Source organism: Cryptomeria japonica, chromosome 7 (genome assembly GCF_030272615.1).
Source record: "Cryptomeria japonica chromosome 7, Sugi_1.0, whole genome shotgun sequence".
Lineage (NCBI taxonomy): Eukaryota > Viridiplantae > Streptophyta > Pinopsida > Cupressales > Cupressaceae > Cryptomeria > Cryptomeria japonica.
In genome coordinates, this window is record NC_081411.1 from 100,771,326 (window position 1) to 101,059,683 (window position 288,358).

Consider the following 288,358-nt stretch of genomic DNA (forward strand, 5'->3'; position numbering starts at 1 on the left):
CACAACTCCATCATTGACGATATTCTTATTCTTGTTCCAGAAGTTCGGTTTATCACTATTGAAGCGCAGGCGAGGAGCATCTTTTGGTTCATTAAAGATTTTGATGAGTCCTTTTTTGATGAGTGCCCTTTCACATTTTATACCCTTGGTGATCATATCGTTAAAAGAGTCTGTGTCTTTGACATCCAGGTGAAATTCCATTTCTTCGTTTAAGTTGGAAATGAAAATTTCCACTAGTTCTCGTTCAGGTAACTGAAGAGAATGTCTGCTAGACATTTGGCGCCATCGTTGCAGGAATACTGAGAATAGTTCACCTGGTTTTTGTTTGGTATTGCACAGATCAGCCATGGTGATGTCGCGTTCAATATTATAAGAGTAATGAGATAGGAACTTCTGGATGAGTTCCTCAAATGTTCTAATGCCACCTGGTAGTCAGGAAAACCATGATGTGGTTGTTCCTCCCAAGCTTTGGGGAAAAAGGCGCATTAGGTATGTGTCCTCATAAGCCACTTCAAGACAAGCAGAATGAAATTCTCGGACATGATCACGGGGATCCCCCTTTCCTCTATATTTTTCAAATTTGGGTGTTTCAAACCTGCGTGGAAAGGGTGGCATATAAAGATTCCTATCAAACGGATAGGGACAGATGTCGTTAAGTGAGAATTGATTGGTCTTAACACCACTATGAAGTTGTTGGGTGAGATTCTCGACTTGTTGCCGCAACATCTCCATTTCATTTGGAGGAGGAGGTGGTGGGTTACCTCGAGGAATGTTATATCTGATGTGATCTCTACCTCTTTCCTCCTCATGGCGACTTTGTCTTTCTGATGCATGTCTTAATTGGGCAAGATCAAAGTCAGAGGGGAGTTTGGCTCCTTCTTGAGCGAGTTTTAAGAAGTGAGCATCCGCATTACTCCTAAGTATTTCGTCAAATAGTCTGTTAAAGAGAGGGTTATGCTGGGCCCTCTCTATTGTTGCAGGAGTGGGAGTACTTGGGTTTTCGTCATTCACATTTCCTCCAAGTGCTTCTTGAAATTCATTGAGGTTGTCCTCTTCTTCCTCAATTTCTATTTCTCGTTGCCTTGATCGGGATCAGGTTTGAGCCATTTTGTTTACAAGTTTGGTTTTGAAGTTGATTGAAGATGATGATGAGTTGTTGATGAAATGAAAGATTGATGGTTGGTGATTTGTGTTTGTATGTAGATCTCTAGCACTTTGAGATAGATGTAACCGAAATTCCTTCTTTGAATTGCTTGCTTGTTTTGATAGATTTTGGATGTGATAAGGTGTAGAGAAATCTGAGATGTGTTACAAATTTAGACTACCTAGCAATGAGAGGATTCACTCATGAACTAGTTTTAACCTGCGTAGATGTGTCTCTTAGGATGAGCTTATCCTAGATGTAGAAACAATCTAAAAAGTGATGTGATGTGTTTGATTCAAGCAATATCTAAAAGAGAACTTGGGACAAGAACCTCTTAATGTTTTGAGAGTTTTGGGATGAATTGATGATGGAATAATGATGTATGAATGAGATGATGGATGTTTTGTTTTCAACTTCAATAAAAACTTTGTGTTACAAATGGAACAAACTCTACTTCTTCCCTTTCAGGCGTTGGTGGCATTTCTCGAGCTGTGTTGTAGGTGATACAGATGTTTGGGAAGAAGTTGGGATTAATCTTTCCTCCTTGATTTTTGTGATAACTCAGAGCTCTATATTGCATAAAAGCTCTGCGGTTTAATGATTCAGAATCAAACTCGTTTGTTTTACCTTGAAGATAGAGACGCATGCGATGTAGAAAGACTCTATGTGAGACAAAGATTTGTCTATTGAGATAGAAGAATTTCCTCCTTTTGATCAAAGCCTTTGAGCTTAATGGTCTTCTTTTCAAGGTAATATTCTGATGACACTTCTTCTTTCGCAAGATGTGAAGAATGGTCATAAAAGTTGTGACTCTGTGTTGTTTGCACTTTGTTTTTGGTATTTTTGGTTGTGTTGACAGATGTTGGATGAATACTTTGTTTTTGGGATTGATTTTCTGATTTTTCTTTGACAAGAAAACAAAGCAAGCACACAAACACAAAATTGTAGCCTCAAAGGCACAAATGAGTATGGGTCTAGATCAACCCAATCCTTGGACTTGTTTTTGACCCTTCCTTTAGATTTATTTTAAGGTGTATTTCCAAAGCCTGAAGTCGGCTCAATTCGCACTAGGTCTGTAAAATGAACACACTTCAAACACTTTTTATCCCTAAGGTCAAATGGCCAGTTGTGATAAATTTAGCCCACATCTTGATATTTCTTCGACTTTGGTACTACATACCTTATGAATCCCGCCGTGGTAGGTAAGGATGTGATATACTAAGTCTTGCACGAGCATAACAAATAGATGATCCCTATGATGGGGGAGTCACCACTTTTATCAAGCCACAAGTGACTTTTCAAAAAGCTATGTTTCTACTCAAGGAAATATGTATGGTGACTATCTTGGGAGCAAAACCATCTATGCTCTTGCATTAAATTATACCTCAAATATCCTCAATCAATAGAACAGGTGGGCTACTAATTAAAGGTGTTTAGTCATGTTCGATGGCTTTGGACATAAGTTCATTCTGCAGTGACTCACTTAAGAGCCTTGTAACTGGTGGTGGGGCCCATTTGTCCTTTCGGCCAGTTACACTGTAGGAACAGCTATACCCAAGGCTACAGCTTTCACTCACACCTGATTTCTATAGTGGCTCGAAGGATTTACCGCTCAAGGTCGTTCCCAAGAGTGATGTGTCTCTTGGCAGGCCTCTCTTAAAAAGATAAAATTTTGAGTGTTACTAACACTTTTCTCTTGCACCTAGGACCACGAAAGCCAAGGGAGAGGATAGTGTGTGTTAGAAGTAGGACCACTCGACCAACTCTTTGCACAAGTGTGCCAAGCACGAAAAACACTTGTTCTTTTTAATCTGTCATTGCAATGTGATCTAACTATTTGGAGATGTTGCTCCAACAATCATGGTGTTCTTTTTAATTTTCAAAGGCAATTGTTTGAGTAAACTAGAATTTGAAAATCCTGGTCAACTTAATGAAAAACACGTTTGCATGAAGTAAAATTGCTTTGAAAATGAGACAAGTTGATTGTGAATTTTATTTGCACCAAAAATGGAAGTGTGGATTGTGAGTTTTATCTTGATGCAAGAAATAAAATTTGCCTTGTTGATTTTAAGCACCAAAAGAATTTGTTCCTAACTTGCAAAAAAAAAAAAATAATGTTGTTTTTGTATAAGTTTGTGGTTCTTTTTACCTTGGAACAATGAAATTCTTTTTAAGAGCCCCAAACAAATATGTGATTCTTTTTTTAAAAGCCCAAATTTGAAATGTGAAGTTAATTTTAAACCAAAATAAAAAGTGAATTCATTTTTAAAACCAACTTCAAGAAAACAAGTTAGTAAAAAATATAAATCTACTTTTTAATCTAATTTAAATCTGCACAAAAGAGAAAAATAGTTAGTAAAATCCGCCTATTTGGTGGGCTTCTACAAGCCTAATTTTTTATTTTTTATTTTTTATTTTTTTTTTGGTTACAAGGTGATTTGTACAACGTTTTGTTACAATAGCGCTAGTCTGCGTTTGAACATAGGCACTATTTAACACAAACGCACTAAAAGAAAGGGAAAGACAAAGAAGGGAAAAGCACTGAAACAGGGTGAATAGCACCAAAATAATGTCAAACGCACCAAAACAGTGTCAAAAGTGCAACCTGTGTGACATTTTCAACATTCAAACATGTTATTGGTTAAAAAAAAAAGTTGATCTTTTTGGTGTTGGATTCATGTCGGGTTCACCAAATGATGCTCTGCAAAAAGGATTAGAAAATCTGTTTGATGGCAACACACACAAGAGCACAAGAAACAAACGTTAGTGTTAGCAACAAAAGATTATCCTAAACAGGCATATCAAGAGAGATATTAAGCATGAAATAGAAAGCATATAAACATAGAATGAAATAGCTAATCAAGATGCTCATAGTTGCTCCTCCCTTGTTCCTCTCCTCTCCAAGTCCCAAATGAGTGTAGCTCTCAGCTTTTAGCACTAGCCATGGATGCCATATGGAGATTCAAGATGGTTGAATATGATAAGCAAATACTATGCAAGAATAGATAGTGATGCTATGAAAAAGCTCTATGCTAATGCCAGTATAACAACGATACTCTAAAATGCTTCCTTTTGCTTGAGGAGAAGGGTTCTATTTATAGAAGAAATGGGGAAATGAAGGGTTAAGATTGAATGGTTTAATCAAGGGCCAAGTTTGAAAGTTGGGGATCCATGTGCACAATTGGCACCAATAAAATGGTGACAAGTGTCAACATAGGATTGGGTTGAGAGAAGAGGTTGGAGGCATTAAAGGCCTAAGAAGACCTCATGGTTATCTAGAAGGTAAGGGTCAAGTCTAAATTAAGATTACCCATTGGATTAAGAGTTAATCCAAGGATAAACCTTTGTGCAAATGTTTAAGAGATAATCATGGTCAAAGCATTAATGGCCTGATGAGACCTTTGGGTTGGGTAGAGGTTGAGTCAAAACAAATGTTTTAACCATGTGGGAGGGTTGAATTAACCATTAATGGTTATTGGAGACTTTGGGGATTAAGTGGTTGAAGGTTGGAAGCCTTCAATGGTTTTCAAAGACTTTGAGCCATTTAGTGGTTGAAGGTTGAAAGCTTTCAAAGGTTATCCAAGACTTTGAGGGTTAATTTGTTGAACACACAAAGCATTAATTGCTTTTCAAAGACTTTGGAGTCTTTGAGAAGTGACTCCAATTTGCTTAGGAATGTGACAATATTTAAGGGATGGATTTAGGCTAACTAGGAAGGGTTTAGAAGAATCTATAAGGGGTTTAGGCATACAAGTGGATTTTGTAGGAAAATGTAAGTGGGAGAAATTTTGGTATTTTCAATTAAAATAAAATCATTTATTTCAATTAAATGGTGTAAGTTGCATTTGGATAAATATTTAAATAAATATTAATTTATTTAAATGAGAAAAAGAAGATAAAGCATTAAAATGCTTGAAGACTTTGAGGGAAACCATTAAAGGCTTGAAGACTTTAAGGAAAACCATTAAAGTCTTAAGAAGACTATAGAAGGAAGCCATCAAGTTTGAAGACTTTAAAGCCATCAAGTTTGAATACTTTAAGGGAAACCATTAAAGGTTTCAAGTGGGTGAGGATAAATAGGATTTTAAATAAATAATTTATTTAAAATAGTTGTGCAACTTGCTTTTGTAGGAAAATACAAGTGGGTGGAGGATAAAGGTGTTTTAAATAAATGATTTATTTAAAATAATTGTGCAACTTGCTTTTGTAGGAAAATACAAGTGGGTGGAGGATAAAGGTGATTTAAATAAATGATTTATTTATTTAAATGTGAGAGGTGGGATTTTGGGGGTTTTAAATAAATATTAATTTATTTAAATGTGAGAGAAGATTTAATTAAATAAATATGATTTATTTATTTAATTAATGGTCTGAATTTGGTTAAGTGAATTAAATCAAATAAATTGAATAATTTATTTAATTAATAGGAGAATAGGGTTAAGATGAATTAATTAAATATTAATTTAATTAATTATTAATTGATGGTTAAATAATCAAATAAATACTAAGTATTCATTTAATTAAGTGGACAGATTTATGTGACTACAAAATCAAATTTATTTATATTGAAAAAATACAACTTGCCATGTGGGCTTGAGAGAGTGTCAGAAGTCAATAATGTGATGAAGGGTTAAACTTGTCAATTTTCTTCCTATAATTTTGATTAGATTACTATTTGTGGACTATATTCACAATAGCTACTCCCTAAAGAGGCTCAAATTACTATTGTTTGGGATGGTGTCAATTCTCTCTAATTAATCTGTACCTTACATTGCTCAATTATTTGAGTCCCATATACCAAAAGGAATTATATTTGGTGGACTCTTGATTCGATGTTTATATTTTTAGAGTAGAATGAAGATATCCCAAGGATGAAAGTGGGCATATTCTTATTTTTTCAATAAAATTTTTACCATTTTATTTAAGCTTGTTTTGTTTTCTTCTTGTTAGTTCTTGCCAAAGGCACGAATACTATTTCATTCATCCAATTCTATTTTTCAATTAGTTGAGCCAATCAACATTGATAATTAAAATTTTTGAGCAAAAAACCTATAGTCTATATTTATTTTATATTTTACATAAAGTTCAATAAAATTTTCATTTTTCTTTATCTTCATTGGCTCATATTGAAAACAATGGGTAAAAAAATCAATTTTCTTTGTGTAAAATAATATATTTATCTCTTCATTAATGAAATTGTACTCAAGGGAGGCCCGCCATTTGTACAATAACATTTACTCATGACATTATACTCTTTGAGCTTTTGTACACGTGTTAATTTTTATATTCTAGCAGTTTCAGATAAAAAAACCCATACTTTGTATTTTTGGGTCAATTAAATGCTTTTTAAGTCTTTGGGACATGATTTAATTTGGATTTTGTTAGAATGGATCATTTTAAGTTGGTACATACCTAGTAGCTTTCTAAAATCCAAAATTTTGGTCCCATTGTGAAATGAGTGAATTAATTGCCCAGCAAAATTATACCACGTTGCCAAATTATTTACCTCACAATATTCTACAACATTCCTTAAAAAATGAGATTCAAGAACAACATTAACTTAACTTTATTCCCTATTTTATAATAAAATATAAAATTTCTACCAACATTTGATTTTACTGTTTCTATCAAACCTATCGCTTTCTCAATTTGGCTTCTGAGTCTTTGGAGATGTGAGGTGATTTGAACCATGTTGAACCCGATGAATGCTTCGAATTTAAAAATAATGGTGAGCTCTAGAGTAAGGTGATTTAGGGTAATTTGGACTTCTATTTGGAAGGGATGACCGACTATGATCCTAAATTATCTATGACTTTTCTTCAATCCTGGGATAATGGTGTTGTTAATATTGGGAGTGTTGCCTATATGGTTTTTGACGAGACCATTGTGAAAGTGACTGGTTTGGCCTTTGATGCCATTCTCCTTTTCTAAGAGTCCCAAGGGGAGTTGCAAGAAATATTTTGACCACTTCTTTGAACCTGGGGAAGAGGTTTCCAGACTCAAAAGCATTTACAACAAAGAAGAGCTTCCTAGTATCTAGAAGGAGGCTACCCTATCCTTCTTCTCATGAAGTACTTCACTCTAGATGACAGAAAGAGGAGATTCAAAATTCAGCTCATCCCTATGTTGAACCACCTGTGCCACAGGGTAAGAATGAACTTTCCCTAATGGGTGTATCCTCTCTATCTTAATCTATTTGTAAGGCATGTGCTAATGGTAAAATCCCCCTTCATTAGGGCCTCATTCATAGGATTTATAATTTCTATTTGGCCCTAACCCCCTCCAATGGGATCCCCAATGTTGAAATCTTACCCACTTATGATCCTAGCTTATATGTTGATCTCATTTTCACCCCCTCCAACTCTAGTGAAGTGTGTTATTTGGGCTTAAAAATTTCGACAAGAAAGAACCCTATACATATGGTCAAATTTAAAGCCATTGTAGCCTCTAAATAAGATCTCAATGATGTGGATCCCCAAACTAGAATGCCCAAGGATGTAGAGATTGTTGAGTACTCAGGTTTTTATCCTATTTCCTCTAATGAATCAAACTCCTTTGAAACTATAGGCTCAGATTGGTCCCTCACCACTAATGTTAATGTTCCCTCAACAAACCCTCACCCCTTTGGTAATACGAAGCCCCGAGCTTGATCAAAATCCTCACCAAAATTGTGAAGGACCTGCATGATGATGTACAAAGGAAGGATGATTTATTGAAATGGCTATTTGGGTGGATGAAAGTTGCGATAAGGAAAATTAATCAGTTGGAGGAGGCAGCTGAAGCTAGGGCTAATACTTGGCTAGAGTATGTTGATGATGATAGAGTTTTGAGATCTTATAATGAATTTTTTGGCCTCACAGAGAAGTGGGATAAGGTGAATGGGAATATTGAAGATTTTGTCACCAAGATTAAGATGTCTGGTACCAAAATTGAGATGGAAGAAATTAAGTGATCCTAGGAGGTCCTCAAAATGAAAATTGAGGTGGCTAATTTGTCTTGTACGAAAGAAACCAATTTGCATAACGCCTCCCTGAAGGTTATCAATATTATCTAGGTTAAAATGAATAGGAACACGAAGAAGAAATGGAAATGCATAGAGGCCTTGATTGTGGGTTCAAGACTCACAGAGTCCTTTCTTAAAGCCACCCTTGATTCTGCCTTGGTGTCCTTTAGCTCTAGGATCGGTTCTTGTAAAAACCTATCCTTTTCTAATGAATTTTTAAGGTAATTCTAGGATTGGCACAATAAAAATTCACTCATATAGCTGGCCATCACTTTGTGCCTTTCGTGGGTGGTTGTTTTTGTTTTTTGTGTTTCTCGATCTCTTTTTGTTTTTGTTCATTTTCTAGTTGTTTTGTTGGCTCTCAGGTTGCCTTGCTGGGTTTTTGTTCTATGTTAGTAGGGTTTTTTTTTCTGGGTTGCACATCCCTCATGCACTCAGGGTGTCACTATGAGGATATGCAATGGTACAAGCCTATCCCACTTTTATTAATCAAAACATTTCTTTTTACTGACATTTATTTTTAATATTACATATAATATTACATATGAGAATATTATTTTTTACTAATATTTTTTTGATGACAATAATAATGTTAGCTTTATTGAAGATTAAATTTTGTTTATATATTTGTAATAGAGTAATGAAATATAATGATATGGGCCCATTTAAATTTATAACTTTAATAATTTTAAATAATATAAAAGTGATGCTCATTTCATCTAGGTGATGCTCACAGAGGTGAAGCATTGGGCCTTCTTGAGAGGTCACCCATCAAAGTACTACTCCATCTCAATTGTTCTTAATCATGGAGTTTTCTCCAAAGTTGAACCCACTTAGCTTTCAACCCCATTTGCGAAACCTTCAACAAGTGTTGTGCCTTATGAACCATTCATTATAGATCCCCTTTTGCTTATCTATTGATAAGTAGGAGATATTTTCTATGACAAGTCAAATTATGATATTTCTATCAAGATTCAATTGTGTAGTTTTCGAGTCAAACTCAATGACCCATGTTTTATAAGTTGTGGTTCATAAGAACCCATCTCTCATGAGAATGAATGCTGCACTTAGAACCCGTTCCATCTAGGTAATTCTCATAGAGGTGAAGCATTGGGCCTTCCAGAGAGGTCACCAATCCTAGTACTACTCCAAGTCAAGCATGCTTAACCATGGGGTTTCCTCCAAGGTTAAACCCACTTAGATTGAAATCCCATTTGTGAAACCATCATCAAATGTTGTTCCTTATGATCCATTCATTTTAGAGATCCTTTAGCTCATCAATTGATAAGTAGGAGATATTCTCCACAACAAGTCGAATTACAATACTGCTATTAGTATTGAATTGTCTATTTTTTTAATCAAACTCATTGACCCATGTTTCATGAGTAGTGGTTGACAAAAACCAATCTCTCATGAGAATCAATAGTCCACTTAGAGATTATTGCATCTAGGTGATCCTCATAGAGGGGAAGCATTGGGGCTTCCTGGGAGGTCACCCATCCCAATACTACTCCAACTCAATCATGCTTAACAATGGAGTTTCCTCCAAGGTTTAAACCACTTATCTTGCAACCCCATTTTCAAAACCTTCAACAAGTGTTGTGCATTATCAACCATTCATTATATATCCCCTAAATAGCTCATCAAATGATAACTAGGAGATGTTTTCCACACTAAGTCAAATTATGATATTGCTATTAGCAAAAAACTATGTAGTTTTTGAGTCAAACTCATTGACCCATGTTTCATGACTAGTGGCTCACAAGAACCCATCTCTCATGAGAATGAATGGTCCACTTATAACTCAATGCATCTAGTTGATCCTCACAGAGGGGAACCATTGGGGCTTCTTGGGAGGTCACCCATCCCAATACCAGTCCAACTCAAGCATGCAAGTAACAATGGAGTTTCGTCGAAGGTTAAACCCACTTACCTTACAACCCCATTTGAAAAAGCTTCAGCAAGTATTGTGCATTATCAACCATTCATTATAGAGCTCCTTTAGTTGATCAAATGATAACTGGGAGATATTTTCCACATCAAGTGGAATTATGATATTGCTATGAAGATTCATTTATGTAGTTTTTGAGTCAAACTCATTGACCCATTTTTCTTGACTATTGGTTCACAAGAACCCATCTCTCATGAGAATGAATAATCCACTTAGCACTCACTGCATCTAGGTGATGCTCACAAAGGTAAAGCATTTGGCTTTCCTAGGATTTCATCCATCCCAATACTATTCCAACTCAAGTGCGCTTAACCATGAAGTTTCCTCCAAAGTTAAACCCACCTAACTTGTGTCCCCATTTGTAAAACGTTCAACAAGTGTTGTGCCTTATGAACCTTTCATTGTAGAGATCTTTTTGGTAAATTGAATTATGATATTGCTATTAGGACTCAACTATGTAGTTTTTGAGTCAAACTCATTGATCCATGTTTCATTAGTAGTTCATAGAAACCCATCTTAGATGAGAATAAATGGTCCACTTAGCACTGATTGGATCTAGGTGATGCTCACAAAGGTGAATCATTTGGCTTTCTTGGGCAGTCATCCATCCCAGTATTACTCCAACTCAAGCATGCTTAACCATGGAGTTTCCTCCAATGTTAAATCCAATTAGCTTGCAACCCCATTTTTAGAACCTTCAACAAGTGTTGTACCTTATTAAATATTCATTTTAGAGCCCCTTGATCTCATCAATTGATAAGTAGGAGATATTTTCCACAACAAGTTAAATTATGATATTGCTATTAGGACTCAACTATGTAGTTTTTGATTCAAACTCATTGATCCATGTTTCATTAGTAGTTTAGAAGAACCCATCTTAGATGAGAATAAATGGTCCACTTAGCACTTATTGCATCTATATGATGCTCATAGAGGTGAATCACTTGGCCTTCCCAAGAGGCCACCCATCTTAGTACTACTCCAAATCAAGCACACTTAACCATGGAGTTTCCTTCATGGTTAAACCCACTTAGCTTGCAACCCCATATGTAAAACCTTGAACAAGTGTTGTGCATTATGAACCATTAATTATACATATCCTTTAGCTCATCAATTAATAAGTAGGAGATATTTTCTACAGTCAGTCGAATTACGATATTGTTATTAGGATTCAACTATGTAGTTTTCAAGTCAAACTCATTGACCCATGTTTCATGAGTAGTGATTCATAAGAACCCATATCTCATGAGAATGAATGGTCCAATTAGCACTCATTTAATCTAGGTGATGGTCACATAGGTGAAACATTAGGCCTTGTTGGGAGGTCACCCATCCCAATACCACTCCAACTCAAGTGTTCTTAACCATGAAGTTTTTTCCAAGGTTAACAACTCCATTTACAAAACCTTTAGCAAGTATTGTGTATTGTGAACCATTCAATGTAGATCCCTATTACCTTATCATTTGATAACTGGAAGATAATTTCCATTGCAATTTGAATTATGATATTTTTATGAGGATTCAACTGTGTAGTTTTTGAGTCAATCTCATTGACCCTTGTTTCATGAGTAGTTGTTCAAAGAACCTATCCCTCATGAGAATGAATGGACCACTTAGAACTAATTGAATCTAGTAATTCTCACAGAGGCTCAAAGCATTGGGCCTTCCTAGGATGTCATCCATCCCAATACTACTCCAACTCAAGCACACTTAACGATGGAGTTTCCTCCAAGATTGAACCCACTTAGGTTGCAGCTCCATTTCTAAAACCTTCAACGAATTTTTATAAATGGATCTATAATGAATGATTCATAAGGAACAACACTTGTTAATTTTTTTGTAATTAGGGATGCAAGCTAAGTGGGTTTAACCTTGGAGGAAACTCCATGGTTAAGTGCACTTGAGGTTGGAGTTAGTAGTGGTATGGGTGACCTCTCGAGAAAGGCCAATGCTTTGCCCTTATGAGAATTAGCTAGATACAATGTGTGATAAGTAGACCTTTAATTTACAAGTCTATGGGGATTTGATTTTGACTACCTTTTCTATAATTAGAATAGTGGTCTCATCGTATGTGGAATCCAGAGGGTGAAATGGAGGTGATACTGGCTACAAAGAAATACTTTTTAGTCATTTTTTAGCATCTTAGATAGGAATAAGGATTTTGAGGGTGGGCCATACTTTTAGAATCAAGTTGGTCTTTTTATTACATCTTGGAATTCAGGGTTAAACCATATAGAGGAGCTACTTTCAAGAGTTTTGATGTTGGTGTGAATCCTGTGGTTTCCTTTAGAATTTTGAAAATGCAATATCTTTCATTCGATTGGAATTTTTCTTGGAAAATCAGTAGGACCATCACATAAGACTATGGATAAAGAATTTAATAACTTATGACCAAATTTATATTAAAATTAATTTAACCAAGCCTTCCCCAAACTTTATGGAAATATGGCTTGGATCCACTTCTTGAATTTTAAAAATTGATTATGAAACCCTTCCCTTTTGATATTGGATTTGTCATGAATATGGTCATTTTTATAGAGGCTGTGTCCCAAATATATTCTGATAGGCCCTTCTAGGAAGGCACCATCTCATCAACCACCCAAGCAGGACAAAGGAAAACGTCCTATGGTAGAAGATAAGGAAGTTTTAATCTTAGTTAAGATAAAAAATAAGGCAAGAGGGTAGAAGAGAACTCTTAAGGATAGGAAAAATGATGACATATTAATAGATTTTATATTCAAGAAGAACTAGATTATTTTTATGAGCCCATTGTTGGGATGCCTTTAGGGAAGGATTCTTCAAGTTTGGAAAACTCTGTAGGTACAAAGGATACCAACCCTCCTAGGGTCCAGTATGATGGAAGCCTAGAAGTTTAGATGGATATAGAGACTCCCTTTCTGACCTCAAGTGAGGTGGAGACATGTGGGTGCAAAGAGGTACTAAAGGCTTCAAGAGCTACTAGTTTAGTGATCAATATTGAAGTGGTCTCTTAGGATAATGGCCAAGTGAACAGTGTCCAACTTGCAATGGCGATAGAATTAAAAAACCTCAAAAAGTGTGTTTCTAATAAGCCTCCTAAGATGGGAAGGAAGAAGGATCAAGAAAGGGTGAAACTAATTAGTGAGATGTTGGTTTAGTCTAGTGCAATAAAGACCTTTGATTCCCATTTCTCCCGATCTCAAAATTGATATTTCTCTTATAGAATTTTAGGGGTATGAATATAATCCATCGACAAAAGGCTATTCAAGATTTGGTTCATTTTTATTCTTTTGATATTGTCTTCATTTCGGAAATGAAGATGTCTCTGAAAAGTATGATTATCTCGTCTCATAATTTTTTTAGAGGTTAATATTGGTTCACTAGGGTTCATATACACTCAAGTGGTGTGGCTTGCATTTGGGACCCATGGACGGTTGTTTCATTATGGTCAATTTCTAGTAGATCTTTGATGTCTTTGGTTGCTTCAAGTTTTAGTAAAGTTAATCTTCTCTCCAATGTGTATGGTTTGAACACAAGGTGGAGTATTACTTTGGAAAGGAAATTATTTTATCAAATAATGATAAAGTGTTGAAAATGATATTTTTTACTAATTGAAAAATGATTTCATAGGAAAGAGTAGTACAAGAAAGAAGTGTAATTATTTAAGTTGCAAGGCGAAGGAAATGGAGTGGAATAAAGACATAAGATAAATAATTCAATTGCAGGTTTGTAGAATGTAGAAAAATGAATTTGGTAGGAATTGGAAGGAGAGAAGATTAAGATTCAAATATAGAAAGATGAAATAGATGAGTATTTAGATTCTTATTTTATATCAAGTCAAGAGAAGAAGCCAAGTGGCAAATTTTTTATTCATTTTAGGGCTTTTATTCTCTTCTTCTTTGTTATATCTTCTTCTCCTTCTGCATTGTAAAGGGTTTTGAAAAATTCTATATTAGTAAGTAGAATAGAATGGTGTTGAGTCTGAGTCACAAGTAAGACATGTAAATTCTAGTGGTTTATTCTATAAGCAAATGTTAAGCGATTTGTGCATAAATAGTAGTTTTGTCATAAAATTGTCTAAATATTGTACTCTCAAGTCTCATGTAAATCAATAATATCAAACATATCTTAGTTTACCATTATGAAATTTATTGTGATTGTGGAATGTGAATGTGGGTGTCTTTCAAGAAAACAATTAAATTGTGTGTGCAATTACTATGTATTTGAGGGGATAATAGGGATTTATAAGTAGATTTTTTATGACAACATAAGTGGATTGTTTTTTATTACACAAAAAATAGGTTTTGAAGGGACCCGAAACCCTTTACAAAAGGTTAAAACCCGAATCAAACATTAAATATCTTAACATCCAAACAAAATGCTAGCCAAAGAAAGAAACAGAGACAATGACAACCCAACACCGACATAAAACTGTTGGACATAATAGATCACTGAGAGGGGGTGAATCAGTGATTTAATCAATTTTTACTTAATCAGAGCTATACAGTTCAATATGAAATAAACAAAATGCATACCGGTTACCAAAGAAATGTAAAAAGGGTGTGTAGGAGAAATATCTAAAAGATTAATACAACATGCACATGAAGATACAACACATAACATCATATGTATGAGGAAAACCTAATGTGGGAAAAACCTTGGTGAGAATAGGTGCTGGAGATCTTCTACTCCAATCCAGCCTCACAATGAAAAGATCTAATAACAAATTTTAGGGCACCAACCCAAGGAGTACCAACCCCTGATTTATGAGCACCAACCCCTACACAATTTATAGGCTACAACCTAAAGGAGCTACAACCCTTGCACTAAGCACCTACTCAATGAAAACAATATGAAAATTCAGATACACAAATGAGATCCTTGTTGCAAATGAAGTTTTACAACCCTTCAATACTCTGCTCTACCAATTTCAATCTTACTGGTTTGTGATCAGTCCACACACACTGAAACTAAACATATCTACTAATTCTAACTCTGTCGAGTCTTCTCTCCCTCATTCTGATAAATTTAACTTACACTTGATCACACTTTATTAAGTTCTATCTCAGTCAGTTTGTCACCTCTGCATTCTGTTCTCTCTGCTAGTTTGTTCCTTACGCCGGTTTACCCTGCTTCTCCTTATTGGTACATTTTTCACTCACAAACACTTCAGATGTTTTTCTCTTCAGCTCTCAAACTGCAATTTCACTCTATCCTTCACACTTCAACAATAACAACTATTTGTCTTAGGTCACCATATTTAAACTGAAGCTTTCCTGCTAAAAAGAAATTCATATAGAGGGCAACTAGGGTTTCCTTCTATAGATGAAATCTACATCTAATCTAATCCGATCCACCTTAGATTGCACACATGCTTTGGGGGGATAGGCCATCACACGTTTTCCATCTGTCCAATGTATGTTTGCCAAGAATAGAAAACCTGACCTTGATTTTTGGCCTTGAAATCTCTTGACACATTCATGACCCAGTTGTTTCCTTCTTGAGGTCCTCGTGCGATCTAATTTCCTTTCTTTGATCTAGGGGCCAACAACTCCTTGATCTTTGTCCGTCATGCATTCTTCCTTGAGCCAAACCAATCTGTCATTGACCCGTGATTTGTGGTTATTTTATTTAATTTCATCTAATTGCTCCAACAACCAAGTTAATAAAAACTTCACCGACCTCTGCATGCTTGCCACCTCAGCTCCACGTGGAATCATATTGGCATACACTCAGCTCACCGACACAAGGTCGGTTTAAAATTGAATATTCGACAAATCCTCATACCAACACAAGCCCTTACCGGTAAAACCTTCTCCTACTGCTATCCGGCAACATACACTACACTAGTAGCTCAACTTCACCTTCAGTGGTTTGTGATCTCTTTGACATTCTGCCTCTTCATCACAAATATTATCACAACCAACCAGCCAACCTTCATACATGTTACAACTTGTCATGCCAACACACAACTTCATATCACCTCTTAACGGTGAGGTCACTAACAATCTCAATACCTGCTTGTCTTCCACCATAGCGGTTGACATGCCTTCATGTTAACCTTTCTTATTCCAATTCAATCTTCTTCATACTGGGTTGACATATCCTACCGATAGCTTGCAATATCGGTTGACATCAATGACAACTCAATACCAACAATATCCCCCTTTGGCATTGATGTCAACATTTTCTGTTCTGATTTCTCTCCCCCTTTGACAACAATGGCAAAGGGAACCTTAGTCTTACACTAAGCATACTTCCACAGTCTACCCATAATCTCTCCCTTGTCTACATCTGGTTAGGACATATTGTCCCTCTGTGTCCATGCTTCATGATTCAAGAGCCATAAGATAGTAACAATTGTTGACTCCCACTAAACCATACATCCTCCTACACATTTAAGTGTTGCTGGATGGTCGGACAACTCCCATCTTTTTCCTCAAGTACTCAAATGGGCCGAAAAGAAGTGGCTTGGTAAATATGTTAGCAATCTCTCACCAGTTGGAACATATTCTACAATGACCTCCTTGTCTGCTACCTTCTCCCTCAAGAAGTGATACTTGATTGCAATGTGTTTTGTTCTTGAGTGCATTACTGGATTCTTGGAGATATTGATTGCACTTTAGTTATCACACCGGATTGGAATAGGATTTGGTATCTCCACCTATATGTCCTTCAATGTCTGTTTCATACATAGCACTTGTGAACAATATGTAGCAGCAACTATATATTGAGTCTCAATAGTGAATAATGACACCGAGTCTTGCTTCTTGTCATGCCATGATACTAACCGATCCCCTAAGTAGAAAGCACCTCCATTTGTACTTTTCTAATCATCAATACTTCCTGCCCAATCTACATCAGTATAAGCCTGCAAAGAGAAGCTCCTTTCTTTGGATACCACATGCCATAACTGATAGTTCCTTACATAAGAGAAGTCTCCTTTCTGTTTGGGAGCATCTTGGAATCTTGTTACCATTCAAACAACTTGTACAATATCTAGTCTAGATGTTCTTAGATATAATAAACTAACAATCATAGACCTATAAAATGTTTGCTCAACTTTCGGTGACTCATCGAGTTTTTTCAACTTACAATCGGTAACCATGGGAGTACATACCGATTTGTTGTCCTCCATTTGAAAATTCTTCAACATATCTTTAACATACTTGGTTTGAGAGATGAAAATTCCTTTCTCCTATTGTGAGATCTACAAACCAAGAAAATAGGACAAATCACCTAGCATGGACATCTCAAATTTTGTCTTCATCTGATTTGTAAATTTTTTGCACATGATGTCCTTGTCTCCACCAAATACAATGCCATCCATATACACAAGAACTATGATCATATGGTCTTCATTTACCTTGATGTACTAGTTGTTGTCTGCATTCCCTTTCCAGAATCCTTGTTCCTTCAAATACTTGTCTAACTGGGAATACCATGCTCTGGGGGCCTGCTTCAAACTATACAAGGCTTTCTTCAACTGACATATAAAACTCTCATCATCATGTAATAGATATCCTTCTACTTGTTCCATATACACTTCTTCTTCAAGGTTACCATTCAAAAATGTAGATTTAACATCCATTTGGTAAACCTTGTATGCTTTATAAGTAGAGAAAGCTAATAACATTCTTATTGCCTCTAACCTAGCAACCAGAGAAAAGGTTTCTTCGAAGTCAATACCTTCCACTTGAGCATACCCTTCACAAACTAACCTTGCCTAATGTCAGATTATTTTTTCTTTTTCATTCATCTTGTTCTGGTAGACCCACTTAGTACTTATGACATTCTTCTCTATCGGTCTAGGAACAAGCTCCCAAGTTTGATTTTGCTTAATTTGTTTCATCTCTTCATCCATGGCATCTATCCACATTCCACTTTTGATAACTTCATCAAATGTTTTGGGCTCAAGTTGTATCATGAGGCAGAAATTTACTTGCTCATCATTCTCGGCTAGTTTCCTTCTAGTCTACACACCTTCATTTTAATCTCCTATGATGTGTTCTTCCAAATGGTTCTTTTGCACATACTGGTTGGAGTTCTTTCTTGGTGCTTCTTCTATTGATCTACTATCAGATTCATCTTCATGCTCATCATCTGAAACATCAATATAGGGTGCTGGTGCAAATTCTTTCTAATGTAGGTCTTCATCTATTCTCATATTTATACTATCAACCATTTTTCTCAATTTCTTGTTGTAGCATTTGTAGGCTTTTATATTAGTTGAGTAACCCAAGAAGATTCCTTCATCACTCCTAAAATCAAAACTTCCTAATCCACTAGCATCTCTCTTGATGAAGCACTTACTTCCAAACACTCTAAAATGCTTGAGTGATGGTTTTCGGTCATACCATAACTCATAAGGAGTCATCCTACTATTCACTCTTAGTTGTACTTGGTTTAATGTATAGACAACAGTCTGAGCTTCTTCCTTCTAGTATGTATCCAGTATGCTTACCTCATTCAACATTGTTCTAGCCATTTCCTTTACTATCATATTCTTCTTTTCTGTCACAACATTCTGCTGTGGTGTTCTTGCTGCTGAATATTGTCTCGTGATTCCATGTTTCTCACAGTAGTCAATAAACTCATTTGAAGAATATTCTCCACCCCGGTCTGATCTTAAACACTTTAATCAGTGTCTGCTATCATTTTGAACCATCCTTCTAAAAATATTGAATCTTTCAAATGCCTGTGATTTTTCATGCAAAAATGTCACCCAAGTCATCCTTAAGTAGTCATCAATGAAAAGCATGAAGTATCTCTCACCGGTCAAAGCCCTTGTCTTTGTTGGCCCACTCAAATCTGTATGCACCAATTCTAGAGGTCTTGAGGTATTGTAATCTTTTGTTTTTCAACTTACTTTGATTTGCTTGCCTCTGATAGATTCATCACAAAAAGAACTTGTTGGTTCAGTTATTTGTGGAATGTTTCTTACATACCAGTTCTTTCTTATCTTCACCAAATTGTCAAAGTTCACATGGCCTAATCTTTGGTGCCACAACCAGCTTTCATCAATCTTTGCCATCATGCATTGGGACTCATAGCATTCCTTCAGATTGTAGACATTAACATCTATTCTCTTTCCTTCTGCCACAACCTGACCGATACTCTACTTTCTTATCTGACAACTGTTAGAGTCAAATGTGAACTTGTACCCTTTGTCACACATCTAACTTACACTCAGCAGATTATGCTTTAGTCCTTCCACGTAGTACACATCATGAGCCTTATTCTTACCATCAATATTTAATGTATCATGGCCTTTATTCTTGATGGAGGAGTTGTCACCAAACCAAATAGAACCACCATTCCAATCATCAAGCTTGATAAGATTTTTCTTGTCTTTGGTCATGTGATTTGAGAAGCCACAATCAACTACCCATAAATTCTTCCTTTCAACATGTAGAGGAGTATACACAATTAAGCTTGACTTTGTCTTGTTCTTCTCCTTCTCTATCCAAACCTGTTTCTCTTCTTTCTTCTCCTCTTCTATCATCTTGTGCTGCAATTTAGCCTCTATATTCTGATCTGGTACTATTTTATTTTGCTCGCTAGTTCTCATCTTACAATGCCTTGCTATGTGATCAAAATTTTGACACTTGTAACATTTTACATTAGCATTGAAAGATGTATCAAAAGAATGCTTGTAGGACATCTGCACATTTCTCCTACATTCATAACTCTTATGACCAAACTCATTGCAATTATAACAAGTGACATATGTACCTTGTAATGTAGCAAATGATTTTCTACTCTCAAAAATAGGGTTTACATTCATTTTCCTACAATTTGCCATTCTATGACCGAACTTATTACATTGGTGACAATAACCATGAAATTTTGGAGCATACAGGTTAGATTGTCTTGGTTCTGCAATTGACTGCGTCACTGAGGGTCTTCCTTTCATGCTGCTAACTATGGTGAATCCTTCATGATAAGCTCTTGCATTTCTCCTTGGATCTGCACATCGGTGCATTGAGTATGGTCTCTGGTCCATTGATTGTGTATACCAGTTTGTGTGACGGTTCTTAAAAACATCTGCATATGTCTTCTTACCGGTATCTTTGCTTACTATGAATGTCTTTTTCTCTTCACCTTCATTTGAAGAAGTAAACAATATCTCCTTACTGGATGTGTCTTTTCTATTTGAACTTTGAAACTCTTAAAATCCTAAGCCACCGGTATCTTTAGATTGCTTATGTTTTCTCAAGATCTTGTCTAAAGCTTTGGTGTTGCCTTCATATTTGCTTCTCACTTTCATTTCTTCCTTTCTTTTCTCTAATTCCTTCCGAAGGTTGACAATTTCTTCTTCTAGGTTCTGATGCTCCTTCTCTGTTTTACTCAAGTCAGTGCTAGTAAATTCATAGATCCTCTTGGCTTCTTCCAATTGAAGATTTAGATCTGCAATTGTCTTCTTGGACTCTTCAACAAATTTCTCCAACATCTCTTGTTCTTCAGCTGCAGCCTTTTTCACCTTCTTTAGATCTCTTGTTTTCTTTAGCTCTTCCAAGGCACAAATGAGCTCTGCTTCAAGATCTACTTCTCCTTCTTTCTCTTCCTCTTCTCCTTCTTCAGGTACTGGAACCTCTTGGGCCATAAAAAGGGTTGCACTGACTTCATCTTCACTGTAACAGTCATCTGAGACACTCTCCTCATTTGTGGTATCATTTTCATGTGTGTAAAGACTGCTTTGCTTCCGGTTGCCTCTTCTACCATGCCAGTAGACATTCTTCTTCCTGGCCTTATCATATGATCTGCCACCACTTGATTGATCATCTTCATTCTTATCACCATAGGGACATTTGGCAAAAAAATGTCCAATCTTTCCATATTTGAAACATTTCAAGGGGAGCTTGCCTTCGTATTTTCCTGAACCCATCTTGAGTCTTCTGACAAAGTTTTCCATGATATCATCAGAGTTTTCACCGGTTCCATCATGAGTAGAATCTTCTTTTCCTTTTCTTGATGTTTTGAATGCAACTTCTTTCTTCACAGCCTCAGTACCGATAGTCCTCATTTCATAAGCAGTTAAGGAACCATAAAACCTATCCATTGTAAATACTTTCAGATCCTTTACTTCTTCTATTTCTGAAACCTTTGTCTCATACTTAAGTGTGAGGTATCTAAGTACTTTCTTCACTACCATCTCATCTTTTATTTCTTCTCCAAGTCCTCTAATGATGATTATTGTTTCATCAATCCTTTGAACATAGTCAACAATCTTCTCTTCATCTCTCATCTTCAAACCCTCAAGTTGTGCTCTCAATGTCTATAACTTGGCTTCCTTGACTTTAGCATCGCCTTGAAATATTTTCTACAACTTATCCCAACTTACACTGGCAGATGAGTAGTGCATGATGTTAACAAACTCATTATTAGATAGCCCACTAAGAATAGCATTTTTTGCCTTAGCATTGTTCCCATATTACTTCTTAGCATCTGGATCAGTAGGAGGATTATTAGGGACTGTATAACCATTTACAACTGACATCCATACATCACAACCTAGAGAGGAAAAATAGGTTTCCATTCTTATACTCCAAAAGGCATAGCTGACACCATCAAACATAGGGGCTTTTGAGGAGGCTGACTCATTTCTTGCCATTGTGAACACTTGACAGTATCTACCTAAGATAGATAATGGTTTGACAAAATAAGGTAGCTATGCTCTGATACCAATTTTTGGACACAATGGATCACTGAGAGGGGGGTGAATAAGTGATTTAATCATTTTTTACTTAATCAGAGCTATACTGGTTTAATATGAAATAAACAAAATGCAGACCGGTTACCAAAGCAATTCAAACAAGGTGTGCAGGAGAAATATCTAACATATTAACACAACACACACATGAAGATGCTACACATAACACCAGATGTACAAGGAAAAATGATGTACAAGTCTTGCACCTAGCTCTCCAATTCACCCTTACTCACCCTAACTCCTCAACTTACCCTTCTACTCAAGCTCCTCCAAGGTAACTTGTTAGGGTACACTCCTTAGACCTCCAAGTTGTAAAATCTACTAGCTTGCCTCCTAGGTATATCCTCTTGAGGTTTCTTGGGTTTTGACCCAAATCTCTAATTTTGAGATGGTCTCCTACTAGGTTCCCAAAGCTCCAACTAGGCTCCAAAGACCTCCACCAAGGATCTTCACTCTAACAACATGTTTAAAAGTTGTGGTTATGTTGTGTAGGTATGTTCAAGGTCATTTTATGCATTTACAAGTTCTACACCTTCTTCCCAATCCCTAGGCTTTCAACTTGTTTCTACCGGCTGTTATTAGGCCTAATTGACTAGCCCTTCCTTGACTATTTTTTGGTCTTATTCACCAAAATTTCATAACAACCCCTAGATATTTTTACATATTCAAATACCCATTTAGAAGTTAAACAAGATTACTCAGTTTCCCACCTGGGTTTTCTGTACAACTAGGGTTACCAAAAAGGAGCTACTTTTTAGGGATTTAGGGCTTCCAGACAGTTTTGGAAGATGTGCTCCAAAATCTTCACCAGTCACAATAAACAACCTAGAAAAAATTGTATTCTTTTAGTACACTCATAAAAAATTCCAAAAAACTATGGTTTGTTGGGGTGTTAATTCTCCATGTCTCTAAAAATGAGCAATTACTGTTGCCCTCAAACACTAGCTACAAGCTTGTGTGTTATTCATCTCACCCATTCTCCTTCTTGAGGCTTGAAAAAACACAAAAATCCTACTCTAGAACTATTTAAAGGGCCTACCCAAGCCATCCACTGAGTTACAACTTGTACCATTTGTGGATGCTCAGGTAAAATGCATTTTTACAACCAAAACCCCAAGTTTCAAGGGTTTGTGAGCAACTTTTATAAAAATAGTGACAACTTTTGATCCAAGGCACTTCAATCCTTCATATAATACTTGATGGAAAGATAAAAGAAATTCCTAACTTCCTCTTCTATTATGAGAACCATACTAGACTATACAGGTCGTACAAAAGCAGAAAATCAAAGCAAAAATAGTCCAAATGTGAGGAAAAGCATAGGAAACCCTTGGCAAATGAATTGAATGCAAACCAAAAGTTGATTAACTTGTTATTGGAGATGATTAGAAGGTGTTATACACCATTTTAATTTGGTTCCAACCAACTTCCAATGCTATTTCCTTCATGCACAACTTTTGCCTAAAGATGCAAAAGTTGTCATGACCAATTTTTGACAACTTTTACCTATGAGTGCAAAAACACATTCCAAGGCTCTCAAGGCCTGAAACATCACTCAAATGGCATCACACAATGGATTTAAACCATTTCCAAACATTCTAGCAATTTTCTAGGCATCCACTTGTTACAAACCAAAAATTGACATTTTGACAACATTTCAAGATAATGACAATTTTGGATCCCAAGCACAAAAAAAGTGTGGACAACCAAAATATGGCTTAAAAAAGAATCATAGGATTTCTTCCACCTTATTACAACATAAAATAACTTTAAATCACACAAAACTCTAAAATGCAAGAAAAGAGAACTTTGAGCTAGGTGCTCTGCACCATACTCCCCTGGGGCAAGGAACTCAAGTCCCTTGAGTTATCAGGTTTGCTAGTTGCACTCCATGATAAATTATGTAAGCTTCTAATATCCACATAGCCTCTGAATTGGGTAGGCCTTCCCACTTCACAAGATAATGTTTGTAGATGCCTTTTCTTGTGTTCTTGATCACCTTGGTATCCAAGATGCTTTCCAACTGAACTAGTTGACTAACTGGCAAATCCTTCACCCAATCCTCTTCAGATTGCAATGTGGTATCCATGTAAGAGGTCTGAGACACTCATTTATAGGGATACAAGTCACAAATATTGAAAATAGGAGATATGGCCAAAGAAGGAGGTAGTTCAACCTCATAGGCATTTTGGCCAAACTTATGCACAATCTTGAGTGGCCCAATCTTCTTCATCATAAAATTAGTTGGCTATCCTTTTGGAAGTCTTTCCTTTTTGAGATAAGCCAAAACTAAGTCTCCAACCTTAAATTGCAAGTTGCTTCTTGAGTGATCAAGTTGTTCCTTATATTTTTCTAATTTTTGTTGCAAGGACTGTCGTACTTTGTCATGAATTTCCTTAATACCTTCAGCAAAACTCTCTCCTTGAGCACTCTTGTGGGTCATTGTACTGATATCACTAAGTTCTAAGAAACCTCTAGGATTCATTCCATAAACAATTTCAAAAGGACTTTTACCTGTGCTTTGTTTGATTGAATCATTGTATGCATACTCTACTTGGTTGATTACCAAGTCCGAAGTCTGACCATGCTGCCTAGTGAGACACCTTAGGAGATTACCCAAGGACCTATTGACCACCTCAGTCTGACTGTCTGATTGTGGATGGTAGGTAGATTAAAATGAGAGTCTAGTACCCAACTTCTTCCATAAGGTTCTCCAGAAGTGACTCAAACATTGACATCCCTATCACTCACAATGCTAACTGGAAGTCCATGGATGCTTACTATTTCTTTAAAGAAAAGACCTGCAATATAGGTGGCATCATTGGTGCTTTTACAAGGGATGAAGTGATCCATTTTGCTGAACCTATCTACCACCACATAAACACTATCAAATCCTCTTGGTGTTCTTGGTAAACCCAACATAAAGTCCATGCGCAAACATTCCCAAGGCCTTTGGGGTATGACTAAGGGATGATATAAACTTGCATTACTTGGTGATCCTTTTTCTCTCTGACATATGGCACATTGTTCAACAAATCTCCTTACTTCTGATTGCAACTTGGGCCAATAGTAGAATTGACTAATCTGCTCCATTGTTTTATCTTTGCCAAAAATGACCCCCTATAGCCCCTTGATGTTTCTCTTGAATGATGTTTTGTCTCATAGAGCATTGGGGTATACAAACGAGATGTCCCTTAAACAAAAAACCTTCTTGTATCATATACTCTAAGTAGGAAACATGAGAAGTGTTAGAAAAATCAAAACATGTAGTATATATATTAGCAAAATCTTTGTCTTCTTTGTAGAGGTATTTCAACTCCTCCAACCCCACATTGCACAATTTAATCTCTTGTATGATCATGACTCTCCTACTGAGTGTATCAAAAAATTTATTTGAGGTTCCCTTCTTATGCTTGATAGTGAAGGTATAAGATTGTAGGTATTCTACTCACTTGAGATGCTTATGATCCAACTTCTCTTGTCCATTGAGAAAACTAAGGGCATGGTTGTCAGTATAGACCACACTCTTTGGGCAGCAAGTAATGACACCACTTCTTCAAGTCTTGAACCATGGCATACAACTCCAAGTCATACACAGGGTACTTTTGTTTTGCTTCATTCAAATTTTCAGAGAAAGAGGCTATGGGAAGACCCTCTTGACTCAAAATAGCCCCTATTGCTCTTTGAGTAGAATCACACTCAACTATAAATAAATGATTGAAATCAGGTAACCTAAGGGTAGGTAACTCAACTATCTTCTTTTTCAACAACTCAAATCCCTTTTGGGCCTCCTCTGTCCACCTAAACTAACACTTGACTCCCCCTTTTATAGTATTGAGCACATGAGCACACACATGCCTAAAGTTTCTTAAAAACTTCCTATAAAAGGATGCTAACCCATGAAAGATCATAACACCACTAATATTATTAGATGTAGATCAACTAAGGATTGCCTCAACCTTACTAGGATCCATTTTTAGACAACCTTGTGAAATGAGAAAACCAAGATATACAAGTTCTGTCTTGAGAAACTCACTTTTCAAGGTTGATTTTGAGTTGTACCTTTTTCAGATTCTTCAAGACCATCTCCACATGCTTGAGATGTTCTTCTTTGAACCTACTAAAGATTAGAATGTCATCAAGATATACAATCACAAATTTACCTATGAACTCAACCAAGACTTCATTCATGAACCTTTGAAAGGTGCTAGGTGAATTGGTAGGGCCAAATGGCATTGACCAACCACTCATAGAGGCCAGCATTGGTCCTAAAGGTTGTCTTCCATTCATCCCCTGGTCTGACTCTTATCTGATGATAACCTAATTTTAAATCCACCTTTGTGAAGTAGCTTGCACCCCCAAGATTTTCCAACAGGTCTTCTATCCTTGGCATAGGGAACCGGTACCTTATAGTGATCTTATTGATTGCTCTAGAATATGTACACATTCTCCATTTTCCCCCTTTCTTGGGTGCTAAGACAGTAGGTAAAACACATAGACTCAAACTCTTTTTGATGAATCTTTTGTCCAAGAGCTCCTGCACTTGTTTGGCAATTTCTTCATTTTGACTAGGTGTCATTTTGTAGGCAGCCTTGTTAGGCAAACTTGCCCCTAGAATCAGGTCTATTTGGTGATTTACATCCCTCATTGGTGGAAAATAATCAGGTAGATCTTCTCCTATTACTTCTGCATATTTTTTGAGTAGCCCCTTCACCTCTTGTGGCACTTCTTCCATTGGATCTGCCTTACCTTCTTCACTAGGTTTGAGCACAATAGAATAACCTTGATCTCCTTCTTGTTTCATCATATTAAGAAGCTCTTTCCCACTCTTCATCATCACACTTGATCCCACTTTGTTTTCCTCTTTTGGATCAGGTAATGGATCCATGTGATACCTCTTACCATTCTTGATAATGACATAGCTATTCTTCTCTCCATCATGCTGAGTCTTTACATCAAATTGCCATGGAGTTTCCCAACAAAAAATGGCACTCATCCATAGGAAATATATCACATTAAATCTTGTCCTTATACTCACTAATCTCATAGTCTACCCATGCTTTCTACTCAACTAAGACATGTTGGCCTCGGTTGAGCCATGACACCTTGTAGGGAGTGAGATGTGGCAACCTCTTTAACTTGAGTTTATCCACCATTTCAGTTGAAACTATATTCTCAGTTGAACCTGAGTCTACCATCACTTTGCAAATCTTGCCTTGAGACTTACAAGTTGTTATAAACAAACTCTTCCTTTTTGGTGGCTCTTGAGCTTGAGGAATCTTCAACAAAGGCCTTCTTAGCATTATAATTTCACCATCTGTCACTGGGCCCGCCTTGCTGAGAGGGGAAGACACAATTTTATTGTCTTCTTCCTGCACTAACTGTGTTCTTCTCTCACCCATGTATGAGTGTGAAAAGTTAGTTTCTTTCTCTGGACACCTTCCCATTGTGTGTCTAGCTTGATTACAATTGTAACATCTACTAGTGAAAACTGAATTTCCTCTTCCTGAGCTTCCAAATCTACCCCTAGAGTTGTTTCTTCCTCTGAAGGATCCTCTAAATGGCCCCCTTGAAGAGTCTCCACCACCTTCTTGCCTTGAATTTTATTTATTCCTTGATGTTTTTTTTCCTCTACTAAAAGTGCCCCTTCTTCTAAAGGATTTGCCACCTCTAAACTTTTGATTTTGTTCACTCCCCTTCTTGATTTTGTCTTCTTCCCTTAATGCTAACTGGAAACACTTATGAACAATATTAGGAGTAAGGATACTGATTTCATCTTGTATATTTTGTCTCAATCCATTCATGTATCTGGCCAATTTCTCCACCTCATTCTTATGCTTCTTAGCTCTGAGGCTTAGTTATGGAATTCCTCCATGTAAGCATTGACATCTAGGTCTCTTTGTTTTAGGTTTTGTAGTCTCTTGTGGAGTTGTACCTCATAATCCCCTAGCAGGAATTGTGCCTTGATCCTAATCTTCATTCTTTCCCATGAAGTGATCTTCTTTTTACCTCCTTGCACTCTCTCTTCTTGCATCATGTTCCACCATATCAAGTTGGATCCTCTCAACCTTGATTTTGCCACATTCACCTTTTTCTCCTCTGTTACCTCCTTGTAATCAAAATGAAACTTTAGAGCATCCACCCAATCAGTTAACTCATCTCAATTGAGATTCTCTCCATAGGTAGGTAGCCCATCAAGATTGTCCTTAGAAATGGACTTGACCTCATCAAGGAAAAGTCTTTGGTCTTGTGGAATTGCAGTTCTCCCATCTTCCTTTTCTTCCCCTTCTTCTTCTCCCTTAGTCTCATCTCCCCACTCTATCTTAACCTTCTCTTTAGCCTTCTTGGCATCTATAGTCTCTCCTCCATCTTCATCCTTTGTTTTCAACTCTTCTATCATCTGGGCCACGAATTCCTTGATGGCCTCTTAAGTCATTTCTTTAGGTGGCATTGAACTTGCTTCAGATTCTTTAGGGTTTGACATATACAGATTGATTCTATAGGTTAGCTCTGATACCAATCTGATGTAGAAGTCTTGTGCCTAGCTCTCCAATTCACCCTTGCTCACCCCAACTCCTCAGCTCACCCTTCTACTCAATCTCCTCTAGGGTAACTTGTTAGGGTACACTCCTTAGACCTCCAAGGCCTAAAATCTACTGGCTTTCTTGCTAGGTATAGCCTCTTGAGGTTTCTTGTTGGTTTTGACTCAAATCTCTGATTTTGAGATGGTCTCCTACTAGGTTCCCAAAGCTCCAACTAGGCTCCAAAGACCTCCACTTAAATCTAATAGAATATTTAAAGGTTGTGGTTATGTTGTATAGGTATCTTTAAGGTCATTTTATGCGTTGACAAGTTTTGCACCTTCCTCCCAATCCCTGGGCTTTCAACTTGATTCTACTAGTTGCTATTAGGCCTAATTTACTAGCCCTTCTTTGACTATTTTTTGGTCTTCTTCCCAAAACTTTCCTAACAACCCCCATATATTTTTACATATTCAGATACCCATTTGGAAGTTAAAGAATATTACTTAGTTTCCCATCTGGGTTTGTGGTACAACTAGGGTTATTGAAAAGGAGCTATTTTTAAGGGAGTTAGGGCTTCCAGGTAGTTTTGGAATATGTGCTCCAAACTCTTCACTAGTCACAATCACCAACCCCAAAAAAATTAGATTATTTTATTACACTCATAGACCTTTCTAAAACACTATGGGTTTCTAGGGTGTCACTTCTCCATGGCTTTGAAAATGAGCTATCACTGTTGCCCTCACACACTAGCTACAAGCTTGTGTGTTATTCATCTCACCCATTCTCCTCCTTGAGGCCTGCAAAAACAAAAAAAACCTACTCTAAAAATATTTTCAGGGCCTACCCAAGCCATCAAATGAATTATAACTTGTGCCATTCGTGGATGCTCAGGTAAAATGTATTTTTACAACCAAAACCCCAAGTTTCAAGTGTTTGTGAGCAACTTTTACAAAAACAATGATAACTTTTGATCCAAGGCACTTAAATCCTTCATATCATACTTGAAGGAAAGATAATTTAAATTCCTAACTTCATCTTCTATTATGAGCACCATACGAGACCGTACAAGCCATACAAAAGTAGAAAATCAAAGCAAAAACAGTCCAAACGTGAGTAAAAGTATAGGAAACCCTTGGCAAATGAATTGAATGCAAACCAAAAGTTGATTAACCTATTATTGGAGATTATTAGAAGGTTTTATACACCATTTTAAATTGGTTCCAACCAACCTCCAACACAATTTCCTTCATGGACAACTTTTGCCTAAAGATGCAAAAGTTGTCATGACCAATTTTTGACAACTTTTACCTATGAGTGCAAGAACACACTTGAAGTCTCTCAAGGCCTAGAAAATCACTCAAATGGAATCCCACAATGGATTTAAACCATTTCCAAACATTCTAGCAATTTTCCAAGCATCCACCTGTTACAAACCAAAAATTGACATTTTGACAATATTTCAGGATAATTACAATTGTGGATCCTGAGTACAACAAAAATGTGGACAACCAAACTAAGGCTTCAAAAAGCATCATAGGATTTCTTCCACCTTATTACAATATAAAATAACTTGAAATCACACAAATACTCTAAAATGAAAGAAAATACAACTTTGAGCTAGGTGCTCTGCACCAAAAACCCAATGTGGGAAAAACCTAGGTGAGAATAGCTATTGGAGATCTTCTACTCCAATCCAGCCTCACAATAAAAATATATGATAACAAATTTTAGGGCACCAACCCAAGGAGCACCAACCCCTGATTTATGAGAACCAACTCAAAGAAGCTACAACCCTTGTAGTAAGTACCTACTCAGTGAAAACACTATGAAAATTTAGATAAACAAATGAGATCCCTATTGCAAATGAAGTTTTGCAACCCTGCAATACTCTGCTCTACCAGTTTCAATCTTACTAGTTTGTGATCACTCCATAGACACTGCAACTAAACATATCTGCTGATTCTAACTGTGTTGAGTCTTCTCTCCCTCTTTCTATTGAATTCAACTTACACTTGATCACACTTTATTAAGTTCTATCTTAGCCAGTTTATCACCTCTGCATTCTGCTCTCTTTGTCGGTTTGTTTCTTACACCAGTTTACTCTGCTTCTCCTTATCGGTACAATCTTCACTCACAAACACTTTAGATATTTTTCTCTTCAGCTCTCAGACTGCAATTTCACTCTATCCTTCACACTTCAGGAACAACAACTATTTGTCTTAGGTCACCATATTTAAATTGAGGCTTTCTCGCTAAAAACCAATTCTAACAGAGGGCGGCTAGGGTTTCCTTCTAAAGACATAATCTACATCCAATCTGATCCGATCCACCTTGGATTGCACACCTTCTTTGGAGGGATAGATCTTCATGCCTTTTCCATATGTCCAACGTATATTTGCCAAGAATAGAAAACCTGAACTTGATTTCTAGCCTTGAAATGTGTTGACTCATTTGTGACCCAGCTATTTCCTTCTCAAGGTCCTCTTGCAATCTAATTTCCTTGCTTCGATCCTGGCATCAACAACTCCTTGATCTTTCTCTTTCATCCATTCTTCCTCGAGCCGCACGAATCTACCATCGACCCGTGATTTGTGGAAATTTTATTTAATATCGACTAACTGCTCCAACAACCCTGTCGATGAAAACTTCACTGAGCTCTACATGCTCGCCACCTTAGCTCCACGTGGCATCACATCGGGATGCGCTTAGGTCATCAACACAGGGTCGGTCTAAATTTAAACATTTGACAAATCCTCATACCGGCACAAACCCTTACCGGTAAAACCTTCTCCTGCTACTATCTGGCAGCATACACTACACCGGTAGCTCAACTTCACCTCTAGCCCAACTTCACCTCTGGTGGTTTATGATATCTTTGACATTTTGCCTCTTCATCACAAACATTATTACAACCAAACAACCAGCCTTCGTACCGGTTACAACTTGTCATGCCAACACACAACTTCATATCACTTCTTACCAGTGATGTCACTGACAACCTCAATACCTGCTTGTCTTCCACCATATCAGTTGAATGCCTTCATGTTAATCTTCCTTATGCCATTTAAATCTTCTTCATACCGGGTTGACGTAGCCTACCGGTAGCCTGCAATATCAGTTGAAATCAATGACAACTCAATGCCAACAAAAAAAGCAAAAAGACCAAAAGAAAGCTTGGAAAAACAAGGAAGTTAATCCAATTTCTTGGTAGTCCTAGCAACCTCCGCTTCCAATGGGTTCATGTTCTGAGCCACCTTCTTCAAATCCTAAATATCATGTGGAGGTTTCTTATTCTTCTACTTCAGATTCGCATGGGTTCTCTTACTTGGACCAGAAGCGTCTTTGTTACCCTTTTGCTTATCGAAATCCAAGTCCACGACCAAGGTGCCTTGATAGCCCTTTTCTAAATTAGCCACCATGGTATTCATACTATCAATAGTAGTCTTGGCAACCTTGTGACTAAGAGACATGATGGATTGAAGAGTATCTTTAATGCTTTTTAGTCTCTTCTCAAAGGCTGCAAATTTATGCTTATATTCTTTTTTGAGATTGTCCTGGCTTCAATAGTTTGAAAAAGGCAATCAACAATAGATTTTTGTTTCTCCTTTCTCCAAAGATAATTTCCATTTGAACCTTGTCTGCTAGAAGAACCCAAACCCCTAGATTCCATCATTTTCAATTTGCTACTTGTTGGTGTAAATAAATATTGATTTTGGATATTATTACACTTACTTAAGTTAACTTAGGATAATGCATCTCTTCGTAGTTTGGATTTGAGACACTTAGGGAAGTGTGCACATAGGGATAGAGCTTGTAGGAGAAATTCCACCTTTTGTGGTCTTATTTTGCTGTTACACTCCACATTCGGTGGGTCATCCACCTCTTGTGGAATATTATATTATTTCTCCTACCTACCCTTAGTATTTCTTACCTACCCTTGTTTCTCATTGAGCCACATGTCATATTTGTGTGCTCATACATCCATATGGCCTTGCCTATATAAGCAGGCCTATATTCATTGTATTGGTTAATCCAGTTGATCATTTTGCATATTGATGAGAATACAGTTTGTTCTTGTCATTCTATTATCTCTTTTATGCTTTTCATTGTGCCCTCGATATTGGCAAAATCCTACATGGTATCAGAGCTATTGGGGCTTCATTGATTGGTTTTTGGAGACATCGTGGAAGGCTTCTATTTTCAGATTTGGGGATCTTCATTTTTTGGGGGCGTCATACAGCGATTTGGACACCACCATTGAATCCGGGAGGCCGTTTCCATAAATTTTGACTATAAAGTCAACCTATTTTGGTGAGAAATTTTTTTTCCCCATTTTGGCTATTATCGTACGGATTTCGAAATTTATTTTTCAAAAAAAATAAAATTGAAAAAATCAAAAAGCGATAAAAAAAAAATCAAAAAAAAAAATTATTTTTGCTGTGTTTGGGGGTCCGCAGACCCCCCTGTACCCGCGTGTGTTGCATTGCAGGTCTGTACCCTTTCTACAGGAGCATCAGCGCCGCCGCGTACTCCCGCTGGCCGCCCCCCGCACGCTGCGTACTCCCGTTGTTGCCGAGGCCGCTGGACTCCACCCCACCTCCGACTACTACCTCCTCTCCGGCGACCGTCTACCTAATGCTGCCGGCTAAAGATCTCCGGCGACCGCCCAGTCACCGTCGGCCGCCACGCGGAGCCCAGTCAGCTGTCGGGACCCCGCCACGTGGCACATGCATAGACCTCCATACGCCATGTCACTTGCGCACGCATTCCATCCGTACACCATGCACAGTGACGTCAGCATTCGTACGACAGCACAGTCACCTGCATAGTCATCTGCCCAGTCAGTAGTCCATACAGTATGGACGCCCAGTCAGCAGGGAGGCAAATTTTTTGCGACGGTCATACGACCGTCAAATTTAAGATAGTGAATTTTTTATGTCAGCGCCACATCAGCAGCTTTTTGAAAATTTTTTAACCCCTCTCCTTTGAGCTTTTCAGTTCTGCAGTCCAACTTTGAAAGGCCATATCTTGCTCATTTTTGCTCCTTTTTTGGTGCAATTTTTTTTGAAATGGGCTAAAATTTTATGATCTTCGCAGTGGTGTGGTTATTTTCTAATTTTGGTGCACAGGTTTTTCGGATTCTCTCAGCTGTACCTGTCTAATCCTCAATTCTGCAACTTCAAAGGCCTCGTTTGAGCTCATACGACCTCCTTTTCAGGTGCCGTTTTTTTTGAAAGTGCATGTTTTTTCATCTACTTTCATAATCTATGATCAGATTTTAGAGATTTTGAGTGGAAATTTTACTTTCAGATATTGGTCTTATTTGGCCTATTAGGTACTTGTAAATTGCTTGGATCTTAGTTAGATCTCTTGCATTATCAGTTTGAGTCTCTTTTGGCCTTATTGAGGCAGTTGTAAAATTGTAAATCAGAAGTCCACTTTGCCATTTTTTGCAAGTGGCCCATTGTATACGCACTAATTATAAAGTGCCAAATCATCACTTTTGGGGGGGGTTCTTTGATTGAGTGAATTTGGGGGGGTGTCTTGTGTGATTGTGCCTCTCTTTGTGCTCTTTCCGTTTTTGTTGCAATGAGTCCTAATAAATTTCCACCTTTAACTCCACATAATTATGCATCATGGAAAATTAAAGTATGGAGTAAATTAATGGAAAAGGGTCTCACACACTACATAGATGGAACAATAACAACACCACCTGATCCTAAGGCTGATCCAAATGCTCAATTAGAATGGCTCACAAAGAATTGCATGGCACTTGGAACCTTACGCAAGTATGTATCAGATGACCTCATTTTTCACATTGAGAAGTGTAAAAAAATCAAAGAGGCTTGGGATATGTTTCAGAAATTGTATGGTCAGGTTGATGAAATCAGAGGCTATCAGATTGACAATGAGCTCACCAACTTGGATCCCAAGAGTTTTGATACAATCCAAGATTATGTCACCAAAGCAAATGAGCTAAGAGCAAAGCTTAAGGGTTGTAGAATTGACAAAAAGGATGCTCAGTTAATATTCAACTTGTTGGACAAGCTTGCACTAGAATATGCAGCATTTGTGTCTAGCTTCCAAACTCATCATTTGATAGTGGGGAGTTCTTATGTTATGCCTTCATTTGATGCTTTCACAGAAATGTTAATATTGGAACAATCTAAGTTGTTGAACATGGGGTTTCTCAAGTCTTCAAAGTCCAAGGCTTTGGTGGCTAATCAAGGGAATCAAGGAAGTCAAGGCAAAGATTCCAAGAAGAAGAAGAAGCACTCTAAGTCTAAGCCACACCAGGAAAAAGGACAATCATCCTCTCCATCCCAAGGCAATTTTTCATCCTCTTCCAAGAAGGGGACACCACCAAAGAAGGATAAACCAACTTGTGCATATTGCAAGAAGTATGGTCATGATGAGCATCGATGCCACGCAAAGCAAGTTGATGAATTAACTAATCTTCTTAAGAAAAACAACATCAACTTGCCATCCACCTACACAAAGAAGGATTCATCTCCTTCCTCTTCCTCATAGTCTAAGGGAAAAGGGCAAGCATTTGTGGCTACAACAGGTTCTTCACAGCAATGGATACTTGACTCGAGTGCCTCATATCACATGGGTTCTACAAAGGAGCAGTTTTCTTCATTGGAGCCATCTAAGGTACCTCACATTTACATAGGTGATGATACACAAGTAGAGGTTGAAGGGAAAGGTTCAGTTGACATGGATGATGGAAAATTTGAGAATTTTCTCTATGTTCCTAACTTGTCTACCAACCTTCTCTCCATCTATCAAATCACTCACTATGGGAATGGGAAAAAGGTTGAGTTTACACCAGATTCAGTTGTGGTAAAGGAACTTGATGATGGTGCCTTGGTAGCAGTGGGGCAAGTCAATGACAACTCAAGGCTTTATTCATTCTCCCACTTTGTGCCAAGTTCACCTTCTAGGGCCTTGCTTACTCATTCAAATTCAGAAAGTAAGCTATGGCATGAGCAGTTTGGTCACCTCAACTACCGCTATCTTCAGTAGCTAAGCACTAAAGACATGGTCACAGGTCTACATCGAATCAGTTTTTCAGAGGGTGTATGTTTAGGTTGTTCCATGGGCAAGCATCCCGAAGAGAAGTTTGATAAAGGGAAAACTTGGAGAGCTTTGGAAGTTCTTCAACTTGTTCACAGCGATGTAGCAGGTCCATTTCTAGCACATTCATTGATGACTACTCCCACTTCACTTGGGTCTATTTTCTCATTCATAAGAGTGAAGTATTTGACAAATTTTAGGACTTCAAGACTCGTGTGGAGAAGCAATCAAGGAAAGTGGTCAAAATTCTTCGCATAGATAATGGAAGGGAATATGTGAACAAAAGACTTGACAATTTTTGTACATTTGAGGGGATTGATCTTCAACATTCTGTAGCATACACTCCACAGCAGAACGGGGTTGCAGAATGCAAGAATAGAACTCTCAAAGAAATGGCTAGCTGTATGATACATGCACATTCTCTTGATCCCGTCTTTTGGGCAAAGGCTATCAGTTGTGCCACACACATCCAGAATCAGGTTCCTCAGAAATCTTTGCAAGGTATTACTCCTTTTGAAGCTTGGGCTAGTAGGAAACCGATTGTGAGACATTTCAGAGTCTTTGGGTGTCCAGCATGGGCTCGCATACCTCCATAGAAATGAAAGGCATTGGAACCATAGAGTCGACCTTGCATATTTGTTGGATATCCTGAGGGTGTTAAGGCATACAGATTGATGGATCCAGAGACACATGAGGTATTCATTGAGATGAGTGTACACTTTGAGGAAAGCTCTCCTAGCTTAGCCTCTCTACCTCCTCCACCTTCCTCCATTGTGGATAGTGATGTTAGTGATTCAGATGATGAGACTCCTACAACTCTGACTCGGAGGGTTACACCTCCGTAGGGTCCACTTGAAGTTGAGGAGCCTTGTTCTCCACCTCCACCTAGACCTCGCTGGGCTCGATAGACACTTGAGTCTGTCGGTTCTCTAGTTGGGGATCCTTTAGATACACAGAGAACTCGATCACAACATTAGGATCTTCCACATGCATTCATTGCTACTGCTTCCGATCCACAGACATTTAGGGAAGCATCAGGGGTTCCTGAATGGGACCAAGCTATGGAGGAAGAGTATAGTTCCTTAATGAGGAACAACACATGGGATTTAGTCCATCTCCCTAAGGGGAGAAAGATGGTTCGATGTAAGTGGATCTATCAGACCAAGTTTGTAGCGGATGGTAGTGTGGATAAGTATAAGGCTCGGCTTGTTGTGAAAGGTTTCTCGTAGGTTGCAGGTGTTGACTATACTGAGACCTTTGCACCTGTAGCCAAGATGAACTCCATTTGTTTGACACTTGCTATTGCGACAGCTCATGGTTGGGCTGTACATTAGATGGATGTGAAGAGTGCTTTTCTTCATGGTGATCTTGATGAGGAGATTTATATGGAGCAGCCACAGGGTTTCATCCAGGATACTTCCTTGGTTTGCAGACTAAGGAAATCTCTCTATGGCCTTAAGCAGGCCCCCAGGGCTTGGTATGCCAAGATGGATTCCTTTCTTCTCTCCGCAGGATTCACCAGGTGTCATTCCGATCCGAATGTCTACATTTTGCGACATGATGACTCTCACTTGATACTTGTGCTCTATGTTGATGACTTGATCATTACAAGGAGTACTTCATCCATCATTAGCAGGGTCAAATCTACTTTGCATGACAGATTTGCTATGACTGACTTGGGTCTTTTGCACTACTTTCTCGAGATAGAGATTTCACAATCACCTTCCAGGATTACACTATCGCAGCCCAAGTATGCTCTTGATCTACTTGCACGCTTTCATATGGCTGATTGTAAGCCTGCCCCGACTCCCTTTCTTTCAGGAGTCAAGCTTGAGGCTCAGTTTTCTTCTCCACCAGCTGATGCCACTTTGTATCGTCAGCTTGTGGGTAGTCTCATCTACTTGACTCATACACGCCCTGATATTTCATTTGTCATTGGCATGGTTTCCTGCTTCATGCAGGAACCACATGAGCTTCATTGGAAAGCTACCAAACACATCCTTCATTACATCCAGTGTACACATCACTATGGGATTCACTATGCAGCAGACACATGACTTCACTTGGCTGGTTACACAGACTCTAATTGGACTGGCGATCTTGATGATCGTAAGTCTACCTCTGGTTACAGTTTTCACCTTGGTTTGGGCCCCATTTGTTGGCAGAGCAAGAAGCATCATGCTATTGCTCTCTCTTCGAATGAGGCTGAGTATTGAGGCACTGTTAATGCAGTGAATGAGACCATTTGGCTCCAGCAGATCCTCACAGAGTTTGGATTCACCACTCCACGACCGACAGTTCTACATTGCGACAATCAGAGTGCTATTGCAATCTCAAAGAACCCAATCCAACACCACTGGACCAAACACATCGAGATTCATATGCACTATATCTGAGAGCTCATCCAGGAGCAGGTTAGCTAATGATTAATCTAACACATAATATAATCTAAACATGATGCAATTAGGATGGCCTAAATTCTTGAGAGAAGCACAATGGGAGCTCCTTGATAACTTGCAAAAACAATGATAATAAGGATACATAAAGTGGATATTGGGGTCATTTTATATGAGACAAGGGCTCATCTTATATAGTTGAAGGCTTAGGAATGGATGATCAAGATTGATTGTTAATCAAGGGCCAACATTTAAGAGAGAATGTGGTCCTAGATCAAAGGCTTAGCCTGTTGACAAGTGTCACAAGGGGAGGAGGATAGAAAGGTCAGTGTGGTCCCAAATTCATAGGCTTAGCCTTATGACAAGTATCACAAGGGGGAGTGGGGTGAAAAGTCAATGTGGTCCCACCTTGGGATAAACAAAGGTCCTAGGGGGAAGGGGGATATGTGCCCATGCATGTGTGAGAAACCTTGGGAGGAACAAAGTGGATTAATTAGGCTAACGAGGAGATTAGATAGGCTCTAGAAGGATATTAGGATGATAATGAGAAATGTTATAGGAAAATGCAAGTGGGAGGGATAATAGGTATTTTCAGATAAAATAAAAGGTTTATTTTAGCCAAAAGGGTGCAACTTGCATTTGTAGGATTTTGCATGTGGGGGGATTATTTACAAATAAATAATGATTTATTTAAATGCAAGGGGATTTTTAATTAAATGTAAGTTTAATTAAAAGGGAAAATGCTATTAGTTAAATAAATAAGATTTATTCAATTAAGTCGGTAAAGGGTACTTAATCAAACCTTAGTTTAATTAGTGGGCTAGATTAGAAGAAAGGGTAATTAATCAAATCTGTAATTTGATTAATAAGTCAATTAGAAGAATAGGGATATTAATTAAAACTTAGTCTAATTAATAGGCAATTAAATGATGATTAACTGAATAAAATCCATTTAATTAGTTGTCCCAGTTTTAGGTGTCTACAATTAGCAATATGCTCAAACATACCACATGCATAACATCTTACATTTCTTCTATTTTGAAAGTTATTCATCACACTTTTGCATTAATTTGACTTGTGACCATAATTTTGTATTTTATGTTGGAATCTGATGAAGCGATGACAATGTATGTTGTCATTGATGTCAATAAGTGCTCAAGCAGGAGAACTGATATGCACCAGTATGAAGATTGGAAGCAGTTATAGTCAATCACGATGGAGTGGACCGGTGTCAGGATTCACTAAGTGTGACTACCGGTTGGTAGTCTCTGTTCAGCTCTAGGATTATCGGTAAGGCCTATGCACTACAACCAATGTTGTTTTGTTAATGATAAGGATAAGGATCGGGATGCCATGTCAGTTGTGTGCACGTGAAGAATTTACTTGAGGATCTTGCACGTGAAGATTGAATGCCTCTCGGGAGTGCATGATTTTCTGAGCGGTGTGTGAAGAGCGCGTGATGGGTTACTATTTTCCAGATGTGGTGAAGATTGGACGATGCAGAATGTCTTGAGATCTATCTTAGATCATTTCATTCTATGTAATGTGTTTGGACGGTCAGGATTGGACCGCTTGTAATCATAATCTTAAAATATTTAGGGTTTAGGGTTTATGCTGTCGACCTAACTTTTGTTTATAAGGTTGGTAAGTTTTGTTATTGTATGAGTTGGCAAATGTCCACATGTTGGAGATTAGATACTTTCCAAACCAGAGTGAGGAATCTGCAAAGTGTGATTGCAAAGGATAGGAACTGAAAAGGATCTGCTTTAGCAAGGAGTGTTGTTATCAGATTGGAGTTTTACCTGTTGTCTTCTAACCATTTCAACATAAGGAAAATCCCTTGCCAAGCTAGCTTTAATAGGTTTTGTTGTAAATTCTATAACCAGGTGGCTCAAGTTCATTGAGTTATTTAAATCCTCTAGTGAGGTAACCTTTAACAGGGTATATAGCCATCCCTTAACCGGGTGATCCCTAACAGGATCGGTTCCTAACAGAACCTATTGTAAAGTATTTAACTGGACTAGGCTCCTAATAGAGTGGACTTAAAAAGAGTTCAAAACAAACTTGTGAGTATTCATACCCACCGTGGTTTTTCCTAGTTTGGGTTTCCACGGGAAAAATCTTTGTGTTATGGGTTGTGGGTTTTTCATGTGATGATTGTGTGTTTGTGATTAAGTTAGTTATGCAAGCAGTGTTAAATGGTTGTGGTATTGTAGATACAACTCATGCATGATTATATCAGTAAAGTAGTCATCAAGATTTGAGATTTGTGGAATGCTATCTAAAGTATCTGTTTTTAACTTGTATAGCCATGGTTATGCTTAGTGGTTAAGACAACCAATCAACTATATTTTAATATGATAAAGTTTTGTGAAGTTTTTGTGTGTACTGATTCACCCCCCTCCTCTCAGTATCGATCAGGACCTTAGTTGCTAATCATTATTCATCAATTAGTATTAAAGCACATCCAAGTCCTTGGTGATATAAGCTTAACCGCTTGAGGGAAAAGATCCTGTTGTAATGATGAAGAAGGAAGGTCCTCAGTTCAACAAGGACAACTTTACAAAATAGAAGGACAGAATGAAAATATATATCAAGAGTTTGGGTGCACAACACTGGAGCTACATTGAGAATGCCTATGTAATCCCCACAAGCACTCTAAGTGACGATTAGAAAAAAGAGATACAAGAAAATGGGCAAGTCATGGAAGCCCTTATTTGCAGCTTGTTTGATATAGAGTTCATTGATATACAAGATAAGGATAATCCAAAAGATGTATAGGACAAACTGGAATCCATCTATGGCGGTGATGAACATGTCAAGCAGGCTAAGGAAAAAAGCCTTAGAGGAAAGTTTGAAGATATAAGGATGGTTGAAGGAGAGACCATTCAACAATATGGGATAAGAATCAAGATAGTGGTTGGAGAAATCAAGAGCACTGGTGGAACAATTGATGATGTCACCATTGTCAGCAAAGTTCTGAGATCACTTTTACTAGTCTACGCAATTAGGGTTGCCACTATTTAGGAGCTAAGATATATCAACAAACCCAAGGTATCCTTAAACTCTATTATTGCAAAGTTGATTGCATATGAATTGAATAGCTATGATGGTAGTGTTCAGAAGACCGAGTCTTCCTTAAAAGAGTTTGCTTCCTCTGTATTGACCAGGAAAGGAAAAGAGGTTAGTACCAGTTATGAATCCAAGTCAAGCAGAGATATGGATGATGAGGATATTCTGATGGATTTTGAAGCTCTTATTGCCAAGAGAATTCCAAAAGGCATCAGTAAATATAGAGGTAAGCTTCCTCTGAAGTGTTTTTCATGCAATAAGATAGGACATATAGTTGTTAAATATCCTAACAATGATAATAAGGATAAACTGGAAAGGTTTAGAAAGTATAAAGGACGAGGTAAGATAAATTTTCTTGTTGTAGTGGATGGAGGTGTTACTGATGAAGAATCTGAGGATGAAGAGAGTGAGGACATAGTGTTTGTAGCTGTCAAGGAAGAGGTGTCTGACTAGAAAGCCCTTGTCTCTCACATTGACAACTCTAATGAGTGGATCATTGATAGCGGGTGTTCTCACCACATGACTGGTGACCGAAGAAGGTTTCTTACTCTGGAAGAATATGATGGAGGTGTTGTCTAGTTTGGCAATGATGCACCTTGCATGGCGAAAGGAAAAGGATCCATCTCACTGAATGGAAAGAGCAGTGCAGATGATGTCTACTGGGTGGAAGGCCTTAAGAATAACCTTTTGAGTGTTGCTTAGCTAAATGACAAACGACTTATTTTGGAGTTCAAAGGAGGAGTCTGCAGAATAATTGGAAAAAGTGGTGAACTTATTGCCACCAGTAAGAAGACCAGAGGAAACCTGTTTCAGCTGAATGCCAAGATTAGTTAGTGCGTGATGGCAAAATTTAATGACAATTGGATATGGCATAGGAGACTTTGTCATGTAAATTTTGACAATATTATAAATGCGAGTAAGATCAAGGTAGTAAGAGGATTGCCTTTGCTGAGAAAACCAAAGAATGCTTTATGCAGAGAATGTCACCTTAGGAAGATGTCTTCCTCAACCTTCAAAGGTAAGTCTTTTTTAGTAGAGAACTTACTTGATCTAGTGTACACTGATCTGTGTGGTCCGATGAAAACAAGAAGAATTCAGGAAGATCGGTATTTCATGATTCTTACAAACGACTTCTCAAGAATGATGTGGGCCACATTCTTGAAAGACAAGTCTGAGGCATTTGGAAAGTTCAAAGGCTTTAGAGCATTAGTTGAGAAGGAGAGCGGTAGAAGAATAAAATGTCTTAGAACCGATTAAGGAGGTGAATTCACTTTTGATGAATTTAACAAGTATTATGAAGAGAACGACATTATGCAGAGAATGTCACCTTGGGAAGATGTCTTCCTCAACCTTCAAAGGTAAGTCTTTTTTAGTAGAGAACTTACTTGATCTAGTGTACACTGATCTATGTGGTCTGATGAAAACAAGAAGAATTCAGGAAGATCGGTATTTCATGATTCTTACAAATGACTTCTCAAGAATGATGTGGGCCACATTCTTGAAAGACAAGTCTGAGGCATTTGGAAAGTTCAAAGGCTTTAGAGTATTAGTTGAGAAGGAGAGTGGTAGAAGAATAAAATGTCTTAGAACCGATTAAGGAGGTGAATTCACTTCTGATGAATTTAACAAGTATTATGAAGAGAATGACATTAAGAGGTAGTTGTCTGCCCCAAGGACACCATAGCAAAACGAAATAGCAAAGAGGAATAACAAGACTATAGTGGAAGTGGCTAGAACTATGCTGATCGAAGGAAATGTTGCTCACACATTTTGGAGAGAAGCGGTGAGCACTGTAGTCTAGACCATGAATCAGGTAGTCATAAAGAAAGGTAAAGACAAAACCCCCTATGAGTAGTGGAATGAAAGAACTCCCAATGTGAGTTATTTCGAAGTGTTTAGGAGTAAATGCTATATCAAGAGAGGTGAGCATCTGAGTAAGTTTGATGCTAAGTTTGATGAAGGAATATTTCTTGGATATTCCACTAAAAGAAAAGCTCTCAAGTGCTACAATAGAAGGAGCCAGAAGATTGTTGAGAGTATCAATGTCAGGGTTGATGAATCCCCTAAGAAGGTTGAGGAAACCGACAATAAGGAAATGGAAGATGAACCTAGTTTAGCCTTCTGGGAACCGGTTAAGAAAGAAACAGATGACAAACACTATAAAGACCTCAATGTCTCTGTATCAGTAGAAGGTTCAGCGGGCAAAGAGGAAGAAGAAGCAGAAAAAGAAGAGGAAAAGAAAGTAGAACCTACTACGATCATTCCGAGGTATGTAAGACTGCATCATGATCCAAAGTAGATCATAGGAGAAAAAGATGTAGGAATACTTACAAGGAGGAAGGTGAAAGAAAACTCTTGTATGATTTCAAAATTTGAGCCTAAGACCACTAGAGAGGCACTTACCGATGAAGACTGGATAAAGGTAATCGAAGAGGAGTTGGACCAGATAAAGAAGAATGCAAAATGGTCCTTGGTATCCAGACTGGAACACAATAATGTCATTGGTACCAAATAGGTCTTAAGGAATAAGCTGAATGAAGAAGGCACATTGGTAAGGAACAAGGCAAGACTTGTATGCAAGGGATATGCTCGGGAAGAAGGAGAAGACTATGGAGAAACTTTTTCTCTAGTGGTTAGACTGGAAGGTGTTCGAAGGCTACTTGCATTTGCAGCATTCAAGGGATTCAAGGTATACCATTTGGATGTGAAGTTTGCATTCTTGAATCCAGAATCCTAGAAGAAGAAGTGTATATTGAGCAACCGGATGGGTTTGCTTTGTTAGAAGATAGTAACATGATGTGTAGATTACACAAGGCACTGTATGGATTGAAACAAGCAGCAAGAGCATGGTATGAATGGTTACATTCCCATCTTGTGAAGATATGATTTCAGAGAACAAGTGAGGACAACAACATATACTTGAAATCTGAAGGTGATCAGATATTGATGTGTGAAGTATTTGTAGATGACATAATTTTTGGAGGAGATGATGAAATGAGTCATGCATTTGCAGATGAAATGAAGAAAGAGTTTGAGATGTCTCTCATTGGAGAGATAAAGTTCCTCATTGGTTTATAGATTTAGCAGATGCAAGAAGGAATCTTCATTACCTAGTCCAAGTATATCAAATAGGTATTGAAGACCTTTGGCATGGAGGAGAGAAAACTGATTGGAACATTGATGGTCACTGACTGTAAACTGACTAAGGAGGATGATTCAACATTGGTGAATGAGAAGGACTACCGGTCAATGATCGGTAAGCTGCACTATGTGGTACACATCTAACCAGATATTGCTCATGCAGTGGGCATAGTGGCTCATTTTCAGAAGAGTCCAAGAGAATCCCACTTGGTAGCGGTGAAGAGGATTCTTAGATACCTGAAAGGGATAGTTAATTATGGATTGTGGTATCCATACAATGGCAACTTTGATCTCAAAGTGTTTACTGATGCAGATTGGGTAGGTAATGTGGACGACCAGAAGAGCACAACCGATGGAGCATTCTTCCTTGGTGGAAGACTAGTCTCATGGACAAAGAAGAAGAAGAGCTATATTTCCTAGTCTACAGCTAAAGCAGAGTATGTGGCAGCATTTATGAACTGCACTCAAGCAATCTAGATGAAGCATGTATCAAATGGCCTCAAAGTGACTATATCTGAATAGGTGAGTATTTTCTATGATAATACCAGTGCAATAAACATTTTCAAAAATCCATTATTGCATACTAGGACTAAGCACATTGAGCTCAAGTATCATTTCTTGAGAGAAAAGGTTCTAAATAAAGAGGTTGTATTAGAACATGTTTCCAGTAAGGAGCAACTAGTAGACATATTCACTAAGCCCTTACCGAAGAGTACATTTACCTATTTAAGAGGTGAATTAGGGGTTTTGCCCCTTCATAAAGTAAACTAAAGTTGTGTGCTCCATATCAGTCAGGTACTACCCTGCCAGGTCTTACAGGATTGATGTGTTGAAGGATGCTACTCCATAGGTGGAGCAGCATAGTGGAGATTGGAAGCTTGTGCCTCTACTTTGGCATTGTTGTCAAAGGGGGAGAAGATATATTGTTTGGAGAGAAGATATCTGATGATGAAGACATAGGGTAGAGTGCACACTGACTAGTCCAAATAGTGGTGGTTATGATATTTGAACTGGAATATGTCAACTGGTATATGTTATTGAGCATTATGCAGATACTAAGCAATGATACACTGAGTATTGCCATCAATGCCAAAGGGGGAGATTGTTGGCATCTGATGAAGCGGTGACAATGTATGTTGTCATTAATGTCAATAAGTGCTCAAGTAGGAGAACTGGTATGCACCAATATGAAGATTGGAAGCGGTTATGGTCAACCAAGATGGAGTGGACCAGTGTCAGGGTTCACTAAGTGTGACTACTGGTTGGTAGTCTCTATTCAGCTCTAGGATTACTGGTATGACCTGTGCAGTGCAACTGATGGTGTTTTAGGAATGATAAGGATAATGATCATGATGCCACATCAGCTATGTGCACGTAAATAATTTCCTTGAGGATCTTGCACATGAGATTGAATGCATTGAATTCCCATCTCGAGAATGCATGATTTTCTGAGCAGTGTGTGAAGAGCACATGATGGGTTATTGTTTTCAAGATTCGGTGAAGATTGGATGAGGTAGAATGTCATGAGATCTGTCTTAGATCATTTCATTGTATGTAATGTGTTTAGACGGATAGGATTGGACCGCTTGTAATTGTTAACCTAAAATATTTAGGGTTTAGGGTTTATGCTGCCAACCTAACTTTTGTCTATAAGGTCGATGAGTTTTGTTATTGTAAGTGTTGGAAAAAGTTGTGTGTGTCCACATGTTGGAGATTAGATACTTGCCAAACCAGAGTGAGGAATCTGCAGAGTATGATTGCAGAGGAGAGGAACTGAAAAGGATCTTCTTTAGCAAGGAGTGTTGTTATCAGATCAGAGTTTTACCTGTTGTCTTCTAACCATTTCAACAGAAGGAAAATTTGTTGACTGGGTAGCTTTAACAGGCTTTGTTGTAAATCCTCTAACTAGGTGGCTCAAGTTCATTGAGTTATTTAAATCCTCTAGCGAGGTAACCTTTAATAGGGTATATAGCTACTCGTTAACTAGGTGATCCCTAACAGGATCGGTTCCTAACGAAACCTATTGTAAATTACTTAACCGGACTAGGCTCCTAATAGACCAGAATTCAAAAGAGTTCAAAACAAACTTGTGGGTATTCATCCCCACCATGGTTTTTCCCGTTTGGGTTTCTTTGTGTTATGGGTTGTGGGTTTTTTATGTGATGATTGTGTGTTTCTGATTAAGTTAGTTATGCAAGCAATGTTAAATGGTTTTGGTATTGTAGATACAACTCATGCATGATTATATCGGTAAAGTAGTCATCAAGATTTGATATCTGTGGAATGTTGTCTGAAGTATCTGTTTTTAATTGGTATAGCCATGGTTATGCTCAGTGGTTAAGACAACCAGTCAGCTATGTTTTAATATGATAAAGTCTTGTGAATTTTTTTTATGTATTGATTCACCCCCCTCCTCTCAGTACCGGTCAGGACCTTAGTTTCTCATCATTATTCATCCATTGGTATCAGAGCACATCTAGGTCCTCAGTTATATAAGCTTAACTGCTTGAGGCAAAAGATCCCGTTGTAATGATAAAGAGGGAAGGTGCTAAGTTCAGCAGGGAGAACTTTACAATATGGAAGGATAGGATGAAGATATATATCAGGAGTTTGGGTGCACAAAACTGGAGCTATGTTGAGAATGCCTATGCAATCCCCACTGGAACTCTAACCAACGATATGAAAAAGAGATACAAGAAAATGGGCAAGTCATGGAAGCCCTTATTAGCAACTTATCTGATATAGAGTTTATTGATGTACAAGATAAGGACAATCCTAAATATGTATGGGACAAAATAGAATCCATCTATGGTGGTGATGAACATGTCAAGCAGGCTAAGGAAGAAAGCCTTAGAGGAAAGATTGAAGATATGAGGATTTTTGAAGGAAAGGCCATTTGATATTATGGCATAAGAATCAAGGCAGTGGTTGGAGAAATCAAGAGCACTGGTGGAACAATTGATTATGCCACCATTGTCAGTAAAATTTTGAGATCACTTTTACCAGTCTACGCAATCAGGGTTGCCGCTATTCAGGAGCTAAGATCTATCGACAAAACCAAGGTATTCTTAGACTCTATTATTGCAAAGTTGACTGCATATGAATTGAATAGCTATGATGGTATTGTTTAGAAGATCGATTCTGCCTTTAGAGCATCTTTTTCCTCTGTATCGACCAGGAAAGGAAAAGAGGTTAGTACCAGTTATGAATCCAAGTCAAGCAAAGATATGGACGATGAGGAGATTCTGATGGAGTTTGAAGCTCTTCTTGCCAAGAGACTTCGAAAAGGCGCTAGTAAATACAGAGGTAAGCTTCCTCTGAAGTGTTTTTCCTACAATAAGATAGGACATATAGTTGTTAATTGTCATAAAAATGACAATAAGGATAAACCAGAAAGGTTTACAAAGTATAAAGGAGGAGGTAGGAGAAATTGTCCTGTTGGAGTGGATGAAGGTGTTACTGATGAAGAATCTGAGGAGGTAGGAGAAATTGTCCTGTTGGAGTGGATGAAGGTGTTACTGATGAAGAATCTGAGGATGAAGAGAGTGAGGACATAGTGTTTGTAGCTGTAAAGGAAGAGGTGTCTGACCAGAAAGCCCTTGTCTCTCACATTGACAACTCTAATGAGTGGATCATTGATAGCGAGTGTTCTCACCACATGACTGGTGATCGGAGAAAGTTCTTGACTCTGGAAGAATATGATGGAGGTCTTGTCCAATTTGGGAATGATGCTCCTTGCATGGTGAAAGGAAAAGGATCCATCTCACTGAATGGAAAGAGTAGTGCAGATGATGTCTACTGGGTGGAAGGCCTTAAGCACAACCTTTTGTGTTTGGCTCAGCTGAATGACAAAGGACTTATTCTGGAGTTCAAAAGAGGAGTCTGTAGAGTAATTGGAAAAAGTGGTGAACTTATTGCCACCGGTAAGAAGACTAGAGGAATCCTATTTTAGCTGAATGCCAAGATTAGTCAATGCCTGATGGAGAAATTTGATGATAGTTGGATATGGCATAGGAGACTTTGTCATGTGAATTTTGATAATATTGTAAAGACGAGTAAGATCAAGGCAGTAGGAGGATTTCCCTTGCTGAGCAAACCGGACAATGCTTTATGCAAAGAATCTCAGCTTGGGAAGATGTCTTCCTCAACATTCAAAGGTAAGTCTTTTTGAGCAAAGAACTTACTTGATCTAGTGCACACCGATCTGTGTGGTCTGATGAAAACAAGAAGCATTCAGGGAGATCAATATTTCATGATTCTTAACGATGACTACTCAAGAATGATGTGGGTCCCATTCTTGAAAGACAAGTCTAAGGTGTTTGGAAATTTTAAAGCCTTTAGACTGTTAGTTGAGAAGGAGAGTGGCAGAAGAATAAAATGACTTAGAATCGATCATGGAGGTGAATTCACTTCTGATGAATTCAACAAGTACCTTGAAGAGAACAACATTAAGAGGTGGTTGTCTACCCCAAGGACACCACAAAAGAATGACATAGTAGAGAGGAATAATAGGACTATAGTGGAAATGACCAGAACTATGCTGATCTAGGGAAATGTTGCTCACACACTTCGGAGAGAAGAAATGAACACTACAGTCTATACCATGAATCGGGTACTCATAAGAAAAGGTAAAGACAAAACCCCCTATGAGTAGTGGAATGGAAGAACTCCCAATCTGAGTTATTTCGAAGTGTTTGGGAGTAAAGCTATCTCAGGAGAGGTGATCATCTTAGTAAGTTTGATGCTAAGTCTAATGAAGGAATATTTCTTGGATATTCCACTAAAAGAAAAGCTCTCAAGTGCTACAATAGAAGGACCCAAAAGATTGTTGATAGTATCAATGTCAGGGTTGATGAATCCCCTGAGAAGGCTGAGGAAATGGAAGGTGAACTTGGTTTAGCCTTCTGGGAACTAGTTAAGAAAGAAACTGTAGTCACATAAATCTATCCACTTAATTAAATGAATAATTAGTATTTATTTGATTATTTAACCATCAATTAATAATTAATTAAAGTAATATTTAATTAATTCATCTTAACCCTCTTCTCCTATTAATTAAATAAATTATTCAATTTATTTGATTTAATTCACTTAACCAAATTCAGACCATTAATTAAATAAATAAATCATATTTATTTAATTAAATATTCTCTCACATTTAAATAAATTAATATTTATTTAAATCCCCCAAAATCCCACCTCTCACATTTAAATAAATAAATCATTTATTTAAATCACCTTTATCCTCCACCCACTTGTATTTTCCTACAAAAGCAAGTTGCACAACTATTTTAAATAAATTATTTATTTAAAATCCTATTTATCCTCACCCACTTGAAACCTTTAATGGTTTCCCTTAAAGTATTCAAACTTGATGGCTTTAAAGTCTTCAAACTTGATGGCTTCCTTCTATAGTCTTCTTAAGACTTTAATGGTTTTCCTTAAAGTCTTCAAGCCTTTAATGGTTCCCCTCAAAGTCTTCAAGCATTTTAATGCTTTATCTTCCTTTTTCTCATTTAAATAAATTAATATTTATTTGAATATTTATCCAAATACAACTTGCACACATTTATTGAAATAAATGAATTTTTATTTTAATAATATCCTTTTTTCCCTCACCCACCAAATCCACTTGCAAAATCTAATCCCCTTCTAGATTCTTCTAACCCCTTCCTAATTAACTTAATCCATCCCCTAATTATTGTCACATTCCTAAACAAAATGGAGTCACTTCTCAAAGCCTAAAAGTCTTTGATAACCTTTGAAAGCTTCCAACCTTCAACCACTAAATGGCTCAAAGTCTTTGATAACCATTGAAGGCTTTCAACCTTCAACCACTTAATCCACAAAGTCTTCAAAAACCATTAATGGTTAACCCAAACCCTCCCACATGGTTAAAACATTTGTTTTGACTCAACCTCTACCCAACCCAAGGGTCTCATCAAGCCTTTAATGCTTTGACCATGATTATCTCTTAATCATTTGCACAAAGGTTTATCCTTGCATTAACTCCTAATCCAGTGGGTAATCCTAATTTAGGCTTGACCCTTACCTTCTAGATAACCATGAGGTCTCCTCAGGCATTTAATGCCTCCAACCTCTTCTCTCAACCCAATCTTATGTTGACACTTGTCACCATTTCATTGGTGCAAATTGTGCACATGGATCCCCAACTTTCAAGCTTGACCCTTGATTAAACCTTTCAATCCTGGCCATCCATTGCTCCATTTTTCCTATAAATAGAGCCCATTCCTTCATAATCCAGATCCTGAAAACTTGTATGCATTTAGGCTATAGACATTTTTAGAGAGCATTTAGCATAGCATAACTAAAATCTTGTCTTTTTGGTAAAATCAATCATTTTAGCATCAATAGCATAGTATTTAGCTTTTCATTTCATATTTGAAGCTTAATATTAAATCTCAATCCTCCATAAGCATCCATAGTGCAAAAAGCTGCTGAGAGCTACACTCATTTGGGACTTGGAGAGGAGAGGAACAAGGGAGGAGCAACTATGAGCATCTTGATTAGCTATTTTATTCTATGTTTATATGCTTTCTATTTCATGCTTAATATCTCTCTTGATATGCCTGTTTAGGATAATCTTTTGTTGCTAACACTAACGTTTGTTTCTTGTGCTCTTGTGTGTGTTGCCATCAAATAGATTTTCTAATCCTTTTTGCAGAGCATCAGAAACAAATGACAAACACTGCAAATACCTCAATGTTTCTGTACCGGTAGAAGCTTCAACGGGTGAAGAAGAAGAACAAGTGGAAAAAGAAGAGGAAAACCAAGCGGAACCTGCTACGGTCATTCCTAGGTATGTAAGACTACATCATGATCCAAAGCAGATTATAGGAGACACAGATACGGGAATACTTATAAGGAGGAAGGTGAAAGAAAACTCTTGCAGGATTTCAAAATTTTAGCTTAAGACTGTTGGTGTAAATAATTATTCATCTTGGATATTATTACACCTTACTTAAGTTTACTTAGGAAATGCATTTCATAGTAGTTTGGGTATGAGACACTTGGGTGTTTGTGCTACATTGGGATAGTGTGTGTAGGATAATTTCCACCTTTTATTGTGTGATCTTGTTGTTACACTCCACATTCAGTGGGTGATCCACCTCATGTTGAATATTATATTATTTCTCCTACCTACCCACACCTATTTCCTACCTACCCTTGTTTCTTATTGAGGCACATGTCATGTTTGTGTGCTCACATATCCATATAGCCTTGCCTATATAAGCAGGCTCATATTCATTGTATGTATCGATTGATGATCCAGTTGATCAATATTTTCATCTTGATAGAATACAGTTTATTTCTATCATATATTTTGTTTTCTCTATTTGTGCTTTCCATTGCCTCTAGATCTTGCCAAAATCTCACAACTAGAGAGGCACTTACCGATGAAAAATCGATAGAGGCAATGGAAGAGGAGTTGGACCATATAGAGAAGAATGCAACATGGTCCTTGATATCCAGACCAAAACACAAGAATGTCATTGGTACCAAATGAGTCTTCGGGAATAAGATGAATGAAGAAGGCACAATGGTAAGGAACAAGGCAAGACTTGTATGCAAGGGATATGCTCAAGAAGAAGGAGAAGACTATGGAGAAACCTTTGCCCCAGTGGCTAGACTGAAAGGTGTCTGAATGCTACTTGTATTTGCTGCATTCAATGGATTCAAGGTATACCAGATGGATGTGAAGTTTGTATTCTTGAATGGAATCCTAGAAAAATAAGTGTATATTGAGCAACCAGATGGGTTGCTTTGTCAGAAGAGAGTAACATGGTGTGTAGATTACACAAGGCCCTGTATCGATTGAAATAAGCACTAAGAGCATGGTATGAACAATTACACTCTCATCTTGTGAAGATAGGATTTCAGAGAACAAGTGAGGACAACAACATATACCTGAAATCTGAAGGTGATTTAGATACTGATATTTGAAGTATTTGTAGAGGACATAATCTTCGAAGGAGATGATGAAATGAGTCATGCATTTGCAGATGAAATGAAGAAAGAGTTTGAGATGTCTCTCATTGGAGAGATAAAGTTCTTCATTGGTCTACAGATTCAGCAGATGAAAGAAGGAATCTTCATTACCTAGTCCAAGTATATCAAAGAGGTATTGAAGACCTTTGGCATGGAGGAGAGAAAACCAGTTGGAACACCGATGGTGACCGGCTGAAAATAGACTAAGGAGGATGATTCAACATTGGTGAATGAGAATGAGTACCAGTTAATGATTGGTAAGCTACACTATGTGGTGCACAACATACCAGATATTGCTCATGCAATAAGCATAGTGGCCCATTTTTTAGAAGAGTCCAAGAGAATCCCACTTGGTAGCGGTGAAGAGGATTCTTACATAACTAAAAGGGATAGTTGATTATGGATTGTGGTATCCATAAAATAGCAACTTTGATCTCAAAGTGTTTACTGATGCAGATTGGGCAGGTAATATGGACGATCAGAAGAGCACAACTAGTGGAGCGTTCTTCCTTGGTGGAAGACTAGTCTCGTGGATGAGCAAGAAGCAGAGCTGTATTTCCCAGTCTATAGCTAAAGTGGAGTATGTGGTAGCATTTATGAACTGCACTCAGGCAATCCGGATGAAGCATGTACTGAATGGCTTCAAAGTGACTATATCTGAACCAATGAGTATTTTCTATGATAATACTAGTGCAATAAACATTTTGCAACAGGATGATACTGTCACCTTCCTTGTTCTCTACGTTGAGGACTTGTTGATCACTAGGAGACACTCATCTCGTATCAAGGCAGTCAAAACTACCCTTCATGATCACTTCTTGATGTCTGACTTAGGCCTACTCCACTACTTCTTAGGGATTGAGATCACTCAGTCACCTTCGGGTATCTTCATTGGACAACCTATGTACGCTCTTGATATTCTCTTGAGATTTCATATGGCTAACTGCAATCCCAGACCAATTCCATTTTTGTCAGGAGTCAAACTTGAAGTTTCTTGTTCTTCACCCTTGGCGGATGCTACCTTGTATTATCAATTAGTTAGAAGCCTCATATATTTGACTCACACGAGGCCTAATATTTCATATGCAGTGGGCCTGGTCTCCAAGTTCATGCAGGAGCCACATGAGTTGTATTGGAAAGCAGCTAAGCGGATTCTTCACTATGTACAGCGTACTCATAGTTATGGGATTCATTATACAACAGGCATGGATATTGGCTCGATGCGATATATAGGTCTAGATTGGGCAGGTGATTCTCAGGATTGCAAGTCCACTTCAGAGTATTGCTTCTCTCTTGGTTTTGGTCCAATTTCTTGGTCGAGCAAGAAACAATCTGCTATTGCTCTTTCATCTACTGAGGTTGAGTATCGAGGAGTAGTTAATGCTTCTACTGAGGCCATTTGGCTTCAGAAAATTCTCACTGAATTTGGCATTTCCTTTTGAAAGCCTAAAGTCATCTTTTGTCACAGCCATAGTGCTATTCAAATTTCTCGCAATCCGGGCCATCATCAACGAACCAAGCACATTGAGATTCACATGCACTATATTCAAGAGGTAATTCATGAGCAAGTTCTTGATCTTTAGACATCTTCACCAAACCCTTCACTGAAAGGAAGTTCATTCATTTGAGATCTTTGCTTGGGGTATGGTAGGTGTTCCCTTTTGTTGGGGGGGCTTTTTAGTTCCTTTTTTCTCTCTGTCTATTCTGGGGGGGGAGGGGTGTACACTCCTTTGCTGGGGGAAGCTTCTTCTTTGTTGGGGGGGAGGACTATGTACATGGGTACCTCATCAGGTTTTATTTTTCAGGACCCATATTTTCAACCACCTAAGCTATGCTTAAGGGGGGGGTGTTAGTGTAAATTTTTATTTTCCTAGTTGAGTTTATTATTTTCCCTTTTCCTAGGTTTTTCCTACACTTTAATTAAGCTTTCTTAGGTTAATAAAGCATGTCTACTTAAGACAAGTGGGTATTGAGGTTTCGACATGCTATTAGGAGGTGCATTTACTATGTTTAGACCATCATGGTGATCTTTCCTCATTGGTTGGTATTGCCACCTCCACCCATCTCTTGAGTCTATATAAACATGCTACCTTGCTTGTATTTTCATATAGTTGGAGATAGTAATCTGATGCTATTTTTCCTTGGAGCACTTCACATCAGTTTTTTCTTGGTATAACTGTTATGCTCTTTATTTCATTTGTATTTATAGTTTATCTAATCTATCTCTTTCAATTCAATTCTGGGTTGTACTCTGTTTCTCAGAATTTAACACTGCGGACCCCCAAAAAAACTTTTTGATTTTTTTTCTTGTAAAATCCGTACAAATATAGAAAAATTGGAGAAAATTTTTCCTTCACCAAAATAGGCCGAATTTATAGTCAAAATTCATGGGAATGGCCACTCGAACGCAAGTGTGAGGTCAAAATCATCATAGGATTCCCCCAAAAATAGCACCTCCCTAGATCCAAAAATTGAAGCCTCCAAAATGTCTCTAAAGGACTAATCAATGAAGCCCTTTAGGCTCTGATACCATGTGAGATTTTGCCAAGATCAAGAGCTCAATGAAAAGTACAATAGAGAGACAAAATAGATGATAGGAATAAACTATATTCTATCAAGATGAAAATACTGATCATTTGGATCATCAATCAATCAACTTCAATTTTTATACAATGTAGATGAGCCTGCTTATATGGGCAAGGCTATATGGATAAGTGAGCACACAAACATGTCATGTATCTCAATAAGAAACAATGGTAGGTAAGAAATAGGTATGGTAGGTAGGAGAAACAATATAATATTCCACATGAGGTGGATCACCCACAAAATGTGGAATGTAACAACAAGATAAGACCACAAAAGGTGGAAATTATCCTATGCACACTATCCCAATGTGGCACAAACACCCAAGTGTCTCATACCCAAACTACTATGATATGCATGTACCTAAGTAAACTTAAGTAAGGTGTAATAATATCCAGCATGAATAATTAATTACACCAACAATCTTGAGTAGTAAATTATACCTTGTAATGGAAAATTAAAGCTTGGAGACTATTTAGGAGCTCAAAAAGAACCATCTCACCGTCCTTAATTCTTTTGATCCCAAGAGACAAGTGATGTGCACTTTGTATTTTGTAGTCCTCTTTCACTAAATTTTTTGTCAAGCATAAGATCAATTATAATTACGCGTGTAGATGGTTATCTAATTTAATTATATGAATTAAAAATGTTTATTTTGTAAGTTCCTTTGGAATGAAAGTCTCAAACAATTTTTAGAAATTTTTTTAATATGGTTATTTAATGCAATTTATAAATAAATATATTAAGTATTTTTGAATAAATGTATACATGAATCTACATAAATATATTAAAAAATATTCAATCTAACTATTAATTTAAGTAAAAATTTAACAAAATAGGATTTAAGGCTATAAATGAATATTAAATAAATCATTTGTACTAAAAAGCTATGAAATTGACTTTAATCATTATACGAAGAATTCCTGAAATGGACTAATGTATCTATAATAATAAGATAATTTGAATTTATATATTTTAAAAATGATCTATTTATAATTTTTGAACTAATTTTTTATCTAACAAGTTTGATCTAATTAACATTTAAAAAAGCCTTAAACGAAAAATTTGAATTAAAAGTACCAATCAAGATTTAAGTAGTATGTAAAATTTAATTACTTGTCAATTATATTTATTTATATTAAATTGAAATATATATTAATAAAGTCCCATTAATGGGTCTGAAAGGGTTAATCCTTTTGTTCTGTCAGTGAGACTTTCTCATTGGAACCCTTCGGAACTTGTTTAGATAAAAATCAATTTCAATGGGGCATCTCATAGAAATTCAGAACCCTCTAGTGTAGGCTATGTAGCCAAGGACTGTAATGGAGTTGTCATAGCTAGATGTAAACAATGATTGGCCTCAGGTACTAATAATGAAGCCTAGGCAAAAGTAGCCTTTTTGGCAATTCAAGTGGCAAAAGCGATAGGTGTGGAAGAACTTCATCTAGAAGGAGACTCCCAAATCAGAAGGTAGGCCATAATCAGGGGTGAAGCTCAAAACTAGAAGATTGGTAGAGATATTTAGTGGATTTATAAATCATCTCAACACTTTCCATGGTTTCAAAGTGTCTCACATCCTCATACAAGGAAATAATGATGCTGATCTATATGCCAAGCAAGCCTTTGACTTACAAACTGGTGAATTAATCTTAAACACATTCCTCCCTAACGGCCAGATCATGGTGTGGTTTGAATTTTCCTTATAGGCAATGTTTAGGGTGGTGAATTCATTAGTAAAACATAATCCATCAAAGGAAATAAATATAGATCAGACATAGTACAACAACTACCTACTTTGTGCACATGAAGAGATGAAATATTTCCAAATCTTGGGCAGTTTGGCAAAATTGAATGTGACATCCACAATGGACCAAGCTGGTAGTGTATCTTTGTACCATCTATATGCAATCTCCTCACAATGTCATATCTAATTAACACTACCAACTTTGAAAGGTTAAGCACATTAATGACTCTCCTGTTGAGGACGATGATAGTGTAATATCTTTGCTTGTCATACAAGCCATAGTTATATAACATGAAAAGGAAATCAATATAATTTTCTCTAGAAGCTTTGGATGGTCCACATTTTGAATTTGTGTTATTTTGACTAGACAGAGAATGGAGCCTAACTTCTTTCAATCTTTCGAGACCAATGATGGTGTTTTGGGGGAAAATCTTTAATAAAATTCTGGCGAATGTTTTTCATTCTGAAGAGAAATAATTCCTTACCTAGGTTAAGATCGTCTTTGGGGAAGAATACCTATGGGCATAGTTCAAGTACCATACCAATGTTGAAATAGCGTCCATGTTTGCGGCTTGGTGCTTTGAAATTGAAGATAACGAGAAACTTGAATGGATTATGCGTGGTTGTGTCCACAAGGAGTGGTGTTGAGGTTTCATCAATTTTTTTTGAGGATGATGCACAAAGGCATGGGATTTGTTTTCCCAAATGGGTCTTGGCTTCATGTAAGCAAATTTTGGCCTTTCCTTCAGCCATACCTCCTATGGAGCCCAAATTGCAACAAGGAGGTCCATCATGCATTTGTGCAGATTGGTATGAATGGGATCAAGAAGTATCTAATAATGTGGGAGAGGTAGTAGTGGAGAGTGGAGATGGAGAAATGGAGTCCAAATGCAATGATATCCTCACATTCGGGTGGGTCTACATATTCCAAATGCAAGCGCGACCTCTTGAAGGGTTTGAAGAAGAAGTAATGTTGATGATCTCTATGGATTGGCTTTCCACTGGAAGACAATGATGGCACTGAAGAACCAGAGGAATAGATGGAGATGGACAAAGATACCAGTGGGAAAGTTAAGGAAATTATTGTTGTTGACTAGATTAGCATGTTAATTGTTTTGTTTTACATCTTTAAAAAAAAATGCTTCATTTTGTAAAGACATACTAGATTATTATAGGGGATGGGGAACTTTTATCTTTTTGAGCTAGTATGTATAGTAAGGGGGGAACCTGATACAAACTTTGTTGATATTTTGTATGGATGCTTCTAACTGTGTTTTTTAGATACATTGAAGATGTAATTATCCGATTTTAGCAATAAAATACCATTAACTAATTAGTACCACACAAGCTCTATAAATATTATTTATAAAAAATAATAATTATTAAATATTGATGGATCTTGTAGAGGGAATCCTGGTGCAAGAGGGATATGAGGTATTGGTCGAGATAGCTATAGAGAGGTTAATTTCTTCTTTTTTCTAAATAAAGGGTTTCACACTAATAACTTTATGGAACTCCTTGATATTTGGTGTGTTACAAAGAGCTTCTATGCTCTGGGTTGGAGAAGGGTTATTTTTGAATATGATTTTCCAAGTGATGGGTTCTATGTTGAATGAGAGGTGGTTGGATGGGGTTAATTAGAGGATAGCTCATGTTCTTCATTAGATTATCAATTTGTGTAGGTTTTTTATTCTATCTCATTTTCTATATTCTTAGAGAATCGAATGACATAGTGGATTGTTGGATAAGTGGGCGTTTGATTGATTGGAGGGATGAAATATTGGTGTTAGGAGTTCTTTGCCTTTAGATATTTCTAGTGTGTTAGATAAATTAATGGACAAGGATAGAGTAATTCAATGGCTAGCCTCTACTGAGGCTTCACGTCTTGTCACTTTGTATCTATTCTTTGTGATTAATAAATTTTTACCCCTTTTATAAAAAATAAAAATTATCTAAATAATTAAAATTAAATTCATATTTACCATATTTCATCCATAAAATCTTCATTATTTTAAAACATCTCTAATTGCTAATGATATATGTTGAATTTTTAGTGGACACAATAATTAGGTGATAGGCTATTCCCTCACGGGGGCTCCTCTTCCTGAAAGAAACGTGATGTCCCATGTTGGGAATGTTACAAGCTAGGGTTGCCATTGTACCAAAAGATCGACCTATCAATGCCCGATACAACCACTAGACTTATAGAATCCACAGGAGGCTGTTAAACCATGTCGCAAATCACCACAAGGGACTCTGGCCCACTGCCAATAATCCCCGAACCTATGACCAAGCTCTGATACCACTTGTTACAAGCTAGGGTTGCCGTTGCACCAAAAGATCAACCTGTTGATTCCCGATACAACCACTAGACTTATAGAATCCATAGGAGGCTGTTAAACCATGTCGCGAATCCCCACGAGGGATGCTGGCCCACTGCCAATAGGGAAAGCCAATAAAAAAAGTCTCCTCCATCAATTTTAACAAAGTGCTTAAAATAGCAGTGTATTTCTTATAATCGCATTGGGTTAGCTCACCCCTACCTTCCAATTGCTTACAGATATAGGTAGGATGCCATCCATCCCATATGCCATTTTAAAGATTAGGGCCCTAAATTCTTAAACTAGAGAATAACGCTCTGCTAAAACTATGAAGACAATGTGGTAAAAAAATCAAAACTAATCAAATAAAAAAGTTAAAACATAAATAGGAAGCATTTTAGCCAATATGGATTGAATAAACAAATGAAGTGATAATTAGATCAGGTTGAAAATTGATGAACCTTGACAATATATTAAAATAGATTATGTTTATTTAAAATGTTAAAGTTAGATTAGGGGTAATTTGATGTGCAGGTGAGTGATGTTTTATTGTAGAGTAAATTTGTTTCAAAGTTAATTTTGTTTCAAGTGAAATTAATTTGTATTATGTAAAATTAATTTAATTTTTTATGTGATTTAAAATTTAGTTGGTCTCATTTTTTATTATAATTAGATTAATAATGTTAGCAATTTTTTTTTTAAATAATTTGCTAAGTGGAGGTTGTTGGCAAAAGACACTACACTGTTGTTCAGATGTTGTCATGGATAGCAACTAGAGTTAGATATGCAATCCATAGTTCATAATTCATTCATACCAAAAGATAGACTGAGATTCGGTGTAATTCGATGAGATCCGGTAAGGTCGAACAGGACATCCATTAGTGTGTACAGTGTTTTGGTTGGCAATTCATTTGTGTTGCACATCTCATGTTTCAAATCTTGAACAAGAATTGTGGTCATGCTATCAAGCCTATTCTAGGTTTGTGGCCTCCAATGTTGAGTTTTGAGCACGAGTTGGGAGATCCTATAGACAGGTTTTCAAGTAGAACAATGTTCATCAACAATAGCGTGTGGAAATTCATTGTGCAGATTTTTGTGGATCGATTTTGGTGATTGTTTCCATGTTCAAGGATGGTGAGCCAACATGTGGGAAGCTTGTGGACAATTTTTTTTGGTTCTCATGATTTTTTTTGTTTGGATTTCATTAGACTTGAGTACACATTTCATCATTTGTGTCATGTTCTTGAAGCCAACATGAAGATGATCTTATTTGTTGATGCAGATATGTAAGACCAATTGGTTTGATCATTTGAGATATCGGTGGTTATGTGGGAAGTGTATATGTGTGATTGTACATAGTTTCACATGCGCTTGTGAAGGATTCGAGCTCCGAAATATAGTAGGATATCATAACAGAGCAATATAGTAGAGCAGAGTAAGATTAAGTGTCTTGTTCTTAACTAGAATTATTTTTGACATTTTTAGATGTTGTTTATTAGTTCAGACATTCCAATTATTATTTGTAATTATTTGTAAGGCAATGAGCCTTTTAGGTTGTAGCCCATATTGTAATTTGAGCTGTGAGCTCTAGGTAGTGTGCCTGAATGGATGTGGCCTACCCTTATGTAATATTTTTATACTTCTAATAGAGTATATTAATAATTTTGGTTTCAATTCTGCCGTGGTTTTTCCCTTAACTGGGTTTCGACATAAAAATTCTCTCAAGCATTTAGGTCATCCTAATTGCATCATGTTTAGACAAATTTTCAAATTTCGGCTCGGGAATGCTTTGGGATTTGGTTTGGAAGTGACAAGCCTGAAAAGTCAACTGAAAAAACATGTTTTTTAGTATTCCTTGATTTTCTAGACTTTACAGTGGTGGCTGACGACATTTTTTGTTGCCAAATTGATAAAATGAAAAGGGTTTTTTAAGGACGTTCTCATCTTTCCAACAATATAAGGCTTGTCTTATTTCGACTTTAATAAATAATAATTATTTATTTTCTAATTGAATTCTAACAATAGTCCTGATTGATAGATTGATTGCAAAACACTCATAACTTTCAGACAGTATAACATTTTCTGAATAAAAAACATGCATCACATCCTATGCTTTGTCTACTATAGGGAAAAAATAAAAAAATTAAATTTCATAAGGTTTTGACCAAGTTAAGGTGGTCAGACGTAGGAGTTTTTGAATTTCTGAAAAGTTGTAGTTAAAAATTCATAAATAATTATTTACTTTATAAAAAATTATAAAAAAATATGTGTCACATACATACATGAGTCTAATACTTATATTATAAATATTATACAAAAATATTATGATTTGATTGTGATTAGGGTGGTTAGACATACGTCTACTTCTTATCTTTTTTTAGAAATTTTAGTACCATTGCATTGAAATTTGAAATTTTCATCAAATAGGATTTTCTTTTTCCAAAAAACAACTAGTAGCTTAGAAACTACATTCAATTTTCTATAGATTCTCTTATTACATATTTTAAAATTAATTTTCACAACTTATTCAAATTTTCATATCAAGTTGCATAACTCTGATTTTCTAAAATTTCATTGCCACTTAAGGGCCTATTTTGGCACACCATGATCCTGCACATACCCTTTTCAAATTTTTATACCTGACCTAGTATCTCCTTCATTTAATGTTTCAAGTTTATGCCAAATAGCTTTAGTCGTAGATATGTTTGATAATCTCATGATTTGCTGATATGATAATGCGCTCAGAAGTGCTTCTCTTGCTTTACAATCATTCTCCAAGCCCTTAGCCAATGTCAGTGGATGAGGTTGATTCAGAGCAAGAACAACATAACCATTCCTTGTAACTTCCCATATATCTCTTCCAATGCAGTTCAGATGTGTCTCCATTCTAATCTTCCATACACCATAATTAGTTCCATCAAGTTTAGGACTATCCTTCCTGAAAATGTTTGTTGCCATAGGATCTCCTCAAGCTATTAGACTTCTGCAAAAAGAGGACTGGGCTCTGAAAACAATTCTTAGGAGCTGGAAGGACAACTGAGAGGGGGGGGGGGAATTAGTTGGCAATGAATTTCAACCCAACTTAAACTTAATACCAATAAACCAATCTTTAATACTGGTGAAACAAATTAGCAGTGTATATCAATACTGGTGAAACTTAATGCATGAAACAGAAAGAGAAATAACATCCACAACACATAACACATAGATTTTTGATGTGGAAACCCTTTAAGGAGAAAAACCATGGTGGGAAACCTTACCCACAATTAGATGATACTACTGCAGATAGTAAGTGTATACAAATGGGGTCTGCACGTGCAGAAAGGCCAACTGCCTAGAGGACACTTCTAAAGAATGAGAGTCACACTAACTATAGTAGGATGGTTAAATCCTAGAATAATGTACTGCTTCAAAGTGCATCTACAATGCTGGATTCAATACTGATTTAAGCTCTGATAAACACCTTCAAACCTTCCTTCAATGTTCAAATGATGTCTTCTTGATTCACTCTATGATCTGCTCATATGATCTTCAATATTCGCACATATACTCATACCATACCATGCCATGTTATGAGTCATCTCACAAATGAGATCTTACATTTATACAAAACCTAAGACCAAATATTAAGGTCGGCTCACTAAGAATATTACATTTAGATCAATTACACAATAAGTCTTGATGCGATACAAGATGTCGGCCTTAATACAATAACCAATAATAAATCATTTCCATAATGTGTCATGCTGATCTGGAATAGATAACATATACCGGTCCATAACCTAGACCTATCTGATAACAATAACAAATATGTCAACCTGATTAGACCAATAACCACAACACCAAAACCAAATATCCAAACCATATCTTCGACATAATCAAGTGATCTCTAGGTGATACCAAGTCATCATCTTTGCCGGTGAACCATATAATCTGTCGGTGAGCATATATCGATGACTGTGCATAATTCACTAACCTTGCCAGTGAACACAATGTGTTGGTTCAACAGTAAACCAATATAATCATAATGCCAAATGGACAATGTAGACCTCCAAAAGGATAAGTGTTGACATCAATGACAAAACCAATGCAACACATCCATAATACCAACATAAAGAATGTCAAATGGATAAATAAGTCAGAACATCTTTTAGGAGTATGCAACATGAATCAAATGATGTTCATGATATTATTCATAGTGATTTGTGTGGCCTTGCTAGAGTTAAAAGTTTTCTAGGTGATAGATATTTCATGCTAATCATTGATGATTATTCTAGAATGAAGAGTGTTACTTTTCTAAAAGAAAAATCTGAAGCATTTGAAAAGTTTAAAATCTTTAAGGCTAAAGTGGAAATAGAGACATGATTGAAGATTAAATGTTTGAGATTAGATCATGGTAGAGAATTAACATCGAGTGAGTTTAATAACTTTTGTTAGAAGCATGGTATAAAAAGAAAATTTTCTACTCCCTAGACATCTCAATAGAATGGATTTGTGGAAAGGAAGAATATAACTATCTTGGATGCTACTAGAACTATTGGCATTATGGATGAATTGATTATGTGTTGCATTGATGTTTTGTCATTGATGTCAACACTAGCTATTATGGATGGTTACCAGTAGAAGATCTAGTGTTACCGACAGAAGAGACTATTTTTTAGACACTTTCGACATGTTTGGATCAATGGAGTATGTTTGATTTTATGTGTTACATTCTCTTGGGACATGTTTTGGTCATTTGGTATTGACTTGGTAATTAGATGCTATCATACATTCATATAAACCCTTACCGGAATTGGTTTAAGGTTTTACTGGCAGATCTTTCATTGAGGAATCGTGACAGGATGCATAAGTGGTGTTGGTGCAACTTCTAAATGGATTTCAGGATGCTAAAGATGTTCTTTGATCATGCTTCAACTGATTAAAGACATTTCTTTGGCGAGGTGGACCCAAAATAGGTCTGATGCCTATCTAGGTTATGGATCGGTATCATGTTAACGTGTACTCTACACATTACTGAGATCATTAGGAATGTTTTATGAATTTTTTTATTGTTTTTTTGGTCTTAAGATGACATGGCATATCATTGTAATATGGATTTATGTAATGATCTTATTATAATATCTCTGAGGTGGCTAACCTAATTGGTTTAGGCCTTATGATTAGTATAAAATGATGTAAGATCTCATTGTAGATCGGTGGCATAAAATTTAATGAGCGAATATTATAATATCATTCAGGGAGAGGATTAGGCTGATCATAGGTGATCGAATTGAGATTAAGGAAGAAGTCAAAGGCCTCTAGTATTGAGCTTAACCCGAAGTGTAATTAGGCATGGTAGATGCTATCTCTAGCAATTCATTTTTCTAGATTGTTGTCCATTTATCTTGAGATGGTTGTTGCCTCTCTGTAATCAGTGATACTCTTTTGTAATGAGCAGTACGCTCTAGGTAGTGTGCCTTCTTGCATGTGCAGGCCCCTCATTGTATCACATACTTTCTGCAGAAGTATCATCTAACTATGGGTAGGCTTCCCACCATGGTTTTTCCCTTTCCAGGTTTTCCACGTACAAATCATGGTGTTATGTGGTATGGTTTCTATTCATTGATTATTTTTTTAATTATTAATTTGTATTGTTTACTGGTATCTATTCCTACCGACATCTATTTTTGCTTTACCGATACTTAATTTGTTTAAAGGTTATTAAGTAGATTAAATATGATAATCTCTTAACAAATGATTCATGGCCCCCACCTCTCATTTGATAATTGGTTATCCTAACAATTGGAATCAAAGCTTTGGTCTTCTTTTGCAGAAGCTTAACCACTTGAGGTAGATCCTATGACAAGTAACACTTCAAATCCACCAGCAACTATTTTCAGAAGAGAAATCCCTAAGCTTGATGGAACAAATTATGGGATATGGAAAATTCAAATGGAGACTCATCTTAGATGTCTTGGTAAGAATATTTGGGAGATCACTGAGAAAGGATACATACCTTATGATCCAGCATCTGGCAATCTTGCTCTTGCAGACTTGGATAAAAATATTGAAAATGATTGCAGAGCTAGAGAAGCCCTCTTGTGTGCACTTACTGATCAACAAATCATGGGATTGATTGATAATTCATCGACAAAAGTTATGTGGGACAAATCAAAAACTCTGAATGAAGGTGACCCTACTGTCAAAATTGCTAAACTTGATGGTTACCGGGTAAGATATGAAAACTTGAAAATGGAAGATAATGAAAGAATTGTTGTGTTTATGGAAAGAGTAAATAAGATTGTTATGGGAATTCAATATTGTGGAGGATTTCTGATTGAAGATGAAATAGTTTCCAAATTATTGAGAGCCCTTCCACTGACTTACAAGATGAAGGCAACTACAATTAATGAGTTGAGAATAATGGCAAACACTTCAGTGAATAGAGACATTTTGATTGGGAAATTATTTGCTTTTGAGCTTGAAGAATTTGGATCTTTTGGAGTTGTAAAGTATAAACCTACTTTTTATGCATCACCATCATCATCATCTGCTAGAAGAAGTGATTGGAAAGTCCTATATGCAAAGGAATTGGAAGACATGAGGAAAGAAGATGAAGAACTTGAGCAACTTGAAGCCTTGTCTGCTAGAAGAGTACCTAAAGGACCGATAGGAAGTAAGTATGAAGGAAAACACCTTTTAAGTGATTTGCATGTAATAAGATTACTCATTTTGTATCTAGATGTCCTGAAAGGAATGTAATCTTTGAGGAAAGAGTTAATAAATCAATTAAGCCTAACCAGAACAGATATAGATTGAAGAAATGTAAACAATGCTACATAGCAGATGAGGAAGGAGTAACTGATGTCTGTGGAGATTTCTACTAGTGGATCCAACAATGGCAAGGAATGGGTGTTCTATGCTTTAAAGGAAGATGAATCAAAACTGGCTATCAAGAATGAAGAAAAATCCCTGGCAGTAAAAGTTGAAGATAAGGATGAATGGGTAATTGATAGTGGATTCTCACATCATATGACTAGAGACAAAGGGAAATTTCTATCCGTGGAAGAATACAATGGCGATCAAGTTAGATTTGGAGATGACAAAGCATGTATGATCAAAGGAAGAGGTATTATTTCTTCAGATGGAAAGCATAACACTGATAATGTCTATTATATAGAGGTTTAAAGCATAATATTTTGAGTGTTGGTCAATTGGTGTACAAGGGTTTCCAGCTTAAGTTTAAAGATAGAAAATGCAAACTCATTAACAAGACTGGTTTGGAGATTGCAACTGATACTCAGATTGGAGGTAATATCTTTCACTTGAACACTAGTAATAAGACATGTTTGATTGCTCATATTGATAATATTTGGTCATGGCATAGGAGGTTGTGTCATGTTAATTTTGATTGTATTGTTAAGATCAGTTCAACTAAGGCAGTTAGAGATATACCTAAGATTATGAAGCTTCATAATCTGGTATGTAAGGAATGTCAATTGGGAAAAAAAGTTAGAAGTTCTTTTAAGAGCATACATGATAAATCCAATGATGTACTTGATTTGATTAATAATGACTTATGTGGTCCAACAAGGACTAGAAGCTTTCAAGGTGATAGGTATTTCGTGCTGATTATTGATCACTATTCTAGGATGATGTGGGTGACTTTTCTTAGGGAGAAGTCTGAAGCTTTTGAGAAATTCAAGATCTTTAAAGAAAAGGTTGAAACAAAAACAAAATTGAAAATTAAATGTCTAAGATTAGATCAAGGAGGTGAGTTCACTTCTCATGAATTTAATAGTTATTGTGAGACAAATAGAATCGAGAGACAGTTATCTGCACCTATGATTCCTTAGCAGAATGGAGTAATGGAAAGAAAGAAAAAAACCATTCTGGATGCAGCAGAATCTATGATGATGGAAGCCAAATTGTCTCATATCTACTAGAGAGAAGCAGTGAGTACAATAGTCTACACGTTCAACAAATTTCACATCAAAGGTGAAATCGGTAAGACCCCTTATGAACTATGGTTTGGACATACACCTATTGTTAATTATTTCAAAATTTTTGGAAGTATATGCTATATCAAAAGAGATGATTCAATTGGAAAGTTTGATCCTAGATGTGATGAAGGTATATTTATTGGTTACTCAATTCAAAGAAAAGTATATAGATGTTATAATAAAATATGGCACAAAATTGTGGAGAGTACTAATGTGAAAGTGGATGAGCAGTACAAAAACCATTCTATATTATATGATAGAGAACTGATAGTGGAAATGATCATAACTGAATCGGCAATGCCTCAACTGGTACAAGAAGCTGAGACAGTTACAATGGCACAATAAGAAAATAGAACTATGACTAATGATCAGAGCAGTGAACCTGAAGTTCAGAAGACACCAAGGTAGGTAAGATTAATTTATTCTGAAGATCAAATCATTGGAGACATGAACAAGGGAGTTGTGACTAAAAGAAGACTGGGAAATGAAGAGGTGTGTCTTATTTCTCAATTTAAACCGGCAACTGTTATAGAAGCTTGTAAGGATAAACATTGGTTAAAGGCTATGAAAGATGAGTTAGATCAGATAGAGAAGAATGAAACTTGGACTTTAGTTCCTCGGCCTAAAAATAAGAATGTTATTGGAGCTAAATGGTCTTTTAGGAATAAACTGAATGAGGATGGTCAATTTGTAAGAAAAAAATGCTACATTGGTTTGTAAAGGATATTTTCAAATAGAAGGAATTGATTATGATGAGTCATTTGCACCTATAGCTAGAATTGAAGCTGTTAGACTATTTCTTGCCTATCCAGCTTATAAGAACTATAAGGTTTATCAAATGGATGTTAAATATGCAATTTTGAATGGTGAACTTGAGGAAGAAGTATATATTGAGAAACTCGGATGGATTTTCACTAACAAATGATAAAGATATGGTTTGTAGATTGAATTAAACTTTATATGGTTTGAAACAAGCTCTTAGAGCTTGGTATGCAAGGTTGGAATAATATCTTTTGAATCTTGTTTTTACTAAAGGCAGTGTCGATAGTAATTTGTATTACAAAATTACTAATGATGATATTTTGATTATTGAAGTATTTGTTGATGATATCATGTTTGGAGGAGAAGATAAATTGTGCATGGAATTTGCTAACAATACGAAAAATGAATTTTAAATGTCCATGATTGGTGAGATGAATTTTTTCTTACGTTTGCAGATTTCTCAAAATGACAAAGGCATTTTTATTTGTCAAACTAAGTATCTAAGGGAATTGTTGAAGAAGTTTGGTATGGATATTTCCAAACCGGTAAGTACTCCTATGGTGACAAGTAAGAAATTATCTATCAAGGATACTTCTATACCAGTAAGTCTATGATTGGTGGTTTTTTATATCTAACTCAGACTAGACTAGATATTATGACTGTAGTAAGTATTGTTTCAACATATTAAAGTAATCCTAAAGAAAATCATGAATGTGCAGTAAAGAGGATATTCTGGTATTTACAAGGAACAACATAATATGGCATATAATATTCTAAAAATGATGATTTCACTTTATGTGCATATACTGACATAGATTGGGGAGGAGATATTGGTGACAGGAAGAGCACTTCTGGTGGAGTCTTCTTTCTTGGAAAGAAGTTGGTTTCATGGATCAACAAAAAGTAGTCATGCATTTCTTTATCTACTGCAGAAGCTGAGTATGTTGCGGTAGCAACCAATTTCACTCAAGTCTTGTGGATGAATCAAATGTTGAAGGATATCAAGGTAAATTATAGTGAACTAGTAGTTATATACTATGATAAATCTACAGCTATTGACATGTCTAAAAATATGATATTTCACTCTAAGACTAAGCATATATCCATAAAGTATAACTTTCTAAAGGACAAGGCAGAAGGAAAGGAAGTCAAATTGGTTTAAATGTGAACACAAAACCACTATCTAAGGAATCATTTGAGTATTTGAGAGACAGGTTAGGGGTTTTTGCCCCTCGGCAGAGACTTGATTGATGTAGTTTGTCATCAGTCTGACATGAATTATCAAAGATATTATTCATTCTAGTACTGATGAGTGGTGCTACTACTCAGGGGGAGTAGTCAGCTTTGATATTTAGAGGTTTACATTATTGCTTTGATATTTTTGTTAGATTTCTAGCATTGATGTCAAAGGGGGAGAGATATTGATGTAAAAAATAAAAAGGAGTTATATACATTAGGGGGAGAGATATATTCATAACTTTACAAAGATATCATTTACACAGGGAGAGTTACTGATATTCAAGAGATTGTTGGTTGTCTTCTGCAAGAGGAGACTTGTTTGGCATTTATTTTTACTTAGATGTTTTTCACAAATAGTATTTCTATCAATGGAAAAGGGGGAGATTGTTGGCATTATGGATGAATTGATTATGTGTTGCATTGATATTTTGTCATTGATGTCAACACTAGCTATTATGGATGGTTACCGATAGACAGGTTTGGTTACCGGTAGAAGAGACTATATGTTGGACATTTCCAGCATGTTTTGGTCGATTGGTATTGACCTGGTAATCAAATGCTATTATACATTCTTGTAAACCCTTACCGGCATTGGTTTAAGGTTTTATCGATAGAGCTTTCACTGAGGAATCATGACATGATGCATAAGTGGTATTGGCATGGCTTATAAATGGCTTTCAAGATGCTAAAGATGTTCTTTTATGGTGCTTCAACTGCTTGAAGACATTTCTTTGGCGAGGTGGACCTAGAATAGGTCTGGTGCCTATCTAGGTTATGGATGATGACTGGATTAAGTTTATGAATGAGGAATTGGATTAGATAGAGAAGAAGAAGAAGACATGGATAATTGTTCCTAGACCGGAAGACAAGCATGTGATTGGTACTAAATGGGTCTTTAGAAGCAAGTTGAATGAAGAAGGAAAGGTTGTCAAGAATAAAGAAAGGTTGGTATGCAAAGGCTGTGTACAAGAAGAAGGAGAAAATTATGGAGAAACCTTTGCACTGGTGGCAAGATTGGAAGGAGTAAGAATGTTGCTTGCTTATATTGCATTTAAAGGCTTTAAGGTCTACTAGATGGATGTTAAATTTTCTTTTCTTAATGGCATTCTTGAGGAAGAAGAGTACATAGAACAACTGGATGTATTTTCTTTGTCGAGGATAAAGATATCGTTTGCATGTTACATAAAGCATAGTGTGTATTGAAGCATGCACTGAGAGCATGGTTTAAAATATTGCATGCACACCTGATCAAAAAAGGATTCCAACGTATCAGTGAGGACAATAACATATACCTTAAGACTGATGGAGATAGAGTGTTGATAGCTAAAGTATTTGTAAATGATATAATTATTGGAGGTGATGATGAATTATGTATGGCTTTTGCTAAGAAGATGAAGAAATAATTTGATATGTCTCTAATTGATGAGATTGAGTTTTTTATTGGGTTGTAGGTCTAGCAATTGGATGGTGGAATATTTATCTATTGGAGTAAGTATGTAAAGGAAGTGTTGAAAACATTTGGCATGGCAGATTGTAAACCGGTTGGTACTCCGATAGTGATAGGTTGTAAATTTTCTAAACAAGATGATTCACCCTTTGTTGATGAAAAAGAATACAGGTCCATGATTGGTAAGTTGCATTATGTTGTTCACAATAGCCCTGATATTGCACACGTTCTTGGTTTGGTTGCTAGATTTCAGAAGGATCCCAAGGAGACTCACCTGGTAGCAGTGAAAAGGATATTCTTGTACTTGAAAGGCACAATAGATTATGGTCTATGGTATCCTTATAAAAATTATTTTTCTTTGATAGTGTTTACTAATGCAGATTGGACAGGCAATGTTGATTACCGAAAAAGTACTACTAGTGGAGCTTTTCTTCTTGGAGGTAGATTGGTTGCTTGGACAAGTAAGAAGCAAACATGTATATCATAGTCAATAGTAGAGGCAGAGTATGTTGAAGCATTGATAAATTGCATGCAGGTAATATGGATGAGACATGTATTAGAAGGTTTTAAACTTGATATTTCTAAACCGGTAACTATTTATTGTGACAATACAAGTGCAATTAATATTTCAAAAACTCTTGTATTACATGTTATAGTGTCATTAAATTGCAACCCTTTCAATTTCTAACCACATTAGGGTCTGCATATTGGCGATTTGAATCCCCAAGCCTGATCGGAGACCTGAGACTTTCTCAATCCCCAGAAACTGCACTTGGTCTACACTCTGCACTATCGGAACTTGCTTCATGTCCCGAGACAAGGGAAGGACAGGGGTGTGGCACCCCTATCCTCCCTAGGACAATGGTGTGGCACCTTTATCATCCTAGGATAGGGGTGTGGCACCCTTTTCCTTGCCCTATTTTGGGGCCCGCTCTATCCTATCCTTGCATTGGACTTTACATAAAGCGGGAAAACATTTCCCTGTGTCGGCCTATGATAAAAAATCAGTCAATTAACCCTAATTAACAAGTATATATGTCATAGTTTCCCTATCATTTACAAAAAAAAGTTCAACAAATGATAAGTTGGATAACCGAAGAGTGGGCATAAGCTCAAGCATTCAAGCATTGAAACATTCCTTTCCAGCACTGAGTATTCTCAAGTCTCCCTTCAAGTCTATATGTTGCATTCAAGTCAAGGATTCGACCATTGAAGAGGAGATCCCTTTCAACAATCAACTCAATACAAGTAAATCTACATATATTCTACCTACAACCTCTCTTGAGGTGAATTACATTTCAGTCTTTCATTTACATTTACTTGCAAGTAGTTTCTTTCATCATTTGGTTAATTAAAAAAATAGGGTTTGAATTGAAAGTAAACACCCAATCCCAACCCCTTTTCCTCTCTTTTTTGTGTCTAGGTTGCAAGTGCACAACTATGTTTGTAGATTCAGACTCCATTTGCAGAGGCGGAAAGACCTTTTTCATTTCAGGGATATTTCGGAGGACCATGGACACTTTCAACATGCTCCCAACAACTTTTCCTCAAATTCGCAGGGCAACTTCATCTTGACATAATATAGCCAAATCTAAGTGCACAACTTCATCTCATGCTTCTATCTTGAGTTATAACCAGTTCTTTGCTACTTTCACACTTAGTTCTACAACACATAATTCAATCATTTTCCATTCGAAAAGAGGGGCTAGCTTGTCATTTCTATCCCATTATCAATTCATTTAGTATTCAATCTCTTCCCTAATAGATTGGATCTAGTGAATTTTCCACTCTTTTAAATGTAATGTGGATAAAGTGTTTGAAGGGAAATCCACAGTGAAATTTTCATCTCTCCTCAAAGGGAAGAAAAAATTTCCTCTTGATCTCTCCATCATTCATTGTTTTCACCATTAAATTTTGGTGAACCCGACATTTTATATGCTTTATTTTGAAAATCATTGCATATTTTTCATTTACAAGTTTAATTTTTCTGCAAGGTTAGCCGTTAATTCATTCAAAACCCTAGTTTATAAAATTGAAATTGAACTTGTGTGTCGTAAAAATTGCTTGTTATTGTCTTAGATCTAAAAATTACTTTGTTTGTCAAATTCAATTTCTTCTTGTCTTATTCAATTTGCAAATCAAATTCACAAAATTATGAGGTTAATTGTCAAAACCCTAATTTTCAAAAATCATCTTGAAATTATGCAGAAATTGAATTTCCATTTAATTTTCAGATTTGTGACTATTTTCAGACTTATCTTATGTCCTACAATTCAAATTTTCAATTTCACTCCTTTTTCAAAATTCAAAAACCCTAATTTTCAAATTTAATTGGATTTTGTGCAAATTTCAGTCAATTTCAATTTTTTTGAACATTTGTCAAGGTGTCTCTATCCATTAGGTTTGACCCTTTTCAAATTTTCAATTCAATTCCTCTTCTTTTCTGAAAACCCCAATAGGGTCCTATTTTCACATTCAACCCTTCATTTTGTGTATCTAGAGATTGTAAAATCTACCAAATTTTCAAGGTTAGATTTAAAATCATTGTAGCTTTAATCCCTAAAAGATTCAAAAAAATTTGGGTGGACCGTGTGCACTTTCAGCATAGTTCCTATCTTTCATCCCAAATTTTTTGGATATTGTTATGACCATATTTAATAGCTTAAATCCAAAAAATTGGCTGATTTTGTTGGATTTTAATCCCTCTAAAATAAAAAATATCTTCAAAATTTAACATTTCAAATTTTGAGAAAAAATTTAAAATTAAGTGGTTAATTATAATCTGCCCTGATTTTAACAATTCTGATTTTATCAATTTTAAAATTAAGTGGTATCCCATTGGCCCTAATTTTAAATTCCAATTTCCTTTCATTTATCATAGAAAAATATTTTTGGAAATTGTGTCATTTTCTTCTTTCAACAAGGTTCAAATTGTTTAATCATCATTTTCCCACATTTTGCATTATCCAATTTTTGTACACTTTGTTCTTCTTATTCAAAATTCAAAATTTTCCCTCTAGTGCATGGGTTTTACCACTATTAGTCCTACCTACACTATCCCCATTAGACAAAGCATTAGAATTAAGGATTCCCAAGGTTTAATTACTAAGGAGATGGAGCATAATTTGGGTGACTTCTTTAATAAGGATAATGGTAATTCTTCCATCCTAATCATGTCCCTATCTATCTAATTGATGAATCTCATGATGAACAAGAAGAAGCTTTAACTAGAGTTTCCATAGATCAACTTTCAACAATGCATGTCCTAAGAATACCCTAATAGTGAAGCTCTTCCATTAATTGAAGGACTTAAAAGCATGATTCAAAGTGATAAGAATGGAATTGATATATTGCATGGCATTGCTCATATTTTTTATTCTAATTTCATGCCTATCAAGAGTTGTGCTGAGAACTTATGTTATTCACAACCCTTGACTCAAATTAATTCTTCTATTCCTTTGACCACTCCTATCATTAGTATTCCTACTTTCACTTCAAACATCATGGCTACATCAACTCAAAATCTCATTCCTACAACAATTGGTCATGGGGACAATCCCTCTTCTTCACTTAATCCTCCATCTTTACCTGTGTCTTCCATAAGTATTCCTATTATCCCTCAACGAATCATGTCTTCCATAAGTATTCCTATTATCCCTCAACGAATCAATGTGACACAAGGGGGCAATTCATTCAACAATTTGATTCCTCCTTTAAGTGTCTCATTTCCTACTCAATAACCACCTTATTCTCAATCCATGCCTTCCTTCAATAACAACACGCCACCTTCTCAATCAAGCATGTTTAACATGAATTCTTCTATCAAAGCAACCATTAAGAATCTTGATCAAACTGTGTCTTACTTACAACAACAAATTGCTTCCATGGGTCAATCCAAGTTTAGTGGAACTCTATAATGGAAAAGGTGATCCTCTCACACATGTTAAAATATTTCAAACCTTGTGTACAAATTTTTCTTATGATAAAAGATTGCTTGGAAAATTGTTTACAAGAACACTAAGAGATAAGGCTTTACAACAATATTTCTCTTTTCCTTCTTATTCTATCACTTCTTTTCAACAATTAGTGAATGCTTTCATTCAATAATTTCAAAATAATATTGCTCCTACAATCACTTTGACTAATTTAATGCATTGTAAACAAGGCATTAAAGAAAACCTGACAGATTTCATTCGTAGATATAAGCATTTGTGTGCTCAATTTTTTTTTCTTGTACCTGATAATGATATTCAAATACTTTTGATTTCTAATTTGCAGAAAGATATCAGGTAAAATCTTCTTTTGTCTAAGTTTACTTCCTTTCCCCAATTGTGCATAACACTCCACAATTATCAACTGGTTGTGAGTCAAATGGAGCAATCTACACCTATGGCTCCAAGTGATAAGGGAGAAAGTGTTCAACAACCATTTGTGAAGTTCAAACCACCAAAAATATTCATTAAGGTCAATGATACAATCAACAACAACAATGTGAATGCTGCAACAGGTGTGCCCCCTATTTATACATTCTTTATAGGAGAAAAACAATTTATTCCTTTGATTGAACCTTTCCATTGCATTATATCTCAATTATTACAAAGAAATGTGATCAAACTTCCTCTTATCAAACCAGTTGACCCCGCTAAGCTTGCATCCCCTTATTTAGATAGCAATTTCTTTTGTAAATTTCATCATCAGCCTGGTCATGATATGGAGAAATATTTTACATTGAAAAGTAAGATGCAAGATTGATTGATAATAATACTATATTTTTGGTAGGTGTGAACGATAAGAGAAATAAATCAGTAGCTCCTCCTAATCAAACTCTTACTATTTTTATTGACCATTTTCCTTCTCATACCTCTAACATGATTGAGACCAAACATACTTCATTCTCTCCTTCTGATCTTATTACCATAGCTCTGAATTTGGTGAATATGGTAGAGAAACAAGAGACACCTAAGTATCCTTGTATTACATTTGATCCTAGTGAGACCATTAGAGCACCTGACGAGCCTTTATACATAGTTGTGAAGGTTAAGGACATACCTTGTCATGGTGCTCTTATGGATCCCTCTCACACAGTTAATGTTATCACTGAGAGGTATCTCTTAAATTTAAGATTATATAAACCAATCTATGATGACTGTAATGTGGTTGTGAAGCTATTTGATGAATTCTCTTATCCTACCATTGGTTCTATCACCCTTCTTGTTGAAGTTCACACTAAATCTATGGATGTCACCTTTGTTATCATTCCTTCTTCCAAACAATTTTGTGTGAAGTTGGGCCACCCTTGGCTATCTTCCATGAAGAGTATTTCTTCTCCTATTCATAAGTGTTTGAAATTTTCTCACAATGGAGAAATCATAACCGTGAACCATAGCTTATTTCGCCCATCCAAAAGAATCCGTAGTGTTCTTATTGATCTCTTTTGGCCTAATCAATTTCAATCTCTTCCACAAAGGAGTGATACTCTTTTTCAATCTTGTCAAAAATGGAAGAAAGATATGATCTTACCCTCGAGTCAACCAAGATCTCCAACACTTGACATTCCCATCCTTCTTGAAGATGAAATCCTTCACCTAACAGATCGGACTAATCTTCCTCCTAAGGAAAATCCTAAACCTATTCGTATGGATGTGACTACGCCTTCTCTTAAAAGGAACAACAATATTCTTCCTAAGGTTGGACCTATACCACCTCCCCATGATGGACCTGATCTCCTTCCTACACCTAATACTCCTCCTTTATATGTTGTAGTTCCACCCCCTTGCTCTTATAGAGATAAGAGGCCCGCCTCTCTTCTTGTCCAACCTAAGAGACCTCAACTGAAGCCTTCAACTAACAAACAGGAGATTGCTCCTCCTTTCATAAATATTCTCCTCCTTCTCATTCTTCTGCTAAGAATTGACGAAATCATTGTGCGAGAGACCATCGATGAAGGCATCATGCTCAATCTCGTGAAGTTGTTTCTCAACCCATTCAATCTCACAAGATTCCAACAGTTGATATGATTCCCTTTTCTTGTAATCAAGATGTTGAACCTACATCTCCAAATCATAAGTTGCATAGAACATGTGATGGTTTTGCTCCTATTCATGTTCGTGCTCCTCTTTCTATAAATTTTGATGAAGAAATGAGTGAAAATATTACTCATGATGGAAATACAACTCATAATACTTCTGATAGTGATTATGAATATGTTGATGTAGACAAGCATTTATCAATTGAATTTTCACAAAACCTAACCCTAGCTCCTAGAATCAAACAAAGTGGCTTACCTCATGAGCATAGTCTTTATTTGGATCTTGTGATAGCTCCATTTTCTATGCTTGATGTCGCTCCTCTAGCATGTTTCTCACCTTCCTAAAATAGTGATTAGCAAGATTGGGAGGTGGATGTCATGCTAGATCAGTATTATTAGCCCCGTAGATCTTCTCTCTCTCTCCTTTCTTTCTCTTTTGTGACTATTCTTCTATGTGTATCCTTGTTTTTCTATATCTACTTGAGGATGATGCAAAGCATTGAGATCTCTTTTGGTCTCTTTCATGTTGACTCAAAAGACATCCTCTATTCTCTTTCTTCCAAGGTAGTGCCCTTTCTTTGGGGAATGAGGATTATTATATGCACATATACATATATGATATACATGATTTGTCATACAGAATATTGACCCCGAGGAAAGAGAAAATACCTCATGTTTTGTGTTCATTATCCTTAGGTTTATTCCTCAACTAGGGGCTAAATCCTTGTGATAATGTGCTCCCTCTCTTCTCTCTCTTGGGTGTATCCTACCTTAAATAAATTGCTCCAGATCAGGCATGAGCGATTGGTTTAACGTGGGGGCATACACTCCACTCATATTTTCCTTTTCAATACTTAGATTATTTAGTCAACTCAACTTTGCTTTATAATTTTGGTATCTTTTTCGTGACTCATAATGTGGGGAACTTTGCTACTTGTAGTCATAGTTTTCCCTTCTTGATCTTACCTTTTACTTTGTCAATCAATGTCATAAGATCCTTAGTCAACTAGGGGTTTGGTACGTCTTGCCTCCTTAACATGGTAGAAGTCTTTCAATCTTGTTTCCCTATAATTTACCGATAGTATTGGCATACACTTATGCTCTCGCTAAAGTTGGGGCTAAATGTAGTGTCATAAAATTGCAACCCTTGCAATTTGCAACCACATTAGGGTCTTCACGTTGGCTATTTTAATCCCCAAGCCTAATCGGAGACCCGAGACATTCTTTACCACCAAAAACCACACTTGTTTTGTCCTCCACACTGCTTAAACTTGCTTCATGTCCTGAGAAAATGACAAGATAGGGGCGTGGTGCCTTTGTCCCCCTAGGACAAGAGGTGTGCCACCCCTATCCTTGTCCTATTTTGGGCCCCCCTCTATCCTATCCTTGCATTGGACTTTGCATAAAGCGGGAAAAACTTTCTCTGTGTCGACCTGTGATGAAAAATCAGTCACTTAACCCTAATTGACAAGTATATATATCGCAGTTGCCTTCTCATTTGCAAAAAAAAGTTCAACAAGAGATAAGTCTGATAAGCGAAGAGTGGGCATAAGTTCAAGCATTCCTTTCTAGCATTGAGCATTCTCAAGTCTCCCTTCAAGACTAGGTGTTTCATTCAAGTAAAGGATTCAACCATTGAAGAGGAGATCCCTTTCAACATTCAAACCACTACAAGAAAATCTAAATACATTCTACCTACAACCTCTCTTGAGTTGACTCACATTTCAGTCTTTCATTTATATTTACTTGCAAGTACTTTCTTTCACCATTTGGTTAATTCTAAAACTGAGGTTTTATCTAAAGGCAAACCATCAATCCCAACCCCTTTTCCTAGGGTTTAAGAAGGGTTTAAGGACCGGTAAAGAATTCTCTTGACTGGTAATGATTTTTGTTTGGCAGTGATCTACATAAAGTTTAAATGTTATCGATGACATGACACAAATTGTGTGAAGAGTTTGAATGATGTTTTGCCGCATTTGTATAGAAAATTTCTTGGGAACATACACAGTGCTTAGTGAATTGTTCTAAGGGTTTGACTTTGTATCAGATTGAGATGCAATGATCATTTAACGATTGTAATTAATTTCTAATTGATTTCAATGATCCATATGATGATCAATGATGATCTGTAATAAGTTGTAAAGATCTGTGATGATCTATTTTGTAAGTCTTAGGGTTTTGTAACTGACTAAGTTGTAAAGGTTATTTATATCGGTACAGTTGATGTTTGTTGTGTCAATGGTTTTGATAAAAGTGTGAAGCCGAATTAGAGTATGAGATCTACCAAAGTGTATCTGATTTGGAGCAAGAATTGGATCTGATCAAGCAAGAAGTTAAGTGTTATACCCAGGTCATTCACTAGTGTTATTCTACCAGCTACAACAATAAAATCCTTTAACCGGGTAGGTCGTAATAGGCCTTACATTGTAAATCCCTTGACCGGGTAGCTCAACATCTGAGTGTTAAAACCTCTTACGAGGTTGATCCTAACAGGTCAAAGCTCCTAATAGGGCTCATCATCTAAATACCTTAACTAGGTGACTCCTAATAGGGTTTGCTCCTAACTGGGCATCTTTGTAAGCTTCTAACTGAGCTAGGCTCCTAACAGAGCGCATTCCGAAAGAGTGCACAATTTTTGTGGGTACCAATTCCCACAATGGTTTTTCCCTATTTGGGTTTCCACGTGAAAAATATGGTGTTCATATGGTGAATTTTTTATGTCCTATTATGTTTTACTTTCAGTTTATACATGTTGATGAACACTTAATGAGCAGTTCTGATAAACCAGTTTAATAGTTGGTTATTAGTTATTACCAGTAATGGTAAAGAGTTTTTTACTGGTTTATGATTGATTTGGTGAAGTTTTGTAAGTTCAAGTTTTAAGTTTGAAATTGTTGTTAATACTGATTCACCGCCCCTCTCAGTATTAACTGGATCCTCTAAGATTAACATTTTGCAACCTGTAGGATATTAGGAGGTTTTTTAGGTCTAGGCTTCTCATAACTAGAAGCATGAATTTTATTGACTTGACTAGGTTCTTTTTCTTTAAGGATACATCTTGGGAAAGAAGAGAATCAAGTTGATTGCTAATAGTTTCATCTTCTTGCTATAAGACATCTTTGTGATTAGGAACTATCATATGTAATGAATGCTTCATCTCTAAGGAGAAGGTCTTGAAAAGAAGGGATGGTATCACTAGGATAAGTATCCTTGCAATTAGACAACGAAGACACTCCAACGTGCCCTAGATCATTTAAATATCACATTGGGAGACATGCGTGGTCAAAAAAATAAGAAAAGGGGTGAGATAATTAAATAGGAGCTACTTCATATGATTGACCTCGTTAACAATTATAATCCATATGAAGAGGTCAACACAGAGGAGTTCTATAGATCCCTTTCATGAAGTGTACATGGTATGGTGAAATGGGACACAATGGATGATAGGGTTTCCACAGCTGATGTGAAACCATGTTTCCTCATTATCAAGCCTTTGGTAGGGTGAAGGGTTATCTGCCTACTAGGTGTATGGATGCACTAGTAGCACCTTTTATCTATCCTAGATGGTTAGCCACTCATCATAGGTGGCCCCAAAAGGATGAGTTTCCCCTTTATTTTTGTAAACAATTGTTTGTAGAGTTTCATTTTTTGGATGATGTTGACTACACCAATTTTCTGAAACATCCTGGGCAAGGGAAGGGCAAATTTTCAGATAAGTTTAGACAACCAATTGCACCCGTGCGCGTTAATAAGAGGGTATTGATTGTTCCAAACCTTGTCATTCTTCCCAAGAGTGCGGACCTAGAACATGCTATAGATAGTGTACTAGATGACACTCGACAATCCATCTTTTCTAGTATTGCTACTATAGCCACACAGGTGGATGAGATGACATCAAATTAGGTGGGTAGATATTTGTTGTGCTCTTATACTACCATTCATGGATCTCATGACGCATCAGTGAGTGATGATCCATATGTTCGAGTAGACATACCATCATTGATGGATGTTGCACACATGCATGACATAGATCCTTTATGACAGATGAGTGCATCCTTATCCAATGATCTCTTTTATTCATATCAGGTCATTGCTATGGAGCATGGGATCCCACTAGAGGATGCCCCATCATTTGTTAGGCATGTACTTCGTAGATTGGGTGCTTCTAGTCATGTTTGTGAGCATACAGATTCTCATCCTATTGCTGTTGACATTCTAATGCCCCACCCCAAAATACAACAGTTGGTCAGGATACATATCCTCCTCCTATTTATACATTAGTTGATCGAGATACAGTACCTGGTACTAGATTTCCGGGGATGTTCACTACCATGCTTACGGAGCCATACAGTGAGGGGGATTATGTTGTAGTGGGCCCCTTGCATGATTCTGATATCAGCAGGATAAGACGAGCCTTACATACTACAGGAGAGGTATGAATTATAATATATAATTTATTAATTTATTTTATAAATTTTATATAGCTTCTTGATTGTACACATGAACTACATAGATTAAATTAATTATATATTGGACTGTATTTTTTGAACTATATAGGGTATCACGTTAGGGTTGATGTATAGAGATTTGGATGTTGTCATTGACCTAGTTGTTCATCAGGAGACATAGATATATATAAAGTTTAATTTTTTTTGTTTTGTTTTTTAATTTCTATTTAAAGGGATATCTAGGTGTTGATTAAATAATTTCAAGTTATTTAAATTATATATATTGAACAAAATGTGTACATTGTCTAGGATGATCCATTCATCCTGCAAACATTCTAGAGTTAGCATGTGTGCGATGGAGGTGTTAGAGACCCTGAGGTATGTTTATCTACAACCGCGTACATGTACATGTTCAAGTAGATTCAATTTGATCTTTAAAATAAATTATATATATATATATAACTTAATAAATAATGTTTGAATAATGTAAATGTGAGCTCATGTGTAATTTATATTGCAAGCAAAGGGGCGATGTTTTAGGATTTGCACATTGCCATTGACCCTATTCATCAGGAGACACATGTATACATTATACCTTTAAATTAATTGTCTCTTAAATATTTAAGTTCTATATTTAAAGGGTTAGGTTCCAAGTTATAAATATATGTGTATGGGGCGTGTGCACAAAGATGGTGGTAAGAAAATTGGACACCACCCAAAAAAAACTTGGAAAAATAGGCAGCATGTACGCGGTTTTAAAATTTCAAATTCCCACGTATACGCTCAGGTTTGTTCTTCCTGAGCCTAGAAAAGGTAGCGCGTATGTGCTGAGTTTAGGAAACTGAGCACGTATGTGCTATGCCTAGGAAAATTAGTGCGTATGCGCTGCTTATAGGAAAATGAGTGCGTACGTGCTAATAATCCTAGTAAAACCGTGTACATGGTGCTTAATAAAAAAAGTTTAAAAAAAAAACTGTGTCCTCATTTACCCGAAAAGCACATTTTTTACTTTGTTTTTTTCCCATTTTCTAACCTAAACCGTGAACGGGGTGCTAAATTTGTCCATCAGGCTATGGAAAAAGGTTAGTTTTTGTTTATTTTTGTCTTTCTTTCTGGTTTATGCAATTTGTTTTACATTTTGAATTTAATTTCATTAATTTTGATTAGGTTTTTTCATTTTTTGTTTCAAAAACCAGATTCTTCTAATCCAGAACAAGAACAACCAAATGCACCTCCTGAAAACCCATAAGAACAACCAAATGCACCTTCTAAAAACACACAAGAACAACCCCCAATTCCTCCTTTTGACAGCATGACCGAAACACAAGAAGAATTAATTAATCAGTTAGGGCAAAATACATCCAAAATCAATAGACTAATTGTAAATTGAAAACTTCTAAACTTGACCATCATCAATCCCTCGCCACTAGCCTAGAAACATTAGCTAGTGGTGCCATAGCTATTTCCACATAAATTACCGAATGGGGAAGCTTTAGGGATAGGTGTCGTCAATTCTGTGCCAATGGGCTATCATACAATGGAGTTAAAAACAAAAATATTTCTAAACAACAAATATGTGCCCTTTTTGTTGACCCCAAAACTGGTCAGTCATTACCTCCTAATGCAAAGAGGTTTCCCATACATTGGTGTACCAATGTGTAGATGAAGAATCATTTTTGGCAAAGGTGGTGGATGGTCTTTGATGATCCACCTTGTAATAATTATGAAGTGCCATTATATTTTTTGAGAAAAATATATTGTGAGTTTGTGCTCAATGTGCGCCCAAATTATTTTGACATGAGAGAGTTTCATGGTAGAGGTGGTGGCTCTGCCCAAGATAGACCTGGAGCTCGTAGGCGATTAGCCATGGAGAGTCGCCGCCCCCTAGCACCCAAACCCAAGGTGCATCAGGCTGTCCCATTAGAGCTGAAAGAGTCAATGGAGCTAAAGATTCTTTAGGCAGCCACAACATTGACTGGTGCCATCATCTAGCATAGGGCATCATTAGCACACCATATTGTATTGGATGATGAGCTGTTAGAGGGCGACAAAGAGCCCATCGAGCATATGTGTGTCAGTTGCTCGGGGATATGCTCGGGGATAGATGATGCAGCCATTGCAGATGGATACTCATATCATCTATGCATGATTTGTAGTTGTAGATGTCAGGCTCACATGGTTGAGGATGTTGCACTAATAGATGAGTTGATGGACATGGTGTTTGCCCATGAGCCATAGATACAGGTGTGTTGATTTAAATTTATAACATTCTATTTATCAGTCACTCTAATTTTGTAATTACATAAATGAATTTTCATTTATACATCGATTTAAATTGAGACAAATAATATGCATTTCAAGATACAGCAGCGGTATCCCATACACCTCCCCCAGTTACCATAGCTACAACTTCGACGCCTAAGGTATAAATTTTGTAACATGTTAAAATAGAATAGTACACTTTGAATTCAAAAAAATACAAGATATACTAACTATGTTTAATGCTTGGTCTAATTTCTGGTTTGTAGGTGTTGACAGGGGACGAAATGTCCCAGATTGATGACATCACGCTCTCAGCGATCGATTTTTGCCTACAAGGCTATACGGTATGATATTTTGTACAACTCTTTTTATGTATTATTTTGATGGAATATGCAAGTCATTTCATTTTAGATTTTTAAAATTATGTTTAATTTATTATCTGTACTAATATCTCATGTTAATTTTGTGTTTTTAGGGTACCCCCTCCACGTCTAGGGCTCGTCCTAAGAAAAAGAATTCCTCGAAGATGCCAAAACATGTGAAGAAGGTAATTGAACACATTTTTAGTTGTACAATTGTTTGAAAATATTGAAATCAAGTATTAGTTGGGGTTTGTAGATTGATTAGTGTTTTTTGTCTATTTTACATGTATAGTAGCCATTGAGCTTTGTGGATATGTTGAATGCACTTGACTCGCCCGCAGATGAAGACAGGGTGGAGGTATGTATCTCTACTTTATTTTCTTGATTTCATGATTATATGCACGTGTACATGTGAACTTGTGATATATTATAATCTTATAATTTTTTCATACAGGGAATATCCATACCTATTTCATCAATGGCGAACCCTCCTCCTTGCACTGGAGAAGCATCTCAGGATCCGGTACACTTTTGTTTGATATGTAAAATTAATCATTTTCAACCTTCAATACTTATCATTATATTAATTGTATTTAATCTTTGTACATTTTTTGTATAGGTAATAGCATCAGTTTCTACATCTATGGTGAGCCATCCTTAGTCCATTGGAGAAGCATCTAAGGCACAGGTACGTCATTGTTCTCTATATTATAGCTTTTAAGTGTTTTTGATATATTTATGTTAGTACATTGTATTAATTGTACATTTAATCTACAATAGACTCCTTCGCAGTACGGCCATAACTTGGATCAATTTAAGTATGTCTTCAAGAAAACTCCTAGGAGTGACAAGGAGAGGAGAGCGAAGACATTAGCTCCTGGATCAGCTGATGAGGTAATCTACATTTCAATTGTAAAGGAATTAAAGTTAAATGCATAGTTATGATGTTAATTGTGAACTATTTTCTACAAAAGAATTCTAACTTGGCTTTTGAAATATGGTTTTGCAACCATCTATAGAGCCACATACTGCACCGAAGAGGCTTGATTTTGATGATCCACTAGAAGTTTAGGATCATATAGTGTTAGTTTTGGTCATAGAATGACCAATGCATGTAGATATATTCTACATTTTTATTGTATATCGATTTGGACATGGAATATGCCACATTTTTGTAATACTTGTATTGACTTGGTAGACATGCCTTTTTATATATATAAATATCGATATTCGATCCAATAAATGTGTAATGAGTTCATTATTTTGTATTCATTGTATTTTGTGGTTGTCCTTTTATAAATTTAAATGAATATTTGCATATGTAATCAAGAATATGAATATAAATAACAAAAATATATGATATAAAGCATTGCAATCGTGGAATATGATTTGATAAAATTTCTAAAATGTTGAATTAACCCTACAAAACTCCTTGTATTCAGTTCATTATTGTGTATTCACTATATTTGGTGGCTGCCCTTTTATAAATTTAAATGAATATTTGCATATGTAATTAACAATATGAATTTAAACAACAATGTGTTTGGTGTGAGAGCACCTCACGCTCGCAATGGTCAAATTTTGTTCCTCATGTGCACAAACCGACATCGCGAGTGCATCTGGGTGGGAAGGTTTATGCTAGGCATGCCCTTGTCATGCATCCCAAAGCACCAGAACATCGAGAGTCATACCCTACCAGTGCGATCTCTCAAGTGCCCTGAGTCCAAAAAATTGTCAAAATTTGATGGACTGTTTCTTCCAATCCACGACACATACGGTCGATCTGTTTGATCCCATGGGGTCGCATGAGGTTCCTCTACAATGGCCTATCTCGGTTTTCGACGACTCGAAGCTATTTTCAATTAGTAGCATTTTTTTGTCTGCTCAAAAAACCGTCAGTTGCTTGCAAGGAAAAGTTGCAAGATTGGCTAGAATTGATTTTGTTCCTCGTGTGCACAAATCAACATCACGATCACGTCTGGGTGGGTATGTTTACACTAGGTATGCCCCTATCATGCATCCCAAAGCACCAAAACGTCGAGAGTCATACCCTACCGGTGAGATCTCTCAAATGCCCTGAGTCCAAAAAATTGTCAAAATTTAATGAACTGTTTCTTCCAATCCACGACACATATGATCGATCTGTTTGATCCCATGGGGTCATGTGAGGCTCCTCTACAATGGCCTATCTCATTTTTTGATGACTCAAAGCCATTTTCAATTAGTAGTATTTTTTTGTCTGCTCAAAAAACCATCAATTGCTTGCAAGGAAAAGTTGTAAGATTGGCTAGAATTGATTTTGTTCCTCGTGTGCACAAATTGATGTTGCAAGCACATATGGGTGGGAATGTTTATGCTAGGCATGCCCCTATCATGCATCCCAAAGCACCAGAACGCCAAGAGCCATACCCTACTGACGCAATGTAGAAGTTGCTTGACAACTTTTTTGACAAATTTTTTGACAACAATGACAATTTTTGCTCAAATTGTATCTAGTCTCAATCTATCACCCCTATGACCCGATAATGACTCAAATAATTATCCATGATTATACAAGAATCAAGAATGCTTATGATTGACCAGGGACACATCACATATACTCAAAACATAGTCACAAAACATTGACACACAAAATAGTCACAAAGAATTTTCACATATTATTCAGAAAATTGCCTCTAAATATGGTCAAATCAGCACTTGGCTATTTGATTATACAAAAAATTGTCTTACAAATAATCTCATGGGCTTTTATACAAAATTTGGCATTACAATATATGCGATTTAGCTCATCACCATTTTAATATACAAATCATCTCATGGGCTTTTATAGAAAATTTGGCATTACAATATGTGCGATTCAGCTCATCGCCATTTTAATATATAAAATTTGGCATGTACATATGTACAAATCAGCTCATTGCCACTTAAATATATAAAATTATGCCCCTAAACATGTAAAAATCAGCTCATGGGCATTTACATATACAAAAAATGAATATAGAACAATTCGTCGATGATTTATACAAAATTCTCAAAATCATTCTACTCTGAACCATAGAATCAATCAAGTGAGCCTTCAGGATTGGCTCTAACCCGTATTGTGTCAAGTATTGCCTCGTGGTCAGATTCACGAACTTTCCATAAAATCTTGTTATGAGGTCTACCACGATACTTCATCAAATGAATATTTGTTGCAACAACAAGGTTAGAGAAATGAAGAATATGTCTATGAGTTTCAAAATCCTTGAACAACCAAACATCAGAATTCTTGATAGGGTATCTCCGAAGCCATGTTCTTGTCATGACAACAAACCCTATTGGGTACTCAATACCCTCTCTGTCAATGATTGTGGTTGTCAATTTTCTTTTAGGCTCAACACAATGACACAAATAGTAATCTGTTCCTTCTTCATTGTTCTCTTCTGCAACAACTGCATACACATGACCTGCATTTTATAAAGTGTTAATTAATACCAAAAATAAAGTATGATGTACAACAAAATGAACCAAAAAGAATACTAGAAAAAAAAATTAACTCAAAAAATCACCTGAATCCACTAGGTTGGATACATGGTCAAAATCCACTGATGTCTCCATCTGGCTCAATTGTAGTGCTTTGGGAATTTGATATGAATCAATGGGAACCAATAGTCTACAAGACCATTTGTCAACCCACTCTTCTGATTCACATTCTTCCCACAAACAATACATGCATGAAGAACAAAAACATACCATCTGTCTCGTATAAATTACCAGTGAACTTGAATTTGAACTCATAAATGAGTGCATGTCGCTCGATCCTGCAACTGTACAACAATCTAGATAGTTTTCAATGTTAGATTCAGTAATCAACCAAAAATATCTATGAATCAATGATGTGCCTAGATTACCTGGACCCATTGTAGACTTACACCATTGCATAATTATTTCTGCATCTACTAACTCAGCACCACCTTCATACTTCAATTCTTCCCTAGCTAGGGCTCTTTTCACACATGCTCCCTGCACCATGTCCAGCCTCAGTAAAATTCCAAAAATGTTGTACACCGCTTGTCACATGCATCCTTGTTAGCCAATAAAACATCCTTGCATTCTTGAATTGTACGGTGCAATTATCCGACCATATTAAGTGTCAGTTGTATCGTATGTTCCTTTCCCTTAAACTATCATAGAAAACTTTAAAACATCCTTGTACAAACTTTGATTAATGAGTACAATCATCACTTATGTAGAAGTGATACTCTCTTACAACCTTTCTATCCTCCTCTGTGCTATCATCTGCATGCATGAGTAATAAGTACCGCGTATGCGCTACTGAGCCTTAAAAAAGTTATGGAAGAGGTATGGAGGAAGGGAGAGGGAGAGAGGGAGAGAAGAGGGGGGGAAGGGAGAGAGAGGGATGGGAGAGGGGAGAGGGAGAGAGAGGGAGAGAGAGGGAGAGAGGAGATGAGAGGGGAGAGGGAGAGAGAGGGAGAGGAGAGGGGAGAGGGAGAGAGAGGGAGAGAGGGAGAGAACATGGGGGGAAGGGAGAGGTAGAGGGAGGGAGAGAGGGAGAGAAGAGGGAGAGAGAGAGAGGGAGAGGGAGAGAGAGAGAGGGAGAGAGGGAGAGGAGAGGGCAGAGGGAGAGAGAGAGAGAGAGAGAGAGAGAGAGAGAGAGAGAGAGAGAGAGAGAGAGAGAGAGAGAGAGAGGGAAGGAGAGAGAGAGAGAGAGAGAGGGAGAGGGAGAGAGAGGGAGAGGAGAGGGGAAAGGGAGAGAACATGGGGGGAAGGGAGAGGTAGAGGGAGGGAGACTAGAGGGGGGAGGGAATGTAGAGAGAGGGAGAGAGGGAAGGAGGGAGAGGGGGAGAGAGAGAGAGAGAGAGAGAGAGAGAGAGAGAGAGAGAGAGAGAGAGAGAGAGATAGGGAGATAAAGAGAGAGAGAGAGAGAGAGAGAGAGAGAGAGAGAGAGAGAGAGAGAGAGAGAGAGCATGGGGGAAGGGAGAGGTAGAGGGAGGGAGAGAGGGAGAGAAGAGGGGGGAGGGAAGGGAGAGAGAGAGAGAGAGAGAGAGAGAGAGAGAGAGAGAGAGAGAGAGAGAGAGAGAGAGAACATAGGGGGAAGGGAGAGGTAGAGGGAGGGAGAGAATACATGATAAAAATCAAAGAGGAAGTTGCAGATAAGAAATAAATTCACTTACTTCTATAGAAGTGCAGACACAGTTGCAGTGGGGTATGGAGGGAAAGAAGAAGAGAAAGAGGGATGGGGTATGGAGGAAGGGAGAAGGGGAGAGAGAGAGAGAGTGAGAGAGAGAGAGAGAGAGAGTGAGAGAGAGAGAGAGAGAGAGAGACCTTGTATGCATTTGAGAGGGAGAGACGATACACTTACATGTGTATATATATGTTTAATATATTATATGTATATAAACATATTATATATACAATGTCATATTATACACTTATTATATATTACATATATTATATGAATATACACATATTATACATAGAATATCATATTATATAATAGCGCATACGCGCTTCTTACACTATAAATACGCTATATACGATTTTTAAACCATAAGTACCCCGTACGTGCTTTTGACTTTTTACGCTTGGAAATAGGCCTGGATGACAAAGCTATGGATTGGAAGTTTGATTTCCCTCCATTTCTCTCATTTTTGACATGTTTTATTTTATCAACTTGGTTTATCAACTTTGTCATTATTAGGTTTACGCTTCATAAAGTGGGTATTTCTAAAATTGCCACCATATTTTCACCCATCTTCTGAGCTTTCTAACCATATAATTTTTTTTCAATTTGAACAACAATAACATATTATTATTGAATTTCTTTTACTAGTGTCTTCATAGTTCTCACAGACATAGGTGCACCATTTTTTTAATAACTTTTGATATACGTATCCAAATTTAAAAAACTTTATATATTATTGTAGTGCACTTGATTCGTTACAATTTAAAAAAAATAAAATTGTATTTTCGATTTGTTTAGTGCAACTTATGCTTCGTGCACGAACAGGTACCGAATTTTTCAGGATGTGCTCGATTGGAAAATCATAAAAAAAAAAATACTCAACAAACAATTACAAAAAATACACATCTTCTAGTTCTCACTCTTAACTATCTTTCTACCAAATTATTTGTCAAAATACTAAATCTAACTATGACTTTTTTGATGCGCACGTCAGACACTATGTTATGTTTTTCAGAAAAAAATAGGGTTATTTTTTCGTGCACGAAGGATTTGACCCCCTTAATCTTATCCAATTTTGAAGAAGTTTAATAGTTTGGAAACTAGATTTAGAGTACTACAATATTTGTTGTTTGATTATCTTCATATCTTGAGTGGATGACTCTCAAATTTTGTCTCTAAGTTCAGGTTCACCTGATTTCAGAAAAAAAATGTCCACTTATACCCCCCTTTTTGACCACCATCTTTGTGCACTTACCCTATGTATATCTAACAAAATTTCAACATTGCAGGATGCACCACTATCACGTAGGTTTATTTGCTCGTCACATAGATGTCCTAGAATCCTGCATGCACATGATGGTGATCTTAGAGACCCTTTTGAGGTATGTTTGTCTACAAATATGCTCTTAATATATTTTACTAAAAGAAAATTACTCTAGTATGAACTAAATATTTAATGTATGAGTCTATGGGTGCATACTCTATTGGAGGCGCATGGGACGATGTTTGAGGATTTGCACATTGCCACCGACCCTGTTCATCAAGAGACACGGGTATACATTATAACTTTAAATTAATTGTTTCTTTTAAATATTTAATTTCTATACTTAAAGGGTTAGGTTCCACGTTATAAATATATGTGTATGTATATCAAACAAAATTTCAACATTGCAGGATGCACCACTATCACACAGGTTGAGCTCCTCATCACATTGACATCCTAGAATCTTGCATACACATGTTGGTGATGTTAGAGACTCTTCAGAGGTATGTTTGTCTATGTGAAAATTATCGTAATCTATGTTACTTAAAAAAAATTACTCTAGTACATGAATTTAATATTTAATATATGAGTTTATGCATGCATATTCTATTGCAGGCGCATGGATCGAGACATGGTTCAAGACAAGGCCCAGAGTGACCCATTGTTTATATATATGTGCATGTGTACACATTTTATATACATTTCATATTTGTACATGTGTACTAGACATTTCATATGCGTATGTGTACTAGATATTTATTTTCCTTATTTCATGTGTGTATGTGTACTAGACATTTAATGCATCTATACATGGGATAGATAGACACATATATGTACGTGTTAGATAGATCTACAGTTCATACTACTTTGCACACACACACACACACACACACACAGATATATATATATATATATATACATATATATATATATATATATACATATATATATATATATATACATATATATATATATATATATATATACATATATATATATATATACATATATATATATATATATATGTATATATATATATATATATATATATATATATATATATATATATATATATATATACATACTACGTTTTTGAAAGTTAAGTGTTTATGTATATTTTAGTTTTTCATTGTTACAAAAATTTAGTCATTAAAATTTAATTTAGTTGTTCATTTTAGTTAAGTGTTTATGTATGTTTAATGAACTTATATCTATATATTTAAGTTTAATGAACTTATATCCATGACATAAATATCCCCTTAAATCCCCTTAAGACCACTTAAAACACCTTAGGACAACAAAATTAGATGAATCCAAACAACATAATTAAATGAAACAATATATGTGTAAATATAAATTAAATGAATACATAGATGAATAAAATGAATCCATGCATGTGTAAAAATATAAAAGAATCCATGACGCAAATATCCCTTTAAATACCCTTAAGACCACTTAAAACACCTTAAGACAACAAAATTACATTCAAATTTAATTTAGTTGTTCATTTTAGTAAAATCCCCTTAAGCATACAAATTTAGTTGTTCATTTTAGTTAAGTGTTTATGTATGTTTAATGAACTTGCTTAAAAAATTTAATGAACTTATATCCATGACACAAATATCCCCTTAAATCCCCTTCAGACCACTTAAAACACCTTAGGACAACATAATTAAATAAATCCGTACAACATAATAAAATGAAACTATACATGTGTAAATACAAATTAAATTAATACATAGATGAATAAAATAAATCCATGCATGTGTATAGATATAAATGAATCCATACATGAGGTTAAATGACCCCTTAAGACAACATGTAATGAAATTAATCCATACACATAAATAAATAAAAAATTAAAATCAATACATACATGTTCAATGCATAGACACAAAATATTTAATTTAAGAAGAAAACATGTAAAATAAATATATAAAACATAAAATAGATGCATCAACAAAACTAAATTTCTACAAGTTATCCAAATGTAAACACATGTCTAGAAATATCTAAATATATATGAGTTTAGATTAAAATAAGACCTATCTAATATAATTTACTTGTTCAAACATGACAAGTGAACTTAAAGGTCCTGGTACATATAATCTGGATCCTTCCTATCTTTTATAATCTCTAAAAAAATTTCATGATCTTCAATAGGCAACCTCCATTTTTGGTTGCCACGTCCTCTTTTTGGCAATGTCTCCAACTACAATCTTGTCGCTATTATTAAGTGACTGTAGTGTAGAACTTTTTGGCCAGGTATATAATCAATGAATGTTACACCATTTGTATCTATTTTTATTTGTTGATAATAGGTGCCTTCAAGAACAATAGAACTAGTGGGATCTTGTTGCCCATCATCATCATTGATTGATTCCAATAACTTGGATTTTGGTTGTGTGCATCTCAATAGATAATAATCTACACTTTCAGTATTGTCAGGATCAACAATCATTGCAAAAATATCACCTATGAAAATAGACCACATGTATATATATTTAAAGAAATATTAGTTCATTATACATGTTTAAATTAAATTAAGTAAGAATTTAAAAATTTGTACATGTACATATATGATTTACAAAATATGCATGCACACACCTGTAACAATGAAATGAGAAACACGTTCATAATCAGCTGAAAGAGGATCATGAATATCAATAATGTCACTACCTTCGTAAGGAGGCACTGTGTAAAATTCTTTCATTTCCCATTCCAAAACATATTCATTAGCTATATTCTGACAATGATTATTTGCGTTGCTCACAATGCAATAAACACAAAAGCATGATTTTCCTCTTGCAAGAATAACACAAGGCTTGCTAAATCCCATAGACATGACTTTATGAAAACTTCTAATACCATTAATTGATTGACAATTACAAGGATTTGATTGATCAATATCTGATAATACAAATTACTTAGTCCGTTTTAGTTCATTTCACACATATGCATGTACATATATATATATAAAAATTTTAAAAATAATTTAAGAACACTTGAATGTTTAAGAATAATTATATATATATATATACCTTTAACTTCTCAAAAATAACGCTTGTTGTAAGTTGTATCATGACCAACAAAATGATTTTTGCACCATTCAATAATATCATTAGAAATACATATGGTGTTACCTGTATAGAATCTCTTGCTTTAGAAAATTGGACAACCACACACACACACACACACACACACACACACACACACACACACACATATATATATATATATGAAGAGAATGTTAGGACCCAGAGGCAACTAAGAGGTGGGGGGTGACTCAGTTGTCTAATAATTTCAACCCGAATATAACTTAATCAAACTTGATACTTAATACCGATAAACCAAATTTAATCCCGGTAAAATGACTAACAATTAATATCAATACCGGTTAAACTTAAAGCATGAAATAGAAAGAGAAACAACATCCACAACACATAACATAGAGATTTGTACGTGGAAACCCTCTAAGGGGAAAAAAACCAGTGGGAAACCTTACCTACAATCAGATAGTACGTATATACAAATGGGGTCTGCACATGCAGAAAGGCCAGCTACCTAGAGCTCACTGCTCAATCACAATATGGGAGTCACACTAACTACAATTGAATGATTAAATCCAATGGCAATGTACTGTTCAAAGTAGCTTCTCCAATGTATGATTCAGAACCCGTTAAGCTCCGATTGTCTTCTTCAAACCTTCCTTGAACCTTCAAATGATGTTTGCGTGCATAGCTCTTCTTATATTTGCATATACTAAATATCACAACCTTACCATACCATATTACATACCATATATCATAATCTCACAAATGAAATCTTACATATATACCAAAACCTAAGACCAAATGTGTAGGTTAGCTAATTAAGAATATTACAATAAAATCAATTACAACAAGCCAAGATGCGATGCATCATGTTGGCTCAATAATAGTACCAACTGATTAACCATCTCCATAACGTGTCGTGCTGATCTGGAATAGATAACGCTTGTCGGTCCATAAGCTAGACCAATTTGCCGGTAGTAATAAATATGTCAACCTGATTAGACTAATAACCAAATCATCAAAACCAAGTGTCCAAACCATGTCTTCGACATAACCAAGTGATCTCCAAATGATAACAAGTCATCCTCAGTGTCGGTGAATAATATAACCTGTCGGTGAACCAAATACTGGTGATTGTGCAAAAGTCACTAAACTTGCCGGTGAACATAGCCAAACATCTCCAGAAGGATAAGTGTTGATAAGTGTTGACATTAATGACAAAAAAAATGCAACATATCCATAATACCAACAATCTCCCCCTTTGGTATTGGTGGGAACACAAGATGGAAAAACCATCTAAGTGCCAAAGCAGAAATGCCAAAAACCAAAAACCAACAATCTCCAGAATAGGTCAATACCAGAAATCAAAATACAAATGCAGAGAGTAAAAATCTCTCCCCCAATGAATAATCTCTCCCCAATGGATAATGTTTTTTCATAGATATATCTCCCCCTTTGACATCAAATGCCAAAGCAATACAAATACCAGATACAACCAGTTCATAGAACTAATTGCAAATACCAACTGTTACTCCAACTACTCCCCCTGAGAAGTAGCTCTCCTCCATCAAAGCCAGAAAAAAAGTTTCTCTATAAATTTTGCTAGTTTGATGCCAAGTATCAACTGTCTAAGTCTATATCGATGAGGGTATAACCCCAAGTTGTTCTCTGAGATATTCAAAAGTTTCTTTAGGCAAAGGCTTAGTAAAGATATCTGCAATCTGCCCTTTAGTATTCACATAAACCAATCTCACTTCTTTTGCTTCAACATTCTCTTTTAGAAAATTGTATTTGATAGAAACATGTTTAGTTTTAGAGTGAAATACCGGATTCTTAGATATATCAATTGCTGTTGAATTGTCACAATAGATGATTATAGATTCTTTGCATTTTACCTTTATGTCCTTCAACATTTGTTTAATCCATAATACTGGAGTACAATTAGTTGATACTGCAACATATTCTGATTCTATTGTTGATAATGATGTACAACTCTATTTCTTTCTCAACCATGAAATCAATCTGCTACAAAGAAAGAATGCCCCGCCGATGGTGCTCTTTCTGTCATCTACATCTCCTGCCCAATTAGCATCAGTGTATGCACATAGATCAAAATTTTTATCTTTAGGATACCATAAACCAATCTCTTTTGTGCCTTGTAAATAACGGAAAATCCATTTCACTATTGATTCATGATTTTCTCTAGGATTACTCTCAAATCTTGAAATAATACACACTACATTCATTATATCAAGTTTTGTTTGTGTCAAATACAGTAAACCTCCAATCATAGATTTGTATCTTGTCGAATTAATAGGAGCTCAATCATCCTTTACTGATAGTTTATCAATTGTAGTCATAGGAGTACTTACCGGTTTAGAGTTTTCCATACCAAATTTCTTTAGTACTTCCTTCAAGTACTCTGATTGACATAAGAATATACCTTTATCATTCTGTGAAATTTGTAATCCTAAAAAGGATTTTATCTCCCCAATCATAGACATTTCAAATTCTTTCTGCATCTTATTAGAAAAGTCTTTACACAATCCATCTTCTCCTCCGAAAATGATGTCATCAACAAAAACTTCAATAACCAAAATATCTTCATTAGTCACTTTGAAATATAAGTTGTTGTCAGCATTACCTTTAGTGTAACCAAGCTTCAAAAGATATTTGTCCAATCTAGCATACCAAGCTCTAAGAGCTTTCTTTAATCCATATAAAGCTTTCCTTAATCTACAAACCATATCTTTATCATTTATCAATGAAAATCCATCAGGTTGTTCAATGTAAACTTCCTCTTCAAGATCACCATTCAAAAATGCACATTTAACATCCATTTGATATACTTTATAGTTCTTGTGTATTGCAAATGCAATAAATAATCTGACTGCCTCAATTGTAGCTACTGTTACAAAGGTTTCATTGTAATCAATTCCCTCTTTCTATGAATATCCTTTACACACTAATCTTTCTTTGTTTCTGATTACCTTACCATCTTCATTAAGTTTGTTTCTAAATACCCATTTAGTTCCAATTACATTTTTATTTTTAGGCCAGGGAACTAATGTCCATGTATTGTTCTTTTCAATTTGTTCCAATTTATCTTCCATAGCTTTAATCCAATGGTTATCTTCACATGCCTCGATAACAGATGCTAGTTCAATTTAAGAAATTAAACATACCTCTTCATTTTCCAGTCTTCCTCTTGTCATAAATTCTTGATACTTATTCCCAATTATCCGACTTTCAGAGTGATTCAATCTTACATACTTGGGCATGTTCACTTGTTGTTGTTCTTCAGTCACTGTGGAATTCTTTGATGATGCCAATGTGACTGGATCAACATTCTGTACTAGTGCACTTTGTATAGGTTCATTTGTGATTATTTCAACTGCCGGTTCAGAATCCATAGACCTTGAATTTCTTCTAAAGTGTTCATCTATCTTCACATTTTCACTCTCATTTATTTTCTACAATCTTTTATTAAAACATCTATATGCTTTGCTTTTAGATGAATAACCAAGAAATATTCCTTCATCACTTAGAATCAAATTTGCCAATATAGTCATGTCTCCTAATGTAGCATTTGCTTCCAAATATGCTGAAGTACTTAGGAGTAGGAATGTTACCAAACCATAATTCATAGGGTGTCTTACTGGTTTCACGTTTGATGTGAACTCTGTTGAAAGTGTAAACCAATGTATTCACTACTTATCTCCAATACACATAAGGTAGATTTGCTTCTGATATCATGCATTTAGCTACATCTAGAATAAATCTATTCTTTCTTTCTACAACTCCATTTTGTTGAGGTGTCCGGGGTGCTAATGGTTGTCTTCTATGACTAATTTTATTGCAGTTAAAACATTTAAAGGGTGCTTTACGTTTATACTTACTTCCAATAGGACCTTTAGGCATTTTCCTTGCGAATAGTGCTTCAAGTTCTTCCAGTTCTTTATTTTCCTTCATGATATCTTCAAGTTCTCTTGCATAAATTTCTTTCCAATCAGATTTATCAGCTGATGATGAAGATGCTACAGATGATGATGCTTTGAAACCTAAATCTATCTTAATTGTAGCAACAGGACCAAATTCCTAAAGCTCAAATGCTGAAAGTTTTTCAACCAAGGTATCTCTAGATACTGATGTATTAGGCATCACTCTTAACTCATTAATAGCAATTACTTTCATTTTCTATGCAGGTAGAAATGCTCTTAAAACTTTAGAAACAATTTCATCTTCACTCAAGAAACCTCCACAACATTGTATTCCCAAAACAATTTTATTAACCCTTTCCATAAAAGAAAAAATTCTTTCATCTTCTTCCATTTTTAGATTTTCATACTTGACCCGGAAGCATTCCAGTTTTGCAATTTTGACAATGGAATCACCTTCATTCAATGTCTCCAATTTATCCCAAATAGATTTAGTAGTAGATCGATCTGATAATCCCATGATTTGCTGATATGACAAGGCGCTCAAAAGTGTTTCTCTTGCTTTGCAATCATTCTCTTGATCCTTAGCCAATGTAGGTGGATTAGGTTGACTCTGTGTAGGACCAACATAGCCATTCTGTGTAACATCCCATATGTCTTTTCTAATGCAATTGAGATCTGTCTCCATTCTGATCTTCCATATACCATAGTTAGTTCCATCAAGTTTTGAACTGTCCTTCCTGAATTAGTTAGTTGCCATAAAATCTCCTCAAGTTTTTAAACTTCTGCAAAAGAGGACTTAGCTTTGATACCAATTGTTAGGACCCGGAGACAACTGAGAGGGGGAGTGAATCAATTGTCTAATAATTTCAACCCCAATATAACTTAATCAAACTTGATACTTAATACCCGTAAACCAAACTTAATACCGATAAATAGATTAACAGTTAATATCAATACTGGTGAAACTTAAAGCATGAAACAGAAAGAGAAACAACATCCACAACACATAACGCAAAGATTTGTATGTGGAAACTCTGTAAAGGGAAAAAAAATGGTCGGAAACCTTACCCACAATCAGATGATATTACTGTAGATAGTATGTGTATACAAATGTGGACTACACATGTAGAAAGGCCAGCTGCCTAGAGCTCACTGCTCAATCACAAGATGGGAGTCACACTGAGTACAATTGGATGATTAAATCCAATGATAATTGTAAAGCGGAAAATCATGATCAAACCCTAGTTGTTCTCCCCTCTTCCAACTCCGAGGAGAGAGAAGGGAGGTTCGCTAGGATTCGATGGTTTTCACTTAGGGGAGAGACTTTACATTCAAAAGAGGGGTTGAAACTCATAAGATCCAATCCCACACAATTTAAGATTGGATGCTAAATGAATTTCAAGGGTTAGGAAAGCAAGGCTACCCTCTTTTGTAAAGAATGTGCATAGGAGAATTATGCTAAGCATGCATAGAAAGTGATAAAGATTCGCTTATAAACTGAGATAGGAATATAGTATGAAGCTGCGGACCTGGAATTAGCAGTAAAGGGTGGGAAACTATACTATAGGAAAGGGGGCATGTTACGTATAGAATTGATTCTCGCCATCTTGGCCGCCGAAGAAATTCATCTTCTTATGGCTGGCACCGCCTTCCTTCCAAAGTAGGCCAATTAGAAATCTTCTTAGCATTCACTTGGGCCCGCCCCTTCCTGAGAATAGTAGGGGAATAGTAGAATAGCAGGGCCGGGGTGGGAGGATATAGTTCGACCAAAGTTCCGTATTTGTAGTATTTCTCTCTCGGGATGCCCATTGTTGATCAAGATTCTCCTCTCCCTGACGGATAGATGCTGTATGTTCTGGAATGAGCTGCAAGGTCGGGGAGGAGGGATCAGCTCCCAAAAGTCTCGAACCCGACCCCTACTATTATTCTAAAGGGGCCTCTTTGGTTGGTTGGATAGCAAGAAAGGGATGCTCTGACTGCTAGAACTACCATAGAAGAAACTGGGGCCCTCCCACCCGCCACCCGCACTATAGTTCCCACCCAACCGGCATCTATAGCCTCCCACCCACCCTGCGATTATAGATAGTTGAGTTTCCCACCCTGTGCATTCACATGCAGGCCCCTTCCTTCTTTAATAGTAGGGGGCCTATAGATAGTAGGGGCCTCCCACCCAACAATTCTATATAGGGGGGGCCTGGGTGGGCATGTTACGTATAGAATATTGAACCCCCTACAACTACAATTCTAGTTATAGTTCCCCTTTTTTATGCAGAGAATTGTGGGGCAGAAAGACGTAGCCGAACTGTCCCTGTTCATGAACATGGAGGGTTGGCCCTATGGGTGAACAGGTGGGAGCGGGAAGGGAAGTGCCTAAGATTCTATACGTAACATGCCTCCGGAACTCTAGTTTCCGCCCATGCCCCCCCCTTTCAGATTATTGTAGGGCCCTGGCTCAATAAAATAGGCCCCTGGAACTAGAGTTTCCCACCCGGCTTCAACAATAGAATAGAGGGCCACCCAACAATAATAGAATAATAGGGCACCCTGCAGCCCCTCTATTTATTAGTTTTATAGCTCCCTCCTTCCAGAAATTCTACTTCGGTTGCTCTATCCTGTACTCGTCACAGCCTCACCTCACGGACCTATAGAGATTTGTCTCTCTCTATCAATGTACCAATCAATCTCCCAAGCTTTATGCCATACCATCTGCTGGCATTCACTACCGATACCCTAGCTACCTCCTTAGCATGCGCTCCTACTGCTCCTCCCAATGGCACTGGTAATGTATCTACAGGAGGAATGTTTAGCTAGACTCTAGCTACTACTACCACATGTCTCTACTCTCCAGTCTACATCTGTAGTGCTTGTATAAACTACTGATTTGAGGCTAATACTATCTAAAAGGCCTACATCCTATCATCTCTCTATGCTAAATAAGCCTATAACATATCTAGTGACCCACGAACGTAGGATTTTCCTAAATGATGAATCCACCCGAGATTATCAACAGCCATGAAAACAGTGCTTTCAATCTGGAGTAGCTGCCCCTCAAATATATTATTGACAAAGATTCTTTCTACTTGAACCGGCCCCTCTTGCCGGCAAAGTCCTCCATATTACAGATCAAACAAGAAATGGAGATGGGGCATTGAGTATGATTCTTTCCGATACAGTAGGCATTGAACCGACTGAACCGCCCAATGAATCTACCGGTAACCCAATGAGTATTCCAAACTGCACATCAACAATTCAGGAGCGGATGACTAACCTATACGGGGGACCAGTGGCGGCTATCATCGCAACCATCATTAGTTAAAGTTCCCCCAGATGTGCATGTTACCAGAAATACATGTGCTATGTTGTTGTAATTATGCCATGTTATCAGTGCTATGAAGATTGAATAACGAGAAAGAAGAAGCAGTTTAACCAATGGCGGATACAGAAAGAGGGTTTGACCACCAGATGCAATGGAGATAGTCTCAAAGGCAGCACCTAACCCTGATCCATATTTCTTAGCGGCTGACCGACTATACATACACTCTCCTATGAGACTTTCTCTGTACACTTTGGTAAACGCGTTCCGTACTTTGACCCGTAACTAGTCAATCTCTGTCTATGACTTTGGTCAAAAACTTCCATCCCTGCTTCCAGCTCCGATACTGCTACTAACACTGTTGCAGGTAGCGCTGCTGCTCGTTATTCTACAAATGGAATAGGATATGCATACGGTTCGATGGAGCTCGGATGTACGAAGGATGCCACTCGATCCGTCCAAAACCAACACCTTCGTAGCGTGGTGCGACCCAATAACTTCTTTCGGGGCGGAGGAAGTTAAAGTAGGGGTTTCAAAGTGGGGAGAGGCAAAAGCTGGAGGGAAAGTAATGCTGGTATCCACCCACACCCTCGCTCGGTGGACCAGAGGACAGACGCGAGCAGCAGCGGAGACTCCGTGAGTGGGGAGAGTCATCGTCGGATTTTATCCACCCCCACCGAGGCTGAGGCACTTGGCGACGGCTTCTGCGAGATCGTATCGAAGTGTCTAAATGGCGGCGATGAGATGGATAGATTCATGCCAGTTGTTGCTACCACTTCCCTTTCCCCTGCCATTAATAAGCTTGCTAGCCCTACTAGAACTATAATGGGGGGTGGGGGGGACTCGAGCCGGGATAGTAGGAGGGTAGGGGCTTTGTAATAGTCATAATAGCCATAGAATGGAAGGAAGGCCCTCCAGCGAGACGAGAACTTGAGCTAAACGCGTTTCATCCTCCCACCCCCTTTTACGGGACGATAAAGGGGTGTGTGCTTTCATACCCCATAATGCCCCGAGCGAAAAATAGAACTCACTGGGGGGCTTAGCCTAAAGAGATAGGACTAGAGGGGTGGAAGCTATGGGCTGACAGGTTGAAAGGGAAGGGAATCAGGCCCTATCTGGAGATGAGCCCCTACTATCAACTATAGCCCTACCTTTATTGAGGTAGGTCTTGGCGTCGTGGGTAGGGCGAGAAAGCCCGGGATAGGGGTTCTAGGCACTCGACCCTTAAGCGTAGTGGTCAAGGCCTTAATAGGTATCGGGGTATCGTCCATCGCTCGGTTGGTATTTCGTTCTACCGACCCTTCGGGGAAGGTCTATAGCCCTATAGGTCGAGGTGTGTGATGGTAAGAAAGAACAGATAGGTTGTGATTCCTGAGGTATAGGTTTTGAGGTAATAAAAGCATGTTGAAAGTGGTGATCCCAATTAGGGTATCGTCATGAATGAGGTAGTGCACCTTGAATAATATTAGGTTAGGAGCCGAAAAAGCAAATAAAGAAAAGCCTAAATATGCTTCGCTTCGGAATAAGGAAGGGAATGAATATTGAGTAGTTTTGGAATTTCACTTCTATTGAAATAGCTGTAATGAGTTCCCACATATCGGGCCTGGGCTTACGCTAGTCGGGTGATCTGCCTCCTCCGGGCTAGGTTAGGATTCCTCCACATCTCCAATAGTCAGAAATACCCAGTCAAGAAGTAAGGCAAGGTGCGAGAGGAAACACCCAGATACGGTTTGGTGCTTTCCTGGTATTCTATCCAAGAGAAGACTCAATACGAGTGAATAGGAGCCATTAGGCGAGTGAAGAGGAGCCACGAGGCGAGGTTATACCATTAACCAGCCTGGTTCTTCCTGTAGCTTGGGTTTATTACATATAGAAAGTCGAGATCTGAGTTTGTCATAAACTATGCTTAGAACACACCCTGTAGGCGTTAGAACACACTATGTAGGCCGTTATATCAACCACACTATGTAGGCGGTTATTTGAACACAACTAGTGTTATTAGGGAGATCCGAGGCATAACCCATGGACTAGATCCGGGTAATTGAGTACTGATCTTATTAGGAGAGTAGAGACATGTGGTAGTAGTAGCTAGAGTCTAGCTAAACATTCCTCCTGTAGATACATTACCAGTGCCATTGGGAGGAGCAGTAGGAGCGCATGCTAAGGAGGTAGCTAGGGTATCGGTAGTGAATGCCAGCAGATGGTATGGCATAAAGCTTGGGAGATTGATTGGTACATTGATAGAGAGAGACAAAGCTCTATAGGTCCGTGAGGTGAGGCTGTGACGAGTACAGGATAGAGCAACCGGAGTAGAATTTCTGGAAGGAGGGAGCTATAAAACTAATAAATAGAGGGGCTGCAGGGTGCCCTATTATTCTATTATTGTTGGGTGGCCCTCTATTCTATTGTTGAAGCCGGGTGGGAAACTCTAGTTCCAAGGGCCTATTTTATTGAGCCAGGGCCCTACAATAATCTGAAAGGGGGGGGCATGGGCGGAAACTAGAGTTCCGGAGGCATGTTACGTATAGAATCTTAGGCACTTCCCTTCTCTCCCCCTGGCTACGATTCCCTGAAACCAAGAGCTTGGGTTTGGATTCAATGCTGAACCAATGGGATTCGTTGCTCGCCATCTCTCCATGCTTCCTGGACCCAGCACCAAGCCTTCAAGACCAGGCACCCGACCCCCCGCATACACCAATCACTGTCCCCACCGGCTTGCTGCTTCGATGATGGATGCGATGTTGATCAAGGAGGAGCCCGACTCACAGCCTATAGATAGCCGGCTACGATCCCCGATTATAGGTGGGACTAGATCCTTTGCTGAACCAACGGGATGAGCCGCATGCCATTAGTACTAGCAACAGCGGCATAAAAGAAATCAATGGAAAACAAGACTGACCCCGTAGGGGCCTAGCCGGAAGAACCAATCTAAGCCTGCAGGGTGGGAATGATGTTCTCTCCAAGCATCGGGTGTGAGGCCTACCCACTGTTCATCTGGAGCATGCGATAAAAGTTATGGCTGGTCTATTTTATCCATCTCCTAGTTTCACTAGCAGGCTTATTAATTAACAGAGACATAACCAGCCTTATTTTATCTATATAGTGCTGCTTAAACGTCAACGGCTTAAACCACTGCCTGTGCCTTAGCATTGATCGGGACAGAATTATGTTCGGATCACGAAGTGCCTTATAATAGTAGGGGGGTACCTCATGCATATATACAGATATTTTAGTAGCAAGATGTCAGATGCCGGGATGGAGTGATAAGCATTAGGGCATGCTTTAATGATCGAATTCGATGCGCGTGGGCCTTATGTATAATCGCCGATCGGCGAGACTATATGCTATGCTGCCAGTAGGTAAGGTAGAGGAATAGCTGTATACGCTTCAGCCCTCACAAATAAATATCCCCCGCTCAACCTCCTTAATTTAGCAAGGCCCGCTTTAGGCTTTAGGAACATCACCCCATCCCCTCGACGAATGAGAAAAGGGTAAAGGGCAGTGTAACTAGTGCTTTCTCCTTTCTCGCTGCTCCGATATCACCTCAACTACAACCTCTCACAGATCACATGCCTTTCGTTGTTAGGGCTGCACCTCTTCCCTATCGGAGTTCAGAACCACTTTACTATCGGAGTTCATATCCACTTTCCTTTCTGAAATTGGACTCACCTCCGTTCATACTCACCGAACTCTCGGAGTTTCTATCCACAAGTATTTACCCTTGCAATCACCTGGGTATGAACCCCCCTAAATAATGGCCACCAAGACCACATGACCGATCATGAGGAACGCGATAGAACGTGGTTCAAGCTCCTAAACATTCCACTCATTCTTCCATCCTTCTCCCCCGCTAACCTACAGCGCCACGGTCCTCTGAAAAATCCGTCAAACGAAGGGGGATCGGTTCGTCTCTGCACAAGGATTCCAGATCTTCAATTTCAGCCGCGTACCTGCAACCTACACACAGAAAAGCGAAGACGATTGGGGGGTTAGGGATTAGGGGTTTGCCTTTAGGTCAAACCCCGGTTTTGGAATTAACCAAGAAATGAGCAAGAGCTGTAAATGTAAATGACTATAAAACAAGTACTAATACCTTGTTCTAAGGATGTTTGTATCCTTATGTGCAAAGGTATAGATGTTGTATGTTGTATGTTGTATGTAACATATGATCTCCTCTTCAATGGTTGAATCCTTGACTTGAATGCAACACTTAGCCTTGAATGGAGACTTAGAAGGAATGCTTGAATGCTTGAGTATAGTTTCCATGCTTTTCACATATATCCTCCTCATGCCAAATGAGAGAGAAAAATGTAGTTTATATACTTGTCATTTAGGGCTGATAGACTGATTTTCCCGACCTTAGGTCGACTAGGAAAGTTAATTTCCAAATTGCAAACAAAAAGACCCGAGCCCCTTAGGAGACCGGGCCCAAAATAGGACCCAGGGACCAGGGCGCTGGGCACTCTGGTCCCACCTCCCGGGACAGCAGGGTGCAAGGAGGTTCAGGCCAGGGTTCTTGAAAAATGCAGTTTTCAGTGTCGTGAGTAAGTTTTGGGGTCCCCATTCAGGTTGCATGTTGCGTTGCCATCGTGAAGACCGAAATGCAGTCAAAATTGCAAGTGTCACAATTTTAGGACGCTACATTTAGCCCCCACTTTAGCGGGAGTATGTATGCTCATACTTCCGGTAAAGTACAAGGAAACAACATTGAAAGACTTTCACCACGTCAAGGAGGCAAGATACACCAAGCCCCCAGTAGACTAAGGATCTTACGACTTCGATTGACAAAGTAAAAGGGAAGATCACGAGGGAGAACCATGACTGTCAGTAGTAAGATTCCCTCACTATGAGTCATGCAAGAAAGATATCAAAAATTTTCAAGACAAGGTTAAATTTACCAAGAAATTTTCAAGTATCTTGAAAAGATATGAACGGGATGTATGCCCCCCTACGTTAAAGCGATCGCACATGCCTCACCAGGGGTGATTGTTTTAACGTAGTGATACACATAAGAAATGAGAAAGGAGCATGTTATCGCAAGGATTTAGCCCCCAAGTGTGAGATAAACCCAAGGATAATAGACACAAAACATAAAGCACGAGGTGACTTCGCTTTCCTCGGGGTCAGTATGCTGTATGATTATTCATGTATATCATATGTATGTATGCATAATTGTTCTTCATTCCCCAATCAAGGAAGGTCACCTAGAAGAAGGGAACACATGTGTCTTTTGAGTCAACATGAGAGAGACCGAGAGATCTCAATGCTTTGCATCGTCCTCAAGTAGACAACACCAAGGACAACAAATAGAAGAATGAGAATAAAATATAGAAGAAGTAACGAAAGAGAGGAGGAAAGAATATGCTATGCTAATGTAACTAGTCTAGCACGTCATCTACCCCCCGATCTTGCTGATCAATGTTTCGAGAAGGCAGGGAACACGCTAGAGGAGGAACATCCAACACAGCAGATGGAGCTATCACAAGATCCAAACAAGGGCTATGTTCATGTTCCGAGCCACATTGTTCTTGTCTAGGAGCTAGGATAAGTGCTTTAGAAAATTCATTAGATAAATGGTTATCAACATCAACAAGTTCATATTCACTATCAGAAGCAAGAGGAGTAACATTTTCATCTATATCGTCATCAAGATTTATAAAAATAGGATCTTTAACTCGCACAGGATCAAGATCATCATGCATCTTATGTTTAGGAGATTTAGGCTCAATGTCCGGCTGAGGAGAAAACGGAATAATGCTTGTTGAAGGTGTTTTTGGAGATTGCAAAGTTTGAGAAGCAGCTGCCTAAGCCCTAAGACGACGCTTTCGTCGGCGTTCACGTGCAGAACGATTACGTCTAGTCTTAGTAGGAAGTGGAGAAGACTGAGGAGGAGGAATGTTCTCATCCTTAGCACTTGGGTGTTTAGGTTGTGGTCTCTTAGGCTGGATAATAGGAGAAGAAGAAGGTCTCTTCTCTCTATAAAAAGAAGGAGGAGGAACTACTCCATATAAAGGAGGAATTTTTGGTTTAGGGAGAAGACCAAGTCCATCATGACGAGGAGGTATAGGTCTACTCTTAGAAGGTTTATTAGGCATAGACATAGTCACATCCATAGGGATGGGTTGGGAATCTTCTTGAGAAAAGACATTAGTTTTATCTTTCAAAGGAAGAACTTCCTTCTCAAGAATGATAGGAATGTCAAGCTTAGGTGTTCTAGGTTCACTTAGAGATAGGATCATATCTGTTTTCCACTTTTGATAAGATTTGAAAAGATGATCACTTCGCGGGGGAAGAGATTGGAATTGTTTAGGCCAAAAGTAATCAATAGAACACTAGAAGTTCTTTCAGCTGGTTTAAAGAGACTATGATTGACAGTAACAACTTCACCATTATGGAGAAATTTCAAACACTTATGAATAGGAGAAGTAATAGCTTTCATGGAAGATAGCCAAGGATAGCCAAGCTTCACACGAAATTGTTCAGATGAAGGAATAATAGCAAAGTTCACATCAAGAGATTTGTTATGGACCTCAATAGGCAATGTAATAGAACCAATTGCGGGAGAACAAAATGCATCAAATAATTTCACAATCACATCTATTTTGTCATAGATCACTTGATTCAATTGCAAAGTAAAAAGAAATTCTTCAGTAATAACATTAATCATGCACGAAGGATCAATAAGCACTCCACGACAAGGTGTATTCTTGACTTTTGCAACTATGTATAAAGGACCATCAGGTGCCCTAATGGTTTCACTGGAATCAAATGTGATGGAAGGTTCTTCAGGGATTTCTTGTTGCTCTACAAAGTTAATCACATTCGGGGTCATAGACACAAGACCATCAGATGAAAGAGAGGAATCATTAGCCTCAATTGCATTAGAGGTATGAGAAGGCAATGGATCAGTGAAAATCTGAAGATTTTGATTAGGAAGAGCTACAAATGTATTGCCTTTATCATTCACTCCAGAAATAGAAATAGTATTATTATCAATCAAATCCTGAATTTTACCCTTTAAAGAAAAACATTTTTCAGTATCATGACCAGGCTGACGATGAAATTGACAAAAGGCTTTGTTATCAAAATAAGGTGAAGTAATCTTTGCAGGATCAATTTGTCTTATAGGAGGAAGAGTAAGCACATTTTGTTCCAACAACTTATTCATAATACTATGCAATGATTCATTCAAAGGAGTATACTTTCTTTCTTTCTTGAAAAATTTAGAAATAGGAGGCACACCTGATGCTGCATTCACATTGTTGTTGATGATGTTTTCATTGAATTTGATGGAATCTCTGTTCGGTTTAAACTTCCCAAATGGTTGTTGACTGCTATCACCCTTATCACTCGGAGCCATAGGATGTGATTGTTCCATTTGACTCACAGTCAGTTGATAATTGTGAAGAGTTGCACACAACTGTTGGAAAGAAGTAAACTCAAAAAACAGAAGTTTGTCTCGAATATCTTTTTGCAAATTAGAAATAAATATTCTTTGAATATTATTATCAGGCACTGGAAAAGAAATTTGAGCATACAAATGCTTATATCTACCAATGAAATTAGTCACTTTTTCTTTAACACCTTGTTTACAATGCATTAAATCAATCAAAGTAACTTTAGGACTTATATTGTTCTGAAACTGTTGAATGAAAGCATTTGCAAGTTGTTCAAAAGAAGTAATAGAATAAGAAGGCAACGAGCAATACCATTGTAGGGCTTTGTCTCTTAATGTTCTAGTAAACAGTTTTGCAAGCAACCTTTGGTCATAAGCAAAATCGGTACATATTGTTTGAAAAGTCTTAACATGTGTTAGAGGATCTCCTTTACCATTATAAAGCTCCAAATGCGGAATTTCAACATGTTTAGGGGGAATAGTTCGAACAATGTCAAGAGAAAGTGGGCTCGCAACATCAAATGTGGGCACACTAAACTTAGATTGATTCATAGAGGCAATTTGTTGCTGTAAAGAAGAGACAGTTTGTGCAAGATTGTTAATGGTCACTTCAGTCGAAGAATTCATATTAGACGTGTTAGGTTGAGATGGAGGTGTTATGTTATTGAAAGAAGGTAAAGAGTAAGGTGGTGGGACTCTATGATAATTAGTCATAGGAGATGATTGGACAGGAGGAACACTACAAGGAGGAATGGAAGGGTTAAATGAATTGCCCCCTTGCGTCATGTTCATTTGTGAAGATATAATAGGGACACTCATTGAAGGAATGAATGAAGAAGTCGGATTAAATGAAGGAAGAGGGTTAATTGAAGAAGAAGGGTTTCCCCCATGACTGGTGATCATAGGAGGAATGTCTTGTATAGAAGTAGTCATGATGTTTGATGTAAAGGTAGGTATACTAGCAATAGAAGTCATCAAAGGAATAGAATGATTGACTTGTGTAGGAGGTTGTGTATAACCTAAAGTTTCGGCACAACTCTTCATAGGCATCACGTTCGAATTCACAATGTGTGAAATACCACGCAAAATATCAATTCCATTCTTATCACTTTGAAGCATACGTTTTAGACCCTCAATTAAAGGAAGAGCTTGACTATTAGGGTATTCTTGAGACATCCATTGTCGAAAATCATCAAATTGGTTATCCAATTTCGAAAGTTGTTCTTCAGAAACCTCATGGAGAGCTTCTTCATCATTAAGAGGATTAGAGGAATTACCCATGTCCTCGTTAAAAAGGCTATTCAAATTAGGTTCCATCTCCGTAGTAGTTAAACTTCGGAAAGACTTAATTCTATGGCTTCGTCTAACGGGAATAGTGTAAGTAGGGCTTATTGTTGTAAAACTCATGCACTAGAAAGAGAGAGAAGATTTTGAATTTAGAGGTAGCAATTTTCAGTAAAATCAGCCAATCTTCTGGATTTAAGCTGTAAAATGCAATCACAACAGTCTCCCGAAATTTCGGAAAAAATGTCCGGGACCGTGGCGCCCGGAGTGCAACACGGTCCTTGCAATTTTTTTCGAAATTTTCAGGGATGAAAGGTATGATGATTTTAAAGCTAATCTGAAAAAATTGAGTGATTTTACGATCTGTAGATAGGCCAAATTAAAGTTGCAATCTCAAAATTGAACCCTATCAAGATTGTCGAAAAATGCAAAATTTTGAATTTTATGATTTTAGAGGGAATGTCAAGAGCAATGCAAATTTTGAAATTTGAAAATTGACTCAATTTCACGCAAAATTCAATTTTGAAAGCAGAAATCAAAGTTGTTGTAATTAAGCACTTAATTTCAAAAGTCACAAAATGCAAGAATTTGAATAAAGCACTGAAATTTCGAATGAATGCAAACACAATTTTCAGATTTAGGACAGTAAGAACACAATTTTGACACAAAATTTCAATTTCAATGATTTTTGAATGATTAGAAGCCTTAGACCAAGCAATCGCAAGACCAACTTTGACTGTAATTTTGAAAGTGTTATAATTGACAAAATCAACCAAAATTCTGGATTTTAGCAGGAAAATACAGCAAGATCTCGCTCCCAAAAATTTTGGAAAAAATGTCGGGGACGATGGCGCTCGGAGTGCAACACGGTCCTCGCAACTTTTTTCCAAATTTTTAGGGATGAAAGATATTGTGATTTTATTGCAGAATCCAAAGTTACAGCTGATTTGGAGATGTTTTGATCGGTCAAATTGTCGGACAAAGGTTGAATTAAGAGGGTTTCAAAAATTAGGGTTTTGACATTTAACCACTTAATTTTCAAAATTAAAGCACAGATATGAATTGAAAATTTGTAATAGAAGGGTAGATCTGAAACAAACATCAACAACTAAGCATTTCACAAGTTTAATTACTTAAAAGAAATTTTAGGGTTTTTATGCAATCACCTCTAAAATTTTGCAAAAGATCAAACATGGAAATGTAATCAATTTTTTTTTTTTCAGATCTAAGCATGAAAAATCAGAAAGGATGTTCATGTCGGGTTCACCAAAATGTAAAGCGGAAAATCACGATCGAACCCTAGTTGTTCTCCCCTCTTCCAACTTCGAGGAGAGAGAAGGGAGGTTCGCTAGGATTCGATGGTTTTCACTTAGGGGAGAGACTTTACATTCAAAAGAGGGGTTGAAACTCATAAGATCCAATCCCACACAATGTAAGATTGGATGCTAAATGAATTTCAAGGGTTAGGAAAGCAAGGCTACCTTCTTTTGTAAAGAATGTGCATAGGAGAATTAAGCTAAGCATGCATAGAAAGTGATAAAGATTCGCTTATAAACTGAGATAGGAATATAGTATGAAGCTACGGACCTGGAATTAGCAGTAAAATGTCGATACGGCACTGTCCTGCAAATTTGAGCAAAAGTTGTTGGGACGATGGCGCCCGGCGCCATGGTCCTCTGAAAAATCCGTCAAACGAAGGGGGATCGGTTTGTCTCTGCACAAGGATTCCAGATCTTCAATTTCAGCCGCGTACCTGCAACCTACACACAGAAAAGCGAAGACGATTGGGGGGTTAGGGATTAGGGGTTTGCCTTTAGGTCAAACCCCGGTTTTGGAATTAACCAAGAAATGAGCAAGAGCTGTAAATGTAAATGACTGTAAAACAAGTACTAATACCTTGTTCTAAGGATGTTTGTATCCTTATGTGCAAAGGTATAGATGTTGTATGTTGTATGTTGTATGTAACATATGATCTCCTCTTCAATGGTTGAATCCTTGACTTGAATGCAACACTTAGCCTTGAATGGAGACTTAGAAGGAATGCTTGAATGCTTGAATGCTTGAATGCTTGAATGCTTGAGTATAGTTTCCATGCTTGTCACATATATCCTCCTCATGCCAAATGAGAGAGAAAAATTTAGTTTATATACTTGTCATTTAGGGCTGATAGACTGATTTTCCCGACCTTAGGCCGACCAGGAAAGTTAATTTCCAAATTGCAAACAAAAAGACCCGAGCCCCTTAGGAGACCGGGCCCAAAATAGGACCCAGGGACCAGGGCGCTGGGCGCTCTGGTCCCACCTCCCGGGTCAACAGGGTGCAAGGAGGTCCAGGCCAGGGTGCTTGAAAAATGCAGTTTTCAGTGTCGTGAGCAAGTTTTGGGGTCTCCATTCAGGTTGCGTGTTGCGTCGCCATCGTGAAGACCGAAATGCAGTCGAAATTGCAAGTGTCACAATTTTAGGACGCTACAATAATGTACTACTCAAATTAGCATCTCCAATACTGGATTCAGTACCGCTTAAGCTCTGATTGTCTTCTTCAAACATTCCTTGAATCTTCAAATGATGTCTATGTGAGTAGCTCTACTTATATTCGCATATACCGACTATCACAATGTTACCATACCATATATCATAATCTCACAAATGAGATCTTATATATATACCAAAACCTATGACCAAATGTGTAGGTCGGCTAATTAAGAATATTACAATAAAATCAATTACAACAAGTGAAGATGCAATGCATCATGTCGGCTCAACAATAGTACCAATTGATTAAACCATCTCCATAATGTGCCATGCTGATCTGGAATAGATAACTCTTGTCGGTCCATAACCTAGACCAATTTGCTGGTAACAACAAATATGTCAACCTGATTAGAGCAATGACCAAATCATCAAAACTAAGTGTCCAAACCATGTCTTTGGCATAACCAAGTGATCTCCAAATGATAACAAGTCATCCTCAATGCCAGTGAATAATATAACCTATCGGTGAACCAAATACTGGTGACTGTGCATAAGTCATTGAACTTGCCAGTGAACATAACCAAAGATCTCCAGAAGGATAAGTGTTGACATCAATGACAAAACAAATGCAACATATCCATAATATGAACAATCTCCCCCTTTGGCATTGATGGGAACACAAGATGGAAAAACCATCTAAGTGCAAAAGCAAAAATGCCAAAAACCAAAAAACCAACAATCTCCAGAATAGGTCAATACTAGAAATCAAAATACAAATACAGAGAGTAAAAATATCTCCCCCAATGAATAATCTCTCCCCAATGGATAATGTTTTTCCATAGATATCTCTCTCCCATTGACATCAAATGCCAAATAAATACAAATACTAGATACAACCAGTTCATAGAACTAATTACAAATACCAACTGTTACTCCAACTACTCCCCCTGAGAAGTATCTCTCCTCAATCAAAGCCGGAAAAAAGTTTCTCTGTAAATTTTGTCGGTTTAATGCCAAGCATCAACTGTCTAAGTCCATACCGGTGAGGGTATAACCCCAAGCTTTTCTTTGAGATATTCAAAAGTTTCTTTAGGAAAAGGCTTACTAAAGATATTTGCAATCTTCTCTTTAGTATTCACATAAACCAATCTCACTTCTTTTGCTTCAACATTCTCTTTCAGAAAATTGTATTTGATAGAAACATGTTTAGTTTTAGAGTGAAATACCGGATTCTTAGATATATCAATTGCTGTTGAATTGTCATAATAGACGATTATAGGTTCTTTGCATTTTACCTTTATGTCCTTCAACATTTGTTTAATCCATAATACCTGAGTATAATTAGTTGCTACTGCAACATATTCTGATTCTATTGTTGATAATGATGTACAATTTTGTTTCTTTCTCACCCATGAAATCAATCTGCTACCAAGAAAGAATGCCCCGCCGATGGTGCTCTTTCTATCATCTACATCTCATTCCCAATTAGCATCAATGTATGCACATAGATCAAAAATTTTATCTTTAGGATACCATAAACCAAGATTTTTTTGTACCTTTTAAATATCGGAAAATCCTTTTCACTGTTGATTGATGATTTTCTCTAGGATTACTGTGAAATCTTGAAACAATACACACTACATTCATTATAGCAGGTCTTGTTTGTGTCAAATATAGTACACCTCCAATCATAGATTTGTATCTTGTCGGATTAATAGGAGTTGAATCATCCTTCAATGATAGTTTATCAGTTGTAGTCATAGGAGTACTTACTGGTTTAGATTTTTCCATACCAAATTTCTTCAGTACTAACTTCAAGTACTCTGATTGACATAAGAATATACCTTTATCAGTCTGTGAAATCTATAATCCTGAAAAGGATTTTATCTCCCCAATCATAGACATTTCAAATTCTTCCTGCATCTTATTAGAAAAGTTTTTACATAATCCAGCTTCTCCTCCAAAAATGATGTCATCAACAAAAGCTTCAATAACCAAAATGTCTTCATTAGTCACTTTGAAATATAGGTTGTTGTCAGCATTACCTTTAGTGTAACCAAGCTTCAAAAGATATTTGTCCAATCTAGCATACCAAGCTCTAGGAGCTTTCTTTAATCCATATAAAGCTTTCCTTAATCTACAAACCATATCTTTATCATTTTTCAATGAAAATCCATTAGGTTATTCAATGTAAACTTCCTCTTCAAGATCACCATTCAAAAATGTACATTTAACATCCATTTGATATACTTTATAGTTCTTGTGTGCTGCAAATGCAATAAATAATCTGACTGCCTCAATTCTAGCTAATGGTGCAAAGGTTTCATTGTAATCAATTCCCTCTTTCTGTGAATATCCTTTACACACTAATATTTCTTTGTTTCTGATTACCTTACCATCTTCATTAAGTTTGTTTCCCGAATACCCATTTAGTTCCAATTATATTTTTATTTTTACACCAGGGAACTAATGTCCATGTATTGTTCTTTTCAATTTGTTCCAATTCATCTTCCATAGCTTTAATTCAATGGTTATCTTCACATGCCTTGATAACAGATGTTGGTTCAATTTGAGAAATTAAACATACCTTTTCATTTACCAATCTTCCTCTTGTCATAACTCCTTGATACTTATTCACAATTATCTGACTTTTAGAGTGATTCAATCTTACATACCTGGGTGTGTTCACTTGCTACTGTTCTTCAGTCATTGTGGAATTCTCTGATGATGCCAACGTGACTGGATCGACATTCTATACCGGTGCACTCTGTATAGGTTTATTTGTGATTATTTCAACTGCCTGTTCAGAATCCATAGACCTTGAATTTCTTCTAAAGTGTTCATCTATCTTCACATTTGCACTCTCAATGATTTTTTCTACAATCTTTTATTAAAATATCTATATGCTTTGCTTTTAGATGAATAACCAAGAAATATTCCTTCATCACTTATAGGATCAAATTTGCCAATATAGTCATCTCTCCTAATGTAGTATTTGCTTCCAAATATGTTGAAGTACTTAAGAGTAGGAATATTACCAAACCATAATTCATAGGGCGTCTTACTGGTTTCACCTTTTATGTGAACTCTATTGAAGTGTAAACCACTGTATTCACTGCTTCTTTTCAATACACATGAGGTAGATTTTCTTCTGATATCATGCTTCTAGCTACATCCAGAATAGTCCTATTCTTCCTTTCTACAACTCCATTTTGTTGAGATGTCCGGGGTGCTGATGGTTGTCTTCTATCACTAATTTTATTGCAGTTAAAACTTTTAACGGGTGCTTTACCTTCATACTTACTTCCAATAGCACCTTTAGGCATTTTCCTTCTGAATAGTGCTTCAAGTTCTTCCAGTTCTTCATTTTTCTTCATGATGTCTTCAAGTTCTCTTGCATAAACTGCTTTCCAATTAGATTTATCAGCTGATGATGAAGATGCTATAGATCATGATGCTTTGAAAGCTAAATCTATCTTAATTGTAGCAACAAGACCAAATTCCTCAAGCTCAAATGCTGAAAATTTTCCAACCAAGGTATCTCTAGATAATGATGTATCAGGCATAGTTCTTAACTCATTAATATCAGTTACTTTCATTTTCTATGCCAGTGGAAATGCTCTTAAAACTTTAGAAACAATTACATCTTCACTCAAGGAACCTCCACAACATTGTATTCCCAAAACAATTTCATTAACACTTTCCATAAAAGAAAAAAATCTTTCATCTTCTTCCATTTTTAGATTTTCATACCTAGCCCGGAAGCATTCCAGTTTTGCAATTTTGACAGTGGAATCACCTTCATTCAATGTCTCTAATTTATCCCAAATAGTTTTAGCAGTAGATCGATCTAATAATCCCATGATTTGCTTATTTGACAAGGTGCTCAAAAGTGCTTCTCTTGCTTTGCAATCATTCTCTTGATCCTTAGCCAATATAGGTGGATTAGGTTGACTTTGTGTAGGACCAACATAGCCATTCTATGTAACATCCCATATGTATTTTCCAATGCAATTGAGATGTGTCTCCATTCTGATATTCCATATACCATAGTTAGTTCCATCAAGTTTCGAACTGTCCTTCCTGAATTGGTTAGTTGCCATAGAATCTCCTCAAGTTTTTAAACTTCTATAAAATGAGGACTTAGCTTTGAGAGGGGGGGGTGAATTAGTTGTCTAATAATTTCAACCCCAATATAACTTAATCAAACTTGATACTTAATATCGATAAACCAAACTTAATGTTGGTAAACAAATTAACAGGTAATATCAATATTGGTGAAACTTAAAGCATGAAACAGAAAGAGAAACAACATCCACAACACATAACGCAAAGATTTGTATGTGGAAACCCTGTAAAGGGGGAAAAAATGGTGGGAAACCTTACCCACAATCAGACGATACTATTGCAGATAGTATGTGTACACAAATGGGGTCTGTACATGCAGAAAGGACAATTGCCTAGAGTTCACTGCTCAATCACAAGATGGGAGTCACATTGACTACAATTGGATGATTAAATCCAATGATAATGTACTGCTCAAAGTATCATCTCCAATGCTGGATTTAGTACCGGTTAAGCTATGATTATCTTCTTCAAACCTTCCTTGAATCTTGAAATGATGTGTGCATGAGTAGCTCTACTTATATTCACATATGTAAAGCGGAAAATCATGGTCAAACCCTAGTTGGTCTCCCCTCTTCTAACTCCGAGGAGAGAGAAGGGAGGTTCGCTAGGATTCGATGGGTTTTCACTTAGGGGGAAGACTTTACATTCAAAAGAGGGGTTGAAAATCATAAGATTCAATCCCACACGATGTAAGATTGGATGCCAAATGAATTTCAAGGGTTTGGAAAGCAAAGCTACCCTCTTTTGTAAAGAATGTTGATTAAGGAAATTAAGCTAAGGATGCATAGAAAGTCATAAAGATTCGCTTATAAACTGAGTTTAGGTTATAGGATGAAGCTGCGGACCTGGAATTAGCAGTAGAATGTCGATACGGCGCTGTCCTGCAAATTTGAGAAAAAGTTGTCGGCACGATGGCGCCCGGCGCCACGGTCCTCCGAAAAATCCGCAAAACGAAGGGGGATCTGTTCGTCTCTGCACAAGGATTCCAGATCTTCAATCTCAGCCGCGTACCTGCAACCTACACACAGAAAAGCAAAGACGATTGGGGGGTTAAGGATTAGGGGTTTGCCTTTAGGTCAAACCCCGGTTTTGGAATTAACCAAGAAATGAGCAAGTGCTGTAAATGTAAATGACTGTAAAACAAGTACTAATACCTTGTTCTAAGGATGTTTGTATCCTTATGTGCAAAGGTTTAGATGTTGTGTGTTGTAGTATGTAGCATGTAATAAGTGATCTCCTCTTCAATGGTTGAATCCTTGTCTTGAATGCAACACTTAGCCTTGAATGGAGACTTGGAATGGTCAATTGCTTGAGTGCTTGAATGCTTGAGTATAGTTTCCACGCTTTGTACACATATCCTCTTCATGCCAAATGAGAGAGAAAAATGTAGTTTATATACTTGTCAATTAAGGCTGATAGACTGATTTTCCCGACCTTAGGCCGACCAGGGAAGTATATTTCCAAATTGCAATAAAAAAGACCCGATATCACTTAGGAAACCGGGCACAAAATAGGACCCAGGGACTAGGGCGCTGGGCGCCCTGGTCCTGAGGGACCAGGGCACTGGGCGCTCTGGTCCCACCTCCGGGACAGCAGGGTGCAAGGAGGTTCAGGCCAATGGTGCTTGAAAAATACAGTTTTCAGTGTCGTGAGCAAGTTTTGGGGTTTCCATTCAGGTTGCATGTTGCGTCGCCATCGTGAAGACCGAAATGCAGTTGAAATTGTAAGTGTCGCAATTTTAGGATGCTACATTTAGCCCCCACTTTAGCGGGAGTATGTATGCTCATACTTCCGGTAAAGTACAAGGAAACAACGTTGAAAGACTTTCACCACGTCAAGGAGGCAAGATACACCAAGCCCCCAGTGGACTAAGGATCTTACAACTTCGATTGACAAAGTAAAAGGGAAGATCATGAGGAAGAACCATGACTGTCAGTAGTAAGGTTCCCTCACTATGAGTCATGCAAAATAAATACCAAAAATCTTCAAGACAAAGCTAAGTTTGCCAAGAAATTTTCAAGTATCTTTGAAAGGATAGACAGGGTGTATGCCCCCCTACGTTAAAGCGATCGCACACGCCTCAACGGGGGTGATTGTTTTAACGCAGTGATACACATAAGAAATGAGAAAGGAAAAGGAGCATGTTATCGCAAAGATTTAGCCCCCAAGTGTGAGATAAACCCAAGGATAATAGACACAAAACACAAAGCACGAGGTGACTTCGCTTTCCTCGGGGTCAGTATGCTGTATGATAAGTCATGTATATATATCATATGTATGTATGCATAATTGTTCTTCATTCCCCAATCAAGGAAGGTCACCTAGAAGAAGGGAACACATGTGTCTTTTGAGTCAACATGAGAGAGACCAAAGAGATCTCAATGCTTTGCATCGTCCTCAAGTAGACAACACTAAGGATGACAAATAGAAGAATGAGAATAACATATAGAAGAAGTAACAAAAGAGAGGGGAAGAGAATCTGCCATGCTAATGTAACTAGTCTAGCACGTCATCTACCCCCCGATCTTGCTGATCAATGTTTCGGGAAGGCAGGGAACACGCTAGAGGAGGAACATCCAACACAGCAGATGGAGCTATCACAAGATCCAAACAAGGGCTATGTTCATGTTCCGAGCCACATTGTTCTTGTCTAGGAGCTAGGATAAGTGCTTTAGAAAATGCATTAGATAAATGGTTATCAACATCAACAAGTTCATATTCACTATCAGAAGCAAGAGGAGTAACATTTTCATCTATATCGTCATCAAGATTTATAAAAATAGGATCTTTAACTCGCACAGGATCAAGACCATCATGCATCTTATGTTTAGGAAATTTAGGCTCAATATCTGGCTGAGGAGAAAATGGAATAATGCTTGTTGAAGGTGTTTTTGGAGATTGTAAAGTTTGAGAAGTAGCTGCTTGAGCCCTAAGATGACGCTTTCGTCGGCGTTCCCGTGCAGAACGATTACGTCTAGTCTTAGTAGGAAGTGTAGAAGATAAAGGAGGAGGAATGTTCTCATCCTTACTTTTAGGTTGTGGTCTCTTAGGCTGGATAATAGGAGAAGAAGAAGGTCTCTTCTCTCTATAAAAGGCAGGAGGAGGAACTGCTCCATACAAAGGAGGAATTTTTGGTTTAGGGAGAAGACCAAGTCCATCATGACGAGGAGGTATAGGTCTACTCGTAGGAAGTTTATTAGGTATAGACATAGTCGCATCCATAGGGACGGGTTGGGAATCTTCTTGGGGAAAGACATTAGTTTTGTCTTTCAAAGGAAGAATTTCCTTCTCAAGAATGATAGGAATGTCAAGTTTAGGTGCTCTAGGTTCACTTAGAGATAGGATCATATCTGTTTTCCACTTTTGATAAGATTTAAAAAGATGATCACTTCGCGGAGGAAGAGATTGGAATTGTTTGGGCCAAAAGTAATCAATAGGAACACTAGAGGTTCTTTCGGCTGGTTTAAAGAGACTATGATTGACAGTAACAACTTCACCATTATGGGGAAATTTTAAACACTTATGAATAGGAGAAGCAATAGCTTTCATGGAAGATAGCCAAGGATAGCCAAGCTTCACACGAAATTGTTTGGAAGATGGAATAATAGCAAAGTTCACATCAAGAGATTTATTATGGACCTCAATAGGCAATGTAATAGAACCAATTGCAGGAGAAGAAAATGCATCAAATAGTTTCACAATCACATCTGTTTTGTCATAGATCACTTGATTCAATTGCAAAGTAAAAAGAAATTCTTCAGTAATAACATTAACCATGCACGAAGGATCAATAAGCACTCCACGGCAAGGTGTTTTTTTGACTTTTGCAACTATGTATAAAGGACCATCAGGTGCCCTAATGGTTTCGCTAGAATCAAATGTGATGGAAGGTTATTTAGGGTTTTCTTGCTGCTCTACAAAGTTAATCACATTCGGAGTCATAGACACAAGACCATCAGATGAGAAAGAGGAATCATTAGCCTCAATCGCATTAGAGGTATGAGAGGTATGAGAAGGTAATGGATCAGTAAAAATCTGAAGATTTTGGTTAGGAGGAGCTACAGATGTGTTGCCTTTATCATTCACTCCAGAAACAGAAATAGTATTATTATCAATCAAATCTTGAATTTTACCCTTTAAAGAAAAACATTTTTCAGTATCATGCCCAGGCTGACGATGAAAGTGACAAAAAGATTTGTGATCAAAATAAGGTGAAGTAATCTTTGCAGGATCAATTTGTCTTATAGGAGGAAGAGTAAGCACATTTTGTCCCAATAACTTATTCATAATATCATGCAATGATTCATTCAAAGGAGTATACTTTCTTTCTTTCCTGAAAAATTTAGAAATAGGAGGCACACCTGATGCTGCATTCACATTGTTGTTGATGATGTTTTCATTGAATTTGATGGAATCTCTGTTCGGTTTAAACTTCCCAAATGGTTGTTGACTGCTATCACCCTTATCACTTGGAGCCATAGGATGTGATTGTTCCATTTGACTCACAGTCAGTTGATAATTGTGAAGAGTGGCACACAACTGTTGGAAAGAAGTAAACTCAGAAAATAGAAGTTTGTCTCGAATATCTTTTTGTAAATTAGAAATAAAGATTCTTTGAATATCATTATCAGGCACTGGAAAAGAAATTTGAGCATACAAATGCTATATCTACCAATGAAATCAGTCACTTTTTCTTTAACACCTTGTTTACAATGCATTAAATCAATCAAAGTAACTTTAGGACTTATATTGTTTTGAAATTGTTGAATGAAAGCATTTGCAAGTTGTTCGAAAGAAGTAATAGAATAGGAAGGCAACGAGCAATACCATTGTAGGGCTTTGTCTCTTAATGTTCTGGTGAATAGTTTTGCAAGCAACCTTTGGTCATAAGCAAAATCAGTACATATTGTTTGAAAAGTCTTAACATGTGTTAGAGGATCTCCTTTACCATTATAAAGTTCCAAATGCGGGATTTCAACATGCTTTGGAGGAATAGCTCGAACAATGTCAAGAGAAAGTGGGCTCGCTACATCAAATGTGGGCACACTAAACTTAGATTGATTCATAGAGGCAATTTGTTGCTGTAAAGAAGAGACAGTTTGTGCAAGATTATTAATGGTAGCTTTAGTCGAAGAGTTCATATTAGGTGTGTTAGATTGAGATGGAGGTGTGATGTTATTGAAAGAAGGTAAAGAGTAAGGTGGTGGGACCCTATGATAGTCAACCATAGGGGATGATTGGATAGGAGGAACACCACAAGGAGGAATGGAATGGTTAAATGAATTGCCCCCTTGCGTCATGTTCATTTGTGAAGATGTAATAGGAACACTTATTGAAGGAATGAATGAAGAAGTTGGATTGAATGAAGGAATAGGGTTAATTGAAGAAGGAGGATTGCCCCCATGACTAGTGATCATAGGAGGAATGTCTTGTATAGAGGTAGCCATGATGTTTGATGTAAAGGTAGGTAAACTAGCAATAGAAGTCGTCAAAGGAATAGAATGATTGACTTGTGTAGGAGGTTGTGTATAACCTAAAGATTCAACACAACTCTTCATAGGCATCACATTCGAATCCACAATGCATGCGATACCGCGCAAGACATCAATTCCATTCTTATCATTTTGAAGCATACGTTTTAGACCCTCAATTAAAGGAAGAGCTTGACTATCGGGATACTCATGAGACATCCATTGGTGAAAATCGTCAAATTGGTTATCCAATTTGGAAAGTTGTTCAACCGAAACTTCATGGGGAGCTTCTTCATCATTAGGAGGATTAGAGGAATTACCCATGTCCTCGTTAAAAAGGCTATTCAAATTAGGTTCCATCTCCTCGGTAGTTAAACCTCGGAAGGACTTAATTCTACGGCTTCGTCTAACGAGAATAGTGTAAGTAGGGCTTTTTGTTGTAAAACTCATGCACTAGAAAGAGAGAGAAGATTTTGAATTTAGAGGTAGCAATTTTCAGTAAAACCAACCAATCTTTTAGATTTAAGCTTTTAAATGCAATCACAACAGTCTCCCGAGACCGTGGCGCTCGGAGTGCAACACGGTCCTTGCAACTTTTTTCGAAATTTGCAGGGATGAAAGGTATGATGATTTTAGAGCTAATCTGAAAAAATTGAGGGATTTTACGATCTGTAGATAGGCCAAATTAAAGTTGCAATCTCAAAATTGAACCCTATCAAGATTGTCGAAAAATGCAAAATTTGAATTTTGAAAAAGAGAGGGAAACTGAAATTTTGAATTTTATGATTTTAGAGGGAATGTCAAAAGCAGTGCAAATTTTGAAATTTAAAAATTGACTCAATTTCATGCTAAATTCAATTTTGAAAGCGGAAATCAAAGTTGTTGTAATTAGGCACTTAATTTCAAAAGTCACAAAATGCAAGAATTTGAATAAAGCACTGAAATTTTGAATGAATGCAAACACAATTTTCAGATTTAGGACAGTAAGAACACAATTTTGACACAAAATTTCAATTTCAACAATTTTTGAATGATTAGGAGCCTTAAACCAAGCAATCACAAGACCAACTTTGACTGTAATTTTGAAAGTGTTATAATTGACAAAATCAGCCAAAATTCTGGATTTTAGCAGGAAAATACAGCAAGATCTCGCTCCCGAAATTTTGGAAAAAATGTCGGGGACGATGGCGCTCAGAGTGCAACACAGTCCTCACAACTTTTTTCCAAATTTTCAGGGATGAAATATATTGTGATTTTATTGCAGAATCCAAAGTTATAGCTGATTTGGAGATGTTTTGATCGGTCAAATTGTCAAACAAAGGTTGAATTAAGAGGGTTTCAAAAATTAGGGTTTTGACACTTAACCACTTAATTTTCAAAATTAAAGCACTGATATGAATTGATAATTTGTAATAGAAGGGCAGATCTAAAACAAGCATTAACAATTAAGCATTTCACAAGTTCAATTACTAAAAAGAAATTTTAGGGTTTTTATGCAATCACCTCTAAAATTTTGCAAAAGATCAAACATGGAAATGTAATCAATTTTTTTTTTTAGATCTAAGCATGAAAAATCATAAAGGATGTTCACGTCGGGTTCACCAAAATGTAAAGCGGAAAATAGCGGTCGAACCCTAGTTGGTCTCCCCTCTTCTAACTCCGAGGAGAGAGAAGGGAGGTTCGCTAGGATTCGATGGGTTTTCACTTAGGGGGAAGACTTTACATTCAAAAGAGGGGTTGAAACTCATAAGATTCAATCCCACACGATGTAAGATTGGATGCTAAATGAATTTCAAGGGTTTGGAAAGCAAAGCTACCCTCTTTTGTAAAGAATGTTGATTAAGGAAATTAAGCTAAGGATGCATAGAAAGTCATAAAGATTCACTTATAAACTGAGTTTAGGTTATAGGATGAAGCTGCGGACCTGGAATTAGCAGTAGAATGTCGATACGGCGCTATCCTGCAAATTTGAGAAAAAGTTGTCGGGACGATGGCGCCCGGCGCCACGGTCCTCCGAAAAATCCGTGAAACGAAGGGGGATCTGTTCGTCTCTGCACAAGGATTCCAGATCTTCAATCTCAACTGCGTACCTGCAACCTACACACAGAAAAGCGAAGACGATTGGGGGGTTAAGGATTAGGGGTTTGCCTTTAGGTCAAACCCCGGTTTTGGAATTAACCAAGAAATGAGCAAGTGCTGTAAATGTAAATGACTGTAAAACAAGTACTAATACCTTGTTCTAAGGATGTTTGTATCCTTATGTGCAAAGGTTTAGATGTTGTGTGTTGTAGTATGTAGCATGTAATAAGTGATCTCCTCTTCAATGGTTGAATCCTTGTCTTGAATGCAACACTTAGCCTTGAATGGAGACTTGGAATGATCAATTGCTTGAGTGCTTGAATGCTTGAGTATAGTTTCCACGCTTTGTACACATATCCTCTTCATGCCAAATGAGAGAGAAAAATATAGTTTATATACTTGTCAATTAGGGCTGATAGACTGATTTTCCCGACCTTAGGCCGACCAGGGAAGTATATTTCCAAATTGCAATCAAAAAGACCCGATATCACTTAGGAAACCAGGCCCAAAATAGGACCCAGGGACCAGGGCGTTGGGCGCCCTGGTCTTGAGGGACCAGGGCGCTGGGCGCTCTGGTCCCACCTCCGGGACAGCAGGGTGCAAGGAGGTTCAGGCCAATGGTGCTTGAAAAATACAGTTTTCAGTGTCGTGAGCAAGTTTTGGGGTCTCCATTCAGGTTGCGTGTTGCGTCGCCATCGTGAAGACCGAAATGCAGTCGAAATTGTAAGTGTCACAATTTTAGGACGCTACATTTAGCCCCCACTTTAGCGAGAGTATGTATGCTCATACTTCCGGTAAAGTACAAGGAAACAACGTTGAAAGACTTTCACCACGTCAAGGAGGCAAGATACACCAAGCCCCCAGTGGACTAAGGATCTTACAACTTCGATTGACAAAGTAAAAGGGAAGATCACGAGGAAGAACCATGACTGTCAGTAGTAAGGTTCCCTCACTATGAGTCATGCAAAAGAAATACCAAAAATCTTCAAGACAAAGCTAAGTTTGCCAAGAAATTTTCAAGTATCTTTGAAAGGATAGACAGGGTGTATGCCCCCCTACGTTAAAGAAATTGCCTAGCAAGTTCATGTTGGCGAAGTGCACACTTCACACATGCTCCTGCTCCATCATGCTCTCCTTTTCCATATCCACTCTCAAAGAAGTTCCACAAAAACTTTATGCTACATCGAGCATGTTGGGGATAACCAGTTAAAAGCTTTTGTACACTTAAATTGTCTTAACATGAATAACACACACACAAATATATATATATATATATAATTTTGACTTGTTATATACAATCAAATCATATATAAGAAAAAATCAACTTCTAATCAATTTCAAATCTAATGTACTTATCGGCACATCCATCTAACCAAATCCAATGTATATATATATATATATATATATATATATATATATATATATATATATATATATATATATATATATATATATATATATAATTTTGACTTGTTATATACAATCAAATCATATATAAGAAAAAATCAACTTCTAATCAATTTCAAATATAATGTACTTATCGGCACATCCATGTAACCAAATCCAATGTTGTGTACATTCTATCGGGCACAATCTTTAATATCTTCAAAAAACATTCCAAAATAATTTGCTATATAGCTCCTATCATGACATGCATGATCACTGATATAGAAATGAACCTCCTTGATGATAATGCGTTCATTTTCAGTACTCTCTATACAATCCACATGAAATTGTGCATGTCTATAGAAAACTTGTACAGATATTGCAACTTGATCAGAATGATAATATTGACTTTGAATTTTTGTTTGAGGACTAAATGTATAGTTCTCAGAGAAATCTACAATTGAAAGAATACAACCTGGTGGAAAACAATTCTTTGAATCACGAAACTATTTAGCTTGCCATCTTGCACCATGACAATGTTGGATATGTGGATATATCATATTACCAAATCTATCTATAAACTGAATGGAGGGCAATTCACTCTCTTTCAACATAATATTTTTTTTTTAAGTTCCTGACTTATTTTGGTATGTCTTGTATTCAAATCTATTCCATATAACTAGTGCAAGAATATCAATATTCTTAGTTTACAATACAAACTTACTCAAAACTCCACAATCATTGCATTCACCTTTTATACATTGTATTTTGAACTCATCTGAATCTTCTAATTTATCACATAAGCTAACTTCACAAATTGTGTTGTACTTGTAGGAATGACTCGATTTGGATTAATTGTTGCCATGAACTTCTTATATGATTGCAATTGTAGATAAAATTCAACATGATTTCGACAACAAGAAGTTTCATGTACCTTATTTATGCGTACAGAGAAAGGACACAATTTCTCAAACATCCTTTAGCAAATCTTTACATTTGAAAATTATTGCTTGAATGCTTCAAACAATTAACTTTGTGTTGTATGTAAGAAATGTTTTAGATGTGTAATCTTTTTATCATCTATCATCTGCATAATGTCCCTTCTATTGGAAGAAACATGAGATTGGTTGGTCCAATAATCAATGACCTGTCTTTTTACATTTTTAGAAATTCTATCTTTTCTAGGAAGCCTACGGATATTTACCCAATTATTTTCAGTGTTTTCATCCAACATATTTCTCTTCCTAATTTATCTTTGAACAATTCTTCTAGATACATGCATTACTTGAGAAATTGCATTAACTTGATTTCTACGAGTCAATTTCTTACTTATAATCATAGTCATCAATGCTCTACGTGCAACACTTAAATCAACACCTCGACTTGTGTTGTCAACACAATTCAATGCTTCTTGTTAATTTTTTATTATATTTTCTTTTAATAATATATCAGGAGAACTTTTCTTATTTCCAACACCCAATAACTCCAAAACAAGTTTCATTTTCCTTTTCCTAAATAACTTAGCAAATAATTATGCTCTTACAATAATAGACTTATTTTTAAAATAATCATCCCACAATTTCTTACAATGCAATTTTAATGTGCTTTCAAGTATCATATCTTCAGATGGAATTTTATTGAAAAGACTATCTTCATCCATTTCCATCAAATTTTCCAAACCAGAAAGAAAATTTTCATCTCGTACCTGAGTAGATATTTCTTGAACATCAACGAATTGTTATTGACTACATTTTGTATAACCTTCCATCTTATCATCCCTTTTATGATCATACAACCTTGATCTATTCATCTTATTCCCCATTGCAAAAAATATTCAGATCTTCAAAACTTCGTGCTTTGAACCTAAAAACAAAAACATGCAGATATGAAGATCTTCAAAATTTTGTGTTTTGAACTAAAAAGGTTATATATAGTTACTTTCCCTCAGTTCTTAATAACAAAATTGTAATTAGTGAAATGTATAAATAATTTTGCATTCTTAAACTTTCTACATTGTATAAATCAAGCATGTGTAAAATTCATCCATTTAGATCATTTAACTTGAACAATTTTTAAAATTTAGAAAATGAAAAAAAAAAGGTTCAAGAAATTTAAGAGCATTGATAAAGAGTAACAAATTAAGTTTACTTCAATTATATACATTTGATTATATACAATGTACATATGAACGTGATTTAATAACATTAATTGCTTGAAATCACTTAGCTAATATATAGAGAATTTGAGTCAAGTATTAGGAAATAAAATATAATATAATTCAGTACTAAATAGTGTTGAATATAGACTCAATTTCATTAAAGTGTTTAAATATATTTTACAAATTCACTATTTAGTTAGATTTTAAGTATGTAAATTTATAAGTATGTAAATTTATAAGAATTAATAAACTCATATAGTAAATAAGTTATATCTAGTTACTTTTCCTTGTTCTTAACAAACAAAATGTGATTAATGAAATGCATACATAATTTTGTTTTCTTAAACTTTTTAAATTGAATAAATCAAACATGTGTAAATTTCATCCATTTAGATCATTTGTCTTAAACTCCAATTTTTAAAATTTAGAAAATGAAAAAATAACATTCAAGAAATAAGCGCATTGATCTAAAGAGTAAGAAATTAAGTTTACTTGGATTCTACATTTGACTATGCAATGAACATATTGTTAGGGTTTCAAGCAAATCCGAAGCAAATGTGAACTAACAATTATATGCCGATTTAAATACAAAAGATAAAGAAATAAAACAGGACACAAATAACACAGAGATTTAAGGTGGTTCACCCAGAATGGGTTATGTCCACCATACACAGTCGTCCAATCTTTCTTATTATCTAGCAAAAATAGTACATCAACCTTACAATGCCTTAAGCATCCCAACCGCTTATAACATGCATTTTTAGGGCAACAAACAAAGTCGGCCTTTTTAGGGTTTTATTACAATGTCGGTTTTCATCAACAAAAAATGGCAAAAATTTTTTTTCTTGGGGGCTCCCGCCCTTGAACCCCCACTTTTCTCAGGGGCTGTCACCCCCAAACCCTTGCCCGGGGCCTGGCCTGGACCCAGACCCTGGCGAGGATACGTGCTGAGTGTATAGTACTTTCTGATCAATCACCACATTTCAACAATCTCCCACTTGGAGACTAATCAGGCTCCACACCGAACAATCTCCCACTTGGAGACTGATACTACATGACACCATTGTACATGCATCATCTGCTAGATAAAACACTAGGATTCAACTGGTATAAATTCTACAATTATCAATCAAGAAGACCAACAGAAACTGATTAAGAAATCAGCTTCTCCTGTGGAACTGCCTTCATGAACATATCAGCAGGATTCTCACTTGTGTGAATCTTCTCAAGCCATAACTGACCCTCCTCCAAAACAGTCCGGATGAAGTGGTACCTGAGCTGAATATGCTTTGTCCTTGAATGAAAAGCAGAGTTCTTAACAAGATGAATGGCACTCTGGCTATCAGTATACAATGGTCTATCCTCTTGTGTTTGACTCAATTCCTCCAGAAAACATTGCAACCAAATCATCTCCTTGCTGGCTTCTGTAGCAGCAACATACTCAACTTCAGTGGTTGAAAGTGCAACAACCTTTTGCAGCCTAGAAATCCAACTGACTGCAGTTCCCCCTATAGTAAAAACATGCCCTATAGTACTCCTCTATGAACCAATATCACCCGCTAGATCAGAGTCAACAAATCCACTTAGAGTAGCATTAGATCCTTTGAAACATAATGCCTTCGTAGTAGTTCCTTTAAAATACCGAAGAATCCATTTCATAGCATTCCAATGTTCCATACCCAGATTACTCATAAACCTACTCACAACTCCCATTGCATGTGCAATATCTGGCCTTGTGCATACCATTGCATACATCAGACTACCAATAGCTGATGAATACGGGATGTTAGACATTTTAGTAACCTCTTCCTGTGCCTTTGGGCACATCTCCTTAGTCAATTTGAAATGACTAGCCAAAGGTGTACTAACTACTTTTGCATCGTGCATGTTAAATCTTTTCAACACCTTCTTTATATACTCACTTTGGGACAAATTTAAGGTTCTATTTTTCCTGTCCCGTGTAATCCTCATACCGATAATTTGCTTAGCTGCACCCAAATCCTTCATAGCAAATGACCTGGCTAATTTCTATTTAAGATCATTTATATGTTGCATGTTAGACTCAACAACAAGCATGTCATCAACATAAAGCAATAGGATAATATAACTACCATTATCAAATCTCTTAAAATATACACAATGATCAGAATGACATCTATGATAACCGTGTTCAGCCATGAAACTATCAAATTTTAAATACCATTGTCGGGGTGGTTGCTTTAGGCCATACAGACTTTTCTTCAACTTGCACACCAAGTTCTCCTTACCTTTGACCTCATATCCCTGTGGTTGCAACATGTAAATTTCCTCCTCCAAATGTCCATGGAGAAAAGCTGTTTTGACATCTAATTGTTCAAGATGTAAATCATCTGCAGCCACAAGACTAAGTAGAGTTCTAATTGAAGTTATTTTTACAACTGGAGAAAATATTTCATCATAATCTATACCCTTTTTCTATGCAAAACCTTTTACCATGAGTCTGGCCTTATATCTTTTCTAACCTCCTTCCTCCTCCTTCAGCCGATAAACCCATTTGTTAGGCAAGGCTCTTTTTTCTGCAGGTAAAGGGACTAAGTCCCAAGTCTTATTTTTCATCAAGGAGTCCATCTCCTCTTTCATTCCTAGCTCCCACTGTTGTTTGGCATCTACCTGCATTGCTTCTTCATATTCTTCTGGTTCACCAGAATCCATTAATAAAATAGAATACAAAGAAGGAGAAAATCTTTCAGGGGGTCTACTTGTCCTCGTAGAATGTCTAACACTTGCAGGAGTTTGCTGGACAATCTGTTGTTGTTGAGCATCAAGTACCTATGGTATTTCATTTTCAGGAATCTCATCCAACACCACATATTCTTGTTTGTCCTATTCGTGCTTCTTTACCTGCATCTGTTCTTTATACATAACCTTCTCATTGAATATAACATCTCTACTTTTAATTATTTTTTTATTTTCAAAATCCCATAACCAATAGCCATATTCATCTATCCCATATCCAATGAAGGTACATTTCTAAGATTTAGCATCAAGCCTGGTTCTATTTTCTTTATCAACATAGACAAAAGCTTTGCAACCAAAAGTTTTTAGAAAAGAATAATTTACCTTTTTACCAGTCCATGCTTCCTCTAGAATACCACCATCCAAAGGGGTTGAAGGTCCTCTATTTATCCAATAGACAATAGTATGTACAACATCTACCCAAAAATGTAAGGGTAATCTAGCATGCAATCTCATGCTCCTCGCGCGTTCCATGATTGTCCTATTCATTCTCTCTAACACACCATTTTCCTGTGGAGTTCTTGGAACTATCTTCTACTTTTGAATCCCATTTAAGGAGTAGTAATCTTCAAATGATTTGCTGCAATACTCACCTCCATTATCCGATCTGAGACACTTCAAATTTTTTCCTGTTTCATTCTCAACCAAAGCTTTCCATTTCTTAAAAGTTTCAAAAACATCTGATTTTTGTTTTAGGAAATATACCCATATTTTTTTGGTTGAGTCATCAATAAAAATAACATAATAACAAGAGCCATCAAGAGATGATACCTTAGCTGGTCCCCATACATCTAAATGTACAAGCACTAACTTCTCACTCTTCTTCTCTTTCCCAACCTTGAGAAATCTGACTCTTTTCTGTTTACCATAAACATAGTTTTCACAGAACTCTAAATCAATCTTCTTTAGTCCTGGCAATAGATTGTTGTTGTCCCTCCAGTAACTTTATATATAGTAGCTAAGGTAGAGTAAATGTTACCAGTACATAGATATAATGTGCCTACCTTCGCACCTTTAGCTACTACTAATGATCCTTTAGTGACCTTCCAAATACTGTCTGAGAAGGTAACTATGCAACCTTCACTACCTAGTTGCTCTGCAGAAATTAAATTTCTTCTTAAATTTGGAACATGTCTTACCTCCTGTAGAAACCAGTCATTACCATTCTGCAACTTGATTTTTATCTTTCCTTTTCCAACAATTTGACAGGGCTCATTATCACCCAAATATACCTGTCCAAAATCACCTTGAACATAATCTAAAAAATATTTTCTATGGGGTGTAGCATGAAATGAAGCCCCAGAATCTATTACCCAGGAATCATTAACATTATCCAAACATGAGATTAAAGCATCTTGTAAAGTATTACTTGCAATATTAGCTTCCTTACTGTCATTTTCATTTTTGTCTCCTTCTTTGTTTTTCTGAGACCAACAGTCTTTCTTTAGATGACTAGGCTTTCCACAGTACCAGCAATCTTTCTTTCCTCTAGATTGAGAGCGTCATTTCTTTGACTTCCCTCGTGACTTCTCATTCCCAAGGCCTTTTCCTCTTTCCTTTGATCTTCCTCTGTTCTCCACATTCAAAACACTACCTGATGATGTTGGAGTCTCACCTGTGCTTTTCCTTTGTATTTCCTTGCTTAGGATAACACCAACAATATCATCAAATACCAAAGTATTTTTACCAGAGATAGAGTTACTTATAGCCATAACCAAGTTATTCCAACTTTCTGGCAATGAACATAAAATCAAGAGAGCCCTAATCTCTTCTACAAAGGTAATTTTTACCGAAGACAATTGATTGGTAATTGTATTAAATTCATTTAAGTGCTCCGCTACAGATCCTCCCTCACTCATTTTCAAATTAAACAAACACCTCATAAGAAATACCTTATTCGAAGCCGAGGGTTTCTCATACAACTTAGCCAATGTTGCCATCAAATCTACAACCATTTTTTCTTCTGTTATATTGAATGCTACAGACAGCGCAAGGCACAATCGAATGGATCCCAGTGCCTTTCTATCTAAAATGTCCCACTCTTCATTTGACATTGTGGTCTCTTTCTTTTCATTTCCTTCCAATGGCCGCCACAAATCCTTTTGATACAGGTAATCCTCCATCTGCTTTTTCCATAACTGATAATTCTGGCCGTTAAACTTTTCGACCTTGAATTTAGAATCCTCCATTGCTCCCACTCAAATCTGAAAGTCCTGCCAATTTACAGAAAACCTCACTCTGATACCAATTGTTAGGGTTTCAAGTAGATCCGAAGCAAATATGAACTAACAATTATATGCAGATTTAAATACAAAAGATAAAGAAATAAAATAGGACACAGATAACACAGAGATTTAATGTGGTTCACCTAGAATGGGTTATGTCCACCATACACAGTCGTCCAATCTTTCTTATTATCCAACAAAAATAGTACATCAACCTTACAATCCCTTAAACATCCCAACCTCTTATAACATGCATTTTTAGGGCAACAAACAAAGTCGGCCTTTTTAGGGTTTTATTACAATGTCGGTTTTCATCAATGAAAAATGGCAAAAAAAAAAAATTCTCGGGGGCTCCCACCCCCAAACCACCGCTTTTCTCCGGGGCTGCCACCCCCAAACCCTCGCCCGGGGTCTAGCCCGGCCCCGGACCTTGGCAAGGATACGTGCTGAGTGTACAGTACTTTGCTGATCAGTCGCCACATTTCAACAATCTTCCACTTGGAGACTAATTAGGCTCCACACCAAACACATATGAACATGATTTAATAACATTAATCGCTTGAAATCTAGTAGCTAATACATAGATAATTTGAGTCAAGAATTAATTTAAAAAAAAATATTATTAAGTACTAAATAGTGTTGAATATACTCAATTTCATTAGTGTTTAATATATATTTTACAAATTCACTATTTAGTTAGATTTTAATTAGGTAAATAAGAATGAATTTACGCGTATATATGAAAACGTATAAATGAATTCATACACAAATAAAAATGGATTTGCATACATGTATAAATAAAATATATGGAATCCATGTACACGTAAATAAAATATTCGAGATAAGATACACATGATTGAATCCACAATTAAAGTTTATTATTCAAATCATGAAAAAACAAAGTGTAATATAATATACTCGAAAATAAATGATTGAATCCACAATTAATGATTAATAAAATTAAATTTAATTAAATCTAAATAATATAAATAAATTTCAAAAAATATTCAAATATTTGTATATTTGAACATAATTGAAAAAATAATTTAAGATAACATAATTGAAAATAAATGATTGAAGCACAATTAACGAATAATAAAATCAAGTTTTAAATTTAATCTAAAAAATATTTAATTTCCAACGCACATCTAATATTGTAAATTAAGTATGATTGAAACAATAATTTAAAATAATATACTTGGAAAGGGTAGACGCCTTCTGAAAAAAAATCAAAATCTTCGCCCCTTTAAAAAATTAGAAATATTTGCCCCTTTATAATCTTCCTACTCGCTCCAAAATGGCACTTTATTTGAGAAAAAAAAATTATTTTTTGGAAAAATCACTCTTACTATTTTCGCACTTGATTTTTTTGGATTTTTTAATGGAAAAAAAATTATTTTTATATTTGGTACAAGTGATCAGTAGCTTGTAGGACCAGTCGTGTTGGCCCTCACGATTCCGACCAAAAGTAGTTCCAGCCAATAGTTTCGACCAGAACCCTTTCGGCCGGAACACTTTCGATCGAAACATTTCTAACCAAAACAGTCTATGTGGAATGCGAAGTGGCAGACATATCAAGAAAAATTATGATTTTCTGAAACTTGTAACTTTTGCAACAAAATTCAAATGGTAAATTAAACTTCTTAAAAAAGATAAAAATACCCTTTTGTAGAGATCTAAGTCACGATTCTACTCATATAACTTTTATAATGTTTTGATTACATTTAATATTAAAAAAATGAAAAATAATACAACTAGGTATTCTTTAATTTGATAACAGAATGCTTTGAAAAAATAAAATATATCAAATCACTTCGAAAACATTTGAAAAAAATATGGTTCACTAGAAGAGAGAGTCTTCTCCAAAAGGGTATTTTTAGTGTTTTGATTATCATAAATTGAATAGACAAATTGTGTTGGGAAACAAAAACAGTCAAATTCTGGTGTATTCAACTTCCAAATGTTATAACAAAGAAAATATACATCAAAAATTTTTAAAAAAAATTCATGTGCTGTATAAATATGTCATCTATAACGGATATCAAAATCGAAAAAAAAAAATTGATTTACATTTTCTTTTGTGGTGGGAACTAAACTCCTCAATTTTTCAGCGTTTTTCAACAATAAAAAAATGGTCTTTAAAGATAAAAAAACATATAAATCATTGACAAAAAAATTTCAAAAAAAAGTAGCCTTAAACTTCAACAAATTTTACACATTTAATCAGTTTACATCATCTTCAAATTCAAAATAAAATGACTCTTTTATGGCGATGAAATTGAACAGTTACTGTTGTGTTTGCCTTTTTCCTTGGTAAAAGTGTGACACAGGTTTGTACATTAACCCAAGAATTGATTGAATTATGTAGTGAGAAAGTGACAAAGAAATGATTATAACTTGAGATCGGAATATAGGATGAAGTTGCACACCTGGATTTGGCAGTAATATGTCGAGACAAAGGTGCCCAGCAAATTTGAGAAAACGTTGTCCAGACAGTGGCAAGAATGTACACAATTCATGTACATTGGATTGTCTCGCACTGGTTTGTGCTACCTTGCCTAGATATCTCCTACAAGCTACACAAGTACCATCCAATGATTATACACCTCACACCCTCCAAGGGTCCACAAGACATAACCTCTCTGACCTTCCAAGGGTCCTTATGTTAGGTTAAGCTCTTTGTTGTTTTGTGAGTTCCATTTTCTTGCTTTAGAGACCTTGTTTTCCCACTCTCTTTCACACTCAACCTAAGAGTTAACCCCCCTCTACTACAAGATCTTCATTCCCCATACTACAAACATTAGGATGGGTGATTCCGGATGGATTCCAAATCCTATTCCTTACTCAGGAGCCTCTAACACTTATCGGTTTGGTGTTTTACACACAAACTACACCTTTAGGCCTAACCGGTTCTAGTAACCCGGTCAGCGAGGTATTCTACATTCACTGGTTAAAATTCCTGAACAACCCTATGAACTCTTTGTCATTCCAAACACCCTTTTGTAGTTTACATACAATATCTCAAAACCTGAGGTGATTTTTGTCTCTAACATATCTAACCCTTTACTGGTTAACTAGGCCTAATTGCCCCTTTCTAGGACTTAGAAATAGGGACTGATCAAAACTCCTTCACCATTCTGATTGCATGAGTAAATTATTAATAGTTTGGGTTTTGTGTTTCCATATGGAATTCCAAACCTTTCATACTTCTCCTTCACCAACCGGAGTCACTCAATCAGGGCCTGTTATACATGCTTCCTAACGCTCGCCAACTCAATGTGCCAAGCTTAGGGTATGGTGGTAAATCTCTGTTTTAGCTTCTCCTGTCTCAAAACCAAAAAGAAAACATAGAATACATTGCAACCTAACATTCCACAAGGTTCTCAGAGAGGAAATCCACAATGGAACGTTAGGTTAGAGCCATTTTGCTCTTGAACCCGCCTGCAACAAAATGAAGTTTATTCAAAAACTACAATACTTCAAGACTCCAAATCAGAAACAAAAATGAAGGTAAGATACTTGAATAATAATCCATGTGCATGTTTTCGGATGCTCGGTCTATATAGGTCATATGAATTTGCAAAGAACAGTAAAAAATTGGTAGAATACACATAATTGGGAAACCAAAACTTGTTTATTTGCTTCAGATCTTGAACAACCTTCAACATCTAATTATCATCAGACTTTCCAAGCCTTATACTGGCCTTGGAGTATTTACAAATGCTCACAATTGATTGTGTCAACCAACTAATTGTTGGAGTATGAAAATGTTGCAAAGTTGCTATGAGCAACTTGTGCAACTTTTGTAAATTGTTGCATAGGTGAGAAACTTTGCTCAAACCACATCATGGTCACTTTAAAATGACCATATGGCCTTAACAATTTCAAAACAATGTCAACCAACCCAAAAACAACTTATCCAATAAGTGCTCTGCCTGGCAACCTTAACAGCTCACAAGCCAACATTGACAAAACAAAGACTTTTAGGGCCCTTACAATCATTTGAACACACACTCTATGGCCTCTTGGCCTTATTAAAAAACTAAAAACATGATTCCAACATGCTAGAAACAAACTCAACAAAAATTGCTAAGTGCCCCTGCACCATACTCCCGGGGTAGGAAAAATTCAAGTCCAGAATGCAATCCAATGTCACTGATTGGCTTGGAGGTAAGTCTTGTATCCAATTCACTTCTTCAGTAGTAGTAGTTTCTTCTTGGTTTTCAATTGACTGAGTTCCTTTATACTGGAACAAATCAGATACATTAAAGATTGGTGATATTCCCAAGTTTGGTGGTAGTTCCACCTCATAGGTATTGTTGCTAAACTTATGCACAATCTTAAGAGGTCCAATCTTCTTCATGCACATTTTTCTAGACTGTCCATTAGGAGGTCTTTCCTTTCTCATATAGCCCATAACTAGATCACCTATCTTGTAGTGTACTTCTCTTCTTGTTTTGTTTGCTTGTGTCTTGTACTTCTCATTGTTTTGTTGCAATGTCTTCTTTACTTGTTCATGGATCTCCTTTATATTCTCTGCAAAGTTTTCACCCTGAGCACTCCTAATTTCCATAGAACTAAGATCTCTGATTTCTAACATACCCCTTGCATAACATCCATATACAATCTCAAATGGACTCCGGACTATGCTTCTATTGACAAAGTCATTGTAGGCATACTCTGCTTGTCTCAATACTAGATCCCAAACTTGACCATGCTGTTTGGTGAGACATCTCATTAAATTACCCAAGGACCTATTTATTACTTCAGTTTGACCATCAAACTGTGGATGGTATGCAGATGAAAAATAAATATTAGTACCAAGTTTCCTCCACAAGGTTAGCCAGAAGTGACTCACAAATTATGTATCTCTATGACTCACAAATTATGTCACTATGGAATGTGATGCCAACAAGTTGGCTATAGGGGCCATTTTGAGCCAAAAAGGTCACTCATTTGCATTTTTCTCTGAGAATCTCAATGAAGCAAAAAAAAAGTATTCTACCTATGATCTAGAGTTATATGTCATGGTTCAAGCACTCAAGAAGTGGCAGAATTATTTCTTACCTAAAGAGTTCATAGTCTACACTGATAATCATGCACTTAGTTTTTGGAATGGGTAGGAGAAATTGAATCAAAGACACCTAAAGTGGGTTGAGTATTTGTAGGCCTATGCCTTTTCCATCAAGCACAAGAAAGGAATCACTAATAAGTTATAAAATGACTTAAGTAGAAGGGTTCTAACTATTCAAGAAGTACATCTACAAAGTGTGGGATTAAATGACCTCAAAGATCTCCATCAACATGACAAAGATTTTGTTAAAGGATATGTTGTTTTCTCAAAGTTTGCTAATGCTTTTCATGTTGCCTATTGTGATTTTATGTTGTAAGAAGGCTTATTGTTTAAAGGACACCTACTTTCAGCGCTCTATGAGAGACAACATCATCAAGGAGATGCATCAAGGTAGTCTAAGTGGAAATTTTGGTCTTGACAAGACCTTGAAGAAGGTTGGCAGGTTCTACCATTGGCCTAGACTACAGTCAAATGTTCAAAGATTTGTGAAGCAGTGTTCTATTTGTCAAAGGGATAAGCGTACTTCTAGCAATGTAGGTTTATATAAGCCTCTAGCCATACCAACAAGGCTATTGGAGTGTGTGAGTATGGACTTTGATCTTTGTTTACCTAGAACTCCTAGAGGATATGACAGTGTCTATATCATAGTGGATAGATTCAACAAGATGGCGCACTTTGTGCCTTACAAATGCACTAATGATGCCTCCTACATAATAGATTGTATGGCAGAGGAAGGTCCAGAACCTGACAAATGATGTGCTTTACCACGGGGCCCACTCGGATTGGTAGTACCACAGCTCCTTTGGATGAACGCTCTGCATCGTCATAGGCTTTGATTGTGATCTTCTTGCGAGGATCCACTGATTCTATCGCATATCCCAATGCTGTGACCAACTGTAGTGTACAAATATTCAGGCCTGCTCCATTATCGATCAAGACTCGCTTGATCCTATGCTGGTTAATAAATCCTTCGATGTGGAGTGAGGCATTATGAGGTTGCTGGAAGGAAGAGTTGTCACTTTCAGAAAAAGTGAGACAAGGTGATGACTTTAGACTTCCAACCATGGCTTGAAATTGGTCTGTATTTAGATTTGTAGGGACTGACGCCTCTTGGAGTGCTTGATCCAAGATAGTTTTATTAGAGGGCGATAGGTGCAATAGCTCTAAAATGGATATAAGCGCAGGTGTTTTGTCTAATTGTTCCACAAGATTGTACTGCTTTGGGATGGAGGTGGTGCCTTGTGGAGCTGCCTTTATGGTGACCTTACCACGACGTGTAACAACATTGCAATTTGAATTGGTATTTTTGAAGGTTATGGTTGCAACTTGTTCATTGGCATCATACAGGTGATTTACAGTGTAATTATACACAGCCTGTGTATAATTAGTGGTATCAGTGCCTCGCCTAGAAGTAGAAGGACCCCTTTGATCTTGTGATGGAAGTGGATTTTTGAACATTAGATGATCATTATTTGTTGTTTTTGGGTCGTGTCCTTCAATTTCAATTTCTCCTCGATCAATAAGATCCTGAATGAGATCTTTCAATCGGTGACAATTACTTGTCTTGTGTCCTCTCCCTTGATGGAATTCACAGTGTTCAGTATCTCTCCACCATGCTGGTTTGACCTGAGGCTCATAGTTTGATAGCTTAGGCAGAGTGACCAAATTTTGAGAAATGAGTTGTCGCAATACTGTTTCAATGGGTTCCCCTAAGGGAGTGTATGTGCGTTTTTGTTTTTGCTGACGAGGTCTTGGTTCATCGTGAGATGTGATGCGACCTTGATTTGTAGGACCATTTGTGTTGTTCTGAGGTGGAGGATTCTGTCCTGCAAACCAAACCACAGGTTGTGCATTTTGTATAGTCCTAGCATCCACAACCCCATCATTGACGATATTCTTGTTTTTATTCCAGAAGCTTGGTTTATCACTATTGAAGCGTGGGCGAGGACCATCTTTTGGTTCATTAAATATTTTGATGAGTCCTTTCTTGATAAGTGCCCTTTCACATTTCAAACCCTTGGTAATCATATCATTAAAAGAGTCTGTGCCTTTGACGTCCAGGTGAAATTCCATTTCTTCATTTAAGTTGGAAATGAATATTTCCACTAGTTCTCGTTCAGGTAACTGAAGAGAATGTCTGCTAGACATTTGGCGCCATCATTGCAGGAATACTGAGAATAGTTCACCTGGTTTTTGTTTAGTGTTGCACAGATCAGCCATGGTAATGTTGCGTTCAATGTTATGAGAGTAATGAGCTAGAAACTTCTCGATGAGTTCCTCAAATGTTCTAATGCCACCTGGTAGTCGGTAAAACCATGATGTGGTTGTTCCTCCCAAGCTTTGGGGAAAAAGGCGCATTAGGTATGTGTCTTCATATGCTACTTCGAGACAAGCGGAATGAAATTCTCGGACATGATCGTGGGGATCCCCCTTTCCTCTATATTTTTCAAATTTGGGTGTTTCGAATCCTCATGGAAATGGTGGCATGTAAAGATCCCTATCAAAAGGATAGGGACAGATGTCATTGAGTGAGAATTGGTTAGTCTTGACACCACTATGAAGTTGTTGGGCGAGATTCTCAACTTGTTGCCGCAACATCTCCATTTCATTTGGAGGAGGAGGTGGTGGGTTACCTCGAGGAATGTTATATCTGATGGGATCTCTACCTCTTTCTTCTTCATGGCGACTTTGTCTTTCTGATGCTTGTCTTAATTGGGCAAGATCAAAGTCAGAGGGGAGTTTTGCTCCTTCTTGAGCGAGTCTTAAGAAGTGAGCATCCGCATTGCTCCTGAGTATTTCGTCAAAAAGTCTGTTAAAGAGAGGGTTATGCTGAGCCCTTTCTATTGTTGCAGGAGTGGGAGTACTTGGGTTTTCGTCATCTGCATTTCCTCCAAGTGCTTCTTGAAATTCATTGAGATTTTCCTCTTCTTCTTCTTCCCTTTCTATTTCTCGTTGCCTGGACTGTGATCGGGTTTGGGCCATTTTGTTTATAAGCTTTTTGTTGAAGTTGTGTGAAAATGATGATGAATTTTTGTTGAAATGAGAGATTGATGGTTGGTGAATTGTGTTGCATGTGGATCTCTAACACCTTTAAGGTGGATGTAACCAAAATTCCTTCTTTGAATTGCTTGTTTGTTTGATAAGTTTTGATGTGATAAGGTGTAGAGAAATCTGAGATGTGTTACAGATTTAACTACCTAGTAATGAGAGGATTCACTCATGAACTAGTTTTAACCTGCGTAGATGTGTCTCTTAGGATGAGCTTATCCTAGATGTAGAAAAAATCTAAAAAGTGATGTGATGTGTTTGATTTCAAGCAATATCTAAAAGAGAACTTGGGACAAGAACCTCTTAATGTTTTGAGAGTTGGGACGGATTGATGATGAAGTGATGATGTATGAGTGAGATGATGGATGAAAATGTTTTCAACTTCAATAAAAACTTTGTGTTACAAATGGGACAAACTCTACCTCTTCGCTTTTAGATGTTGGAGGTATTTCTCGAGCTGTGTTGTATGTGATACAGACATTTGGGAAGAAGTTGGGATTAATCTTTCCTCCTTGGTTTTTGTGATAACTTAGAGCTCTATATTGCATAAAAGCTCTGCGGTTTAATGATTCTGAATCAAATTCGTTTGTTTTACCTTGAAGGTATAGATGCATGCGATGTAGAAAGACTCTATGGGATACAAAGATTTGTCGATTGATATAGAAGAATTTCCTCCTTTTGATCAAAGCCTTTGAGCTTAATGGTCTTCTTTTGAAGTTGATATTCTGATGACACTTCTTCTTTCGCAAGATGTGAAGAATGGTCATAAAATTTGACTCTTTGTTATTTGTACCTTGTTTTTGATGTTTTTGGTTGTTTTGACAGATGTTTGGTTGGATGAATACTTTGTTTTTGGGAAGTGATTTTCTGATTTTTCTTTGACAAGAAAACAAAGAAAGCACACAAACACAAGAATGTTGCCCCAAAGGCACAAATGAGTATGGGTCTAGATTAACCCAATCCTTGGACTTGTATATGACCCTTCCTTTAGATGTATTTTAAGGTGTATTTCCAAAGCCCGAAGTCGGCTCAATTTGCACTTGGTCTGTAAAATGAACACACTTCAAACACTTTTTATCCCTAAGGTAAAATGGCCAGTTGTGATAAATTTAGCCCACATCTTGATATTTCTTCGACTGTGGTACTACATACCTTATGAATCCCGACGTGGTAGGTAAGGATGTGATATACTAAGTCTTGCACGAGCATAACAAATAGATGATCCCTATGATGGGGGAGTCACCACTTTTATCAAGCCACCAGTGACTTTTCAAAAAGCTATGTTTCTACTCAAGGAAATATGTATGGTGAGTGTCTTGGGAGCAAAACCATCTATGCTCTTGCACTAAATTATATCGCAAATATCCTCAATCAATAGAACGGGTGGGCTACTATTTAAAGGTGTTTAGTCATGTTCGATGTTTTTGGACATAAGTTCATTCTGCAGTGACTCACTTAAGAGCCTTGTAACTGGTGGTGGGGCCCATTTGTCCTTTCGGCCAGTTACACTTTAGGAACAGCTATACCCAATGCTACAGCTTTCGCTCTCACCTGATTTCTATAGCAACTCGAAGGATTTACCGCTCGAGGTCGTTCCCAAGAGTATCGATCCCTTGGCAAGCCTCTCTTAAAAAGATAAAATTTTGAGTGTTACTAACACTTTTCTCTTGCACCTAGGACCACAAAAGCCAAGGGAGAGGATAGTGTGTGTTAGAAGTAGGACCACTCGACCAACTCTTTGCACAAGTGTGCCAAGCACGAAAAACACTTGTTCTTTTTAATCTGTCATTGCAATGTGATCTAACTATTTGGAGATGTTTCTCCAACAGTCATGGTGTTTTTTTTAACTTCAAAGGCAAAATATTTTAGGAACTTTGAAATCCTAGTTAACTGAATTGAAAGCACATCTTGCTTGAAGTAAAATTGTTTTTGACCTTGAAGTTAAAATGGCTTGTTCTTTTTAGATCGCCCAAAACAAAGTGTTGATTGTAAATTTCTTTTAAGTTGATGCAAGAAAATAAATTTTGTTTTGTTGATTTTAAGCACCAAAACGAAGTTTGTTTCCTAACTTGCAAGAAATAAAGTTGTTTTGTATAAGTTTGTGGTTCTTTTTACCTTGGAACAATGAAATTCTTTTTAAGAGCCCCAAACAAATGTGTGATTCTTTTTTTAAAAGCCCAAATTTGAAATGTGAAGTTAATTTTAAACCAAAATAAAAAGTGAATTCATTTTTAAAACCAACTTCAAAAACAAGTTAGTAAAAAATATAAATCTACTTTTTAATCTAATTTAAATCTGCACAAAAGAGAAAAATAGTTAGTAAAATCCACCTATTTGGTGGGCTTCTACAAGCCTAATTTTTTTTTTTTTTTGTTACAAGGTGATTTGTACAACGTTCTGTTGGCGCTATTTAACACAAACGCACTAAAAGAAAGGGAAAGACAGTGAAGGCAAAAACACTAAAACAGGGTGAATAGCGCCAAAATAATGTCAAACGCACCAAAACAGTGTCAAAAGCGCAACCTGTGTGACATTTTCAACATTCAAACATGTTAAAAAAAAAGATCAATTCACGTCGGGTTCACCAAATGATGCTCTGCAAAAAGGATTAGAAAATCTGTTTGATGGCAACACACACAAGAGCACAAGAAACAAACGTTAGTGTTAGCAACAAAAAATTATCCTAAACAGGCATATCAAGAGAGATATTAAGCATGAAATAGAAAGCATATAAACATAGAATAAAATAGCTAATCAAGATGCTCATAGTTGCTCCTCCCTTGTTCCTCTCCTCTCCAAGTCCCAAATGAGTGTAGCTCTCAGCTTTTAGCACTAGCCATGGATGCCATATGGAGACTCAAGATAGTTGAATATGATAAGCAAATGCTATGCAAGTGTAGATAGTGATGCTATGAGAAAGCTCTATGCTAATGCTAGTATAACAACAATACTCTAATGCTTCTCTCTTTTGCTTGAGGAGAAGGGTTCTATTTATAGAAGAAATGGGGAAATGAAGGGTTAAGATTGAATGGTTTAATCAAGGGCCAAGTTTGAAAGTTGGGGATCCATGTGCACAATTGGCACCAATAAAATGGTGACAAGTGTCAACATAGGATTGGGTTGAGAGAAGAGGTTGTAGGCATTAAAGGCCTGAGAAGACCTCATGGTTATCTAGAGGCTAAGGGTCAAGTCCAAATTAAGATTACCCACTGGATTAAGAGTTAATCCAAGGATAAACCTTTGTGCAAATGTTTAAGAGATAATCATGGTCAAAGCATTAATGGCCTGATGAGACCTTTGGGTTGGGTAGAGGTTGAGTCAAAACAAATGTTTTAACCATGTGGGAGGGTTTGAGGTAACCATTAATGGTTATTGGAGACTTTGGGGATTAAGTGGTTGAAGGTTGAAAGCCTTCAATGGTTATCAAAGACTTTGAGCCATTTAGTGGTTGAAGGTTGAAAGCCTTTAATGGTTATCAAAGACTTTGAGGGTTTGAGAAGTGACTTCCCTTTTGTTTAGGAATGTGACAAAGTTTAGAGAAGGGGTTAGGTTATTTAGAAGTGATTAGAAAATTCTAGAAGGGGTTTAGGCATGCAAGTGGATTTTGTAGGAAAATGCAAGTGGGAGAAATTTTGGTATTTTTCAATTAAAATAAAATCATTTATTTCAATTAAATGGTGTAATTTGCATTTGGATAAATATTCAAATAAATATTAATTTATTTAAATGAGAAAAATGAAGATAAAGCATTAAAATGCTTGAAGACTTTGAGGGAAACCATTAAAGGCTTGAAGACTTTAAGGAAAACCATTAAAGTCTTAAGAAGACTATAGAAGGAAGCCATCAAGTTTGAAGACTTTAAAGCCATCAAGTTTGAATACTTTAAGGGAAACCATTAAAGGTTTCAAGTGGGTGAGGATAAATAGGATTTTAAATAAATAATTTATTTAAAATAATTGTGCAACTTGCTTTTGTAGGAAAATACAAGTGGGTGGAGGATAAAGGTGATTTAAATAAATTATTTATTTAAAATAATTGTGCAACTTGCTTTTGTAGGAAAATACAAGTGGGTAGAGGATAAAGGTGATTTAAATAAATGTTAATTTATTTAAATGTGAGAGGTGGGATTTTGGGGGATTTAAATAAATATTAATTTATTTAAATGTGAGAGAAGATTTAATTAAACAAATATGATTTATTTATTTAATTAATGGTCTGAATTTGGTTAAGTGAATTAAATCAAATAAATTGAATAATTTATTTAATTAATAGGAGAAGAGGGTTAAGATGAATTAATTAAATATTAATTTAATTAATTCATTAATTGATGGTTAAATAATCAAATAAATACTGAGTATTCATTTAATTAAGTGGACAGATTTATGTGACTACATTTGCCCCTCTTTGAGACGGTGCAGTTTATCGCGTCGTTTCAAGGAAAGAAAAATAGGTGTGAAGAAATGCCCCATAAAATGTAAATTTAATGGGTGGTATGCCCCCTCGAGAGATGGGCCGAATTTTTTTTTTTTTTTGGAAAATCGGGCGATCTCTCGAAAAAGAATGAAAAGTGGAGGGGAGGTAGAATAGAAGAATTTAGAACTAATGATGAAAGAATGGGAGAAAATGGAGTGAATATGAAGAAATAACAAGCCAGCGAGTACCCTGAGGTCATGCAAGAGATACATAACAGATGTAGTGTGGGGTTTGGATTGATGCTATACAATTGATCAAAATTGGTTGGACAATCTAGTGCAATCGGTTTAATTGTCCTGGTCAAGTCAAAGCGTGACAGTTGATGTCAGTTGGTCGCTTGGACATGATAAAGTCTGAGTAAGTGAATCAAAGTGACCTGATGTGACTTAGACAATTGATGTAATTGCCCGATGAAGTCAAGGTATATGAAGCAAAATACTCATTGAGACGTAGACAATTGATGTAACTGTCTGTTGGATTGTGTTTGATTGGTTGATCAATTGATAGTGTGTGCGTGTGATGGATCGTTGTGGGGAATCATGGCAACCCCGTTGAGACTAGGTCATTGTGATAAATGCCTGATGTAGTCTAGGATTACCATAATCGATTACCTGTTGAGACCTGAAGATACTTGATCAGAGTATCTGTTGATAGTCTAGGTGTGTGTGAGTCGATGTATCTATGCAGATAGAGTAACTTGCTTGGCTTATTGGATGACTTAGCATAGGAAACACAATCCCTCCTATTTAGAGATGGATGGTGATGAACGTGGCTTGATTAGGTTGATTGGGACACGATGTAGGGTATGTGATGGTGATTATCGAGATGGGGAGGGTGGGGAGGGGTTCAATGTTAGATAGAAGAAATGGAGGACCTATTACATTCCTATGGAAGAAGAGGAAAATAGAGTATCCATTGTCATTACTATGTATGAATGATATGCAGCTATTTATGAATGTATGGATGGGTTGAATGCAACGAAATGCAATATATACAAATGAGATGGAATGATGATCCATGGTGCTTTATTTTTCATCATTGAGCTTTAAAATGTTGTAAGAAAATACAAGCAACTTGACATAAAGATTCAAGATGACCAGAGTATTTCTTACATGGATTTTGATATAGCAAGTTAATACAAGCAACTTGATATAATGGATCAAGTTGACCAGAGTATTGCTTGTGGAACAGGCAAGGATTATCTCTGTTCATGCATGACTTGGATCGTCCTCCTTGATCTTAGGCTGATCATATCCTGAGACAAGTGCATACCATACTAACAGATAAAAACCTTTATCCAGTTTGGATGAGGTAGGAGGAACCAAAGGAAGAGCATTGTACCTGCAAACAAATAGTATATACATAAAGAATAAAGAATAAGGATCCTTAGTAATGGTTCATGCCCATATGGTCGAGGTATACACTATAGTCAGCAAGTTGTAATGATCTATGACTACTTTTGGTATAAGATCACATAGCTTGGTGAACTTCCCACGTAGACACCATTAGTACATGCCCCAGAACTTCATCGGAAATAATGCGCAAACAAAACAAAACAATGCTGAAAAGATCCCGATACAGATAAACAAATGATTGTACTCACAAATCAACCAAGTTTTTGATAGCTTAACATAATTTTCTTGTCAAAGAAAATGTCATTTGTGTCTTTGTTTTTGGTAAGGAAGGATGCATCCTTGTTGAAGACAGTTTGATTGTTGATGTGGATTGTGTGGTTGATTGATAAGTGGTCATTGTGTGAGTATTTTGTCAATGTTTGTTTTGGTATCTGCATGGATGAGTGTGTACAAGGTGTTGCCATGTTTTTGTGTGATTTTTGAATGGTTTTGTCGATGTTTTTGGATTTTGAATTGTTTTGAATGTTTTTGGTATTTTTGCGAGATATTTTTGAATGTTTTTGGATTTTTTTATGATTGTTTGAATGAAGAACTTAATGAATCATAAGACAATGTAGAATCCACTTCCATCAATAGGTTAAAGGCATTGCCCCTAGTTTTAGACATGACTATGAAAAAGCGGGATGCAAGATGTATGGAGTACTATCATAATTGCAGAGGAATAACAAGCCATGTTTTTTGGATGGATGGATGTATGTATGAAGTAGATGTGATCGCAACAAGTCTGAAAGACAATGGAGCCATAGCCTTTACGAGTGGCACCTGTTTTCCAGGTTTTCACCATTGTACTTACCCAAGGTGCCACCGGAGTGGTTGTTCACCGTTTGGATGCATGATTTTTCCTTACTTTTTTTAATGTTTTTGTATTTTCTTCAGGACATTTTTCTGAATGTTTTTGGTATTTTCTGGTATGTAGGGGAGCCTGATGCTCTGTACAGCTTAGGTATAAAACCGTTTGAGGTGCATGTTGTTGATTGGATCTGCAAGCGGTTCGCCTTCTGATGTAGCCAACTGATATGCCCCAGACCCGAACATAGCAGTGACAACATATGGGCCTAGCCAGTTTGATTCAAACTTGCCCTGATGTTCTCAGTTTGGTTGGTTGCGAGGATTCTCTCATAGAACAAGATCACCTACCTCAAATGTATGAGGTCTAACTCGGTGATTGTAGCTTCTGCTCATGCGCTGTTGATAGGCTTTGAGGTGATTGTATGCAACTTGTCGTTTCTCATCAAGTAGCTCCAAGTCCTGAAGATGGGATACTCTATACGCTTCATCATCAATGAGATTGTGCAAGGAAACCCGTAGTGACGGTATCTCGACCTCAATAGGCAAGATAGCTTCTGCACCATAGACCAATGAATAAGGAGTTGCACCTGTAGGGGTTCGAATGCTAGTTCGATATGCCCATAGCGCTGGATTTAGTTGAACATGCCAATCACGGCCGGCATCATTGACTGTCTTTTTGAGGATTCTTAATATGTTTTTATTGGATGCTTCACCTGACCATTTCCTTATGGGTAATAGGGAGTGGAAAAGCGGTGTTGGATATGAAATTTCTCACAAAGTTTGCGGACATCCTGATTTTTGAAAGGAAGACCGTTATCTGTGAGGATGGACATGGGTACACCATACCAGCAGATGATGTAATTGAGGATGAATGAGGCGATTTGCTTGCCGGTGACTTGGGTAAGTGGAACAGCTTCAATCCACTTTGTGAAATATTCGGTGGCGGTAATAATGAATTTGTGGCCATTGGATGAAGATGGATGAATCTTACCCACAAGGTCAAGGCCCCATTGACAAAAAGGCCATGGTGTTGTGATTGGTTGCAATTCCTGGGCCGGTGCATGTATTAGGTCACCATGAACTTGACATTTCTTGCATTTTCTGACAAAGTAGTAGGAATCCTTTTCCATAGATGGCCAATAATATCCAGCTCGCATGAGTTTCTTGGCTAGTGACGAACCACTTGAGTGAGTCCCGCAAATTCCTTCATGTACCTCTTCCAAAGCCTTTGTTATCTCATCTTGTTCCAGACATCGAAGGAGAGTACCATCAAGACCGCGTCGGTATAGGGTTTCGGCAATAATGGTATATCAAGCAGTTTGGCGAATGAAGGTTTTACGTTGGTTATTTGATTGCTTGGGAGGAAGGGTGTGATCGTGGAGATAGGTGTAGAACTCACCATACCATGGGGATTCATAACCGACAAGGAGACATATCATCTCGGATTCAAGGGTATCATAAGCGAGGATCCAAAGCTGTTCTACCAAGAATTCATAGCGTGTTGAATTTTGTGGAAGATCTAGGAGAGATGCGATGGTAGCCATGGCGTCAGCAGCTCGATTCTGATCTCTTGGTATCTACTCAAAAGTGATAGTAGTAAATGATGTCTTTAGATTGTCTACCATTTGCTTATATGGCATGAGTTTATCATCTTTGGTTTGATATTCATCAGTTGCTTGTTGAATGACTAGTTGGGAATCGCCATATACTTGCAGTTCTTGTAATTTCCATTGGATGGCTAACCTGAGTCCTGTGATCAAGGCCTCATACTCGGCTATATTGTTTGTGCATGGAAATGTGAGCCTATAAGACTTTAGGATGCTATCACCTTGAGGTGTGATAAACAGAATGCCTGCCCCCGAGCCATGTCTAGTGTACGAACCATCAAAGTATAGTTTCCATGGTTGTGCTGTTGTAATCATGAATATCTCTTCATCTGGAAAATTGGAAATGAGAGGATGATCACCTATGAGAGGTGCATCAGCCAATTGATCTGCAATAACCTGACCTTTGATAGCTTTACGGTCTACATACTTGATGTCAAATTCACTTAGAATCATCACCCATTTGGCCAAGCGGCCTGTCAATGCTACTTTGTTAAGTAAATACTTGAGTGGATCAATCTTTGCAATGAGTTGTACCTTGTGTGTTAACAGATAGTGTCTCAATTTTGTGGCTGCTAAGATTACTGCTAGGCAAGCTCGCTCAATAGGGGTGTAATTGAGTTCATAGCCTACCAGTGTGCGAGAGATGTAGTAAACAGCACACTCTTTTCCTTCTGCATTATGTTGTGCCAGTAATACACCTAATGCTGTACTTGTTGCCGAGATATAGAGTAACAACGGTGTACTTGGATTTGGTGGCATCAACAATGGTGGATTCATGAGATAGTCTTTAAGCGTTTGAAATGCTTGCTGGCATCGGGCACCCCACTAAAAGCGGATGTTCTTGTGTAGCAGATGTGTAAATGGGTGACACTTATCAGCCAATTGTACAATGAATCTTCGGATGGATTGAAGTCGTCCTTGTAGGGTCCTTAGCTGACTGATATTCTTTGGAGGTGGCATATCCATGATTGCCTTAACCTTTGCTAGATCGACCTCAATGCCTTTGCTTGAGACAATGTATCCTAGAAGTTTCCTGGAGGTTACTCCAAAGACACATTTCTTTGGGTTGAGTCGAACATGGTATTGCTCCAGTCTATCAAAGATTTTATCTAAGATGTGGAGATGCCCTTCTCTGGTGAGTGATTTTGCTAGTAAGTCATCCACATAATCTTCCATCATAGTATGCATCATGTCATGGAAGATGGTGGTCATTGCCCTTTGATAGGTTGCTCCTGCATTCTTGAGACTAAAAGGCATTACATTCCAGCAATATGTGCCCCATGGACATGTGAAGGCTATCTTATGTTGATCTTTTGGTGCGATCTTTATCTGATTGTATCCTAAAAAGCCATCCATGAGTGAAAGCATGGCATGTCCTGCTGTCAGATCCACTATGATGTCGATATTTGGTAGGGGGAAGTCATCCTTAGGACATGCCTTATTCAGATCTCTAAAGTCAGTACAAATGCGGATGCCCCCTTTTGGTTTGCCGACAGGAACAATGTTGGATATCCATTCTGCATAATCAATTGGTCTAATGAAACCAACATCTAGGAGTTTCTTGAGTTCTGTTTTGACTAGTACTGCAATTTGAGGATGCATCTTATGAAGCTTCTGCTTGACAGGTTTGGCTCCTTCTATGACGGTGAGGTGATGCATGACTAAATCAGGATCAAGCCCAGGCATGTCTGTATATGACCATGCGAAGTTGATCTGACGCTTCTGGAAGAACTCTATAAATTTAGGTTGTTCCTCTGGAGTGAGAAGAGATGCCAGATGTATGATATGAGGATTTTCAGGAGTCCCCACATTGTACTCTTTGGTTTCCTTGATGAGAATTGTTGATCGTTCCTGTTGTGTATTATCAGGGAGAATGTCAAACCCTTCATCCTCAAGCACCTCAGAGAGGTTTTCACCATTGGATATGCTCTTTCTTTTTACTTTTGTCGGATCAAATAGTGCCACAGTGTGGTTTTCACTGGAAGATCCATGTTTTAGTGTTATATTTTTGCAGTTGAAAGGTTTGGCATCCGCCCCGAAGTATGCTATGATATTAAGTTCGATGGCGAATCTAGCTTTGTGATCCCCACTTGGTAGGTTATCCCTTAATTCCAAAAAGTCAATGATGGCCTCATCGTTTTGGAAGAAGTCAAGACATGGGGAATTTGGTTGGTTCCATTCGATGAGTTCAGGGTGGATAATGGGCATTACTTCATCGATTAGGTTAAGTGCGTTAGATGTATCGGTGAGGGTTAAGACATTATGGTGAAGGTCGTTGATGGTACTCTCCCTGTCAGAATCAGGCGTAGGATGAGATGTAGGGTCTGTGGAAGATGTTTCCAGCTCAGGAACCCAAGAAGTCTTTATCTGTGCTTCTCTGTAAATAGGGATGTCTTTGCGTGGTGGAGGTAGTGATGTGTCTTCCTCATCTGAAGTGTTAAGCTGTACAGAATCAAATTCCCATTCATGTGAGTCGGTCTTTGAATCACTTTCCAGCATCCGATTACTATACCATACTGGGATGTCCTTTGAGTTAAATACTGCAGTTGTGATTGGTTGATGTACCTTTCTAATGATCGGTGCTGCAGGAAGGTCGATGGGGATTAAAGGATCTGGTACGGGGAGTATTGGTAATGTTGACTTAGTGGCTTCGGCTAGAACTACTGGTGCCATAGATGCTGCTGCAGGTTCTGATATAGTTGTTGCTGCTAATGGTGTTGCTGATGGGATTATTGGTTCGTTTGGTGGGATGAGTGGCATTGATGATGGCTGTGTTGGGGTTTTGAGCCTCAGTGGGGCAGTTGGGATGGTGCTTGAGGCTGCTTTAATGATAAAAGGTGACCTTTTGGCAGTAGGCTGACATAATGGTTTGCTGGGTTTTCCTTTGAATTTTAATTTAGGAAAGATCTCTTTTTCAAAGCCTAGGCCTGTATTACCTTTGGGCTTGAATTCTGGCAGTAGAGGTTCATGTCGTCCTTGTTTGCAATATCCCAAAGCACTCTGACCATCATACCCCATTCTTTGCATAATGAGGAGACCTTTCCCATACTGATCCGTAGGAAGTTTAACTTGTGGTATATTAGTGGTGATGGGATCTTTATAGATCCATTCCGCTAAGTCCTCATCTTGGGTTTCTTCTTCTTGACTCTTTCCAAGGATGAAAGGCATCAAAGCACATGCTCGCATGATCAGTGGTTGCTTGAGTAACTACTGTGGTTTACCATGTGTTCGAGGAGAAGTGGGCATTTGTCCCACACAAAAGAGTTGACTCAAGTTGTATTCCCCAAGATCTTCCTCTGCTATTTTTATCTTAAGTTTTTCTTGCTTCGGTATAGTGGTGTTTGAACTGGCAAGAGAGGCGAGACTTATATATTTTGTGGAGGAAATGGCTTCTCTATTATTGGGAACGGTAATTTCTGGTTGATGGCTGATATTATGGCAAAATGCAAAGGGATTTGCATCGCCCAGGATTGTGATCTCTACACCATTATGTGGGAACTTGATACATTGATGGTAGGTAGATGGAACGGCTTGCATGGCATGTATCCAAGGTCTCCCTAATAATAGATTGTATGGCAGAGGAAGGTCTAGAACCTGACAAATGATGTGCTTTACCATGGGGCCCACTTGGATTGGTAGTACCACAGCTCCTTTGGATGAATGCTTTGCATCGTCATAGGCTTTGATTGTGATCTTCTTGTGAGGATCCACTGATTATACCGCATATCCCAATGCTGTGACCAACTGTAGTGTACAAATATTCAGGCCTGCTCCATTATCGATAAAGACTTGCTTGATCCTATGCTGGTTAATAAATCCTTCGATGTGGAGTGAGGCATTATGAGGTTGCTGGAAGGAAGAGTTGTCACTTTCGGAAAAAGTGAGACAAGGTGATGACTTTAGACTTCCAACCATGGCTTGAAATTGGTCTGTATTCAGATTTCTAGGGACTGACACCTCTTGGAGTGCTTGATCCAAGATAGTTTTATGAGAGGGCGATAGGCGCAATAGCTCTAAAATGGATATAAGCGCAGGTGTTTTGTCTAATTGTTCCACAAGATTGTACTGCTTTGGGATGGAGGTGGTGCCTTGTGGAGCTGCCTTTATGGTGACCTTACCACGACGTGTAACAACATTGAAATTTGAATTGGTATTTTTGAAGGTTATGGTTGCAACTTGTTCATTGGCATCATACAGGTGATTTACAGTGTAATTATACGCAGCCTGTGTATAATCAGTGGTATCAGTGCCTTGCCTAGAAGTAGAAGGACCCTTTTGATCTTATGATGGAAGTGGATTTTTGAACATCAGATGATCATTATTTGTTGTTTTTGGGTCATGTCCTTCAATTTCAATTTCTCCTCGATCAATAAGATCCTGAATGAGATCTTTCAATCGGTGACAATTACTTGTCTTGTGTCCTCTCCCTTGATGGAATTCACAGTGTTCAGTATCTCTCCACCATGCTGGTTTGACCTCAGGCTCATAGTTTGATAGCTTAGGCAGAGTGACCAAATTTTGAGAAATGAGTTGTCACAATACTGTTTCAATGGGTTCCCCTAAGGGAGTGTTTGTGCGTTTTTGTTTTTGCTGACGAGGTCTTGGTTCATCGTGAGATGTGAAGCGACCTTGATTTGTAGGAACATTTGTGTTGTTTTGAGGTGGAGGATTCTGTCCTGCAAACCAAACCACAGGTTGTGCATTTTGTATAGTCCTAGCATCCACAACCCCATCATTGACGATATTCTTGTTTTTATTCCAGAAGCTTGGTTTATCACTATTGAAGCGTGGGTGAGGACCATCTTTTGGTTCATTAAAGATTTTGATGAGTCCTTTCTTGATAAGTGCCCTTTCACATTTCAAACCCTTGGTGATCATATCATTAAAAGAGTCTGTGTCTTTGACATCCAGGTGAAATTCCATTTCTTCGTTTAAGTTGGAAATGAATATTTCCACTAGTTCTCGTTCAGGTAACTGAAGAGAACGTTTGCTACACATTTGGCGCCATCGTTGCAGGAATACTGAGAATAGTTCACCTGGTTTTTCTTTAGTGTTGCACAGATCAGCCATGGTAATGTCGCGTTCAATGTTATGAGAGTAATGAGCTAGAAACTTCTGGATGAGTTCCTCAAATGTTCTAATGCCACCTGGTAGTTGGGAAAACCATGATGTGGTTGGTCCTCCCAAGCTTTGGGGAAAAAGGCGCATTAGGTATGTGTCTTCATATGCTACTTCGAGACAAGCGGAATGAAATTCTCGGACATGATCGCGGGGATCCCCCTTTCCTCTATATTTTTCAAATTTGTGTGTTTCGAATCCTCGTGGAAATGGTGGCATGTAAAAATCCCTATCAAAAGGATAGGGATAGATGTCATTGAGTGAGAATTGTTTAGTCTTGACACCACTATGAAGTTGTTGGGCGAGATTCTCAACTTGTTGCCGCAACATCTCCATTTCATTTGGAGGAGGAGGTGGTGGGTTACCTCGAGGAATGTTATATCTGATGGGATCTCTACCTCTTTCCTCTTCATGGCGACTTTTTCTTTCCGATGCTTGTCTTAATTGGGCAAGATCAAAGTCAGAGGGGAGTTTTGCTCCTTCTTGAGCGAGTCTTAAGAAGTGAGCATCCGCATTGCTCCTGAGTATTTCGTCAAAAAGTCTATTAAAGAGAGGGTTATGCTGAGCCCTTTCTATTGTTACAGGAGTGGGAGTACTTGGGTTTTCGTCATCTGCATTTCCTCCAAGTGCTTCTTGAAATTCATTGAGATTTTCCTCTTCTTCTTCTTCCCTTTCTATTTCTCATTGCCTGGACTGTGATCGGGTTTGGGCCATTTTGTTTATAAGCTTTTTGTTGAAGTTGTGTGAAAATGATGATGAGTTTTTGTTGAAATGAGAGATTGATGGTTGGTGAATTGTGTTGCATGTGGATCTCTAACACCTTTAAGGTGGATGTAACTGAAATTCCTTCTTTGAATTGCTTGTTTGTTTGATAAGTTTTGATGTGATAAGGTGTAGAGAAATCTGAGATGTGTTACAAATTTAACTACCTAGTAATGAGAGGATTCACTCATGAACTAGTTTTAACCTGCGTAGATGTGTCTCTTAGGATGAGCTTATCCTAGATGTAGAAACAATCTAAAAAGTGATGTGATGTGTTTGATTTCAAGCAATATCTAAAAGAGAACTTGGGACAAGAACCTCTTAATGTTTTGAGAGTTGGGACGGATTGATGATGAAGTGATGATGTATGAGTGAGATGATGGATGAAAATATTTTCAACTTCAATAAAAACTTTGTGTTACAAATGGGACAAACTCTACCTCTTCCCTTTCAGATGTTGGAGGTATTTCTCGAGCTGTGTTGTATGTGATACAGACGTTTGGGAAGAAGTTGGGATTAATCTTTCCTCCTTGGTTTTTGTGATAACTTAGAGCTCTATATTGCATAAAAGCTCTGCGGTTCAATGATTCTGAATCAAATTAATTTGTTTTACCTTGAAGGTATAGACGCATGCGATGTAGAAAGACTCTATGGGATACAAAGATTTGTCGATTGATATAGAAGAATTTCCTCCTTTCGATCAAAGCCTTTGAGCTTAATGGTCTTCTTTTCAAGTTGATATTCTGATGACACTTCTTCTTTCGTAAGATGTGAAGAATGGTCATAAAATTTGACTCTTTGTTATTTGTACCTTGTTTTTGATGTTTTTGGTTGTTTTGACAGATGTTTGGTTGGATGAATACTTTGTTTTTGGGAAGTGATTTTCTGATTTTTCTTTGACAAGAAGACAAAGCAAGCACACAAACACAAGAATGTTGCCCCAAAGGCACAAATGAGTATGGGTCTAGATTAACCCAATCCTTGGACTTGTATATGACCCTTCCTTTAGATGTATTTTAAGGTGTATTTCCAAAGCCCGAAGTCGGCTCAATTTGCACTTGGTCTGTAAAATGAACACACTTCAAACACTTTTTATCCCTAAGGTCAAATGGCCAGTTGTGATAAATTTAGCCCACATCTTGATATTTCTTCGACTTTGGTACTACATACCTTATGAATCCCGCCGTGGCAGGTGAGGATGTGATATACTAAGTCTTGCACGAGCATAACAAATAGATGATCCCTATGATGGGGGAGTCACCACTTTTATCAAGCCACCAGTGACTTTTCAAAAAGCTATGTTTCTACTCAAGGAAATATGTATGGTGAGTATCTTGGGAGCAAAACTATCTATGCTCTTGCACTAAATTATATCGCAAATATCCTCAATCAATAGAACTGGTGGGCTACTATTTAAAGGTGTTTAGTCATGTTCGATGTTTTTGGACATAAGTTCATTCTGTAGTGACTCACTTAAGAGCCTTGTAACTGGTGGTGGGGCCCATTTGTCCTTTTGGCCAGTTACACTGTAGGAACAGCTATACCCAATGCTACAGCTTTCGCTCTCACCTGATTTCTATAGCAGCTCAAAGGATTTACCGCTCGAGGTTGTTCCCAAGAGTATCGATCCCTTGGCAAGCCTCTCTTAAAAAGATAAAATTTTGAGTGTTACTAACACTTTTCTCTTGCACCTAGGACCACAAAAGCCAAGGGAGAGGATAGTGTGTGTTAGAAGTAGGACCACTCGACCAACTCTTTGCACAAGTGTGCCAAGCACGAAAAACACTTGTTCTTTTTAATCTGTCATTGCAATGTGATCTAACTATTTGGAGATGTTTCTCCAACAGTCATGGTGTTTTTTTTAACTTCAAAGGCAAAATATTTTGTAAACTAGGAACTTTGAAATCCTAGTTAACTGAATTGAAAACACGTCTTGCTTGAAGTAAAATTCTTTTTGAGCTTGAAGAAAAAATGGCTTGTTCTTTTTAGATCGCCCAAAACAAAGTGTTGATTGTAAATTTCTTTTAAGTTGATGCAAGAAAATAAATTTTGTTTTGTTGATTTTAAGCACCAAAACGAAGTTTGTTTCCTAACTTGCAAGAAATAAAGTTGTTTTGTATAAGTTTGTGGTTCTTTTTACCTTGGAACAATGAAATTCTTTTTAAGAGCCCCAAACAAATGTGTGATTCTTTTTTTAAAAGCCCAAATTTGAAATGTGAAGTTAATTTTAAACCAAAATAAAAAGTGAATTCATTTTTAAAACCAACTTCAAAAACAAGTTAGTAAAAAATATAAATCTACTTTTTAATCTAATTTAAATCTGCACAAAAGAGAAAAATAGTTAGTAAAATCCACCTATTTGGTGGGCTTCTACAAGCCTAAATTTTATTTTATTTTTGTTACAAGGTGATTTGTACAACGTTCTGTTACAATAGCGCTAGTCTATGTTTGAACAGAAACGCACTAAAAGAAAGGGAAAGACAGTGAAGGCAAAAACACTGAAACAGGGTGAATAGCGCCAAAATAATGTCAAACGCACCAAAACAGTGTCAAAAGCGCAACCTGTGTGACATTTTCAACATTCAAACATGTTAAAAAAAAAGATCAATTCACGTCGGGTTCACCAAATGATGCTCTGCAAAAAGGATTAGAAAATCTGTTTGATGGCAACACACACAAGAGCACAAGAAACAAACGTTAGTGTTAGCAACAAAAGATTATCCTAAACAGGCATATCAAGAGAGATATTAAGCATGAAATAGAAAGCATATAAACATAGAATAAAATAGCTAATCAAGATGCTCATAGTTGCTCCTCCCTTGTTCCTCTCCTCTCCAAGTCCCAAATGAGTGTAGCTCTCAGCTTTTAGCACTAGCCATGGATGCCATATGGAGACTCAAGATAGTTGAATATGATAAGCAAATGCTATGCAAGTGTAGATAGTGATGCTATGAGAAAGCTCTATGCTAATGCTAGTATAACAACAATACTCTAATGCTTCTCTCTTTTGCTTGAGGAGAAGGGTTCTATTTATAGAAGAAATGGGGAAATGAAGGGTTAAGATTGAATGGTTTAATCAAGGGCCAAGTTTGAAAGTTGGGGATCAATGTGCACAATTGGCACCAATAAAATGGTGACAAGTGTCAACATAGGATTGGGTTGAGAGAAGAGGTTGAAGGCATTAAAGGCCTGAGAAGACCTCATGGTTATCTAGAGGCTAAGGGTCAAGTCCAAATTAAGATTACCCACTGGATTAAGAGCTAATCCAAGGATAAACCTTTGTGCAAATGTTTAAGAGATAATCATGGTCAAAGTATTAATGGCCTGATGAGACCTTTGGGTTGGGTAGAGGTTGAGTCAAAAAAAATGTTTTAACCATGTGGGAGGGTTTTAGGTAACCATTAATGGTTATTGGAGACTTTGGGGATTAAGTGGTTGAAGGTTGAAAGCCTTCAATGGTTATCAAAGACTTTGAGCCATTTAGTGGTTGAAGGTTGAAAGCCTTTAATGGTTATCAAAGACTTTGAGGGTTTGAGAAGTGACTTCCCTTTTGCTTAGGAATGTGACAAAGTTTAGAGAAGGGGTTAGGTTATTTAGAAGTGATTAGAAAATTCTAGAAGGGGTTTAGACATGCAAGTGGATTTTGTAGGAAAATGCAAGTGGGAGAAATTTTGGTATTTTTCAATTAAAATAAAATCATTTATTTCAATTAAATGGTGTAATTTGCATTTGGATAAATATTCAAATAAATATTAATTTATTTAAATGAGAAAAATGAAGATAAAGCATTAAAATGCTTGAAGACTTTGAGGGAAACCATTAAAGGCTTGAAGACTTTAAGGAAAACCATTAAAGTCTTAAGAAGACTATAGAAGGAAGCCATCAAGTTTGAAGACTTTAAAGCCATCAAGTTTGAATACTTTAAGGGAAACCATTAAAGGTTTCAAGTGGGTGAGGATAAATAGGATTTTAAATAAATAATTTATTTAAAATAATTGTGCAACTTGCTTTTGTAGGAAAATACAAGTGGGTGGAGGATAAAGGTGATTTAAATAAATTATTTATTTAAAATAATTGTGCAACTTGCTTTTGTAGGAAAATACAAGTGGGTAGAGGATAAAGGTGATTTAAATAAATGTTAATTTATTTAAATGTGAGAGGTAGGATTTTGGGGGATTTAAATAAATATTAATTTATTTAAATGTGAGAGAAGATTTAATTAAACAAATATGATTTATTTATTTAATTAATGGTTTGAATTTGGTTAAGTGAATTAAATCAAATAAATTGAATAATTTATTTAATTAATAGGAGAAGAGGGTTAAGATGAATTAATTAAATATTAATTTAATTAATTCATTAATTGATGGTTAAATAATCAAATAAATACTAAGTATTCATTTAATTAAGTGGACAGATTTATGTGACTATAGTACCAATAAGAATTGAGTTCTAATTCTTATCTTCATTCTCTCCCAAGAGGTGATTTTCTTCCTCTTGATTTGTTCTCTTTCTTCTTGCATCATGTTCCACCACACTAGGGCTGATCCCTTCAATCTTGACTTGGCTAAATTGACCTTCTTTTCTTTTGCAACTTCCTTGTATTCCAAATGATTGTTCAAGGATTCTATCCAATCCAATAACTCTTCCTTATTTAGGCATCTACTATAGATAGGTAAACCTTCTATGTTGTATTTATTGAGTTACTTGAGGGCATCCAAAAAGATCCATTGATCTTTGTCCAACTCCTTTTCTATTATGAACCCTATCACATCTACATCTTCTTCATCAGTTTCATCATCCCATTCAGTGACCTTGCCCTTTCCTTTCTTAGTTTTTTGCTCCCAAGCTTCGCTAAGCATATCTTGGACCAAGTTCCTGATGGCCTCTTGGATTATTTCCTTTGGTAGCATCCCATTGGCTTCTGAATCTACCTCTAGGTCTAACATACACCACTTTGTTCAGTCAATTGGCTCTGATACCGATCTGATGTAGAGTGGATTGTCTCTCACTGGTTTGTGCTACCTTTCCTAGGTATCTCCTACAAGCTACACAAGAACCATCCAATGATTCTACACCTCACACTCTCCAAGGGTCCGCAAGACTTACCCTATCTGAACTTCCCAAGTTCCTTAGGCTAGGATAAGCTCTTGTTGTTTTGTGAGTTCCATTTTCTTGCTTCGGAGACCTTGTTTTCCAACTCTCTTTCACACTCAACCTGTTCAACCCCCTCTACTACAGGATCTTCATTGACCACAATAAACACATTAGGATGGGTGATTATGGATGGATTCCAAATCCTATTCCTTACTTAAGAGTCTTTAACACTTACTGGTTTGGTGTTTTACACACAAATTGCACCATTAGGCCTAACCGGTTCTAGTAGCCCAATCAACGAGGTATTCTTCATTCACCTGTTAAAATTCCTAAACAACCCTATGAACTCTTTGTCATTCCAGACACCCTTTTGCAGTTTACATATAATATATCAAAACCGCGGGTGGGTTTTGTCTCTAACATATCTAACCCTTTACCTGTTAACTAGGACTAATTGCCCCTTTCTAGGCCTTAAAAAGAGGGATTGATCAAAACTCCTTCACCGGTCTGATTGCCTGAGTTAATTGTTGATAGTTTGGGGTCTGTGTTTCCATATTGAATTCCAAACCTATTATACTTCTCCTTCACCCACTGGACTCACCCAATTAGGGCATCTTATCCACGATTCCTAACGCTTGCCAACTCAAGGTGCCAAGCTTAGGGTATGGTAGCAAATATTTGTTTTCGTTTCTCCTGTCTCAAAACCAAAAAGAAAACATAGAATACATTGCAACCTAACATTCCACAAGGTTCCAGAGAGGAAATCCACCATGGAACGTTAGGTTGGAGGCATTTTTATCTCAAAACCCTAGTTTTTAGGGCTCTTGAACCCGCCTGCAACAAAATGGAGTTTATTCACTAACTACATCACTTCAAGACTCCCAATCAAAAAAATGAATTTAAGACATTAGACTAATAATCCATGTGCCTATTTTGGGATGGTTAGTCTGTATAGGTTGTAGGAACTTGCAAAGAATAGTAAAAACTCGGTAGAATACACACAAATGGGAAACCAAAACTTGTTTATTTGCTTCAGATCTTCAACAACCTTCAACAATTGATTATCATCAGAATTTCCAAGCCTTATACTATCCTTGGAGTAGTTACAAATTCTCACAACTGATTGTGTCAACTGACTAACCTTTGGAGTATGAAAATATTGCAAAGTTGCTATGAGAAACTTTTGCAAATTGTTGCATATGTGATAAAATTTGATCAAACCACACCATGGTCACTTTCAAATGACCATATGACCTTCACAATCTCAAAATAACATCAACCAACCCAAAAACAACTTATCCTATTAAGTGCTCTACCTGGCACCCTTAAGAGTTCACAAGCCAACATTGACCAAACAAAGACTCTTAGGTTCCTTACAATCATTTGAGAAAAAACTCTATGGACTCTTGGCCTTATTACGAAAGTAAAAACAAGATTCCAACATCCTAGAAATAAACTCAACAAAAAGTGCTAAGTGCCCTTGCACCAACAGTCCTCCAAAAAATCCGCGAAACGAAAAGGGTTTTTTTGCCTCTGCAAATGGAGCCTAAATCTGAAAGTACAATTGCGCACCTACAACGTACATAAAGAAAAGAGAGGAAAATGGGTTGGATTGGGGGTTTGCCTTCAGATCAAACCCTAGTTTTAAAATTAACCAAGTAATGAAAGAAAGTACTTGCAAGTGAATGTAAATGAAATATTGAATTGTAAATCACCTCAAAGGAGGTTGTAGATATAATGTTGATAGAAATTATTGTGTGGAATTGAATGTTGGAATCAATCTCCTCTTCAATGGTTGAATCCTTGACTTGAATGCAACACCTAGCCTTGAAGGGAGACTTGAGAATGCTCAATGCTTGAAAAGAATGCTTGAATTCTTGAATGTGTGATCTCATGTATCTTTCTTACCTCTTCACCCAAATTTTATAACCTATTCAAATGAGAGGGAAAATGCAACTTATATACTTTTTAATTAGGGTTTAATTAACCAATTTTCATCATAGGCTGACATCGAGCAATTTTCCCGCCCAATGCACAACCTACAATGCAGGCCTAGGAAAGGTCCTTCCCTAAAATAGGGCAGGGACAGGAGTGCCATGCCCCTATCTTGCCCCTTTCTCTAGGGCAGAGTGCGGACAGGGTGGTATGGAGGCCAAGGAAGCAGCAGATTCTAAGGGTTGAGCAGTCTACAGTCACCAATCACATTAGGGGATTCGATCTCATGTGCATGAGGACCCTAATGCAATCAAAAATTGCTAGGGTCATAATTTTATGATACTACATTTATATATATATTGAATTAAATGAATCTTTCAGATGGTTTAATATGTGTTTACAATACCACCAATTCTTCTTTGGGTATTGTCTCCTGAATTAGCAAAATAATTCAGATCACTGAGGATCAAGATATAACCTTGTCAGCTCTCCAAAAACTTGTCTAGACAAAAGTCAGCTACCTTTTAATTCAATCTTACATCCAAAAGTATTTTAGTGCACTTTATATCTCTCTATATGATTGGTGGATTACAACATTGATGTAGGTATTGTAGACACCTAAAACTTGCACAACTAATTAAATGAATTTTATTCATTTAATCATAATTTATTCATCTATTAATTAGACTAAAGGTTTAATTAATATTCATATTCTTCTAATTGACTTCTTAATCAAATTAAAGAATTGATTAATCACCCTTTCTTCCAATCTAATCTATTAATTAAACTATGGTTTGATTGAATCCCCTCTAGCCATTTAATTGAATAAATCTTATTCATTTAATTAAAACCCCTTTCCTCTTTAAATTGAGTTTACATTTGATTAAAAATCCCTTTGTATTTAAATAAATCATTATTTATTTGTGAATAGTCCTCCCACTTGCAAAATCCTACAAATGCAAGTTGCACCCTTTTTGGCTAAAATAAACGTTTTATTTAATCAAAAAATGCATATTTTCCTCCACTTGCATTCTCCTACATTTCCCGTTAGCATGCTAATATTATTCTAGAAACTCTCTAACCCCTAATTAATTAGCCTAATTCTTCTATTCATACCACATCCCTAAATTTGGGGGTCACTTCTCCAAATTTGGGGAAAGTCTTCTAAGTGTGTTGAAGACTCTACCTTCTTCAAAAAGTTAACTTGTTGAGTCTTCCAAACTTTTAAGGTTACCACACTTTCAATAGGTTAACCTCCAAAGTCTTCAAAGAGAATTTAATGCCTCTTACAAGACATCATCCTAGCCCATGATGGTTGTCCCTTTGGCCATCCCTAAGCTTTGCACAAGAGTTTACCTCTTGGAAAATAGCATGCTTCCTAGGATAATGGCATTATCCAATTATTTTATCTCTTGAGGTTACCCCTAATGCTTACTTAGCATTCTCTCAAGCCATCTCAAGGTGAGATTTGTCAACTTGGGATTGGATTGAATCCCCCTCATGGATTGATAACCTTCAATCCTAGCCCTTGTTAAGATTGATCAATCTTGACCATCCATTTCTCTATTTTCCCTATAAATAGAGCCCATTTACTCAATCTATCGATCCATCATCTTGTGCATCAAACTTATAGTCATTTTGTAGGTTATCAAGGAGCTCAGGTGGTCATCTTCAAGCACTTATATCATCTTAGTTGCATGCTAGTTTATCTTTCATTGCGTTGATAGTATCATGCTAACCCTATTTTCATGATAGCTTAACTCATAACATTGTATCATTTTCATATAAATATCCATGTTAGTCTAATTAGAACACCATAAGCTTTCAATTGGGATCAATCTTAGTTTCATTTCTTGCATCACATCCTGTATTTCGTCTCTTCATATAGGATCTTAGTTGCATTCATTTTGATCGTAGATCATATCATTTAAATCTCTTTCTTTAGGTTGTCATCTTAAATATCAAGTGCTCTTCCACGTGAGGGCCACCTTGAATCTTGAAGATCCTTATAGATAGAAGATAATGAAATGATTTTGAGAGGTTTTGATTAAGTAACATGTTTTGATCAATTTTGATCTCTAATACAATGTCCCATTGGCGTGTTAGTGTTATTTTTGTCTCTCTTGCAGGTGCAACCATCTGAGCATACATTTTTGGTATCCACTATTCCTAAAACCAGATATTTTGATCATCTTTGTCTTATAGAGGAGGTGTTATTCCTAAAACAAGACTTGATCTCAATCTTATTAATTTTATCAATCCATTTCATCTAATCTATTCTATCATGTCTTATAAATGATGTATCTTTCCTGAAACTAGATATTTTGATCGAGTCTTATATAGGATATATCGTTCCTGAAACTAGACATTTTGGTCAACTTTGTCTTATATAGGAGGTTTCATTCTTGAAGCCAGACTTGATCTCAATCTTATGAATTCTATCAATCCAATTCATCTGATCTATTCTATCATGTCTTATATAGGATGTATCTTTCCTGAAATAAGACGTTTTGATAAGGTCTTATATAGGATATATCATTCCCAAAACCAGATGTTTTGATCTTCTTTGTCTTATACAGAAGGTGTCATTCCTAAAATTGGACTTGATCTCAATCTTATTAATTCTATGAATCCATTCTATCTGATATATTATATCATGTCTTATACAAGATGTATCTTTCTTAAAACTAGATATTTTGATCAAGTCTTATACAAGATAAATCGTTCCTGAAACTAGACATTTTGATCATCTTTGTCTTATACAAAACCTATCATTCCTGAAACTAGACTTGATCTCATTCTTATCAATCTAATCAATCTGATCAATCTTATCAAACCTATTCATGTGATCAAATATCCACTCTTCTATCTTTCAAATAACATTCTCCTTCTTTTGAAAGATCATTTATGCCTTTAGTGCACGAACAATCTCCCGATAGGTATTATCATATCAAATCTCCATATCAATTTCATATCAATCTCATATTGACACCAATTTCATATCGACTTTTTACATCAAATCAATTCTTCATATCTTGGGCATCATATGAACAATGTTGGCAACAACAACACCATATCAAGAATTTTGGGAACATATCGAGCATTTTTCTTTGAATTAACATATGGTCACACGTCTCTTGAAAGAGGCAAAATATAAACACCTAAAACTTGCACAACTAATTAAATAAATTTTATTCATTTAATCATCATTTATTCATCTATTAATTAGACTAAAGGTTTAATTAATATCCATATTCTTCTAATTGACTTATTAATCAGATTAAAGAATCGATTAATCACCGTTTCTTTCAATCTAACCCATTAATTAAACTAAGGTTTGATTAAATGCGTTGTAGCCATTTAATTGAATAAATCTTATTTATTTAATTAAAACCCCTTTCCTCTTTGAATTGAATTTACATTTGATTAAAAATCCATTTTCATATAAATAATCATTATTTATTTGTGAATAGTCCCCCCACTTACAAAATCCTACAAATACAAGTTGTACCCTTTTTGGCTAAAATAAACCTTTTATTTGATCTTAAAATGCCTATTTTCCTCCACTCGAATTCTCCTAATTTTCCATTAGCAAGATAAAATTCTTCTAGAACCTCTCTAATGCCTCATTAATTAGCCTAATTCCTCTAATCATGTCACATCCCTAAATTTGGGGGAGTCACTTCTCCAAATTCGGGGAAAGTCTTCTAAATGTGTTGAAGACTACCTTCTTCAACAAATTAACTTGTTGGGTCTTCCAAACTTGTAAGGTTATCTAACTTTTAACAAGTTAACCTCCAAAGTCTTCAAAGAGAATTTAATGCTTCTTACAAGGCATCATCCTAGCGCATGATAGTTGTCCCTTTGGCCATTCCTCAACTTTGGACAAGCGTTTACCTCTTGGAGAATAGCATGCTCCCTTGGATAATGACATTGTCCAATGATGTCATCTCTTGAGGTTACCCCTAATGCTTACTTAGCATTCTCTCAATCCATCTCAAGGTGACATTTGTCAGCTTGGAATTGGATTGAATACCCCTCATGGATTGGTAACTTTCAATCTTACCCCTTGTTAAGAAAGGCATGGGTATTGGGGCATCTAGATAGCAAGCCTTAGAAAAAGATAAAATATTCATGAGCCCAAACAAAATTCTCTTCTTTACCAGCATTGTGGATCCTCCTAAATAATGTGCAGGTGTAGGGCAGATTAAGGGGTCCTTAGGGTGTGTGCTCCAGTCGAGTGGATTGCAGGGGTCCTCACGCTATCGGTTTCGTGGTTCCTCACGCTGTCGACTTCATGGATCTGTTCCCTCTATACTCCAAACCGCTCCAAGTCAACTTCATCACTCATCGCTTCCTTTTCTATCTTTATCTCTGTGCTTCAAACCCCAATTGAGCTCCAAGTCAACTGCATAGCATTGGATGGCATAGGCCTACGAAGAATATTGGAACTTGTCATTATATAATTCTCTATTAGCCTCCCATCCAACTATCGAGTCCCTCCCAACTATCTCCTCCGACCCACCCCATTGGGATGGTTCATCGGAATATTAATAAATCACGAGAGCAAGACCTAGACCTGATGCTGGTCTTCACTTACGGATAAGCGTGATTCAGTCTTTCAGGAGCTAGGGATGGGAGGGAATAAGAGGAAGGAGTTGATCCAGGGGCATGAGAGGCGGAGATAGAGCCAGTGGCATAGCTATAAGAAGTGGATCGGGGCAGATGTTGCTGTTAATGACACTGTCGACCTATCAACTATATCCTCTTATTCTAGCAACTCTAACTACTTATTGGAGGGGGGGGGAGGGGGGCTAGCAGGCGCCATATTCCCACCCAACCCAACTAGAGTTTCCCACCCAACCCAACTAGAGTTTACCACCCAACGGCACTTCATCTGTAGCCTATCGTTCTATTGTTCACCACCCATGTTACGTATAGAATCGAGCCCTATTATTCTATTATGAAACTCTAGCCATAAAATAGTAGGGGCCACCCCCGGAACTCTAGTTTCCCTACACTCTTGCTTCCTTACTCTAGCCCCCTACTATCTAAAGGGCTAGCAAGCATCATTAATTCATTGATTAATGGCAGCCCCTACTATTCTATGGTGGAGGGAGCTATAGGGAGGTATATGAGGGGTGGGAGGAGGCATCCCCGCCCAATTAGCTAGATTCTATACTACACATGCCTCCCCTGCCACATAACGTTCATTCCATGAATCCATCCTGGCAGGTTGTTGGCTATTGCCTCCCACCCACCCCCGATAAAGTCTGGTCCCGACCGAATGAACTAGATGATCTGCTCCTGAAAGCCTCCTGCTGCAGCATAAACTGATTCAAGGTAAACAACGGGAACTAGCTATGATGTTCCTATCTCTGCTACCTATGCCTAATGCATTCGGGGTGGACTTCATAAGCATGGGCATCCGACAAGATAGTTGTTAATCTCGATCTCATCCTCCAGCCACCGGCTAGATTTAATTCCCACCCGGGAAACTCAACTAATCTACCGTAACCGGCCCATAGAATTTTAGGGCAACCGGAAGGAACACGAGAGGAACTTCTTTTTTTAGGCACTTTTGGAACTGCTTTTTGTCTCCGCTCGGGTATGCTGCTGGATATGGACCTGTAGGATCTATCTGTCTTTCTTTGTCCTACCTTCCTTCAAGTGAGAATCCACTAATGCATTGGGCTTGGGGACCATAGACACCGGAATGGCCCGAACAACTCTTCATTATGTCTTATCCATTCCCCCATAGAATAGTAGGGGCCCACCCAACTATAATGAGATCTGTTATGTTGCCCTTCGCCCGTGAGATTGTTTTTTTTTTTTTCAAATGTAGTGGGTGTGCTTCTTTCATTGGGTGTGATGGGTGATGGGTCCTTTTATCAAGTGGTCAAAAGGGGTTGTTGTGTACTTTGTCCGACCTGGCTCCTTAGCGACCGAGACTAGATTTTTATGTTCAATAACAGGTAGAGAGAGGAGCTCCTCTAAGTTGTCGGCCTAGGTTTACCCTAGAGGTCTAGAGATAATAAGGTGGGTGAGCCGGTTGGATGATCTATGGAGTTCCAACTCCAATGCAAGGGGACTAATGCAACTATCCATCCATATGTCGTTATATCGGCCAACCGATGAATCAGAGAACAAATAGTTAGACTTGGAGTGCACCCCCGAGGGAGTGGGAGGCAGAACTCAAAGTCCCCTTATTGTAGAGAGCCTTACCCAGTTCCAGGCGCAACTTTCTTGAAGTAGCCCTCAACTAATCAAGGAGTTCTAACTGCCGAGAATACAATATTGATTCTAGGAAGGAAGTCCTCCGGAAGGTATAATCGACCCCATCCATAGATAGTAGTTGCTCGGCCCCCTACAATTCTATGGGCGAAATTCCCCTTCCATAGATAGTAGTTTACAACTATCATCATTAACGAGGTTAGCACGGGTGGGAGGCCCCTACTATCCTATGGGCCTAGTTTCAATTTGGAATGAATCTTAGTTTCATATCTTGCATCACGTCTTGCATTTCATCTATTCATATCATTTGATCATCTAGCTAGGGTCTTAGTTGCATTCATTTCGATCCTAGATCATTTTTAATTAAAAGCTTGGTCTTTAGGTTGTCATCTTAAAGATCAAGTGCTCTTCCAAGTGAGGGCCACCTTGAGTCTTGAAGATCCTTATAGATAGAGGACAATGAGATGATTTTGAGAGGTTTTGATGAACTAACATGTTTTGATCAACTTTGGTCTCTAATGCAATGTCCCATTGCTGTGTTTTTGTTGTTTGTGTCTCTCTTGCAGGTGCAATGATCTAAGCATACTTGCCATTTAAATGTTGACTATATTTATAATTATTCACTAAAACTGATATAAATTATTTAATCATGTGTATCATTTATCCATCATACTCTCCAATCTATTTTAAATTTATCAAATGCACATACAATTCTACGAGGAGTCCTATCCCCCCTAATTTTCGTTGGTGCCCCCCCCCAAGACACACACCCTGATATATCATGGAAAGTTTGCATGTTGTAGAAAAATGCAATCCCCTTTTTTAAGATTGTTTATTATGGGTGCATATTTTATACTATGTATTTTCATATTCACATTTTTATTTGATTCAATTGTTACTTCTTGAAAATATCAAAATTTTCCTTATTCCATACTTATTTCTTTGTATATATAAACAAAGAACCATGTATATACATACAAAGATGTGCACGCGCGCGCGTGTGTGTAGCTAGATAAACAAACAAAAATAAAAAAATTTAATGTGTAAGTGGCTATTACAACTGCTTGGATGACCAAATGCAAGCAGTGGATAAATCCATACTAAAACATCTAAACTATATAAATGTAAAACCTACATATCATAATCACAACCAAGTGAGAGGAATATCAAGGAAACACATAGTAAAATATGAAAACCGTAAAAACTTTAAACCACATGTTACTAAACATGTTTTTTATTCCTTGGTTATAGAATACAAATGAATGCAACAAATATTTTTGATAATTTTTTTTCAAGAAAACCACTTAACATGTGTCATGGATCCAAATAGAATATCACTAAACTTTGTTGGAAGGATGGCTACTTACATGTGGTCACCATCAGACAAGGGTGTCGATATATATATATATATATACATATACATATATATGTATCTATGAATGTATGTATGTATGTATATGTATATATATATATATCTGTATATATGTATATATACATAGATACATATATATGTATATATCTGTATATATGTATATATGTATATATGTATAAATATGTATATATATATATATGTGTGTATATATATACATATACATATATATATATGTATATATACATATATATATATACGTGTGTATATATATATAAATACATATATAAACACATGTGTATATATATACATATATGTATATATATATATATCTATACATATATGTATATACATATATATCTATACATATATGTATATACATATATGTATATATACATATATGTATATGTGTATATACATATATGTATATGTGTACATATATACATATATATATATACATATATGTATATACATATATGTATATACATATGTGTATATACATATATATATATGTACATGTACATATATACATATATATATATATATACATATATGTATATATATATATGTACATATATATATATGTATATACACATATACATATATGTGTATATAAATATATGTATATGTGTATATACATATATATATGTATATATACATATATATATATATTTACATATATATATATACATTTATATACATATTTATATACATATATATATACATATATATACATGTATATATATGTATATATATGTATATATGTGTAACATATATATACATGTATATATATGTATATATGTATATATGTGTATATATGTGTATGTATATAGATATCTGTGTGTGTGTGTGTGTGTGTGTATTTATATATATGTATGTATATATGTATACATATGTATATATGTATATATGTATATGTATATATATGTATGTATATATGCATATTTATATACATATACATACATATATACATACATATATATATGTATATATGTATACATACATATATACATACATATATATATGTATATATGTATACATACATATATACATACATACACACACACACACACAGACATACACACACACACACACACACACAGACATACACACACACACACACATGTATGTATTTATGTATGTATGTATGTATGTATGTATGTGTGTGTGTGTGTGTGTGTGTGTGTGTGTTTGTGTGGTGAATGAAATGTATTTTTTTACAATAAAGAAAATGAAATTGTTAAAATAAGTTTGTCTGTACAAATAAAATAGTAAAACACTAAATTTGAGACTTGCTTTTATCTGTGCTTCACTAAGAAGATGAGAGGTATATCAAAAAAGCCCTTAGAAAAATATGAAAACCATATAAATTTAAAACTTGCAGATCAAAATAACAACTATTCATTAGGTTATCCCAACAATCACATAAAATTTCGTGTTGTAGGTTAGATTTTTCAAGCGTCTTTATCAACCTTCTAGCCATAAAAGTTACCATGGAGGAGTTACTAGTCTTGTGTTAAGAAAAACATAAAATTGGAGAAATGATAACTAGGTTTCCAACATATATCTATGCTTATTTTGAGAAGTAGTGATGGAGTAAATTAGTACAAAAGATTGTATATAGACATGTTAAAAAAATCATAATTATATTTGTGCATATATACATACATACATACATAGACACGTCTACACAAACATATACATGTAAATACACATAAGACATTTTAAAAATATATGTATATATTATAGATATATGTGTATTTGTACACATTTATCACATGTATGTATACACATGCATATGATATAGAATGGAAGATTTTGAGTAGGATGCATTTCACAAATGTTTTATGTAAAAATGTATGTACATACTTTAAAATTTTGGTTAATTATGTATTGTTAATTATAAATAATCAATCTAAACCTTATATTGCTTAGGTTTAACGAAAGTTCAAAGCATTGAACATGAAAAAACGATCACACTTACAAATATTTATGTAGAATAAAATCTCCCTTTTCATGAGGTTATTGATAATGTACTTAAAAATCTAATTTAATAACAAGAATTTTAATACAAAAAGAATTAACTAATAATAAAAATATTTATAAGCATAGAATGGTAAAGAAAGAAAAAAGATATTTATAGATTTCCCCTATGATCATGGAGTAGGTATCCTAAAATTAGATTTATTGAATCGTTTTTCTAGACAATGTCAATATCCATCTCAACTTAATCCTTAAAACAAATGTCTATTTTACCCATAGTCAATCCATACCATAAACTCAATTTATTGAAATAGAACCTATTAATGATTTCATCAATGAATAACTAATTTGAGTTCAATAATTTTTGAAACCTCTTGTCTTTGTTGTTATTGTCGTCTAAAATTACTCTCCTTATATTACAGTGTAATTTAATGTGCTTGTCCATATTTATGATGCAATTGTCATGTAAAACGAGATTAGTTATAAAGCATTCACTCCTAGCCCGGATGTCCAGAAGGGTAAGGTGCAAATTCACTGAAGGATGTTGCAGTCCGTTCAGCCAATTCTTGTTTCTAACGCTTGTAGTAACCTAAAACGGATATATTTGTCCTTCTCCTCATCGGTTATATCACGGAATCGCTTATCGGTAAGCATATGATTGAAGAACAGTAATCTCCTACGCAGCAATGACGTTTCTGGAATCGAACTTTTCAAAATATTTATTCATTTCTAATTCTAAATATCGCTGATGACAAATACTAAATAAAGTATAATATAATACACTATTGAAATGCTATGTCAGATGTATAAACCAAGGGGTATATGATTTCGAAGAAATTGTCCAATTATATCATAATTATCGTCCATGACAACTGCTATGCTTTCAGAGCCTGTTTTTAATAGCTTGTTTTGATTAAAGCTTTTGTCTGTCTAAAAGACGGCCATTCCAGCGCAACTTGCTTCGAAAACATGATTAGCTCTATAACTTCTATGATAAATAGATACGTCTACTCTCTTATTCATTGCACAGAAGAAGAAAAATGGAGTATTTAGTAGAGAGTATTCTATTGATTCTCATTGGGTGTTCCAGTTTTCTTGCATTTATAATATTTGTCTTCATTTCCAAGTCTTTACAACTAGGAGAACAAACGAATCTTCCTCCTGGGAGTCTGGGCCTTCCTCTAATAGGCCAGACCATTGAATTCCTTAGAGCCCACAAATCCAACACAGGCAAGGACTGGATAGAAGAAAAGGTCAAAAAATATGGCCCAGTCTTCAAAACCTCCTTGATGGGTTGCCCCACTGTTGTCCTCACTGGCCAAGCGGGTAATCGCTTTGTGTTTCAGAGTGAGGACAGTACCATTACTAACAAGCAGCCCATCTCTGTTTCCAGGATTGTTGGAAAGAAGAACATTCTAGAACTCAGTGGAGAAGATCACAAGCGCATGAGAGGTACAATTATGCAGTTCCTCAAGCCCGAAGCCTTGCAGAAACTTGTGGGCAGGATGGACTCCGTCATTCAACATCATTTTCTTGATTTCTGGGAAGGAAAGGAGTTTATTACCGTGTTGCCATTGATGAAAACAATTACTTTCCAGATTGCTTGTGATTTGCTCTTTAGTTTGACTGACCCAAAGGAGAGACAAATACTAGGCACAGATTTTACTGAAGCTATTAAGGGCGTTTGGTCGTTTCCCTTGGATTTACCTGGAACAACTTTTCGCTCTGGCTTGAATGCTCGCTCTAGAATATGTAAACGTTTGTCATCTTTATTACAAGTGAGGAGGGAGGAATTGCAACAAGGAAAGTCTTCCCATGATCAGGATTTAATGTCAACCATGCTGACCATGAGGGATGAAAATGGTAGAGCCCTGGCAGAAGAGGAGATCATTGATAATATAATAGCGGTAATGACAGCTGGTCATGAAAGCACGTGTACTCTGTTGGTACATCTTGTGAGATTGTTAGCATTGAATCCAAATATATACCAGAACATCCTGCAAGGTATTTTCTCAGATCTCTAAAATAGGTGTCAGTTCTAAGATTTATTAAATTTTGGTTTTGTTTAATTTAATGGTTATGGAGAGATTTTAATGTCCTTTAAGCCAGCATAGTGTCTCGGGCTTGTTTAAATCTGGTGCATGTTTAGATAGTTGCAATGTTTTAGCTGGGCTTATTCTTTACTTCATGAAAGGAATTTGTTCTTTAGAGTATTTGGTGTTGTTTCTTTTGGCAGAACAAAGGCATATTTTGGTGAGTAAAAATCCCACTGAACATCTTCAATGGGAAGATGTTCAAAAGATGAAGTATACATGGAAAGTTGCTCAAGAGACATTACGCTTAATTTCACCAGTTTTTGGTGCATTTAGAAAGGTCATGAAAGATATTGAATTTGGAGGTTATGCCATTCCTAAGGGCTGGCAATGTATATCATTCTTCAGTTTAAAGCATATTCAATATTATTTATTAATTTATTTTTCTAAAATAAATTCTTGTTTTTTAGTTGTTCTGGGCTGCAACTAGTACACATATGGATGCGGAGATCTTCAGAGAGCCAGATAAATTTGATCCATCTCATTTTAATACTCGTCTTCCACCATATACTTATATACCGTTTGGAGGGGGACATCGCATTTGTCCTGGTTATGATTTCACAAAAATGGAAACAGTGATATACTTGCACCATTTGGTGCTTAACTACAAATGGTCTCTAATGGATCCTAAAGAAAAAATAACATGTGAACCTATGCCTCTCCCTGCTCTGGGACTACCAATCAAGCTTGAAGCTAAGCATGAGTAAATAGTGGTGTCTATCTATATGCTCCACATGCTCTTTCGAATTATATTTTCTAGTTGACTATAATCTACTGCTTACAGTGTTGCCATTATTAATGGATAGTTATTCTACTATTATACTTCTATTTCATTTTAGAATAATATTTATTCTAATTATGCATTGTCAAATTATTTATCAGTACAATGTTGATAATGATTACTTTCTTAAGAGGTTAAGTGGTTACGTGCAGTTATATTTTCTTAACAATGAATAATTATTCATGTTTCATTCAGCTTATCTGATTTTTGTATATATGATCAATTAGAAAAAAATTATATATATATATAAAAATAAAAATAAGGAAAGACAAAGATGATTGAAAAGGTCTTAGAATTAATTAGAAGAGAAGAGGCTTGTAGATATATGGAGTGAGACCTATGACAAATTCTTGGATATGCATTCTATAGGGTCCAAAGCTTTGTTAATTGGTTTGGATGGGGGTTCCTATATGATGAATGGAAGGAATCAAATTTTTTGACAGTCCTGCTAATCTTGGGTTCTAACACAAAGAATGGAAGTATTGGAAGTTTGACAAAAACGTCCTTATAAAAATAAAAGAACTTATATATATATAGAGAATATATATATATATATATATATATATATATATATATATATATATATATATATATATATATATATATATATATATATATATATGTATGTATGTATATATATGTATATGTATATGTATATATATATATATATATATATGTATATATATATATATATGTATGTATATATATGTATATATATGTATATATATATGTATGTATATATATGTATATATGTATATGTATATGTATATGTATATGTATATGTATATGTATATGTACGAGATTCATATGAAACCAAAAAAATGATTTATTGAAGAAAGCACTCGATGGAAAATAATATTTAAACACCTTAGTTTTAATTTGAAAATCTCCCTCATGCATGCCATAATTAAGAGCTCAATTCTATTTTGTTTCAATTTCAACAGATTCTCTAATTTTCCCTCCATTCTTAGAAAAGTTTCTAGAGCTATGAATTTTTACACTTCTTTCAACATGGGAGACTAGAGACTAAGGGTTAAGACAAATTTCATTGTTTCATTGAAGAAGAATGTTGTTGTATGGGAGGTTTTAAGCATGGAGATATAACTTTTCAAATGTTAGGGAAATGAGATTCACTAGTCCAAACGTGCAAACTTGAAATGATTTCCTACCTTTAAATTTATTAAAGAGCAACTTATTAGGCTTATCTATAGTACTCTAGGAGAGTTGGCCACTATGTTTGATTGTTATCTTTTTTGCTTGATATGATGGGAAATAAAATAATGCAAGAACTAGATAAAATGCTAGGACATTAACAAGATTTAGCATAAACATAAAGATATAGAAGAGAAAGTCAGCTCAAAAGTACATATCTTGAAATGAGATATAGAGAGGAACCTATCTCTAGAATCTGAAGCTAAAAGTGTATGCCAAGTGTGTTAGACACCCTAGACCTGAAGGGCATCTTGTAATAGTGAATAACCAATATGCCCTACAAATAACTCACTAAAAAATTCACTATATCATTGAGTTATTTGTAGGGCATCTTGAACAAAAATGCATTTTGAATTTTTGAGTGAGTTATTTGTAGGGCATCATCCTCAAGAAAACAACACAAAAGAAATTAATGACAAAGGCATATTTATGACATAACATGTATGCAACATATAGAAGAATGATGATACAAATATAAGAATGTCATGATAGGTGCAATCCCTTTGTATTCTTGTGGCAACGAAGCAACAAGGGTTATCCAAAGAGAACTTAACAAATATAAAATACACTAGGAATCACATTATGAGGAATCATATTACATGCAATTAAACATACAAAAGATTGAATCTACTACACAAATGATATAGTCTAGCAACTCATCCACCTCACAGTCTTGCTCAACATCATCTAGAGATGGTTGAAAAAATTCTAAAGGGTTATGACTAGTATGGTAGTTGGAGATATCTCTCATGCCAAACAAGAACCATGCTCTAATGATGGATCGTCATGTATGTCACCAGGAGCTAAAGTTAAATTTTTAGAAAAGATCAAAGATAAATAATAATTACTGTCATTAATACTTTCAACATTCTCATCATAATTAACATCAAGATTGATTAGAATGTGAGGTTTGATGTAGGGAGAAGAAGAAGAAGAATTATTTTGAATCAACAAATTCAACGTTTGAGAAGGTTGGTCAAGGTAAGCCTCCTCTATAGGATTGGGTGAAGTCTAAGAAGATGAGATTAAATCAATATATGATATTTAGGGTGAATAATCAATTTTGGAAGAAAAATCATGGTCCTTGGCTTAATATATTCGTCGAATTTCTCTCACATTACAATTTCAAGTGTGATTATGACTTGAATATTGTGTAGAAAAATGTTTAGGATTACCCAACATTGATTCAATTTTTTCTCTTTGTACTAGGAATAAAAAGAGTAATGGTAGGAACCGTGCTAGTTGGAGAGATTAAATATGCTATATATTTTCCTCGTTGTTCTTTGTATAGTTTTTGAAGTCTAACAACAACATATATAGGACATGATTAGTAGGAGTAAGGAGTCCTAGTTCAGGATGTGCAGTAGGTAGAGATACTTCCACGATCATATACAATGAAGAATCCTTACAAAGAGAAATTAGAGTGGATCTGGAAGGATTGCTTAATAAATATATCTTATTGGCTATAAAATTTGATAGGAGAGAAATAAGATATTTTGACAAGGTTTAAGTGGTTGAGGTTTTTGAAACCAGAAGGTATCAAGGGTATAGTTGTTGTGATTAGTTAAGGCCTACAAAAGACTATGATGGATAGTCATAACTTGTCCATTGTCAGGAAACTTCAAACACTTGTGCATTGTAGAAAATACTTCCTTCATGAATATGAGAAAAGGATAATGAAAAAAGTAATCCAAGTACTTAGTGGAAACTTCTATATGAAGGGCAATGCAACCTATGGTGGGATAATTAGAACCATCATGCAAATTAATGAAAACTTTTTATTTATCATATGTGCCTTGATGAAATTATTTTGTGTAAATACATTCTTTGATAAAAACTTTCACCATACATACATGGTCTATAAGAATTCCTTGTGAGATTTTATCTTTGATTCTCACCATAATGTATAATGGACCATCAGTTGAATTTATGACATCACTTGGAGTAATGGTAATTTTATTTTCATGCTTAGGTCTAGGTTTCTGTTGGTCTATTATGTTAGCAAAATTGTTGGCTTCATTATATATATCATCAATAGCTATATAACCATTATATTTATGCTTGAAATTATTGTTAGAATTGTAAAGAAAAATATTGGTAGATATTTGCAATTTTTTATTATGTGGCACTATAGATTTTATTCCCTTTATCATTTACCATATTCACCACAATCAATAAGGTCTCACAAATTTTTGATGCAAGCATTTATTTATAGAAGGTTATAATGCAACCTCGAAAGTCAAGAATAATTTGCAACCATGCCACCTATCACAAAAAGGGGATCAAGCAAGAATAACATGTGTAACTACCCAATATTTTTTTATTGATTGCATAAAATAATTATGTTAGAATGAATGAATTTTTACAATCATAATGAATGTGACAACTCAAGCTATTATTAGCCTAATTTATTAAAAGGAAAAATCTCCTATGTTTAGTTTAAGGATGTAAAGTAATTATAGGATGTATTCAATTAAATAATTAACTAATTTCTTAATTACTCCAACATCCTCCCTTAAGATTAGCTTAGGGAGAGGCTGAAGAGATAATGATGAATGCAAAATACAAGTATGAATGGGTCCTAATAACAAAGGCTTTATTAGGTATTAGCATGTACAAGTAAATGCAACTCTCTTAAATCGAGCAAACGGAGAAATATCCAATGAGAGGAAACTCTTACCTAAAAGAGAGAAAAATAAATGAAAAAGATTACATTTCTCTCCAATTAATGAATCAATCACAAAGTACAATCAATAGCCTCCCATAGGAGAGAAAATAAGAGACAATGTATCTCCTATAAGAGAAAAGCTCCAATGCCAAAGATGAAGTCTCAAGGATGAATGTGGATGAAGATCCAGGAGTGGAAAACCATGTTCCTCCCCATGGGAAGAAAAAAATCAAATAACCAAGGTAGAAGAAACTTTGTGAAAGATGAAATAGTGTCATGATGTGTTCCATAGAAGATTTCTCAATTATCCACATGTTTGAATTATAAGATACCAATCAAATGAAGAAAATCCAAATAACTATAAAGATACCTAATAAACAACATCATAAGGCACTAAAGATGGGATGACATAAATACTCATGCTACCAACAAAGAGAAAGTGAAGATCCTCAGTAATGTCCTCAACATCTCAAGTTTCTGATGTATCAACAATCCTACAATATCTAGCAAGTAATCATCAGGAATAATATAGAAACTATAAACGAACTATAAACTTGCTAAATTAAATTGATCTATGAAGAATTTTAGCTTCTAGTTTTATTTTTTGTTGGCTTGTTTCCTAAGATTGTCTAGATTTTTTTTGTTAGTGATGATTTGAGTAGTACGGTTTGGGGGCTCTTCCTCAACTTATCTTAATAAAAAAAAATATTACTTCTGAGAAAAACCATATAGGCTTCCTAGTAGGAGATGTGTCTCACACTCTATCTCATATTTTAGTCTTCTCAAGGAGTGTAAAAAATTAGATACTTAAAATTGATCATTTACATTTGATGAATTTATCTTGATTTTATTTTGGACATATATAGTAATTACATAATATTTAAATCAATTAATTAATATTCTCATCATCTTGATCCTCATTTAAAAATCATTTTTCATATCGCCTAAGGTCTCAACATTGGTAATTGATTTTGCCCTAGTTATTTACATATCATTATTATCTGTCATATTCCAAATAGTTAAATAAATTTATTTATTTATTTTTCATTATATGGTTGTCCTCCATAATTTTCCTCTAAACTCCATTCTACACCCTATCTAATCATGTGTACATACCTAAACAAATGATTAAGTGAGGATTTTACCACCCCTTCTCCTATGTACTTCATATGCATAGGTCAATATTAAATTCCTTGTTTTAAATACTTCTCTGTACTTGGGAAGTATGGCTACACCCACCTCTTTTTAATAAATGAGAAATTGAAAGTCCCCTTTGTCCTCTTTTCTATCTCACAAGCATGGTCGTGAAAAAAATCACCTTTACGAGGAACTTTCAAAGGTAGTTAGAGGTACTTTATAGAACCTTCTCTCAATCCTATCTATCAATCAAATCCCTTCCTTAATCTTGTACATATTTTCTCCACCTATCTTAGAGACTTTACTCATTTATAGTCATCATTCATCACTTGCTAACACCTCCTTTCTTTATAAGTCTCAAGCAATCTAGGCCATTGATAATCTCAATTGATCCAAGCCCTTTATCCATCCAGGGAAAAATCTATAAATGTGATCACATCCAAGCCATTTCAACAACCAATAATGTAATATTATGCTACTAGAATTAGAGTACATATGTCAATAATCGAATTGGGAAAAACAATTTTATGCAACTATGAGATCTAACATGAATTATTTTATTATTTATGTTTTAGATAGATTCCTAAATGTGTTAATTGGGTGTATTGTTATATGTAGTTTTGTTCACTCATAGGTACATTTTTTTTTGCACATAAATATCTTGAGAGTACAACATATTATCATGTGAATAAAATCTATGTGAAAGACAAGTATCCATAGATTCAATTTGAGATGTAGATAATGATTACTAGGAGGCTCCTTATCATCAATACAATGAAGTAATTTGTATATAGTGTACTTATTTTTTGTGGTGGGGTTAGCATTATATATAAGATATAGGTGAGAAGATGTGCTTGCATCATGCATGCAATTAAAATAGTTGCAATATCATATGAAAAACCCCTTTTTAAATAATTATTCTTGATTATCGCAACATGCATAGGATCATTATATAAAGTATGCATAAATGCCATAGGCATCTATGACACAATATAAGAGCACTAAAATATTCAAAAATGGATGTAAGATGTAAGGTACATGGATAAATTAAAACTGAATAAAAAGATATATTTATTAGTAGCATAAAATTCCACCAATATACAATGGATGCATATACTATATTACGTCAATTATAAAAACATTATAAAATTTCATTTTTCATATTTAATATTGTAAATTTTTATTTTGAATCTTTAAGTTTGATCTTAAACATTTTTTCAAGATAAAATATACCAATCATTTTCTCAAAAATATATTTAATAATATATAATAACAAGTCATATGATACCTTTCCATTGTTATCATAACTGATTTGCAGCAGGGGCGATTTAAAGATTAATTCGATTTGGTATTAGAAAGGGCTCCCAAGCTTGGTCATTGATGCAACCTAGGTGATCATTTTTGTGACAAGCCATGGTGATATCAACTGTCTACAATCGTGGCCTTAGATTTGAGTACTGCAGTAGTAAGGACGGACTGTGTGAAGTTTCGATTTGGTCTTGGGAGTGTCTTTTTACATCATTCCTTGCTTATACATATAAGGCGTTTGGTCCAGGGTTTTGCGAGGAGAGCGAACTATTTGTCTTTGTTTCCTGTGAATCACGATGAGCTGTTTCAGTCACTATGGACCTTTGAAGGTTTTTCCATCATTGCATAACTTTTTGGTCTGCTACCCTAGTAAAAACAGAGATAAGACTGCAATTTCTTGCTCGGTATGGGTGAAACTAGGGTTATTGGTGAGTGGGCTGATGTGGGTTAGGATGACCTGCCGCATGTCCCATAGCTGGTGTTCACGAAGGGAAAATGGGTAGATATGGCGGTGCAGAATTGGTTGAGGGAAGACTTAAGAAATTTCAAACCGCTCTCCAAGTATTATTGGGGTTTTTTTCAGAGGTCCAAGCAGTGGAAATTGGTGGAGTATGGATAGATCTGGTGAAGGGCATCAACGATTTTTAGATCATAGGCATTTTGGTCAGGGCTCGCGGCAAAAGTTTATCCCAAATCATTTAAAGGGGCTTCCGGGTAAATGATCTACAAAGTTGGGAGGAAAACCATCCTATGCAAAAGTTGTGAAGTTTTCATCTGTAAATGAGGCAATTAGGGTTTCTCGGCTGAACGCTGGTAAAAAGATGATGGAGAAACAGTCTAACAGCAACCCACTTGAGTTATCTTCCTCACATCAAAGGGGGGATAAGGTAAGGGAATCTTTGACATTAGGAAAAGACAATAAGGTAAGTGAAAATCAATCCGGCTCTGATTTAGGAGGTAGGTCTTCACAGGTATGGGCTCTTGTTCCATGCATTGATTTACTTGATTCTGTTGTGGATTTGAAAGCTCGTTGTTTGCATATACATGCTATTTCTGGGGAAATATGGGGGGATGCAACTAGTTTATCTGAATTTCATCATAAATTGTAGAAAAAGTGGTCTGATATGCGTTATTTTCAATTACTCTCTGCAAATGCATTTATTATTGTTTTCAACTCTTCTTCTGTTAGGGATGAAGTTTTAAAATCTTCACGTTACTGGTTTGGTAAAAATTTAGTGTTTGTTTCGGCTTGGAAACCATTTTATGTCCCTACTTGGTCAAGCTTTAAATTAGTTCCTTTCTGGTTTGGCTTGCCCAAATTACCATTTGAATTTATGGACCCAAAGGTTTTGGAACAAATTGGTAATACTTGTGGTTCTTGATTATCATCAAGATTTGATTTTGTGGAGGGGGAGGTTTTGGTAAAAATATGTGTCCTGACTAACCCGAATAATGTTTGCCCTCGGACCTATATCATTAAATCTCATGAGGGTATCTGGAAACAACCAATTAATAAGTTGGAGAAAGACTTTGGTAAAACTTCCTTGCAATTGGATGCTTCTTTTCTTATGGATTTTTCAAAATCCTCTGTTCTGAATAAGGAAGAACATTGCTTGGGTAGTAACGATAATCCATTTCTGGATAAACTATTAGTTAATGGTTCCACTGGGAAACATCCTGCTACTTTTGAGCTTAACTAGACTATGAGGGATGTTGGGAAGCTAGAGGTTTATGTTGCATCTCACGATCCAAAGTTTCTAGGGTTATTTTCAAGTAAGGATAAGCCAGTAGCTCACTAGAATATTGTGGTTTCAAAGGACAACAATGTGGATGATCTGCTTCCAAATCTCACTACCTCAAATTCCTTGGATAAGTCACTAAATGATGGTGGTGGGAATCCTGTTTGTCCTATGAAGTCAAAAGAACACTTAGAAAGTTGTCAGGGGATTGGTCAGTTTTTTGCGAAGAATGATGGGGTTGTCTCAGAGTCTAATGTTGAGGTTTCTGCTCTAGGATTTCCTGATGATGCTATCCTTGCTCAACAAGTCAAAGAATTGGTGTCTAATTCTTCGCAGCATGTTGATTTGGATGTGGATAATAACGCTACCTTAGGAAATAATATTCAGTTAGGAGACATTTGTGTTATTGTGCCAGATGAAAATCTGGTTCACCAAGTAAATGATCTTTTTAAAGATCATGAGCATCAGATGGATGAGGACATTACGAATAGGGTTATTTGTTTAATTGAGAATGACTTGGGGGGAATTAAATCGACCCTTCCTATTTCTGCATCTGCTAGCCCTTTTGAGGTTTTGGCCTCATCAGAAGTGGGCATCATAGATAATCTAGTCATGACTTATCCTAAGTCAAGTAAGAGTTTACCAATTGTTCAAACTACTCTAATTGGGGCTTCATCTATGGTTTCTCTTGGTAGGGGTAGGCCTCCAAAGAATTCAAAGACTCAATTGGAAATTGATGCTGGGATTCAGTACACTTTGTCTCTTTCTCCTGGTGTTGGGAAAGGGAAGCATTTAGTTTCTCTTAGTGACGCTATGAAAGGAAGTGGTACTCCTAAGGGTAAGAGGAGTAAGAGGTCTATTATCAGTCCTCCTATGACTAGGTCGGGGGCTGTGAAGCGTAATCTTCAAAGTAGTTTTGGAGAAGGGAAGTCTTCTCCATCTAAAGGAAAGAGGGGAGCCTCGCTCTCCCCTCGAGAGGAATGAGAATTATATCTTGGAATGTTAGGGGCTTAAATGCCCCCAACAAGAGGCGCTTAATTAAGTCCCAGATGGACTTAGTTAATTGTGATATTTTCATGTTGCAAGAGACAAAATTGTCAAAGGAGTTTGCTGATTTGGTTTTTTCTTCTTGGAGAAAGTGGGAATTCCTCTCCTCTCCAGCTTGTGGTGCATCAGGGGGTTTGGCATTGCTTTGGAATAACTATAACATTGAGGTTGAGCTAGTTGATTCTACTTTAAACTGGATGTTGGCCTTAGTTAAAAGCAATCTTTCGAAGGTTAAGTTTTGGCTTTTTAACATTTATGCTCCTTCTGGTATTCAAAGGAAGACTAAATTATGGGGAGATCTTAAGAGAATTTCCTCCCCTTTAAGGCATGGTCCCTTTATAATCTTTAGGGGGGATTTTAATGCTATCACTGACTTGGGAGAAAAGAAAGGAGGTATTCTTCCTAATAAAAAAATTATGGAAGACTTTGGGATGTTCCTTAAGGACATGGGTCTTTTTGATTTTCAGTTTCAGAATGGGATTTTCACATGGACAAATATGCGAAGAGATTTTTCTTAGATTGTGGAAAGGTTAGACCGGTTTTTGTTATCAGATGTTTGGATTGATTCAGAGTTCAAATTTTTTTCCTCTATTCTTCTAGTTTCGGGGTCAAATCATTTTCCAATTTCCCTATCAATTCTAGAAGATAAAGCTCCTTTTAAGTCACCCTTTCAATTTGAACCTATGTGGTTTAGAGATTATTCCTTTTTTCCCTTTCTCAAAAAATGGTGGAGTTCTGCTCCTTATTGCTCTAGATCCCGAATGTTTCAGATTGCTAAGAAGTTAAGATTTTTGAAATTTAATATTAGAGAATGGAATATCTTGCATTTTAAGAACATCTTTCAAGAAAAATAGAGGATTCAAGATATGATTGAATGTCTTAATTCACATGTGATTCATCATGGTATGGTGCCTCTTGTTTTTGATGAACTAAAATTGCTAAAAGTAGAGCTTGAAGTTTTGTCCAGAGAAGAAATCTATTGGAGACAAAAATCGAGGGAGATCTGGCTTTCAGATGGTGATAGAAATACAAAAAAATTTCACTCTTCAACAAAAATTAAGAGAAGTAAAAATAGGATATATTGTATTTAGTGTCCAAATGGCAGACTTTTAACAGAACAAGAGGATATTGCTTCAGAGGCAGTTAGGTTTTTTAAGTCACTATTGTCTTCGGAGCATGGAGATCTTCAAAATAACATTTCTTCTGATATTCCTTCTTTGGTATCTTCGGAAGATAATAAAATGGTGATGTCTCCTTTTTCTTTGGATGAAGTTAAGAATGTTGTTTTTTCAATGAACCCTGATAAGGCTCTAGGACCGGATGGCTTTACTCCTTTATTTTTTCAGAAATGCTGGGATTTTGTGGGAAATGATGTTTTATTGGCCCTTGAGGAAGCTAGGAGGAATAGGTCCGTTTTGAAAGAGCTTAATAATACAATGATTGCAATTATTCCTAAAAAAGAGGTTACCAAGACATTTTTTGATTTTTGCCCTATTGCTTTATGTAATACTTTGTACAAGATTTTTACCAAGGCTATTTCTTTAAGTTTGGCTAAAATTTTACCTAAGATCATTTCTTTAGAACAAGGTGGTTTTATTCCAGGAAGGGAGATGGTAGAGGGAGCTATAGTGGCACATGAGGTTTTGCATTCTATTTCTACTCAGAGAATCCCAACCACGATCCTCAAATTAGATATGATGAAAGCATATGATAGAGTAGAATGGGGGGCGTTGTGTTGTTCTACTTAAATTGGGTTTTTCCAAGGCATGGGTCAAATGGATTCGTGCTTGTATTTATTCTGCAAGGTTCTTGGGTCTAATTAATGGCTCCCCTTGTGGTTTGTTCTCCTCTTTTAGGGGTTTGAGGCAGAGGGATCCCCTATCTCCTTTCTTGTTCATTCTTCTAGCTGAAGCATTCAATTGGGCTATAAGAGCCGTTAAGCTGCGAGGGCTTTGGAAGGGAATTAGGATTCCAAATGTTCCACAAAGCATTTCGCATTGCTTGTTTGCAAATGATACCTTGTTATTTGGTCAGGCCTCTTTGGGTGAGGCAAGAGTGATAAAGGGGATAATACAGAATTATGCATCCTTTTTTGGTCAGAGAATCAATGTTGATAAGTCAAAGGTTTTTTCCTTCATGCTTCACAATTGGTTTAGGATAGATTGAAGATTTTTTGGGGATTTGCATCTGGAAATCTTCCTTGTTCTTATCTTGGTATACCTTTCTTCATTAAGCAGGATAGAGTTGAGTTTTGGGATAAGATCATTTTAGTTATCTCTAGAAGGATCCTATCCTGGAATCATAGATGGTTATCTTTGGCTGGTAAGATTGCTCTTATTAAGTCTGTCCTAAATGTTGTTCCTATTTATCTCATGTCTGTTTTGCAGTCTCTTAAAGCGGCTCTTGTTAGTTTGCAAGATACTCTAAGGTCCTACCTTTGGATTAATAATAAAGATGGTAAGAAGAAACTCCCTCTGGTAGCATGAGATAAAGTTTGTTTGCCTAAAAACCTTGGGGGCATAGGCATTAGGAGTCTGGAAAGTCAAAATTTAGCCTTAGGTGCTAAGTTGGTTTGGAAATTGTATGAGAGACTATTCTCCTTCTGGGCACAAATTATGTTTACTAAATATTTAAATAACGGACCAAGAGAATATGTTTTTCAAGTTTCTAATTTACCATCTGGTTCAGCTATTTGGAATTTTCTATGTAAATGTACATCAGTGATTTTGCCTCATCTCTCATGGATTATTCATAATGGTAGAAAAGTCAAGTTTTGGGAGGAAGTTTGGAATGGACATCCCCCTCTGGTGAACTCGAGGGATTGGTCTCCTTTAATTTCCACTCTTTCTTCTCTTCGGAGTGTCTTTGTGGCTGATTATTTTGAAATTGAGTATAGTGGGAATCTTAAGGTGGCAAAATGGAAATCAATTGAGTTTTTAGATATTGATCAAAATATGAAATTGGAATATGAAAAGATGTTGGTGGAGAGGGTAATAATTCTTTCTAATGCTAATGATGAGCTTATCTGGACAAGGAATATCTCTGGTAAGTACACAGTTAAGGATGGCTATAATTCTCTCTTGATTGCTAAAGATTTATCTACTTGGCCATACAATCTGTTTTGGCATATGGCTTGCCTCCCAAAGGCTGGTGCTTTTGCTTGGTTAGCAGTGCAGGACAAGGTCCTTATAGGAATGAGGTTGGACAGGTTGGGTATTAGTGCAGTATTTTCTTGTGTCTTTTGTAATAAAAATTTAGAATCCTTTGCACACTTGTTTCTTCATTGTGATTTTGCCTATGCTTGCTGGCAGTGATTGTTTGAAAAGCTTAATCTTTCCTTTGTTATTGGTAAGGATCTCCTTTCCCACTTTAGAGCTGGCCTCTCCTGTTTGCCTCATCTTTCTATGCATGTCTTTGGATTATTTCTCCATCTATTGTGATTTGGAATATTTGGTTAGAACGTAATAATAGGATTTTTAAACAAACAAGTTCTTCCTTGGCTGAGGTTTTATTGAAGATTGAATCTTCCATCTCTGAAGTTGCTTTGTCTTTTATCTATAAGAATTTGGAAACCCTTACCTATTTTTCTCATTGGGATGGTAGGGTAACTCGAGTTTGGAGAATGTTATCAGTCTTACCTTCTCATGGATCTATTTTAAATAAGACTAATGCTAAAAGTAAGAGAAATTTTGCTTGTTGGAAACCTCCTCCGCAAGGGCACTTTAAATTGAATTTTGATGGTGCTTCTCGTGGGAACCCTGGCCTGGTAGGGGCGGGTATGGTAATTTATGATCATAAGGTAAGATTTATTCAGGCTCGTTGTCATGCGATTAGTTTCAAGTCTAACAATTGTGCAGAATTCTTTGCTTCGTCCTTCGGTTTGGATATGGCTGTATCTTTGGGAATTAAGGACTTGATAATTGAGGGTGATTCTATGGTTATTATTCAAAGTGTCATGAAAAAGAAGTCAAATTGTTGGCAATTACAATATATACTTGATCATATTTTGCAAAAATTAGACTTTTTGGATTCCTTCTTGATTTCCCACTGTTATAGGGAAGTGAATAAGATTGCAGATTTCTTGGCTAATTTAGCCATTGACAGTGATGCTAATATGCGGGAGGTAAGTGTGAATGAGATCCCTTCCTCGGTTTTAGAATTTTTGAAGTAAAGAAGGGCATAGTTGTTGTCTTCATCTACCTCCTTATTTGGTGTGGCTTTTCTTTGGTGTGGGTTCTGTTATGCTGGATCACAATGTTTATTTTGATAGGGTGTCTGATTATGGTTTTATTTCTGCTATGTGGTATCATTCTAACTAGTGGTTGGAGAATTGTGCTTCATAGACAGGGGTGGTTCAGACTGGTGTTTTTTGGCAGCAATGGATATGCATCCTTCAATGATCATACTTTAATCTTCCTTCTATATGCTTCTATTGGCAGCTTCCTTTATATCTAATGTGGCTTATGTAATTGGGATGGGTTTTTTGATGTACTATGCCAATGGGCATTTGGTATTGGGTAGAATAGGCTTGTGTTACTTAAGCAATACTAAAGGGTTTTCTTATTGATTTTTTCCCTTCAGTGCTTTTTAAACTAGACACTATAAAAAAAACTTTTAAAATTTAATATAGTTCAATAGTTCAATCCACTTTTATCAAAAAAAAACAAAAAACACGTCATATGATACAAATGCAAGATGGGCAAGGAAGAAAGCATAAAAGCAACCATAATGATGAAGATCCTAGGGTGCGAAGGTGGAGAAATAGTTAAAAAACTAATCTTTCCGTTCTTAATTTCCATAGCCCCATTTCTACCTCGCCATCGGCATCACGTCAGATTCATGGAATGTCAAATCCGGAATATGCGCATATTGACCCCTATCGTCGATCTCTAGGGCCACTGTTTCCTTCAACACGTCCACCACCGTGCTCATTGTCGGTCTGTCTATTGATTTTTGTGCCATGCATGCGTATGCCACCTCTGCAACTTTCCAAGCGCTTGATAATTTGTAGTGGCCATCCAATGAAGAATCCATAAGGTCGGCTATTCTACCGCATGACAGTAGCTCTCTTGCCTGCAAATAAACCCAATCAGAATCCTATGCATTCCTAAATAATGAGCTTAAAATAAAGATTGCAACTGATTGTTTTTAACTCTCCACAAATTACCAATGGCAATATATTTTCACTTGCGATTTTCCAGAAATTATCTCCAGCAAAACCACTCCAAAACTATATAAATCACTCTTTGCTGTTAACGATGCTGTCTCAAAGTATCCGCATCAACTTCTCTAGTTTTAGACTAGTGCTAGTGATATCAAATAAGTTGGATTATAGCATATCGGTTAATGACAGAATGACTGTAACGGCGAAGAAGATTTCAGTTAAATTTTTTGCAAGGATGAAGGAGGAAATACTCAGGATCAAGATAGCCTATGGTGCCTTTCACCGCTGTTGAAACATAGGTTTGGGATCTGTCCAGCCGCTTGGCTAGACCAAAGTGAGCTGCATTTGCGTTCAATCTTTCATCCAAAAGTATATCAGTGCACTTTATATCTCTGTGAATGATTGGTGGATTACAACCTTGATGCAAGTATAGCAAACCTGAAATAATACAAAAACCGTAACATAAGATAACTAAAAGCCAATAAGTAAAACAATTACAATATGCATACAATTTTACTATTGTATAGCGATATATAAATATAAACCAATTAAAATTATCACTTAGATCACCGTCTGCCGCTTGGAGAGCAATTTTGATTCTGGTATTCCAATCAAGTGGTTTCTCCAATTTTTTTTTTTCTGTCAGTAGGCATTTAATCATCTTAGTAAATTGTAAGTGCATTCAGTTTTAATTTTATCTATTCTAAAATTAACCAATACCATATAGATGACCGTTCAATGTTCCGCAATCCATATATTCATATACCAGCGCTTCGACTGTTTGTTTGGAATAACCAATAAGATTTACAAGATTCTTATGATATAACCTGCAAAGCAGAGTTACCTGGAGTACAAACAAAAAAATGTTAGTGATGCATTTTAGATCAGAATTAAATAAGAAAAAAAAAGTCAAAACTCCTATATTGTTGATGGCCTATTCACCTTAATTCATGTGTTCATATACGTTTCTTGGAGGTAGTGTATCTCCCTAGCAATTTTTGTATCTCTCCCCGAGGTAGTGCATCTCAGCTTACAAGTCACTTATATCTTGCTTTGGGGTAGTGCACCTTATCTTGCAAGTCCTTTAGGGAGTAGTGAGCTTCCTTGGTAGTGAGCCTAAAAACCTATTGTATTTTTGTTCATATATAATGAGTTTACTTTCACCATGGTTTTATCCAGTTTGCGTTTTCCAAGTAAATTTGGTGCTCTCTTTTGCATGGTGATTCATTATTTAATCTTTCATTTTTGCTCGTAAGATTAAGGTTAAGTTGATATTGAGTTGTCATATAAATTTAATATTTTTTTATCAAGACTAATTCCCACCCGTTTAATTTTTGGGGTGTGATTAATGATTCTAGGGTCTTTGCTTCTACTGTTGGGAGTGTTGCTTTGGGTCTATTGGCTCTTGGTAGGGCTACAATGATTTTTGCCTACATTACATATTCTTTTACTACTACTCCTCATCATAGGTTACCATATACTCCTTCCACAAAGACATACCTTATGGTGGATCTATGGACAACACGTTGTAGAAAATGAAGAGTTATACTAGAGGGGTTCCCTAGTTTGTATATTTTGGGGTTTTGGACTTCCCTTTGAGATCTCTATACTTGGGTTATAGATTCTTGGTAACCTCTTAGGGTGGAAAAGATTGAGACTTACCCTTGTGCCAAAGGGTTCTTCATTGCTTCCATTACTTCCTTGGAAGTGAGCAACATGGTTTTGGACAATGTTTGGGCTAGGAGTGGGCATCCTCTCTTTCTTAAACCTTGATCTATTTCTTTCAACCCCATTTTCAAACCAATGTACATGTGTCCAATATGGGTGCTACTTCCTAATCTCTTCCTCTAACTCTAGGAGATGATTTTCTACGAGGCTACTAGAAATTCTATTGGTTGTTACCTAACTTTAATTCGAAATAGTCCCTATGAATCATTAAGCCTCATTTCACCGTGGTTGCACTTCATTTTCCTTAATTCTTAAATTTTTCAATAGGCCGATCAATCCTTTTTCTAAGTGCCAAGTCTCAATCATGTCCAAAAGGGGCCCAAGCTTTTCTTTATCAATTTATCATTATTTAATGGAAGTGTAACTAATGTGGAGGTATACTCAAAGAAAGTTAATTCCTTGTCTAAGGGCAATCAAGTGTTTTCCTAGTGGGCTCCCTTGATTTTTCATCTGGTCTACTAGTTAACTCAAACATCTCAACTCTCTAGGAGTGCTCCCAATCAAGATGTGCTCACTGGTTGCTAAGGCATGGTTGGGATTCACAAGAGTAAAACCAAGCTCACAATCTCAATCTCCTAACAAATACTTGCAGAGGTTATAGTAGGTGTTTATGATGTTTTCCAAGGGTAATCAACTGGTTTTGAGTATGGATTTTATTCATTTTCCCATTGCTCCTTCCTTTCCCTATTTGCTATGCCTAGTAGCCCTAGAGCCCCAATTAGCCCTACCTAACCGATTTTTGTGGATTTACTCACAATTTCCCCAAAGAACCACACAAACTCTTTGATGATCAAGATACCCTTTTTGGAGTACTTTTCAATTTATGAATTGAGAAATCTTAGTATGACCGTACAAGTACGTAACCCGAGAAATGCTTGTTGTAGGTGGTTTTTGGCTTGTTTTGGTCTTTTCCTAAGCATTTGGTGTCTTCCTTGATCTGACACACCTCCAAACTCACACATATGCTCTACCACACCTCACTTGTTCATGCCAAACACTCTACACTTCCAACCCTTCTCATCCTTGCAAGCACTTACATAATTTCATTCATTTCCTAACCGGGCAATGACTAAGCTTGCCTAGGAAATGATGATCATTGGCCTTTTAAAGACCTCCAAAGGAAAATAAAGACTATGTACACTATACAAAGGTTCCATGGCTTGATTCCCAATGGTTATTGAGAAGAACTCAAAGGAATTCAAGCTGGAACCATGTTTGGGCCTCTTAAACCCTTACTCAGGCCGAGAGCTTGCAAAATTGAAAACTTAATTCAAACCTGCAATAAAACTAACCAAAATGATTCTTGAGAACTACAAGAATATGTACAAAACAACAAGCAAAGAACAACAATGAAATCAATCTATTAAGTATGGATTGCTGCTCTAATTCTTGAAAAATGCAATGTAAAACTCAAAAATGGTCTCCAATTTGTATTCCAATCTACTCCAAGCGTTAAACAACCTCATTACAATCCTTCTCAAGGATTTTATATATCTTTTTTGGCCTAACTAACTCTCCATTGGTTTCCTAACCAACCCTCATCTCAAAAATGCAAAAAGTTGTCTAGCAACTTTGACAACTTTTGCCAAAAAGTGCATTTTTGCCTTGCGTATTTTTTTTTCTCCTCCAAACCATCTAGGATTACTAAAAACCATTACATTAACATGTCCCAATTCAAAACAAGGCTATTGAAGGCATTTTTCATCAAAATGCAAGATTATGCCACTTTAGGCTTACAAGCCAAAATTGAGCAAATGCATTGTCCTAAGGACATTCAACCTACCAAATCATTTCAAAAACATATGAAGACCTAAGAGAAGACTCTTATTCACCATTCCAAACCAACCTATGAAAAAAAACATCAAAATGAAGAAGTTGGACTCAAAACTAGGTGCTCCTACACCAGTAACTCACTAAGTTTTCATTGTTGTTAAGACTCTTTCCACCCGATCTTCAATCTCTAATAGTATTATGTTAGTGGGTTCCTCATGAGTCTCTTATCGTCTGATTGCACAATTAGGAATTTTCAACACATACATTCTATTGTTCCACAGTTCTCAAAGAAAGTGGTCGCCGAATGATGCAATTGCAACAATCTCATGACCGACAACTTGTGTGGTGGCATTAGCATGGTACCAATTGGTAATGTGCATTAGATAAAAAATTAATTAAATATTTTATTTCTCTCTCGATGACAATATGACAACCACCAAAATGGATTAATTAATTTCTCTAGGTGCATATTTGTATGTCACCTTTGTTTTGATCATTTACATTCAAAAGTTTTGATGAATTCAAAGGAGTAGTCAAGCATAGGCATAGAAACCAAGTTTGGAAAGAAAGGAATATCTATGTTTAGATTGTTGAAATTTTTAGTTTCCTTTGTTCCTATCAATAGGATATATAGAGTTTGTTCATCTGGCATTCATGAGCATATATTCTCCCTATGATTCTCTCATGTTTTATCCCAATTCAAGTTTTCATCCCTTGTTAGAAACCCTAGCTTTTCTCTCTTTGGTTTCCATGGCACCCAAAAAATCTAATCCAATTGAGAGTAAGGTGGATCTTATTACAAACATAGAGATAGGGTCGTTTGTAGTGCATAATATATGCAGAAGATTGCATAGCTTAGAAAGATCCCCTATCATGCAGAAACCTATAGAGTCTACCTTGTCTCAAGATAGTTGTTACCCACCCACTGTTGCATGTCCAAAATCAGTCTTTACCTACGTACAACATTACCATCTTGAATTCCATGAGATTCAGAGCACCATCCAAACTCTGATAGCCAAAATTAACATAGATAATGTTTCTCTTATGCTACATATCCCCGAGAGAGAAGGTGAAATTGATTTTTCTCTACAATCAAGATGGGAGTTCTCCCACAACAAGATAAATTGGTACCTAGATACCATTGCTCAAGGTTGGTTGAAAACCCCTCGACAGGGTAAGTCTAAATTACCCTCCTCGATGAAAACATAATTATTCAAAGATGATATTACTGACATCATTGTTCTATTGTGTCATGTGGTTGGTAGACCAGGGTGTAAAAGTACAAAATTGTGTCACATTTCAAGCCAACTTATTAGCACAAGTGAATTTAAGTAATTTGAACAAAAAAATAATTTTAGTCAAATATGTGGCCTATAGAGATTCATTATAGCTATCTTATATATGGGCCACAAATTTTCCAATTGGAATTGTCTAGTAAATATATAATTTATACCACTTTTGGTCTAACTCCCATAAACATAATTTTTTTGGAAAACTCGATGTTTCAACAACTCCTCTTATAAATACTATTTTTTTTGAAATGTAAAAATACCCTTTTATATATCTATAAGTGAATTTTCCAAAATATCTATCTTTTAATAATTTAATTAGTTTTAATATTAATATTTTTTTTTAATTGAAAGTAGGTCATCAACACTAAAATATAAGGTTGGTTATCTTGTAAAGGAAAAATACTTAAATTTTGAAAAAAAAAATTGAAAAAAATAAATGTACTAGAGAAAAGAGTCTATTTCAAGATGATATAATTTTTTTCTAATTTGGATAAATAATTACGAAAAAAGGTGATGCCAAATAGAAATAGTTATATTTCAGTACACTGAACTTTTCAAATTTATTGAAAAATATATATACATAAAAAATGGTTAAAAATATATTTTTGCACGAAAGTTTCAAGTTATCAATATAAACAAAAAATTGAAGCATAAAAGGCAAAATTTACTATATAAAGTGTGACACCTCGTGTAACTTGAATTTCAGTATTTTATCAACAACTAATTATAGTGTTTACTTTATAAGAAAGTGTAATGGAGGGAATTTGTCACCTCAAGGATGACGAATCCTCAAGGATAAATTATCCTTTCAATTACCTCTATGAACTGGCACTAAGATGAGCTAGGGGATAATAGATTTATATAAGGACCGTTAGCCACCCGAAAAAGCGTCACTGGATGGCTTGGCGAAGCCTCTGCACACAAGACGAGCGCATAGAACTAGGACACCAATGCGACGCATTGTCATCATGTACAGATGGAGCACAGAGTCTAGGCAGAAAGTCCTAGATGCGCTAACAAACCTTATGAAATAGCGAAATAATATTGAAAACTATGAAAAATACGGATTAGGAAATAGAATAAGGAAAATAGTAGAGAATAAGGAAATCTCACAACCGGTCCACACTGTGAAGCCTCTCACAAGATAACCTCCTCTTCGTGAAGTTACGCCTACACATATGCAAGACAGAAAATGTTGGGGGTTGTGGTTTAGAGCCTGCCTAAGTCAGACCCTCGTTTTGGCGTTTTCACCTCCATGAATAACTCAAAAAGCCATGGGAAAGGAAGATGATAAAGAATAATGAAAAGGAAAATACAAAGACAATGCTATGCTATTTGGTAATTGGAAAATAAACAAGACATTTGAAATGCTAAATAGAGTTTGATTAATCCCCTAGTCTTTGGCAAGTATTGATGTGCTTGGTAAACTTGGTAGCTTGATGATGCTACATCAATGGTGGTGGTGTGTCCAAGAGCTTCAATCTTCAAGAGAAAGTCTCTAATCTACCAAAAGATCCTTTGGAAATATCCCAAACCCAAAGATATAAACTAAGGGATAAGTTTGAATATCGGTGGCCGTGCAGGGAGGTGTTATGATTCCTTCCTGGCATAAGTCGTAACATCCCAATGACCACCTGTTGGCTAGCAAGTTGGTCGCATAGTATCGCATCACGCAGATGTCTCCATGCCCTACCTGTGTTCGCAAATCTGTCCAATCGACAGAGTTGGTAACGCCTCCAGGGAAGCTGACATGGACTTATTTGGTGGACAAAAGGACAAGTTGGTGAACCTGTCCTCTTAGCAGCGTGGGGGAGACACCACATATCACAATTACCACTAAAGATAATGAGGGTGATATTTTTTACTACATTTTGCCCCCACTTTAGCAAGAATTTCTTTGTTAAGAGATGCGAAGCTAAAGTAGGAAAGATAGAAAAGGTGAAGAGGAGAAATATTGTGATAGGGAAGTAGATGCTCATTGATCAGACAAAGTTTCCCCCAATGATATGATGTTAGGATTTTGGAAAGGAAATTGGTACTTGGAATATTGACAACACGCTAGCTTCAGTCTAGGCTAATGGATGATAAGATATGATAAAGAAGTTTGAACAAAGCGCAATAGGAATAAGCCTCACCACTGATGATGGAAAGATACAAGATAGGATGACCACCATTGGTATAAGATACACTGATATGGTTAGCATAGTGCACCATGTCGAGAGCCATATGATAGGGTGTAATAAGCTAGTATGGATAATCATACAATAGGAAAAATTGGAATGCCAATATAGATAACCATACAATAGGGTGGAATGATATGACAACATGGGTACTGAGGCGCTAGATCACCATGTGATAGGGTAGATAAGTTAGATGACATGGGTAGTGAGATGCTAGATTGCTGTGTGAGAGGTCAATTGGAATTGGAACATAGTAGATTGGCCTCTACCAAGGCAAGAAAGATGGTGTATATTGTAAACATGGTTCAGTCCCCATGTAGGTGATCTTTAGAATAGATCAAGTGGTTTGGGCCCCACATAAATCAAATGCATGAAAAAGCATTTAAAAATAAAGGCACAAATGCAAAAATGATGATATGATGGCCCCCCTTAGAATGATATTCATGGAAGGCATGTCATTCTAAGGAGAAGAAGAGTTGTGGCATGTAAACATAATAAGGTATTTCCATGGAATGACACCAAGAAATAGTGACACATAAATATCCACAATATCAAAAGATGCAATGCAAGAGGATAGGGTCATCCGATAGTTTGACATTAGTACCCATAACAGTATCAAAAAGACATATAGTATCACTGCAAGATGGGTGTATTGTCATAGGGCCAAATTTATCAGATCTGAAGAAGAGCATAGGAAGACAAAGATAAAATAAAAATTTGGCTCAACATGGAAGAAAGAAAAGAATGTCCCCAAAACTTTACATCGTCTCTGAATGTTGAAAAGCAACATAGGACAAATAGAAGGAGGTAAACAAATATAGGAATGTGTACAATAGAAAATCCCATGTATCCGACCACCTACAGAGTAACTCAGGTCCTACAAGAGAAAACAATAGATAAGCACAGTCAATTTCCCATATCTAGGTACCTATGGGGTGACCTGGGTCCCATAGGAGGGAACAAATAGATAAAGAAAGACCAAGGGAACACATGCACACATACATTGGAGCAGATGGAGATAAAGAAGAAAATTCCTAACGACGAGCCCTTAGGAGGGGATCGTATTGTAGGAGATCATCATCCTCAAGAAGAGCCTCGTCCTCCCAATCTAGATCATAGGGAGAGGGGGGTCGAGCTTGGAGAGGGAATATTGTAAGGGTCGCACCGAGTGCCTCACCAACAATGAGGGAAAGAGATTAAGTAGAAGAAACATCTTTGTCTTCAAGCTCAGAGGGGAAAAGGGTCAACAATCATGTGAAGATCATAGACAAGGTCGAAATATCCTCCAAGGAGCTGAACATGTAGGCCTCAGGGGAGGAAGCAGGTGACTAACTTGGAGAAGATGGAACAAGAACATGACCGCTAGCCTCATGAAGGGGGGAAGTGATGAAATCGAGAGAAGGTGGGGACTTCTCGATCATGAAAATATAAACAGGCAAACCAACTGGCACAAAGGAAATCAAAAGAAGGGATGAAAAACAAACCTATATTAGCTGGTGATGTCAGAACTCTGGGATAGGGCCCTGCTCGAACTTGCATTTACATGGGATAGGAGTGTCAGGCCTCCTATCAACCGCAGTAGGATGAAGGACCTCAGGAAAAATGTGATCCTAAAGAGGTGGCAGAATAGGTGGAGCAATGGAAGCTGCACTGGAGACCACCTACATGTGCGGTCTATCCAAAGGTACGGACAAGGGTGAAGTGTCCGACGAAGAATTGATAAGTGGAGGCTTCGAGGAAGGAGCAATGAAGACGTGCACTCACTTAGGGGGATGGTCATCAAAGGTCCTTGGAGCAGTGAAAAGAGAAACTAAAACTGAGGCAGAAGCAGGAGCCACCGAAGGAAGAGGCTCCAAAATAGCAACACTGGAGAATGTACTAGCAAACTATAAGAAAGTGTCACGTGCTCAAGCCTGGGCCCATCAAAATCATTTACACTCGCACACATGCTAGTTCCAATGGAGGTGGGGACCACCAACCGCAGGCTGAGATGATTCAGGAGCATCATGCTCCATAGGAGAGGCCTTTAGGATCGGCTCAAGGATAGGAGGAGGCCTAACCAATGAAGTAGGAGGGACATCCTAAATGGGCACCACATTCACAACAACGAGTACTTGGCCTCTCTTCACTCGAGGAGTGGGTAGAAGGAAAGGAGGCGCCAACGTGGCCTATGATGTAGATACAAGCAGAGATGAAGGAATAAGTGCTAGATTTAGTGTGATCAGAATACTTAAATTGAGATCAAAAGCTAACATTCCAATGAAACTTTTGAGTACAAAGATTAACTAAGTTTAAACTAATTAAAACAAGTTAATTTCTCAAGATGTGTCTCATTGTTCTCTATCTTAGAGGATCCCTCAAGCCAATGTTTTTCTCTCAGATCATTGAGCAAATCACTTAGGAATGACAACTCCAAGAATGAGTATTAAAATATTCTATGTGCATGAATGCATCTAAGATCTATATAATATGTTTCAGATATGATACTAAGCTTTGATAAGGATGATGAAGTTATGGTAAAGATTGTAAAGTGTAAAATTGAACCCTAGTGATTCCCCACCTTGGAGAGAGAAAGGAAATCACTCGGATGATTTTCACTTGGGAGATACTTTACATTCAAAAGAGGGGTTGAATTCACTAGATCTAAACCCTAGAGTGAATAAGGATCCGAATACTAAGTGAATTGTAAGGGTGCAATACAATTTACCCTCTTTTGTAAGTAGAAGAGTTGACTTATTGAATATATAGAAAATGAAGACAAAAATGGGTGAAATAAGGAGCTACTGATTCGGGATCACATTGTTACTTTAGATCAGAGGTATTTAGACTGATACAGATTTGCCCTACAAATTTGGAGAAAAGTCATCAAAACCGAGTTGAAGTTGCACCCAGTCCTCCAAAAAATCCGCGAGTCAAAAAGGATTTTTTTGTCTCTATAAATGAAGCCTAAAACTGCAATTACAGTCGCACACCTGCAACCTATACACAAAAAAGAAGGAAAGAAGGGTTGTGGATAGGGGTTTGCCTTAGTCAAATCCAGGTTGAGGAATCAACCTTGAAAGAAAGTAATTACAAATTCTTAAATGTAAATAATGGAAATGTATACCTTGTAGATCTGCAATTTGTTGATGATGGTTGCTTTTCTTCTTGAATGTAATCACAAGTGTTGCATGAAATGACATGTAAAATGACAAAACCCTAACACACACACACATGCTTGGAAATGAATGTTGTAATGTTGCTCCAATGGATGAATGGAGAAGACACATGAAGAAGAAGACTTGATGGATGCTTGAAGACTTGAACACTTGAACTCTTGATGATGATAATGGAGATCTTTCGCTTGTTTACCTAATTTCCACTTATCTTTGCCTATTAGAATGAGAGGACTAGATCTCTTTTTATACTTGCCTAAGAGGATTAATTTTTCATCTCACAAAAGGCCAACATAGGGGAAATTAGATCCCAAACATAAATTAGGTCCAAGGGTCAGATGGACAAATTTTAGGGCCACCCAAAGAGGGAGAATAGGGGTGCCAATCCCCTATCTTTCTCTATTTGGGGGCTTAGACAGGTTCACAAGGGCTGAAATAGGAGGAGATTTGAAATAATGATGCAGAAAGGGGTCCCAATTCAGTAGGGAGATGTAGTTGCCAAGGTAAGGGCCTAAAGAACAGGAAAGATTGCAAGGGGTGCAATTTTATGATGCTACATTTAGCCCCCACTTTAGCAGGAGTATGGTTTATACCAATACTTCTGGTAAAGTAGAAGAAAGAGAAGATGAGAGATATAGAGCAAGATCATAAGGAGTATAAGACATCACTAATCTTGACGAACTAAGCCCCCAACCTTAGGATCTTAACTCACTCAAACATATGCAAGTGCACGTAGAAAAGGCATGCAACAAAAGCTAATATCTTAAGACCTCAAGTCAACTAGCTGAAGAGACCTTGATATGAAAAATTTTAATAAAATTATATCATTCCTAAAACATAAAATGTCATCTCATGAACACATATAATCACATAAAAGAGTAAAGTTGACATCATCCATGGACCATTAATAGTAAAACTACGAGTTCATGAGAGGAAGAAGAGAGAGAACATGAATACACACTTTGGTGATCCATGAGAACAAAGGTGAACAAAAGGAACCATGGACATCTCATCCCTAGAACTAGGTGATCCATGGAGAAAAAAGGACATGGAAAACTAGCCCCTAGATTCTATATAGGTGATCTCTGTAAGGGAGGACAGTGAGAACATTGTTAGTTCCACTCAACCTCATGCATGTGTGTGCAAGTGAGGTTTGAAGCACCTCATAGGAGACTAAGCCTGAGTATGCTACAACCTGTATAAGATGTATAGTACAAATGTCAAGAAAGGCATGACATCTCACTCTAAGAGACTATGCTCTGGTTTTGAGAATAATCACCCCGCATAAGAGAAAAGTGGTGATATCTCGCTCTAAGGGGATTCCCTCTGGTTCCAAGAATTACCCAATGTATAAGAGAAAAGAGGAGACATATCGATATAAGAGGCTGCCCTTTGGTTTCGAGAATGACCCATTGTATAAGAGATACAATGCACAAGATAAATATAATACAAAAGGAGCAGTGTGGGTGCCCCCCCTTAAGATGTCAACATAGCTTAATGTTGATATATTAAGGAAAGTAGAACAAGGATACCTACCTTCAACACAAAGAAGATATCCATTATGCAACAATTCCATAGATCCAAGCAAGTGAGGGAATACTCTTCAAGCAAGGATAAGATAGTTGAAAAGAGATATCTTGCTATAAGTGTAAAGGAGATCCTTGGAAGAGAAGAGATCTTTGTTCAAAAGACATCTACCCCCCAAGAGGAGTTGTCTTAGACAAATATAACATCTTCTAGAATAAAGAAAATAAGAGAGAAATAATTCAATTCTTCCTCCTATTGCTATGTAAAAGGGATTATTGATGAAGGATGACTCACTTTTATCCCAATGGGGATGGGTGAATTTATTATAGATGTACATTACCAAGTATGAAAGAGATTGTAGTCAAGGACTTACACCTATAGTATAAGAGTGAACCCTTCAGAAAACAACAACAACTTCACACAAGGAATGCCATCAAGTAATAACATGTACACCATCCACAATATAGGAAAGGGTGGATCCTTAGAGAAAGAGAGAGCGAGAGAGATTATTGCACCCCAAGTGTAGGACAATGAGAAGAATTACACAACTTATAGAGAGAGATTAATCATAAGAGACGTATCGTTTCAAGCAAGGAATACATCCTATCCAAGGAATAGACATGAGCTCGCATGAAGGAGAACTCCATGCAAGAAAGGACATCAAGTTTATGAATAATGTACTCCATAAAGAAAATAGTAAAATGTTAGAAAGAGGAAAGGGAATATTCTTGCCCACTAAGTATGATCGCACCTAAAATTTTACCACCATGAATGAAAACAATCCTTAGTAGGTAGGCTAATGATGTCACATAATGAGGAGAAACATAATAGGAACTTGAATGTTATTTTAAATGATCATGATGAATATGCCATTCATTGTCAGATGGTATTTTTAACATGCCTAAATCAATGTAATGTTGTATTTGTGTTTTCAAAGGTTGACACCCATTAGTAGAATGGCCATGGGTTTGATGAAATTTAAAAGAAGAAGAAGTTTGAGAATGTTGTTTATGTTTTCTTCTTCTTTTAGGACAAAGAGGAGATATTAAGTTGGCATTTAGAATATTGTTCAACACATTTTACCATGTTGTAAGTCAGAGTTAGAATGAGAAGGTGTGGATTTACAAGACAATAGAGAAGAAGATGTTGACAAAGGAAAGTGTGATTTCTCATGACTTTCAAGACATTGTTGCACACCTCTTAGAACTCATCCATTGTATTTTCTTCTATCAAGACATGTGTTAGAAGGAGAAGTGGAAATTAGGCTTCAATCTTAGGTTGAGGGGTCTTGTATCCATTGGAGGAGGGTGCAAAGTCTCTTGTACCCCAATTATTTATTTTAGAAGAATCATTGATAGGAGATGGTATTGCTGAAGGAATCATAGTACTAAAGGGGGGAATATATCCTACTTCATCATAAGTGAAATTATAAGGAGTAGAATCAGCCTTTATTGAGTGAAGTTCATTGTTATATGTTATTTTGATTGTTCGATGAAGGGTAGAAGGGATTGATTTCATAGCATGAATCCATGGTCTACCTAGAAGAATGTTATAATTAAGATTGTTCGACATGACATGAATAGGAGTAGGCAAAGTCACAGGCCCACTTTAATAGGTGATATGACTATACCAAATGACTCTCTAGTAACATTGTCAAAGTCACGCACACAAAGATGATTGGATTGAATAGAAGAATAATCCCAATTTATCTTATCTAATAAGTCAACACAAAAAATATTAAGAGCTGACCCATTATCAACTAAAGTACCTCTTATCTTTTGTTCATAAATGCAAGAAGTGATCATAAGGGGATCATCTCTATTTTTAACCTCTATAGAAGGAAATTCATCTTCTAAGAATGTAATATAATTTGTTTCAGAAGAAGGATGAGGAACCACCCTTTGTAAGGCTTCTTGGATCAACTTATGATATGAAGGTGAAGTTCAAATTAAATCCCAAAGGGAAATCCTAGCTAAGATATCATGAAGCTTTTTCACAAGATTAGGTTTCCTATCAACATGTTTCATAGAATAAGGTGGGGAAGGAAGGGAGGTGAAAATATTATTTGGATCTTTCTTTTATATGCCACCATTAAATGAGTGATGTAGTTCAAAACCATATTTTTCCTCTAGTTCTCTTTCACATATTTATTTTGTAGTTTGTAGGATATTAGGAGGTCTTTTAGGTCTAGGCTTCTCATAACTGGAAGCATGAATGGTATTGACTTCACTAGGTTCTTTTTTCTCTAAGGATACATCTTGAGAAAGAAGAGAATCAAGGAAATTTCTAATAATTTCATATTCTTGCTATAAGACATCTTTCTGATTAGGAAATGGACTATCATATGTTATGAATGCTTCATCTCTAGGGGGAAGATCATGAAAATAAGGTATGGTATCACTTGGATAGGTAGCCATAACATCATCCTCTTACACCAAATAATTCTTATGAGGGAGGTACTTTTTAGGAGAAGGAACACAATTCTCCAAAGATTCATCTTTAGGAAGGATATCTTTGAAAGAAGTGTCCATATTCCCTTTTTGTGCAATGTACCCTCATTAATGCGATCAATTTTAGGAGAGGGTAAATCATAGGTATGAATGAAAGGGAGAACTAAATTATCATCATATGCATGAAAGGGAACATCATGAACAACTTTAATGTAACTTGAAATTGAATTAGAAAAACAAGATAAGAACTCCATATGAACTTATGATCAAACAAGAAACTCATATGTCATTTAACCATAATAATGTTCACCCCATACATGCATAGAAAATTGAATAAAGGAGGGAAAATAGAATTTGAATTACAAATTTGAATTTTGAATTTTGAAATTTGCATTTGAAATTGTGAAATTTGAAACTTGCAAAATAATTGAATAATTCAAAATTCTAGGAAAAATCATTATTCAATTAAATGAACACATTGATTGAAATAATAAAGAGAAATAATGCAACCTCCTAGGAAATTGACATTTAAAATTAGGATTATGTAAAAAGTAACCTCTTAATTTAAAATTTAAAATTATCCAAAAGAGATTGAATTTTTAAAATCAGGGCCTTACAAAAAAGAACCACTTAATTTTGAATTTGAAATTAGCTCTAAGATTGAGATTTAGAAATTGAAAAATTGAGAAATGCACAAGATTAATTTAAATTTTAAAATTAGGGTTTGTTTAATTAACCGCTTAATTTTAAAATTTAAATTTTAGATTGTCCACAAGTAAATTAAATTCAAAATTAGGGTCTTGTAGAAAGAACCACTTAATTTTAAAATTTAAATTTGAAAATAGATTTAAGATTGGAATTTGGAAATTGAAAAATTGGAAAATGCACAAAATTAATTTAAATTTAAAAATTAGGGTTTGTTTAATTAACCACATAATTTTAAAATTTAAATTTGAGATTGAGATTTAATCTAAGATTTCAATTTTGAATATAAATTCAAATTAGAAACCAAATTTGAAGAGGGAAATTCAAAATTTAAATAACCCACAAGCTCAATTTTTTAAAATAAAAAAATTAGGGTTTTTGAAATTAACTACTTAATTTTAGAAATTAATTGTGAAATTTGCCTTGTAGATGAAATTTTGAATTATGAAATTGAATAAGTGCTCAGATCTGAAATAATTTATCCAAATTAAACAATTGACAAGCTCAATTTTGAAATTAAAAATTAGGGTTTTAATGAAATTAACCTCTAAATTTTTAAAACTTGAAAGAAAATCAAACTTGTAAATGGAAATTTTAATTTTAAATTGCATACACTCATATTTGAAAACCAAAATTATAATTAATTGTGTAAGATGTCGAGTTCACCAAAATATAAGGTGGAAAATTGAACCCTAGTGATTCCCTGCCTAAGAGAGAGAAAGGAAATCACTAGGATGATTTTGACTTGGGAGATACTTTAAATTCAAAAGAGGGGTTGAATTCACTAGTTCCAAATCCTAGAGTGAATAAGGATCTAAATACTAAGTGAATTGTAAGGGAACAATGCAATTTACCCTCTTTTGTAAGTAGAAGAGTTGACTTGATGACTATGCAGAAAATGAAGACAAAGTGGGTGATATACTAACTATGCTAACATGAGGCAAGATTGCATTATCGCCAAGGCGAGGGCCTAAAATGCGATCAAATTTGCAAGGGGTGCAATTTTATGATACCACAAAGATATTAATAAACTATGATAACATGATATACTAATATGGATATTCTATATTAATGATATGAAATGCTTCTAAATGCTTAAAATGCTATTCTAATAAAGAGAGGCAAGATTCTTGATATAATTAGACTATAGTGTAGATGCATAAAAGACTTGGATATAGAGAATGATGAAAGTGAGTCCTATTTATAGAGAAAATAGGGAAATGGATGGTTAAGATTCAATAATCTCAACAAGGGCTAGGATTGAAAATTACTCAATCCATGTTTACAATTTTCACCAATAAAATGGTGACAATTATCAACAAGAGGTGGCTTGAGAGAATATGTAAGAGGCATTAAATTCCTTAGAAGACATTAGGGTCACCCTAGGAGAGTGTGGTTAGGGTTAATTAGGATTAACCAATGGATAAGGATTTTACTAAAAGGGTAAACTCTTGTGCAAGGGTTAATAATATAACTAGGGTAAAAGCAATGAGTGTTTGTTGAGACCCCTGGGTTAAATGAAGGTTAAGTTAGAGATAAAGTCTCTAACCCAAGGATAGGTTTAAGAAACCACCCCTCGGGCAATTGTGTAAAATCTTGGTGAATCAGACATTATTTTTGGGGGGAAATTTTCATATGGATGGAGTTTTTTTTTTCAAAATAGGGCAAAAAATTATTTTGTATTGGCGATTTTTTTCTAGGGTACGAAAATTCCATAAATTTCTGGCAAATTATACCTTGTTGAATGGGGAAAATATATATTGTAGTAGGAGAATAATTTTTGTTAAAAGGAACAAATATATAATTGTATGGGTAAAAAATTTTACTCAAAAGGAAAAATTATTTAAATATATTGGTGATTTTTATCCACCACTTGAAAATTATTGAATTTGCTTTGGCGAATATTTTGTTATTTTTGGAAAAATATATAATTTATTGGTGATTTCATGAATTCGTTGCCATTAGTAAACAAGGCACATCACATCACATCAGTACATCACATTGAGTCCAGACTCTACATGATGTATCAATAAGCACGACCTCAGTGACACATGAAGGGTGACACATGCCTAAAATCCATCAATGATTTTAAACCATTCGATGATCGTAGACCAATGGCTGAAGTTTTATTTCGGCCCAATTTTCTAAAGAGAACATAGCTCACCAGAAAGTGCCCAGAATGGAATTGGATTCCATAGACACGTATCAAATGTCACAAATCACGATTGATAATTTTGGTCATTTAATATATATCTATTCACTTACTGCAATCCACGTTGTCCCCATGACTTTCAATGTGGTAATTGCCAACTTGGTACTGGTTTATAGCTGTTTCCAATTTTGCAGACTCATGCATTTATTGGAAAGATTTAAAAAAATTTAAAGAAATTGATATGGTTAGAGAAGTAATTATTAAAATCAAGAGCTTCAATTATTTATATACAATCTTTGCTTCTTTCATCTTCAATTAGCCTTTTCCATTTGGTAGATAAATCGTTAGAGCTCGCAGTATTTAAATTCTTCCTCTGGTTTAGGTTTATAGTCTCAGGTTGTTTAATTTGTTAATCTATTTTCTCAAGATGGACACTCCCATCCACTTGAGAAGAATTTCTATAGAGGACCAGAGGGCCTTTATGGGCTCCGTTAGAGACCAAACCCTCCAATCAGTCTGCAAGGAGGTTGGGTCGTTCACCAATGAGGTTGTGCGGATGGTGCTAGGCAGAGAGTTTCTGCGAAATGAAAATAGATATCGTGTTAACACGAACATTACATCCCGGTTCTTAGCGTCTCTTCTAGACCTCGGAGGAGACAAGGTGGATATGTTGATGTTGTTGAGGAAGGTTTTTAAGGAAGACTTCCTTGGAGATGATAATACTGTTGTCGTCCTTGTAGAAGTAGGGGTGGGGATCCCTTGGGCGACTGAATTATCCAAGCTTCTCCTCCCTGACCAAACAGTGTCAGTGGCTAGGCAACTGTTTTTCCTAAACCTAAATGTGGAGCAGTTGACGCTTCATAGGAAATGGGCGCGGATTGGCAAGGACTTCCTCCGGAAATGGTTGCTTGTGGGCTACTTTCCAAACTACATGTGGCTTGAAGAATTCTCTTAGCTTATGTTGTCTGAAGAATTATACATGGAAGGAGGGCCAAATTCTTAGGGAAAAGTTGTAAACCATCCATTACCTGTGCCCTAGCCTCGCCCCCCTGGGCTCCTAGTAGTTTTTTTTTCCTATGTCCTCGAAACCTAACAGGCTCAGTGGCTCACTCATTTTGGCTTTTAATTTTTTGAGGGACTCAAGTCTCAGACGTAAAAATTATAAATTTCCAAAGCATAAATATTAACGATAATTTTTCAAATTCCAGTTTGTTTCAGTTTGCCTCTTAGAGTCTTATGCATATAAAAATGCTTTCTATAATTCTATTTCATTTTTATTAATTAATTTTTTTCAAATGCTTTTTGTATATGAGCTACGTTATTTCAATTATTTGTTACACAATGGAAATAAATTTAATACTGGGATCTTTTTTATGTAATGCTTCTTCCTCTATATTTAATATATAAAAAAAAAATCAGTTCGTTCCATTAATTATTTGTACATTGATTACGGTTGATTATAATTTTATAAATATATAGGTAAGATTTGAACTAAAACTCCAACTTATATTAAACTAAATTTAATTATATTAAATTTACTTATTTTAATTATATTAAACTTACTTATTTTAATTATATTAAACTTACTTATTTTAATTATATTAAACTAAAATTTATATTAAACTAAATTTATGTTGAACTTTATATATATTTTTAGTCTTTATTTATTTATTAAATTAAAATTTATATTACACTAAATTTATGTTGAACTTTTATATATATTTTTAAACTATTTTTTAAAATTATATATCGTAAACATATTTTTAAAGAATTTTGTTAAACTTTAAATTAATATTTTAGATTTAATATTGAATGTTTTTTTTTTTTATATTTAACTTTTACCTTTCAAATTGTATATCAAAATTTATATTTTTATTTTTTTATTTGTTTTATTCTAGAAACTAAGTTTCATGTTTTGTACTATTTTTGAATTTCAAATTATTACAAATAATATTAACATTATATTTAATAGTTATCTCAAACTATTGCACATCTTTAAAATTTCAATGTCTCTTATTATGGGACTGATGACATCTGACAACACTCAACAGGTACCATCGTCCGTTGGATGAGCAAAGATCAACGACTTAGGGTGGATTTTGGCCCAAATGTGGGAAGTGAACACATTTGTGAGAACTTCGCTCGGAATTGAAAATTTTAAATTTAATTAAATATAATTAAGTCTATAAAGCTCTTTTTCAGGTGGAAGTTTAAAATGATTAAATAGACTTAAAAAACAGACCCAAAAAGTGACATGAGAATGGTGATGAACCAAAAAAATGGTAGAAGTCATGGGACCCATGACATCTGAAAACATGTACCATCGTCCGTTGGATGAACAAAGATCAACGACTTAGGGTGGATTTTAGCTCGAATGTGGGAAGTGAACACATTTGTGAGAACTTCGCCCAGAATTGAACATTTTAAATTCAATTAAATATAATTAAGTCTATAAAGCTCTTTTTCGGGCGGAAGATTAAAATGATTAAATAGACTTAAAAAAAGACTCGAAAAGTGACACGAGTACAGTGATGTGCCCAAAAACTGGTAGAAGTCATGGGACCCACGACAACTGACAATAGGTACCATCGTCTGTTGGATGAGCAAAGATCAACGTCTTAGGGTGGATTTCGGCCCGAATGTGGGAAGTGAACATATTTGTGAGAACTTCGCCTGGAATTGAAATGTTTTAAATTTAATTAAATATAATTAAGTCTATAAAGCTCTTTTTCGGGTGAAAGTTTAAAATGATGAAAGAGAATTAAAAAATAGACTCGTAAAGTCACACGAGTATGGTGATGTGCCCAAAAAATGGTAGAAGTCATGGGACCCACGATATCTGACAACAGGTACCATCGTCCGTTTGATGAGCAAAGATCAACGACTTAGGGTGGATTTTGGCCTGAATATGGGAAGTGAACACATTCGTGAGAACTTCACCCGGAATTGAATATTTTACATTTAATGTCCTCTAAATTAATACTAAAGTAATGAATGTTTTTTCCTTCGGCATCAAATAGTTATTAATAATAATTATTAAAATTACAACATGATTCTAGATATTTTGCCCTTTAGGTATTACTTTTGTACTTTTCAAAGTTTTCAAAATAAGAGACTCGTAAATCATAATTGTATTTCATTTCATGGACAAACCTGTAAATCAAGGGAGATTCAGAAACAACTACTAGATTGAGGAATGCAAGTTGCAACAGAGATTGTCTGCACCAATCTAGTGAAATAGAAATTCTGGGTAAAATCTAGAACACCCACATCCCGCCTTTTTTGCTTTTTTTAATCTCGTGGTCCTATTGGAGGGTTATCATTTTCAGCTTTTTATCTAGCATTATTTGAATTATTAACAATAACAATGATGAGGAAAACGGGAAGCAGTAGTTCAACATGAAGCCAAGTGAAAAACAAAATGTACCTAACCAAACTGGTTAAAACACCAGGTTTCACTGATGAATACCATGATATTTATGACCTTGCTATCCATGGTGAAAAGCGTATCATAGATATTAGATATGCATTGTCTAGTAAGGTGACAGATGCATGCAAGGAAAAATTTGCAGTTTTCAACCCAATACTAAAACAAAGAACATATAAAATTGCATCTTGGGATGCTGGATTGGGAAGCATGGTGTTACTTGAAGTATTCCCTTGGCCTGATTTTGTCATGGTCTGCGCCAAAAAACTATGATGAATATAAAAAAGAAATTGTCAATAAAAATACAAAAGAGGAAATTCTATCCATAAACAAGGGAGAATTTTCTCATTTGTTGGACCTAGGATTTGAAGCCCAAAACTCAAATGTCTAAATTGACCTTGGAAAGCTGGCAGGGAATTATGAGAGTCTCGATCCAAGTCACATAGATTCCTTTATCAAAGCTCTAATAAAGAGTGGTACTAGTATTGTGTTGAATCAAAATCATAAGCCTCCTTATGATTCTAACATTTTTATTTCATGGGTTGGGGATACTATTTCCTTGTTTAAATTGACCTTGGAAAGCTGGCAGGGAATTATGAGCGTCTCGATCCAAGTCACATAGATTCCTTTATCAAAGCTCTAATAAAGAGTGGTACTAGTATTGTGTTGAATCAAAATCATAAGCCTCCTTATGATTCTAACATTTTTATTTCATGGGTTGGGGATACTATTTCCTTGTTGTCATTTTGCCTAGGATTGGAAAATGATAGGGAAGTGGGTGCAAGCCTTCTTGAAATGATTTATAATATTCATTGTGTAGGTCAACCAATAAGATAATTTTATTGAGCACATTGTTCAATCAATGAAAAAATAATTACTAATGATCAAAAAAGGTTCCTGTAAGACATTTAGGCTCTCATCTTACTTGTGCTATCTCCTTCTATCCAAGTATCATGCAATATTCGAGACCAACAAGCTTCAAATTGTGAACTATAATATTGATGAGAAGACTGGGAAGAGAACAGAGTGTTCAATATATGAATGGACACCAAAGATAAGGATGCATGATAACAAAAATAACTACAACCATTTTGTAGACTTCTTTTTGGCACTAATGGATAATGAAATTACAAGCACTCTGATGCCTAGGTTGCCTATGTCTTGTAGAGATTGCATTCAACTTAGAAGTCAAATAGAATTAGCTGACTGGTTCTTCATGGAAGAATTCATTGTGTTAAGGTCTTAAGGATCGGTAGTAAAACTATACAGACTTCCAATACATGTGACAGAGAGGGTATTTGCACTGGAGTATGTACGGCAATTGGAGAGTACAGATAGGACTTCCATGGTCAGCAAAAGAAGAGCATATTTCCTTCCTTGCCTTTCTCATGTGGAGGGTTCACATTTGAGAGAAAAGAATTCAATGTGGCACACATGATTTTTTGACAGTTTTTAACTTTGGTGATGAGGGTCTCTGGCAGTATGATCCAATCAGTATAGTTCAAGAAAGGCTTAAGAAAAATGGGAAGTCTTTAGCATTATGTCAACATGAAAGTAAACCATTGCTAGAAAAGCTTAGAAACATGGACTCCTAGGATGAGGTTAAAAAAGAGATGGAGAAATTTGCAGCTGACAATAACATTTCAACAGAAGAAGTTTCATCACAAATTATGGCATTGCACACATAGAGGACAACAAAGGAGGGCCAGGGCATCCAAAATAGGAGGTCCTACAATTTCTACCTAAAATCTACTAATCCATCTAAGAAATCTATTCCCAAATCAATTCTGCAAGAATGTAAAGAGAGTTTTTGGGCACAAACTAAAATAAATGATTTTTGGACTAAGGAAGAATCTCGGTGAACCCAAGACCAGTGCAGAATTTGAGACCATCGACGAGGATAGAGAGTTTAGAAAATTGTAGAATATGGAGCATCCCACAACAACATATGACAAGAGTAAATATTATGATGAGTATGAGGTTGAGCCCACTCCAACAACTACTACAATCCCTAAAGTATTAGGTGCAGTTAATGAGTCCATGAAAGAAAAATATAGAAAAGGGGAAAGCATTGTGGAAAAAAAAAGGGTTTTGAAGGTGCTGGTCTAGGTGCCAGAGGAGAGGGTATTTGGTATCCACTTCAGGTACAACTTCCATCAAAGTCAAAATCAAAAGCTCCTATTAACCCAGTCATTGGACTTGATTCTTCAAATTCATCATGGATAAGTGCTACTCATTACCCTCAAGGTCCACCCATATTTGTTTCAAGTTCAAATCCACGACCACCACCACATCATGGTATTCCCATTGGTGGTAAATCAAGTGCCACTGCCACAGGTGGGGAATCTGGAGATAGTATTCCCATTATTGTTTAGTCAAGTGATGTTGTGATTGGTGGGGTTGGCATGGGTACTACTACTGATGCTAGTTATCTTGTTGTTGGACAAGGGCTACAACAAAATATATCTCACAAGAGGCCATTAGTGGTAGATACTCATACTATTCAGAATCCTATATCAAGTGCCGCTGACACTACAAAGCAATCATTTGTAGCCTCAGATCACACACCTAAAAAGATTATGAAAACTACACATGAAAGTGTCAGTGGGAGTGGGACAGGGTCATGAATTGTTGTTGGTAATCCTAGTGAAGCATTAGTTAAAACCACAAGAATAAGTGGAACTAGAGCCTCTGGTATTCCTATGTCATCTTTCAAATATTCAATTGCTTCAGCAAGCCTAGATTTTCAATTTTGTGATTACTATGACAAATATGAACAAACAACAAAAACAAATAAAGAAAAAAAGAAAGCATTTCATAGGGTTTTCCTGACTGAAGTTTTAAACGAACATCCTACAAGGAACAGGGTACTTCCAACATATGACCCACAAAAAGATATGATGGAGTTCATCGTTGTTATGCCCCGGGCCCCAAATAAAGATTAAAATCCACCACACAGTCAGATAGATCCCTCTGAATTTCAAGTTAGCACCCTCCAAATGGATTTTTCCAAAGTACATAATGTGGACAAAATTAGTGTGTCAAAAAGGACTAACGAAGTGGTCTACACTTCACTACTAAAGGTGGAGAGAGAAAAAAATAAACTAGAGAAATAAATAGAAAAGTTATAGAAAGACCTGATTTACAAAAAAGGATAAAAAAATTGGGCTTTGCAACAGAAATTGCAGAGCAAGACAAGATGGATGTAGAATTGAAGGACTTGACAGAAAAAATGGCTAAAAGCAGTAAAAAAATTGATGAAGAAAGAGCCAATTTTCAAAAATTATATAAAAGTTATGAGTCTGTTGCTGCCAAAATGAGAAAAATACAGGACCTATTGGATCATGGGAAGGAAAAAGAAAAACATTTGCAAGAGGAAGTAGAGGAAGAAAGAAAAAAATGTGCACAAATGAAAGAATACCTGCACAATGCAAAGGATAAAATAAAAACTTTGGAGGATAGATTGAAAGATAATATGAAAAATACAATGAAGTATATAAAAGAAAATATTTGGTGGCAAATAATGTAGAGGAGTGACAAGTTGTGTGAATGGTTTGAATTGAATGAAAGTCTGAGAGTAATTTATATAAAAATCAAAGGGCACTTTGAGAAGAGCATACATGTTTATTCAAAAGAGGATATGGCAAAAAATATTCTGCAAGTAGTCTAAAGATTCTGCAAGTAGTCTACAGTTCCACTGATAGCTACTTGGCATCCAAGGGAATTAAGAGCCGAATTGATGCCATAGTTAGGACATCATCTATTATTCAAAAATGCCAGAAACTAAGGGAAACATCAGAAGTTATGGAAAATTATGGAAAAAAGATATTGAAGCTACAAGAAAAGAAAAATAACTTGATTAAACTTGGTTTCCCTAAGACCGTTGACCCATCAAATAAATTCATTGGAAAAGAAGCTTAGAAAAAAAGCATGGAGATAAAAATGAAGTTTGAGTTAGACTTCCTTCCTAAGGACACAAATCCCCAAAGCTTTCTGGAATTCGTCCAACCATTTACAACTCTAAATTCGGTATTGGATGAAACAGTGATGTCAAGTCAATCTTCTAAATATGGAATGTTGATGAAGTTGCAGTTGACTTTTCATAGTTTATAGAATATTGACCTTCCATTAAATGAAGAGTGGAGCACCCTACAAAAACTGGCACAAAAATCTTAAGATTAATAGTATGTATTGCACAATTTTCTTCTTTTACTCTTAGTTTCAAGGTTTTATGTTTTTTCTATTTGGAATTTGGCATCGCTTGAAATAACTCTGTTTTGTGAATAGGAAAAAACTAGCACTCGCTATTGCTATTTTGCTAATCCAGCCTATGAATCTATGATGCACAGTGCAAAACTTCAGGCAGTAAATTTGTATTCTCAAATCCTCCCTTGCTTTAACATTTATGCATTTCTCTATTTCTGATTAGTAGGTTTTAGGCACTTCTATTATATATATTTAATTTGTCATGGCATGAATTAATATTTAATTTTGAACTCTGTTTTTTGAATAGGAGACATCAGACATGTAGAAGATGTTAAATTGCTAATACGACCTGTGATGGCCATATAAATCTGTGTTGAGTTTGTGATTTTGATGTTGACTCTTCACATGTTGCAAACTTGTAATTCAAACTGAAGCTGTTGTTGCTCCCTTGTTTCTATAAAAGGGAATTCAAGGTCATTTGCAAAGGGTTTTGAAACTTTGTATTCACTTTTGTATGGACATTGGAGAATCACACAGGCACTGTTGTTGCTCTCTTGTTTCTAGAAAAGGAAATTTAGGGTCATTTGCAAAGGCTTCTGAAACTTTGTATTCACTTTTGCAATTTGCATGGAGAATCACATAGATTGGTGTATTACTATTGAATGAGTTGTATCATATGGCTATATTTTGAAATAATTAATGAAAATATAAGTTCTCGACATGTGTATTACTATAGAATGAATTGTATCATATGGTTATGAAATGTATCACACAGATTTGAGACTCAAACATCTATAAATAAACAATAAACATCTCTGTATCAATAAACACATTTGGACCTCTAGATTTGCAGTGCCCTATCGTAAGGAAAAGTGTGGACATCATACCTAGATGTATAGAGCCTCAAACAATTTTCCAAATTTTTGTCTAGTTTGTTTCTTAGCTTTGATTTTAGGAACCCCAAAGCACTGAAAAACTCTCTCATCTTCCACCAAACCCAATATCATGGTAAGACATAAATCAGCAAGCTTCAAATTTTTTGGTATTGAATCACACAATGCTGCATTCTCAGCTATAATTTTCCAAAGCCTTGTTACCGATCCCTCTTCGTGGGGCTTCTCCATTTTGCCATATTGTTCTCTCATAGTGTATGCAAAACAAGATGATTTCTCTTGAAGATGAGTTTCATCTAATATTCTATTTATGGTTACTCCATTCAATTCTCTGGATATGCAAAATTGTTTTATCAAAATTAGTAACTTACTTCAAAAATTAGATGCAATGTTGAGGCTCCAATAATGAGGAAACACAATAGACATGGCTTTGAGAATGTTGTCAGGAGGAAATCTGCTTCTAATTTGTGAGGAAAGATCATACACAATTTTCTTCATAGAAGTAGTTACAGTTTCAACAATCTTGTCGAAATCTTCCCTTGTAACTCTTGCTAGTTGCTTCTTCGGGCGCTTTCCTAGTTCCTCGGGGTCGACTATGGCATAGAAGTGCATTGGTATCTCACCTCCCCATACATTGGCACATACCTCCCCATCTACACCAATTTGTAAAAAATTATTAGGATTGTTCAAATCTGTGAGTGTCTGCCACTTAACAAATTTTTCATCAGATAGTGTTGGTTGATTTCGATAGAGATTGTTGAGCGTCATGCATGTCATCTTACGCAGTGTAGCATATTCTGCAATATATAGAGCTCTTTTTCCTTCATATTATTCCTCATGTCCTCTAGCATGGGTAGAAGAGCTACTAAAGTTAAGAGTGTCTCTAAATTACTTAACCTCTGAAGAAGGTCAGGAAATTTCCGTTGGTTTGATTCGTCACGAGTTGTGTGAAATAGTCCAATCAATGATGTATATTTTGAAAACACTTGATGCACTGGACCATCCAAAGAGATCCATCTGGTATGATTATCCTTAAGAAGCTTGTTCCCATCACTTATTCCATCAGCAAACTATTGAAATTCCATAAATTGCTTGGGACTTCAACAGAAGTGTGAGTAGAGCTCTCTAAATAAGATTTCAATTTTTGTAACCGAAGCAAACTTTCTCACAATTCCAAAAGCTAGATTCATTATGTGAGCCATGTAGTGAATTGTAGTAATGTACGGTGCAAATGAAGTTTCAATCTATGTACGAAGACTGTTCCTATGACCTTACATTACTGAAGTTCCATCTACTCCAACACAAACCAATTTTTTGGCTACTGTCATGTCATCCATACCTCCATATTCAATTAAACTTCTCTTTACTAGTTGAAATAAATTTTACGCTGTCGCACTCTCCTTCATTTTAGCAATAGATAGTAGATGAGGTTGGCATGTATGATTCTCTATAGTATAAACATACATGCATACCCATGAAGTATTGTCTACTGTCGTAACTTTGTCTAAAGAAAATGCACTAAAGTTTGACTCTCTTATTTTTTCCTTTACATCTTCTTTTTCAACCTCAGCAAGTCAACTTGCCCATTCCCATCCACTGTTTACTAACCAGTGTCTATTAGGATAGTTAGGAACTTTCAAAAAGTGTAATAAGCCACTAATTAATGGGAAATCTGTCATAGCACACCCTCTGCTCAAAGTATAAAAAACAACGTTTAACTGAACATCTTTTTCCAATTGTTCTATTTGCATTTCTTTTCTAAAACTAGCTTCAATAGAACCTTTAACTTCAGTAGGGTTCATCTGTATTTTCTCATGAAAATAATACTCTTTGACATTCCTCACATGCTTACATTCCTCCTTTGTTTTCCATCTTATCACTGATTTTTCAACCCTGTCTATCATTTGTTTTTCATAAACTTTACCCATATGCTTTTCTATGGTGTCAAATTTTAATTGCAACCTAATTTCCTTGTTATGTTTCCAAGTGTAAATCTTACACCAGCATTCTATTGGAGGCTCACCTTCAATTGGATTCTCTACTGGTTCAATGAATGGATACTTTGATGCTCAATTAATTTGAAAATTCCTCACTGACATATCCCACTCCCGATCCTTTTTTGGTTGTGGTTCACCCTTTTTTGATATGGCTTTTCTTTTCCCCTTCCGTACATTATCATCAATAGCATTATCACCCAAGTCGATTATATCATTCCAGCTAACTTGGGCATCTACCAGATAATCTTCTTCAAGATCATCCTGATTTGAATATCAGATTCACCGTCGTCTTCAACATGCGATGTAGGTGGCAAATTTTGTACTTGTACTTATGATGATGTACCTTCTTGATTTTCACCACAATCTTTTCCAATGCCAAAGTACGAAGACAATGTTCTTCTTTTTTGTTGGCCTCTCATGGCCTTCCCAACATTTAGGTTTCCTACCCCTCTTCCTATTCAACATCTCCAACAAAATAAAGGTTGCCAAAAAAATATCGATTTGTTGAAGAAGAAATAATAGACTATAATGTATAATATATGTTTCATTGGCCCTACGACCTACAATCTAGATGTTTGGGGTCTAAATGTCCCCCCTGAGTCCTAACTACTTGGCACGGATGGGTTGCCACTGAATAATATTGAACTCAACAATGCAAACAAATATAGATAAATTCAGAATAATATTGTAGCACTTCAAAAATATGATCGCTTAGCTTTAGGTCACTAATAGTTGCCAATGCAGTCAACAACAATGATTTTCCTTGGTCTGAAACTTCATTATTGATCAGAATTCAAAGCCTAGAACCCACCAGATTGTGTTGAGATAAATCTCATATTTGCATGTCTTTATACCAATCCTTATATGGTGAATTTCGTGGGAATTTTATATGGTATACAAATATTTGGCGAATCTCGCATAACTATAACATGACTTATGTAATTTTTGGGGTGATTATAGGTCATCCAAATAATTGGCAAATACAATATAGTTGGTGAAAGTTGGGGTGAATGGAGACACGCGTCGGCAAAATGTCGGGCGAATTGGATCCTCCTGGCTAACAAATCTTCACATGCCGATAGGTGAATTATGGTCATCTATTAAGGCAACCTCAGAGAGTGTAGGCAAAAAAATTAAATTTACCATGTGTCCACTGTATATTGTATTGGCAAAATCATCACATAGAAACATTTAATTGCATAAAACATATGGCGATCGAGCCATGACTTTGCCGAAAATAGATAATGTTCTGGCGACATGGCCACCCCCAGTCGGTACAAAATATTTGCCATTTCCCAGGTCGCCGACGTGAAAAATTCGCCATTGGCGAATATTCGCCACTAAAGTAATCTCTGCTCTAACCATGGGTTGAGGTTGGATTAACCATTAATAGTTTGGAAGACTTTGAGGGTTAACTTGTTGAAGACACAAAACTTTCAATGCATTTTAAAAACTTTGAGGTATTTTTGAGAAGTGACTTCTCTTAAGGAATGTGCAAATGTTTTGAGAGATGGATTAGGCTAATTAGGATGTTTAGAAGAATCTAGAAGAGGATTAATCATGCAAGTGGATTTGTTAGGAGAATGCAAGTGGGAGGTAATTTTGGATTTTATTTTATAAATAAAGTGATTTATTCCAAAAAGTGGATTACAACTTGCAACTTAGGAGATATTTAAATAAAACTTGATTTATTTAATTGGAAAGGGATTTTTAATTAAATGTGAATTTAAATTGGAAGAGGTTTTTTTATTAAATGTGGATTTTATTAAAGGGAAAAAGGATGACTTAATTAAATAAAGTTAATTTATTTAATTAAAAGCTAGAAATTGGCTATATGAATTTAATTAAATAAATTGAATAGTTTATTTAGTCAAATAGATGAAAGTGGAGAAATTAATTAAATATAATTTAATTAATAGAGGAATGTGGTTTTGATCAATTAAATAAATATTAAATATTCATTTAATATGTGGTTAGATTTATGCATCTATAGAAATAAATTCCTAACAACTAATAATCAAACTAATATTTAATGTAAAACCTTCCTTTTAAATATTAATTAAATAATGTTTGGTTTTAGTTATTTGTTAAAAATATTAGCAGGAGAGTAATTCTCATATAGAATTTTAGAATAGTTATTTAAAAAAGAAAGCTTTAAAAAGCCTTGATGAAATGTATAAAAAATCAACCAAAATTTTCGGAAATGAGGAATCCCAAAAAATCCACCTGAAATTGGTATGCATATCTAGTAACCAACATAAACGCATGATAGTATGCCATAAAGTGGAATCAAGAATAGTTTATTTCCCACATTAACCCTTTAGAGGAAATTGATTGCAATTTAAGATCTTGTGAGATCAAACCACAATTTCAGTAGGATGTATACATTTAGATTCATCAACACATAATTATAAAATAGAAGAAAAGATAGAAGAATAGAACATAGGTTTACCATGGAGAAAACCCTTTTGGGTAAAAAATCTCGCACTCCAAAACTAGAGACTCATTTTATTATTCAGCAACAAAAATAGCTACAATATAATCTCAAAACTCTTCTGGCCTTATTTTTCAAAGGAGGGAAAGCTACTCTATATATATATAAATTTGAGAAACTTAGCTATAATTAAGTTAAAGCTATGAGATTTCCACAATCCATTTTGCATTTCTAGTGTATTTTTTTTCTGGATTCGATTGTGTGTATATTTTTCCATCAACGTTTCGAATCACACTCCGTGATTCATCATCAGGATGAAAAGAATTCCCAAGACATGAAAGATGTTGAGTTGCAGATTTGAGGCAGAATATAAAGAGGAGAGGGGTGGGGGAAGGCACGAGAAACAAGGAGAGAGGAAAGAGAAAAGGAAAAGACCACCTGAAGGATGGGAGACCTAAAAAACTCCAAGGAATAAACCACCCACAGAAAAGAAAAAAGGAAAGCCCAACATCACATTCAAAACCACTAAAAAACACAAAAGAAGAAAAGCATAAGGGCCAAAAATTAAAAACCAAAAGAATAAATAAATAAATAAAAATACATAACGGAATAAACGCAAAGGCATAAACCAAAAGACAAAAATCTAGAAACAAATAAGAAAAGAGAAATTAACAATTCCAAAAGACAAGAGCATATAAAAAAAAATACACGATGAGGCCTGAAGCCAAATATAAATTAGAAAATAAACAAAAAGGAAAAAAGACCAAAGGGGGAGAGGGAGACGCACAAATGAAGAAGAAAGAGGGGGAGAAGTCAAGGAGGGGGGCAGGGATGACGCTGCAGGGCCAGAAGAAGAGGGTGCCACGAGAATTAAGTTCTCAAATTTGTCATCTCTAACCCTTCTAATGTCACCACTATAGTCATATCATTAGCTAAACCTATATGTGGCTCTCAATCATCTACAAGGTTGACACATATAGAGTCCAACTTGATTCTACTATTGTAGACACTTAAAAATAATTATTTTAATTATTTTTAATTCCTCGCATAATTAATTAATTAATTATGTTAATTCAAATTCCTCTCAATATTAATTAAATATAATTAATATTGTCACTATAGCATATGATTGATTTATTTAATAAATCAATCCCTTTCTTTATTCTTCTAAAAAATCAAATCCAACAAATCTTCCTCTTAGCTAATTAATTTCAATTAATTAGTTAACCTACATGATTCCTACAAATCATCTTCTTAATTCATTCTTCTAGAAACCCCCTAAACTCACTTAACATTATTCTTCTAATTTTTTATTCCCTCCACTCATTCTCTCTCCTAGTCAAATTCTCCTACAAATATTAATCCCACCTAACATTTCCTCTAATCCCTCTCCTAATGAGTCGTTAATGGTTAATCATCATGATTAGCCACAAAGTCAACTCTTTGTCTTTTTCATCCAGTCACTAGCTTTAAATGCTCTTTTCCTAGTTGAATGTAAGATTTTTGAAATCACACATTCCTCTAGGCATCCCCTCTCCCAAGGAATTTTTAATTCCTTTTTATTCCTCCAATCCCCATGATATCCTTTTTTGGAGAATTTTTAATTCCTCCAATGCATCTTGTGCAGTGTGGAGATACAAAATGCCTTTAATGTTGGGAAAAATGGTGTCTCAACCTTGCATTTATGCGAGGTTACTATTTATAGTAAGTTTTTATTTGAGCACGAAATGGTGCGAAACTCTCCCTGAAGCTTCTGGTTGGCTAGATAAGCATTCCGGTAAAGTTGCGTCGCAAGGTCACAGCTAGTTTTGAAGATATTAAAGTTTTCATCTTGGAGGGGTGCAATAAAATGTTTAAACTTAATTTTGGGCACTTTAGAGGCTCCGAAACACCCTGAAAAGTTTCCGTAACCGGCGAAGCGGGTTACGAGGTGATAGAGCACTTCACGAGCTTTCCGGCGCTTCAAACGGTTCGTCAATCGGACACCCGGTTCTCAAGTTATGGCCTCCGGAAGTTTGTACTCCTGAAATAGGAAAAATAATTTGTATCGAATACATAAATGAGCTGTAAAAGGGAGCGACACGTGTTGATGTGTGCTTTAACATGTCATAGAAGGGAGATAAGGTCGGCTACACCTTATTGGGTGGTTTTAGCCCATGGTTTTGTAATACCGTTTGACGGTTTCTTGTATTGTATCTCCTATTTATGAGGTGTGTGAGATAGAGGTTGTGTGTAAGAGTCTTATGGCTATTGAGTTGCCTCTGAATCTCTGTTTAGTGCTACTCCTGCGAAGAGCTTGCTCTGCAAGTATTTTGTAATCTATTTTTGATTGCTGAATAAAATATTGAGCTGCTTTTGGAGGGTGGGGTTTTTCTCCCAAAAGGGTTTTCCCCACGTAAATCACTGTGTTGTGGTATAAATGCTATTATATCTATTTCTATTTTCTGTAACTGTTGTAATGATCTGAAAAAGTTTTGCATTACCCTCCTCTCAAGGTTAGTGTAGGAAGTTGTTTCCGCTACTTAACTTCCTTACAAGTGGTATCAGAGCCTGATCACCTTTGGTTTCAATTGTGGGCAGTTGGGTTTTTTGAACTAATCCAGATTTGAGTGGGAGCTTGTGCAGAAGACACTTTTTGATCTTGTTGCAGGAATATTCAGATGGCGAGTTCGTCAGGGAGAATAGAGGTGGAGAAATTTAATGGAAGTAATTTTGAGATGTGGAAGCTGAAGATGGAAGATCTGCTAATAGATCGAGATCTTTGGGATGCTGTTGATGCGAATGTCCAAAGGCCCTCAGATCCTACTGCGGCAACTCAGTATGATGTTATGGACCGAAAAGCCAAGGGTCTAATCAGACTGTGCCTGGCAGACTCTGTTCTAATCAATGTCCATGAAGAGAACTCTGCAAAGAAGCTATGGACTAAGCTTGGTGAGATGTATCTAGTGAAATCTTTATTAAATCAAATTTTCTTAAGAAAGAAATTGTATTCCTTGAAGATGGAAGAGGGTGGACGAATTGCAGACCACCTAGAAGCATTCAATATGATTGTGGCTCAATTAGTATCCGTCGGTGTTAAGATGGATGAGGAGGAGAAATGCCAGATCTTGCTTTGTTCTTTGCCTGATTCGTGGGATTCTCTTGTTATGGCTATCGGTAGTACTTCTGTTGTTTTGAAATCTGAAGACGTGGTGGGTGCCCTACTCGGTGAAGAGATGCGAAGGAAGGTATCCATCAGTTCAAAGGAAGCCCTAACCGTTCGTGGAAGACCTAAGGAGAAAGGCAAGAAGAATGAGAAGCGCGGCAAGTCCAAATCCAAAGGGAGATCGAAATCTCCTGGAAAGTCCAAAGTCATTTGCTGGAATTGCGGTAAACCGGGTCACATCCGTAAGGACTGCAAAGAAGAAAAGAAGAAGAAAAAGAAAAAGTTCGATTCTGATTCTGAGTCCGACAAGGAAGATGGCGATGCATTTATTGCGGCTTTGGCGACTCATGCAGGTAATGATGCCTGGCTAATTGACTCAGGTGCATCTTTTCATATGACTTCCAATAGAGATTGGTTTTCTGAATATGAAGGATTTAATGGAGGTAAGGTGTACCTGGGTGATGATTCACATCTAGACATTGTTGGTCGAGGTAAAGTTAGAATCAGGTTTTCTGATGGTAGAATAAAAAGGATTAATGGTGTGTTGCATATCCCTGGATTAAAACGAAACCTATTATCTGTGAGCAAACTAATAGATGCAGGTGTGCAGGTAGTCTTTTCTGAAGCAGGATGTAAGATGATTAAGGGTGCTATGGTAGTTGCTAGAGGTGTCAGGTTTGGCACTTTGTATAAGCTTGAAGCATACACTATTGAGTGTAATAGCACTTCTGTAAAAAGTAAATCTGCGGATACTTCACTGGAAGATTTGAAGGTTTCACCTTCAGCAGATGGAAATGGTTTTTGGGTACCTAAGGGTGCTCTTTCGTCTGAAGCAAAGTTACCTGCAGAGAAGACTATGTTATGGCACCAGAGACTTGGCCACATTGGAGAAAAGGGTCTAAGGACCTTGAAAAATAAAAACCTTGTTGAAGGTTTGAATGATTGTAATCTTGACTTTGATTTCTGTGAGCATTGCATTTATGGAAAACAAAACCGCGTTCAGTTTTACTCGAGTTCTCATAAAACTTGTGGTGTTTTGGATCTTATCCATTCTGATGTGTTTGGTCCAGTAGATGTCTCTTCGATTGGAAAATCCACATATTATGTTTCATTTATTGATGATTTTAGTAGAAGGACATGGGTATATTTTCTAAAGAGTAAATCTGAAGTTTTTAGTCGTTTTAAAGAATTTAAAGCAATGGTTGAGTTGCAGACTGGAAAGAAAATAAAATGTTTGAGAACTGATAATGGCGGTGAGTTTTGCTCTAATGATTTTGATAGATTCTGTAAAGACTGTGGAATTAACAGGCAGAAGACAACTCCGTATTCTCCACAGCAGAATGGAGTTGCAGAAAGAATGAACAGAACACTGATGGAAAAGGCTAGGAGCATGTTGAGTGGTGCTGGTCTCGAACAAAAGTTTTGGGCTGAAGCTGTTGCCACTGCTTGCTACCTGATTAACAGGTCTCCTACATCAGCTCTTGTTGATAAAACGCCTATGGAAGCATGGTCAGGTCACAAGCCTTCATTGAGACATCTTAGAGTTTTTGGTTGCGAGGCATATGCACATGTGCCAAAGGAGAAGCGAACAAAGTTGGAGAACAAGGCTGTGAAATGTATCTTCATCGGGTATAGTTATGGTGTGAAAGGATACAAGCTTTGGGACCCTGTTGCACAAAAGGTAATTCACAGTAGAAGTGTTATTTTTAGAGAAATTAAGTCTCCTTCTGTTACATTGCAGCCAGAACAGACTAAAAAAGAAGATGTGATTCAACTTCCTTCTACACCTGAAAGAGTTGAATCAAGACCCCTAGATAGGCAAGAATTTGAGGAGAGCTCGTCTAGCTCTGAATCTTCAGAAGAGGAGGAAGAACCTCCAACTCAGCTTGTTCGAAGGTCTACAAGACATAGACAACCACCTGAAAGGTATTCACTTGATGATTGGAGATGTATTTTTGCTCTGAATACTAGTGTGGATGAACCAAAATCTGTAGAAGAGGCATTAGGTATGAATGATGCAGAATCCTGGAAGATTGCTATGGAGGAAGAAATGGCAGCGTTGAAAAAGAATGATACATGGGATCTTGTACCATTGCCTGAAGGACGAAAACCTGTTGGTTGTAAATGGGTGTTCAAGAAAAAGATTGGTTCAGATGGAAGCATTGAGAAGTATAAAGCAAGGTTGGTTGCAAAAGGCTACTCTCAGGTTGAGGGTGTTGATTACGGTGAGATATTTTCTCCTGTTGCAAAAATGACGTCCATTAGATTTTTGCTTTCTATTGCTACTGCTTATGATTTAGAGGTTGAGCAAATGGATGTGAAAACTGCTTTCCTTCATGGTGATTTGGAGGAAGATATTTATATGACACAGCCGGAGCACTATGTGGTGAAAGGCAAAAGTAATTTGGTCTGTAAATTGAAGAAATCTTTGTATGGCCTCAAACAAAGTCCTAGGATGTGGTACCAGAAATTTGATACATATGTGTTGAGTTTGGGATTTGAACGTTCTAAATCAGATCACTGTGTTTATTATAAATCTTATGGTGATCATTTCTTATTCATTGCATTGTATGTTGATGATATGTTATTCATTGGCAAAAGGAAAGGTATGATTTTAGAACTGAAGTCTCAGCTCGCTGCTAAATTTGAAATGAAAGATCTTGGTGCAGCAAAGCACATTCTTGGGATGGAAATTAGAAGAGATAGGGCGAACAGAAAGCTATGGCTAGGCCAGAGTAAGTATGTGAATTCAGTGTTACAGAGGTTCAACATGCAGAATTGTAGACCATTGAGTGTTCCTTTTACAGTTGGAATGAAACTATCTGTTTCAGATTGTCCTACATCCCCATTGGAGATGGAAGACATGATCAGAGTGCCTTACCAGAGTGCAGTTGGAAGCTTGATGTATGCTATGGTCTATACTAGACCAGATATTGCCCAAGCAGTGGGAGTACTTTCTAGATATATGTCTAATCCTGGTAGAGTTCATTGGGATGCAGTCAAAAGAGTCTTCAGATATTTGAAGGGTACTTCAGAGTATTCTTTGTGTTATCATGGTAATTCAGTTGGAGACATGACTTCCCTTGATATCCATGGTTATGTGGATTCAGATTGGACAGGTGATATTGATAGCAGAAGATCCACCAGTGCTTATGTGTTTACTTTGTTTGGTGGTGCAATTAGTTGGATGAGTAAGCGACAGGCTGTGGTTGCTTTATCCACTACTGAAGCAGAGTATATGGCAGCTACTCATGCTTGTAAAGAGGCCATTTGGCTTAAGAGACTGTGTTCAGATATTGGAATAAAACAAGGTACAGTGACAATTTACTGTGACAGTCAGAGTGCAATTAGCCTAGCTAAGAACCCGACATTTCATGCCCGGACCAAACATATTGATGTTCAGTATCATTTTGTTAGAGATATGGTCGAAGATGGTAGGGTGAAGCTGGTTAAGGTGGACACTTTGATGAATGTTGCAGATGCTTTAACTAAGGCTGTGAGCACAGAGAAGTTCAGATGGTGTTCAGAGTCTATGGGCCTTATGGCCCCTAGCAATTGATTCATTGTGTTGACATTCCCTTCCGCTCATGCAAGGTGTTCGACAAGTGGGAGATTTGTTGGGAAAAATGGTGTCTCAACCTTGCATTTATGCGAGGTTACTATTTATAGTAAGTTTTTATTTGAGCACGAAATGGTGTGAAACTCTCCCTGAAGCTTCTGGTTGGCTAGATAAGCATTCCGGTAAAGTTGCGTCGCAAGGTCACAGCTAGTTTTGAAGATATTAAAGTTTTCATCTTGGAGGGGTGCAATAAAATGTTTAAACTTAATTTTGGGCACTTTAGAGGCTCCGAAACACCCTGAAAAGTTGCCGTAACCGGCGAAGCGGGTTACGAGGTGATAGAGCACTTCACGAGCTTTCTGGCGCTTCAAACGGTTCGTCAATCGGACACCCGGTTCTCAAGTTATGGCCTCCGGAAGTTTGTACTCCTGAAATAGGAAAAATAATTTGTATCGAATACATAAATGAGCTGTAAAAGGGAGCGACACGTGTTGATGTGTGCTTTAACATGTCATAGAAGGGAGATAAGGTCGGCTACACCTTATTGGGTGGTTTTAGCCCATGGTTTTGTAATACCGTTTGACGGTTTCTTGTATTGTATCTCCTATTTATGAGGTGTGTGAGATAGAGGTTGTGTGTAAGAGTCTTATGGCTATTGAGTTGCCTCTGAATCTCTGTTTAGTGCTACTCCTGCGAAGAGCTTGCTCTGCAAGTATTTTGTAATCTGTTTTTGATTGCTGAATAAAATATTGAGCTGCTTTTGGAGGGTGGGGTTTTTCTCCCGAAAGGGTTTTCCCCACGTAAATCACTGTGTTGTGGTATGAATGCTATTATATCTATTTCTATTTTCTGTAACTGTTGTAATGATCTGAAAAAGTTTTGCATTACCCTCCTCTCAAGGTTAGTGTAGGAAGTTGTTTCCGCTACTTAACTTCCTTACATTTAAGGCATATTTCTTGGTCTCCACACCCTCTCTTGGACCTTGTGTGAGCTCACAAATAAATCTTAGCCCTTCATCTCAAATTCATCCTAGCCATTTGTTTTCCTCTCCTCTTCCTATAAAATAGGGCTCCATCCCTTCATTCAAAACATCTTGAAAACCAGTAAGTTTATGCTGCCCTTTTGAGCCTAGGAAATCATCTTGGCAACTTGATCATCTCATCCTTATCATTTTTCAAATCCATTTCATTTGTGTACAACATTGGAGAGCCATCCACATCCAGCAATCAAAGGAGCACACCAAGTGGAGCATTATCAAGGGGCGCCTTCACTTCATCAAGCTCAATCCAAAGGAGAAGGTAAAATAGCATGGTGAAATGGTCTTTTAATGATATTTTAGCATTCTGCATGTTTATTTTATTATGTTTTAATCATTTGACCTTCCAATCTATTTTCCCCTCTTCATTTTGGCATGCTCGGTGGGACCCACGTGCCTAAGAACTAATGTTTTTTTTAAGGTTTTTGTGAGTTGTGAGACGCAGGTTCTAGAATAGCACGACTGCAGAAAAAAATAAAATCTTTTTTGCAGCTTCCAGAATAGCGGCTCTGTATTTCTACGCAACAGCTTCTTTTCTGTTTCTGTTGCATTTTTGTTTCTGTTCTTTTTCTGTTTCTGTTTCTGTTTCTGTTTCAGCATGATAGCTCTGCAATTAGCGCGAGCGTTTTCGTGGGAATTTGAATTCCTGTTATCCGATCTGTTATTTGCTCTGTTATCTACTTTGTTTAATTAGAATCTGTGTGAAAGTAGAAGAGTATGCTCTTGTCTATATAGACAATCAGAAATCCAGACCTTTCACTTTTCTATTCTGTTTAGCGTGACTGTATGCTCTGACCACAGGAAAGTGTGAAAATAGGAGAGTATGCCCTTATCTATCTAGACAATCAGAAATTTGGACCTTTGACACTTTTCTATCTGTTTAGTGCTACTGTCTGCTCTGTTAATCTGTCTGAAATTTTTAGGCGCTAACTGTAGTCTGCATTTCTTTTTTTTATTTCCTGTTATCTGCTTTGTTTAAATATAATCTATCTGACCACAGGAAAGTGTGAAAGTAGGAGATTATGCTCGTCTATCTAGACAATCAGTAAAAAAATTCTGTTTTTTCGCCATATCTTCTTTATCTCGACTCCATTTTCCTCCAAACTTCACCAGATTCTCCGTATTGCCATTTTTCACATTTCCTTCCTTGGAGGCCTTATCCCAAAAATCCACTTTTTGAAGCCCAAAATCCCATATTTCTCTATTTTTAGGGTTTGTCATAACTCCTTCCCCTTTTATCCAATCACCTCCAAATTTTTCTCATATTAACCATCTCCAACTTTTGCTTTTTTGTTCCTTTTGGACAAATTTTCCCATTCCTTCATCTGTCCTCCAAAATCCCCATTTTTTCGCTTGCCTATCCCTTGGAAAGAGGCAAAACCCTAGTCAAACCCCATTTACCCATCAAAGTTTTCTTCAAATTCACATTTGTCATTAGTAAAAAAGTTTTTATTCATGTTTTTCTATTCATTCCCAAAAAATCAAAAAAAATAATATTTTTGTCATTTTGTTGTTTTTTTTGCAGGATGCTTGTTGAAGACTCTATTTTTCTAAACTACTAATCAAGTTGTTTTGCAGGACAGTTTTTGAAGAATCCATTTTTCAAACTACTAATCAAGTGGTTTTGCAGGTTGCCTAGCTGATTCAACCAAATATTGTGCATTTATTTAAATTAGGCACCTACATATTAATTAGAATGGAATGAACCATTGTCTTATGTGTCTTTAAGAAAAGCGTAAAGGTAGGAAAGTATGCTCTCATCTTACTAGACGATCAGAAATCCAGACCCTCCAACCTTTTCTTGTTTGATTGTGTGTTTACCTCTAGCAGGCCTGCCCTCCAAACTTGCTCTTTGAGAAGGTAAGAGAGAAACGACCCAAGTGAGTACACCCGGACCTGGGGTTCCCAACTCACTATAATAAATAGGCCATTGACTACGAAAGGGTTAATGGTTGGGGCTATATGAGAGTTCACTCTCACATTGGGTGCTTAGTAGGATCCTAGAGATCTCAATCATGCTTGCGTGACTACTAAGTTCTTGGTGCTTCGTTGGGCTATAGGCCTCAATTGTGCTTGTGCAACTTCGAAGGGTAGCTCCTAATGGGAAGACTTACTAAATACCTTGTTCATAGTGGCCAAAAACCTTCTAGTCATTGGTGCAGGAGGTCGGACCTCTAAAGCGGCCCATATTCTTACGGCCCTTAGTAGAGACACAAAGTTTTCCATGAGGAGTTTTCATGGGAATTGATGCTTGGCTACCTCGAGAAGTGAGTGCCATGGAGGGGAGCTAGTGGGGTCAAGCATCTAAGTGTCCGCTCTAGGTAAGCGTAGATGGGAAACCAATTGGGATTCAATGACTATTGTCTTTGCTAGCCTTAAGAATGTTGTATATGAGCATGAATGTCTTTGATATAATATGCATTTGATCACTATGTTTTCTTTGTTTGATACATACTTGCCAAGAGTAGACTAAAAACACATCACTATCCCCAAACACTTTGCAAAAACATTTGTCAAGACATAAACAATTGTCCAAGTCATTACCCACACAAAGTCCAAAATTGCATCAAAACTTTGTCCGTCCCATTTTTTATAAGCCCAAGAGAGAAGCTAAGAGTCCATCATCTCCATCAACATTCAAGTTTGTCCTTTGAAACACCAGCTATCATCCAAATCAGGGTGGTCATATCCCTTCATACAACTTGTCATTCAAATCGATCCTCCATTAAGTCGTATTCATGTCAAAGACAACCTAGTTATCAGGTTTCTTCTAAACCATCACTACCATACCTTCTTCATCAATCATCCTCAAATTTCTCAAATCCTTTCATCACAAATTTCTCAAGTCCTTTCATCACAAATTTCTTAAATCCTTTCATCACAAATTTCTTAAGTCCTTTCGTCACAAATTTCCTAAGTCTTTTCATCACAAATATCGTGTATGGTCGCAACTCGATCCCAAAAGAAAAAGATAGCTGAACAACAATATGGCATGCCAGACATGGGTGTCCTATATGAAGATCCCATGCAAGATCATACACAAAGTGGGCAACCTAGTGATCAAGATCAAATTCAAAATCTTGACATGGTTAACCAAGATGAACTTTGTCCGGAAGTGCAAACTTTCCTAGTAGATTATTATAACCAAGAGATGATGGAAAAGTTTATTAAACAGAATCCTACTGCACTTCTGAAAACTCTCCTTGAACATGGAGCTCAACTTCCGCCTGAATTTAATAGATCCGCTCTCACCCAACAACCACAAGGAGACCTCACTCCCACACAAAATGCTGCACCTACTATTCAAACTCAATCAATTGCAGCCCCATCAATCATCCAAGTTCAATCAATGCCACCTGCGGTACCTCCCACCGTGGTCTCCATCCCACCTTCTTCCTCCTTACCATCCATACCACTATCAAATCCAATCTCATCCATTCTCCAACAAAATTCTATACCACCTCCTTCTATTCCACCACAAATTTCTATTCCACAAACTTCCCTTCCTCCCAATAATGTTGCAAATTTTATCCGGGCCATATTCAATCTCGTCACAACAGTTGGCGGACCGTAACCAACTATCCCTCAAACCCCAGCAACATCGGTCATCACATCCCATGTTCCCACCTCCTCATTATATCAATATATTGGTGGTGGTGCACCTTCTTTGGTTCATCCAATTCTTGGGGCAAATACAATTCATCAATATCAAAGTCCACAACAAGACCTCATCAAGGAAATTCAGGACATGAAGAATATCATCAAGAACATGAAAGAAAGGACTAATAAAAGGAAAGCTTACTCATTCGAAGAGTTTTGTCCTTGTCCTTATGACCCATCTATATTAGTTGCACCATATCCCCTGGGATTTGTGATCCCTAAATTCACCAAGTATAAAGGCAAAGGAGATCCCCGTGACCATGTCCAAGAATTCCACATCTTATGACAAGAAGTCTCCTATAGTGACCTTTATCTTCGCAGACTCTTTCCCAAGAGTCTCACGGGAGACGCCTTGGCATGGTTCTCATCTTTACCATGAGGTTCCATTGTCTCTTTTCCAGACTTGGCAGAAAAATTTGTGGCCCACTATGCATGCAACATGGGTAATGATGTTTCTATGATGGACTTATGTAATACAAAACAAAGGCCCGGAGAAACCTTCACCAATTTCCTACAAAGATGGTGACATCTTATCAAGAAATTCTAGTGGGACATGCTAGAACAACATCAAATTGAGCTATTCCATAAGAACTTGGTGCCTAAACTTTCAAGACCTTTAATATCTCAATGTATCAAATCCTTCCAAAAATTGACAGATAAGGGCCTCGCCCTCAAACATGTCTTGTTAGAGGAAGGAACCTTGAAACATTACCAGAAATCAACACAAAGTTCTTCCTCTTATTATAACGACAAGCCAAAATTCTGGTCCAAAAACTAAAATGTGGTCAATAATGGTGTAACTGATGCAAAGCGGGTCCAAACCGTGGTCGCTCCCCCAAAATCCACCACCAATAATCATCAATTCAATAATCGAGACAATCCAAATTAATCCAAAAAACCTCACAACAATGTCTCAATCCAGGGACGACCACCCCGATTGAATAACAGGACTCCAAGAGATTTCACTCCTCTGGCTGAGCCTATTGAAGTGGTGTTTCAAAAACTTGTCCAAGCAGGTATAGTGGTTTTTCCAATGACTCGCTCGTTTGACCCTAATCAACCTAAACAAGATGATATAATGAAAATGAGTGTTGTGAATACCATCGTATCAAGGGACATGATACACGAAAGTGTATGAAACTGAAGATCTACATACAAGATCTCATTGATAGAGGTGGAATTGAGGTAGCAAATGCAAAACCAGGTAATAACAATGACAAACTCAAAATGTACCAGGAACCCTTCTCGAAGCATGACAAAGGAAAAGTCTAATCATCTAACGCAATGGGTTATGACTATGCTAATCACATAACCGGTTTTGATTTTTTAGTAGGTCGCATTGAACCTGTAGACAATCATGTCAACATCATAACCGTCCAAGGAGTCAATTCTCCTTCTTCCCAAAGCAAACCAAATCCTGCTCGGATAGTCATTCAAGGCGCCATGCCTTCCACCTCCCATTTCCAGAATGACTGCAATGCAACTACACGCTGAGGAAGAGTCACCATCCAATGAGTTCCTCCCCCACCAAAGCCCCCACCCATGTCTTCCACCCGCCGATATGACCTCCTTGATCAACTTGGGAAGACACCCGCATAGATCTCCATTTTAGAACTTCTCAAGACCTCCCTGGTCCATAAAGAAATTTTGGAACAAGCCCTTCTCCAATCACGCATTCCAGATAACATCAAGGCCACCCAATTCCAAGCCCTCATTGGAAACCTTGTTGCCCAGCAGCACATTGTATTTAACTCCAAAGATCCTCCCACAAATGAAGACCATAACAAACCTTTACACATCGAAGCTCTTATCCACAAGCACAAGGTCAAACATATCCTGATAGATGGTGGGTCCAAACTCAATCTGTGTACATACAAATTAATAAAATAATTGGGACTTCCTGAGGATCTAATAGACACATCAAGAAGGATCACAATAAAGGCATATGATGATGCAGAAAGAATTTCAAAGGGCGTGATCACCTTACCTCTTCAAGTGGGCCCCATTATAATTGAAACCCCTTTCCAAGTACTAGATCTTGATCTCCCCTACAACATTCCCCTCGGGAGGCCATGGATTCATTCCTTGCAGGCCGTACCCTCCACCTATCACCAATGCATCAAATTCCCCTATAACGGAAGAGAGATCACTATCAAAGGTGATCCCCAACCTTTTCAATATTGCAAACTATTAGAGGGGAAGCATCTGTATCATTGCCCACTAAATAGACCCTCGCCAACGCCTCCATCTGACACATCAAATGTTGCCTCCACATCATCCCAACCAGATAATCAAATCAAGATCTTGGACAATGGCTGTGGAGAATACAAATTGGAGGATCTCTTATTAATAGGCAACCTCCCTCTCTCTCCTAAGTCATTTGGCAAACCAAAAGAGCTCAAAAAGGACCCAAAACTAGTCATGCAATGCCAAAACACCACCTTCCAGCAATGGGGCCCACTTGATAATGAGAGCCTCGAAGTAGATATCTCTTCATGGCTATACAAGGAAGAGGATGAAGAGCCAGCAAGAATATCCAAAGAAATGTACCCAAAAGCATCTGCCATAGTTGAAAAAATGGGTTACAAAGGACACGGCTTGGGACCAGAGGAGAAAGGAAGAAAAACACCCATAAATCCTATCTCCTATAGATAAAACAAAGGCTTGGGGTACACCTTGGTGCCTAAGATTATTATCGTTGGTGCCCCTTCTAATCCTTCTTCGGATATCGAAAGCACTGATGAAGAGGAATTCCATGAAATGCCTTATGAATATGAGAAAGATATCTTCTTGGACCCTTCCGCAACCCCTCCCACTTCACATGAGCTACATCTTGTCCATCCTGAACTCATTGACTGGGGCCAACGAGACAAACCCACTTTAGATATCTGCGTCGATGATAATGCTCTCATTGCTCTCCTAACAACGCAAAATATGGAAGATTGTAGCAGAATCGAGGGAATTCAACTACACAAAAATGGTTACTTTGGTAGTCAAGTCAATGCCCTTAGCCACAAAAAAGATAATAAAAGAGAAAGATATGATTCCCTAGGTGAAAACCTCCCTGAGGCACCTTTAGATGAACAAGAAATAAAAACAAACGGCGTATCTGAAAGTGAAAACTTGGAAAAGGCACTTGATGATGAGGGATTTAACCTCCCTACCATTGGTTACCTTCCATAGGACAAATCAAATTTGTTGATAGTGTAAAGCGGAAAATCGCGGTCGAACCCTAGTTGGTCTCCCATCTTCTAACTCCAAGGAGAGAGAAGGGAGATTCGCTAGGATTCGATGGGTTTTCACTTAGGGGGAAGACTTTACATTCAAAAGAGGGGTTGAAACTCATAAGATTCAATCCCACACGATGTAAGATTGGATGCTAAATGAATTTCAAGGGTTAGGAAAGCAAGGCTACCCTCTTTTGTAAAGAATGTTGATTAAGGAAATTAAGCTAAGGATGCATAGAAAGTCATAAAGATTCGCTTATAAACTGAGTTCGGGTTATAGGATGAAGCTGCGGACCTGGAATTAGCAGTAAAATGTCGATACGGTGCTGTCCTGCAAATTTGAGCAAAAGTTGTCGGGACGATGGCGCCCGGCGCCACGGTCCTCCGAAAAATCCGCGAAACGAAGGGGGATCTGTTCGTCTCTGCACAAGGATTCCAGATCTTCAATTTCAGCCGCGTACCTGCAACCTACACACAGAAAAGCGAAGACGATTGGGAGGTTAGGGATTAGGGGTTTGCCTTTAGGTCAAACCCCAGTTTTGGAATTAACCAAGAAATGAGCAAGAGCTGTAAATGTAAATGACTGTAAAACAAGTACTAATACCTTGTTCTAAGGATGTTTGTATCCTTATGTGTGAAGGTTTAGATGTTGTATGTTGTATGTTGTATGTTGTAGCATGTAGTATGTGATCTCCTCTTCAATGGTTGAATCCTTGTCTTGAATGCAACACTTAGCCTTGAATGGAAACTTGGAATGCTTGAATGCTTGAATGCTTGAATGCTTGAATGTTTGAGTATAGTTTCCACGCTTTGTACACATATCCTCCTCATATCTCAAATGAGAGAGAAAATGTAGCTTATATACTTATCAATTAGGGCTGATAAACTGATTTTCCCGACCTTAGGCCGACCAGGGAAGTATATTTCCAAATTGCAATAAAAAAGACCCGATATCACTTAGGAAATCGGGCCCAAAATAGGACCCAGGGACCAGGGCGCTGGGCGCCATGGTCCTGGAGGACCAGGGCGCTGGGCGCCCTGGTCCTAAGGGACCAGGGCGCTGGGTGCTTTGGTCCCACCTCCCGGGACATCAGGGTGCAAGGAGGTTCAGGCCAGGGTGCTTGAAAAATGCAGTTTTCAGTGTCATGAGCAAGTTTTGGGGTCTCCATTCAGGTTGCGTGTTGCGTCGCCATCGTGAAGACCGAAATGCAGTCGAAATTGCAAGTGTCACAATTTTAGGACGCTACATTTAGCCCCCACTTTAGCGGGAGTATGTATGCTCATACTTCCTGTAAAGTACAAGGAAACAACGTTGAAAGACTTTCACCACGTCAAGGAGGCAAGATACACCAAGCCCCCAGTGGACTAAGGATCTTACAACTTCGATTGACAAAGTAAAAGGGAAGATCACGAGGAAGAACCATGACTGTCAGTAGTAAGGTTCCCTCACTATGAGTCATGCAAAAGAAATACCAAAAATCTTCAAGACAAAGCTAAGTTTGCCAAGAAATTTTCAAGTATCTTTGAAAGGATAGACAGGGTGTATGCCCCCCTACGTTAAAGCGATCGCACACGCCTCAACGGGGGTAATTGTTTTAACGTAGTGATACACATAAGAAATGAGAAAGGAAAAGGAGCACGTTATCGCAAAGATTTAGCCCCCAAGTGTGAGATAAACCCAAGGATAATAGACACAAAACACAAAGCATGAGGTGACTTCGCTTTCCTCGGGGTCAGTATGCTGTATGATAAGTCATGTATATATCATATGTATGTATGCATAATTGTTCTTCATTCCCCAATCAAGGAAGGTCACATAGAAGAAGGGAACACATGTGTCTTTTGAGTCAACATGAGAGAGATCGAGAGATCTCAATGCTTTGCATCGTCCTCAAGTAGACAACACTAAGGACGACAAATAGAAGAATGAGAATGACATATAGAAGAAGTAACAAAAGAGAGGGGGAGAGAATCTGCCATGCTAATGTAACTAGTCTAGCATGTCATCTACCCCCCGATCTTGCTGATCAATGTTTCGGGAAGGCAGGGAACACGCTAGAGGAGGAACATCCAACACAGCAGATGGAGCTATCACAAGATCCAAACAAGGGCTATGTTCATGTTCCAAGCCACATTGTTCTTGTCTAGGAGCTAGGATAAGTGCTTTAGAAAATTCATTAGATAAATGGTTATCAACATCAACAAGTTCATATTCACTATCAGAAGCAAGAGGAGTAACATTTTCATCATGCATAACATTTTCATCTATATCAAGATTTGTAAAAATAGGATCTTTAACTCGCACAGGATCAAGACCATCATGCATCTTATGTTTAGGAGATTTAGGCTCAATATCCGGCTGAGGAGAAAATGGAATAATGCTTGTTGAAGGTGTTTTTGGAGATTGCAAAGTTTGAGAAGCAGCTGCTTGAGCCCTAAGACGACGCTTTCGTCGACGTTCCCGTGCAGAACGATTACGTCTAGTCTTAGTAGGAAGTGTAGAAGATAGAGAAGGAGGAATGTTCCCATCCTTATCACTTGGGTGTTTAGGTTGTGGTATCTTAGGCTGGATAATAGGAGAAGAAAAAGGTCTCTTCTCTCTATAGAAGGCAGGAGGAGGAACTGCTCCATATAAAGGAGGAGTTTTTGGTTTAGGAAGAAGACCAAGTCCATCATGACGAGGAGGTATAGGTCTATTTTTAGAAGATTTATTAGGCATAGAAATAGTCACATCCATAGGGACGGGTTGGGAATCTTCTTGGGGAAAGACATTAGTTTTGTCTTTCAAAGGAAGAATTTCCTTCTCAAGAATGATAGGAATGTCAAGTTTAGGTGCTCTAGGTTCACTTAGAGATAGGATCATATCTGTTTTCCACTTTTGATAAGATTTGAAAAGATGATCACTTCGCGGAGGAAGAGATTGGAATTGTTTGGGCCAAAAGTAATCAATAGGAACACTAGAGGTTCTTTCAGCTGGTTTAAAGAGACTATGATTGACAGTAACAACTTCACCATTATGGGGAAATTTCAAACACTTATGAATAGGAGAAGCAATAGCTTTCATGGAAGATAGCCAAGGATAGCCAAGCTTCACACGAAATTGTTCGGAAGAAGGAATAATAGCAAAGTTCACATCAAGGGATTTGTTATGGACCTCAATAGGCAATGTAATAGAACCAATTGCAGGAGAAGAAAATGCATCAAATAGTTTCACAATCACATCTGTTTTGTCATAGATCACTTGATTCAATTGCAAAGTAAAAAGAAATTCTTCAGTAATAACATTAACCATGCACGAAGGATCAATAAGCACTCCACGGCAAGGCATATTCTTGACTTTTGCAACTATGTATAAAGGACCATCAGGTGCACTAATGGTTTCACTAGAATCAAATGTGATGGAAGGTTCTTTAGGGTTTTCTTGCTGCTCTACAAAGTTAATCACATTCGGAGTCATAGACACAAGACCATCAGATGAGAAAGAGGAATCATTAGCCTCAATCACATTAGAAGTATGAGAAGTATGAGAAGGTAATGGATCAGTAAAAATCTGAAGATTTTGGTTAGGAGGAGCTACAGATGTGTTGCCTTTATCATTCACTCCAGAAATAGAAATAGTATTATTATCAATCAAATCTTGAATTTTACCCTTTAGAGAAAAACATTTTTCAGTATCATGCCCAGGCTGACGATGAAAGTGACAAAAAGCTTTGTGATCAAAATAAGGTGAAGTAATCTTTGCAGGATCAATTTGTCTTATAGGAGGAAGGGTAAGCACATTTTGTCCCAATAACTTATTCATAATATCATGCAATGATTCATTCAAAGGAGTATACTTTCTTTCTTTCTTGAAAAATTTAGAAATAGGAGGCACACCTGATGCTGCATTCACATTGTTGTTGATGATGTTTTCATTGAATTTGATGGAATCTTTGTTCGGTTTAAACTTCCCAAATGGTTGTTGACTGCTATCACCCTTATCACTTGGAGCCATAGGATGTGATTGTTCCATTTGACTCACAGTCAGTTGATAATTGTGAAGAGTGGCGCACAACTGTTGGAAAGAAGTAAACTCAGAAAACAGAAGTTTGTCTCGAATATCTTTTTGTAAATTAGAAATAAAGATTCTTTGAATATCATTGTCAGGCACTGGAAAATAAATTTGAGCATACAAATGCTTATATCTACCAATGAAATCAGTCACTTTTTCTTTAACACCTTGTTTACAATGCATTAAATCAATCAAAGTAACTTTAGGACTTATATTGTTTTGAAATTGTTGAATGAAAGCATTTGCAAGTTGTTCGAAAGAAGTAATAGAATAAGAAGGCAACGAGCAATACCATTGTAGGGCTTTGTCTCTTAATGTTCTAGTAAATAGTTTTGCAAGCAACCTTTGGTCATAAGCAAAATCAGTACATATTGTTTGAAAAGTCTTAACATGTGTTAGAGGATCTCCTTTACCATTATAAAGTTCCAAATGCGGGATTTCAACATGCTTAGGAGGAATAGCTCGAACAATGTCAAGAGAAAGTGGGCTCGCAACATCAAATGTGGGCACACTAAACTTAGATTGATTCATAGAGGCAATTTGTTGCTGTAAAGAAGAGACAGTTTGTGCAAGATTATTAATGGTAGCTTCAGTCGAAGAGTTCATATTAGGTGTGTTAGATTGAGATGGAGGTGTGATGTTATTGAAAGATGGTAAAGAGTAAGGTGGTGGGACCCTATGATAGTCAACCATAGGGGATGATTGGATAGGAGGAACACTACAAGGAGGAATGGAATGGTTAAATGAATTGCCCCCTTGTGTCATGTTCATTTGTGAAGATGTAATAGGAACACTTATTGAAGGAATGAATGAAGAAGTCGAATTGAATGAAGGATTAGGGTTAATTGAAGAAGGAGGATTGCCCCCATGACTGGTAATCACAAGAGGAATGTCTTGTATAGAGGTAGCCATGATGTTTGATGTAAAGGTAGGTAAACTAGCAATAGAAGTGGTCAAAGGAATAGAATGATTGACTTGTGTAGGAGGTTGTGTATAACCTAAAGATTCAACACAACTCTTCATAGGCATCACATTCGAATCCACAATGTGTGCGATACCACGTAAAACATCAATTCCATTCTTATCACTTTGAAGCATACGTTTTAGACCCTCAATTAAAGGAAGAGCTTGACTATCGGGATACTCATGAGACATCCATTGGTGAAAATCGTCAAATTGGTTATCCAATTTGGAAAGTTGTTCAACAGAAACTTCATGGGGAGCTTCTTCATCATTAGGAGGATTAGAGGAATTACCCATGTCCTCGTTAAAAAGGCTACTCATATTAGGTTCCATCTCCTCGGTAGTTAAACCTCGGAAAGACTTAATTCTACGGCTTCGTCTAACGGGAATAGTGTAAGTAGGGCTTATTGTTGTAAAACTCATGCACTAGAGAGAGAGAGAAGATTTTGATTTTAGAGGTAGCAATTTTCAGTAAAACCAGCCAATCTTCCAGATTTAAGCTGTTAAATGCAATCACAACAGTCTCCCGAAATTTCAGAAAAAATGTTCGGGACCGTGGCGCTCGGAGTGCAACACGGTCCTTGCAACTTTTTTCGAAATTTGCAGGGATGAAAGGTATGATGATTTTAGAGCTAATCTGAAAAAATTGAGGGATTTTACGATCTGTAGATAGGCCAAATTAAAGTTGCAAATTCAAAATTGAACCCTATCAAGATTGTCAAAAAATGCAAAATTTGAATTTTGAAAAAGAGAGGGAAACTGAAATTTTGAATTTTATGATTTTAGAGGGAATGTCAAGAGCAATGCAAATTTTGAAATTTGAAAATTGACTCAATTTCACGCAAAATTCAATTTTGAAAGCGGAAATCAAAGTTGTTGTAATTAGGCACTTAATTTCAAAAGTCACAAAATGCAAATATTTGAATAAAGCACTGAAATTTAGAATGAATGCAAATACAATTTTCAGATCTAAGACAGTAAGAACACAATTTTGACACAAAATTTCAGTTTTGATAATTTTTGAATGATTAGGAGCCTTAGACCAAGCAATCACAAGACCAACTTTGACTGTAATTTTGAAAGTGTTATAATTGACAAAATCAGCCAAAATTCTGGATTTTAGCAGGAAAATACAGCAAGATCTCGCTCCCGAAATTTTGGAAAAAATGTCGGGGACGATGGCGCTCGGAGTGCAACACGGTCCTCGCAACTTTTTTCCAAATTTTTAGGGATGAAAGATATTGTGATTTTATTGCGGAATCCAAAGTTACAGCTGATTTGGAGATGTTTTGATCGGTCAAATTTTCGGACAAAGGTTGAATCAAGAGGGTTTCAAAAATTAGGGTTTTGACTTTTAACCACTTAATTTTTAGAATTAAAGCACAAATATGAATTGATAATTTGTAATAGAAGGACAGATCTGAAACAAGCATTAACATTTAGACATTTCGCAAGTTTAATTACTAAAAAGAAATTTTAGGGTTTTAATGCAATCACCTCTAAAACTTTGCAAAAGATCAAACATGGAAATGTAATCAATTTTTTCAGATCTAAGCATGAAAAATCAGAAAGGATGTTCACGTCGGGTTCACCAAAATGTAAAGCGGAAAATCGCGATCGAACCCTAGTTGGTCTCCCCTCTTCTAACTCCAAGGAGAGAGAAGGGAGGTTCGCTAGGATTCGATGGGTTTTCACTTAGGGGGAAGACTTTACATTCAAAAGAGGGGTTGAAACTCATAAGATTCAATCCCACACGATGTAAGATTGGATGCTAAATGAATTTCAAGGGTTAGGAAAGCAAGGCTACCCTCTTTTGTAAAGAATGTTGATTAAGGAAATTAAGCTAAGGATGCATAGAAAGTCATAAAGATTCGCTTATAAACTGAGTTCGGGTTATAGGATGAAGCTGCGGACCTGGAATTAGCAGTAAAATGTCAATACGGCGTTGTCCTACAAATTTGAGCAAAAGTTGTCAGGACGATGGCGCCCGGCGCCACGGTCCTACGAAAAATCCGCGAAACGAAGGGGGATCTGTTCGTCTCTGCACAAGGATTCCAGATCTTCAATTTCAGCCGCGTACCTGCAACCTACACATAGAAAAGCGAAGACGATTGGGAGGTTAGGGATTAGGGGTTTGCCTTTAGGTCAAACCCCGGTTTTGGAATTAACCAAGAAATGAGCAAGAGCTGTAAATGTAAATGACTGTAAAACAAGTACTAATACCTTGTTCTAAGGATGTTTGTATCCTTATGTGCGAAGGTTTAGATGTTGTATGTTGTATGTTATATGTTGTAGCATGTAGTATGTGATCTCCTCTTCAATGGTTGAATCCTTGTCTTGAATGCAACACTTAGCCTTGAATGGAGACTTGGAATGCTTGAATGCTTGAATGCTTGAATGTTTGAGTATAGTTTCCACGCTTTGTACACATATCCTCCTCATATCTCAAATGAGAGAGAAAATGTAGCTTATATACTTATCAATTAGGGCTGATAAACTGATTTTCCCGACCTTAGGCCGACCAGGGAAGTATATTTCCAAATTGCAATCAAAAAGACCCGATATCACTTAGGAAACCGGGCCCAAAATAGGACCCAGGGACCAGGGCGCTGGGCGCCCTGGTCCTGAGGGACCAGGGTGCTGGGCGCTCTGGTCCCACCTCCCGGGACATCAGGGTGCAAGGAGGTTCAGGCCAGGGTGCTTGAAAAATGCAGTTTTCAGTGTCGTGAGCAAGTTTTGGGGTCTCCATTCAGGTTGCATGTTGCGTCGCCATCGTGAAGACCGAAATGCAGTTGAAATTGCAAGTGTCGCAATTTTAGGACGCTACAGATAGAAGAAACAGACAGCATCAACATGGGCACCGAAGTCACTCTGAAAAATGTGCTCATTGCCAAATCCCTCATAGAAATCGATAAACAAGACTTCATCAACTTCCTTACAAAGGTAAAAATCAATTTTGCATGGTCCTATTCCGATATGCCAAGGTTGGATACTACCTTGGTGGTTCACAATCTCGCCGTCCGCCGAGATGCAAAACCTGTAAAACAAAAATTGTGCAAAATGCACCCACATATTGCACTCCTGGTCAAGGTGGAACTCCAAAACTTGTTAGATGTAGAATTTATCAAACCAATAGATTATGCTGAATGGGTCTCCAACATTGTACCTGTCGGCAAACCTGCTGGGGCATCTACATCTGCACAGATTTCCAAGATCTAAATATAGCTTGTCCTAAAGATGATTTCCTACTCCCCAATATAGACATGATTGTGGACCTTATAGTAGGACATGAAATGTTACCGCTAATAGATGGGTTTTTTGGATACAACCAAATCAGGATAGCAAATGAGGATCAGCATAAAACTGCATTCACAACACCATGGGCTACTTTCTGTTACTGGGTCATGCCTTTTGGCCTTAAAAATGCTGGAGCTACGTATCAACAGGCAATGGCAATAATTTTTCATGACCTCTTGCACAAAATTATGGAGGACTATGTGGATGATCTGCTAGGAAAATCCAAGACAAGACAAGAGCACATCCCTATTCTAAAACAAATCTTCAAAAGATTGGAAAAATACAAGCTGCGCCTAAATCCCAAAAAGTGTGTGTTTGGTGTCACATCGGGAAAACTACTAGGATTCATTATTTCCCACAGAGGCATCGAGGTTGATCCCGCAAAGGTAAAAGCTATTATGGAAATGCCTTCGCCAAAAACTCTCAGACAACTGCGCAGTCTCCAGGGAAAACTCCAGTCTGTTAGGCGTTTCATTTCACAGCTAGCAGACAAGTGCCATCCATTTGCACACCTATTGTGTAAAGACACAAAATTTAAATGGGATTGCCTATGTCAAAAGGCTTTTGAGAAATTAAAAGAATATCTAGCATCACCTCTCGTATTGATGTCTCCTGCTCTGGGAAAACCCCTTATTTTGTATATATATGCTACTGCAGTGGCATTGGGGGCATTATTGGCACAAACGGATGATCAAGGGAAGGAACACACCATTTACTACATCAGTCGGACATTGGTAGGATATGAACTCAATTACACCCCCATTGAAAGAGCATGTTTGGCATTAGTGTTCAGCACACAGAAACTACGACACTATATGCTAAATAATAAGACAAAATTAATTGCTAAAATTGATCCACTTAAATATCTCTTGTCCAAAGCTGCTCTCACTGGAAGAACCGCCAAATGGGTCATGCTCTTAAGCGAGTTTGACATTGAATATGTGGATAGAAAGGCAATCAAGGGACAAGTCATTGCAGATCAGTTGGCTGAAGCTCCACTTCCAGGCGATCATCCTCTTCTCACAGAATTACCAGATGAGTTCATTATGACTGTTACCACATCCTCCACATGGAAATTGTATTGTGATGGCTTCTACACTCAAAATGGATCGGGGGCAGGAATATTATTGGTCACACCTCAAGAGATGGCATCCCAAAATAATACAAGATAGCCTTTTCATATACCAACAACATAGCAGAATACGAGGCCCTCATCACAGGTTTACGCTTGGCTATCCACTAGAAAATAAAGGAATTACAAGTCTATGGTGATTCCCAACTCATCATAAAACAAGTCAATGATGAATACCAAACAAAAGATGATAAATTCCTTCCCTACCATACCATGGTTGAAGATCTTAAGAAACATTTCACGGCAATCAAGTTTGACCAAATCCCATGAACAAACAACAGGGTTGTAGATGCAATGGCCACCATTGGCTCCCTCCTTCAAATGCCAGCACACAGTCAGAAGTGTGAGTTCTTGGTTGAGCAATTATTTATACCGGCATACGACCTACCAGAGTCTGAAATGGTGTTTGTTCTCGTTGGTTTCGAGTCCCCTTGGTACCATGAAACCTTCGCTTTCCTCAAAGACAACACCATTCCCCCACATCTCACCAAAACCCAACAACAAACCTTCATCCGCCGATGTGTCCATTACACCATCCTTGCAGACACCTTGTTCAGAAGGCATTTTGATGGTTCCCTCCTAAGGTGTTTAGATAAACAAGAAACAGAATGGGCATTACGTAAAGTACACTAGGGTATCTGTGGGGCACACTCAAGTGGATTGACATTAGCTAAAAAACTTTTCAAAACAGGATACTATTGGCCTAAAATGGAAGAAGATGCATACAATTATGTGAAGAAATGCATCCCTTGCCAGCAACATGGTGACAAGATTCATGCACCGTCACAAGAATTGCAGCCATTTGCTACACCATGGCCCTTCTTGCAGTGGGGGCTCGATCTCATTGGGAAAATCCACCCTTCATCTTCCAATGGACATAAATTCATTATCACCGCCACCGAATACTTTACCAAGTCGGTAGAGGCTATCCCTCTTACTTTCACCACCGATAAGCAAATATCCAAATTCATCCTAAACTACCTAATTTGTCGATATGGCATCCCAAAAGTTATCATCACAGATAATGGTAAATAATTTAAGAACCAGGATGTCAAAGAACTCTGCCAAAAATTCAACATCCAACACTGCTTCTCCACTCCATATTACCCCCAAGGCAATGGCCAAGCTGAGGTTTCTAATAAAACCCTAATAAAAATCCTCAAAAAGATAGTCAATGAAGCGGGCCGTGATTGGCACCTCCAAATCCATCCTGCATTATGGGCCTACCGCACCTCCATTTGCACCCCCACAGGTGCCACTCCTTATTCCCTAGTATTTGGTTCTGAAGCCATCCTTCCCCTTGAGATTGAGATCCCCTCTCTAAGGGTATCGCTGCAAAACATCCTACCAGAGGAAGAATACAAAATTGCCTGCTTACAAGAGCTAGAATTGTTAGATGAAAGGCGCCTCAAGGCCTTGAATCATCTCTGGGTATATCAAAACTGTCTGCACATGAGTTATCATAAAAAAGTCTGAACCCGAGAATTCCAAGTTGCTGATCTTGTCCTCATGGAAAATCAGAAAAATCTACAAGAAAGAGAAAAGAAAGGCAAGTTCGAGCCTAATTGGCTTGGACCATATGTAATCACAGCAAAATATGGATCAGGAGCTTATCAGTTGGCTACTCCTAAAGGCAATCCTTTGGATGATCCAATGAATATCATGCACCTCAAAAGATTTTATGCTTAGTCCTCAGAAAGTCTTAAATTGTCAAAAAAAAAAAAAGAATCAAGAAAAAATTTATAAAAAAAAAATGAGAAAAAGATCCTAAAAAAATTGTCACTTTGGTGAAAACCTGGCAAACAGGCACCTTATGACACAAAAAATTAAAAAATTAGAAAACAAAAAAAAAAAAAAACAATTCGTCCATTAGTGAAAACCACTTGGTGGCGCTATGGACAAGTACCTTGGTGAAAATCTGTGTGCAGGCACCAAGGTAAATAACCAGATCCACTGCCTATCATGTCGATACTACAAATCATTTTCCATCTAGCCCACCCATGCACAACATTCCTCCTTTTCCACCTCCCAGTAAAACATGCGTATGATGATAAAGTCTTCGCCTGAGTCATGAACAAGGAATGTCCCATTGAAACTGAGATTTTATGCCTCTGTGTGTAAGCTTCAAGAAGTCTTGAGAAACAATCCCAAGTCCATCCTAGTTCTACTCTTGGCAAGAGGTATCATTTGGTCGCAAGGAAGAGACTTGTTAGATTTTGATTAGATCTTTTCATATAGGCTTGCATCTTTTTCCCTACGACTGCCACTATTTACGACTACCTGGGTTCTTCCATATCCAGGTATGTTATGATAAGTGCATACTGGGGCATATTTCATAGTATGGCATGTTTAAGATCCTTCTTGTATAAATCAGCGACCTGGTACTAGTGTTTATCAACACTTACCTTCACGTGTACAAGAGGTATCGGTGTGTTTGAGGGTTTCCTTGCACGAACCCACAACTCTATATTAGTGTTTCTTAACACTTGCATTGTTGTGTGCAAGAAATTCCCATTTGTCTACAAAGTCAGTCCACGCCCTATGTTTCTCATTGCATCCTAATTTCTATAATCAGTGGTGCAAGTCACTCAGGGCAACATCAAACTAGGTTGGCTCTCCATATTTGTTGTGCACAAAATCTCACCATCATTCCATCAAATCCTAAACTCAATAATCCCATGGAGTTCTCAATTGCCCCCATTTTTCTCCGTGGTCTCGCATCTTGTATTCTTCTTTCCAAATACCTCATGACTACTTCATATTTGTTCCTCATCTATCCCTTCCACCTTAATTTTTCTTCCTCTATTTTTTATTTATTTTTCCTTACATAATCAATTCTGATCCTTATTCATGTTTTATATAGGATGTATCCTTCCTGAAACCAGATGCTCTGATCATGTCTTATACAAGATGAATCCTTCCTGAAACTAGACATTGTGATCTGATCATGTCTTATACAGGATGTATCCTTCCTGAAACTAGACACTCTAATCATGCCTTATACAGGATGTATCCTTCCTGAAACCAGACACTCCGATCATGTCTTATACAGGATAAATCCTTCTTGAAACCAGATATTGTGATCAATCATGTCTTATACAGGATGAATCCTTCCTGAAACCAGACACTTTGATCATCTTTGTCTTATACAGGATGAATTCTTCTGGAAACTAGACTGAATCTAGATCTTATCAATCGAATCAAATCAAATCTATCGGGATATCAATTTCGCAAAACTCCAAAGATCAAATACCTCAATTGATCTCCCAAGGGGGCAGCACCATACCATAATCTATCAATCAAGAGTCGGGGCATCCTATCAAACCAATATCAGCATCAAAACAAGATTATTCTTTGAATCAATGTGTCATCACACCTCGCTTCAAAGAAGGGCAAAATGTAGACACTTAAAAATAATTATTTTAATTATTTTTAATTCCTCACATAATTAATTAATTAATTATGTTAATTCAAATTCCTCTCAATATTAATTAAATATAATTAATATTGTCACTATAGCATATGATTGATTTATTTAATAAATCAATCCCTTTCTTTATTCTTCTAAAAAATCAAATCCTACAAATCTTCCTCTTAGCTAATTAATTTCAACTAATTAGTTAGCCTACATGATTCCCACAAATCATCTTCTTAATTCATTCTTCTAGAAACCCCCTAAACTCACTTAACATTATTCTTCTAATTTTTTATTCCCTCCACTCATTCTCTCTCCTAGTCAAATTCTCCTACGAATATTAATCCCACCTAACATTTCCTCTAATCCCTCTCCTAATGAGTCATTAATGGTTAATCATCATGATTAGCCACAAAGTCAACTCTTTGTCTTTTTCATCTAGCCACTAGCTTTAAATGCTCTTTTCCTAGGTGAATGTAAGATTTTCGAAATCACACATTCCTCTAGGAATCCCCTCTCCCAAGGAATTTTTAATTCCTTTTTATTCCTCCAATCCCCATGATATCCTTTTTTGGAGAATTTTTAATTCCTCCAATGCATCTTGTGGAGTGTGGAGATACGAAATGCCTTTAAGGCATATTTCTTGGTCTCCACACCCTCTCTTGGACCTTGTGTGAGCTCACAAGTAAATCTTAGCCCTTCATCTCGAATTCATCCTAGCCATTCGTTTTCCTCTCCTCTTCCTATAAAATAGGGCTCCATCCCTTCATTCAAAACATCTTGAAACCTAGTAAGTTTATGCTGCCCTTTTGAGCCCAAGAAATCATCTTGGCAACTTGATCATCTCATCCTTATCATTTTTCAAATCCATTTCATTTGTGCACAACATTGGAGAGCCATCCACATCTAGCAATCAAAGGAGCACATCAATTGGAGCATTATCAAGGGGTGCCTTCACTTCATCAAGCTCAATCTGAAGGAGAAGGTAAAATAGCAAGGTGAAATGGTCTTTTAATGATATTTTAGCATTCTACATGTTTATTTCATTATGTTTTGATCATTTGACCTTCCAATCTATTTTCGCCTCTTCAACTATGAATCACTTAATAATTTCGTAAGTCAACACAATCAAGTTGCAAAGTCCTAGTTGGAGACAACTTACTAAATATAGTAAGTACGATTCACACAAATATATGTATAACACATATAGGAGAATATCCTAACTGCGGATAACTTGTATGACACATATAGAAGAAAAGTCCTAATTGACTTCACATTCCAACATTCTCTCAAATTTCAATCTCATGAATAATCCCTCTACTAAAAGACCATTGTCAATGTTTTCTATCATCCCTTCTATTTATGAAACCATATAGATTCAAAACATTCTCTCTTGCTTCATCAAGACATATGCAACAACATCCAAGATGTCCACTATCTTAGACAACAATCCCTATCAACCTGCAACATGATACCTATGGAATAGCAGGAACAAGCCAAGGTGAAAATGCACTAGTCCAAAGAACACAAGTATAAGATCCCAGTGTTATCAAAGGCTACAAGATACTACCACCAGTCCATTGTGCTCATGAGCTATACACAAGAATCAACATCAACTTAAAAGAGTATAACCAAAACACAGCTGTTAAGTAATCCTCTAGAAAAAAAATATAAAGAACCAACTAGAACAACAATCAAACTAACTGCTCCCATCAAACTGATAAACCAATACAACTGAAAAATAGCACCCACAACAAGTGCTAATCCATCCAATTTCCCATACCTTGAAGGTATACACCATTAGTAAACTCATGCCACCAACATAACCATCCTAAGAAACTACAACTTGAAGCTCGATGTGCAAACCAGTCAATGAGGACCAAACACATTCAAGAACTCCCACTACATGGGTAGTGTCTAATCTAAAAGGATCAAAGGCATACCGAGTCTACTAATCAAAATGCATAGGAAGTCTAAGCATGTAGTACCAAGGACCATCGACAAAGATATGCAAATCCTACAAACAAAATTGCTACAAGAAATATTTCTCTCAATAAGTATCCATAGATCTCCTATGTTCTCCACATCTAATATAAGAATCAAATACAAGAACCTCCATGTCACCCAAGTGACAACATATGACCACAAACTAGTGATCACTGCAACTCCATAAAGAACCTCACATCCTATGCCAAGTGAATTTGAAACTCTTGGAAGACCGCTAAGACCAAAGAGAGAAAGTACAAACCATAAACATGTAGCATGTCCTTCTATAAACACGTGTAAGTGTCAACTATGCCAAGTAAGATCTCCTTCACATCCCCAAAAGAAAAACCATAACAACATCCAAATCCATTGAGCCTCAAAATATTAAACATAACATATATATTTTGTATCTACATGGATGTAAGACTCTCCAAGAAGATCAAACTAGTCCATTTCCCATTTCAAGAAATCAGCTCACAACCATCCCCTATCACCATTATAAAAGAAAACACATTCCAAGGAGATAACCATGTTATCCATATCTCATAATGAATCCTCCAGAATCATTTGACCATATCTCAAGGTCCATAAATATGAAATAAAAACATAAATAACCTGAGAGAAACAATGGGAAATACCTCTCAAGTAATAAAATACAAAGTAGACCAAGAGTGGGGAATGAGAATTCTCCTCCAATATTTTCAAGTCATCCCGACTCATCCAAGAACAATCACCTCATATATCTCTATTGAACTCATGTCCAAGCAAGATGTAGGCTCCTCCGACTTCCATCTAAAATATCATTAAGAGTAATCATCTCAATACATGTCTCTCATGTCAAGAGAACTACAACCTCACTTGTGTCTCCATGTAACCATTAGTACCAGCAAAAGATCAATCCATGCTAAACTCCAAATACAACTGCACTATCATGAAGCTCTCAAGCACATGACTAGTACACTCAATACAAATAGATCTCTCCAGATCACTATCAAAGCTCCAATCAACTGAATCAGGGATCCACAATGATATTGAAATCTTACCATGTCCTTCTAGGGGATCACATGGTCCATGTGAACATACCATGGTATCAACAATAATGTATCATGCCAAACTCTAATGCACAATGAAGATTATACCATGACATAACACCAACATACACTAAACCAACATCACCTATCAACTACCACCAATACCTAAAACAAAAGACTCTAAGAACCTCAATGGCTCTAGGATGTTACGAATCCTCAAATAGTGTAGATGCAAATGTGAAAGAACCCTTCTGCAGCAACAGGATCTAAGAGTTCCTCCAAAATATATGCATCACTAAAAAAGATCATCCATCACTAAGTGATGAATACAAAGTCACTACTAAAGCTCCCACTGAATCGTGATACTGATCTCTTCAAGCACATGGCACACCATCTCCAAATTTAAAAATCATCTAGGTCCACACACATACAAGTCTACTGCTAATCACACCAAGTGAAACTAAGATCTCCAAACCAAGGAAATATAACATGCAACAGGACCCCATATTCGACTATCTAGGTACTCACTTATCATCCATCCTCTCATCTAAAAGCAATCAAACCAAATCTCAAGTGACCAAAAACAAGGCCATCTAACAAATCTACATAAACATTGAACGAAACCCCATGTAAATAGATAGTCACAATCTAAGTTTTACCACAATAAACATGAAGGTAAAGACAACCCACAATATTACAAAGCTCATAGATCTAATCATTAAAACATGCAAGCTCATTATCATATCATTGACATGCAAAATCAGATCTTAAAGAGAATAATTATGTAGACAACATGACTCAAGCACTGGATCAAGCAGAAATCCAATTTTCCAATCATATGCACATCAAGCACCAAAGTCTAGGAATCTACCAAGAATCACCAAATAAATGTTGAGTGACTGATCACATACCAACATCTCCATGTAGAGAAAGCTTCTAACTTAATAGACATCAAGTTTCCACCATCCATGAGATATTAATCTAGACTGCTTCTAGATTAAATTGTGTATGAGTTTTTTGCATCAACCTAATCTGGAAGCACTCTATATCAATAGCTTCTGACTTCCTCTCACCATGCACAAAGAATGCATGCAAAATTGTAACTATCTCATCTAGTAACACCCCAAAGGAAATAGGGTCTATAAAATATCTCCCATGCAACTCAACAAAACCACAATTTTTTCTTGACCATGTAAAACCTACAAAACCATTATGTTTGAGAACACCCATGCGCAAACATATGCACTTCACATTTGAAAGACTCAAAAGTCTGAACAAGCACTAAACATCTTTACCTAGAACAATGGGTTTTCATAGACGAGCATCACCATATATTTTAAGGAAAATATATAAACCTGTTAGATCTAAGGAATTAATTCGAGTCATGCAAGTATGACCATCCATAAGGGACTAGTATATCAGGAACTCTAGGCCCTTTTTTAGGCCAACTCCACAACCACCATCAATACATGCATGTAAGGGAGATAGGCAATTCCATAAGCTTCTAGATCATCAAATGTTCAACTCCATAGACTTCATTAATTTAGGGTAATGAAAGAAGCACCTTCCAATACTGGGAAAAGAAAGCACCCAACATAAGCACATCACTCCATATTTGAAACAACCCAAGTTTCTCCATAGTACCAAGGAGCCACTTACAGACACCCAATGTAAAATCTTTGTTGTATGAAACCACAAAGCATAAAAATAACACCCCATGCATCATGAATTTTTCTACTATCAAATAGGATCTTCTTCTCATTGTGACCAACTCCATTTTCTTTGTCTTAAGCATCCTTCAAAATGCGTGCTATACCTTGAGACTGAAACAACTGCAAAAATTCCACTCATGAAGAGATAAATCTTTATTCCATTCCTTTAGATTCCCTCGATATTTCCAAGCTAAGAAATCTTCACAAAAGGAATGCCGAGAACCAGAAACACCAAGAAACTTCACATGCATTGACATGCAAACACATGCAAGCAATGTGCAAGTCCATAACAAACATGCAAGTACATGAAAGCAACCTACAAATCGTGGAACATAGCTTTGATACCAATTGCTGGGGAATCATGCATCCCAGAAAATCCATCTGAGATCAATATGCACACCCAGTAACCAACACAAACACACACTACTATATCATAAAGCGGAATTAGGCATAGTTTATTTCCCACATTAACCCTTTAGAAGAAAGTGATTACAATTTAAGATCTTGTGAGATCAAACCACAATTTCAGCAGCATGCATATGTTTAGATTCATCAACACATAATCATGAAACAAAAGAAAAGACAAAAGAATAGAACATAGATTTACTGACATGGGGAAAACCCTTTTGGGTAAAAAACCACACACTCCAAAACTAAAGACTCGGTGTATTATTGAGCAACAAAAACATTTACAATACAATCTCAAAACTATTCAACCCTTATTTTTCAAAGGAGGGAAAGCTACTCTATATATATACAAATTTGAGAAACTTAATGCTATAATTAAGTTCTCAAATTTTCCACCTCTAACCCTTCTAATGCCACCACTATAGTCATATTATTGAATAAGCCTATATGTGGCTCTCAATCATCTACAAGGTTAACACATATAGAGTCCGACTTGATTCTACAATGAATCACTTAATAATTTAGTAAGTCAACACAATCAAGTTGCAGAGTCCTAGTTGGAGACAACACTAAATATAGTAAGTATGACTCAGACAACTACATGTATGACACATACAGGAGCATAGTCCTAACTAAAGACAACTTGTATGACACCTACAAAAGTAGAGTCTTAATTGACTTCACATTTCAACACAAAAGTATCAAAATCTCTTCTTATTTTTTTGTGCAATGATGGTTTAAATTTTAAGTTGTTCACTCTTCATTTGGTATCACTGTAGAAATGAGGATGGACAGTGAGGTGCCTCTGTTTTCCTTAATTATATGTTAAATTGTGCTTTGTGTGGGAAGTGGCAAGTTAGTCTAATGTACAAATTTATTCCATTTTGTGAGGTTATAAAATTACAGATTGTAGTAAAGTGGTAACAATAAATTAGACACGCTAGAGGAGATCATCAATGCTATATATTTAAAAAGTAGGTTCTCCACTTGTCTGTGATATATTTCTAGATATATCTTGGTCAGCAGTTACTGTTTCTAGTCTAGATATGATCTTGTTATATATTTTTAATTTCTTGCTAGTAAGATGTGATATGCCAAATAAACATCAATATTTTTTGAGCTTTGATGTTGGTACCTGATTAGTCACTCAATATTTATGTGGTGATACTTGGTGAATTCCTAGACTATGGTGCTTGATGTGGACTTGATTGGAAAATTGGATCTCTGCATGATCTAGTTCTTGAGTCATGTTATCTACATGATTTTTCTCTTTGAGATCTCAATTAGCATGTCACCAATGTGATAGTGGGTATGCATGTTACAATGATTGGATCTATGAGATATATAATTGTGGAGGTTGATCAACTATTCAATTGTACTATGATAGATTGGATGTGGATTGTCTAAATCCATGAGGTTTGATTCAATGATTATGCAATCTTGTTAGCTAGCCTTGTTTATGGTCACTTGTGCATTAGTGTTGTTTCTTTGAGATAAGCGGATGGATAATAGGCGAGTACCTAAATAGTTGTATATGGGGTCCTATAGCATGGTGTATTTCCTTGGTTTTGAGATCTTATTTTCACTTGTTGTGATTAGTAGTACACTTGTATGTGTGAGGACCTAGATGATTTTCAAATTTGGAAGATGGTGTGTCATGTGCTTAGAGAGCTCAGTATCTCAGTTCAATGGGATCTTTACCACTGACTGTGTATTCATCACTTGGTGATGGATGATTTTCTTCAGTAATGTAGATGGTTCAAAGGGACTCTTTGATACTATTGCTATAGAAGGGTTCCCTCACCTTTGCAGGTACAATATTTGAGGATGAGTATTATCTTGGAACCATGATGGGTTCTTAGAGTCTTTGGTTTTAGTTTTTGGTGGTACTTGACAGGTGATGGTGGTTTATAGTATATTGGTCTTATGTCATTGTATGCACTTGATTGGGCATTGGAGTTTGGCATGATACATTTCTCTTGAGACCATGGTATGTTCACTTTGAGCATGTGATCTCCTAGGAGGAGATCGTTAGATCATAATGTCATGATGGGTTTGTGATTCAAATGATTGGAGCCTTGAGAGTGGTCTGGCCATTTCTCTTTGTATTGAGTATATTAGTCATGTTCTCGAGAGCTTCGTGGGAGTGCAATGTTGCATTTTATAACTTAGCATGGGTTGATCATTGTTGATTCTCTATGTGGATGCCTAAACAGTTTGGTGAGGCTGTAGTTCTGTTGGGATGAGAGACACATGCCAAGATGTTTACTCTTAATGAGATTTCAGCTAAAAGTCCTAGCTGGAGCCTACACCTTGGTTGAACATGAATTCAACATAGAGCTGTGTGGATATTTCTCTTCAATGAATCATGATGACTTGGATATTTTGGAGGACCACTCTTATCCCCCACTTTTGGTCTACTTAACAGTTTAAAACTTGAGAGGTATTTCCCATTGTTTCATACAGGTTCTTTAATATTTTCTTTCATATCTATGGATCTTGAGCTATGGTCAAATAGTTTTGGAGGATTTGTTATGAGAGATGGATATCATGGTTATCTCCTTAGACGTGTCTTTCTTTAATGGTGATCATAGGGGATGGTAGTGGGCTACCTTCCTAAAATGAGAAATGTCTAGAGTAGTTTGATCTTCTTTGAGAGGCTTACACCAATGTAGATATATGGTATATATATTATGTTTAATCTATTGAGGTTGAATAGGCTAGGATGTTGCTATTGATTTTTTATTGGGGTTGTAAAGTAAATCTTACTTGGCGAAGTTGGCATTTAGGGGTGTTCATAGAAGGACATCCTATATTTTTATGGTTTGCACTTTCTCTCTTTGGTCTTAGTGATCTTCATAGAGGTTTGGATTCACTTGACATTGGATGTGAGGTTCTATGTGGAGCTATAATGATCACTAGTGTGTGGTTATATGTTTTCACTTGGGTTATAACATGGGGGTTCTTGTGTCTCTCTCTTCTATTGAATGTGGAGAAAATCAGAGAGCTATGCAGACTTGTTGAGAGAGATGTTTCTTGTAGTATTTTTGTTTGCAAAATGTGCATATCTTTGTGGATGGTCCTTGGTACTACATGATTACATTTTTTATGTGTTGTGGTTGGTAGACTCGATGTGCCTTTCATCCTTTTAGATTCAACATTACTGGTGTATTGGGAGTTTCTAGATGTGTTTGGTCTTTATTGACTAGTTTACACATGGAGGTTGAGATTGTAGGTTTTGGGTTTGTTATGTTGTATGTTGATGGCATGGGTTTTCTGATGTTGGATACCTTTGAGGTATTAATGATTGGATGGATTAACACACATGTGGGTTCTATTTTCAATTGTGTGGGTTTATAAATTGGATGGGAGCAATCAACTTGATTGTTGTTCTGGCTAGTGTTGATCTTGTTTTCTAGAGAATTACTTCACGATTGTGTTCTGGTTATGGGCTTTGAAGTTTATGTTGTTGATTATTTTGCATCGCTCATGAGTGCAATGAAGTGGTGAAAATATCTTGTATCCTTTGATATCACTAGGATCTTATGTGTGTGTTTTTTGGATTGGTGCATTTTCTCCTTGGCTTGTTGCTTTTCTTCCATTGGTGGCATGTTGGAGGATGATAGGGATTGTTACTTGATATGGTGGACATCTTGGATGTTTTTGCAAGTGTCTTGATGGAGCATGAGAGCATGTTTTGGAACTATGTGGTTTCATGAATGGTAGTGAAGATGTGATTTCATCAGGTGACTCTTAGCAATGTAAATCTTATTATAATATGACTCCTGTAAGGTCTTCATCAAGTGGAAGATTGTTGGGATTAAGGTGCGTCAACCTTAGGAGTCCCCAATGATAATTAGTCAATTAATTTAATGGTCCTATGTGCTGATTTTATTTATTTAATGAAATATATTTAATTTTCAAAGTGCGAAGATTGATTATAGGGCCCAATGACAAGTTGGGTGCAAGATGCGTTGAGGAGAAAACAAAATTGTGACACTTGTCATAAGGAGGGAACTTTGAGGAAGTAAAATTCTTAGGAACCTCTCAAAATCCCCTCCAAAAGACATGTGGAAATTGCTTCCTATTCTTTAGCACAAATTTGGAAATATTCTCAGTGGGACCAAAACTTCCACCTAGATAGGCTTGGAGTAAAATGGAAAGTTCCAAATTAGAAAAAAACTTCCTTATCTCATATCAGGGATGCCTTGTATTTTTGGAATGAATAATATTTGTATTTAAATATTATTTATGCAAGAATTATGTAAAAGGAAGTTTCTATTTACATTCATAAATACATTGAATGTGGGAACTTTGGGGAAGGTATTATTTTTGCATTTGTATGCTCTATAAATATAAGGATTTCTAGAGTTGTATAAGAGGAATGTGCATGTTGCATGTTTGTATTAGATGTTGGATGTGCATACAAATCTCAAATGCTTTTCTAGGATGCCCATTTTTTCCTTCATAGTAGTGGTAAAACAAAAAATAAGAGATATGGATAGTAGTGATAAAATGAAAATAGATTGAACTTTGATCACAATGTTGGGTTTGAAATGGATTGGAAAGTTGAAAAATAAAAAAGAAAACTAAAATTACAAATCTAAGATTATAGTCATTGTTGTACAACGATAAGCAAATATATGTTCATCAACATTAAGCAACTAATGAATTCATCTTTCAAATAGCTTTTGAAATTTTTCTTAAGATGACTATTTAGATCAAAGACAAATAAAAAATAAGCTTAAATGCATTACTTATGTATTATTAGTTCATGCAGTGGAACTATAGCATAGGGCATATAATTTAACTAGTGATTAAATATTTTTCTCTTTCAATCAAAAATCAGTTTTCATTCTTCCGAATTTGCACTATCAATATTCAAATGGAACTGTACTTGGAATTTAATTGATGAGAAATTTTGTGGCCTTTTATTGGCTTCTATTTATAATTGCAAAATATTAGTAGAGAATTTTAGATTCACGAGACAAGAGAATGCACATGGAGTGAGATCTCTAATAGGCAATGTGACAAATTGTTAGAAGAGATAACAAAGGTCTTTGATAGTGTGTACATTTGCATCCTATCAAAATATCTACTACTAACAATTGCATCGTAGTGTGCAATGGGTACGCTGAAAAGGTGTGCAAGGTCAATAATAAAAAAAAATGTTCTATTTGTTGTGTACTAAGAGAGAGAGAGAGAGCAAGAGAGAGGGGTAAGGAGATAGAGATTTGGAATAGAGATATAAAGGAAGATAAATATGGAGATAGGGGAGGTGATGGGGATAGATAGAGATGGTAGAGAAAATTATATGAATAGGGAGAGAGAGAAGGAGAGATAGAAAGACAATGATAGAGGCAGGAAGTGATATATAGAGAGGTGAGAGAGATGTGGACATAGAAGGGGTGACGAGCTATAGATCCAAACAAGATTGAAACAACCATCACCAATAGATTCATGTTATACTGATTTGTTATAGATTCATGTTTATATTAAAAATAATTCTTATATATCATCTTATGAACGTCAGTGCTTTAATTTTCATATACATCTTTGTGGTTGATTGATGTGATCTTGTGGTGTCATGTTGGTGGTTTTGATTGTGCGTTACCTTTTTCTTTTTAATTGTGGTTTGATTCTTTATCATATCATGATTCAACTAATCTTCATGTATTACTCATTATTGATTTATAATTCAACATAATGTCAAAGAAAAAACCAAAGATAAATATCACAGGAGAATGAAGCTAAGAATGTGAAGAAAAGGGAATGAATGGGGCAACTTTGTAAATATTTAAATTAAACACCATAAGTGAAGATATATCATATTTCTCAATTGAATTAAATCGTGAAACGTCTATTCAAGACATGAAAGAGAATAATTTGAAGAAACAAAGACAATAGATGATATTTTCTCTATTTTGAAGGTCTTTTGTGGTTTGCTCCTTTATTGATGTAAGTCTTTAGCCCTCACTTACATCTATGTCTTGTACTACTTTTGATTTATCGCCATGATTAAAAGTATGGTAGGACTTACTTCAATATGATTCCTTCCCTGTCATTAATGAAATTCAAGCACCAAATAAAAGAATAAGGTGTAACAAAAATTAGTGCAAAATACAATGTACTCTAATGGATTAGTGAACTAGTATAGTGTAAAGAATTCACTGTTTTTTTCAAATTAGATTTATCTTTTGTGATTGATTAGTTGATAGAGGGATTCAAATGTCATATGACATGAGATACAATGTGAATGAATATTTTGTGAATGTTTTAACTTTTGGGCATGAAAAGGTGAATTTAAATTTGGTGGGCAATATCCCACAAAACAATCTAGTCCAAGGTGGCTAATTTTTTTTATTGTCTAATTAAAAGTCCTAACATGGTTTGTAATGATAGATTACTAATAGATGCTATGAACTAAATGAGGCAAAATTCATGTTAGGGATAAGTATTTATTATCTTTGTAAAAAAACATATAAAGATGTAAATTCTAAAGTGTGCACTTTTATCCCTTGAATCACAATGAATAGTACAGTTGGACTTTCAAAACTTGTATGATTTTAAAATAAAATACTTTAATAATGTAAACAGTTTAATTTATTTTAATAATGTTTAATAACACATGCATTAAAAAATAATCAATTTGATTAAAAAATGTTGATTAGAGATTAAATATGTAATAGAACTCTTGAGAAAACACACTCAAACGAATTTTATATGAAAAATCTATGTAAAATAAACACAAAAAATGAACATAATAAATGAGAACATATAAATACATGTTCAATAGATATATAAATGCAAAATGAAAGAACATATCTTATGATCATATTTTAAAATTGTTAAATTTTATTTTTGAAAAAAAGAATGGACTCACACACAAAACCTTATGTGAACTTGTTGTCAAGTTTTTTTTTCATGTACATTGTTATATTGTTTTACTTCACATTTTTAACCATTTATCTTTTGGGAAAAATCTCCAATTTGATGGATCTCACTATTTTTTTGTTATGTCAGCACTGGCTATGGGGCCCTTTAAACCGCACCCCATAACCCCCTACTTCCTAGCTCTCCTTCCCTGCTGACAGTATACGGTGATTACAGCTCGGTGTGTCAGCTTTCCTCTCTCTACAGAAGCTATTCTGACTCCAAAACAAATCTTTCGTATAGCACTTTGTTGCCAAATTGACGGTGTAAAACATACGACTAACACACGTATTAATCAATCCGTACTGCCTTTTTGAAACCAGAATATACACGTCCTTCTCTCTCACCTCTACTCGATAACCGTGAGGCTGTGAGGTGCTGTTCAAAGGGCCCCATAGCCAGTGCCACATTATCACACTGCTTTCTGTAAGTGACGCATTTCGGTGTACTGAACAAGGTAAAAAACAGCGATCAGGAACTTTCCAACGAGAAGTATTGCTACTTCCAGATGCGGAAAATTAAAATCTATTTCCCTGCGTGGAAAATATTTATGACTGCATTTCACCGTTCTATAGTGTCTACCTGTCGTACTGTCAAGAAATTCTGAAATGACAGGTTTGGACCACCGCCTCTTTGGGCAGCGTTTCTATCATGCCACTTGAAGCTCCGGACAGATATTTTCTCTGGTGCAGCAGTACTACCAATAGGTGTGATATGACCGATAATTGCGATGGGGCATATTGCACCTACATCTATCGGTGTCTAAATTTTATGTCCATTTTCTTTATGGTTATTTTTTAATTTCCTCAGATAACATATTTCGTTTTGTCAATTAGGTAGTGTTACTTAAAATAATTAATAATAATTACGCTGAAGGCGTTCTTTATATGAGATGAACCACAATCTTTAAAATCAGTCTGAAAGTTAGTCAAAACGAATGCAAGACCATTGGAAAGATATCCGCCGTTGATTGTTCGTTTCCCTATTTCATCGTTTAAAAGGGGTAAAACTCTGAATGCTTCTTGCGCGATACGTCGGTTTAACGCGGATTACAAAGAAGTTTGACTGTGTGAAGAGCTGCCTGTTTTGATTGAAGCAGACATGAATTCGTCATAATTGTGAGCTCAAATCACTGTTGAAAAATCAAACGGTACGGGTTGAGACAAGTAATGGCCGTCAGGTATGACGATCAGATCAGCCGTGTCAATTATGGTGGCCTTCATAGCCCATTTTATTTATTTATTTTGCGCGGATCCTGATCTGCACACAGTTGTGCTATGTTGAACTGAAAAAAAAGGTCAAATTAATTATTTTTATTATTATCACAAGATACTTTTTGGGTATGGTTGCTACATTTATTTTTCTTTTTCCTTTTTTATATATTTGTCATCTGCTTTCATTCAATATATAATAAATAAGAACAGCTGTTTTTTTTGTTCTTATCTAATAAGAACAGCTGCTACGGATAAAATGACTTGTACGGATATTTGATTTAAAATTGTATTGGCACATTTTGGCCAAGGTTCAACATCAAAATCTAATTTGAATTTTTAGGGTTATAATGTAAGAGCCAACTTTACTTTTTTGAACGAACATTAATCCTCAATAAATTTGATTAGGGGTTAATAATGTTTTTTATTGTAATGTGAAAGTAATTAAAAAAGGTTGTGAAGAATAGAAATTTTTTTATGGTAAATTATAAAAAAGATATGTATAGTAGAGATAAAAAGAAAATATTATATGTAGACGATTATATAAATATAAGATTTATTATAAAATGTTATATATAAGTATAATTATATAATTTGTTGATTATAAAAAATATATTATTTATTAGTGAATTCATTTTATATAATTTATCGGTTGTTGTGGTTGTAATGTGATTAATGTTGTTTTTTGAATTTGGTGTTGACTACTTTGTCATTTGATTTCGTCTATCTAATAAGCAATTTCTATGTTTATCTTTACCATTTTTGGAACTGAAAGAGAGAAAGATTTAATCTTAAAAAAATATGTTAGAATAAAGCCTTCAAATTGTAATTCTCTATAAATATAAGATCTAGAAAATGATGTAAATATCTAATTTTCCATATGTGTAAGAGAATAACATATTTAACTAAATTAGTGACCACAATATTTTTTAAATCCATTATAAATAAAATTTAATTTCAGCTTATGTGACAACTAAATAGCAAGTAGGTTTCTATGTTATTTTTTAACAAAAATGCATCTCTAAAATAAGTGTTTAATATTTTCATTTGAAAGACAAAATAACTATTTAGTTGGTTGATTATGTAAATATTTCAATATGTGACCAAATTTGCAATTTAGGATTTTCTAGGCAAGTACTTAAGCATTTATATACCATCTTTGAATTTTTTTAACTTGTGCACACAACTTGACCCGATTTTATGACTAAATTTATAATTCTATTTTTAACGTTGAGGCTAGCGGTTCAAGATATTTGAGAAGGGGGAGATTAAAAAAAAATTAAGAGGAGGAATAAAAAAAATGGTGGTGTTGCACCTTGCACCCATGCCTCATTTTGACTTAGTAAAACGTGGAACCCCTTGATTTCTTTTTCTTTTCTTTATTTTTGGTTTGAGTGTTTTTCTTTGATTTGTTTTTATATGTTAGCTCATTGAAGTTATTTTATACCATGCTCTAATTTCTCTTAGAGATATATTTATCTATTTTTGTACTACCAAATCACTCAATTTCCAAAGGAGCAAATAAATTTAGTGCATTTAGAGAAGGCAACACATCACCACCCAACCTATTATTCCCCATCAACCATCTTCTCCACCCACTTACCATTATGCTCCACATACCTACCATAATATTTCTTCAAATCCATAATCACAATCCAACTTTTCACAAGCCAATTCACCTACCAAAGTTGTCATAAACCATTTGTTATAATTTGTGTCATCATTACAACAACAACAACTGGCCAACATAACCCAATCCCAAACCACTTCCCCATCATATTGTGCAAGTAGCCCACTTTCCATTTCCATCCTTAAGACTCTTATCCCACAACACATTTAGATAACATTTTTTGAGAAATATAATGGAAAAGGTGATCCTAATAGTCACGTGTTAGAATTTTTCACTTTATGCAGTGATTTATTCTCTAAAGAAGTTATGTTTGCAAAAATTTTCCCTAGATCCCTCAAAGAAAGTACCTTGGAATGGTATTTCTCTTTGCCTAATAATTCAATTGATAATTTTAAACAATTGGTGTTTAAATTTTTACAAGATTTTTCAAATAATGTTGACCTATAACTTACATTAACTGATTTGGTACATTGTAAACAAGATGTTAAAGAGAAAGCGACCAATTTCTTTGGTAGATAAAAAAAATTATATTTACAAATTTCTTATTCTCTTCTTGATATTGATATTCAAAGAGTTTTCATTAGTAATTTGTAACCACATGTTAGAGATAAGAGTTTATTTATGAAATACCTTTCACACACCTATGCGCAATACTTTGTGATTATCAACTATGGGTTAGTCAATGTGAAGGTTCTTCATCTATGACTCTAGTTGACAAGTCTGGAGATGCTCATCAAAACTTGCCAAGTATTTAGGAAACATTTTTTATTTATTAAGACCAACACCCACTCTTCAAACAACATTGAAAGTCAAGTTGCAGTTACAACAACTTCTACTGCAGCTCACTTTTCTTCTAAATTGAAGAATCACAACTTTACATTTCTTTATGAGTCTTTACCAAATTATTCTTAAATTATTAAATAAAATTTGATTAAGTTTATCTCCATCCATCATCTCGATACCTCAAAGCCTTTGTCTCCTTCATTAACCCAAAGGCCTTTTTTTCAATATTACCGTACACCTAGACATGATATGGAGAGATGTATGCATCTTAAAAATAAAATAAAAGACCTCATTAACTCTAATATCATTGTGGTGGATGGTGTGAATGATAAAAGGAATAAATATGTAGCACCACCTAATCAAAGCTTGCAAATATTTACCAATCCATTGCCTTCCCATTTCACAAATGTTGTTGAGCTTAATGATGATAGTTATATAGCCATTGATGACCTATCCAACCAAGCTAATGATTTTGTGAATGTGATATAACAAGAGAAACTCAAGCCTAAATATGAACCTAACATCACCTTCACCTCAGGTAATATCTTAAATAATGCACCACTATACATTATTGTTATAATTAATGACAAACCCACACATGGGGTGCTTATTGATCCAATATGTATGGTGAACATGGATATATCTCAACACATGGATTATATCAAGAGACTTATGATAAATCTGAAGTCTTGATTAAGGTGCATGATGATTTCACTTTTCCCACCATTGGTTCCATGATTATTCCATCATCCCTACCTTAGACCAATTTCATGTGAAGTTGGGTTATCCTTGGCTCACATCCATGAAGGAATTCCCTTCCATAGTCCATAAGTGTTTAATGTTACTATTTGATGGACAAGTGAAAACCATGTATCACAGTGGTTTCTAGCCCTTGTCTAACCATGTAGAAACTTTACACTTGATTACTTTCAACCTCGACAACCTTAATCAACCAAACCTTGTGAAGATGTCCTATTGCTATCCTGCCAAAATTTCAAAGTTGAGATAATATCTAAGCTATTCTTAGGCAATCCTTTGGGACCCATTTCGACTATTACCCCTAAAAATCTTAAATAACATCTATAAATATAGAAGTAGTTCTTCCTATCCCATAGGTAACGAGTGAACCACATCCTAGATTGGGAATCTTACGTACTCCTTAAGTTCCTAGTATGTATGTTATAGTTTTACCTCCACCATCCTATAAAGGATAAAGAGGTGAATGCTCGACCAATCATAGTGCAAGAGAATGTCAACAAAGATGTTGTGTTAAGGCTCATGAGCTTACTATAAGAAGTAAGTATTATCCTAAGTAGTTGAATATTGATTTGGTCCCACCTTCTCAACCTTCCTTACCATCACCCACCCTTAGACAAGAACCTTACCTTGTCCAAACTAGTCAAAAGATGAAATTGTCAATTCCAAGGGATTTTTTTGTTCCTCCTATCAAATCACCTATAGTGATCAATTTGGATGATGATTATGATAATATGGTTGAACCTATTAAAATCACTAACTCTAGCTACTAGTGACACATATTGTGGTCCATGATTAGAGTATGGTCAATGTTTGGCACTAGACATAGCTCTATCTACTATACTATTCATACCTCATTTACCATCTTGTCTATCATCCCTATATAATTATTAGAGAGATTGCAAGGAAAATGATTCGCTAGACCAACTTCTTTATGCAGTATTGTTTGATTTTTGTGTGTTTGCTTGCAAGTAATGTGGTTTCTTGTGATATGTTGATTAGCATGTCTTTTTGTTTATCAGGTTATCTTTGGATGACCCTTGAGGGTGAACTCACAAAGCTGGTTCCCACTTTTGCCAACGAAGGAAATTGGCGAAAGTGAAAAAAAAAATTTATGAGGGGTTCGAGCGAAGTGGGGGTGTTCGAACGGAATACGCTTTTGGGTTCGAGCGAAGACCCCACTTCGCTCGAACCCCATCTTTCGAGCGAAGCACCTTTAATGCCCTTTTATGTCATTTTTCAATTATAGCGCGGGGGTTCGCTCGAACCCCCCTTCATTCGAACCCCCCTAAAAATAGGGGGTTCGCTCGAACCCCCCTTCGTTCGAACCCCTTTTTTAACACTTCTCTGAAAATTTCTACATTTTTTTGCAGATTTTTGGCCTTGAAACCTCTAGTTGAAGGCTCAAATGGAATGATCTTGACAACCCAAAATGTAGTATTATAGTCCTCGAAGCAAGCTTTCCAATGAATATAATTTTATTACATATTGAGTTTATTATGAACTTGTTTTTTTAATTTTACCAAATATAGGTTTTTCATCGAACATGAACTTCTCTGTTCAACGCATTGGGAAAAATAGGAAACTAATTTTAAAAAAATCTGAAAAATATATAAGCCCTAGGTATTGATGTCTTCTTTCTAACAAAAAAAAAAAATTGAATTTCGATATATATAGAATAAGTTATGTGTTCAAACGTAAACCTATGTTTGAATTATGACTAGTCGGACTTCAAAACTTAATAAAATGAAAAATATTGAACATATCACTATCAAACCAACTACAAGCCCTGGATATTGATGTTATAAACCAAAATTCGAAAGAATTGAGTTTTTATCATTTATAGAAAAAAAGTTATGAGTTTCGGGAGACACATCACTCTTAAAAAATGTAGTTTGTTGTAAAAAACTACTTTTCGAGGGAGATGGAAAAATTAAAAAAAAATCCTTCAAAAAAATTTGAAAAAAATATATACAGAATCTACAAACAAAATTCTACAAATCACTAATTTACATCATCTTCAAATTCTTAATAGTTTAAAAGTTATAGTTGTCGGAAGTTGAATATTATTTTAAAATTGTTCATCTCAGTGTCAAAAGTGGCAAAAAAGTGGGAACCATTATTGTGAGTTCACCCTTGAGGCTCCATCAACACAAGGATACAATAAGACAATCCTCTATTTGTGTCTTAATTCTTTTATATGTTGTATATATGTTGTGTCATAAATGTGCTTTTAGCGTAAATGTGATTTTGTATTGTGTTTTGGGACAATGCAAAGTGTTGAGGCTTTTTGGTCTCTTACATGTTGACCCAAAAGACCCTTTGCTCATCTTATGTGCCCTTCTTCTATTGTACTTGTATTTTCACTACATTTGGGGGACGAGATAAATTAAAAATACTCATATGATATACATGATTTATCTAATGTTCATACTAACCCTAGATCATGGATCCCTTATGTCATCTTATTTTGTATGTGACTTTCACCTTTGATTTGCCTATATTTGGGGGTATTTCACTATTATGGTGTGCTTGTCTTCGAATGTATGCTACCTTAAATAAATTTCTCTAAGTTACTGTACACAATCACTTTAAGTGGGGGCATGCACTCCATAATTTGTTTCGCTTTGTACACATACCACATGATTGGTTTGAACACTTTAATCACACACCATGATTTTCTTGGTTCCATTACAACACCCATTTTTCTATGCCATATCTAAAAAATTTATTGGTGTCACTAGAACACCCATCTTGTAGTCTCATATTCAGGTTACCTCTATTGGTGGGAAGCTCACCTAACATAACACAACTTCATAGACCTATGCGAGACATTCACCTTTGCATGAGTCACCTAGCATAATGCAACTCCTAGACTTGTGTGACTTCTTTTGTACCATGAATCCTAGAAGTATGCAAGGATTCTTACTAGCCCTAAAAGTCATCTATTGTATTTTATGGCTCCTAATAAGTTCCCAAGGATCTTACTATCCCTAGGTGTCATACCTTTTTTAATTTTTTGCATGCTACATGTGTGTGTTGCTAATGCATTGATCATATTTCTTACTTTTATTTTGATATTTTAGATTGATAAGATCCTAAGTATTATGGGCTACTACCTTAAAACAAGGTTGGTGTTGTTTTATCTCTTTCATTTCTTGATGAAAGTATCTTTTGATTCTCTCTACTTTATTAGGAATGAGCATAGTTCATATTCCCACTAGATGGGGTCTAAATGTAGTGTCGTAAATTGTATACCTCCATAATTTCACACTCACTTTAGACCCACATTGGTGGTTATGCTTGGTTCTTGTCTAATTGTGCTCAATTTTAGGACCATTTCTAGAAGCTTAACGCAATCCCTTATTCAAAAAAAAAAAATTGGCCTAAAATGTTGGGACTAGGGTGCTTAGAACCCTTTCCTCCTAGAATAGGGTGCCCAATGCCCTTGTCCTAGCATTTTGGCCCCAAATTTGAAATTATAATGGTTATCTTTGCAAGTAGCAAGAAAGTACTCCCCGATGTCAACCTTAACCAAAAAATTAAATTTTAAAGGTGTAAATTGCATATAAATACAATTCCCTCACTCATTTGAACTCATATCTATCATCAAGAAGTTTTACAAATAAATTCAATTGAACATTCAATCTATCATCTTGAAGGCAATTGAGCACAAGTTTGTAATAAAGGATTCAATTATTCAAGTTTCAACAATCATGATCAAGTTTTATGTCTTTTTTTAGGACCAAATGTAGCAATATTTATCAAAGGGGGTTGGTTAATGATGCATGTATAGGGAATGAAATTTGAGGCATACTTGTAGCTGAAGCATTTTGGGTAGAAACAAACATAAAATTAGTAGGAGGTAGAATATTTAGAGCTCGTGACCTTACAAGAAGCTCCTCTTTATTATGAAAAAAGAGGTGAAAAATAATATATGTATCTTAAAATTAAACAATATATCTCATCTAACAATATTTATCAAATGGATGTTCAACACACCATAAGACTGAGAGTGGGGGTGAATCAGTCTTGAGTAATCCTTGAAATATCAACAATCATGATCAAGTTTTATGTGTGTCATTAATCATTGTATGTTGAACTCTATAATGTCCATTTTTGGGATTTAGTTGAATTTAGTCTTGAAACATTAATTCTAAATTAAGATGAAAAATGTATTATATTTATAAATATAACTTTATAACAAAATTGTCAATTGTAATGCCCTTAATAGTATAATCTTGTTGTAGGTCCTGCAAACAATATTAATCACTATAAATTGACATTAAAAATCATAAAGTGTTAATAATCAATGATAGCATATAAATTGATATAAACATCATTCAAATCCATATCAATACACCATAATATCATTAATATTTGGTTCAAGGCATATTCCTTATAGTGAACCACATTAGGAATTTATTGGAAATGCTTGCAAACTGCAATCTCAAGGGTGGTCATCCTTGTATTGTGAGAATATTGAAATATAATTAGATCCATTCCATCCTTTAGTCCACCTCAAAGGCTAGCCACCCTCCTCAACCCATATCTCCTTCCCTCACTCCCTCCCTATCCCCCTATATATTTCTCTCTACCTTCATGTCTTATTTCCTTTATCTTCACATATATCTCTATTTCTCTTTCTCTTCATAGATATATCTACCTCTATCTTCCTCTATCCCCATTTATCTCTTGACATATTTCTCTCAATCCTTCCATATAGATCTTCCTCTTTCTAGACCTTTATATTTGTATCTCTTTGTCTTTCTATATGGCCCCCACCTCTCTCTCTCTCTCTCTCTCTCTCTCTCTCTCTCTCTCTCTCTCTCTCTCTCTCTCTCTCTCTCTCTCTCTCTCTCTCTCTCTCTCTCTCACTCTCTCACACACACACACACACACACACACACATTTTGTCCCTATGTATCTATCTCCCTCCCATTCTCTATATTGAAAACATAATATAAGCCTATTGGTAATAGATCTTGATTATGTTATTATTTCAAAGGTTTTCTTTTAGTTGTCCATATCTTTGTAAGTGGATGCATAATTCACATGAAGCTATCGCTTATCCCTTGTAACCTTTGTTGCACAAACAACATCATTTTTCAATTGTATAACCTAAGTTGGCCTAGTGGTGGAGAACTTGTGCTCTTGAAAAAGAGGTCACAATTTCAAATCCCACAAGGGGGTAGGGTATGTACACCTTATTGGCTTCGACCCATTACCTATATATATAAAAAAACATTTTTCAATTGACTTCATGTATTGCACAAATGGATGCTAAAACTAGACCATTTTTTTTGGTAATTTACCTTCCACACATCTTCGGCGTGCCCATTGCACACTAAGGTGCAATTGCTAGTAAATAAGAAGAATGAAAAAATTCTCTATGACTTTATATGGGTCCGTTTACATTATGGACACTATGTTGAATACCATGAATGGTGTAATACTTGGATGATGAAAAGGCAACACGCTTCAGAAAAGAGAAAATCCGAGATGGAGATGAGATATGACCAATCACGGAAGAAATGATTAATGACATAGATTGAGTAGGATGAGTCTATTTTGGTTTCAAAACCGCAGTACGGATTGACTAACACACGTGTTAGTGGTGCGTTTTACATTGTCGATTTTGCAATAAAAGGTTGCGATTGAGTAACACGTCCCTATCATGTTGTACGAAAGGTCTGTTTTGGAGCCAGAATAAATTTGGCTGATTGAGTAGATGCTATTTGTGTACAGAAGGCATGGAAGACTAGCGGGAAAATGTTAAGTGGAGTCACCTTCACAAAAAGCTGAGTAAAGACATGCAACTATAAAAGCATTGATAGCACTTTGCACTATTTTGAGTATTATGGACGCGTCTATTCTGGCTTCAAAATGGCAATACGGATTGACTAACATGCATGTTAGTCACATGTTTTACACTGTCGATTTTGCAATAAACGGCTGCGATTGACTAACACGTCGCTATCACGTTGTACGAAGGGTCTGTTTTGGAGCCAGAATAGCTTCGGTCAAGTATTATAATCTACACAGTTGAATCTTGATAGCAATATCATAATTATTATAATCTTATTTTTAGTATCCGCTTTAAATAGATACTGTCCTACAGCCTTAGCTATTTTAGCTCCAAAACTGCTGGGTCGTACTTTGTGTTATTGACTGCTTGGAAAATCACAACCATTGAATACACGATCAATGGTGTGTAATGCATGACTAACTTTCATGTTATTAACTTTTTGTGGTACGTTAGTGCATTTTTGGAGCAAGAATAGCTGCGTCCCCTATCCCACTGCATATTGTTTAACTAACAGATTAATATTTGTACTGGTTAACAAATACAAATATTTTTAGTAAGGTATATATTTATCTCCTTAAATTATTTTGAGAAATAATATTTTTAAAATGAATTGATTATTAAATTTCATTGATTTCTTGGGTTTTCATATTGCTCAAAATAAACAAGTACATTTTATACTATAAAATATTTAAAATTTAAATGTATTATTCACTGTATTTCACCTTTTTTACATAGGTTATTAATTGAAATTGTTGAACGTAATTTATTTTCTAGCAAGCAAATAAGATTGATTAGACAAACCTAAATTAATGCTTAGAATACCATGTGCTTTTATTAATTAGTAGGAGTTTTTACTAATAGCCACTAAAAAGTTTTCTACTTAAACCTAAGTTAGTTAATTTCGTCAAAATTAACAATATGTTTTGGCATGCTTCCCCTTATCATTTTACTAGTCCCCTTATCATTTTACCTAGTAAACTCAAGTGAAAGAGATTGATAGACATTGACCTTTGGATGGGTGCAATATACTAGTGAATTGATTATGTGGCATTATTATTTCTTTCAAGTGGAGCAATTAGTGAGAGCATTTAGAAAGGCCAATGTGTTATTGATGCCACTAACAAGTTGATTGGTGTGTGGTGAAAGTTGGATAAGAAGGTTCATCTTACTCAACTCTATTGAAACCACTCCACTAATTTGGGTGTAATTTAAATAAGTTTCTGTTAGGGTTTCAAGCAGATTCGAAGCAAATATGAACTAACAATTATATGCAGATTTAAATACAAAAGATAAATAAATAAAACAAGACACAGATAACACAGAGATTTAACGTGGTTCACCCAGAATGGGTTATGTCCACCATACACAACCGTCCAATCTTTCTTATTATCCAGCAAAAATAGTACATCAACCTTACAATGCCTTAAGCATCCCAGCCACTTATAACATGCATTTTTAGGGCAACAAACAAAGTCGGCTTTTTTTTAGGGTTTTATTACAATGTCAGTTTTCATCAACGAGGATACGTGCTGAGTGTACAGTACTTTGCTGATTAGTCACCACATTTCAACAATCTCCCACTTGGAGACTGATCAGGCTCCACATTGAACAATCTCCCACTTGGAGACTGATACTACATGACACCATTGTACATGCAACATCCGCTGGATAAAACACTAGGACTTGACTAGTATAAATTCCACAATTATCAATCAAGAAGACCAACAGAAACTAATGAAGAAATCAGCTTCTCCTGTGGAACTGCCTTTGTGAATATATCGGCAGGATTCTCACTTATGTGAATCTTCTCAAGCCGTAACTGACCCTCCTCCAAAACAGTCCGAATGAAGTGGTACCTGAGCTGAATGTGCTTTGTCCTTGAATGAAAAGCAGAGTTCTTCGCAAGATGAATGGCACTCTGGCTATCAGTATACAATGGGCGATCCTCCTATGTCTAACCCAATTCATCCAGAAAACATTGTAACCAAATCATCTCCTTGTTGGCTTCTATAGCAGCAACATACTCAGCTTCAGTGGTTGAAAGTGCAACAACCTTTTGCAGCCTAGAAACCCAACTGACTGTAGTTCCCCCTATAGTAAAAACATACCCTATAGTACTCCTCCGTGAATCAATATCACTCGCCACATCAGAGTCAACAAATCCACTTAGAGCAGCATTAGATCCTTTGAAACATAATGCCTTCGTAGTAGTTCCTTTCAAATACCGAAGAATCCATTTCACAGCATTCCAATGTTCCATACCCGGATTACTCATAAACCTACTCACAACTCCCACTACATGTGCAATATCTGGCCTTGTGCATACCATTGCATACATTAGACTACCAATAGTTGATGAATACGAGATGTTAGACATTTTATTAACCTCTTCCTGTGCCTTTGGGCACATCTCCTTAGTCAATTTGAAATGACTAGCCAAAGGTGTACTAACTGCTTTTGCATCCTGCATGTTAAATCTTTTCAACACCTCCTTTATATACTCACTTTGGGACAAATTCGAGGTTCTATTTTTCTTGTTCCGTGTAATCCTCATACCGAGAATTTGCTTAGCTGCACCCAAATCCTTCATAGCAAATGATCTGGCTAATTTCTGTTTAAGATCATTTATATGTTGCATGTTAGACCCAGCAACAAGCATGTCATCAACATAAAGCAACAAGATAATATAACTGGCATTATCAAATCTCTTAAAATATACACAATGTTCAGAATGACATCTATGATAACCGTGTTCAGCCATGAAACTATCAAATTTTAAATACCATTGTCGAGGTGCTTGTTTTAGGCCATACAAACTTTTCTTCAACCTGCACACCAAGTTCTCCTTACCTTTGACCTCATATCCCTGTGGTTGCAACATGTACATTTCCTCCTCCAAATCTCCATGGAGAAAAGCTGTTTTGACATCTAATTGTTCAAGATGTAAATCATCTACAGCCCCAAGACTAAGTACAGTTCTAATTGAAGTCATTTTTACAATTGGAGAAATTTTTTTATCATAATCTATACCCTTTTTCTATGCAAAACCTTTTACCACAAGTCTGGCCTTATATCTTTTCTGACCTCCTTCCTCCTCCTTCAGTCAATAAACCCATTTGTTAGGCAAGGCTCTTTTTTCTGCAAGTAAAGGGACTAAGTCCCAAGTCTTGTTTTTCATCAAGGAGTCCATCTCCTCTTTCATGCCTAGCTCCCACTGTTGTTTGGCATCTACCTGCATTGCTTCTTCATATTCTTCTAGTTCACTAGAATCCATTAATAAAATAGAATACAAAGAAGGAGAAAATCTTTCAGGGGGTCTACTTGTCCTCGTAGAACGTCTAACACTTGCAGGAGTTTGTGGGACAATCTGTTGTTGCTGAGCATCAAGTACCTGTGGCATTTCATTTTTAGGAATCTCATCCAACACCACATATTCTTGTTTGTCTTGTTCATGCTTCTTTTCCCACATCTGTTCTTTATACATAACCTTCTCATTGAATATAACATCTCTACTTCTAATTATTTTCTTATTTTCAAAATCCCATAACCGATAACCATATTCATCTATCCCATATCCAATGAAGGTACATTTCTGAGATTTAGCATCAAGATTGGTTATGTTTTCTTTATCAACATGGACAAAAGCTTCGCAAACAAAAGTTTTTAGAAAAGAATAATTTACCTTTTTACCAGTCCATGCCTCCTCTGGAATACCACCATCCAAAGGGGTTGAAGGTCCTCTATTTATCAAATAGACAACAGTATGTACAGCATCTGCCAAAAAATGTAAGGGCAATCCAACATGAAATCTCATGCTCCTCGCGCGTTCCATGATAGTCCTATTCATTCTCTTCGACACACCATTTTCCTGTGGAGTTCTTGGAACTGTCTTCTGCTTTTGAATCCCATTTAAGGAATAGTAATCTTCAAATGCTTTGCTGCAATACTCACCTCCATTATCTGATCTGAGACACTTCAACTTTTTTCCTGTCTCATTCTCAACCAAAGCTTTCCATTTTTTAAAAGTTTCAAAAACATCTGATTTTTGTTTTAGGAAATATACCCATGTTTTTCTTGTTGAGTCATCAATAAAAATAACATAATAAAAAGAGACACCAAGAGATGATACTTGAGCTGGCCCCCATACATCTGAATGCACAAGCTCTAACTTCTCACTCTTCTTCTCTTTCCCAACCTTGAGAAATCTGACTCTTTTCTGTTTACCATAAACACAATTTTCACAGAAATCTAAATCAATCTTCTTTAGTCCTGGCAATAGATTTTTGGAGTGAAGGATTTTCATCCCTTTCTCACTCATGTGCCCAAGCCTATGGTGCCACATTATCGAATCTATTCTTGCAACATTTATTGTTGTTGTCCCTGCAGTAACTTTATCTGTAGCAGCTAAGGTAGAGTAAGTGTTACCAGTACACAGATATAATGTACCTACCTCCGCACCTTTAGCTACTACTAATGATCCTTTAGTGACCTTCCACATACTGTCTGAGAAGGTAACTATGCAACCTTCACTACCTAGTTGCCCTACAGAAATTAAATTTCTTCTTAAATTAGGAACATGTCTTACCTCCTGCAGAAACCAGTCATTACCATTCTGCAACTTGATCTTTATCTTTCCTTTTCCAACAATTTGATAAGGCTCATCATCACCCAAATATACCTATCCAAAATCACCTTGAATATAATCTAGAAAATATTTTCTATGGGGTGTAGCATGAAATGAAGCCCCAGAATCTATTACCCAGGAATCATTAACATTATCCAAACATAAAGATTAAAGCATCTTGTAAAGTATTACTTGCAATATTAGCTTCCTTACTGTCATTTTCATTTTTGTCTCCTTCTTTATTTTTCCGAAACCAACAGTCTTTCTTTAGATGACCAGGCTTTCCGCAGTACCAACAATCTTTCTTTCCTCTAGATTGAGAGCATCCTTTCTTTGACTTCCCTCGTGACTTCTCATTCCCAGGGCCTTTTCCTCTTTCCTTTGATCTTCCTCTATTCTTCACATTCAAAACACTACCTAATGATGTTGGAGTCTCACCTGTGCTTTTCCTTCACATTTCCTCGCTTAGGATAACACCAACAATATCATCAAATACCAAAGTATTTTTACCAGAGACAGAGTTACTTACAGCCATAACCAAGCTATTCCAGCTTTCTGGCAAAGAACATAAAATCAAGAGAGCCCTAACCTCTTCTGTGCAGTAAATTTTTACCGAAGACAATTGACTGGTGATTGTATTAAATTCATTTAAGTGCTCCGCTACAGATCCTCCCTCACTCATTTTCAAATTAAACAAATGCTTCATAAGAAATACCTTATTCGAAGCCGAGGGTTTCTCATACAACTTAGCCAATGTTGCCATCAAATCTACAGTCATTTTTGCTTCTGTTATATTGAATGCTACAGACGACGCAAGGCACAATCAAATGGATGCCAGTGCCTTTCTATCTAAAATGTCCCACTCTTCATCTGATATTGTGGTTGGTTTCTTTGCCTTTCCTTCCAATGGCCGCCACAAATCCTTTTGATACAGGTAATCCTCCATCTGCATTTTCCATAACTGATAATTCTGGCCGTTAAACTTTTCGACCTTGAATTTGGAATCCTCCATTGCTCCCACTCAAATCTGAAAGTCCTGCCAATTTACAAAAAACCTCGCTCTGATACCAATTGTTAGGGTTTCAAGCAGATCCGAAGCAAATATGAACTAACAATTATATGCAAATTTAAATACAAAAGATAAAGAAATAAAACAAGACACAGATAACATATAGATTTAACGTGGTTCACCCAGAATGGGTTACGTCCACCATACATAGTCGTCCAATCTTTCTTATTATCCAACAAAAATAGTACATCAACCTTACAATGCCTTAAGCATCCCAGCCGCTTATAACATGCGTTTTTAGGGCAACAAACAAAGTCAGCTTTTTTTGGGGGTTTTATTACAATGTCGGTTTTCATCAACGAAAAACGGCAAAAAAAAATTTCTCGGGGGCTGCCACCACCGAACCCCCGCGAGGATACGTGCTGAGTGTACAGTACTTTGCTGATCAGTCACCACATTTCAATAGTTTCTTCGAGACATGGACAATTTCCAGTGGAGTTTGGTATGTTTCCACTAAGTTGATTTCACCATACACTTGAAAGTACCGAAATGGAGAGCTTGGTATCAATTTCCCATGGAATATGTCTAGTTATCAACTTTTCAAATGATTCTAGTTCATTCAGTTTTGAGAGATTTGTTAAAGAGCATGGAATGGCTCCTGATAAGTTATTTTCATATAGGAAAGAGTTTGTAGGTGAGTGAGAAAAGCCAAATTTGAAAGAATGGGGCCTTAGAGATCATTATCAGCCAAACCAAAGTAAGTGAAGACAAAAAAATCTCTAAATGCCTAAGAATGGTGCTTAATAAGCTATTTTATATAAAAAAGGAAATTGTAGGCGAGTAACCACACATAGTTAGAGAGGAATAGGCTCATAAGGATGATTTTATTTCAAATCTAGTACAACTGAAGTGAACAAAGTTTTGAAAGAGGGTAGGATATTTCCATGAAGTTGATTATAGGAGATTGGTAGAAAATACGAATTGCGACAAGTGGAGAGAACGCCTTTTCTATTTATTTTTCTTGTATTAAGTTCGATATCATAAAGTGTGCTCTATTGTCTCATGTATAATAATTTTTCCCCAAGTTCTATTTTTGTATAGCAAGTAGTCACAGGAGGCTTTGGAAATAGGGAGGATTTTTAAACCTCAACAAATGTATTAGTGGACATGGTAGCAAACTCCACACCCCTTCGCACTTATTTTGGATTTTTTCTCGATTAATCTATTATCTATTGAAATGGACTTACGATTCTTAATGCATTAGTAGTGTGAGACAAACTCCATAGCCTTTGTTATTTTTACATTACTTGAAAAAACACTTGTTCCTAGTTCCAAGTGTCTTTACAAATTTCAATGAGGTTTTTGACACATATTATTTGTAGGAGTTCCAATTGGTCACAAAGTTCTTGGTGAATTGGAAAACTTTGGCAACATAAAATGCTTTCAAGTTCCTTGCATTGCTTTAAAGAGTTCCTAGTCAATATGTAAGTTTTGAATATCCTCATTCCTAAGTATCGATAGAAGTGACTTCAGTTCAAATGTTGAGTCGAATGTTAAATGAGTTTCAAGTACCCCAAGAACCCTCAAGTCCCCTCTTCTAAAAAGATAAGTAAATAAATTTATTGAACTTTTATTTTATAGTCATCCTCCATAATTTCTCTCTAATCTCCATTATACGCCCTATGTAATCATGTGTACATACCTGAACCAATGATTAGGTGAGGACTTCACCACTACAAACCCCCACAAAAACTTATTTGTCCTCCCATGTACCTCATATGCATGGGTCAATGTTAAATTCCTTATTTAAAATTCTTTTATGTACTTGGGAAGTATAATTACACCCACCTCTTTTCAATAAATAAGAATTTGAAACTCCACTTCGTACCTTTTTTCTATCTCATGAGCATGGTGGTGAAAAAAATCCACCTTTATGAGGAACCTTCCGAGGTAGTTAGAATTACTTGCTAGAAGCCACTCTAGGTCCTATCCATCCATTATATATTATGCATTGTTTCTCCACCTATCTTTGAGCCTCTACTCATTTAAAGCCATCATTCATCACTTTCTATCACTTCCTTACTTTATATGTCCAATAAAATCTAGGCCATTAATCATCCCAATTGATCCAAGTTCTTAATACATCCAAGAAAAAATCTATAAATGTGACTATACCCGAGCCATTTCAACAACAACAAAGAATGTAATATTATGCTACTAGAATTTGAGTGCACATATCAACAATCAAATTGGGAATGATTTTTTCATACAACTAAGAGATCTAGCATAATTTTTTTTTTTTTTTTTTTTAATGTTTTAGATAGATTCCTTAGTGTGTTAACTGTGTGTATGCTTATTTTTGTGTTGTTCAATTTAGTATAGTTCACTCATATGTACAAGTTTTTTGCACATAATTACCTTGAATGAATAACATAAATAAAATCTATGTGAAAGACAAGTATCCATCGATTCAACATGAGATGTAGACTATGATTACTACAAGGCTCCTTATCATCGATACAATAAAGTAATTTGTATATAGTACATTTATTTATTGGCATGGAGTTAACATTATATATACAAGATATATATGAGAAGGTGTGATTGTACCATGCATGTCATTAAAATAGTTGTAATATCACATGGAAAAATCATTTTAAAATGATTATTCCTCATTATCACAACCTATATAGGATCATTATAGAAAGTATGCATAAATGTCACGAGCATCTATTTCACAAGATTAAGGACACTAAAATATTCAAAGGAGGATGTGAGATGTAAGGCACATGATTGAATTAAAACTGTATAAAAGATATATTTATCAATAGCGTAAAATTCTACCAATATCCAAATTTTTTTACTATATTATGAAAATGATAATAATATTTAAAATAATATTTTTTCCGTATTTCATATAATAAATTTTTATTGTGAATCATTAAATATGGTCTGAAACATTTTTTTATGAAAAAAAATACCTAGCATTTTCTTTAAAAAAATATTTAAGGATATATATAAACATCTCAAAAATTATACGAATGCGAGATGACCAAGAAGGAAAGCATACAAGCAACCATAATGATAAAGATCTAGGGGGTGCAGGCGTATAAATAGGTGAATCACTATTTTTTGGTTCTAAATTTCCATAGCTCCATTTCTACCTCGCCGTCGGCATTACGTCAGATACAGGGAATGTCGTATCCGGAATATGCGCATATTGACCAATATCGTCGATCTCAAGGGCGACTGTTTCCTTCAAGACTTCCACCACCGTGCTCATTGGCGGTCTGTCTATTGATTTTTGTGCCACGCATGCGTATGCCACCTCTGCAACTTTCCAAGCGCTTGATAATTTGTAGTGGCCATCCAATGAAGAATCCATAAGGTCGGCTATTCTACCGCATGACAGTAGCTCTCTTGCCTGCAAATAAACCCAATCAGAATCCTATGCAATCCTAAATAGTGAGCTTAAAATAAAGATTGCAACTGATTGTTTTTACTCTCCACAAATTACCAATGGCAATATATTTTCACTTGTCGATTTTCCAGAAATTATCTCCAGCAACACCACTCCAAAACTATATACATCACTCTTTGCGGTTAGTGACGCTGTCTCAAAGTATCTGCATTAACTTTTCTAGTTTTAGACTGGTGCTAGTGATATCAAATATGTTGGATCATAGCATATCGTTTAATGACAGAATGAATATAACGGCAAAGAAGATTTCAGTTCAAAATTTTGTAAGGGTGAAGAAGGAAATACTCAGGATCAAGATAGCCTATGGTGCCTTTGACCGCTGTTGAAACATAGGTTTGGGATCTGTCCAGCAGCTTGGCTAGACCAAAGTCAGCTACCTTTGCGTTCATTCTTGCATCCAAAAGTATATTAGTGCACTTTATATCTCTGTGAATGATTGGTGGATTACAACCTTGATGCAAGTATAGCAAACCTGAAATAATATAGAAACCGTAATATAAGAAAACCAAAAGCCAATTAAGTAAAACAATCACAATATTCATACACTTTTACTATTGTATAGCGAAATAGAAATATAAATCAAATAAAGTTATCACTTAGATTACCCTCTGCCGCTTGGAGAGCAATGTTGAGCCTTGTATTCCAATCAAGTGGTTTCTCCTCTTTGGCTTTTCCTGTCAGTGGGCATTTAATCATCTTAGCGAATTTTAAGTGCATTCAGTTTTAATTTTATCTATTCTGAAATTAACCAATACCATGTAGATGATCCTTCAATGTTCCGCAATCCATATATTCATATACCAGCGCTTCAACAGTTTGTTTGGAATAACCAATAAGACTTATAAGATTCTTATGATATAATCTACAAAGCAGAGTTACCTGGAGTATAAACAAAATATGTTAGTGATGCATTTTAGATCAGAACGAAATAAGAAAAAGAAATCAAAACTCCTATGTTGAATGATAGATTTGGGAGTTGACGGGGGACAGAAAACCTCGTTCTGAAATTCTTGTTGCCCCTGATTAGAAGTGCTTGAAAGTATTTTGACGGCGACATTATACCCAGAAAGTGTACCAAAGAATACTGAGCCAAAGCCTCCCACGCCAATTACTGTGGAATAATTATTTGTGGCAGCTTTAATTTCTTCCTCTGTATATTCTATCGCCAATCTATGATACTCCTTGGCATGACCTTCCTCTACTGAATGGAGTTATAAATGAACGTTCCTCAGTAAGATTCAAGAATTAGAACTGGTATTTATTTTTAAAACGTCCGTTAGCTTAATTGATAAAAATTAATAAAATAATACCTCCATCTGTTTCTTCAGGTGGCATAATTTGACTTTCTGTGATGTGAGCTCGTGGTCTACGAAGGTATTTCCATAGAAAAGTTACTAAAACCAGTGCTATTAACGTTGCACCAACTACGCATCCCAAAATCAAATTTCTTATTTTGTGACTTTTGTTGCCCGTCGGAAAGTTACTTTGAGGAGTAAGTCTTCAGTGAACAATAAATATAAATGATTAGGAAGATTTGTATTTATAAAATCTGTGCGTTATGTTCGATCCGAAAATGGTGTAACTACGTAAAATAAGTCAAACAAAATAAGCAACGTCCTTTATTCGACTTACCGAAAGTCTAATCCAGGCTTATTTAACCCTGATGGCACAGTTCCATCCAATTTGTTGTTCTCCAAATATCTGTTCAATACTGAATGTACTTAGTCAAGTTTGACCTTTATTAAGTAAAACAATATTTTGAGGTAGAGAATAACTTTTATTAATCTTAAAATGTAGGAAGAGTTAGTGAACATACAATTGATTTAGCAGGGGAAGCTTCTCTAATGATGCTGGGATTTCTCCAGTAAGTTGATTATTTTGCAATTGCCTTTCAACATAATAAAAATAACTAAACATTACCTTACGGACACCGATCTTATTATTCAATTATACAAATAAATAAGAGAATTTAGATACTCAAGGGCAAGGATTCAGAGATTTCTTACAATGTTGTAAGATTCTTCAATGAACTGAAGTCTGGTATAGAACCTGACAAATTATTGCTTCCTAGCAGCTGGCATGGACAATAATTAATCACTTTTATTTCTATCTACCATGGCTAGTTATTATAAGAAATCTATTCAATCTTTAAACGAGAGGAATAGCTTAAATTTTAATGCTTGGAAGTAAGTGCAGGTTACAGAAATCTTACCAAACGAGTTAGTGCTCCTAATCTTCCAATAATTGGAGGGATGTTGCCGCTGAGACCAAAGTTTGTTAGATTCCTGTAATGAGTTCAGATCATAACTCTTAGAGGCTTTTACTATAAAACATTCTCTAACCAAATGAGGTTCTATTTTCTGTGTTTTAAGGATATGGAATTACAAGATAATCACTCTTGATGGGTTGTCGCCGTTACAAATAATACCCGTGCAAGCATAACCTGCAGGCAAACATGGATCTCCTCCGAACCAATCGTCTGGAACATTGATCGAACTCGCTATTGTTCTGATAGTCATTACTGTATCATACAGTTCATATTAGAACATGCCAACATATTAGTGAGTTCAATTAGAGAAATAGAGATAACTTACCATCTTCCGGGTGTGTCATATTTTGCACGTCCTTGATCTGAAATGCTTCTGCCGCATTTATAAAAGGTCCTACGTCTGATCCTTCCCCAGGATGCAATGTTATGTTTACAGATCCAGTTCCCTCAAATTCTAAATTCCTCTGTACAACCAAGCATTGCAGAAATGAGGTGAATTGTAGCCAGTCTGTTATTCGATTATCATTAATGAAGACTTGGAACCTGTTGGTGACTGAGAGGTTTTCTGCCTTTATGTTGCAGAAGTAAAGTGCAAAATAACAAGAGCCGCCCTCGTAGACAGAGGAGGGAAGTTGTAGCGTTGCTAGGAGGTTGCCAACTGCTTCCATTGTAATGGCTGTCTGCAATACATCTAGAGGTGGTTGGTTCAGCAAGCCCTTCCCAGAGATGTTCTCCGTTGTGTTGATATTATCATAGACCGATGATGTACTTGTGCCATACCACCAGCGATCAAAGTCATCCTGTGGGTAGCTACAATTGCGACAACGCTAAATCATAAAATAATCAAACTAGATAGAAAGGTTAATTATTCAATTTTTTGTCTAAGACCATGGCTTCATATTCGATTAGGCCGACCTATTCTCTGACGAAACAGGGAAAATCACAACAAAACAAAAGCCAGAGATAATTACACTTACGCGTAACTGTTGATGCTGCCCAAATTTCTCCTATCGAGGAGAACTAAGGCGTTGTTGTGGAAGTCAATTGAACTATATAACGCAGAATTTAGTTGCCTCGACGCGATAGTTGAAATAAAAACAAAGTTTTCCTTTCCTGTTTCTGAATTTCGAGCTAGGCATAAACTTATACTGTTACTCTTGGCTGTTAACATAATGTCCTGATTAAGGAAATCCTTGGCTTGAATTAGCGTTAGGTTCACTTTAGCCCACTTAATTCCATTTATTAATAAATCAAAGACGCTAGCTAATGGAATAGGGGTCTCGAATGCTCCTTTATAAAATGTAACTCTGACCAAGTAAAGAATGCCAGGCTTGACTGGAATTAAGTAGCAATATTTATTTACTGTCAAATCTGTAAAATAGGCAAATATCTTACGGTTCCAATCCGTTGAGGCTGGAACACTAAGCGATGGATCATCAATGGAATAATTGCTCCGAATTCTGGTGAATGGGGTATCTGAAATCCAGAGTCTATCTTGATCGTCGGTTCGATTAATGGAAGCGCCACATCTGATGCTTAGAAAGCCTACACAAAAAGCGTAATCAGCAAAATTATAACGCTAACAGTAAGACCATATTTCAGGTGTGCCGGAAATAAAATTAAGCTTACCGTCTGGGTTCGAATGTATGCGGGAGATGAACAAGACGATAAAACTCATGATAGCTAACATGGTTAAGCTTCTGAACTTCATGATGATCTGTTGCAACGGCGCAAGAAAACAAACTCAGGGCACTGCTGATGTAGCGATTAAAACAAAACAACCATCTTAAGGAAAAGCTTGGCAAGGAAAGGATGTCATATAATTGTATACACCTTTAGGAAACCCTGAATCTCTTTATAGCAGAAAACAGAGGGACGAAGACTGTCGATCAGAGAGAGAGGTTAAAAGCTGATATGATGACATCAGTTTGCCTTAAGAAAAGTCAGGGACTGAGACTAGATGATCACGCTCTTGGACCGTCGCCAATGCCAAATTAACTTTGTGCGTAGGGGAAACGTTGGGGAAAGTCTACACGCAACTGAATCTTGTCAGCTTCCCCCTAAATAGGTCTATGTTCAACTGTGTGTTTTAAAAGTCAATTTAATCATTTAATATTTATTCATGATAGTGGTTTATATAAATCTATTCTTAATGTTGGGGAATGTTGAAGAAAGTCTACATGTAACCGAATATTGTCCGCTTCCTCATAAATAGGTCTGATAAGATAGATGTTCAATGGTGTGTTTTAAAAGTCAAATTCAATCATGTATATTCATTATTCATGATAATGATTTGCATAAATCTATTTAATGGTAGTATAGATCAATGAGTTTGAGTTTGACTCAAAGTCTAATTAATATTCAACAAGAGATGGGTATATATGAACTACTATTGTTGAATTATTGATCAATGAGAGAGAGGTTAAAAGCTGATATGATGACATCAATTTGACATAAGAAAATTTGGGAAGTGAGAGTATATGAACTACTATTGTTGAATTAGAAAATTGAATGTTGAAAAATATCTAGATAACATAAATCTTGTAAAACTAAAACTAGGTACTTTGACATACATTTTATTTATAAAAGAAAATGGAAGCACCTAAAATATATATTATAATATTAAAAGGTAATTATAGGTGGCAAACCAAAAAATGCGCTGAAGGAAAAATTGTAATATCAAGAACCTATAGACATAGACAAGGAAACAGCTTAAATCACACACACTAAGCTTACACTTCTAGGCTTAAAAGTGTTAAACACCCAGAGTTGACTGACATTGTCTAGGCTTAATATGTTGCTTAAGGTGTGTGGTCACACTAAGTACACATTTCTAGACTTAAAAGTGTTGAACACTAAGAGTTGACCAACATTCTCTAGACTCAAAATTTGAATGAAAAAATAACTATAATTTTACATAAAAAAAGACATATAATTATTTCTATTCCAATTGTTGAATATGTAATTCATTCTTTTATCTTAGATCATCTGGTAGTTGTAATTTCTTGTAATCCCCTAAATCAATTGTAAAATATTTGTGTGAAATTATCGTTGTGTATTGTAATTCCTCGAGGGCTGACAAATTGATCAAAAGCAAAAACATCTCAAACATCGACTCAACTTAATGACATTTTGAAGTAAATTATTCGTAACATTTGTTCTTATCCAAGTTTAGGCTGGTTTATATTTTCTAACCAATGTTAAAAGGGTCGTGGTGTAATTTGGCAAGTTTAAATGCAGAGTCTACTTCTCTCAATGGTCATCAGAATTACTTCGCTGTCTAGATTTTTTGTTTTTCAATATTTTGAAGCACATTCTCTTGATTTATCATAAAGCAAAAAAAAACACCTTTCTTTCGTATGACAATTCGAACGTCTAATTTTTCAGTCAAATATATTTTTCAGTCAATTCTAGTTATAGTGACAACATTTTTTCACTGCCCTATTACATTTGGGAGGCTCCAGAAAGTCAGATTTAGATTTGTTTCACTCGATTTGACCACCATCTAGGTGAAAAACACTAGTAGCCATTATAGTTCCAATAATTGTTCACTCCTTGTGCACCCAACCCTGAAATTACTAACTTTAAAGAAACCCAAAAATGATAACTAAAATCCCATTAATAAATTTCGCATGTACCAATAGCCACCCACTTCTAGCATTTTTGGACCATAATTGTCCCATTTGCGCATGACTACTAGGGCATTTGTGCATGAATATTGACAATTTTAGGTGCATTGTTATTAGGGCATCTTTAAGTAGGTATCAAGTGACGGTTTGAAATATGTACTTTTTGATCCTTATATGTATAATAGAACTTTTTGATCCTTATACGTATAATAGATCTCACAAAGTTCATCAATACTATCAAGAAACCAAAAAAATAGCTATAAGCAGTTAAGTGCATACAAAGAGAACAAAAAAATAAAGTCAAAATCAGATCTGTCAATTAAGATCTGCGGATGCATAAAGTTAAATATAATGACTATTGATACACTTCCCCTAATAAAAAGATTTTATTTAAAACAAATTAAAATATAAATGACCATAGAAATCGTATATTCTCAAAATGAGTAAATTCAAAAGCTGTTGTTCTCCATACTTTTTCATTTTTCACATTGCAGTCCATCACGTGAAGACTTTCTCTATCGAAGTATTATCCTTACCTCAAGTTGCGTGGAATATTAGGACAGAGAAGGCCCAAATGTACACAAAAGTGGAACGCGGAAATGTAGAAATTGTGTAGAAGAGCTGGTTGCAATCTAGTCTAGCCAAAGAATACGAAAAGGTAAACTTTGACAAAAACTTAAAAACTCTAATTTTCATATGGCAGTTTGCAATAATGTAGTCTTAATCTCTACATTTTGTTCTTTACTTCCTTGTCTGCACAGGGATACTTCCTGATATTACTTTACTTTGTGACAAAGGAATAGCTTAGATAAGGAGTAGAAGTCCGGATTGTTTGTCTATCTACGGTACATGTTAGGAACCTGCTAGCGAAAATATGCTCCAAAAAGCGTACAATCACTTTCCAGAAAGCGATCGTCACATGGGTCGGTGAAAAGAAAGGACAATAACTCAATTATTCAAGGACTGCAAACGCTTCCCAACAAACTCTATGATCACACTCATAAATTTACATCTTTCCCTGAATTACATTCATTGCAATTTAGGCTTTTCTTTTTGCTGCTTAGAAATTTTCCCACTTAGCCTACCTACCTGTAACCTATTGTCGAGTGAAGTGAAGTCCAATATTCTTTTGCCGGTGGCCGCTGCTGGACCATCTGCCCTTTCTTCTTCGCCGTCTCCAAGAAATATATCAAATCCAGCCCACTTTGATTTGGAGCGTTTCATACATTTTGCAGGTCCAGTTCTACATTCATGGCTTCCTCCTCCTCGTCTCAGGCAAGATCGATTGTATCTCCTAAGCTATATGATGTATTTGACTGATATTCATTGTAGATATTCATTGTAGATAAGTGAGAAGCATTCAAATAGATCAAAAGTCATACGATTTGACTCGAAAATAATTCACCTAACTGAATAGAATTGTAATGGGTATCGGACTCTCTTGGTCAATACAAACCACCAAATTGACCGCCCTTAGGGTTCGATATTCAAAGAAATTTTCTGAAAGGTCAAAAATTGATTTCATATTTATTGCTTTTTAGCCGATAGGCTATTATAACGTGGGCTTTGCCCACCGGAATTGTCTCACGCACCCGTAGAAGTCTTATGAAATCGTTTTCCTAAAATTCCGGCAGGAAGGTAGAAGGGAATCATTTTAAATAAATTACAAGAGCACCAGTAAAGACAATGATCACGTAGTTAATGCTTTTTAATTGAGAGCAGCAGAATAAATGTGTGGATACCACTGAACACTGTTTTTACCTCTATTCTTTTTATGACATTCTTAGGATAACTTCTATCACACTTGTATTTATTTTAACATTTTTTTACATAAATTTTTACATAATCTGAATTTTCTAATCTTCATTTAATATAGTTATAAATTTTCTTTTTATTAGACAAATGTAGCCTTCTCTGCCGAAAATTTTAAGATATCTAGAATATTTAATATTCTTAGATATTATTCAAATTTGATAGTTGCAAATTTGAAAATAAAATATCTTCAAATTTTTAATTTTTATTTGATTAATGTAAGATTTGGAAACATTTAAAGATATGGAAACGATTTGATAGGAATAAGTTAGGTAATTTTTACTCGTGTTTTGATTTGATTAATGTAGATTGTAATGTTAAATAAAATTTAAGGAATAATTAATTTTTTAAAATACTTTACATTAAATCTATGTAATTTTTAAAGAGGATGAAAAGATTTTATAGGAATAAATTAGGGCAACTATCATTGTTGTTTTGATTTGGCTAATGTAGATTGTAATGTTAAATAAGAATTTAAAAATAAATAATAATTTATAATACTTTATTTATGTAATTTTGAACAAATATCTTCTATTATATTTACAACTCTCGAACTTTTAGTATATATTACTATGGACATTACCATTGCACCTCCATTTGTAGGTGTATATTTTGAATAGCAAAAAAAATTATTATGGATTATATATTATTAATAATATATTTAATAATTAAAATATTAAAGTTAAATCTATAGTATTAAAAATAATTTTTAATTCTTACTATAAACCTAATTAAAATATATTTGTAACCTTAAAATTTAACTAAGCATCTTGATTTTATGTCCAACATTAATCTTATAATTTTATTGTAACATTAAACCTCAATAGTGAACAATACTACATTATGTAGTTCCCCACTTACTTACTTGAGTACTCTCACTAATAACTGAACTAACCTAATCTCATTTCAATATGCATTAATATTAGGACAAGTTAGTTTCCATTTTAGAATTAATATCATTTGTGATTGCAACAAAGTTTAACTATATATCTCCTCAGTAATTAAAATCAAACTAAAAATTTAATACAAAATATTGAATACAAATTAATATTTATCAAAATTCTAAGATATTTAGATATTTAGATATGTAGAATTACTCTATTTAGACATTAAAGTTCAGATCTATACCACTTATACAATTATTCAACTTAATAAATAAAATGGAAAGTATATTTTACTATCGACTAACCAGTGCACCTGCTTTTGATGCAAGTACTAGTATATATAATTTTCTCACATTCAAGCTTTAATTTTAGTTTGTTTCAACATTTCAATCAACATCATCGCATCCATTAAAATTTTCACATATAGCATCAGCAATTAGAGATGGTTTAAAATAATATAAAGTTGATGGATGTAATTTAATATTAATTTATTTGTGAATATTAATAATTGTTTCAATAATTAAATTATGATTATTTTTATTCGATTTTTTCTCGTGCTAATGACTGAAGATTTATTGATATAAATTTTTTTATTTTAAATAAACAAATAAATATTATTAACAATAAATTTGATTTTATAAATTATTGAAATTATGATTAGTAGTTGTATTTCAAATATTTCATTTAAGAGTATATTAAAACTAAACAATTATAAATAGATTAAACTTTCATTAAAAATCTTAATTAAATTATTTTCTTATTATAAACATATTAGTTGAGATGATCATAAAACCCTAAATCTAGTTTCAAGAATTCTACATATATTGATTAAACTAAATTTAATTGTTTCTTATTATAAATGATTGATTTAATATTAATACATATTTATCATATATATGTAGATACATATATTTGTTCAAAACCTTTTAATACATTTAATTATAAACTAAATAAATAATACCAGGCTACACTTTGTGTCCAATATGACTCTGAAATCAACATTTTGCACCAAATCTTCAATTTATAACACTTATAGAAGCCAAACCATTAAGAATTTAAAGATGAAGTAAACTATTAACTTGTGAGATATTTTGTGTATAAAATTTTGTATAGAAAGATTAATTTTTAAACCATATATTTGTCACATCAATATCTATTGTATAGATATTTTTTCATAAATTTTTTGTTGCATATATATTTTGAAGTTAAATTTTTAAGTCAAAGTAATTCTAACTTGGACAAAGTTGTATGACATCATGCATAATTTGATTTGTATGCATTTGAATTAACTTATTATTTTTGTGTTGAAATATGGATATTAATACCTAAGGAAAAGATAATTTTTTAAAAAAAATTTCTCTGTTTTCTTATTTTTCCCTCATCTGTAAAAACAAAGACCTTAATGTTTGATGAAAACTCTACATTCATAGGAAATGAAAAATAAAAATATTAATGAAATTAAATATATTAAATATTGTACTTTTTTAGAAGCTTATAATAAGGACTACATACTTACAAAAAAAAACTTCTAAATGAATTCATTTGACCCCAAAAAATCTAATGTAAAAAAAAAATTATTGTCAATATTTTGATAAGTATATAGGAGACTCCATTGTAGCTATGATTTATAAGTAGAAAGATTCTATGAAACATAGTTTGATCTATAAGGCTGCAGTTTGGAGGATATGTTTGTAACATATGTTTTGTGTGTTAGTCCAAGTTCTAGATGTTGGTGTCGTGTGTAAGAGTTGATTTTGATGATTTGTTCATGATTATTTTTTTAGCCCTTTTGAATGAAGTGTTTAGTATTAGTTGTGTTGTGTCAATATTTTTTGATGTGATAGGTGAAAACAAGTATTCAGGAATTTTGTTCATTGTGCAAGGAAATTCCTTGCATACTCTACATGCTGCTAGAAGATGTGTTTGTTGGTGCATTATGTTTGGTATTTGAGCTTCAAGGTAACTGTTCTAGTTTGACCAACATAAGTTGTTCTCTATTTGGTTATTACCTTGGTGTCTGAGGATATGTATTGAGCATATTCATCTAGAAATATGTCTTTGGGTCGACTAGTAATGTGTTACTTAGCTTTCTACACATAACCTTGTTCTCAACTTTGGATGATGTATGCTAACATGTGAATTGTTTGAGATAACTTAGAAAGAAGTGATATGGCGATTTTAGGTCCTCTCTATGTCTTATATTGGATCACTTTCATCATAATTACATTTTGTCCCTCACTTGATAACACCTATGTCTATCCTTTGCTCTAGACAACCCTAATGGATGTTTGGAATGTGGAACATGGTATATGTAGAGTTTAAAATTACTATTGATGGAGTGAATGAGTGTATTAATTAACATGTGTGTTATGCTTATATATTTATATCATTTGCAGAGTTAGAGATGCAAAGTCGCAAGAGTGTGTGGTCATTGTTTTGAAGTGGGCACCTTGAAATTGATATTCAAGGGTAGCTTCATACTTGGAGATTAGTGGAGGTTATGTTTCTAATGGCCTATTCATCTTAATTCACATGTTCATATACCTTTCTTGGAGGTAGTGTTTCTCCCTAGCAATTTTTATATCTCTCTCTGAGGTAGTGCATCTCAGCTTACAAGTAACTTATATCTTGCTCTGGGGTATAGTGCACCTTATCATGCAAGTCCTTTAGGGAGTAGTGAGCTTCCTTGATACTGAGCCTAAAAACTTATTGTAATTTTGTTCATATATAATAAGTTTAATTCACCATAGTTTTCTCCAATTTGGGTTTTCCAAGTAAATCTGGTGCTCTCTTATGCATGGTGATTCATTGTTTTATCTTTCATTGTTGCTCATAAGATTAAGGTTAGTTGACATTGATTTTTCATATAAATTTAATATTTTTTTATCAAGACTAATTCACACCCCCTCTAATTTTTGGGGTGTGATTAACGATTCTAGGGTCTTTGCTTCTAATGTTGGGGGTGTTGTTTTGGGTCTATTGGCTCTTGGTAGGGCTACAAGGATTTTTTCCCACATTAGATATTCTTCTACTACTACTCCTCATCATAGGTTACCATATACTCCTTCCACGAAGACATACCTTATGGTGGATCTATAGACAACACGTTGTAGAAAATGAAGAGTTATACTAGAGGGCTTCCCTAGTTTGTATATTTTGGGGTTTTGGACTTCCCTTTGAGCTCTCTATAATTGGGTTACAGATTCTTGGTAGCCTCTTAGGTTGGAAAAGATTGAGACTTACCCTTGTTCCAAAGGGTTATCCATTGCTTCCATTACTTCCTTGGAAGTGAGCAACTTGGTTTTGGACAATGTTTGGGCTAGGAGTGAGTATCCTCTCTCTCTTAAGCCTTGATCTAGTACTTTCAACCTCATTTTTGAACCAATGTACATGTGTCCAATATGGGTGCTACTTTCTAATCTCTTCCTCTAATTATAGGAGATGAGTTTCTATGAGGCTACTAGAAATTCTATTTGTTGTTACCTAACTTTAATTCAAAATAGTCCCTATGAGTCATTAATCCTCATTTCACTATGGTTGCACTATATTTTCCTTAATTCCTAGATTGCCGAATTGCCCAATCGACAGATCAATCATTTTTCTAAGTGCCAAGT

The 288,358-nt window shown here is 36.2% G+C and overlaps 3 protein-coding genes across 4 annotated transcripts; 1 reads left to right on the forward strand and 2 right to left on the reverse strand.

Annotated features, from left to right (window-relative positions):
• The first annotated feature begins 42,954 nt into the window (after positions 1-42,954).
• Positions 42,955-173,024, forward strand: LOC131073437 (cytochrome P450 716B1-like). Its single transcript, XM_059208264.1, has 4 exons — positions 42,955-43,127; positions 171,315-172,228; positions 172,461-172,646; positions 172,726-173,024. The coding sequence occupies exons 1-4, from the start codon at positions 42,955-42,957 to the stop codon at positions 173,022-173,024; spliced, it is 1,572 nt and encodes a 523-aa protein (XP_059064247.1).
• A 13,994-nt stretch (positions 173,025-187,018) lies between these two features.
• LOC131856478 (probable LRR receptor-like serine/threonine-protein kinase At2g28960) lies at positions 187,019-188,591 on the reverse strand. The gene is made up of 5 exons (XM_059208265.1): positions 188,532-188,591; positions 188,094-188,217; positions 187,657-187,811; positions 187,377-187,439; positions 187,019-187,282 (listed from the first exon to the last, which is right to left on the reverse strand). Exons 1-5 carry the CDS (start codon positions 188,589-188,591, stop codon positions 187,019-187,021), a joined length of 666 nt encoding a protein of 221 aa, XP_059064248.1.
• Positions 188,592-275,557: 86,966 nt separating this feature from the next.
• Positions 275,558-280,451, reverse strand: LOC131073464 (putative leucine-rich repeat receptor-like serine/threonine-protein kinase At2g14440). Of its 2 annotated transcripts, none has more exons than XM_058009900.2 (15): positions 280,049-280,451; positions 279,397-279,964; positions 278,745-279,229; positions 278,536-278,671; positions 278,363-278,435; positions 278,157-278,224; positions 277,967-278,038; positions 277,783-277,851; positions 277,461-277,648; positions 277,146-277,348; positions 276,906-277,029; positions 276,756-276,824; positions 276,436-276,622; positions 276,187-276,295; positions 275,558-276,093 (listed from the first exon to the last, which is right to left on the reverse strand). In XM_058009900.2, the coding sequence occupies exons 1-15, from the start codon at positions 280,128-280,130 to the stop codon at positions 275,830-275,832; spliced, it is 2,697 nt and encodes an 898-aa protein (XP_057865883.2). In that variant the 5' UTR covers positions 280,131-280,451; the 3' UTR covers positions 275,558-275,829. The 2 variants fall into 2 exon arrangements, with proteins under 2 accessions (XP_057865883.2, XP_057865881.2); XM_058009898.2 differs by having other exon boundaries at positions 277,146-277,351.
• Positions 280,452-288,358: the final 7,907 nt, after the last annotated feature.

What these genes read in the sequence shown, in the direction of transcription:
- LOC131073437 (XM_059208264.1), top strand. Translation starts at nt 42,955, where the DNA reads ATGGAAGATGAACCTAGTTTAGCCTTCTGGGAACCGGTTAAGAAAGAA. An exon ending in CCTACTACGATCATTCCGAG is followed by an intron (nt 43,128 to 171,314) that starts GTATGTAAGACT and finishes TGGGTGTTCCAG; the next exon opens with TTTTCTTGCATTTATAATAT. An exon ending in TGCCATTCCTAAGGGCTGGC is followed by an intron (nt 172,647 to 172,725) that starts AATGTATATCAT and finishes TTCTTGTTTTTT; the next exon opens with AGTTGTTCTGGGCTGCAACT.
- LOC131856478 (XM_059208265.1), bottom strand. Translation starts at nt 188,591, where the DNA reads ATGCAAAAGAGAGCACCAAATTTACTTGGAAAACGCAAACTGGATAAA. An exon ending in ATTGAACGGTCATCTATATG is followed by an intron (nt 187,812 to 188,093) that starts GTATTGGTTAAT and finishes GTATTATTTCAG; the next exon opens with GTTTGCTATACTTGCATCAA. An exon ending in AAACCTATGTTTCAACAGCG is followed by an intron (nt 187,440 to 187,656) that starts GTGAAAGGCACC and finishes TGATTTATATAG; the next exon opens with TTTTGGAGTGGTTTTGCTGG.
- LOC131073464 (XM_058009898.2), bottom strand. Translation starts at nt 280,130, where the DNA reads ATGAAGTTCAGAAGCTTAACCATGTTAGCTATCATGAGTTTTATCGTC. An exon ending in CCATCAAGAGTGATTATCTT is followed by an intron (nt 278,436 to 278,535) that starts GTAATTCCATAT and finishes AACTCATTACAG; the next exon opens with GAATCTAACAAACTTTGGTC. An exon ending in CTTCCCCTGCTAAATCAATT is followed by an intron (nt 277,852 to 277,966) that starts GTATGTTCACTA and finishes AGTATTGAACAG; the next exon opens with ATATTTGGAGAACAACAAAT.